The 288,358-nt window shown below is 41.5% G+C and overlaps 1 protein-coding gene across 2 annotated transcripts; it reads right to left on the bottom strand.

Moving 5' to 3' along the window:
* Positions 1–97,740: 97,740 nt before the first annotated feature.
* Positions 97,741–244,110, bottom strand: CDH11 (cadherin 11). Of its 2 annotated transcripts, none has more exons than XM_074314783.1 (13): positions 243,361–244,110; positions 186,217–186,341; positions 148,361–148,760; positions 143,772–144,066; positions 140,992–141,111; positions 139,213–139,380; positions 135,668–135,855; positions 123,760–124,013; positions 118,498–118,634; positions 117,509–117,642; positions 117,170–117,287; positions 101,388–101,639; positions 97,741–99,069 (listed from the first exon to the last, which is right to left on the bottom strand). In XM_074314783.1, the coding sequence occupies exons 3-13, from the start codon at positions 148,586–148,588 to the stop codon at positions 98,573–98,575; spliced, it is 2,391 nt and encodes a 796-aa protein (XP_074170884.1). In that variant the 5' UTR covers positions 148,589–148,760; positions 186,217–186,341; positions 243,361–244,110; the 3' UTR covers positions 97,741–98,572. The 2 variants fall into 2 exon arrangements, with proteins under 2 accessions (XP_074170884.1, XP_019610660.1); XM_019755101.2 differs by lacking the exon at positions 243,361–244,110 and adding an exon at positions 201,832–202,063.
* Between the last annotated feature and the right edge of the window lie 44,248 nt (positions 244,111–288,358).

Genomic DNA, 288,358 nt, shown 5'->3' with positions numbered 1-288,358 from the left:
AGAAAATAAGAGAGAATGAGACTTACTCAAATTCTTTGCAGCCCTCAAGTGGCAAAGCTAGGGTTTAAACCCATGTGGATCTGAGTGAAAGGTCTGAGCTCTTTCTGTTGCTCTAGGAGTATTGACTTCTTAAATTTTATAATCAAACATTTCACAAATGACTATAAATTGCCACTTAAAAAATTAACATATGATTTCAGTGTTGTGGTCAATGAATTAAGTATTCTACACATCGCTTAGGCCACTCGTGGGTTTTTAACATGCAAGAAGCACTGGCAATATTACTTGATTACCTTGATGGATGTATTTTTGGAATAACAGGTCTTCCTGTAGATGTCAGTTAACATCTTTGTTATACAGATGTTCCAGGATTGAAAAAGAAATATACTGACTATGCCTCCCTCAAATCCTGGGATAAAGATAAAACTACTATATTATCCACTTGCTGGCCAGTATAATAAACTAGATTAAAGAAGGAATGAGAAGCCATCCCTCCAGGCTTAATCAAATATGGGTTTTGCAGAGGAAGCTGGTTGGAGTGGAGCCTCCTCATGCAGACATCTGTTACCAAACAATGTTTTTGTTTTGTTCTATCTCCTATTATTATTAAGCATGATGGTGACACAGCATTCTCGCTGCTGCCTTTAGGTTCTAAAGATGTAAAACAACCGACATAAAATAGATGAAGTCCCAGTGGCTAAACTCTGAAAAGAGAGAGGAGAATAAGCTGGGCCAATTTTGGAGCAGAGTATAAAGAAGCTGCCAATCTCTTAGTGTCGTAGGGGAGGGTGAAGAAGACATCTATATAACCTGGGGGGTTCAGAGAACCATCACTCTCCTGTGAGATAAGGCTTTGGGGACTTCCTGCTTGTGTTGCTTATAAATGGCTGAAGTTTTTCTCTGCAAAGAGAGTTCACAACCAAGATTGTAGCTCTATTAGGGCTTGAAAGACACGCGTGGGCATTGGTGTTAAAAATGCCAGTAAAGCAAATATTTTATCTTGCTATAAATATGTATAATAAATTTAACTCAGAGTACCTCCTATGCATTCCCCCTAAAATCTTAACTTTCTTGTGTAAAGGGTTAATAATATACTTTGTTACTAGAAAATTGAATCAAAAACCTTCTTTAATGATCCATAAGTACCTGAGTACTCTGGCCTCAGCCCAGTGTTCCTACCCAGGGTTCCCCACTCTCCTGCTCATTTACACCGCTCAGCAATGCTCACCTCCTTTTACTTCCTCCCACTGCAGGCCCTTGGTCTGAATTTTCTTTTCCCCCATCGTTTGCCTGGCTTTCTCCTCATCCAGCTACTGACTCAAAGACATCTTTCTAACCAACTTCTCTAAATCACATTTCTCCCAATGCCACTTCATTGACAGTTATTCTCTATCACACAGCCCCGTGCACCTCCTCTGTATAATTATTACTAGGCATGCTTACCTAATCTGTGTGTTTATTTTGTAAACTAGCTAAAATGGATTGAACACATTATGTGTCAGCCAACGTCTGTGTACGTACAGTTATTAAAACCTTCGATCTTCATGACACCAGCATGAAGTAGGTGGCACAATTAACCCCCTTTATTGAGGCTGAGAAATGGAGATTTACTGCAGTTGGTTCACTTCCCCAATGCCTCATAACCAGTAAGTTGAGAGACCAGGATTTGAACTCAGGAAGTCTTGATCCAGAGTCCCAGCCCTATATATTATGTATCTCTCACAATTGAAAATAAAGATCTCAGGGATCAATGTCCTTTCATGTATTATTTCATTCCCTCCTTATTTAAAACATACACACATACATAACGATTGACATGCTTGGCTTTTCCCAATAGCTAACATATATCTACTAATATATATCTAAATATGAGTATATGTACTCGTATACACACCCACATATATATACACACACATATACACACATACAAAATGATTGACACGCTTGGCTTTTCCCAATAGCTAACATATATCTACTAATATATATCTAAATATGAGTATATGTACTCGTATACACACCCACATATATACACACACATAAATATATACACACATACAATTTGATTGACACGCTTGGCTTTTCCCAATAGCTAACATATATCTACTAATATATATCTAAATATGAGTATATGTACTCGTATACACACCCACATATATACACACACATAAATATATACACACATACGTATACACATACATATACACATATAACTAAATGTACATTTTTACATTAAATATGTAATTAACTACATATCAGGCACAGTTCTGCTCACATTAATATCCATAATCTAGAACCCAAAGTCACGTTAAAAAAAAGAATAGAATTCCCAGAGAAGCTACAAATGACTATAAATGTATAAGCAAATATTCAGCCTTACTATTCATTAATGAAATAAAATACCATTTCCTACCTCTCTAATTAGCAAGGGTTTAAAAATAAATAATACCCACTGTTGGCAGGAGTACAGGGAAAGGGCTTTGTCATATATTAGTGGTGGGAGGAAAAAAATGTTTACAGCCTCAGTGCAATGCTACATGTATCAAAGGATTCCAAGTTTACCTTGGCCTTTGATCAGAAAAGATCTCCTTTTAGTAAATTAACTTAGAAAAAGAGTGAAGAACCAGACTAAGATTTGGGCTGAGAAATTTTCATTGTAGCTAAGGCGGTGTGTGTGTGTGTGTTTGTAAGCAAAAATAAAATGATAATAATATAAATATGCAACTATAGTCAGTTAGTTGGCAAGTATTTCCTGAGTACCTACTATGTGCGAGACCCTGACTGAGGGGCTGGGAGTGTGCTTAGTGAATGTGTAGATGTGGGTGTGGTCCTTACCTTCTTGGAGTGCAGCCCCTCTTGGGATGGACTAAGTACAGGCCGTTAAATCCACAGTGCGGCATGTCAATTAACGAGGGCAATAACATTATAATGAGGACATACCAAACCATGATTTCAGAGAATATTTAAATAACGATAATGAAAGACCTATGGAAAAAGAATGGTGGTAAAGTTAGATACTAAATCAGTCTAATTTTGTAGAAAGTGGGTAATATATAGTACATAAAGAAGCATAAACAAACATATAGAAAGAAAACCACAGATAGAAAAGCACTAGAACATTAACAGTAACTTTACTAGGAAACGAAATTAAGGAATTTTGGATTCTAAAATTTCCATTAAAACATGCAAATGTTTTATTGAGGGAATAATGCTAATAGTAATACCAAAAAGTTCCCAGTGTAAAAAAGGTGATCAGTAACTTTCCACAGAACTTTCTTTTCCCAAGACTGTTACGTTTCTGGGTCTCCCTATGGGGAAACAAGAAGCCTACTTCTTCTGCTGCTCATTGGTTGGCATCTCATCCCCCTGAATATAGTAAAAGCATAACCTCTTCCTAAAGCCACCCCAGAGCCCCACCTCCCAGACACAGGGAGGTCCTCTCAACTCTCAGCATCCCCACCTCCAGCCCCTCGTCTTCCCTTAATCAGCATCTGGGCCCGATATTAGTCAATTTGTTCATACCACTGCCCTCTTCAGTTTGAGTTCCTAAGGGCATGAACGCATCCAACTTGTAACTGGGACTCACAGTTGATAGAATTAGTGGATTAATTATCTAATTAGTTAATAATTGAAGACATAAAAGACTCAAACCAAGGAAACTCTGGTGATTAATGCAAAATGGCACGTCATTAAAAAAAAGAGAGAGAAAGAGAGACAGGCAGCTCTGCACAATGCAAAAGTGTTGCTCCTTGAATCTGCCACACCTAAGTCACGCATGGACGGACCACTTTATCTGCGTGGACTTAGGCACGTTGCTTATGCCCTTGGAGTCTTCACTTCCTCCTCTGCAAACGAACGGTGCAAGGGTGGTAAGACTATTTTAAGATAACAGGGGTAAAGTATTTCTGTCAGGAAGGTATTTAAAGTATTCTGATTTAATGGATTCGTGTTATTTTCGAGTTTATATTCACTTTAGGATAGAGTGTACTGTCTTTTTTCACTGCCCTCTTTGATTCTTAACTTCTAAAGTGACCTGTTGGTACTCATTTGACAATTTTTTAAGTCTCTGTGAAGTTACTGTTCTAGACTGACTTTGAAATCATAAAATAGCAAACTTGCTTTCAGGAAAGAAGGTTAAGTGTGTGTGTGTGTGTGTGTGTGTGTGTGTGTGTGATTTCATTTGCTGGCACCACAAGTTTTATTGTCAAATAATATTCTGCTGGAACCAGGCTCCTTCACTCATAGAGAAGGAAATGGAGGAAAAGAAGAATAGAGAGAATTTTCTTTTAATTAAAACAGTGTTCCAGATACTAGGCACTTCACAGATGGTCTCTTAATCCTCATCGCGATCCCACATGGAATGCATTGTCTGTCCTTCCTCACTTTTTGTGTACGAGGAAACCCTGAAAGCTGGAAGAGGTTCCAAGGCAATCCCAAGGCTCCGACTAAGCCAATATGAGAAGGTGGATTCAAATTCAGGTCTGTCCAAGTCAAAAATCAATGCTGAGAGAGGTGAAGTGAGCTGCGATCTACATATTGTAACTTCCCCTCTTATGCTGGTCCTGAGCCTCCTGCCTACACATAACTTTGCCGCAGAGAAAAGAGTGGCCTGTGACCCATCTGCTAACAATCCTGTTTGCAGACATCACTTCCCTCTGTAACCCACTGTGAAGGCATGTCATTAATGAGACACTGGGAACAAATAGAAACTGTGCTGCTTCTCATGGCTCTGCTATAAGCTGCCTAATTGGGATTTATAGGTGGCTGTGATAAAAATTTCTGTGTAGTAAAATCCTGAGATTTCTCTTAAGCTCTTAAATAATGACCACGCAAAGCCTTAATGACTGAAGTGATAAGTCAAATACACCTCCACGTTGCAAGTGTGTGTGTAGGCATGCGTGTATGCGTTGGGGACAGGAGAGGCAGATTGTTTACACAAATTAAGCTCATATGTAAGTCCACAGCTTCAGGTAATGTCTGTTCTTTGTTAATTTAGACCTGAAGTGGATTAGGCTCAAGCCTTCTACCCACTATTATTGAAGAGCCATTCACAGGGTCTAGAGCTGAGTGGTTTGTTCCCCCAAGTATCTTTCTCACCTCTGATTGCTGGGCCAAATGCATTGCCTTTGGAACCCAGCGTAAGTGACACAATCCCAACTGAATGCCATCCCTCTCTCCTCTTTGGTGAGAACGTTAAACAATAGTGATAATAGCTACACGATGGTGATGGTGGGTGCATCATCTTTGACTTGTACTAAATAGGTATGAAATAGCCTCGATCTCATGTTATCCAATCAGCCGACTATGAAGCTAGAAATACCTCCTTTTGTAGTTTGAAAAAGAAATGCTCAGAGAGAGGGAGTAACTCGCCTAAGATCAGAGTTGAATGCATGGTGGAGCCAGGACGTGGACACAGTTGTTTTCTGTAATAAGACGTTCACCATTACTTAAGATTTTAACCACTTGCATTTATTAAGATTCTTTTTCAAATTAAGTATAGACAGAAACAGCATAAGCTATTAAAAAGGAGAATCGAGAAGGCCTCAAGGAGGAGAAAGGCTGTAAGCTTGGCCTAGATTGATTGCCAAGGAGAATTGAAGTGATGGTGTGGGAGACGGTAGAAGTGATGATGGAAGCTAAACCTGTACATGACACATGTAGAGAACCCTGTGTTGCTGGAGCTTATAATATTGTTGACATCTCCCCTCCCTGAACTGTGACCTCCAGGGCTGCACAGCCTCCTGACAGGTCTCCCTGCCTCCACCTTTGCCCCCTCACCTCACACTGCCCTCCCCAGGATTCCAAAATGAGGTTTCTAACATGTACACCAGACAGTTTTATTTGCCTGCTTCACACCCTCCAATACTGTTGATGCTATTATACAATTTCATGTTCATTTTAGGTTTTAATACCGACATGAATGGTATACCTGAAAAAGGAGATGTTGTATTTAGAATATTTAAAATAAGAGTATTTAGAGATGGCACTGTTATGTGCCTGGGGTTTGTTTCAGGGTACTCTGGTGTGAGGCCAGTGTATGAGGTTATGGCGAGACAAGACAAGCCTTGGGAACCTGGGCGACACATTACACTCACACGGGGTAACTTATTACACTATTTTACCAATTTACTTTGAAATTGTCCATGAAAACTGTTAAAGGAAAAACTCCTGATGAAAGCAGAATAAAATATGAATCCCCAGCCATAGCCTAGAATGGCACAAACTGTTTCTCATGCCTCTTTGTTCTCCTCTCGCCTGATTGTTCATTCTACTTCAGATCCCCTGACCTTCCTGGCCTTCGTAAATACCAAGCTCTCTCTATCTCACAGGGCTTTGAACTTGCTCATCCTTCACCTTGAGATTTCCTTTTTCTGAACCTTGAGGTGGCTGCTCCTTTCAACATTAGCTCTCAATGCAACCTCCATAATAAGCCTTTTCTGATCACTCTGGAAAAAGCATATGCTACACCCTTTCACTCTCCACTGTATGCTCCTGTTTCATCTCCTATAGTGTTTTAAACTCCCTAAATGTGTTCATCTCTTTGTCTACACAATTTGGGAAAAAAAAAAAAAAAAAAAAAAATCTATCACATTACAATGTAACTTGCCTCCAAGGCAGGAACTGTATTTTGTTGACTCAGACAATCCAGTATTACAAGACTTCCTGGTATTCAGAAGTCATTCAAGGCACACTGGCTGAATAATTACATGTTGCTTCAGGTGATGCTTGAATGTAACCCTCCCAGGAGACTTTATTTTTGTGGTCACAGTGACTGGGCAGCACCACTGCCATTCAGGACCCAAGGAGTTCAAAACGCCAAGTCTTGCAATGCATGGGACGATGTCCTGTCCAGTGAGGAATTACCTGTCCCAAATTCTAATAATGTCCCCACTGAAAAAGCCAAGGCTGGAGAATGGCAGCCAGAGGGGGTGATGCAAGGATGTTTGGCATCGCGAGGACGAGTAGGAATGGAGTGCTAGAGGAAAATCGGGACTAGACCAGGACATGCCTTAAAACCATCTTCAAGAATTGGCAATCTATTGTTACAAGTTGTATTCATGTAGTATTTGTGCCCTGGTAAATTAACACAAACTTAGTGGCTTCAAACGACCCAAACTGATTATCCCACAGTTCTGTAGGTCAGAAATTCATTGGGTCACCTGACTAAACCAAAACAAGGTGTCACCTGGCCTGGGTTCTTACCTGGAGGCTCTGGAGAATGACCCATTTCCAAGCTCATCCAGGCCGTTGGCTGCATCGAGTTCTTTGTGGTCGTAGAACTAAGGCCCCTGTTTCCTTGGTGCCATCGGCTGGGGACCGGTCTTTGCTCCTCAGACACGCCCACCCATTTCTCACACTTTTCAAGTGACCACCTGCAGACACAGAGGGTCAAATCCCTCTCAGGCTTCAGATCACTTTGACTTCTTCTTCTAGCATAACCCTCTATCTTTAGTTGGAGAAAGTTCTCTGCTTCTAAAGAATTATGTGATTAGATGGCGGCTACATGGATAATCCAGGTTACTTACCCTCATTGACTTAAAGTCCATAACTTTAATTACATCAGCCAAGTCCCGTGTGCTGTTTAATGTAACTTAGTCACAGGTTCCAGGGATCAGGGCACGGACACCTTTGGTATGCCATTCTGTCCATCATGGGAGTCATTGCATCTCCTTAAAATGGCACGTTAAATTACCCAAACCTGTTTAAATAAGCATTCCTTTCTCCGTGGCTATCTTTCAGCAGTGAGCTTTCTTCTCCTCTAGGAACCATGACAGTGAAACCCGCAGGTACTCTGCTGGGAACGTCGTTATAAGCCAGGCGTTGCATCTGAAGCCAAATGGTGCCGTGGCCCTAGCTCCAAACAGATAAAGCCGAGAGGAAGGGACTGTGCTTGCTTCCACAAATGCTGGGGCTCAGCTGTGTCCCCATTTCTGGGAGAATTTATGAGGAGAGCACATGCCAGGAAGCATGGAGAGCTTCTCTCCCAGAAGCAGATGCTGCTGAGCCCCACACGGAAGCAACCTCACCCTCCAGCACTCCCAGACACTGCCTGCCAGATGGCCACAGCTAAACCCACAGCTGAATGGGTATCTGCTGTTGGCACCACGCACACCTCTGTGGGACTGGTTAGGACCTGAGGCGATAGGGCAGGGCATCAAACACACATGGATAATAGAAATACTTAGGAGGAGAGCTCTTTGCAGGCATTAACTCAACCTGTACCATATTCTCAGGTGGACGGTGTGATACTTATGCCCATTTCATACAAGGAGAGATCAAGGCTTGGAGAGGTTGGGAAGCAGGCCAAAGATAACAGAACTAGTAACAAGCAGAGGTGACATTTGAATGGAAACAAATACCGTGTTTCCCCCAAAATAAGACCTAACCGGAAATAAGCCCTAGCATGATTTTTCAGGATGACATCCCCTGAACATAAACCCTAATGCGTCTTTTGGAGCAAAAATTAATATAAGACCTGGTCTTATTTTCAGGAAAACACAGTAGTATGTGTTCACAACCTCTAGAATCTCTAATCTTAGGCACTGCACCAGCTAGATCAGATATCAAGAGGCCTTTATCCCTCTTCCCCAGGCCCCATGGCATCCAACCTCACTTTGTGCCAGCTTAGATATGCCCAAATCTGAGCAGTTACCATCTGATGAACCTCCCTCATTTACAGGTCAGTGGACCAGAATATTTGCCTTCTGTGGAATGGCATGTAAAGCTGAGGATAGGAAAATGGAAGCTGATACACAAAAAGGAGGCCTGTGGCCAAGAAAAACTAGGGGAATTGAAGCCAAGTGTAGATATGACACCAGGAGAAGGTGCAAAAAGGGAGGAAGTGCTGCCTGACACATATCTCACCTTAGGGGTACTGAGTACCCAGTGTGAAGTTGCACCTAAAGGCCAGGCAACTACAATTAAGCATTGAGTGCTTAATATGCATCAGGAACTGAATTATACCCATTACACAGATGATCACATTAATTCTAAAATCATATTTATAAGAAAAGTTATTATCCCTAGTTAATAGATGGAGAACCTGATCCTGAATGACGTTAGGTAACCCCTTTCAGGTGATAAAACGCACTCCTGAGATTTGAACCCAGGCAGTCTGACACGAAACGTGATTTGTTAAATCCCATGTTTTCTACTCCTAAAGATCCCAGTTCTCAGCGGAGAAACCATCTGTCTTAGCGCCACACTGGAGCTGGCAAGAGTCAGGTGAATACGTGCTTCATGGAATAATGGCCCCAGATTAAGAGATGTTCCGCTTTCTAGTGACACACATAGCATAGGATGCATTTCATAAATGACTGTTGCATCAATGAATTGAATCAAACTGAAAGAGTAAAGGCAGTGAGGAGGTAAGGCCCATTGTTGGGTTACCAAATCAGACAGAGAGAAAGTCGTGGTAAACATACGGAACATAATCCAGAGGGAAAGGTGAGGTTCTATCAAGATTAAGTTGTTAAATCAGGTCCAAGGTACTATTAGGTAGAGCCAGGTAGGCATGAAATGAGGCTGTAGCTTGGGTCACTGCTTCCACTTTCTATCAGGTGTGCACTGCACATGCCATGTGGTGATACGGAAGTACCCACCCTGGCTGGACCCTGTGACCACCACCTGTCAGGCTGGGTCGGGGCATATTCAGGGAGATGAAAGGAACAGAGCACCGAAGCCTTCCCTGGAAACACAGTGACTAGAGTGGTGAACATATTACAGAGACACATCTGACCAGGGTGCATGACAATTGTTGCCAACAGAATGGGAATTTTTATGAAAGCCTCCACTTGTATAGATGGCCAAGGAACATGGGCTCCCTCCCTGTATGTAGACTGGGCACTGAATTTATACCAACACTAGCAAATGAAGCTCACATGTATAAAATCTCTTAGCTGAAAAATAGTAGTAATGTACTCTCTCCATAGAGTTATGATCATTAAATAAAATACACTTAGGAACATGCCTGACCAGAAGGAAGTAGGAGAGATTGTAGATATAGATAAAGATAAAGAGCTACAGAGATAATGTGACTGAGTTAATAAAGGATGCATGTCCCCAAAGGAACATAATAGGGATGCATTCAAGTTGGTTTTCTTTTCTCCCTTTTCCTTTTCAAATTATCTCTTGTTCCAGTTGCTATGGCCATTCTGTAAACCTTAGGGACATAAAACAACCATTTAGCATACTCACAGCAATGTGAGTCCCAGGCTATGACAAGTCACAGCTGGGATGGCTTGTTTCTGTTCAACAGGCTGGGATTGGCATCATCTAAAGACTTCGTCACTCCCATAACTAGCTGATAGATCTGTATCATATATTATATCCAGTACTGTATGATAGCTACGTCACATTTGATATCCAGTCACATATCAGCGCTGGCTGTGGGCTGAGACATTAGATGAGACCATCTAAACAGTCAGTCAGACATCTACACGTCGGCTCTTCCTGTGGCCGGGTCTTCCTTACAATATGGCGGTTGGGTTCCGTGGGCAGGCATCCTGAGAGGAGGACAGGCTGACGTTGTACTCTGTTGGTCACAGCAGTCCCTTCCCACTCAGGTGCAAGGGAAAGCGAAATGGTCTCGAACTCGATGGGGCTCTGGGAGAATATGCAGAACTGCACATGTTGCTGTGGCCATTTTGAAGAAATAGAATCTGTCACACCCTCTAACATCCAAACCATCTGATTTATTATAAAAAAAAAATGGTTATCATCCACCTGATTTATTATTTAAAAAAAAGCTATGAGAAAAACCTCTTTTTTTTTTTTTTTTTTTACACTAAACTTGTAGTATTCCAGCACATCTAAATCTTGGCAAAATTATATTCTAAAATTATAAAGAGAGTTTGGGTTAGGAGTATGGCTTTATTGTTTCCGATTTGTCTTATGCATGCCAGACAAAAATTAAAAACTAGGAGGACAGATTTTTATTAAGCAAGCATAGGAAGTCCTCAAAGAATCAGTCATGTTTTTGCATAATGTGCATTTTCTCATTCTCCCATATGTTTTGATATTTACAGCTACATATGTCTTCCTAGTTCAAACATAACAGGGGAAATATATAACTGGGCCTGTCTTTGGCCCAATTTCCTTACCTGTCAAATGCAAAAGAATGGGAGGCATAAGCAATTCACAAAGTATACTCTTTGGCATGCTAATTATGATAACATAGAACGGATACTGTAATCAAGTAATTGAAAGAGAGTATGACAGGATTTTTGCTGTAAAATTTCTCAGAGCCTTTAATATTTTCCTCAAACCTTTTTTGACCATGGACTTTCTTTTGCAAGATCACCTTAAAGGGTTCATGTTCTCTGGACTATTTATTGAGAAATGCTGAGATGGGTCAATCATTCTTAATTTGCTTTTCTGTAGAACAGTGTTATAAAGAATGGTAGCCTTTCCCCAAAGGATAGAGAGGGGGAAAAAACCAAGAGAATTTATTCAGTGTTACATGTCAGTCTCCTTATTTATTTCTAACCATTTTGACATCTAATACAGCTTCCTCTTCTAAAATATATCTTTAGATGGCATCTTCCCAACTGTGCTTTTTAGTAATAACAATTACCATTTATTGAGCCCATATCATGGACTTGTCCCATATCAAACACTTTGCATGAATGACTTCATTTAATTCCCTAAATGACTCTACACAGCCAGAAATGTTACTGTCCCATTTTCCAGATGATGAAACTGAGGTTCAGAACTGTTAGGAACTTGTCCAAGGTCACAGGTAAGGAGCAGAGGCAGGATTTAAAACATGGTCTCAAGAAGTCCAATGAACTATGTTAATACCTGGCAGTCTGGCATTTTTATCACACAGCTACCATTACAAAAAATAATGGGTAAGCCTCAGAGCCCACTTGTTTTTAGTAAATTACGTCCTGTTTCCTCTCATCCTGCACACCCATTCCTGACCATTTCCAAATTTCTTAGATTGTGGACCTTTAGCCTGGATGATGGTGAAACTGATTATTGTTTATGCTGCTGCTGCTATGATGATAATGGAGATCGTTTATTTATTATTTTATTGTTATTTATTATTTTATCATTGGCTATAGACCCTGACTTTTGACCTTGCTCTTCTAGCTTCAATCATGGCTTTCTTCCTCATCTGCAATTCAAACTCATTCTCCTGGTGTGTGACTTTTATCAACTCTGGGCTAATAGCTCATCTGACCCATGTCAGCCCCAGGACATTCTTTCTCAGTGCTGATTCTCTAGGGCAGTTCCCTTGTTGTTTGGGTCCAGTTACCATGCACTGTTTAGGTTCAAAGTCCCCAGGGGGCGACGGCAGGGTGTTTCCACAAAGAGTAGTATCCGGGTACATGCCCATGAAAACAAGGGGCAGAGTTGGTGCCAGGTGAATGTCTTGAGTATTTATTGGTCACCTGCGATGTGCTGACCACTGTGTTGGGGACACATTGATGAGCAAGAAGGAAGCCAGCCTCTGCCCTCATGAAACCGGCCATCTACTAGGGGAGACGAACACTAGTGCCATACTCACGCAAGTGGATTTATAATAACAAACTGAGATAAGTCGGCTGAAGGAGAGAAACAGGAGCTCATGCGCCTATAAACCAAACAAGCCTGATTTTCTTCATGGGGTCAGAGATATCTTATTCGAGAGAGGGATCCTGTCGTGCTCTGGAGGACAAGGAGGATAAATGACGGCGATATCCCAGAAAAGGGGAGGGGACAGCCCGTGCAAAGATCCACAGCCGCACTCCGCCTGGACCTGGGGGGGCAGAAACTGACCGCTGTGGCCGGAGCACGGGAAGCCTGGTCTCGCCCGTACTTCCCTTTGCATTTACAGCCTTGTAGGCTGAGAAGAGGAATTTATTGTAAGAGCAGCAAGTTTTCCTGAAGGTCCCAACCAGGGAAACGAAATGAACTTATTTGCAATTTTAAGAAAATCACTTTGGCTACAAGCATAAAAGAGAACTGGAGGGGCCGGTGCGGAGGTTATTATCAGAGCCCAACAGAAGGCTGCTAACCGCTGATCTCCGAGGGCCGGTTCTGCTCTTATATTACGTAATTTTATGTTTATCCAGCAGAAATTATAGACATTATTGGCGTGCGTTTATTTGAACCAAACACTACGTTTTATTGAATTTTTATACTATTCCTCAGGAGACGTATCTTATTTGAAATTGTGCTGCCTACGCTATCAAATTGTCTCTATAGGTGGGGACACTTCATTGATTATGATTGTTAAAGAAGCAGCCTGACCAATTAAATTTTTGAGAAGTCAAACCATCTGGGGTATGTGGTGTGTGTGTGTGTGTGTGTGTGTTAATGAAATAGAAATGTCCTTGAGGAAAGATGGAGTAGAGAGATGTACATTTTTGAAGGCAGTATCATCTACTTTATTCACTGAATAAATATTTATTGAGGACTCACTATGCACTCACCACTGTCCTAGCCTCTAGGGTAAAGTAGAATGAAAGAAACTGATCTTTCTCTTTTTTCCTCTCCTGCCCTCTCCACCCATCTCCTCCCCCTCCCCTGCCCCCCCCCCCTTTTCTCTCTCTCTAACTGAAAGAATGTAGGGTTTTGGATACACATAGATTTGACTTTTCATTACAGCCCAACAACTGTGTAAGGTTGAGTAAGTCATCTTTCTGAGATCATGTCAAGGAGAATAATATCTAAGGTTTTAAGAATAATATATAAGGATTGTGTAAGGGTTGAAATAACATATTTCAATCATTTAACATAGTATCTGATACACATTTTCAAGATTAAACTAGTGTTCCCAAATTGAGATCATACCATAATCGTTTTTGGCATTCATGTTTATGTTTGGCAATAATTTTAATGACATTAGCAAAACTCTCTTGACTGGGAAATACTTACCCGTTTTGGATACTTTAGTACTTTAAAAACTCCCAAAGCTGGGCAAACCAACTTTAACTTATGATTCCAAGTTATGAAGCAGAGCACCTTAAATTATACCAATATTGTGTTCTTTCCCTCTTTGTAATCTTGAAGACTATAGTCAAAAATATATGCATATGAATACACATACAAACACATATACAAATACACACACACCAGCAAGGTGGGGCTACCTTTGATATTTGCAGTTGTTTACGTGTTGGATGTGTTATCAAAGTCCTTTAGTAATTTCTGAAGCCTTGAAATAGTGGTGCTACTGGCAATTTAATCCTCACTTTATCCACTGCTTCTGCCCCAGGCTGTAAGAAAGCACATTGTTCATGGGTAATTTCCCACTACTTCCTGCTGCTAACAAAATGGATACTTTCTTTAAACGAGAAAACACCCTGTCTGGCATTGCTCACTTCAATTGGCAACGGGTTCCAAATGATCAAAGTCACAGTCTGCGTATGAGACAGCTCCTGTGTCTGTGAGAAGAGGCTCAGCGGGCGCTAATTCACAGGCTTGTACCTACTGAGGTTTTAATACATTTACTTCCACTAGAGTACGGTCAGTAAACACCTCATATGCCCAAATGTAAGTCGATCTTCTGTTTTCCTAATCCAGCAAGAGGTGAAGCATCCGCTTAAGTTACTGAACTCGTTCATGTAGTTACAGATTCTGCCATCATTCACACGAAATATCAACCTCTTCTCATCCTTCTTCAAGACCAGTGTCTTTAGAACACATCATTTCCACTTTCATCAAAGTGATCTAAATGACAGAGTTTGAGCCTCCGTGTGATGATGTCACTTGCTCCCAATAACCACTCCCATCAGATGCCCTTTTGCCATCTGTGCATTCCTCTTCTTAGCATGTATCTCTGACCTCTACAATGTAACTATTTACTCCATTTCTTTTATAAAGTTGTCTTCAAGAGGTTTGTTTACAACCGCATCTAAGCTTGCAGTTATGAAGTAAGAGCCCCAGGAATAATTGCTAAATTGTGTTAAATTCCCTTGCCTTTTTATTTTTGATTTTTAAGTGATTCTGCCAGTGACCTCTTTAAGCAATCCAATCTAGTATTGATTGAGGTCCTTTCAGGCTAATATGCTGTACTTTGTTCAAGCTACAGTAATTGAGAAAGTGCTCTGTAATGTGAGACATCTTATTAGGACTCAAATCTGAATCTTCCAGGAGAGTGGGGGTGATGTTTCTTGGGGAAAAGAAAACCTTATTTTCTATGTAAAGATTATGGTTCATTGCAGAGATTCTGCTGTGCCCCTCCCCCTTTGCCTTGGAAAAAGAGTGTTTGTTTGTTTGTTTGTTTGTTTTTAATACTTCATGGCATTCTTCTGTGTTGAGGCCAGCCTCCACCTTTCACAACACTGTCTATAAACAACCCATTTTGTAAGCCAGGCTGAGACTTACTGTGCTGTGGAAGTTTATCTGTTCAGCATTTACTCTATGTTACCCATTGGAATAAATGTTTTTCATTTATTTTTCAAGTTTCAGTGGGTACCCACAGACAAATGATGAGGCAGGTATTTCTGTTCTTTCCATTTTACAGATGAGAAAAACTGAGTCCTAGACAAATACCACACCTTACCAGTGGCAGAATTGAGCCTCAAACCCATGTTTTCCTGATTCTGAGATGTTTTTGTGCTTTTGTAATTTTTTTTAACGTAGTATATGTAGACAGTCCTATCATATGTCTATGGAAGAACTGGTTTTAGACATCTCTTGGAAAGAGAAAAAAGATTGTTTTGTAGTTAGGAAAGATATAATTTAAAGGCCCCTGTTCCTGTATTTCAAAATTCAAAGGATGACCCTGCAGTTTCACTCCTAGGTGTTCAAATAAGAGAAATGAAAACATATGTTCACACAAAAACTAGTACATAAATGCTCACAAAAGCTTTATTCATAATAGCCTCAAGCTGGAAACCACCCAAATATCTGCAAATAGCCACTAACAGGTGAATTATTTAACAAATTGCATTGCACAGTTCAATGGAATACTATTCAGAAATAAAAAGGAAAGAGCTATTGATACATGTAACAGCATAGGTGAATCTGAGAAACATTTTGAGCAAAACAAGCAAGCACAGCTGTATATAATGAGTGATTCCTTTCATAGGAAGGAAGAGAACAGGCAAAACTAACCTACAGAAACAGAAAGCAGATTCATCAGTCAGTCATTACCTCAGCTAGGGATTAGGGCTTTAGGGAAATTTTTGAGATGATGAGACTATTCTATATATGGATCGTGGTGGTGCTTACATGGGTGTGTATACTTGTCAAAACTCACTTGATGTACATTTAAGTGGGGACCTTTTAGGTAAGATGTATCTCAAAAGAAAGTTGATTAACAATTAAAGAAGGGGATTTATGATTCCAACTAGGACTATTGAGGCGTTAAGAAAAACAAAGACTGGCTAATTTGAGGACAAAGGTATTAAGAATCGGCAATCAATGAACAAAGGCCATAATAAAGAAATAGGGGATAGTTGACCTTGAAAGTAGATGACTCAAGGGAAGAGGTGGATTAACCTCAAACATCAGACACAAGGTTATATGTAAGAGGGAAGAAGTCTGAACATGCATTAAACAATGCAGGGGATGGAGATCCTGGTTCAACATCAGGAAACCTTTCCGACGACTATAGTTGTCCAGTGAAATAGGCTGCCTTCTGCCGTAGTGAATCCCAATAGAAGTGCTCAACAGAAGCTGGATAAGTAACTCTCAACAATGATATTCAAGACATCCTTAAAATGAACGAAAGGGCAAATTAGAGTCTTTAAATAAACATGATTTCATTCATGAGATCAAAAACGTTGTCTGTAAAGTCTAGTTCAATTCCGAAAGCACATATGAGCACATCTAATGGAGGGGCAACTGTCCATGTGCCAACATTTGGGATGGTTCATTAAATTAAAATGCACAGAAAATTGGCCTTAATTCTGCGGAGGCATTTGGCCTCCTTATAAATGAAATACATTTATTCCTCCCCTCCTCCAACAACAGCCCCCCCCCCCCCGATCTGCTTCATTTCTTCAAATTTTATGGAGCTCCTATTAAAGGCTGGGAGACGTGTTCCAAGTCCTGAGGAATACACATGTATACACAGAGAATCAATGTTTATCTAATTGTGAGGGTGGGGGTGGGGGGAGAGGACCACACATCGACAACAGGTAGCAAGGTCTGTATCCAAAGACTACCAAACACAAATTGCTCTGGAGGGCCAGGGGCCTTCAAGAACCCAGCTATTGATACACTCTGCCCGTCAGCCATCTTCCGCGAGATATAGCAGGGGTTTCTCACAATCGACACTGTGAATACCTACCTGAATATCTGCTCAGTCAGCCTTCTCTTCTTGTACACCCCAAACCTGAACCTGAGATGCACTCATTTCTCACTCCCACCCTGCTCACGCCCACCACATCCAATTGCTCGTGATTTTTTCTGATTTCCCTCTAGCATTTCTCATATACAACCCTTTGTCTTTATTCTCCCCACCACTCTCTAGCATCAGGCACCCATAGTTTATGACCTTGTTTCGTGGAATAGCTTTCTAAGTAGTCTCCCTGTGCTCTGTTTACCCCTTCTGGGTGGGGAGGCCATTTCAGCAAAGCATTTAAGACCCTCTGTGATCTAAACCTTTTCCCCTCGTTGTCTGACCCCATCTTGCAGCTTCTTCCCTTTATGTCCTCTGCTTTGATAACAGTCAGTTGTGTGAAATTTTTGCCACTGATTCTGGTGTGATTTCAGAGCTACTGTCTTGCTACCGTCTTTAATCTGGGGTGTCTTGCCATGGAAACCTTAAGCAAGAGAAGCCAAAAGAAAATAATGTACCCCTTTAATAACAGTTCAGCCAGTGCCTGATATCCCCCAGGGCAGAGCTCTGAAGAAGGCGAGTAGCATAATGTGGTGTGAGGTTCCATATACCCTCTCCTCTTGACTGTCCGGCATCAGCTCTGCAGAGTACGTCCATACCTAACTTATTCCACCAGTTACACATATTTAGAAGGTACAGCAGAGAGAGACCTGGCCTTACCTACTGTGGCAGGAAGCAGACATTGAGGCAAAGCTTGCAAAAGCTGTGTTGAGAAGCAGCACCTGCGATTGGAAAGAGGAGGAAGCAGACCTACCAGCCCAAAGAGAGGCTCTGGAAGATTGCCAGTTTGGGGCTTCCTGCACTGCATGGAAATGGCTAGGCCTTTTTTGCTCCTCACCCTCCTCGAAGGTGAAAGTCTTTCATTTTACCCAGGATACAGTCTATATCACTGCTCCTAGGTATGGGATTTATTCTCTATAATCAGAGCAGGACTATTCAGTATTAGGATTCCTTCTCTGTAACACAATATGTAAGATACAGCATCCCGTCCTTTATCCTGGAGGGGGTGTTTGGCACATCCATGGCTACTTGGTGATTAGAAACTTTACTGAAGTGGCAATAGCTTGTTCCTGAGTGTTGGTAGGGTTCATCTCCACCCTCCAGCCACGGCTTGCAAATCTTACCCAATTAGCATGATGTCATCAAAGGTAAATCAAGGTGATGTTTTCTGGCATATCCAGGTAATCAGATATCTTCAGATTACTGTACAATAGTAGATAGGACATGTGACTTCACCCTGGGGCAACATGATAAATGTGTACTGTTATCCATTCCGTTGGAATGGGAACTATTTTTCACTGTTTCCAATTGGGATAGGAAAGAATATATTCACCAAATCAATGGCCACACACACTGAAGCCTTTTGAGCTGCTCTAGAAGATGCCTCATCCAACATAACAACTACAACCAGAGCCTGTCTACAGTCCTTTTTCAGAATCCATACAGTTTTTGCAGGGGCCAGCCTGGCCCATTAAACGCAGATCTTTAAAAGTGGCACTAATCTCCATGATCCATCATATCTCCTCCTTGCCAAAAAACTGTTTTGATTTCATATCTTGGCTGGGTCAGGAGCCATTTGAGTCTTCCGCTTGACTTTCTCCACCATAATAACTCTTATCTCACATGCCAAAGTCATCATGTGTAGGTTGCTAATACTTTGCAAGAATGCTGTTCTCTTAGGGGACTGGATAAATGACCTCTGGGTGAGTCAAAAAATCAGTGGACCCACTGCCTCCTGTAAGGCAGATTTTGGACAAGACGATTTCTTACTTGATCCCCAAATGACTCACTCAAAAAGAGGAGCTCTGATGGTTCTTTGCTCGTAGGTTTCTTTGAAAAGTGTTGAGACCCAGAACCAGTTGAGTGAAGACATGGCCAGGTCTCCAGAGGGAAGGAGATTATGAGTAGCAAGTGATGAGTACTAGTACATGCTCTAAAAACTGCCTCCAAAGAGACTTAACGAGCATTTCCTGAAGTGACTATAGACTGGGGAAATAGGGCTGCCTGGACATCTCCAGGACAGATGTACAAACACTGTGAACTGATAGTGATGCACAGAGACTCAAAGAATCCCCGCCCCCATTGCATGGAAAGAGATTCCTGGCTCATCCTGGTCTTGAACACCCCCTTCTGGCGTGCTTCTTCTAAGATACAGGGCAAGCAAAAACGTTTCTTCCGCATCTGCGTTTTCAACTTCTCAGACCACAGTAGTAAAATGGCTTATGTCTGGCTTCTCAGCCTAAAGGGAGAGGTCTTCACCCAAGGAGATCAGCTTATTCTTTTCACATCCTGAGAAACCTTGAATGAACCCAGTTGTGGGAAACTTGAAAGTCTCCAGAGAATTCAGAACTGAAGAAGGATTTTTGAGGCAAAAGGCAAGCTAAAATGCCTTTAAGTTCAAAATAATGTATTTAAATCAACTTTCGCCCAAAATAGCAATGTAATACATGAGCTAAATACTTGGTTTTTGTTTTGTTGGGTGTTTTTGTTGTTGTTGTTGTTGTTTTAAGTGACGGTGCAGTGTCCTGCTACTCTTCATGTCAGACCATGGATAAGTCACTTTACTTCTTTGTGAAATTATTTCCTCATCTGTAAAAAGAGGTCCATAAACTCAGTTACATGGAAGTTTCCTCCCTTTTCCAAAACCCACAACTCAATTTCCCTAAAATATTAAAGAACTCCCTTGAGAAATTTTTGAACATCTGTGAAGTCTCCAAAACTGAGATTTTAATGAGTTTTCTTGCATATTGTGTACACCTATACCTTTTATTTCCTTATAGCTACATGTGACGTGGAATTTTGTATTACTTTTGAATCTCTTCACATTTGAAACAGCCTCTGTGTGAAATCTTAGCTTTTTCAAGACGTCCATTAGGACTCAAAGTAAAGTAATTTCCCTGCCAAGATTTCTCCCTTTGTTATCTTGTCTTTCCATCAGAGGCTCCATTCAGTCTGTTGCAGAACTCAGGCCGTGCTCAGGGATGCTCCTTGCATGGAGTATTAAATCACCGGGCCTCTTTTCCAGGGTATTTGCACACAAAGGCCTGGTATGAAGGTTAAAAATCTATCTTGATATTATCACTTGGGTAATCAAAGAAGTAATTATAAAATTGCTCTTGGAAGACAGGCAGCATGATTCAGCCTTGGAAAAGCAATTTATGTTCTTTTTTTTTTTCAAAAAGCATATCTGGCATCTGTCCATGATTAATGTAACGTTTACTCAACATAGCAATGAAGGGGGGCCTCTTATTATAGACAAGTTATTACAACCAAGTTGAGAAATGATTGCATATTTAAACATGTGATTATATCATAGTTTCTATGCTGAATATATGAATTACTAATTAAGACAACGCTAATGTTTAGGGCATAGCAAATATACCCCAGTAATATCTTTTTGTTTCAGATCTTTCTGATAAGTTGTTTCCCAGTGAAGTGTAAAGTCATAAAATCACTGGGCTGGTAGGAAGCAGTGAGAGCATCTAACTGTGCTCTGTGGAAACCCTAAGGATCCCCCAAAAATGACTCAAGGGAGCCCCAAGAAGGTAAAGAAAGGCCAAGTAAATGAAGTTCCAAGTCCTTTGACCTACTTCAACTTGAACAACCCTTTTTAAGAGTTAGAAAGTTAGTTTTTCTATTATAGAAGCTCATATTGTTGGTTTTGTGTTTTCGTTTTTTTTTGTTTTTTCTAATTTAGTTTTCTAAGTAGAAATCCCTGGTGTCACATTTCCTCCACACGGTTCTCCCACCTTGGTTGAATTGCTCAAGTGATAGGATTTTCTTTACTTTTGAGGCTGTCAATTCTACTTTCACAAAGGCCCTAGGAGGTCTTTTCTGATTTGGACAAAAATTGTGTGTCTCCATAGTGTACATTCTGTCCTTGAGTGAGTTGTTAGGAGTCACTTGCAAAGATTTCATTATGTGTGTAACAGGCTGTGCTCTCCATGGAAGTGACTCAGAGGTAGAGGTAATGTGCAGGCTGTTTATCGGGGAATGCCCTTGGAATCAAGGCCTGTGGGAAAGTGGGAAAGGAAAGGGAAAAGGGAAGAGTCAAGCTGTGACACACTTACCCCACAAGGAGCTCTGGGGCTCAAAGTGAGCAACCTCCTATATTTAGAAAACTCATAGTTTAATTCGACCCCATCTCTTGCTATTATCCCATGCTTGAAGTTCCTTTGGAAATGGTCTCTTGCTTCTCTTATCAGGTTAGCACATCTGAGCATCAAAGCTGTGCTGTGATGTACATCACCACACTCTCTACGTGAATATTGCACAGACACTTCAGGTTTAACTTGTTCAAATTGAAACCCTTCCCTTTCCTCATCCCAGTGGTGTTAATTCCACCTACCAATTGCTCAGAGCAAAATCTTTAAAATGACTCTTGACTTGCATCATTCTTGCATGCCCTACATCCATCCTTCATGAAATCACATGGGTTCTACCTTCAAAATCCAGCAGGAATCCAGCCACCACTCACCATATCCAATACTATCATCTTGGTCTGGGGCACTGTTTTCTCTCAACCTGATTATTACAAGTCTCCTTGATTCTGTCTTTGATTATCTGCAATCTACTCCCAGTATATCAACTACAGTGATGATTTTTTTTTTTTTTTCTCAAAATTCTTCTTGGCTCCCCTTTTAACTTAGAGCAAAAAAATAAAACCCTTCCCATGGCCTATAAGCCTCAAATGATCTACTTCCCTTTATCTGTGTGACCTCATTGTCTAGTACTCTCTGCCTGTTCACTCCACTTCTAGCACATGAGATAGTATATCACATGTATGGATCAATGGTGAGAAATGAAATCACTGCTGGGTGGAATAGCGCAGAAAGAACTTTGTATGAGATAGCAAGGTGACGGGACATTTTTCTCTTTAAAAATAGTGGAAAGACTTTGAAGCATTTCAAGCAAGAAAGTAAAATGATTAGAAATTTGTTTTAAAAAGATAAGTTGATAGCTCATATCAAAGAGGGACTAAGGGAGTAAAATACAGGGAAATGGTTAGAGATGTTGCAATAACACAGATAAGAGAAGGGAATAACCTGGAAAAAAGGGCACCAGCATCAGAAACAGAAGGAGACAATCAGAGTGTGGACTGGTCGTAGCCCAATTTTTGGTATATACGTAGTTTGTAGCCCTTTCGGTAGTTGAATGATTTGTATGGAAAATGAATAAGAGGGATTTCCAGAGCCCAGGATTGCATCCCTGGGAGCATGTGGGCACCATCCATTAAGACAAGCAATGAAGGAAGAGGAACAAGTTGGAGAACAACATGATTTCTATTGGGGATATGTTGAGTTGAATACAGTGTATCCTGCAAGGGAGCTATTAGAGAAAGAAATCAATCAAACAGTTGAAGTTATAGAATTGAAATTCAGGAAATAGATCAAAGGTATTGGAAGACAGCTTAAAATGGCAATTGAAATAATGAAGACAGCCTTGGAAATATCAGTGTATAGGTATCAGTAGAAGTAGAGGATAAGCTCACTCTAAGTTTACAGGACAAAGCTGCTTGAAGTACAAATTAGTCACCGTTTAACCTCTCCTGGTTAAAACCAGTAGAGAGACGAGACAAGGAGATATGTGCCAAGTAGTATATCACCATTATTTGGGTTTAATGACTCTTTAAACACAGTACTCCTCAGAAAAGTTGGGTTTACTTAAAATCCTATCCCTGAATGTCTCCTGCAAACTCTATGCCCCATGCCACCATGCCAGTGGGCTTCTGGGTGTACAGTCAGCCCTCCGGATCCATGGGTTCCGTATCTAAGGATTTAACCAACCATGGATCAAAAATACATATATGTTTTAAAAGTTACATTGTTCCTGTTGTGTACTACGTAGTGAGGCCTACAGTGGTTGTGGCTATACTGAACATGTATTGACCTTTTTATTTTCATCATTCCCTAAACGATATAACAGCTATTTACATGGCATTTACATTGTACTAGGAATTTTAAGTAACCTACAGATGATTTAAGATACATGGGAGGATGAACATAGGTTTTATGCAAAAACTATGCCATTTTATATAAGAAACTTGAGTATCCACAAATGTTGATATCTGTGAGGTGACCTGGAACCAATCCCCTGTACATGCTGAGGGCTGACTTCATTTGAACAATGGATAATATTGATGGAAGATTGAGATGATGGGGGGTGGGGGAGAGCAGAATTTTTTCTTTCTCCTTTTCAAGGTTTGGGGGCATTTTATGATAGTGACTGAGTACCCCCAATGGTTCTAGCTTCTAACATAGTTCCCCTTTTTCTGTGGAATGAGGCAGCCCTCGAACCGATTCTAGCTCCCACCAGATAGGCCCAGCCACGGGGTTCTGTTAACACCACCTCCTTCCTCTCTTTGTCCCTTCGTCCCTAGGGATGGTAGCAGATTCCCAGTATTGCTGAAATCTCTTCGTTTCTTGGACTTCTCCCATGCCCTCGTAGATTTTTTAAGTCATTCCATCGCTTGTGTAACCCACTAAATCTGCATACGTTAACCTATGTTAAATTTGAATTACCTACAGTGGACTCTGTTTCTTAAGTTGATGGGGTATTGAACATATATTTGAAAAACATATCTTCAAATTAAAGCCAAAAATGTACAGGCCTCCTACTGACTGTCTGTCTCAGACAGTAATCAAAATAACAAAGGGGGTCCGTTTTCACTATTTTTAACAGGCTTGATCTGTCATACCTATCTGGTGGGAAAGTGAGAAACTTGGAGAAGGGGGTGGAGAGAACAGGTCTATTTCCCACCTGGAGACTAGGAACACAGGTTGAGTCGAGCCTGTCTATGGGCAGAAAAGAAAAGAGCCATGAACGTCCTTTCTGGACTGAGGAATTAGCCTCTGGTAAACAGATCCAGGGTCTTAGCTATCTCATCCATCAGAATCGTCATCCCCCAGGTGAGGCAATTAGCCCTACATACCTTCCCTGTGAAGGATGACATCACAGGGAAGGGAGTACTTGCATGTTCATTCTCACCACAGCATCTTCGGAGGAATGGAGTGACTACCACCTTCCCTCCATGGAATGCTATGGTCTGGAAAATTAATTCCTTCCTGCAAGTAACTGGGAAGCCAGAAAGAACTGGTGGGGCTGAGTCCAAAGTGAAAGCGAGCTTCAATAAGAGGGAGAGATCAACATTAAATGTTCCAGAAACCTCAAGTTAAGATAGCAATTGAAAATTAGTTATTGGATTCAGAACTAGGAGGGCTTTGATGAGTTTTAATGAGCAGCTTCAGAGATATAATGGAGGAATTAACCAGACTCCATTGCCTCGGGAATTGAATAATAAGGAAGTGATTCCAATGTGACCGGACAGTTTTTTTCAAGTAGTTAGCAGGGAAGGATATACAAGGGTGAACAAAGGAACAAGGGTGAATAAAGGAATAGCGAGGACTTCTTTTTTTTTTTTTTTTTAATTAAAGATACTTGTATATGTGCTAATAGGAAAGAGCCCATAAAGAGAAAAAAAGTTTGAAGACAGAGGAAAAAGAGAACTTATTGATGAAGCAAGATCAGCCAAGGTCCAAAAGAAAACAGGGTGGAAATTATAGTGGACAGATGAATCATGGAAGAAACTTCAGTCTTGTCTTGAGACAAGACAGTGAGAGGTAGAGAGACATATAGACTCACATGAATGTGTTGAATGCATTTAAACATCCTTGATCATTTTCCTCTTAAAATTAATTCAAGACACATATCAGTGCTAGTCAAAGGTCTTGATTGGTATACAAAATCAAAATTTAAAACTCACATTAGTAATGGTATCTCACTGATCTGATATAAAACCAGCCAGAGGAGAAATATCCGCAATGTCATCCAGTGGAAGAAGTCACTTCCCCTTAGAGCTTTCCTCACCTTGCTTGCCTCCATCATTTCCGCCAATGATAGTAGTCCTGAACCAAAGTTGGATAGAGAAGGTTGTTTCATTGGCGTACATATTAAATCAACAGTTTCCATGATGTGCATATTTAGGGGTTACAGGGCAAAGTTGTTCCATGAGATAAACAATATTAAATGGTTTACTGCAAAATACACTGCATGTCTTATTATTGACTGTCTCGGGAGCATTACACAAAAGGCACTGCTCTCCACCATCCCTGGACTGTAGAAGATCCCTATTAGTGGAGATCACACAGGACAAGTGTTCTAGAAAGCACGCCACTGTAGTGGTGTTTTGGCTTTTCTATGTGAAAACAGCACCGGTGATGTATTCAACGGACCCCAAACTCATTTCTAGGGAGGCCATCAAAACGCGCATATTGTAATGGCTTTGGCATGCTCTTGTCAACACCAGGCTGGAAGCGATGACTTGAGCATGGGTGGTGTTCCACACCCATTGTCAGAACCCCTCCTCTCCCCTAATCTCTACTTCCAAGATCTCTATAAAGCTATTTATTAAGTGGAACACATCCCCCAAAATACGGCCCTCTTGAAAACAGCAAACCCTGCAGCTGGCATTATGTCATTGTACATTCCATCTTAGTAAAGTTACCCTCGTAACCTTATCATGAGCTTGATCTGCTCGTTGCTCACATTGCTTCAACATATCAAAGTTGAAAGACTCCTTATTACATTTCTCAAAATGAGGTCTAAGAACCCATTTGAGTTAGAATTACTTAGGTTGCTTACTTTGAAATTGGCCCATCTCTGACCTTAACAATAATGTTCTCTGGAGATAGAGCAAACCTTTTAGCAAACTTCCCAGGATTGTTGTTTGTAAACTAAAGCCCAATGAATACTGTGTCAGAAATTCTCTGCTCTCTGACTCCCCTCACTTTTTTCCCCCAAATTTTAATGAGAAATGACATACACAGAAAACACAAATGCATACGTTTTAACAAAGTGAATACGTCTGCGTAACAAGCACTTCTATTAGGAAACAACCAGACCAGGAGCCCAGAAGTCCCCATGTACCCCTTTCCAGACACCAACCCCATGGAAGAGAATTATTGTCCTGTCTTGGAACAATATCAGTTTGTTTTGCCTATTTTTGAACTTTCTATAAATGAAATCACATAATGTATACTGTTGGGGGACTGGCTTCTTTCACTCAACATTATTTGGTGAGATTCATTCATACTGTTGTGTTTTCCTGTGATTTTCTTCCCCCCGATCTTCGCTGGGCAGTATTCTATTGCATGGGTATACAATTGAATTATCCTTTCTATTATATGTAAACATCTGGACACTTTTGTACATGTCTTTTGGTCCACGTGTGTACACATTTCTATCTGCCTAGGGATAAATTGCTGGTTCATAAGGCATGTTATTTTTTGTTCAGCTTTAGTGTTTTGGGTTTTTTTGTTTTTGTTTTTTTAATTTCAAAATGATTGCGCCACGTTAAACTCCAACCAGCAGGGTACGAGTTTCCAGTTGCTCTACACCCTTTACCTCCTCACTTGGTACCATCTGTCCTTTGCATTTTACCTACCGTGGTTGGGACATACCCGTATCATTTTGTGATTTCAATTGTATTTCCCTAATGACGAGTTAAACACTGTTTCGTATAGTTATTGACTATTTTAATACCCTCTTTTAAACATCCTCTTCAAATGCTGTTCAAGTCTTTCAACCATTTTTAAAAATTGAGTCATCCGCCTTTTGCTCACTGGAGCAGTCCTTTCTACGTTTGGATTCAAGTCCATTGTTGGGTATACGTGGATGTATTATAAATATAGTCTCCAATTGTGTGGATGGCCTTTTCACTTTAACAGAAATTCTTAATTTTAATGTAGTCCAGTTTATCATTTATCTTTTTTTTTTGTCTTTCTTAAGAATTATTTACCTATTCATTAATTTATCCTCCCCCATTTTTTCCCCAAATGCTTCATTGATTTATCTTTTACATGGAGGTGGGCTGTCTGACTGGAATTTATTTTATTATATTTTGTATGGTATGCAATTTCTTTCTTTTTTTTCTCTCTCTCTCCCCATATACATATAAAATGAAGCCCAAAGATAGGGCCAAACTCGCCACCTAGTACAAAGGAGGCTAGTGTTAGAACCCACTTTGCTACCTCCTCTCTTTTATCTGTGTGATTATTTTAGTTCTCAGCATTGATTTCTCCAGGTGAAACGGGCCTCACTAGCTTATGGTTTCATTTAAGATCTTATTTCCTGACTGCCATTCTGAGGTAAACCACCTTGAACTCCCCTATTTTTTAAGCTTCTTATTGCATTCAGGTCAAAACAAAGATGTCAAAATAACCTCAGACCCCTAACCCATGGGTCACAAGACTGGGACATGTAGTGCCACTTTTGTTTTGTTTTGTTTATTGGGGTGACAATTGTTAGTAAAGTTACATAGGATTCAGGTGTATAATTCTGTAATACATCATCTATACATCACATTGTGTGTTTACCACCCAGAATCAGTTGTCTTTCCATCAAGCAAAATAAGTCAGACAGAAAAAGTCAAGAACCATATGATTTAACTGATATGTGGTATATAAAACTGAAAGCAACACAGGAACAAGACAAACAAATGAAGAAGCAAAAACTCATAGACACAGACAATAGTTTAGTGGTTACCAGAGGGTAAGGGGGCGGGGGGTGCCAGATGAGGGTAAAAGAGATCAAATATATGGTGATGGATACATAGGTTTCTAACATGACTTTAAGTCATGACCCCCAGGTATCCTGGTTCCATGCTAGTCTTTGTCGTTATTTAATTATCTAGAGAGAACAAGTAAATTTGCCTATATTTTCTCACTGTGAAATAAAGGAATAGAATAAAATTTGCCCCAAGTTCCTTTCAGATCTATTTTTTAAAAAGTAAAAAAACACCCTATAATCTCATTACTTCATTTTATTTTCAAAATAGCCACTTTCTCTATAATTGTGGCACTGTATGACACATTTCTCCTTATTCATTCACTGTAAAAGAAGAATGTCTAGATATTATTAAAACTTAAGGACATTCTGTGAAAGCAACTCAAAGTATTTAAATTCCTGCAATACATAAAAAAAAATATCTTATCTCCTTATTGCAGTTTGCCAAAGGATTTCCATTTTAAGACCCACCTCCCGTCTGACACCTTCATTAGCTACGCAGATGTGTTGTTTGATGTGTTATTCCCTTGTAAAAAATCCCAGTTTCCAACCAGGCGGGAAAGACAGATTGAGAATGAGGCCAAAGAATGAATTTTATTAATGATTGCTGCCTGGTTTTGTATACATATCTCAGCTCACATCCTGAGAAATTCTTTTTCACTCAATCCATTTCTATTACAGCCCTGTATTGTGTTACCACCTCATTATCTGTCTGAGAGACTGATTCAAAGTGAGGTTTAACATGCTGAGCATTTGGACAGCAAAGAGCAAGATATTTTGTTTTATTTTATTTTATTTTCTAACAGGAAATTCCTGGGAGGTCTCAGGCCACTTTCTTTTTATCACTGACAAGTTGGTTTTGATATTTGAGAATGTAGAGATCAATACCGACTTAGCCGTCAAAATGACTTGATAGAAGAAACTCTCTAATATTGTGCCAGGAATAATACCTCATCTCTTTGAGACCCATGCTATAAACTTTGCAACCATTTCCGAGTGCCCCCACAGGGGGGACCCCTGGAATAACTTCAAAGGATTTAAGGAAAGCATTTATACCCAGCTCTCCACCAGACCTACTCAGAGCCATTAGACCTGAGTTTAGGTTTCATTGAAGGTAATATTAGGAATCCATGACATGTTTCCACTATTTTAAATGGCCTAAAGAATATTTTATTGACAATCAGGCTGCCCAAGGCAATCAAAATTCCACATCCCTTTACTATTGGAAAATTTTACCAAATCAGTTTAATTCCTCTGGATCTCTCACCCAAATCAGAATCTGTGATTGGATGATAACTACTAGGATTAAAATAATAAGAATTAATTAAATATCACTGAACAAAGAATAGTTGTTTAAAAGTTAGTCCCAATGTGCTTTCCTGATTGCGGTGGTGGTTACATGCATCTGTGCATTTGTCAAAGCACATTGAGCTATACGCCAAAAGAAGTACATTTTATCCTACATAAATGTAAAAATATATTTTTAAGTTAATCCTTTCAAAACACCATAGGGGTGAAAATCATTCTCTTTTATGGAAGACAGAGTGCTTTGTCCTAAATCAACATGGTGGGGAGAGAAAGTGTCTTGATTGGGACTCAAGGAGCCAAAGGTCTTGATGAAGACAGCTGCACAGACATGTTAAGGTCACATCACCAGAGAGATAGCATCGCCCATTGTCAGTCCTGGGAGATGTCACGGGAGATGGACAAGAAGTCAGGAAGTAGAGATGGAAACTGGAAGTGTCACCAGTTGATCCTTCAAGTAAAGAGGCTGGGATAGAGGTGGCATAAGGCAACTGGGACACCAAGAAAGAGACTAGTCAGGTGTAAGCAGCAGACCTCAGAGGCAGAGCCTAGAGCTAAGCCCATGAAAGGACGCCATGGCAGGTTTGGTTTTGTTCTAATGACTTCATCATGTCAAGGAGTTTTAGCCCTGGTCTCTGCAGTAAGTGGCAGTGTGAACTTGCTTCTTCTCTCTGGGCTTCAGTGTCCTCATCACCAAATGGTAAGATTGGAAGGGTCATCTCCCTGCTCCCTTCCAGCAGAGAACAGGATGTGAGTTCAAAGTTTAAGTCAGGGTGTGTCTTTAGTAAACGTTGTTTCATATATACGTGACACACAAACATCAGTAATACAGGTGTATAAAAGCCTCATTCATGATAGAAATAATAGCTCGCACTTGGTTTTACCCTTCAGCTCCCTTAATTTCTCTCTGTGAAACAAGTACAGACGTAGAGAAAACAGGCAGGTTTAACATAGCTCCCGCTGTGATTTGTTCTCCCTCTTTCTCTCATGCCGCTTTACTTGCTTAATCTTGGAAATGGCAGATGAGGAGTATGGACTCAGATGCGCTTTAAATAGGTTGGACCAGTCTTGGGTTATGCATTGATTAGAATTAGGCAATGATGTGGTCATCTGTACAAGCAGTCGTATGTCGACACCAAGTAACTGGGAAGGCAGCAAGCAGTGGATGGAGCACCTTTGGTCTCTGTCCCGAGAGACTTCATACCAGCTATTCCACTCAGTCCTCCCAGGTGCTCTCTGAGATGGGCAGGAGTAGTGCTGTTGTACAGTGTCTTAAAGTAGTGCTTCAAAATATCTGTGTCTGGTGACACTGGCACTGGCTCCGAACACAGTGCTGAGGATGTGGGGCCTCTCCTGGGACACCCACAGGCAGGAGATGAGGCTAATGGGTCTGAAACAATCATCACAATGCTTATCCTCAACCTTTGGTGTTCTTAGGAATGAGGAGGGAGCCTATGAGCTATGCCGATTTGGGGTAGGAGGGATGAAGTAAAGCCCAGGGCTCTGCATAATTCTGATGTAAGATTTATTGTTTGGGATGAGGATAAAGAGGTTATTCAGCCAGGTCACAGGTAGTAACTGTGGCTCATTAAAGAAAATGATAAGGGGTCATTTGGAGTCCCAGGGGATAACACCAGAGATAACGATGAATAACAAGTCTGTACTGCTACATATCTATTCAAGGCAAGATCCAAACTACTGACAACATCAAATGCGGAAGAACAAGGAGCAAAAGGAACTCTTATTCATTGCTAGTGGGAATATAAAATGGCACAGCCACTTTGGAAGACATTTTGGCAGTTTCTTACAAAACAGAAATAGGCTTCTATTAGATGGTAACAGTCATGCTCCCAGGTATTTCCCCAAATGAGCTCAAGACTTATGTTATAAACATTCCTGCACAAAAACCTGTGCAGGCATGCTTATAGTAACTTTATTCATAATCACCAAAACATGGACGCAGGCAAGGTGTCCTTTAACAGGTAAATGTATAAACAAACTGTGGTACATCCAGACAGTGACATCTTACCAACGATAAGAAGAAATGAGTTATTAAGCCACAAAGACATATAAGAATCGTAAATGCTTATTACTAAGTGAAAGAAGCCAGTCTGAAAAGGCTATCTACTGCTTACCAACTATATGACATTTTGGAAAAGGCAAAACTAGGGAGACAATTAAAAAAAAAAAATCCGTGGTTGTCAGGGCATTTGGGGAAGGAAGAGAAAAAAGGGATGAATATTTGAAAAACACAGAGGATTTTTAGATCATAGAGATACTGTGAATGCAGGTACATGTCATACGTTTGTCAAAACCCATAGGATGCACAACAAAAAGAGCCAACTCTAATGCAAACTATGGACTTTACTTAATAATATTTTATAGCAAATAAACCACATGGATGGTATAAGGGAAGCTGGGTTTGAGTGGGAGGGCCTGAGGTGGTATATGGAAACTCTCTCCATTTTCTTCTGAATGTTTCTGTAAGAACTTAAAACTTTTCTTAAAAATAAACCCTATTAGTTTAAAAAATAAATAAATAAGCATATATTAAAATTATAAAAGAAAAAAAAAGGAGGGAGAAAAACCTCAGGCCTCCTCTGAGCACTGCTCCTGGGCTAACCGTGCCTTACCACGCTAACTATTGTCTAAGCCAGGCTGTCATTTCATAACATTGTTTTGTCTGAATTCTGCATTTTTACTTTATCACTGATTTATCACTAACTCCTTTTTTCTTAAGTTGTGACTCCCTATTTATTTTAATCTACTTTACTTATTGACAATATATGTTTTAACTGAATATTTCATAGATTGGTAGGTAAGGTAAATCATTTTTAGCAAGAAAATCACTTAGCAATGGAAACAACCTCAAAATGTTCTCTCCATAGCGTTCACTTCTTTCGAAAATGTTATTTCTATTTCTTCATGAATTAAAAATCATACATTTACAATGAGGTTTACCATGGATGAAGGGATGATGATTTGCCTTTAAAATAATTTTCTTAAAAACTGAATCTCAGAGACAGGATAGAAAAGTAGTTGCCAGAGGCAAGTCAGGGTATGGGGAACAGCGAGAAGTTGGTAAAAGGGGACAAACTTTCAGTTATAAGATGAATAAGGTCTGAGAATCTAATGTATAACATGGTGACTATAGTTTATAACACAATGTATATTTATGTCAAATCATTACATACATTTAAAATATCTTATAATGTTGTCAATTAAACCGTAATAGAACTGGGGAAAAATAAAAATAGATCTAAAATATTTTATCAAAGATCTAATATGAATATATAATTAAGATCTATAACAGAAGAAAAATAAAATTAGTACAAATATATAAACAAACAAAATCGGGGTTTTTTTGTTAGACTTTCAAATATTTTTATAGTTCATTGACATTTTTTCTCACTGCCAGGATGTTTTATGTATTTTATAACTAATCATCCTCAGTTCACGTCGAATTATTTTAATAAGGCTTCCATTTTGAAATGATTTTAAATTTACAGAAAAGTTGCAGAGATGATACAGACTGTTTCTGTTATATATACACACACTTCACCCAGTTTCTCTTAATGTTAACTGTGTATGCAACCATTTGTGAAAACTAAGAAATTAACATCGACACAACGCTATTAACTAAACTACATACTTTATTTGGATTTCACCAGTTTTTCCACTAATGTCTTTTTTCTGTTCTGGAACCCAGTTACTACAGAATCCAAATACTACATTTCATTTGATCTGTTTTTGGTTTATCTAATTCTTCATAGATCTGACTAGATTGTTATTATGCTAATTTGAAGTATGGCTGATGGAGGCTTATCCTGAGAGTAGCTCTTTCTTCTCTTGTCTCGTGGTCCACTTCTGCTTGCCTTATTAGTGTTATCTCCAGTCAATATTCTCTTTTCAGGAATTTTTAAAAATCCACTTCTTTTTAAATGGGTTAATTTAATCAACCCCCCATTAAATAATCCCTAAATCTGCTTAACTGAGCCACCCTAAACTGCAGGACTTCTTAACACCAATGGCAGCAGAATAATTGCCAACTTTGTCAAGTTATGAAACTCTCATCGTTTCACGGGATACAGCAAACACTGTTCAGGGTCTAGGACCCTTTGAAAAATGGAAAGACCAATGGCACTAGCTTCAACCAATGTATAAGTATCATAAAAAATATTTTCTTGTATTTTAGATAAATGGTTACACGTTCTATTTAGATATATGAATACAAAAATAGATTCCAGTATTTTCTTCCCATATCTGTGTAGATTTTCTTGACCCGCTGGAGGGATTCTGCCCCCGTAAGAGACTCCTCAGTTTCTGCAGGCTTTAATGATGTTGGAAGGAAGTAGCGGTGTCACGGGGGCTGGCCTGCAGGAGCCCCCACCCCACAGCCTCCCTTTCTGGTCTTCACCTCTTAGGAATGTATCCTTATTAAACCAGGCTCAGAAGCTCGATGCATCTGCTCTGAGTCACTGAAAATCTCCTGAAATATGACATCGGTCGTGTCAGGGAGAGCGGGACTTTGTTGTGTGGCATTTAAACTTTCAGCGGGATCACAGGACGTCTGTTATTTCAAGTTGGACTTGATTATTTTTTTTGTTGTTGAAACCGCCAGACTTTCTGACCATACAATACCAGCTTTCTTCAACTGTAACTCTTTAGTTCCTTTTATGGTAAAGTTTAATACTGTGAACATATGGAGCGTCTGAACGTCTGCCAAATGTTCTAAAAGACAAGGTTATAAATACCCCAGCAGTGAGCTTTGTTCCTTAATGTATGGCTCTGTTACTCGGAGTCAATATGGAAGATGAATCAGATCATAGAGTTGGCTTGGGCATCAGCTTGATATTTCTGGCAAGAACTCATAGCATCTCATTTGCCGGAGCGAGAGAGAAGTGGTTGCTCTGAGGTAACATTAAGGGAATGCAAAAAAAGAAATGAATTTTATAAAAAGCCAAGAGCAGAACGATAGCTTAACTGAAACATCCAAAATGTAAATACACAGTCCAATCTTCTCACCAGAAAATGGAAGCTGAGTGTCATCATAATACCCCTGGGACGGGAGATTACACTCACTGCCCCTTGACTCTACATTTGGAATAGGCACCTCTCTGTTTCCTTGGTGATGGGTCTCCCTATTGCACCCCAAGCCCAGTTCTTCACCAATTCCCAGGGCCCTATTCACAAGTGTCCCTCTGCCCAAATTTGGGCTCGTCCCACCGATTCAGTTCAGGACCCACCACTATCATTTCTCTGATGCTGCTCTTTCTCTAGAAAGGGATCTGTTCACCTGCCCTCACTGTCCCCAGCATCCAACACAGCCTATCTCATTTGTGGTGGGCTGACAACTGAAAGGAACCTCACCCACTTCTGCAGTATAAGATGCAATGTGTCAAGACTCGGCCTAACGGGCCTTTGAAAGAAGGCCTCTGGGTGAATAAACCTCAGTGTAGTTTAAGGAAAGCCCTTTGCGTGCACTTTCCAGGTCACTAGGATAATGTTTAATAATTTATGTCCTTCTCACAGTAAGTGCACTTAGTCTCCTGAAGGGCTTAATGTACCTTCCTAAGAGTCCTGGAACTGCCAGGACTGAGCTCATTTATGTGGCAGGATGTGATGATGGGCAGAGAGCTATAAAAGGAATCAGGAGAACTTCACTAAGACTGTTCTTTCCTGGATGACGATTTTGTTTTTCTTTTTGATGTGCCATCTAAGCCTGAGTTTCTCCATCTCTAAAATGGGAATAATAGCAAATCTGACGAGCTTAGAATATTGATATTAGACTCAAATGACATAAGGCATGGGAAAGCTCTTAAGAACCTGAAAAGGACTCTTGTTATTTGTATCAATGAGCTCAGTTTTGCTGGCATAACAAAGAACCTACAAATCTCAGTGGGTTATAAGCACAATTTAATCTCTCACACGGTGCCTATTATCTGTAGATTTCTTGCTACTCTGCGCCAAGTACCTGCTTCATTCCAAGATGCAGGATAACCTTTACCTGGGATCTTGTTTTCTGGTAGTGGAGGGGAAAAGCAATGGTAGAACCCCATGATGGTTCTTGGACCTTTTGCTCAAATGTGCCGTGTGTCACTCCTGCTTATAATTCATTCACCAAAGCAAGTCATGTTAACAAACCTGACTCAATTGGATGGAAAAGTGTACTCATCTCATTGGAGAGGGAACTAGGAAAGCATCTTACAGGGCCACTGTTGAGAGGACCAGTGTCTATTTTGAACAAATCATACAAATATAAAACTTGGGGTGGAATTAAGATCCAGTCAAGTCCCTTGGAGATATTCCTCGGTTACTATGTAGCTTACTGAACAAAACAAAACCTGTCAAACTTTTCTCAGCCTTATCTGTGTTCCTTAAACAGCTAGACTACAGTGAAGTAGTCTAGGACGAAGGTACTCTGATATTAAACAGACAGGGAGGAAATAAAACGACAGGGATTAAATAGACAGGGAAGATGAAAGACTTTTATAGAGAAAATTAAAGTAAAAAGGACAATAAGGAATAAAAAAGGAGAAAATAAAACACCATACACGACATTTCTGTCACCGGAATTCATAAAGGAGAGGTTATATTTCGTAGCACTTGATTAGAGGTACATTCTCAGTGAAAGCCAGGGTTCACACACCCGAGCTGTCAGTAGTTGGAACAAGTTATTAGACTCTGGGTCTCGCTGAGCCTCAGTTACTTGGCTATAAAATGAGAAGGACTCAGGCAAGTGCATCTCGTAAGTTTCAATGAGATAACAGATATGAAAGTGTAAATCAGACAGAAATAACTAGTAAAGCAAAATACTTTGGGGGTGGGGGGGTATTTGGTTTTGCTTATTTTAACAATAATCACCATAGGTGGACCCAGTAACAATCCTTCCATCTACTCAGCCATCAGCCACGAATCATGCATCCACTGATCCAACTTATAGTTCCCTATATCAATTAGTAAAAAAAAAGTGCGTGTTATGTGCCAACCCTATGAATGCTGGCAACCCTATGAATGAGTGACGCCCACCATGTCCTGTCCTCAGCAGCCCTGCTCAGCTCCTGTAGACTCAGGCATGGCTTCTTTTATGGAGTCAGTTCATCTCATAGTTGGTCTCCCTCTTTTCGTGCTGCCTCCTATTTTTTCCAGCATTATTGTCTTTTCCACAGAACCCTGCCTTCTCAGGAGGTGCCCGAAGTAGGACAGCTTCAGTTTTGTCATTTTTGCCTCCAGTGATGTTTCAGGTTTGATTTGCTCTAGAACCCACTTGGTGTTTCTAGTGATCTACAGTATCTGGAGAGTCTTCCTCCAACACCATATTTCAAATGAATCTGTTTTTTATTTTCCTCTCAGCCTTCTTCACTGTCCAACTTTCACATCTGTGCATAGTAATTGGGGATACGAGGGTGTGGATGATCTTAGGCTGGGTCTCTAATGACACATCTTGGCTCTTTGTGGTCTTTCCTAATTCTTCTATTGCTGAGACTAAGAACTGGTATTTTTTAAAAGCTTCCTGGTGATGCGAAGGTCAGCAAAGTAATGTAGGTAGAAGACCAGGCAATGTGGACACTGCGACAAGTGGGGTATGAGATTTATAAAAATTTGGAAATGGGCCAGGCTCTGCTAACCTCACACCATATAGTCTCTAGATGCAGAAGTAGGTCCACCTGTTAATCAAGTCAAGCTTCACATCGTCTTTTCCTGTTCTTTCCCTGTCTCCTTGTCTCTCTCCCATCCCAGCTCCCTTCCTCGATTACTTTACTCCCTGCCTCTCTACTTCTATTTATCTATGACCCTGACTCTCCTTGCTTCAGATATGGTTTCTTCCGAGAGCTGGAAAAGTGGTTGTAGCCAGCAAGAAACCCCTACCTCAAATGTATGATGCAGAAGGAAAAGAAACCCTTGCAATCCCACATAGATTCCTTGTTTCATGAAAGAATCTGCTTGAGTCAGTCATTTACCATTCGCACCCATCTCTGTGGACAAGCAAACGATGCAAGACAGTGAGCACGCAAGAAGGAGCGTGTAAGATAGTCCTTGCACAACCAGAGGCGGTGGTCAGGTGCAGCTCTTCCTAGAACAGGACAGTCACAACAGCTGTCCCCTGAAAGGGCCTACTGTATGAAGTGGTCACTACAGGCATGTGCCCCCTATGACCAATTGGAATTTCTACACCTGACCATCCTCAGTGACCTTGGGGCAGCAACGGTTCACCTCTCCTGCACTAAGCAATTAATAGGCACTCCCCACTCCAAATCCCCAGATATCTCAGGCTTAGAAGACCCCAGATTATATTCTGTCATCACCAAGTTAGAAGGAGCCTGGGGTACACTTTGCACTGCTGTCAGCATGACCCCTACAGAGTATTACTCCTGAAGACTAAGAGAATATCACATTGGTCTTCTTATTTCCCTCTGCCCTGGCCACCATGGGAATTGTAGAAACATAACTATTATAATTTCCTGTATCCATTAAAAAATTAAATGCAAAGTAAGTTAGCTTATAGTGCAAGTGTTATGGTGAGAATGTTATGTTGAAAATACATTAGTGGCTCCCACACAGTAGGACCTTAATAAATGTTTAATAATGGCTATAGGAATTTACATTTTATCATTAGTTCTTCCATTAAAATGCACTTCTACCTTCTGGGGGAAAATGGCAAGGAATACCTTGTTGTGAGCATGTGAGGAAGGTTAAGCTATTGCAACAGTATGCCGTTACGATGGTGCAAAGGACAGTTTTTCTAGCCCAAACAAAATAGGTCAGGAATTTGCAGTTCTGAATTCCTCACTTAATCACACAGATTCTGTATATTAGAGTCTGCAGGGTTCAACCAGAGCAATCCACCCCCACTTTATTCCCACTGTCCCTAGTGTCGGGACTTGGGAGTAAGCAGTGAACAAATCAGCTCCCCAAGCATTTTCAGAACGTCCCAGAGAACAAATAAAGGTGTCAGGTGATGTCAATGTAGAGATGAAATGGTGAAAGTTCCTGATTTGTTGGAAAGCAAAGACTTTTGTGAAGTTGAATATAAAGCAGATTATGAAATTTTCTGATTTTGATTGTGTGTGTGTGTGTGTGTGTGTGTGTGTGTGTGTGTTGGTTTTATAAAGGCTCACGTTCAGATAACACAGAGAAACTGTTTTTTTGAGATACACTCACAAACACCCTTTCAGATTCACTAATGCACCAGGCTAAACTTAATCCCTTGGGGAGAACAACAAGTTCTGAAGCAACGTATTAGCTAAACCATCACATTCCTCATCTGAAAATATCAAATGCCTCACTGCACTTTCGTGCCAACCTGCACAGACGAGTAGTCAGCTTCTCTTTTCCTTGTTCCTGTTTGTTTCCCAACAATGTAACTGGCATTCTGAAAAACAGCAAATTCTGTGGGTTATAAATGGTCAAAGAAACAAGAAAAACCGGAGAGAAGTTTCATACCTAATCAAGGATTATTTACTATGACCTATGTTTTTCCCAGTAAACATGGATATGTGATGTACTCTTATGTTTATATTATTGCAATCCCTCGTGTCACACATTTGTGGTGTATATTATTCCCCCCCACCTCCCCATTTTCCTGGTGATTAAGCTCTGAGATACTAGTATGGATGTGAACGATCTGAAACCAAACCTGTATCCTGTATGTCTGAAGTGTTCGAAGAATCCTAAATAGTTCTCTATATCTGGTCATAGAAATGTATATGGAGGTGTCTGAAGCAAGAGTGATGGGCAACAACCAGTGTGAGGCTTTCTACATCATTTCATGCTGCTCGCAATGGATACTTTCTACGCACTGATGGGATCCAATGTGTGTCTCAGAAATACCACTCTCGTGCTGTGCCCGTGGACATGCCAGATTAGACAAGACAACACAGAAGGCAGGAAGAATGCATGTAGGAAGATCAATAGGGAGATGTTTTACAAAATCCCAGACTAAAGTGTAGATGGAGAGACAGGGGATTTGAAATTTATCAGAGGCAAACACTAATGGCCTTATGGGACCAACTGAGTGTGAGGCTGGGGGATTCAAGGGTGCTGAAAAAATAATGGGGTAGACAGAACCTGGAATCTCTGCTGCATCATCTTGTTTTCCCATCTTCTGTCAGGAGTTCTTAAAGGTTCTGTGATCCCTGAGAAAACACATTCACCTGAAAGTAAAGAGAAGTCCATGGAAACCATAGTGTGCATGGAAGACCAGGCCACTTCATTCTTATTAGTGGCAAAAGATGAAACCTGACCACAGGTTTAAAAAAAAAGGAAAACGAAAAAGAAGGGAAGAGTCTGCCTTATTGTTTAAGAAATGCCAGATTATTGGCCAAACAGAACTAGCAGTTCAGATTTAGGGGTGTGGAAGTTAGCTCCATCTTACACTTGTAGTCAAAAAGCCAGGACATAATTTTAAGCAGTAGTAATAACATAGCCAACATTCTATGTGTAGAACTGCATTAGTACTTTACATGGGTTTACATATTAAATCCTTACAACAATTTTATGAAGTAGGCACGAGTATTAGCATCATGTTTATGGATAAAACCAACTACTTTTACACACAAAAAAATCTGACATCAAAAAATTGCTTGTCAAGCAATAATTTACCACTGTGAACTCAGACTTAGGGTGTGCCTGAAACTGAGATTGCTAACCTTAGGGGGACATGAGAGCATAGGGGACAGAATGTGAGGAAAGGTGGGTGTCAATTTTATTTCTACTTCAAACTTTCAGTTTGAAGATAGTGACTCAGGAAGTTGGGACCTTGGGTTTCTGATATGAGAAATTAAGAAATTGTACTAACTACTCTTTAAAACGTTGTTGTTTTTTTTTAAATCTAAGATTCTATGATTTAATGAAACTATATTTGGTAGCACTGGCTGGTCATTTGTGAAGCTCCCCATGTCGGCATTCTTTTCACCCCGCCCTGATCGTTGATTCTGCTGAACCAAAATTGAGCCTCAGGATCCTTCCCAACACAAGGTCAGAGTTGCTACATACGATGAAACTTCCTTTCCACCCAAAGGGTACAACATCTATCTGGTTGAAAATGAAACAAACACCTTTGAATAAATGGATCTCACTTATGTAAATCTGAAACTATAGACGTTTCTGCAAATTCTAAGAACAGCTGCACGGAGCCATGAAGAAGTGCTCAGAAACACTGAGTGTTTTGTACAGTTGTCTCTCTAGATGGAACCGCCACAATACCCTTTGTCTTGACAATGTTAAAAGATAAAGACCTGAGAAAACTGTCTGTTGAGAAAATCTCATTCAGAGGCTGAGGATCTGTTTATAGGATGGGGGGACTTAATGAGACTGTTCTCTCGGCAGTCGGTGTTAGATGAAAAAGGAAGCTGGTATTGGTGTGTGTTGATGGGTCAGCTGACAGACTTCAGGACCCACCAGCTGGTACCTCTGGGGCTGCTGCCTCTCACACAGGCAAGCCCCACAACACATGGGAACAACAGGGGCAAAAGCGTCACCCCTTCATGTGGCCTCTGAGCTCGGAAGAGATAGAATGGGGGCCTGAAGGGACCCTGGAAGTTCTAGCCAAATAACTAAGGATTCATAAATCGGTTATGCGATTTGTTATTTGTTCTTGAGGACAACAGAGAGGAGCTCTCCAAACCAGCAAATCCATTCAGTGAGCTGGCATTCTGAGAGGGCAGTGCCCCTGTGAAGGCTCATGGTGACGTAGACCTCCAGCGGCCTGCACACCTGGACTTGACGCTTAGGACTTGGTTGACAGGAGTAACTTCACCAAAGGTAGAATATGCCCACCTGATAAGGTGGGAGGAAGTGATCCGCCATGGAGACCCAGAAAAGGAGAGTCAGACCCATGCTGGCAGTGTCTGCGCAAAGATGTCTAGAAGAGAAGGAGCCTTGTTTGACCACTGCTCTTTTAAGACTTTCAGTGCCAGGGCAATAATTCTAGAACTCAGTGGGCTTCTTCAATTGCATTCCGATAACATCTTCCAACAAAATGGAAATGTCCCTAAACCGCTAAGTGATTTATTTTAATCTCCTAAGTCTGAACTGTACATTTCAAAGTAGGAACTTTGAAACCAAAATATCTCATCGCGAATAAAAGGCTACAGCTCACCTCTTGAAGAATTGCCCTGACTGGGTTGTTCTAGCAGTAAGAACAGATTCTTTTCATCAATACTCTTGTCTGAAAGCCAATATTTTTATGCTGAGGAGGGCAGGAGCACTTTGAATCCCAGGGGAAACTTTTCTGACTTTAATTTTTAATTAAATCGTTTCTTGCCAGCAATAAAATACTTTAGGGAAAGGTCATCCACAAAAAAAAGAAATCATGGTTTTAAGTGGAGCTAAGAAAATGAGGGTAGAAAATGTTTAAATTCTTCTCTAATTGCCTACAATACTTTTAGAGAGGGATGAGATATTCAGTTGAAAGAAATCAACATTTGTAGCGTGTGTACTGTGTCCCAAATACTGTGCCATGGATTTGATGTATTTAATCATTTGTTAGCTTCTCAATATCCCCATGAAGTTTGATCCTAATTTTATCCCAATTTTTCAGGCGAGGGAGCTAGATTTGGGTGGCGTTAAGTAATGTTTGTAACCTAGGAAGGGGAAGACCCAGGAGTTAAAGGATTAGGAATTGAATGCCCACTTTCTCAGGCATGAACCTTATCAGTGAAGGAACAAACAAAGGAACTTGGGAAAAACACAACACAGACACTTAGTAGCATGTACACCCAGAATCTGATAGAAATTCAATTCCCTAAACAATTTCCTGTGCAATATACATAACAATCAGCCCCGCCTCTCTTCTTACAATCACTGGATTAATATAATTCTTATTTTACCGGTAGTTAATGTATACCTTTTTAAATTCATTGTATTTGAGCTTGTATGCACATGTGAGTGTATAAGGTTTGCTTCTAAAACAAGAGGGCCTGATATTCTCTTTAAATGTTCATTCAAATTAGTCATGGGGAGAAAAATTATAAAGTAATGAATTCATGTCTTCAGGCCAATGTTCTTTTCATGTCAATAGTAGAGTTATCCGTTAACAAGGTACATTGGGAAATTCTTTGTTTTGAGTTGAACTAGAATTAAATCTCACTGTTCTATCAAAATGCAAAGACACTTCACATTACTATGGATGCCATTTTTAAGCTTCTAAGCCTGTGCCCACCAATCATCATCTATAAGAGAAATTATTTTATAAATAATGGGGCTGAACTCCGTAGCGCTCTACAAACATATCAATGAAATTACAAAAGAAATTAAAATGCTTGTGGAACTTAGGAGGAAGGACTACATAATTATGTGATTCTAGTGGTTTTAGAGCATTCTGTCACCTGGTAAACACCTACTATATTGCTAAGATCATCACTGACTCCACTTCAGCAGGGCACTCTGTGTGAGTTGCTCTTATAAGCCAGTCAGGATCACAGTTATCCTTAGGAAACACAAAAAGGAAAAAAAAAAAAGGTAGAAACTTCTATAATGCTTTCATATTTTTAAGAGTCTACTATATCATTAGTCTTCACAAAATCCCTATGGGTAATTGTGAAGGGGTAATAATTGCCCCTCTTCTGAGAGCAAAACAGAGGAACAGAGACTTACATCGAGTGTCTACTTGGACTCTTAGAGTCAGTGGAAGAGCTTTGACGTACAACACGCTCACCTTCTGACACCAAGCCTAGTGCCACAATTTCATACCACAGCTGACCACAAAGAGCCCCAACAGTGTGACCTAATGCTGGACCATAGTGCTGTGTGTTGCTTATCCATTTACTAAGCAAACGCGTAGGTGCCTACTCTGTGCCCAGGACATTCTGGGCCCTGGGAATGCTCGATTGAGCAAACACTGTCACAGTCTAAGGAGCAGATGATGACTAAGGAACACAACTCCAAAAATACAGGTATAAAAACAGCCTGCATATGCAAAGAAGCTGTATGTGTCAGGTGAGAAGCTGACCAAAGGTACAGAGAAGCCATGCCTAAGGCACAAATAAGAACAATTAGGAATAAAGACGAACGACTTAGTGGCGCTCTGAAGAATGACTAGGCATTAACCAGGCAGTGCATATACAGTGTGTATGGAAGAACATGTTCTAAGCCAGAGGTAGAAGATGCAAAGGCTCTGTGACATGAGCTGAGGATGAAGAAGTAGGTGGGGTCAGACCAGAATCGGTTTTTTACGCCATGAGGATTTATCATGTGGGAGGCGACTAACGGGCTATGGCAGCTTGAGCAGAGAAAGAGGTGATGTCACTGCGTGGTAGACTGACAGTCTCAGGAAGACTCTACTGAGTGGGGATCCTCTAAGGTAGCTACTCGTATTTCGACCACGTTCACAACTAAAATTTGCACTGTAAAATTAAGCGATTCCAGGTCAAAAATCAAATCTTTTTTTTTCTTTTTTTTTTTTTTTTTTTACAAGGACCTACTTTCTTGGTACAAAAAAGCTGGGGTAAGACCACAATACATATCATCAGTCCCTAAATATTAGGGATGGAAAAGAGTGCATGTGACTTCAGGAGTGGAGATAATCTGAGAAAAGCTTGAGCCCTAGCCCTTCACCTCACAGGCAGGGAACCCAAGGGTCAGGACATGAGTTATCAGCATTCACAGAGCACCGGAGAATCAGGAGGGGTGGTTGCTCTGGCGGCCTTAGCATTTTCCACTTCTAGGGAGATGTGAGCAAATTTCCAGGGGGATTAATCTCTCCATTCTGCACTGTTTGCAACCAAGATGATATGGAACCTTCAGATAACAAAGAGAAACAGCTCTCAGTCGACTGGCGACTATCCATTTCAGAAGCAGTGGGGAAATTAAATGCATGAGGCACATACACATTTATGTATTTTCCATATCAGAAAATGACCTTGTTAACTGTCATCTTCCCATTGAGGCATCTCCCTCAGCACAACATATATTAAATTTATGGATACAAGGTATAAATATAGTCACTAACCATTCATTCAGCCAGCAGGCATTAATCACCTGTGTGCACAGCGCCATAATTCAGTTAAACGCAATTCACTTTTACAATTATTTGGCAGCAAGAGAAAAGAACACCAGATGCAATTTCTAATCATGGTTTCGATACTTATTGACTATAATGCTAGGTGAAACATACAACCTCCATAAGTCTCAGTTTCCTCATCAGTAGAAGAAGGACAATAAATAACAATGACCTCACTGTGTATGGGAAAGAATAAATGACCCCATGCTGCACACAAGTGTTCAATAAGTGTTTCCTAAATGCATGAATGATGTCAAAAATACTCTGGGATTTTTTTTTTCTTTCGGTGATTCTGTTTCTACACAGATACTTGGAGTATTTCTCTACTTGGGGACCTGCATAAACAGAACCCATCTATCTATTCTTGGATGTAGCAAAATGAACCCATTACTGTAAAATCCTTAGGGATTCTGAAGTGGAATTGAAAGAGTCGGCTCTCAGGTGTTCGGACACCATCCCCAACAGGGAGGACACAAGATTCCTCTTTCAGAAACTGGGATATTCTGCTAGACTGATTATATTTCCACCATTAAATGAAATGGCACTTTTTAATTTGTTCCTGCCACACTGTGGTTTGGCCCAGGGGTGAACTGCCAACTGGCTGTGCAGTGGCCCAGACTGTTCCACGAACCCAGAACTCCGTTGAGCTGGGGAAGATGCAGTATCTATTTGCATTAGTCTTGAGTGCCGATGACAGAACGTCAGAATCCATGAACTGCTGGGAGAACCATTTGTGTATCATATTTCTTTGACCAGGTGGCTGCTTTCCACATGGGTCAATTTCTGGTTAGACCCTAGAATATGCCTGACAGTGCCCACCTTCAAACTGGGGGAGATGGCTCATATTTGATCACAGTGCTTGCTGTTTGATCAAATATATGATCTCTTTATGCATTTATTCTTTTTCTTTATGCTTTTAAGTATGATGCATTCTGCATCATGGTGTATATGTGTTCTATGTACTTATATTGAGCTTTTTAAAATCTGCAGATTGATGTAATGGAAAAGACATGACTCAGTTGAATTTGGAATGAATGCAAAACAACTTCTCACCAGCTCCGTGACTTTGAGCAAGGCATGTCACCTCTCTGAGTAGGGCCAGGACTCAGATGGTGTAAAGGGTGGCACTGCAGACGTAAATTTACAGAAGTAAGCACGACCCCTAGAGTCTCCTGAAATTTTGCATTCTAGGCGTCTTGCTTGCCTTACCTTCACGTTGATCCCATCTCTGAACCTCAGAATCTTATGAATCGAGACATTTATAGCACCGACTGCACTACATAGCAGACAACTAGTAAAGATGACCTGTACTAGAGACTTTGACGTATATGCATTCAAGCGTGCCTGGTACAGCCAGAACCACATCCAGATGGTACAGCTGGCTCCCTTTCATGGTGGGGTGGGTGTCCGTGACCACCCAGGGGTCCATCAGAAAACAGCCACTGATGACAGTGCAGGGATGCTGAAAGCCACATTACACAGCAGTGTGTTACCCAGCCACCCACACTTCACAGGGAGCCACTGAATTAAAGCAAAGGAATTCCAAAATAATGTTTGGAATTCTTTTTCCTGCTCATTTGAGTTAATTTTAGGAAACAGATTAAATAGAAAACAAAACCAAAAGTAACATACCACAATAGAGTCACTGTTAATTTCTGATATAGTTTGTTCCTCTATTATACACACTCTCACATAATTTGGATTGCAGTCCTCATAAAGTTTTGTTTGTGTGTTTGTTTCTTACGTAAGATTGCATCATGACTATTACCCCATGTCTTTAAATGCTTCTTATACTGTAATTTTTTATGGCGAAAAAGTAGGCCATTTTATAGATGTAACATAGCTACTTAATTTTATATTGTTGCAGTTTTCATTTGGGTCTGTAACGTAATATTTTGATCATTATCTTGTCCTCATTTATTAATCCATGTGTTTGTTTATGTATTAATAGTTATAAGTGGAATTATGCATCAAATGTCATGAGCATGATTTAGGTTTCCGATGCATATTGTCAATGTCTTTCCAGGGAATTTGTACCCATTGACGTGACCCACATGCTGCGACACTGTGTGTCACAAGAGGACATGTGTGCTGTACAGTCACTGGCAGTTGGGGGAACAGACTGGGCCTTAGGCTGTTTAGCCACAGACAAACCTTCTCATTTCTGTGATGGGGCTTCTCCTCCCAGCTACCAGCCTGCTCTGCTGGGCATGCTACCTGTGTTCTATCCTCAGGGCTATCATCCCCCTGGATCTGACCAGAAAGCAGGGCATTCTTCATAGAGTTACTTCTCCATTCTTCTCTCAAAAGTGAACTACAGTGTTGAAGTGTGAGTGGGCTGTGCTGGGCACAGAGCAAGGGGAAAGGCCTTTCAGAAAGTGACCTTATGTGTAAAGGTACAGCTGGATACAAGGACGAAAACCTCCTGGGAATTAGTTGAACTGGGAGAAACACAGACTCTCTCTCTCAGGGAGTGGTGAAAAAAGTGGTGGAAAAGGTCATTGTGAGTCCTTTATTTAAATTACTATGTATTGAACACACGTATTTTACTTCGTTAATTCTTACTGAAATCGTATATCCTGAGCAAGTGTTGTTATTCTCATAATAGATGAGCAAATGGGTTGAGAGAAGTTCAGAAAGGTCTTCCAAAAACAATCAGCTAGTAAACGGACAGGCGTGGAGTCAAACCCAGCCTGACCTTACCATCATCCTCTTTGTCTCAAAATGTACCTTGGCACCAAACAAACAAATTTGGATGGTTGGACTTAGCAAGCAAATATTTCTAATTCTTCTGATCTTGACATTGTTTTGAGATCATTTTTTTATCCTTAATGTTCACTCGGAAGTGGTTTCACTGGCCCAATTCCCTGTGAAAACGATAACTGGGGACTCAGCGTTTATGCTGTTCCAGGCCCTTTTCTAAGAACTTTACTTCTAGGAGGTCATATAAACATGAAAACATCCTCGTCTTACAAATGAGGAAGTGGCGGCCCAGAGAGGTTAGGAAATTGGTCTATGGCTCAACAGTGACTGCCTAGGATAGCTGAGTTTCTCAGCCAGCTCTTCATAACTATACCTGTGCCAGTGGCGTTCCGCCACACATCCCCTTGTGGATGCGATCATGGAGCTCATGAGAGCCACCTGGGCTGCACAGGGAACACAGGGCAATAGGAGAAGCCCAACAGGCCAGCGGTTGTTAGACCTGGGACTTAAAGTGTATTAAATAAGAATGGAAAAATCGGCTGCTTCTGTGTCACGTTGCACCTAAAGTATTTTCAAAATTATTGATCTGGGTGGTGCTTTAGCATCTTTCCTGGATTTCACACATCTGACCTTGAGATCCATACACAGCCACATGGCTGTGACCTCCATCTGGCCCCTATTTGAGTGGGCACAAGCTCACCATTAATTGCCTGAATGACTCCAGGCGAAGAATGGCAGATGAATTTAAGCAGCCAACCATCCAACAAAGAAATTTCCATTAATATTCACAGAACTTAGAGTGCAGCCGAGCAAAGATTCAAATTGATACGGGTTTTAATCTGGTGGTGAATACATTCCTCCACTATTGTGGAGGAGGGGTTGCAGACCATTTCTTTGAGCAACCAAAATGCAGTGAATCCCCATGCTCTGGGAGGGACATAGCCAAGCTCCATCTGCAACATGACCTTCAGATTAAGGTAAAGACTTTAACTTCTTTAAAGACCTGAATCTATCTCCATGCTGCTGCAGCTTCTGACAAGAGTTTAAAAAGGAGGGGGGATGGGCTTTTCCCAGATATTTTTTCCATGTGGAGCATGTAGATGTTTCAGTATCTTCAAGCATTTGGCACCAAATAGTAAAAGAAAAATTTAGGTGATAGATTACATTTTTCCTTTTATAGCTACCCATTTTTGTGGGGCGTATCAAATGGTATGCTGTGGGAATCTATTTCTGGTTTGAATGAATAAACCAACCCACGAGGGTTTTGCTATTTTCTCCAGCAAAATAGAAAATAGCCATTCAGCACATAATCTCAGGGCTTGATATTATAACCCACCTTGCCATGAAAAAGATAGGTATATTATTTGACAGAAAGAACAGAGCTTGTTTGTAGGGTAGGGAAGTGACTGTGTAATTTCTTTTTAATATGTAGAAGAACTTGGGAAATATTTGAGAAAAGCAATAGAGTATTTGGGAAGAACAAAGCCTAGGAATCACACAGATCTTCCATTTACTAGCTGTTTGATCTTGAGAAAATACAAAACCTCCCTGGGCTTTGGTTGAGTGTCAGAGGGGCTAAAATGCTCTTGATTACTATAAGGACTAATGAGATGGCATTTGTAAAGCTCCTGCGAACACTAGGTAACTCATACTGACCACTGATTTTGTAACACTGTTCTAAATTCTTTATGTGAATTAACTCTCTTTAGCTACCACATAATCCTATGAGACAGGAACCGTCACTTTACAGATGAGGAAACCGAGTCTCGGGGAGGTTAAGATTCTTGGCTTGTAAGTGACAGAGCTGGGATTCGATCACAGGCAATCTGATTCTGAAATTAATGTTCTTAACCACTATAAATACTACCTCTAACATATAAAGGTTTTACAAATGCCCGCCATCTCTGGATTATCTGTTGCAGAGTTGGTCAAGGTCTCTTAACAAGTTCCCCACAATCAGAATACACGTAGCTGCAATCCCTCACAGTGGCCCAGGAGGCTCCAGAATTCTGATCCAAACATTTTATGCACCTCAAACATGATTCACCTGAAAAAGAGGGAAAATACAGTGTGGAAGTAGAGAACATGGGCTTTGGAGTCAGCCTGTATATGGGTCTGAAGCCCATTTTGCCACCGAGCGGCTGAATGGCCCATGCAGAGGCTGAGCTTGCTTATCTGCTTGTCCTAGAGAGTAACTTGCACCATGAAAATAACACAGTTAAAGTTTGGTAAATGTTACTAATTGTGGTCGGGGAGTCATGGTAATGGTTGCACGGTAATGGTAGCAGTAATAGTAAGTATAGTTGCAATATTAATCCCAGTAGTAGTAGTAGAAAAGTAGATATATTAGTTTGCTAGAGCTGTAATAACCAAGTGCCATAGATGCATGACTTTAATAGCAGAAACTCATTTTATCCAAGTTCTGGAGACTACAGATGTCTGAGCTAAAGGTGCTGGTAGGGTTGGTTTCTTCTGAGATCTCTCTCTTTGTCGTGTAGATGGTGGTCTTCTCCCTGTGTCTTCACATGGTCTTCCCTGGATGTGTGTCTGTGTCCTAATCTCCTCTTCTTATGAAGACACTAGTTATATTGGATTAGGGCCCATCCTAATGACCTCATTAAACCTAATTACCTCTCTAAAGTCTGTCTCTAAATAGTCACATTCTGAGGTATTGGAGTTTGGAACCGCAATATATAAATTCTGGGGGACACAATTCAGCCTCAAATAGGAAGCATTACCCATACCAATTTTCTGTGGGTCAGGAATCCTTCAGAAAGCTTAAGATTATGGAATTTAGGACACTCAATCTAAGAAGTAATGAACTAAGTAAGGATTCAAGCAAGACATTGGAACTGTAGTACTCAGAGAGAGTTGTGTGCTCACCACCCAAAAGTCTAGTCTCCTTCTGTCACCATATATTTGACCCCTTTTACCTTCTTCATCCTCCCCCTACCTCCCTTCCCCTCTGGTGACCACCATTCTATTGTCTGTGTCTGTGAGTTTGTTTGTTTGGTTGGTTGGTTTGGTTCATTTTTGCTTTCTGTTTTATATCCCATACATAGAAGTGAAATCATATGGTTCATGTTCTTTTCCATCTGACTTATTTCACTTGACAACTCATAAGTTTTAAATTGAGTGCCTTTCCAAGTAGGGTGATGAAATCTTTTGCTGTCCCACTCCTTCCGGCACAGGACGTGAATCAAAATCCCTTTGTCCAGCGTCTCCACACTGTATATGCTCCCTGCCCATTAGTCACTAAAGAGGCATCTCGGTTATCAGATCAACTGTCGTGGTATCACAGAGCTTGTGTTGAAGTCACCCTTATTTTACTTAATAATGGCCCCAAAGTGCAAGAGTAGTAATGCTGGCACTTTGGATATGCCAAAGTGCTTCCTTGAAGTGATATGGTGAGTGCAGTACCATAAGATATTTTGAAAAAGAGACCACATTCACATAACTTTTAGTACAATATATTGTTATAATTGTTTTTATTTTATTATTAATTATTGTTGTTAATCTCTTACTGTGCATAATTTATAAATTAAACTTTGTTATAGGTGTGAATGTATAGGGAAAAACAGCGTATATAGGGTTTGGTACTATCTGTGGTTCCAGGCATCTATTGGGGGCCTTGGAATGTATCCCCCATGGATAAAGGGGAACTACAGGACCACAGAGAGTGTGTTTTAATAATGACGGGGATGACAGATACTGGTATTTTAATGGGTGGAGGTCAGGGATGCTATGCAAGAACAGTCTGGGACAATGAAAAAAGTATCTTGCGTTCTACATGATTTTTGAAAGCCCATTAAGTATTTAGGTATATTAAAAACTCTTAATAATTATATGTAGCTGGATTCAAGTCCATTTTACATATAAATATGGAATTTATCTTACTGCACTGAATTTTTCAGTAATACAACTTCTGTGTAAATTAGGGAAGATAGATTTTTAGAACTCTTACCAGAGTTGTTTACCTTTTGGAAAATTATATCACTTACAGAAAAACTCCTATTGGTATTTATGCTGCCTACACAACACATCTATTTTAGTATGTATTTTTAGCCATCCCATTCATGGTGATTTTGTGTGTAGATGTAGGGATCTTATGACTTCATTATATCTTCTTATAATGTCATGTCAGACATTATTACTTAACTTATGGAAGTAGTTACTTTATTATAATCTACTTTCTTTAATTTCTCTTCTGTATTACAATTAGGGCATTGCAGTGATTCTTTTAAATTATGTATATAGATAGTTTATATTATCTATGGATTTTATTTCATAGATATAGAGGATAATAAAGAGAATGTTATAAAATATTTGTTGTAAAAAGCATTGGATCAATCGGATTCCAAATAACTGCACTCATTAATGTCCCCAGGAGTAGAAAGGCTGCAAGTGGCTAATGGCCGAATATTGGACCCTAGAATTGAACTGAATCCAATCCATGAAGGCCAAAGGGGGAAACTGAGTCTAAAAGAGGCCAAGTGACTTGCCTAGATCACAGAGTCAGAATTAGAACTTTTGCTTTGTAGAAGTGGACACTGCATTTGAACTCTGACTCTAAATAGGGTTTCTCTACACTGGCTTCCACAGTATTCCAAGCACACCTGCGCACAAATAAAGGACTTCGGGTTTGGAGAAAGGCAAGCAGCATTGAACATGTAGAGTTTGAGGACCCTAATATGTCTCATTTATAAGTTTCCTTCTGGGGATTGATGGTTTTGTTTGTTCATGGCCCTAAATTAATTTTTCAAATTTACTCATTCAGTTTGGAGTTCTATGAAGGCAGGAGATAAAACACAGTACTTAGCTTCTTGCCCTGCAGTTATTAAGAGCCTCGGGTGGCTGTCCCCATGGGACTCTCCCCTTTGTGTAACACCCTTGGAAAGAAATGTTACCTATAAGTAGCTTTGCTTTCACTTATTTTATAGTCACATGATTCTCCCACCAAACAGTGTGTTAGAGCCGGCAGCAGAACCCCTCCCCTTAATTTTAGATGAATGAGCTGAGTCTCTTAGCTTCACCATACTCACCATGGCTCAGAGAAATATCTGGGTAAATATAACCATTGATTGACAAAACACATTCCATCAAAGTCTGCAACAATCCTCCAATATATAGATAATAGAATTCAAATTTTTAGACTGGGATTTGAGCCCTGTGATATGATCTCTCCATTTTGTTCAGCTGCATCTCCCATCCCATCTCCATCTCCCATCCCATCTCCTCCAAATCACATCCAATCCAGCCACACAAACTATAGAAAATCCATTCCCCATAATAGCCTGTCATCCAAACTGTTTCCAATGCTGGGTTTCCTAGTCTCCTTGGTGATTTTACACTCAATAGTAAAGACCCAGCTCAAGTGAGAAGCATTCCTATTTCATCACCTTTCATTCTTCTCCCTTTCATATTCCATTGCCTTCCCCTCATATCTCTTGTCATCTTAGAGTGTCATCACTGGTGAGCCCATTTCTTTGGATCCCCATCCAATCGCATAGCGGGTTTTTCAAAGGAACAGTATGTGTAGTATTAATCTTGTATTCCCGGAGAGTAGACTCATGCTCAGGACACTGCATTTTAGTGATGTTCAGTGAATAGAATAACTGATGAGTACACAGTATAACACCTTTGACCTCCTTATATTTCCAACAATGGTTGAAGTGTTTTCCTGTTTGGGTTGCCTTCTTTCATGTGGAGTCTCCTCATCTTTCCAGGACAAAGCTCAGGTCTTCTTAAATACAGCACAAATGAATTGAAATTTTTCTATTCATTGGCACATAATGCCAGGCATGGTTTTACACGAATGAGTATCATTTTTCTGGACTCAGCACTTAGAGTAAGGAGAGAGAAGTGACACTGAAGAACTGAAAGCAGTTTATCAGAGTTGTAAAAAAGTAGAGCTTTCGCAAAACACATAGGCTGGTAAGTCAGCCGTGGTTGGAGTAAAATTTTTGACTCTTGGACAGAAGGCTTGAGTGGAAGACTTCTGGTGAGGCCATTGGTGCTTTACTAATGGATGTGGAGCTAGAGTCGTCCTCTCAGCACCAAGGCTAAGAGGAAGCTAAGCTTCATACACAGCTGGCCAGAAGAGAAAGTGGTACACACTTTCTAGGGAGTCACTTGTACATCTGTGAACATTATTAATATTAATAAAGATATGAAGATATTCATTCTAGAATCATTGATATTGGGAAAGTAACAAAGCAATTAAATACTTAACAATAGGGATTAATTTAAGTAAATTATGGAGTATCTACATGCTGATGAAATATTGTGAACTATTGCACCCTGTATTTATTCTATTTTTGTATTAGCGCCTTTCTTTTTATTTATAATTTTTAATGAGGTATAATGATATGCAACATTATATTAGTTTGAGGTGTACAACATAGTGATTCAATGTTTGTGCGTATTGTGAAATGATCACCACAATAAGGCTAGTTGACACCTGTCACTACACAGTTACAGATTTTTTTTCTTGTGCAGAGAACTTTTAAGATTTACTTTCTTAGAAATTTTTAAATATGCAATACAGTATTATTAACTATAGTCTCCATGCTGTACATTACATCCCACAACTTATTTATTTAATAACTGGACATGTATACCTTTGGATTCCCTTCACCCATTTAGCCAATCCCCCACCCTCCACCTTTGGCAACCAACAGTCTGCTGTCTGTATCTATGAGCTTGTTATTTTAGTTTTTGGTTTCCGTTTTTTTTTTGTTTGTTTGTTTGTTTTTAAAGATTCCACATATAAGTGATATCATAAGGTGTTTGTCTTCTTTCTCTGTCTGACTTATTTTATTTAGCATAAGGCCCTCAAGGTCCACCCATGTTGTCACAAATGGCAGGATTTTGTTTGTTTTTATGGCTGAGTAATATTCCATTATGTGTGTGTGTATACAGAGGGTGTCGAAAAGTGTATACACATTGTAAGAAAGGAAAGGTGTCTTTTGCTGAGCAGAAAATCACAGTTAGATGAGTCCCACTTGTTGATTTTTGCTGTTGTTCCTTTTTCTTTTGGTGTCAAATCCAAAAAAATCATTGCTAAGACCTATGTCAAGAAGACCACAGCCTATGTTTTCTTCTAGGAGTTTTAAGTTTTCAGGTCTTACATTCAATCATATCTTTATTGTATTTTGAGTTAATTTTTGTGCATGGTGATTACACACTGTGTTTATTCAACATAATATGCCAACAACAAAAACAGCAGCTAAACAAGTTGTAAAACATTAGTCAGTTTCACCTTATTATCAAGTTTATGATATTGTGATTTTGATCCTTATTTTATAGACAAGGAACCTAGCCAAAAAAACAAAACAAAAACAAAAACAAAAAAAAAGAGTAAGGTCTTGCTTAACATTACATAGTTAGGTAAAACCGGGACTTAAAACCAGATGTGCCAAATTAAGAAGTTCATGTTCTTCCCACTTTATTGAACTGCTTATGATAATACTATTAGTGACGTGGGAAAAGTGCTCAGGCTGGAGTATTACATGACAAAAATGATCATAGGTACATGTATTACGTTCAGACTATGAAGGCAACATTGGACAAAGAGAAAGAGGAAGAAGAGGAGGAGATAATGAAGTTGTTGTTTGATTAAATGCATCTTCTATTTTCCTTTTATTTTTCGGTTCTTCCTAAAAGTTCTACTGCATGCATTACTTACATAATGCAAATATTAAAACAATACAGATCAAGGAAACATTCCAGTTACGAGTATAGATACCTAAATATGATGACACTCACCTGTCATTTTCAGGCAGCATCCTGGGGTACCTACTGCATAAAACTAGGCAAGAAGCGACCTTCTCACAAGAGGATTTACTATTGCTAGTGGCCAGCAGGTCCTGCTGCATTTATAACAGCATCGCAGAACTATATAAAACAGTGTGTCAGGAGGGATGGGCTGGTCAACGTGACAAATGATCCAATCTGGTTGAAGGCAGCAGCAGCAAAGGAAAGCCATTAGATTTGGTGATTAGAAGGGTACTGGCAACACGTGCCAAAGTCGGTGGGATATCAGGTCTAGAGCCAGAACCTAGCGTGTGAAATGAGACAGAGAAATGAGGAAAATGTCAGCAGGTAGCTGCCACTTTCAATCCATGAGTAATCGCATGTCAATTGAAGTGTGCCCAAGTTTATATGAAGGTTGCCCATTGTGATTCAACAATCATTTCAAATTTCTCAACTGCAAATATTCATGCACTTTTGACAGGAGGTAGAAAGTGTTGTCAGTGGCTTTTAAAGAAAGGCTAAGAATGAGCCACTTTGGACTGCCATATTAATACTCGGCTAATTTCAAGAACAGAGTGAATTTTTTAGCCTTTTAATGGCGTCATCTTAAAAAATGGCCTGTGATGGCCCTAGAAGACTGGGTGTGGATTAACGACTGATTTGAATCCTTGTGAACTAAAGATCCTTTCTCCATGTAGCTGTCCAAGAACAGAATACTACAGCAAAAGCAATTGCCATTAGCTCAGCTGCCCCGGGAGAATTTAATGAAGAGAGGGAACCTGGGGAGAAAATAGCACTTTTCAGATAAAACCCGGATAGCTCATTTTCACCGGCTTCCCCATCCTAACTTGTCTAAACTGGATCCATTTGTCTCCTGAGCCCAGCAAGTTTTACCAATCTGCTTTTCTTTCTTTTAAGTGGCTGCCTCCAATTTAACACACTTATTGGCGTTCTCAAGTGAGCCTTCCCAGAACTGAGCCGTTTAAGGGTTTGCCCGCATCTCGTTATAAATTAGTTTTGAATATCTCTCAGTATGCACAACATTCCTCAGCTACCCAAGTTAGAGCTCCTTATTAGACTAGGAAGAATTTGCGTTTTAATTAGTTTTACCTCTGCTGTACGTAGCCCACTGAGATTACTACACTTAGTAAAATTTAATTAACTTGACAAAAGATCCTAATTGTTTTCATGCCACTGGTCCTTTGCAAGGCTAAAAATAATGCCCTCCAAATTAAGCAGCCACCACAAAGCTTCATTCTGACTGCTCTATATAAAAAAAAAAATCCAAATTATAATTCATAGGAAGTTTTTCTTTGTCAGACACCAAGATTTTAGTACATAGGCAGAGACTTACAAACCCCTTAGGAAGAGCTATCTAGGGATAGGGATGAGTGGGAAGAGGGCAGGGAAACCCCCTCCTGCTGCCTACTCCCCCTCAACTTCATTCTTGCGGAAAGCTTTGTGGAAATGAGACAAGGAACATATTGATTTTTTTAACTCCTCAGAGACTCAAGCAGACATACTAGATCATGTGAATTAATAATGAAGGTTTACAAGTAAAAAAAAAAGCTGAATGAATAAACATTCATTCATTCATTCCTTTATCATTCACTTATTCCTTCAATGTGCATTTCTCAAGCACCTTTGGGGTCAGATGCTCACAATGGAAATATCTGCTCTTTTAGAACCCAATGTCTTTGCAGTGTCATTCCCAGGGTGCTGCTTTGCCTTGTCTTCTGCCCATGCGCGCTGACGTTCAATAGCCTCCATCACCAGCAGCATATTTTGTTCACTCCTTTGCGTCCCTAGTGGTGTCATAAGATTATAATGCAGTTGGGAAATTCCCATTGCCCAGTGGCATCGTGGCTGTTGTGACGTATTAGTGCCATGTATTACTCACACGTTTCTGGGGATGTTGGTGTAAACAAACCTACTGACTTGCCAGTAGTATGAAACTACTGTATGCCGTATTTATACATCATCTTTTCTATGTTTAGATATAGTAACATACACAAACACTTCCATGTCTTATAATTGCCTGCAGTATTCAGTACAGTGACATGTTGTACAGGCTTATAGCCTGGGAGCAATAGGTTACACTGTGCAGCCTAGGTGTGTAGTGGCCTCGACTGTCTAGGTTGGTGTGAGCAGACTATGGTGTTTGCACAACAAAATTGCATAAGGATGCATTTCTTAGTGTATCCCCATCATTAAGCGACACATGACTATATGCCTGTACCACTCTTTACCAGCGAAATGGAGGACTCCTGACTATGGGTGGAAAGACCAAGGGCAACCAGCTGAGAGAATGAAAGCTAAGACATGATGAAAGGGAGAGAGAAGGAGAAGATACATGGAGGGAACGAGAGGCAGATGACAATATGCTTGAAGTCACTGGAGGCATTTGGCTCCAACCTTGGACTTTCTCATTATAGGGGAAAGGAAAGACTTTCTACCTCCCCCCGACTAGGTTAGTTTGCATCAGTCTGAGTCAGATTTCTTCTACTTGCTACTGAAAGACTTTTTCTCCATTCTTTTGTGCGTTCAACCCCCTTTATCATGCCTTCTGTCCTCAACAGTGACATAACCCGCTCCAAAGATCAGGCTGCCACCTGTGCCCAGTTTTAGGAGAACAAGGTCAAGTGCTGAGTGCCCATGAGTGGTGTCACCCTTCACCCCTGCCTCCAGGCCAGGGACATCCTGAGTACCCCAGATGGGATATTGTTTCAGGAGGTTGCTGAGCTCCCTGATGAGCTCCGATGGGGTCAGCCTTAGAGAATCTTAGCATCTTTCAGCCCCAAAGCCTTTACAAATCCCAAGGACAGCCAGAAATAAATGTAGCTTCTTCTAAACCTTGGGCTCCACAAGTCCTAGCTCAGAAACAGGCTTCTTCCTCCAGAAGCAGGTAGACCTTCTTGGCAATTTCGCCTCTCTAATATAAAAAATGAATTTGGGACCGTATTTTCAATGGAATGAAGTAGTCCTTGTTATTCCAATACCATATATTTCTTAGATCAGCCATTAGCCCAATATTTATATGCACCTATTAGCACAGGGCAGACATGTATGTGATTGATATCCATATCCATATTCATATCCACGTCTATGTCTGTATCTCCCCTTCTTGTTCTAAACTTTCCAGGTATCAGATCTGTAACTCTTATGCTATTATAAAAAAAAAAAAAAGTAATCATCCCCAGACCTCATTTGTTCTAGCCACAGCTACTCTCATTCAACAAGCCTTTAATGATCACCTACTATGTGCTGACACAAGGGGCCAGGAAAACAAAGATAAGTGAGACAAGCCCTTGCTCTTAATTTATACTGTACACAGACTGCCCGCTATTTCACAGTCACATTTTGTGCTTCTACTTTTTCTTCTCTCTTTGATACCCTTTGATTCCTCATGTGCATTTATCTCAATCCTTCCCAAATTCTACAAAGTTATATTTGATATATCCAACGTGGAAATCATGTTTTCTCTTCTCTTCTAAATTCTCTTAGCATATTCGCGATATGTCTCTTTTGACCTGTATTTGATCATTTAGTAGTTTTTTAGTTTTATCAGCAAATCGGTGGTTCTATCTTATGCATATATACACGCATATATATGCATAAAATATCCATAATGTGTTTATGTAAATAGGTGTGTATGCCTAAGTAGTACAGACTATAAGCACTGTGCTTAGTACCAAGTCGGATTCATTATAAGATGTTTAAAAAAATAAAAGAATATTTAATGACTATGCAGATGACTGACTCAAATTCCCCTTGAGCAATCCTTCCCACTAGCAATTATTCATTAGAGAAAGTGATTCTCTGAGATGGTTGTATTTTCCAACAAAAATACTCTGGTCCGTTTGCATTGGACAGAACAAATTGCTTCCCTCTGACTCAAGCATCTATTTGAGGGGTAACATTTACAAGTTCCTCTAATGACCACCGAAAAGGATGATATTGATCTCTGAAATTGGCGGCTACTTGTCCTATAGATGGAATATTCATTTAAGAAAATTACAAGGATGGATAACTCAAAGGTCATCAAGAGAGATGACAAGTTGTAATTTCAATATATGGCCTGCCACCAGCTAATGAAAAGGGAAAGGGCCCATTTGTCACATCTGGGTGATAAATCTTCCATGTGCCTCTTTATTGAACATAAAGCCATGCAAGCTGTCAGCAGCTGTGGCCTGGGCATGCTAATCTGAGAAATGGGGTAAGGATTACTTTATTTGTCAAAAGGACTGTCCAAAGGGAAAGAAGTGAAAACAGCATTTGTTAAAAGCATGAAGCGTGTGCCAAACTTGGCAAAATGCACTTTCACAAACGCTATCAAATCTCATAGTCACAAAAGCCTCATGAGGCAAATAATGTCATTTCTGCTTGCCAGATGGAAAACCTGAAGTTTCAGAGGGGAGTTGGGGGGTGGGGTGGACAGGGCTTAGCGAGGTCCATCTAATTTGTTCTGGGGCCCATAATGTTAACACTAGGCTGTCTGGAGTGAAGACACCTTAGCAGACAATCATTGCACAGACTGAGCCCCAGAAAGATCATCTTGACCCCCAAGTGGATCTCCCACTCTCCTTCTGGCTGACATTTCTTCTCTCAGCCTCAGTTCCTTCATCTATGAAGTGGGAATAAGATGTGTTAGAAAGGTGTTTAAACACTGGAGGGTTGTTGAAACTCCCACACATCACGCTTTCAAATGTCAGAGCATTTTACTTACACTTTCAGACGGGGGAAGGTATTTTACTGTAAAAATGAAGATAATGCCACATGTTGGAGAGAAGTCTCTTTTTTAATTTTTTTTTTTTATTCATCTATCTAATTCCTTTATAATTCAGTCCATTAACTTCAACACTAGCACTGGGAAAACAACTTCCTCATAGGCAAGCATTGGAGGATTTTCATCAGATGCCACATCCCTGTTTGCAGAAAGGTATTCTGTGTCCTCGGGGGCGGGGAGCATCTGTCTTGCAATAACTGGTCTGTGTCAGGGTCAGCAGCACCATAAAACATGTTGCACAGAAAAGAGAAGTTGCAAGTGTCCTAAGTCTAGGAGAGAAGGAAATTGCAAGAGTTAAAAAGAATATGGGGAAATGGGAGAAAATTTTCCATCCATCTGGGAGGGGACTGGCTAGGTCCATGTTAATAGGAGAGCAGGAGATCTCCAAGGAAGTTTTTAGTCAGTACTTGTTAAAGTAATTGAAAATGAAATCAATACATGGGTAAACAAGTGATTGCAGTCAAGAGACAGTTCTTGGGATGTCACAGTGCCATTCCAGGTGTTCCACTGTAGGTGTCTTCAGGGGACAAAACAAGGATCGCCCTTGCAAGGGGAGGCCAATGGGAACCTGGCTGCATCAGATACTGAATCCGAAACCAAGACCAGAGCTGCATGCCTTGTACATCAGGACCCTTAAGATTTAAGCAAAAGAAACCTCTCTAAGGGTGTTTTGATGGCACTACCGATGGGAGGCTGTAGAGCAATAAAAAGGTAGAAATGAAGGGAGCGCCTGGGAGATGCACTGGAGGAAAAGAAGGAGATGCTTACACACCGAGTCCTTGCTCTGTGGCAGGCCTGTGCCAAGCAAACTGCACCCATTGCATCATTGATTTGTCCAGTCGTCATGAGCAGGAGCTGTGTTTTTGCAAATGAGCCCCTTGAAGCACCGAAAGTCGGGTTACCCCTGCGTGCATGGCTGGGCAGATGGGAACCCAGGCTGTCATATCACTGCTCTGCTCCTTAGAGCTGCATATGTCTTCTCAAGGAAAGTGCCCTTGCATTCCAGGCCTTGGAGCAAACAGACTACACACATTTTTAATTCCTTGGGGATTTGGGAACTGCCCGGAGACAATAACCAGCCACACTCTGCTAGGCTGATAAGATGGGAGGTGTGTGTGAAAGATCGCCTGGGGCCCGTGGGTGGGTGTGCGCTTCTGGGCAGAGAGCCTGGAAGGAAGTGGTGCAGTTAGAGGCTGTGGCTGCCACTGCTGGCAATCTAAGAGGAGAAATGGTCTCTGGATCCGGCCTTGTACTGCAGCTCCTGCCTCCTGGAGCCTTTGCTGCAGACCTTGCCTGGGAGCAGGGCAATGCAGAGAAAAAGGCCTTCTGCTCTAGTCTACTCTGTTATTTCTGGATCCTCCACCACGTTTGATCTCTCTGGCCATGCTGGGAAGTCCAGCTCCAATAACAACTGATAAAGGTTATTGCTCATCTCCCTTTCCTGTCTTTGCCCTCCGTGTTAGCCCTCCTGCATTTTTAAGATACTAAAATATTGTATGTCACAGCATTTTCTTTAAATAATAAATTTACGGCAGCAAAATTGGAACAGCCTTCGAAGCACATTTTTTTAGATGAACCTTGGCTTGATGTATTACAACATTTAAAGCAGGAATTTCTCACACAAAGGACTCATCGGGACCTGAAATGATGAGATACATATGAAAAAGAGCAGTAATGGGAAACGCAGGCCCCTCTCTACTATTGCTTATCACTGTCAATACTAATCTTGTTCTTTTTTAATGACACCAAGCAGCTCTTGCTTAATGAAAATTTTCCCTCTATGAGCTTCTGTCGGGAGAAGAATGCACCAGAATAATGCATGTGTCCACATCTGGGTATATACAGAGGTGTATTTGCAAATCTGAAAGAAGAACAAGCCTTTATAATGACACATGCTGCTTTTCCAAAAACTGATATTAGCTAGTTCCAATTTGTGTTTATGTCAAGCACACTATGGCAAGTTGGCATAAAAAATATAGTTCTTTGTCCCTGAATTAATAATGTGGGGGCATCGTCTATTGCCCTTTCAATTTACTTTAATACAGAATCAGACATGGGAAGGGAGTGGACATAATTACCTCACCTTTCGGAGGTCATACACAGCTCATTGGTTGAAACTTCAAAATCAAGGTGGTCCTTTTGAGGAAATTATGGTTTCTTAATTTTGTGCTACTGCATTTCAAGTTACCTTTGAAATTTTATAATAACTTATAGCTGATTGGTTTTGTGAATTGCATCTTAATTGAAAACATGCAATGTCTTAAGAGCTGTTTTAATTCGCCCTTGTACAGGCATCTAGCAGCCAAGCTGCCGCAGACACAATACAAATAAACGAATGAATGAATGAATAAGTACCTAAGTGACTTGTCAGCTCTGTCTGATGACAATGTTCTAGTTGAGAACACAGGGCTGTGAACTGGGCCTCGAGGAGTAGTTATAGAAAGATTAAAAATGGTGCCTCTTCTGCAACTTAAATTTCAGTCCAAGAAAAAGTGATTGTTCACCCTGGTCATCATACCCTATTGAACGTGCTTTGTTCATTTACCCAGACGCTGTTTCAAAACTAAGGTCTTCTAGACAAGGCTTATTTTCTATTTAGAATTGTGAGTTCTTTAGAAAAGAATTAAAGGAGCACGCTTCACAAAGGGTTTTTCTACATCATCTGGGTGGGAGAGGGGTGCGTGTGAAAAACCAATGAAAATAATGCTTCAAAGTCTACTTTTTAAAATTCAGATTTCTTTGTACTTGTGTCAGAAGTCACTCAACTCTACCTTAAAATGTGGGTATATACTGTATGTAAATTCTACCTCAATTAAAAATAAACAAGTATTAGAAAAAAGTTTCAGTTTACCTAGACTCCTGCCCTGCTTGGCTATTTTAATGTGGTACCTACTAATTAACAGAACCACTAATTGCTGGTGAGGACACAGAAAGCTAAAGGTTTCTTTCCACTTTATGCTTTAAAAGATCATTATCATATAGTACCTTCTATATTCATGGCATTCGTTTTAAAATGAACCAGAAGAAAGGTGTGAAATTTTTTGGGGGAAAAAAAAAAAGGAAAACCCTTGCCAAACAAAATGACATGAAGTTGTACAGCTCTAATTCTTGGGGGACACAAAACAGAAAGGAACAAAAAAGAAAGAGGGCGGGGGTCTAAAGCTGAACCTGTTTATAATATATTTAACCAGCCAATTACACTGTTAGCCCACAATGACAAATTTCTCTCTGAATACCACTTAGCTATTCCTTGTCTGTGGCACTAATTCTCTTCTCAATTTGCCACTGTTTCATAAAGTTTTGTCATTCATAAGCATTTTTTAGAAGATGGAAATGGCAAGTTAACGCTTTACTCTAAAAGAGACAAACTCAGGGGAAAAACAGCTGCAGCATTTAAACAGTAATAGAGAACGTCAGTGTAATGAAGGAGCAGGCGGGCAATTAAAGAGAAGGAAATGCTCACGAGATGAAATCCTAATGTGGGGAGTTCTTTAATTTGTAAATCTATTGAGGGTTGTCTGCACACGTTCCTTTTTGATCCGTAAAAATCCTGGTGGCCATTTGCATTTCCTCTGAATGTCCCCAAACTGGTATCAGCAAGATTAGCAAACCCAGGATACCGGTGAATGTGCGGGTCCTAGAAAGCTGAGCTCAAGAGCAAAAACGATGTGGGTCTTAAAGATGGTGAATTGAAAAGATCAAAGAAAGTAAGAAAGAGCTTAGAAGAATTCTAGCCCAGAATGTCCCTGCCCCAGAAGGTCTTTTATTTTTCCCCCTTTTGAAATCTGGAGAAGGACAAAGTGGGATGTGAAAACTGAACACCAATCCAAAATAGATTTGGGGAGAAGGGTGTGTGTAACAAAGCATTTGCCAAAAAAGCCTTTGCCTGCTCTTGACTCTTTTAGTTTATTTTGAATTCCTTAAGTTATCAAGTCTGTTCCTGACAGCATCACATAAAATACCCTCTGAACATGGCCCCTGTTGCCCCAGAGGACTGGGACAGTGAGCTCTGTCACCTACTTCGGCCTAGTAACAGTAAGGTTTATTCTCTGTGGTGGGGGGTCGATGGCAACTCAGGACTGTGCATAATATCTGTTGTTTATTCAATTTAAGGAAAAACTTCAAAGGTTTAAAATTACACAGGCTGCACATTTTTATAGGAAATGGCTTCTCTTGGTTTAACCCCGTACAATAAGTAGTTCCAAGCCTTTCTCGTTCTTCCCATCATTTGATGGTGTGTGTGTGAGTGTGTGTGTGTGTGTGTGTGTGTGTGTGTGTGTGTGTGAGATCTTACTAACAGTTTTCTTGTTAATTTTGCTGTATTCTGCGACAATCTCTTATAGCATTCCTGGACTAAAATTCAAATTCCACTGCCTTTAGCTGCCTCTGTTAAAAAGCCCTGCCGTTGTTTTACTCTTATCTTGCATATCTCTTTGAAGGGACTTTCCCTGGTTTGTTCATCAGAGAATAAAATTGCACAAGGGCTATTTAAATAAAGCCTGTCACATCCTCTTTGGGAGTGAAAGGGAGACAGGTCAAAATGAGTGAGTAAGGATGATAGGCTTAGCAGGCAGCCAGGAAAAGGTTCCGTTGGGCAAGACAGTTACAGGCATTGAAAGCTGATGACTGAGAGCCTCTAGGGACCCTGTCATCACAAGTGGGAAGCAAAGGAGAACATGGCCTCCATTGCCCCATAGGGCTGGGCCATTCAGCTCTGTCTTCCACGTTGGCATAGTAACAGCAAGGTTTATTCTCTGTGATTAAGGGACAGATAGGAGCTCAGGACTGTGGGTAATTTCTGTTCTGTATTCATTTTAAGGAGAAACTTTAAGTAAAAAAAATGATCAGGTGAGCAAAAGTTTCCCACGGGCTACAGACTTGTGAATAAAAATGTGTATCTGGCACTTGGCAGCCAGGAAAACTGGAGGACGGATGAGTCTAAATGAGGCTTCGATTACACATTACATTATAGATTCCCACACCCATTATTAACACAAACAAACAAAAACGTTTCCTTTTAAAAAATTCACTCTATGCCAGTGCATGTGGTAGGTGCTGGGATAAAGAGATAGAAAGATGGCCTTATGGAGCCTACAGGCTAGTAGGGGACATAGTCATTAGATAACTATGCAATGGGGGGTGTGGCTTTGTATGGCCAATGTGGAGAAAGGAGTTTAATTCTATTTTCAAAATTTAAATAGCATGATTGCCTTTTCTGATTGTGGAAGCAGGGCACACGCTTGAAACTCTCCTATCACTCAACAACGCGTGGAGCTCGCTTTTCAACATCAAAATAGCTTTGGCCATATTTTTTAAATGGTTGCACTTCATTGCGTGAATGAACCATTTCCCCTGGTTTCCACTTCTTTATCTATTTAACCCATAATATCCCTATTTATATCAGACTTTAAATATGGTTCTTTGTGATTTGACTGTATGATTGGGAAGCACAATGGACAAAATGTTTGAGAGCATTTTGTAAACTACGAACACTATTCAAGCTGTTGTTTTTCTGTTTCTTTTCTATTTCAAAAATAGACTGGTACTTTTGCTTCGCAGAAACTGTGATCAAATCCTGGCTTTACCAATCAAAAGGGATTTTTTTGTTTTATCTCGATGAAACATAGTCTCCTCATTTTCAAAATAATGATACTTACATCTCGGGGTTCTCCCAAGGACTGAGGGTGTCATTTGAGGTAAAAAATTCAAATGTACTTGACAGATAAACTGCCAAGACACATTAGGTGTGTTCATTGTTGCAGTGTTCCAGTCGGGCTCTCATTATCTCTATTGTAATTTACTCCTACCTGGGCTCCCCTCTTTGTCCAGTCAGCCTCTTCTTGCTCTCGATATGCTTGAAAAGCTCATAAGCACTTCACATGCATGAATTCAACTAGTCTTCCCACCATCCTCAGGAGGTGCCATGATCATTGCCATCTCACAGGATAGGAGGCTCCGAGACGTTAGGTAAATGGTCTGAGATCACTCCACTGATGGGGCATTCTCTATGGTGGTCAATAAACTAGCAGACGAGAAAAGTCATAGTTGAGACTTTAGAGATAGAAAAGCGCCATATAACATACAACACCCTGTGCATCGCGATACGAAACATGACTTCAGAGAACAAAGCCCCAGTACAACAGCAGATGATGGGATCCAAGTAGAGGAAATCATCTCGTATGTAAGTCAGGTAGAGTATAGAATGGCTGAGACTCATGGCTGTGTTACCAAGCCTTGAACTGGCCTGACAACAGTGATGACGTCACTTATTTATTGAACATGTTATCTACCCATCACTGTTAGAGTTAGAGATAGAGGCAAGACTGAATATCGAGGTTGATCAGGATTGCAAAGCTCACCACCTTTCTGAATTATCTCTACATGAATGGGACCACATTTGTGATTCTGAAATGGAAATGTCCAATGCAGTCTGTTTGATTAGAAATTACAGCAAGAGAAGAAAAGAAACAAAGCTCCTGGTCATTCCCTTTATCCACATTTGATTTCGTAAACTTTTTTTAAAAAGAAAAAAAGTTATCTTCCAAATGTATTATCTGTTTCCGAACTCTTCAAGAAAGACAAAGGCTAAAATAATGTAGTTATATGTATGTGGGTAGCTGGATATATAGTAAGGAAAAAACTATATATTATGACAGACAGCAGCATGCCGAGGAAAATTCCTTTGCCACGTGATATCTTCTGCTTTGATAATACATTAAAACCCATTGAGAAATCCCTAAGGAGTGTGGTTTGATGGGTCGGGGTAGAGGAAAGCCCAACACAAGTAGCCATTTATACATGAGGTCACACACCAGAGTTGTTTTCACTAAGACTGAAATGGCTAACCATGAACCCATCTGACAGCAGGATGGACTAGACCCTACATAATGCGTGTGTGTAAGTAGCGGTAAATGTCTCAAGGGGACCCCTACGATAACAATGTTGATGTAGTTTCCGAGAAGGGTAAGACTCCCTTATCCTAGAGAGAGACTGAGTTACAGAAACCTGGTTTTCCCACGTCACCCACACTCGTTATCATCAAGAAATGCCTTCATGTTTGATTGTGTTGAAAGTGATTGGTTAGAGCTGGGATAAAAATTTTATAAATTATTGTGATTTCTCTTATGATGTACACAGCTGGCAGAAAAGCATTCCATTAATCTGAAATTGCTTTCTTGAAAGAAAATTCTAAAAAAAAAATCGAAAGGATCATTTTGCTCTGGTGTGAAATGGTGCGCCTTGTAATCCTGTTATTTCTTACCCAATATCATCTATGCCTGACACTAAAGATTATCATTGCCAAGAACCAAAGAGAGAAGTTAAAATTCATTTATAAACTCATTCATTTGGCAATTTGAATACAACCTCATATAATAACTATGCTAAAAGCTCGGAATACAAAGATGATTGAGACCTTGTTCATGCTCTCAAGAAAGGGAAAGACCCATAAACCGACAGTTACAATGCAATGTGATTACTTCTAGTGTGTGTGTGTGTGTGTGTGTGTGTGTACGCACATATCTGATAAGAATGATAAAGTTTACTTAAAATGCAAAGGATAAAAGAAGATGAGATCACAGACGGTGGAGTCACTGAGGTCTTGGCTGGAATGAACCAAACTTCAGCACATCAATACAGGGATGCTCAATGGGAAGATTTTAGGACAGATAAAAGGAAGGCACATGTCTCAAAACAGCAACGTTGGGAATATTTTGTGCTCTAAAATAGAATGCTTCCTGAAAATAGAAAAAGTTTCACAGAAACAGCACCTACTTGAGTTGTAAAGGTGCAAGGAAGCATGTACAAGACCCAAGCAGAGTACCTAATGTACGCATATAGTGTACGACCAACAAGGTTTTCTTCCCTTTTTTGCCCAGGATCCCTTAGCCATTTGACCCAACATGGTGAAACTAAGCCAAAGAAACCTAGTCAAAGAAAGCTAGGCTCTTTAGTGTCTTCCAACCCTTCTGACATTCTAAATAAGTAAAAATCAAATTCTATCAATGAGAAATCCTTTTCAACCTTGTAGTCCATGCCTAAGTATGTCACCAGTCCCCATGTCCATCACTGAGAACTACTGAGCTCCAAAAACAGTTCTTCCTGAAAATAGGAGCCTTTTCTGCTTCTTCTCTATACATCAGCTCTGTAAGTGCAGTTCCTGTGAAATGGCTTACTTCTCTATCCAATTTATAAAGCTATGGACAAATTTATGAAACTGATATTCTTAGTTGAAAAATATCATCGGTGGTTTCCTTTGTATGATAGTTATGACCTAAATAATTAATAGTGAATCAATACTTACTGTGGCTCACGGACCTATTGGAATTATTGTGGGATCTAGTGGTTCCTATCAGTATTGATCTGTTGGAAGCGATAGGTAGTATTACTTCCATCTTATTAATAAGGTACCAAATTCAGAGATATAGAGGTCAAACCAGAATTAAAACTTATTTTCAACAGACTCTAAAGCCTGTGCTCAAGCATTGTGTTCCTTCTTGTGGCTCTGAGTCCTAAACGCTCCCCCATAACTTGCCTATTCTCAGGTCGGTTCCTCCCATAGCATCCTGTGTTATGTAAGATACTCATGACATCTGCAGTTGTGCCACATATTTAGGGGGGAATGATCAATTTAACAGAGATTGAGAAAAAAAGAGAGATAGAAACAGAGACAGTGAGATAGAGAGGTGGGAGGGGTAGGAACACCAAGGGATCTCAAGCGACCCTCACTCTCTACCTGTGTACTGAGGGTGCTGTCATTTCATTAGAAAAGTTCTTTTTGCCCTTAAGAAGGATCCAGTCATTATAAAAAGTGGGCAATTTACCTCTCTACTGAGAACAATGCAGCTACTTAAGTTTGCAAGTAACTTTTCTAAACCAGTTTCTAAACCTGAGGAATTAGGCATCTGCACTCGTTGACCCTACTTTTGGACTTCATTTGAGGGAAAGAAGCAAAAAAGTGTTCTACGTTATAGAAGGTTTTTGTCCCTTAGTGGGGCCCTTGATCAAGATTCCAAGTACCATCATGGGAAGAGATTCAAACCTAAAATATACAGGATTGATGTTAAAATAATATGGAGAGTGTCAAAAGGGCAGAAGAAACTCCTAGAATCTTAGGTTTTGAAAGATCCTCAAAAATCACATGGCTCCATACCAAAAACATGAATCCCTCATTGTTACTAAAACAGTTATCTAACATTTTTCTTAAAAACCTTCCAGATATAGGGGATCTCGTTACCCACCAAGACAATTTATTTGATTTGTTTGAGAATAGCATGGTCAGAAAGTTCTTACTTCTATTGAGATGAATTTTACCTCTTCCAGTTTCAACCTCACCTAGAATAAGTGTGATCCCTTTAGATCACGACACACATTTAGTTAAAAAACGTGGGTGTCACCCTCTCTCCCCCGACCCCAGAATATTCTCTGAAGTGTGGTGGCTGGTTCACAATTATTTCTGGGAAACATGACAGTTTGCAGAGTTAGGGTGGGTGGAAGAAGGGGTCAGGGAACCAAGTGGAAAGGATAGTACTTCAACAAAACTTAGACGAGTGTAAGAGATTACAGGTCATTTGCAATTATCTGGACTACCTAATATGATTTGTCAACCCGGGACAGATATTACATGGAGGTGATTTTCCTTGGAGGTGAATAGCAATGAAAGAAATGGGCTTTGATCAGAGGAAGCACAGTGCTGATATGGGTAATGTCCTCCAGGAAACGCATGCACCTCAACTCCTTTCTTTCTGTGCCTTTATGGTCTTCCACACATAAATGTTTAATTCTTCACTTTGCCGTCAATCATCTTGTTGCTCTGGGAAGTGTCTATGGATAAAAGCCTCCCAGTGCCGTCTGCCTAGACCTCCAGATTCACTCAGGGCACCCGGAGAGATTCTAAAGAGCTCGTGTCAGGATGAGACCCTTGATGAATGATTCCCTGGGACATTCTGACACCCCTGCATGGATGTGAGAGATAAGAGCCTGGCCAAGGCTGCCAGAAAGCCCTGCTTCAGAGGGGCGAGGCCAAGGTCAAAAACATCCAGAAGTCCACCGCAAAACACAAGGCTCAGAGTGTGTTCTAGGGAAGTGGGTTGGGCTGCAAAGGCCAGGGAGAGAGCAAAAGATCATTCTCCAGCACTCAAGGGCAAGCAAGAGACAAGACAGATGGCGTCAGAAGGGAGACCAGAGACAAGAGGAAGAACGCACAGATAACTGAGGCAGAAGGCGCCCGGGGATTTGGTCTGGAACGCATGACTGCACTTATCAGGGGAAGGACTGTTTTGTGTCACCAGCCTTTGGATCTGCTCACTTGGGAGGGGGGTAAGCTGTTCAATGCAGGAACACCTTAAATTACAGGCCGTTTTGATAAACTGCAGCCCTGAGTTTTCAAGAGTTGGAAACAATACTCTCCATGGTATGTGTCCTCAGCCAGGAAGGCCCCTCTCGTCTCTCACATAAAGAGTACGTCACTAGCCAGGAGCAGTGCAGTCGCTGACAGACAGACTCAAAGCTCCATCAGCTCCCGGAAGAGGAGGAACAAGAATGTTTTCTCTTTGATTTCACCTCCTGAATACCACCCCCCACCCCATCAGAGCTCTTCTCTCTATGCCCCCTTCGCCCAGGCCCTTGTCACTGGCAGCATAGACAACCACAGGGGGCCTCTGGTTGCCCTCCCTGCCATCTGCCCTAGTAGCCTCATAGCTAGTGTCTAAAATCTGTGGTCCTTGGAGGGCAGCAGAGTGTGTGTGTGTGGATGGGGGTGGGGACTCAGTATTCAGTGAGCATTCTTTAAATGTGAACCAGTATGTATTTATATATATACACACACATGCACACACACACACACACACACACACACACACACACAGCACATACATACCTGTAGGCGCATAAAACACATGTGCATTTTTCAATTTATAGACGTATGTGTGTGTTGATATCCGTATATAGGGACAGAAGCTGGCTATCCAGCTATCGCTTTTGTGTACTCTCTGACTTTAGGTGCCCCTCACCATTATTCTTGGATATTTATAAAAAGAAAGGTCCTGATCGCAGGAGTTCTTAAAGGTCCCTCTTACTTATAAACTTCTCAGACCTTTTGTCTGTTTGAGATTTCTTATTTGTCACAGGGAGAAAATGTTGACTTTTAACTTTATTGTCAGAAGACTGGAACTATAAGCAAGGTCTCATTCATTCACTCATTCATTCATTCATCATTCAGTAAATACTTATTTACAGATTAGGTACTTTGTGAGATGCTAGAGTTACAATGATCAAGATAATTTCGTGTCTGCCCAAGAGGCTTACAGTTTATTGGAAGAGACAGGCAAGTAGTTGGGCAACTTTCAATACCGTAGGGCAATTTTGTAAGCAGGAGATTACTTAGGATATCTATTACCACCACCACCCCAAAAACAAAAACAAAAAACAGAACATACTCTCGTATATGCCAAGTGGGACATGGGAAAGAATAGACTGATTTTAGGAAGTGGTTTGGTTCAAAGAAAACAGACACTAAACAACATAATAAATTGTAGCAGCAGGTAGTTTAAACCAAACAACTAAATGTCTCTTGATCTTGCTTTTGGATAATTCATTTATTTTGACTGAGTGGTCACTGTCCCAGCTGGGCCCCCTTCAGTTCTAGACAAAGTTGTGAATGTGGCAAAGCTAGCTGCACTGTGAGTGTCTTGACCTCCCTGTTAAGAGTCCCAGTCCCAGAGATGGTAAGAAAACTTCTAAAGACCACCCAACAGGTAGTATGAAAGCCCAAGGGAACAAGTGTATGATTTTTTACTGCACCATCGTGCCCTGCTGCATGGGGCCATTGTACCACTGAGCCCTGATGCATCCTAGAGAAGAAGCAGCATAGACCACAGTGCCTAAGCCAGCCTGCTGCTTCTGGCTGGAAAAGAACGCCTGGTTCCTGCCCGCATGGGGTAGAAAGTGTGTGTGGGGAGGCAGGTGCTGGCTCACACAGAGCATGCATGTTGTTGTAAATGGCAGGGTTTCCTTCTTGCTCATGGCTGAATACTATCCCACAGTGTATATATACCACATCTTTTTTATCCATCCCTCCATTGGCAAACACTTAGGTTGTTTCTGTATCTTGGCTAGTTTGAATAATGCTGTAATAAACATGGGAGTGCAGATATCTTTTTGAGATAACAGTTTTTATTTCCTTTGGATACATACCCAGAAGTGGGATCCCTGGATCATATAGCCATTCTGTTACTTTTTGGGGGAACCACCATCCTGCTTTCGTAGTATCTTAATCAATTTATACCCCCACCAACAGTGCACAAGGGTTCGCTTTTCTCCGCATCCTCGCCAGCATTTTTCTCGTCTTCCTGATGAAAGCCCCCCTGACGGGTGTGAGGTGCTCGCTCATCATGGCTTTGATTTGCATGTTCCCGGTGATCAGTGAGGTTGAGCATCTTTCCATGTACCTGTTGGCCGTCTGCATGTCTTCTTTGGAGAATTGTCTATTCAGGTCCTCTGCCCATTTTTTAAATTGAGTTGTTTTGTTGTTGTTGTTATTGTTGTTATAGAGTTGTGTGAGCTCGTATATATTTTGGACATTAACTCTTTATTGGATATATGGTTTGCCATCAAGTACCTTCTTTAATATTAATTATTTGGTTAGTGCTTCAAAAGACTTGAATATTTTTTATGAGTCATGATGGTTTGTATATTAATTTCCAAAAGTGATTAATTTCCAAGAGAACAATGTCTATCAATGTTCATTGTCATCCACAGCATAACAATTTATTGGTTCACCACAAATTTAAAATGCCAAATTACTCCATTTTCCTGTATTTGGTTATATAGCACATAAAAATGTTCTGTTTCCTCATTTCTGATTACAATTTATTCTTTTTTTTTTGAGAATTTTTCTTTATTAAAATATCTATTATAATCTGGGATAGTCTTTTTATAGTAAGTGTGTAAAAATCCTACAGGTATTTTAGATATCACCTTCACTGATGGTTTTAAGAATTTTTTTTTTTTCTGAACCTGACTTTTTAATGTTTTTTTTTATTTTTTTTATTTTACTGTGGAGAAAGTTTTCATTTTGTGGGATATAAAACTGTTGGATTTTTCCCTTAAGACGTTTTACCACTTCAAACTTTGCAAGTATTTTCTCCTTGAAAGATCCCATAGAATGTTGATTTTATCCTCATTTTCTGTGCTTAGATTATTTTGTACATAGGCTCTTTACCCATCAGGAATTTATATTAGTATGTAGATGCAAAGTGTTTGTTGAACTTTATTCCTTCAAAAATTAGCTAATTTTACAAATGTCATTCATAAAACGGTCCTTTCCCTTCAATTACACAATATGTTGAAGTCATATGGGTCACATACAGGTTTTCCCACCTGTCTCATTGATCCATTTGTTAGATTTTGTACAAGTACCTTGATGTGTCAGTTTTTGCTGCTGTGGAATAGTCTTATATCCAAAAGAACTGCCATCTCCTAATTCTTGAAATCATTACTTGACGTGTATATGTCCAAATACATTTTATAATTATTCTACTTTGTTGCAGGGCATTTTCTTTTTGATATTTCATTTAGGATTACATGAAATATATGAATTAACTTGTAGACCAGAGCTATACATGTTAAGCAAAGGACTTGTTTGGACACTTAGTGGAATTTCATAATACAGCTGCCGCTTAGGGATGGAAGGAGACATTGATTACCTTATGTCTCTACGCAGGACTTTAGTATTGATATTGCTCACTTAGGATGGAGTTTTTTGCCAACCAGAGGTCTGGGTCTGAGTATTATAAAGAAAACTCATGAGATTTTTTTATTTCCCCATTAAACCCACAGAGCAATAACAAACCAATGACTGGCATTGGATTTCGATTTCACCTGCAAACCAAGCAAGCAGTGCCATGCTGAGCTTGGGTGCACAGTCTTGCCTGTTGAACAAGAAAAGGGCCAAGGTGATTATGCAGGGCAGTCACGTCGGGATGCCAGCCTTTTCCCTGGCTCAGTGCAAATATTATTGCTTTTAAATGTCAGCATATCACCATTGTAGGCATGTGCACTTATTAAAACTTCTCTTCCCTGAGACATTTCAGGTGGACACCTTGGAGCACAATATATATTTAAATTTTAATCACAACTCCCAGAACAGTGAAGCTTTGGTTCGAGCTCAATCATCAATAAGGAAAGAACTAATTTTAATCAAGGTCCTGCCATAGGTGTGGCCCTGTGTCGGGCACTGCACATAAGGTACCACATTCACTTCTCTTGAGCTCTCTGTGAGGGAGGGATGTTTCTAAATTCCCATGTGTTAGGTGATGAGATTATGTTTCCTGCTCAGGGGGTGGAAGTGAGCCTAAAGGACACTGAGGCCACCGCCACACCCATTCATTCCTCCCTCACTGGTGTCTTTCACAGCTTTATAGCATCGCAGACAAGTCTTTCTGAACACACACCTCTCAGTACCTCTGGGGAGAAAGAACTCATGCATCTTGTCTAAAAGGGGCTCAGTCCCTTCTGGGATGCCTCTGGTCTGACCACTGAAAAACAAAAAAATGAAAACAACACTCTTTATATCAGAAGAGATCCAGTTTCCTTACCAGTTCTGACCTGAGGCTCTGTTTAAGTCTTCTGAAGTCAGGGAGACAAAAATTCTTCTTTCTTTGCTCAGATACAACTCAATGGGATCAAAGGAACCGATCATTGCCACTGAGTGACAATCTCAGCATTTCCTGAGACAGAGAAACTCTCACCTGTGCTGGTATCCTCATGGTTAGGAACTCAAAGTACCATGTCTCTGTTTCAAAGGGCCATTAATCTGGGAGTTATCAAGGAAATCTGGTTTTTTCCTAACTGTGAGACTTTCCCCGAAAAAATCCCTGGACCTCACCCTGAACCTCGGGGAAGCTGTGTCCTCAACATCCAGTTCTAAGATCTGTGTGTTCTGTGAACATGTCATCTTTCCTTTTCCTAGAAAGTGGAGGAAAGCCAGAATTTAAAATTACCATTCTTTCATTTCCTCTGCAACCTCTCAGATGACAGCATTTCAGTGTCTTGTTCGATCCACCTTTGAGTCCCTTGGAGAATGGATGGGTGACTTGTCTCTTAGCTGGTCTTCCCGAAATCTCATTTCTTTTGGCTCTGCTTCAGAGACAAGTTAGAGATCAGGCCATGCAAGGTCATGGTCTCTAATGAGGGTCTGCAGTGACAGGATCTGGGGGAGGGGGATTGGTATCAGAAAGGAGCAACTTCTAATCAGTATGAAATTGTTTTCTGACTCCAGCTGATCATGCTCTTTTCTTTGCAGCTGTAACTTCATTAAACGGGGGAGTGAGTTTCCAACAAGAAAAGGTCAACATTTCCATTCGGGCATTCAAACATCTCTAAGATGGGTTTGAGGCTTTAGTGTTCTATTGATTCAGCCATCCCCATGCTGAGCGCAGAACTTTGCCCAGAATAGATGGGCTGTGTCAATCAAAGCTCACCAGTGGGGCTATTTATTTTCTGTTTGATTCACAGGGCTATCAAATATTGAAGTTGAAAGGCACCGAGGTAATTCTACTTTCATATAAATTTGCAAATGAGACTTTACTTTCACAGCTGACACATGACTGAAAGTAAAATTCATGAAGAACTTTGAAATGACAAAGTTTTCCCCTGCGTGCGTTTGGACCATGTTTACTAAACACGAAAACACTTAAGTAGGGATCTCCAGAAGAGACACTGACTCTGTCTAAAAGAAACTATTGTGATTAAGTGACATAGAAAGAGAAAGCACAGTTGCTGGGGAAGAGGGTCTTTGATTTGGAACTTAACAGAGATGGGAGGCGTTTGCACATGTAGAAATGAGTGATATGCTCAAGACAGAAGGGATAGTGCATCTAGTACCAGTTTACCTAAATTATATTAATAATGATAGCAACTTCTCAAATTAATTTTACACTTTCTGTGAACTTTTATGGCATGTCATTGCATCCTGATAATGTTTTCACTTTAAAAGGCTATTTTTACATTACTTAGGTAAGCTGCTTCTCTCAACAGTGTAAGCTCTACGATAGATGTTGTTTAATTAATTTTTTGATGATTCCTTTATTTTTGGAGCTTTGTTTTTCCTTTGGGTTTTCTCCTTACTGTCTCCATAGGGTGTGTTTTGCCCTCTGCGTGGATCACATCCACTCCTCCAGGCCACACACAGACACACTTAGAAGACGTCAGCTTTTCAGATATCTTGAAAACTCTTTGTTGTCCCAGTTTGCCTTTGTCTTTCTACTCTAAGATGACTTGCTTTGATTTTAAACATATTTAATTAGTGGTGAATGTAGCAAATCAACATTAAATAAAATTATTCGGTCACCAATAGTTCTATCACTAATTCAAAGGCTGTTTATGAAACGTTTAATAAAATGCCTTCCCTTTACTTTGTAAATGTGTTCAGATCTCTAGCACCTCTGCATCTCCAGCATCTTGGTTAATTGATTTCACAGGTTTTAAGATTTACTTTTTTTCTTCTTTTTGGTAAAGACAGAAGGATCATCTTCCTCCACCTCTTTAAATCTTCTTACTCTTCTTCTTCTTCTTTTTTTTTTTTTTTGAACTTTTCTTTATAGATGGCCAGATTTTGACTTTCCAGATTCAGAATTTAATACCTGTGTTTCACATAAATTGTATGTCATCTCTTTACATGAAAACTATCCAGTGACTATTAAGGTAAATGTGAGAAATTACTAAGTCTACGTATGTGAAAGTCATGTAACAGGAAGAGGAGAAACACCCGAGTAGAGTAACTCATCTTGTCCCTCTTGTGCTGCTGTGAGTTTCCGTGGCAACAGCTCCTTCTACCCTTTCTTTATGTCTGGAACCTGGCCACACCTCATGCAATCACGACTGCCCAGGTGATGCTTCAGGTGTGCTCAGGAGCTGGTTTGCCCCTTTCTGCACCTCCTCATTTAGCTGCCTTCGGCTCACTCTCTGGCAGTGACTCTGAGGAAGTCATCCTTTGCTTGGGCAAAGCTGTCCTCATGGTGACCCTGTGCACGGCCCCTCCCCAACCCCGTGCTCCTCAGCTTCCTGCCCTCCAGTCCCGGGACCAGTCCCTTTCCTAAGACCCACACAGGGCTGCACAGATGTGGCTAGCAAGATTCAGGAAGGTCATGCTGAAGATTTTATTATAGTGAAAGGAAGTACAGCCTACTTTCCTCCTCCTTGGGACAGAGGCCACACTGTCTTTAAAGAAATCAGCTACTCTCACCCTGGTTCTTTCCTACTTAAGATGACTTCTTCCCAGGGTGATTCATAGCTGGAGTACCCACTGCCTTTAAGAAACACCCTTCCCACCCCCACCCCCAGCACCACCTACGGGAATGTGACCTGGAAATAACTCCTTTGAGACCTTATCACAGTATGCAAACATCAGCACATTTCTCAACATATGAATATCATTCTCATATCCCCACACAGAGTTGACCTCAGCTTGCACCAGTTCTCTAGTCTCTCCTCCCCAATGATTTCAGAAAATCTTGATGCCAATAATTTCTTCATCACGAGCAAAGAGAAAGCCAACTTTGCATAGTAAACTGATTTACTAACTTCATCCTCTCTCCCCATAATTAGTCACAGCTCATCTTTCTTCTTGCTTCCCTTCTTTCCGTATCCCCCTGGACCTTGGACATACAAACTAAGTTGCATGAATATCTGGGATGAACCTCCACTTGAGTAGGTACTGTGGGTAGAACTAACTTTAATAAGAGGGGTCAGGGGAAAGTTCTTAAGGAATATCCATGAAGAAAAGAAAAAATAACCTATTTGACTAGAGTATTGTGGGGAGGTGTCATGGAAGTGGTGTCAAAAAAGTAGGCTCTCGAATAAAAGTGATTATTTGAGAAGAAGTACCCACTTATTACTCAGGTATATGCCAGGAGTATTCTCTCTATGTACATCGTTCATATGATTGTATTTCCTTTCATCTCTTGGGTGATACCCTGCAGCTAATTCCATGAATTCTTACTTGGAGACTCTGGCATACTCTGTGTCTTAATATTTATTTTTCTAAGATCTCTCCTAAACTGTATGGAAATGGAAACGGATGCGGAAATCTTGCAAAGTAAGTTGGCATTAATAGATCAAGGGTCTTAAAAATGTTCATACAGGGTCATTGTTAGCCAACAATTCCACTTCCAGAAACCCAACCAAATGAAATAACCTAAGACATAAGGGGACGTAAATGTACATAAATATATTTGCAGAAATATATTTATCATAATATAGTTTCCCATTCTGTTGATATAATTAAAAAAAACCTAAATAGATACTGAAAGAAATTGTTAAATGATAATACATTCACATGATGGACTGTTATGCAGTCATTAAAATGGTGTTTACGGAAAGCTGGTAGCGTAAAAGGTGCATATGATATGTGGTTAGGAGAAAGATGCAAGGAGCAGAAAAATGCATAGAATATGGTCATGATCATGTCAAACTTGCTTATGACGTAGACTAGAAGCAAAAGGAAGCAGAGTGGGGGAAAAAAGAGGCCAACATTTTGGCGGCCGGATTCAGTGTGAATTGTTTTCAGTCTTTGTTTCTACTTTGCTGAATAGTCTAGGTACTCCATTTCTTTTTTAATTTTTGTGTATAATATTTGCAGTAAATTTTTAAAGGCACCTTTTGATCAAAAAGTTTCTCTTCCGCCTCTCCAGGGTGATGTTTTGTGCATAGACAGACAGCCAGATGTCTCCCCTTGCCTTCCTTCATTATCAGACTGGGTTCTCATAAATTTCCCATATGTTTGAGGCTTCTCAGCCCACACATGCAACATTCGATACAGAGGCAGACTCGCTCCCTCCCTGATCAGGAGCATTTCCACCGAGCCCACCCACAGAGCACAAAGAGTCTGCCTGCTTTAGTATATGATAAACACACGTATTTCTGTAACTTGTCTGGTACTCCTGACCCCTGCCTTGTGCTGAAGAGAAAATTCTCATTTGTTCCACACAAGCTTTGTTCTACTCCAGCTATTACTCCTATCTGTCCCTCTCCTTCTGCATTCCCCATGGGTTGTTTTCCCGCAAGTGTCAATACCAGCTCTTTGGGGAAGGTTTGTGCACCTTGCACTTCAAGCCTTCTGCTATCCCAACAAAGCTTTGCTGCAAGATTTCTATAAGTTCCCGCAATGCGTTTAGCAATGCCAGTGCATTCTTCCTACACTGGTGGCCTCTTCCTTGCCTTTTGTGATGACTATTGTTGCCCCAGGTCTGTCACTGTCTACAGCGCTCATGGACCCCTGATCAACCAGCTTGAGACTTACTTCAGCTAATTAAATGAGGAGCCTCTTCCACAGTTCAGTCTGCCACCAAAACATACATATTCTGATGCTGGTCTCTTTTTCTCTACCTTTCCTTCCTCTGGAAGAACTCCAGCATAGGCAGTTTTGCTGAGCATAATTAATCAATAAACAGACATGTATTGAGTGCCTGCCATTGGAAAAGTATAGTGTCAGCTCCATGGGAAATTTAAGGAAAGAGAAATGGATATCTTTATCTTCAGAGATTGAGTCATCTAGCAAGGGAGATAAGATAATTTTGGTTAGCACCTAAACCTAAGGTGTAACAGGTAAGTGATACAGAGGAAGGGAACAAACCTAAGACGTATCAAACCCCTTTCATATGCTAAGCACATAGAAATCTGCTACAGAGAAATAAAGCCAAGGATTTGAAAGAACTCAGTAAACACTCTCTACCGTATTTATTTTCATAGGAAGAGCAGAAAGATAAATGAAAACTAAGTCTGTGAGGGGAGGGGTGAATTTGGAGCAGAGTTTCAATAATCCAAACTTAAGAGATAGAATAAAATCAAAGTGATAAGGTAAGCAAACGGAGATCATGTATGGACAAAAGCATCACGATTCCCCGATTTGATGTATTATGCACTTGTTGTGGGAAGAAAAGAATTCCAGGACTTCTAAAAGGATGGAGTTAGGACCTTGGTAGAAACTTTCTCCAGCAAAAGAATAATTTCACTGGTGAAATAGTGAAACAAAACAAAAACCAATTTAAAGTGTCCCAAGGACATATTCAAATGAAGAAATATGTATTCCCGAAAATTTATTAAATTTCAATATGAAAAACAAGAATTTGTGGCTTTTGAGCCAGGACCTGCTCCCTTTTCCCCCAGCCCCATGTTATAGAAACTCTACCTGGGCATTCTACTCTGGACAGGTGCACCCGAGAAGATGGAGGCACCCCCCCTTCCTCAGCTCACAGTGTGGGGTTACCGGTCTTCTGGGGAGGAGCAGGCTGCTTTGGGTTTTTATCCCCCTGTCCCACGTCACAGAGGCCCTGTGCACTATTCCAGTCAGTAGTGGCTGAGAGGTGTGAGGTTCTCTCCCTCCACGCATCCCTCACTCCTAGCTCTAATTCAGGGGGGCAGGTCAAGAAAGCTTCCTGCATTGCCCCCACACCCCCCATTAACTCCTCCTTGTTACCTCTGCCCCAGTCCACTCACTGGGAGTAGGTTCCATGTTGAAAGGCAAGTTGAGAAGACCCTTGGCATCCGCTTCCCACAGTGCCCTCTAGTGGAGCACTGGGGCCACTCCAGGAAAAGTGGGCCCCATTCCCAGTTTCTGTGCAGCGTCCAGGGGAAGGCAGACCATAAGGACAACAGCTCCACACTCTGTTTCCTTGTCTCTGGGTGCTATGGTCTGAATTCTCATGTCCCCCACAAATGCATATGTTGAAATCCTGACCTGCAAAGGTGATGGTTTTAGAAACTGGGTCTTTGGGAGGTGCTTAAGTTAGGAGAGTGGAACCCTCATGAAAATGAATAGTGGCTTAAAGAAGAGGCTTCAGAGATATGCCTAGCCCCTTCCACCACAGGGGGACACTGTGAGAAGGGCCATTTATGAACTGGGAACAGGGTCCTTGCCAAACCATATTGACACCCTGATCCAGACTTTCAGCTCCCACAACTGTGAGAAATAAATGTGTGCACGTGATAAGCTACCCAGTCTGTGGCATTTTGTTATAATGGCCAGAAAAGACTGAGACAATGGATAGTGTGAAAACAGAGATCTTGGTGGAGAGCAATTTGAGGAGGTTGGTAGCGCCATGATAGAAGCAAAATGGCAGAGCTGACACGTTGACTAGAGAGAACCTCGGGTACAGACAGATGAGAAGATCATACTCAGTTTAGGAAGACAGGAAGCCTGCACAGGTGCCAGGCTGAACCCACTCAGGAGCAAGCAGGAAGTGGGATAAACTGGAACACATTGTCCAAACCACACACAGAACCATCAACACAAAGCAGAAACCTCTCTGGCCCACGAAGCTTTAACATAGCCTCTGACCTAACACTGATACAGGGGCAACCCCTAGAAAGCCAGGCTTACAAATGAAATCACACTCGTCCCCGTCAGTCTGGAACTGCACCCCCACGGCTATGCCCTCTCAGGAGAGGTCAGAGAGGGAACCTACTCGTCCCTGGCTAAGTGTGGGACAAACCGTGAACTCCTTAAATCATGAGAGCAGCCTCCAAGCCACACACAGCCAGTGGTCAAAGGTGAAAATATAAGTGGCCCAGGGGGCTTAAGCACAACCTTTGACCGCTAAGTGGCTCATGCTGACCCAGGGGCAAGCTCTAGCAGCCAGGCTAAAGATTAAGGACCAGGCAGAAAGTCTGAGCAGGACATTGGAGGTTGTACACAACTCTGTTGCTGTATTAAAGTATCGAGTTGTACACTTTAAATGAACAAATTGTAAGATATGTAAATTACATGTTAATACAGGTGTTTTTAGAAAGCAGGCTATAATTTGTGCAGGTTGCATTATAAGGTGTCCACCTGATACATTGGACTAGGGGTGGGGACTGATTGTTTTGGGGGAGAGATGATAAGGAAAAATAAAATCAGGCACAACCGTTTAATGACTTTTTAGTAACCCTAAGGTCTTATTTGTGAATCAGGGTGGACACAAAGAGGTACTAATGTATTCCACATAATAAATAATGTTCATCGTAGAAGAAATATGTTTTCTAATATTAATTTAGCTGAGTGTCCTCTTGAATTTATGTGGCAGGAGAGAGGGTTATCAGGAACTTAGGATGCCAAGGACTACAGAGGACATTCCAGAAAAGAGATGCTACCAATGGAGTAAGAAGGAGCAGAAATATGAGGATCAGGTAGACACTTAGGGAGAACCTCCCAAGCAAAGGGCCCTGTATGTCCAAAGATAACTGAGATGCAGTAAATGCAGCCTGGACTGATCTGAGCGTCCTAATAGATCAGTGTTGCTTGGTGTCCGGTGGGAGATGAGGATGGAAGAGGCAGGATCAAAATCGTGGAAGGTCTCGAATACCTTGTTAGAGATTGGGTTGTATCTCTTCCCGCAATCAGTGCGGAATTATTGAGTTTTAAGCAAGCGGTAACCATAATCAGATTTGCCTTCTGGAAAGATTTTTCTTGCAATATTGTGGGGAAAGGATGAACGAGGATAGACTAGAGGTAGAGAGATAGTTGAGGAGGCTGTTTCAGCAGTTTCTTCACGTAAGAAAATGATTGGCAGTTGTATGGAAAAGAAGCAAGAGACATTTTTAAGGTAAAACCAACATATTGGTGACTAATTATATACAGAATGGAGAAACAGGAGAAGGGCAAGGCATCCACCAAGTCTAAGGCAAGAAAGTTCATCATAGTTGTCACCCAAGCTCAGAAAAGGCTAGTAAAATTTAGAGCAGAACAAGAAAATCAATTAAAAGTAACAAAAGCTGAGTAACCCAAATTGATTGCAAACTAATTCATGTTTTCTTTTCCTGACATATCTTGAATGTAGATCACAGCAGTAACGCTGAAATTACTTTCCCTTCCATCCATTTTCTTTATATAGTGTAACTACTCCATCACCTCTCTCTTCAACACTCACTGGATTTTTTTCTCCCTCGTCCTATCCGAAAAGCCCCACTTCTTTTTACTCTCTCACTCTTCTCCTACTTTTGTGCCTCAAAAGCACCCAAAGACCCAGCTTGGCCATGCAGGCTCTGCCTTGGAGGGTGGCCGAGGTAAAGAAACTGACCAAACAAAGACAGCAGCTATTTAGCGGAGATAATCACTTTAGCAATTTGTTTCATCACCCAGGTCCCATCACACAGCTGGACCCGCTTCCCTGGAACTGTACAGTACTCCTAAGGCTGTAAAAGTCCTGTTCTGGTCACAAAGCAAAGTCCCAAGCAGTACCAGAATAACAAATTTTCTTAAATTTAAGAAAAGTAGCAACTAAGAGGTGACAGCGTCGGCACCAGTTGGAAAACATTCTTTTCTGCCCACGTCAGGAACAAGCAGGACTGCCAGGGGCAAGCCTGTGAGCCTGGAGTGACAGTGCACAAACAGATGATGAAAATACACTTTCATCAGCTTAATGGACAGGCAGTAACCTTTCTGCACCCCCACAAATGCCAGATGGGCCTAAGAGTAATGAATGGACATATCAAGACAATATCCTTTCTCAACTCAGACTATGGGAGACCTCGGTAATCACCATAGGTTTGGCACCATCTTCAACTCTCCATTTTCCCAGTTCGAGTATTTAAGTTCATTTCTCTCTGGGAAGTGTTGGCCTAGCTGTTGCTTAGACTACGAAGCAGATGGAGAGCAGTTTATAGTTCAATCAGGAATCCAAATTAAAGTCACTGGCTTATTCTTAATGGGATTAATGGGAGTTAAGGACTATATCCTGGCAGCTTGAGAAGCTGCCTTGGCAGGAGGCCCACCCCGTGTTAAGTACACATAGATATCAAGAGGCTGAATCCCCACCTTGTGGGATATGGGATCTGGACCAGGAAGCTTGCTGGGAGGATGGCACAGGAGGGAGATGCTCTTGTTTACTAAGGCCAGATTTGGGGTAACCTAATACTTTTCCCCCACTTTCTTTTATTGAGGTGTAATTATGTACAGTAAAATTCACACTTTCAAGTGCTAGTCTTTTTTTTTTTTTTTTTTTTTTTTTTAATTATTTTTAGCATCTCCTTTCGCTCTTTAAAGTGATCTCAGTTTGGACCACAACTTATTATAAATTACTATTTTAAGGTCATTGGTTTTCACTTTGAATGATATTGGAAGCCATGGGAGGTTTGAAGCAGAGGGGTGATATATCAATTTATTTTTATTTATTTTTAAAATTTTATTCAATTTATTTAAAGCAAAAAAAAAACAGAACAAAAAAAAACAAGCAGTTCACCTACTTATCTCCCTCCTCTAACCCCTGCCTCTAGCACCCACCTATCTGTGATCTGTATCTATGAGCTTTTTATTTTTTTTAAAGATTCCACATATAGAGAGATCATATAGTATTTGTCTTTCTCTGACTTATGTACCTTAGTATAATGCCCTTGAGGTACATCCACGTTGTCACAAATGGCAAGATTTCTTTTTTTATGGCTGAATAATATATCATATTTTTTAATCCTTTCATCTATCAGTGGACACTTAGGTTGTTTTTATATCGTGGCTATTGTAAATCATGCTGCAATGAACAAGGTGGGGTATATCTGTTTTCAAGTTAGTGTTTTCATTTTCTTCAGATAAATATCTAGAAGTGAATTGCTGGATCATATGTTAGTTCTATTTTTAATTTTTTGAGGAATGTCCATACTGTTTTCCATAGGGACTGTACCAATTTACAATTGCATCAACAGTGCATAAGGGTTCTCTTTTCTCTGCATCTTAACAAACACTTGTTATTGCTTGTCTTTTTTATAACAGCCATTCTAAAGGTATGAGGTGATATCTTATTGTTTTGATTTGCATTTCCCTGATAATTAGTGATGTTGAGCATCTTTCCATGTACCTGTTGGCCATCTGTATGTCGTCTTTGGAAAAATGTCTGTTAAGATCTTCTGCCCATTTTTAAATCAGATTTTATTTTTTATTTTTTGCTCTTGTGTTGTATGAGTTCTTTGTGTATTTTGGATATGAACTCCTTACCAGATTGGTGATTTGTATTATTTTCTTCCATTCAGTAGATGGTTTCCTTTGCTATGCAGAAGCTTTTTAGTTTGATATAGTCCCACTTGTTTATTTTTGCTTTTGATGCTTTTTCTTTTGGTGTCATTTAGTGCTGCTAGTCTTGAAAAATATAGACAGTCATGCTACCACCACCATAATTGAGATATAAAAGAAAATTCCCCCATGCCCCTGTGTAGTCAACTGCTCACCCTTACTCCCAACCCTTAGCAAACATTGGTCTGGTCACTGCCCCTATAGTTTTGTATATGCGAGAAGGTCATATAAGCAGAAGCAAATGTATGTAGTCTTTTGAGCCAGGCTTCTTTCACTAAGCATAAATGCATTTGAAACTCACTCACCTTGTTAAGTATCAATAGTTCATTCTTTTTCTTGGATGTACCACAGTCTAGCCACGTTTTTTGTTTTGTTTTTTTGTTTTTATATCTAGAAACAATTCTACAGTTATGGTGTGACCAGGGCAGACAGAAATCTATCCTCTCCCCTTTATTCTTTGAACAAATAAAGAATAGTACTTGAAAAATTAAAAGATTGCAATGAGAAGATATTAATGCCAGACTGAAAGCTCTGTGTCGGTTGACTAGGATATAGTCTGCGGGAAACTCTAGTCAGAACTTCTAACCTCTCAAGATGCCTACCTTGTCCTTCTTCTTGTATCTCTTTTCTCTGAGAAATCCATTCCTTATGGTACAATTGGGGCTGTTCCTTTCCTGCCCACTGTGTAACCTAGATGTTTCCAGCCATAATACCCTGACCCCTGCCCACTAGGATTGGTTTAGGGATTGCTGTGTACTGCAAGGCAGCATAGTCTTCTCTTGGATTTTTCTGGAACCATCAAGGAAAATTTGTTCTTTTTTGTTCTCTAGCATTATAGATGACACATCATGTAAACCTGGAGCGGTTGCAAGCTGTGATGGCTAATTTTATGTCAACTGGGCGAGACTACAGTACCCAGATATTACAGCAAGCATTATCCTAGAAGTTTCTGTCAAGATATATTTTAAATGAGTCCCACATTTAAATTAGTAGACTGTGAGTAAAGTTGGTCACCCTCCATACTGTGGGTGGGCCTCATCCAATCAGTTGAAGGCTTTAATAGAAAAAAGACTGATGTCCCTGGAAGAAGAGGGAATTTTGCCAGCAGGCAGCCTTTGGACTCAAACTAAAGGAATTATACCCCGGCCATTTGCCCCAGAATTTCCTATTCAGGGCTGCATTGGAGTCCAGGAACCTTCTGGAATATGGGGAAACAGTCTCTAATATCTATCTCAGTGTAGACTCAGTAGACATTTTGCTCATGCATGTCACAGCATTCTGAGGAATTTCTGAGTCTGGACTCCCTAGAGTATGGAAAATATGTAATGTCTAGGGTCTCACTTCCTTAATCACCCTGTAACCCATCTCCTCTGACAGATGCCCAGTTCCTTGGGGTCAAGCCAAAGGGTCACCTGTGGGTCAGCTCAGTCAGATGGACATCACATATTTTTGTCTTAGTTGAGAGTAGAGGTAGAGCATTAAATATCTCCCCTCACTGTTATTATTTCTTCATTGAGTTTACTCTCTTATAAAACAGTTTGGAAAGCTATTTGACTTCAGACTAGGCCTGCTTTCTCCAGGGCAAACATCCTTGAGGCTAGAAGTACAAACACTCTGGCAGCCTTTTTAAAATAGAGTGGAACAGAAAATAAAAGGAGAATCAGGTGGGATTAGTGTTTACCACAAGTATTTTACTAGATCATTCTGTGCGTGGGAGGGCGCAGACAATAAACACGAGAAATCATTGTGTGTGTGTGTGTGTGTGTGTGTGTGTGTGTGCGCGCGTGCGCATGTGTGTGTATGTCTATGTATATATACATATGTATAGACATTTACTTATAATTAAAGTTATATTTAGTTGTATATTGGTAAGTGGTAAGGACAAAGGAAAAAATATAGGTATATAGATATATATATATGTCAGGTAGAGGAGAGGTGCTCAAATTTTACATGGTCTGGCCAGGGAAGACCTCGCTGAGAAGGTGATATTGCAGCAAAGCCCTGAAGGGAACGAGCAGCTAATCACACAGACATCTGGTGTGAGAGTATTTCAAGGAGTGGGAAAGGCATGAGCAAAGGCAAAAGAGAGAGAAGGGAAAATATTTAATTTAAAGTAAATGTGGCAGGTAAAGGGATCATATGTTTAACATCCAAATGGCTCGTAGAAATCAATAAGGTACTAAGAGATAAATTAGTAAAGATTATGAACAAACAACAAAAAGAGTAAATGCATCGGACCAGCCCCAACCCAGAAAAATCATGTATCTCCTGTCACCAACAAGTAATCAAATAGACACGAAACTGAGGTAGCATTTAAACTGCTATATTTCGATGAAACCAAAACAAAAACAGCTACAATTATAATACTCGCACTGGCAAGCATTCAGACAAACAAACACTTTACTGTTTTGATGGCAGACGTGTAAATCGGTATACTTCTCTGGAAAATTAATTTGGCAATGTGTATCGGGAGCCACACTGTCACAAGTACAGTCATCCCACCTCCGAGAATCTACCCAGGGATGGCATCCAAGTATGGGAAAACATGTCCATGTGTATATTCACAAGAATGGTCAGTGGTATCAGAAGCAAACTAAGTGTCCGGCAACATGACACGAGTTAAGTCATTGTGGCAATTTCTCTCGATGGACTAGCATGCTGTTTTTAAAGAGCTGATTCAAAACTGATTTAGTAACATGGTGACATGGTAAATGCTATGACATGTTAACTGGAAGTGGGTGGAGTCAATGTAGAGCATTATATGTGTATGCTGATTGTAGTTTAAAGTTACAAATTATTTTCACATGTATATAGGTGCATGTTTCTGTATTTGTATGTATCTTATTCTTCCTCCATGTGGAGGAAGTGATGGCTTCTGTTTCAGTCAGAGTTGTCCAGAAAAACAGAACCAATAGGGTGTCTGTGTGTCTGTGTGTGTATGTGCGCGTGCACACATATACAAGTATGCATATGGAGTCTTGGCAAGTCCAAAATCTGCAGGGTAAGCCAGTAAGCTGGAGACCAGAGAAGAGCTGTGCTTTTTACTCTAGAACTATGGACAAAAAGCTGGCAGTATCGAGGGGAGAACTAGGACATGTGGTCACCATGGTTATTGATGAGCACATAGGAAGTGCCCCGCCCCCATTCATTTTTAATAAACAAACAAGTAAACAAATAGTATGGCTATGGGTTATTTGGATCTTCAGGACTTCAGTCATCTTGCCAAAAAAAAAAGAAAAAAAGAAAAAAAGAAAAAAAAATGCCCACATAGGGAATGATATTTAAAAGATACTCTTTATTTGGAATTTTATCCATGAGGCTGAAAAATTGAAAGAGAATGACTATGAATATTAAATGGCCCAATTTCTAGAAAAAAGTCAGCTACCAACAAATTGTCCTTTTGATTTTTGAAGGTGGGAATCACGTGCATGGTGAACACCACTATAGCTAGAAACAAGTGTTTAATATTCAGCCGAATGACTAGCAACTATTTCAGTGCCCTTTTTATCAACCAGTCTGGGTATAATAATCCATCATCGTTTAAATAAAAACTTTTTGCATTAACTAGGAACTCACTTCATGGCAGAGCTCTTCACATCTTTTTGGGTCATTAGAATGGGATTTTGAAGCTTTCTGTTATTTAAACCTGAGCAAATATGGCCAGAACAGCAGTGCTCTATTCCCTTCATCTGGAGTCTCTTCTTCAGCACTGAGATGCCTAGCTTTTTGGTGCTCTAGCTTTTTGGATGCTGGAAAAGCTGGAGCGAAAACCCCAATCAGGGGTTAACAATTGGTGATGAATCACTACCCTTGAGTATCTGAAATACCTATATTCGAGGAGTGAACACAGTTACACTGGATATTCTCTGATCTACCCCCCACCATCATTGCTATGAAAAAATAGGATTGAAAGAGGTTGAATGAAAAGTTTCACCCAATTAAAACTATAAATGAAAAGCCTAGTGTTGATAACTGTTATTGTTATTCACTCATTCATTCCACAGTTATTTATTGAGCTCTGTATACCATGCACTGTTCAAGATTCTGGGTGTACAGAAGTGAGCAATGCGAAGCCACTGTCCTCACGGAATTTTAATTAACATGGGGTGGGGGACACAAATGATAATTAAATACATAGTATCAATTATAATGTCAGTATTAAGTGCAGTAAAAGGAAAAAAAAATGAGATAAGGGACAAGAAAGGGACTTGTTGAGAGTGTTATTTTATACAATGTGGTTGACAGAGGCCTTTCTGAGGAGGTGACATTTGAGTAGAGCAATGGTAGATATGAGGGGACAGTAATTCCTGTATCTGGGCAAAGAGAACGCCTGTCAAAGTAGAACTGACTCAATGACTGGTAACTCTCTGGAATTCGGTTTTCCTAGAACTGTGAGTTAGGTCACAAGCAGGAGATCTGTATTTTCTTTCTAGAGCCTCTTCGTGGTCCCTTAGTTCTTGAAGCAAGTTAACTTATCTTCTAGAACCTCAGTTCTCTCATCCATAAATGGGCTGGTTGGACACCATCAATGTTGCCAAACTGCCAGGGTACCACTGAATTCAACATCACCTTTCTTGCCCCTCCCCTCTGCCCAATCAACATATTTGAGTAACAGATGTACCATTTATATAATACATGTTTATGTTTAAAGAGATATTTAAAAATCTAAACAGATTATTTTTAAAGGTTTCTACACCCAATTCTAATGTGGGGAATGGGGAGATTTCCCCACCAACAAACAATTTTGAGACATCAGCTGGCTATCCTACTCAATTCTGACACTATTCTGACCTGGAGATAGCAGGAGACTCCACAGGTTAAAGGCTCAGTCTTGCAAAACTGTGCTCCTGCCACCTTGCTTTAGATGCCTGTCGCATCTGACTGGCATCTAACCTGTGCTTCTGACTGAATGTAGTAAATCAGAGGTTTCAATGACCCCCTCGTTGGGTTCCATTACTGTTCTAGAGTGGCTCATAGAACTCAGAGAAACATTTTACTTACTAGATGACTGGTTTATTATAAAAGGATATATTAATAACTCAAGAACAGGCAGATGGAAGAAATGCATGGGGCAAGGTGTGGGGAAGGGGCACAGAGCTTCCATGCTCTCACTGAGCACCACGCTCCCCAAATCTGTATGTGTTCACCATCCCAGAAGCTCGCCCAACCCTGTCCTGTCGGGTTTTTATGGAGACTTCATTAGATAGGCATGATTGATTAAATCACTGGCTTCTAGTGATTGATTCAACCTCCAGCCCCTTTCCCCTTCCTGGAGATCACAACCAGCCCCCATCCTTAGATGCAGCCCAAAAGTCATCCTATTAACATAACAAAAGACACCTTTATCCTTGTCATCACCTAGGAAATTCCAAGCATTTTAGGAGCTCTGCCATGAAGGGGAAGAAGACCAAATATATATTTCTTATTGTAAATCACAGTATCGTAATTTTAAAAGGAAACATTATAGTACTGCTGTGAGTGGAAAACTCTCCATGGTATTGAAGGTAACTGCACAAATAAATACAGAGAGAGAAAACCACTTTATTAAATTCTAGCTAGATATGTGTTGCTGAAGACTTTACTCTTGAGGCCTTTATCCCCCTTCCAAAGGGGAGTTTACTATAGTTAGACATACTATCCCAATCTAGGCCTGACTCCATCAGAATAAGCAATAAAAATTTTACCCACTCCCCTAGTAGGTTAAAATTTATTTATGAAACATCTACCACATACCAGGCTCTGTTCTAGGCTCTGGAACACATAGTGAAAAAGAGGAAGTCTTTGCTCCCCAGGGGGCTTACATTCTAGAGAATGAACAGATATACTGAAAATAAGCAAAGCAAGCATTGAGGGGAGAAAACAAAGCGGAAAGTGATATGTAGTCTTGCTGAAGAAAATACTATGCAAGACGCCTTGTAAAGAAGCGAAGGCCGCGCTTTGTTGAAGTGTAACCATGGGGTTTTCCAGCAGGGAAGGGAGATTGGACTCAACTCCAACTTCAACGAGGACGAGTGGGGATTTATAGCTAAGGAGCAAGTGGGGGTCAGTGGATGGAAAATTACTAAGAGGACACATCAGCGGGAAGGGGATTCTTGCTAGACTAACTCAACAGAATTCTTGCTGAAGGCAGGCTGGAGTGACTAAGATATGAGCATAGTCAGATCTTGCTCAAACTGGATCCTACAAAGGCAGGCAGTGCCTTCTGGAGCAAAGACCTCAGAGGAGCCTGATTCAAGTTTGGTCAACGGAGACAGTCTTTGTCACTCTGCAAATAATGAAAGAAGGGCAATAGGGCAGACAGGGACTAGGAAGTGAGGGAATAGGGGACTTTAGGGGAAAGTGGCTTCCAGACAGAGGGAGAGTTGTGTGCAGATAATCTCATTAGTAATGGAAAAGAGAATCCCTGTCATCCTGTAAAATGCATTGTTATTCAATGTCACTTAAAATCATTTCTTCCAACCAGCAGAGGTGCAGACATGCACTTTCCACACTTGGAAAACAGTGGACGACTGGATCAAGAGTCCTCCCCACCTAAACCTAGGAGTTGCTCATTCCATGCAGGTGAAAAGACTGCAGTGAAGTTGAAAGGCTAGGCTGGGAGGACCCCTGGGGCTTCAGTCCTTACACAACAAGCTGCAGTATCTGTCTCTTAGAGGCAGTTTACTGGAGCAAAGTCTTCAAAAGAGAAACCAAGGAGTTTCTTAAATTCACTTTCGGATCTGAGGTTATCATTCGAAGTAACTGCAGACGCCAGAAAAGTCCAGTTTGCAATAGGAAAAAGCCCAAAGTATAGCAAGCAAAAACAACAATAAAACCATTCATTGGTATAGCAAGTTATGTATTTAGTTATTTTCCCATTCTAGGTAAAGATTTTCCAGAATTCTTAGAGGTGTGCCAGACAAAGATTACACATCCCCACTGTGTAGATAAAGTAAAGAGACCCACAGAAATTAAGCAAATGTATCAGGGCTAGCAAATCAGGGAGGTCATCTGAGGGCGCTTCAGTCTGCTTAGTGCGTTGGGGCCCAATTTAATCTGAGTGAGTGTTAGGAGAACATCCAGCGAGGAAGAGCCAGCCCTGTCAAATCTAAATCCAAAACATTATAAAGGTCCTATCACACTCTGGGAGTGGGAGTGAGGGAGGACAGCCAGATAAATTCTCACATCATTTCTACCAGTTTGGAGTGCTATACGACCTGGAACAGGAAATGAAGACTTTATTGTCCTTTATCCAACCCTCCTTCTATTCCTGCCCCTGACATGTAATCAGCACGTATTCTGTACTGGGAATCCATAGTGAGAATGACAAGGTGGGTGCCCCACTGGAGGGATGATCTAATTTGCTAGGTCAGCACCATCACACTGACCACCTCTTCGCTAACTCATGCGAGACAGGAATTTGAAAATTACACGTAATGTCCAAGCGTTCGTTCTTTCACATCCCAGTTAGTGTTTGGGAAAACAACAACAAAAAAAGGAAGTAAATTATCATAGCATAAAATAATTTCCAATTTCCTGAGTGCTAAATGAAGTAAAAATTGTGGTTAAACTAAACTCATCAGAGATGTTATAAAAAAAAAGTATTCTAATGAAATTATGTCTTCAAATCTAAATATTTTAAAAGAATTATGTCTGTAAACGGAGCACCATTGTTTAAACAAATGAGCAAAAACATATCCAATATGAAATTCCTTATATTAGAAATGTCAAAGTTTGTGCAATTCTTAAGCCTGTAAACCAAAATTAATTTTTGACTGTACTAAAGAATAAAAAGCATTTATTTGAGCAAAGGGAGCTGAGCTGCAGCCTGGGAGACACAGATTAGGGAAGCCACCTAAATTGTGTTCCACTGAGACAAAGGGGAGAACAACTTTTATAGTGTTCTTGTCCAGGTTCCCAATTAGGTCCGTTCTATGTAAATGAGGTATCCATATTGTGCAGTTCTGATTGGTCAGTATAGATGCAAATGAGGATGCAATTTGTGTAGTTCTGACTGCATGGGGCAGGTCTCATTCTGTTGGTAGGAAAATGAAAGGAGGGTTTCCTTGCAGTGGTTGACTCAGAAGGTGTAAATGATGGGACATAATGCGGGAAGTCCAGAGTTCAGTTCCTCCCAGTATACAAAGCACGTGAGGAGCCACAGTCAGCAAATGGCCATTAAGCTCTTATTAGTCATAGAATCTGGGCCCTTGATTCACCATGTGGAGTCTGTCTCAGCACATACATGCCTTCTCGGGGTTCACATCATATGAATCTTTCTTCTTGAGATCCACAAAGCTGGTCCAAATTTCAAATACCATTTGATACATATTATCTAATTAAATATAATTCATAATCTTGTGAACTTATTGTCTTCAGTAAGACATTTTAAAGTGATGTTACCTATTGCTTTGCCAATATTATGCTACATACTGTAGTCCAACATACACGTGAAATCATTGCTCAGATAATTAGTGTTATTTTTAAAAAATTGTTTTTTTTGGTGGCAGGAAACTGTTGATCAGTGTTAAGCTAAATTCTGTTGTTGACCCAGGAGAGAGAGATGAGAAAGCGGATTGATTTTCCAGAGAAAAAGGGAGTCATGAGGTCATAAATGCTTCCCTTACATTTGATTTGCAACCTGGGATTGGGAAAAGAATGTCGACACTAACAATATAATTTCTACCTTATATGAAGTGTTTGCCTTGTCTTAGGAACTGTTAGAGGCCCTAGAAACATGAGCTCATCTATTCTTCACCACTGCTGGAAACACAGGAACTGTATTTGCATTGAACGCTTGTGAAAAAGGAAGTTCAGAGAGGTCAAGATACATGTCCAAAATCACACAGCTAGTAAGTGTAGCCAGGCTTTATACACAGAGGTATATTGAATGCCACAGCCCACAGGGATATGTGTAGTGCTTTCACTCTTGAGCTGAAGATTTGAGCTCTGTGCAGTATGTAGCTTAGGGTCTCTGTGAGCCTGGGAGAAATAACCAAGTAATGGCAATCATTTCACTTATGTGTTGAAGGACTATACAATCATGTTTAAAATGTATGAACACCTGGGATGAAGAAGGCCATTTTAAGAAGACGCTAACCTCTGATCACAAAAAAAAAAAAAAAAAAGATTAGGTGAGTTAGTTAGGCTGCAAGATGAAAATTCAATCCTTAGTCCCAGGCCATTAAAACCCGACAGAGGCTCCAGTCATCGACCATGTTTCTCCACACAAACCCCGCAACCCCTGATTTTAAAAATTTAAATCCCGTGAAGAGGATGAAATATCAAACTTCTCCATGAAACATAATACAAACAGCTATAAAATGCCTACTCAGTTTCTTTTATATTTGATTTCCCACATCCATATTGTGGAAAGATACAAACCCCACCAGCAACAATTCCTAATCCTTTGCCCACGTATCGCTGTGGAAGGCAGGCTGGACATTCAGAGGCGTGACTAGTCCTGTTGTCCAGCTCTGTGGTGAATGGCTGCTCAAAGTAATCAAATGCACCCGTGAAGGGCGGGGAGTGTCCATCCCAAGTTCTTACCGCCAATGCCTCAGCTAAGTCACTGACTATGAACAATATTTATTGCCATTGGCTCTTTAAGGATAAAAGCCTTGACCAAGGTGGGAGGAATGGGATCCATTTCCATCCAGCTTTAACAGTTATTTCCTGTAGGTGCTTTGGAGAGATGCTTAGCCTCTCTGGTACACAGTTGCCTTCAGCGTAATGTGGGGATTGTAGCTCATAGTTTGTCTTCTCAAAGGAATGAGATCAGTGTTTCATAGTATCTAGTACATTCTCTCCCATGCAGTTTGAGCTCACAGAAGCCTCACTAATTAAAGAAAAGTATTAGTGAGTTAATTAATATTCCCCTCTTATTTTTCAGTGCATTTGACATACAAGGATAAGGTTTAGGCTTACTAATTATCCTTATTAATAAAATTAAAGTCAGCATTACTCTTCAACATCAGAGGGACTTACTTCACCACTGAAACACTCCTTTAAAGTGGAAGAGAGCAGCAAAATCCAGTCACTAGAAACAGTCACTCCTGAGAATTCAACTACCATCCGATGACTCCTACTCTACACGCCCAGTCCTACTTCTGTAGTGAGCTAGGAGCAAATCCATATTTCTGATTATCAACTTGACAATTCCATCTAGCTGTCACGTAGGCACCCCCAATTTACACGTCCAACCTAAACTTAATTTAACTTCTTTCCCCCAAACTCACTTCTCCTTTTAAATCACAATCCTAGGTACCAAGATCACAACCCACTCAATTTTTCAGGAAAGGAAGCTTGAAATCACACTGGCATTCTCGGATCAGTCATCAGATCCTGATAAATTTGCCTCAGGGAGGCCATCATTCATTCAGGAAGTATTGGTTGTGTACGTGTTATATTTCAGGCACCATTTAGAGAACTGGGCATACAACAAGAAAACAAGATCACTGACTCCTGCAGCTTACATTCTATTCTGGTGGGGCTGGGAGACCCACAGACACAGGAAAAGCTAATAAGCAAAGTAAGTTTAAAGCGTTGTAACTGATACAAAGGAAATCAACAAAGGGTAACCTACTTTAGATGGAAAAGGGGGAATGTGTCGTCTGCATGAGGACCTGATGGAGGGCCAGTGTGGTTGGAGCACCGGGCACTGAAAGGAGAAAGGAGTAAGATGAACTTGGAGAGGTTTGCTGGGCCCTCCCTGGTCATGTACAGCGATAAAATAAGACTTTGGGAAGGGGCCTCGGTTACGGAGTCATGTGATCTGAGTTGTGTGTTTCTATTCCTCTGGCTTCTTTGTGGAGAAGAGGTTGGGAGGTGGAAAGCAGCTAAGAGGCTGCTTTGGTCTTACGGGTCAGAGATGATAAAGGTCTAACCAGGCTGATGGCACTGCAGAAGTAGAAAAGCCTTGTTTCCATCCTCAGCTTACTCCATTATTTTAAGCCTTCCTTATATTGCATTGTGACTTTCATTAAAACCCTCCCAGCCTGCCTCTAAATTGATATGCTCCTAATCTGTCCTCACACTGCCGGCCAGATACACTTGGCCACTCGTCAGCTCAGAGATTGCAACTCATTCCTCAGTGTCCTACAAGGGCTCTCAAAGAGGTGAAGAATGTCACACAACTACCCAGGAGAAATTTCAAATACTCTTGACCACGTGCCACCTGACATAAAGAGTGACGCTCTCTGGGCACCATGAATGTGTATTTTTAATAAGTTTCTCCACGTAATACAAATAAGCTGTTCTCATATCTTCGCACCCTCCCCAAGAACAATGGCCTATAAGGTATAGTTTCGCTAAAGACAAAACTGTCCAGAACTGCTGCAATTGGCCTACCCTCCATTCATGGTCAACATCTCACCATGTCCTGTTATATCTTTTAGTTATCTGTTCCCTCAACGCTGAAGGCGAGGAAATATCCTATTGCATTGTCTGGGGAGGTGGGTAAGCAGGTATATAGATGATTATAAGAGAACAGGATGGATATTTTGGAACAGGGTTGGGAAGGCTGACAGATGTCAATGAAGGTAGCAAGGTTCATTCTGCCTCTTTGTAACTAGGACAGCACCTACCAAATAAGAGTTTGATAAATGAGTGAATGAATGATGAATGTAACCAATACCCACCACTCAAGGGCAGGAAAAACAGAGCAGCATTCTTTGTTTAAGCTGAACTGATGTCATAAAGCCGTGATTACTTTATATCGAAATAAGGAAGGATCACTTAAACTAAGATTGCTTTTAAGGCAGTATGTTCCAAAGGAAAAAAGACTCCACTAGTCAGAAAAGACATTTTATTTCCAAGCTTCTAAGAGGGTTCTACAAACAATAGAGGCTTAAAGTTAAAAAAAAAAAAAAAGAGAGAGAGAGAGAGAAGATTAAAAGAAAAACGAGTATTTTTAACTAACTATTGAAAAATAGACAGCCTTTTTTTTTAAACTTAAACATAAAAATGTAAAAACATACTTGTCAAATCTAATCCAAATACATTTATAGAAAAAAAAAGATCATCGATGGTGATGGGGTTTTGTAGCGGTATACTTGTTTAAGTGCTGTTCATATTCCTTTTCAGTTATTTCTTCACTTCAAATTCAATTGGAGAACTGTGCAAATCTAGCAAAATATTCTTTGGATTACAAAAACTATATAAAAAAATGAACAAAACCTGCAATTATGGAAGTACTGCAAATGTGTAAATCCTTCACTGAAATGAAAGATTCTGAAGTGACATTGTCCACAGAATTTATTCCATTGAAGTGTTCAGACAATTTGATTTAAATGCAAAGTAAAATGGAAGTGAGCACTTTCACAAAAACATTTTTCTTTGTATGCATTTTGACTCAGGCATAAAAATAGTATGTAGCAAGATACAAGAAACACTTGAAAAAAACATTCACAATAAAGTAAAAAAAAAAATTAAAAAATTTAAAGATAATCTAAAAATTGCCTGCAATCCAAGAGAAAACATGTGCCCTGTGTCCAAGGGGAAAGAGGGAAAGCACTTGCAGCATGACTTTGTGTGGTCTTTCCCCGGAGTATTGCTACGTTTTGACCTTTGGCCCAACTGAGCAGGCGAAATGTCCTTCACAGAAGTCCCAGTCCCCAGGAAGGGAGTGCAGGAGACTGTAGGCATATCATGGATCAAATGGCATTGACCCTCACAATCCACCATGCTCCCTGCCCTCATTCTGAGCTTATGGCCCAAAGCATATTTTCAAACAAAGGTTTGGAAATGAATTGCTCTCTCTTTTATCAGAATTTACCACGCCGCATAATATTTTAAGAGAAGTTAAAAGACAGGAGGAAAAGTAAGCAGTTTTAACTGTCAGAGTCATTATGGATTAGCCTGGCAAGATCAAAGGAAGGAAAAATAGAGTGACATTGGAGGTCTGGTAACTACATGTGGCAAATTTATATTTTTGACTTTTCACTCCCCTAGTTCTGACAATTCCAGTCCCTCATGGATTCATCTCTCTTAGTCATTGAAGTACTGATATACAAGACAAATGCATATTATATAGTAAGTATTGCAAAATCCTAGACTGACCTAGATCTTTAGCTTCCTACTTTTTCAGAAGTGTGTGAAGAGGAACCAGGAAGCTAACGCTGAGAACGTACCAAAAAAAAGCTTTACATGATATTACAGAATTTTGTCTGAAAAAACATTTCAAAACGTATTTGACTTTAAATAAACAATAAAAGCAGCAGGCTCTAACAGATCATAAATAGGGTTATTAAAAGATCATAATGTCTTGAATTAGAAATATAAATCGGTCATTAGAAATACTTAATAGTTTTCAATGTTAAGAATCAAACCCAGAATTAAAAAAGAATCTTTTATTTCAAAGGTTGCTTCTTATATTGAAGCTCATATTAAAGCAACAGTACAATGTTCATAAAATATAAGTGTGATGCCGTAACATTTCTTACATGTCAGAATACTGATATTTGTATGTATACTAAAATAAGAACTTTAAAATTGTACAAATAGATACATTAAAAATGACATAGAAATAGGGCGCCTCTCACTGAAACAAGACAGTTATATCTGGCACGTATTAGTTTAAGATGAAAGTAGAAGCAAAAAGATTTACAAGAATCAGCAGTAACAAGATTGATGCTCAAGAGACATAATTGTACATTGTATTGTACATACATTGTATGGGTTTAAGCTGGCTGAATATTATATATTTCAAGTTTAAAAATGCACTACATATAGAGTGTCCGTAGTTTAAGGCGAAATTACAGCTCAGAACTGTTGTCCTTTCTAATTTTGTGGAAGCTTCATTGACAAATTAAAAAAAAAAGAAAAAAAAAGAAGAAAGAAGGACTTGTATGTCCGTAACACATAAACGATTTCCCTTCATTGTAAGTTCACCATTACACTTCTCCTTCACTTAAATATTTTGTATGCCAAGTGGTTTTTCTCTAAGTTGATAAACAACTTCAATATTTGCCTTTTTGTGAGAAAAGGTGCTTCACAGTATTTACCACTCTGATGTCCTTGAAGGTTTATTAAATGTGTCCTCTCTGTAAAACTTTTGCTTGTCCCAAATGAGCCTTTCCTTGATTTAAAAAAATACCTGTTTACATATCTTCTAGATTCTTCAGAACGCCAGACACAGTTCTTAAGGCCAAATTTGTATCGTTATTGTTAAGAGTCGTCATCAAAAGTGTCTTTGGAACCGTACAAGTCTGCTAGTTTCTTAAAACGAGGTCCCCAGTTCTGTAGGTAGTCGTAGTCCACGTCTGAATCTGTGGTGGCAGACTCTAAGCTGCTCAGGGACCCAGCCACCGAGCCCCTGCCCTCGTAACCATAGATCTGGATGGAGTCATACGGCGGGGCGGTGGGGTCGTTGTCTGCCTCTTGGATTCTCGTGCTGATGAACTCGTCAACGTCCACACTGTTCGGTGCTGGCCGCAGCCCAGGTCTCGGCATGTACTGATACTCGGGCTTTATGTCTTTGCGAGGGATAAATCCATTGATGCCGTCAGGATTCTGGAGGGTGGCGATGTCAAATGCCTCTGTGTCTTCTTCCCCTCCCCCTTCATCGTCATAGGTAATGATGTTCTCACGGACATCTTCTTCTTCAAAGACAATCAGTGGTTCTTTCTTTTGCCTCCTCAGGGTCACAAACAACACGACGATGACTACAGGGAAAGAAAAGGAAAGTGAGCATAGGGTAAGCCCCACCTTCCTGGATTCTCTTCCCAGGGGAACTCGGCTTACTGGTAAAGCATAGCGTGGTACAGGCTTCAGAACAGCCAGCCTAGGAAATGAGAGCTTTACCTAGAATCCCTCGAGATGTGTAAAACGGCCCTTCACCTGGCCCTTCCTCCGCAAAATGCTGCCAGGAAAATATTATATCCAAACAAACTGGCAAGTTGGAGCTATGTGGAGCTTTTTACAAATGAATCTGACACCATTATTTGGAAGTCCTCTTCCTAAGAATTAGGAAGATTCTAAATATGTGGTCTGCAGCCTCTTAAAAATGGCAGATGCAGGTCCTTTTTGCAAAGGGTGATAGCTGCCTCTCCAAGTTTACAAATGAGTATGTTCAGAGACTTCAGTTCCTACCTTTCTGTAGGAGGTGATGCCCAGCTCCTGCCTAGAGGTCTGAGGGTGGGGTCAGCATTGACCCCACTCTATCTTAATAGGAAATCTCATCATAAACATGGCTGCATTCTCCTCAAAGCACCGTATTGAAGAGGGGATGTCTATGGAGACCCCAAGTGACGAGTCTTCTCCTATTTATTTGAATATAGGACAATAGCATCAGCTAGAACTCCAGATGAAGCAATTCTGTGTTTTCCACTAAGCTCCAGCAATCTAAATGAGTGAGCAGAGCTGTTTATAAGGGAAGTTCTGACAAGGCTTTCTTCTTTATCTGTTGCCTCCCCACAAGGGGCTCCTACTATGTTCCATTAGAACAACCTCCCACACACTCAGCAAGACTGAAGAAAATGTTTGTGGCTGAATTTAGCAAGTGGTCTGAGAGCCCCTCTGCATCCACCATCACTATGGGATGCCAGGGTCAGTGCTTGCACCTGCGTGGACTGTACCTGGCTCCCAGTGCTCACCAAGCTGTCATTCCTGAGCCCTGTCCTTGATGACACCTTTGCCCAGCCCACTCCCTTTCACTTTCTTTGCTTGTCTTAGATCTTGTATCAAAAAAACCTTGCCTGGCATCCTATCTGGACACCAGACAGGGTGATTGGCACCTGCTTTGTGCACCAACCTGCCCCTTTTCTTACCATCATCATAATGCTTATCACATGGCTTACACCTCTGGCTCCCCAGCTAGACTATGAATTTCTCAGAACCCTTTTCATATTCTGTTCCCTCTGCTTGGAATGGCCATCCATTCCAGCCTCTTTCAGCAGCTGGAAAACTCTTTCAGCATCTGACAAGTTATGTCACATCTTCCAGGAAGATGTCTCTGACTTTTGCAGTCAATGTCAGGCATGTTGTACTCTTCTGCCCCTGGAACCTTTGTTTCATGTCCCTGTCATGGCCCTCACCACGTACCTCTGTCATTTATCTGTTCTGGCATATTTTCCTTGATAGGCTGCGAACTTCTTGAGCACCGAGATCTTGTGTGTTTCTTCTCTTCATCTCACAGGGCCAAACATGGGGCCTGGCACCCAGATAATACTCAGGAACTATCTGTTGAACTGAACTCACTGACTCCTCCCTGTGCAACCGAGCCCCATGAATTCATTCAGTGGAGAACTAAAACATCGTGGAAACCACATAAATTTGGTGTCAGACATATTTGGATGTGACTCCTGATTTTTGTTATTCACAAGTTCTGAGACATTGAGAGAACTGATCGAATCTTCCTGAGGCCCAGCAACGGTACATGTTATTAGCATCAGTGCATTGTTGTTATTACAGAGTAAACCACAGGTGGGAGGAAGGTGCGGAAGAGGGGCACCTACCTCATCTGGTAGCTCCCCAGGTGCAAGGAAAGCTCCCCGGGAGTCCCCACAAGCTGAGGCGTGCACCCACATATATAATTCGAGGAGGAGCCAAGATCCAGGCACCTTTGTCCAGCTCCTGAGTCCTTCAAACACTACCTTTTGCCTCGTGATTATTCTTTCTGCCTCCAATGCATCTCCTTCCTCTTGTAAGGCAAACTGTCACGAATATCCTAGGCCTCTGCCTAAAACCCTCTTCTGCAAAACCTTCTCTGATGTCCCCACGGGGGCTCCCCCAGGTGGCTTCTGCTCTGCTCTCCTGGGATGCCTGGCAAATTTGCTCATCATAACCTACCCCCAGCTTGCTCTAAGGGCACGTGAAGTTACCTGCTGCCATTCCATGAAATGCATGGGGGGCAGGCACCGCCTCTTTGTCTCGGATTGTAGCCACAGTACATAGCATCGTTCTGGTAACCAGCCTGACCTTGAGACACAGCGGTGTTCCCGGCACGCACACCTTCGTGCCGGTGGCCGCGGGGGAAGCTTACCCAGGAGAATGACGATGCAGGCCAGGATGGCGATGAGCGCCCCGGTGCTCAGGCCGGCGTTCAGGATGTAGGCCTCGGCGTTGCAGGAGAGCAGCGCCCCGTTCACGTCGCACCCACAGACCTTGATGCTGAGTGTGTTGGTGCTGCTCATGGGCGGGATTCCACCATCGCTGATCACGATGGGCAGGAGGTAGAGATCCTGCTTCTGCCGACTGAACCCCCCGCGCCGGGCGTACACCCCCGCGGTGTTATCTGGGGAAGAGGGGAGATAAGACATGTGCTCAGAATGGAACCCAGCGCATTGCCTTCTTCACATTCTGGGCTTGCGCCGCGCGGGGCTGGGTGCTCGTCTCAGCACCAAGGTTAATGACCAGCATCTCCCCACTTGTTCCTTCCTCTAGGTGCCTCTCGAAGCTGCAGTCATTTGGTGTGACAGGCCCACAGAATAACCTCTCCGCGTTTGGGAACACAACTCGGAAACTGGCTCTTTTTTTTTTATTTGGTGGACACAGAGCGCCTTCCTTGGCAAGGTAACCACACTGTTTTCTGTTTGGGTGTCGTCCTTGTGGTCAAACACAGGAAAGTGTGGGCTTCAACCACATATGCTGTATTAGTACAGCATATAAACACATACGTTAAGTGTGAGAGAAAGGACAACAAAAAGCCATTCTTTTCCTTGTTCACACTTTCCCTACTTCATGGCAAGCCTTTGGCCAGTTTTGTTTTTTGTTGTTGTTTTTTTTCCCCCAGAGATTTCCTGTCTACCCTCCAACCTTGCCCAAACGATGAACCCAATCATGAGTCCTAAAGGAAAATTTCTTCTTTAAAGAGGAAATATTTTATAAGACCCAGCAGCAGGTCTTTGAAATGCAAGCACCATGAGCCACCCAGTTAAACACGTCACCCCCTCCTGCCTAAAATGAGTCCAGGTTTTCTTTGTTGCCCACACAGCACAGCACAGCTCTACACGGTGAAGCACCAGATCATTCTCAAATCTAGACTTGACCTCACCTTCCAGGTTCACCTCCCTTCCCAGGTCAGCCTGACATGCAGAACTCATGTCTACTCATACCACCCTTTTATATGCCTAGTATTTTTACCTGAAAACGGTTCTAATGCCCCAAAGCCATTCCTTGCATCATGCTGTGTGAACTCCTCAAGCCTCAAAATTGAATCCAACACTCATCTCTTCAGTAAGCCTTTTCTGGACCTCTCCCCTCACCTCCTCTGTGACCCATAACCCTGTATATTCCTATAGAAACTGGTATCCCGCTATCGTGTTATTATTTGTTGGCATAACCACTTTGACGTCTCCTAGACTGTGAACTTCTGGAGAATAGAGGGTTTTATCTGATTCATCCCAGTCTGGACACATAACAGACATTCGATAAATATTTGTTGAACAAATGGCGTAACTGTGTTTTGGGAAAGGTTGAACCAAAAGTCCAGATGTTGGCTTTCATGTATTTCTCAACATTTTATAACCTGTGGCCCCAAATGCTTCCTCATCATGTTTCCTGCATATCTGTGCCAGCCTAAAATATTTTGTTTCCGGGCTGTATGATTGGGGAGCCACACAGGTATTCTAAAACACTAGAAGTTTTGAAGATGTTCCATCAAATTACACACACACACACACACACACACACACACACACACACACACCCTTGGTGTGGCCTGCCTCCATTTGAGAGTGAAGAATCAGTAATTCATAGCAATATGAATGTTATCACCAACATGATGGCCCCAGTAGCTAGCAGCTTTACATGGACTCACAGTACCATGAATTAGCTCTTGTAGGAAAAAAAATCTTAGAATTTCAAAATTAAATTGACATATTTTCGGTTAAAGGAAACGCAATATATTGTCTGTGAGAGTAAATATATAAAAGGTAGGTGCAGTCTCATTTAGGGATGAGCAAATATTCTGGGTATTACGGAAGGTAAAGTGTGTGTACTGGCTTTTGGCAAGCCTTATGATGACAGATTCTCTGCCCTTGGCTGCCAACATCTCAATCAAAACAAAGCAGAAGAGCTAGCCCTCATTTCTGCATTTTCTGAATTTTGTGTGATTGGCATACATTGCTCATCACTGGAGAAAAATTACATATACTCTAAAAAATCATGAAAACATAAACTGGTCAAATAAAATGTTAACTGTTTTTTCCTGTTCTAGGCTACCCCACAGTTCTATGCTTGACAATTAGAAGATAATTTACGTGTCTATAATAAATTATTTCAAAAGGTGCTTTTTCCTTCTCATAAATTTTTTTGAGTTCAATAAGACTTTCACAAATTAAAAATTACAATATCTGTCCCCTTTTAATGATCTGACATGTCACTAACAATAGCAGGAATACAAATGAAAATCACAAATTTAAGAAAGAAAGCAAATAAATTGTGTGGACAAGTCTACCTCTCCGCTATGGACGGCACGCCCAGTTTACTTAATTTACTATTGGGTCCCACCCTGTTGCCCGGGGTGTTGGTCTGGAGGAAATGTGAAATGAGTGTTTTTGTGGTTTTTAAACCCGTAGAAGCCATAATTTAAAACCTATTCTTCAGAGTGCCATCCATGCAAGACTATGCCTCCAGATCACAGCAGGCTGGCTTATACATGAAAGTAAATGAAAATCAAACACTAATGGAAAACATGGATCTGAACGGGACACCAGCCTGTGAATTCAAGACGTTTCATATTCTGAACAGCTGTGTCCTCTCAGACATACTGAAAGTATTATATGAAAGCTCATCAAAGTCCCCAGCTGACTAGACCATTTGTAATCTCTGAGTGATAGATCAGTAGAATGTCGAGAACTTTTTTTTTATAATCTCTTCTAGTCAAACATAGTTTGCTTATGGATTTTAAGAGCAGCTCATGAGGTGGGAAATAAATAGACCGAAGGTCTCTTCTTGGGCATACACTAATTATGTGCTTTAAAATGAATTATTTGTCCCACGTAGAGCCTCACTTGTTCATCCATCTTTAAAATGAGGACACTGGTTAATATCAAGCATGCCTCATGGGATTGTCACTGGAACCAAATAACATAATAAAAGCCAGTGGTTGTCCTGTGTGCTGTGCTTCTGGAGGACTCAGAAATCCTTCTACCAGAAAACTTAGCATCCATTATTGAGATCCTGCAGGGCTGGTGAATTGCCGAAGGGTGCAGTTGGGATGAGAACTATGTTTAACCAGCCTGGCTTGGCACCTCGGTGGTCCATTTTGCCTGAGTGGTTAAACATTTCCCCTCTAGATCCAAGTGGCCCCAGCACCAGTGGGAAGATGAGCTTTCTTTCGGGAGAGGCATTTCCGAGGCTTCAGTGCTGTGGCTTGGGATAGCCTTTCTGGTGGTCCACTCTGACCACTGATCTTTCACTAACAAAAAGAGGCACTTTGGGCAGGAACTTCATAAAAAACGAATCTAGAAAAACAAATGGAAAAACAAACAAACTAACAATAAAGAAACCCCTATCCTGGAAATCAATTTTGGATTTTAAGTTTGACTACAGATTCCCTTTCATCTACATTATTTTAATTAGCCAGCCACTCCCCATCTGTCTTTAAGAGGGTCCCCCACTTGGGGCATACACATTCCTAAGGTTTATGGGTGACCCAAGGGGAAAAAAGAGGTTCGATGAGGACACATTTTCAGAGAATAACCAAATTGGCTTCATGGTTAATAAGATGAGGCAGAAAAAGACAAATGTCGCATCAATTTTTAAATTTTCATCAAGAGATTTCTTAGAGCCTTCTCCTTTATAAAGCTTCCAAAGAGCAAATCACTTAGCGTTTGGGTCAAACAGACCTGCGTCTGAATATTGAATCACCTATGTACATATTAAAAGCCTAGAGTTTATAGTCTCATCTAAGAAAGTCATAATTTTTAGGTTTAAATTTGATTCCATTCATAAAGGTACTTAGCACAGTGCCAGAGATGCAGTAAATATTAATTCTTTTCTGGAATCTCTCCTCTTTGAGCAGGAGACTAATGACGAAGAAAAGCTTATTGGCAAAGAGAGAAAAGTGAATTCCTGGAAATGTCATCGCAGCTTGGAATGCAACTGCCTACACAGAAGGGCTTATCATCCAGAGGTAAGAAAACAGCGCGCGCTCTTCAGTCCTGGGCAACATATTTCCCAAGGTAAGAAAATGTTTCGCAAACACCTCGGTTTTTCATCCTGACACCCAATGTTCTCATCCCTGGCCACAGACACATAACCGGCTCCATTTTTTTCCTCCACTTAGGCAAAAACTTGTCAATGGGGCCATTGATTACTAGTCTATGTCCACAAATCATAGTGTTTCTATTAATAGAAAGTAAATTCAAGATTCAAATTTTTATGTCTACGATCTAGACGCCTCATCATATGCTGTCTTCACCTGTGCACTTTGTCATTACACTAACAAAATGTAAAGGTGCCTGATAAGCATGGTCTCCATCGTACCAGTTTGGGGATGCAAATATAAGGGTAGTGATGGTTTTGTGGCCCAATGAAGGGATACACACAATGGACATTAAAAAGGAAAATTATGTTTGAATAACCTGGGACTTTGTGTGATGCAATGCTAAGTTAAAAAAAAAAAGAAAAAGAAAGAAAGAAAAGCAGGACATTTAGTGTCATGGTTTTTCTCCTCTACCTTTCTTGAGCATTTCCCAATGTTATTAAATATTCCCCCAAATAGCATTCCTTTCTGTATAATATAAGATCCTACTCCTGGGTTCCTAGGTTGCTTGCAATGTTTTCAACTTATATACAATGTTGACATAAACATCTTTTTACCTAATGTCTTCAAATTTCAAACTCTTTTCTAAGATAGATGTCTTATAATTACTGGTTCATTGGGTGTGACCTTTTATTATAATTACTGGTTCATAGGATGTGACCCTTGATATTTATTGGTAAGTTGCTTTCCATAATCCACAAAGATTTTTAAGGTAATATCTTCCATGTGATTGATTGTTAAAAGCCATCATTCATTCCACAAGTTAAAATAAATAAATAAGAAAATTATAGTGGGTATAGTCCCACTTGTATTAGCCTCAACAAGGTTGTAATAGTCCTCAACCTTGTATTAGCAAAAAACAAACAAACAAAAAAAACCAAGCAAAGCAAAATGGGTGGTATATGGGCATGGACCCTGCATGTTAACAACTTGAAAAGAGGAAGCAGTGCTACAAAGAATTAGGCCATCCTGCTGCTCTCACTGTGATGTCAGAAGAGAGGCTTGATGCAGGATGACGGAAGCTTCCCTAAAACTCTTAAAATGTTCTTCCTCACCACGCCTCCTCTGTCCTTCTCTGCTAAAGATTCCACATTGCTTGACCTGATCAGAGACACGTTAGCCTGTAAAGAAAGGCCCTGGGTGCATCAGTCGGGGGCCCTTCTTCCAAGATTGTTAAAGATCTGGAGAATCCAGGCCAAGCCTGCTCTTACCTCATTCACTTCCAACCCAAATCTACCTCCTCTACCTTTTCTGCTCAAACCTCAGAGACAAAGTTGATCTATCGACTGTATGAAAAGCCACTAAATACTTGAAGACAGTGAATTATGCAGTCATAGCAGAATAGTCATTGTTTGATTACTTTCCTCTTGGCCCTCTCTACTTCCCCTAGAAATATGGCAATGACACCATCAGGATAATGAAAAAAATATGTAACCACATGTGTGAAAAATACACACACACACACACACACACACAGTGCCAAAAAATGTATACACATTTTAAGAAAGGAAAACTGTATTAAAATTGTAATAATCAATATATACTGATAACAAAATACGAATACAAGTCACGTTTGACTTCTGCAATTACGAGAGGTGCTCAAAGTGGTTTCCATCAGTGTCCAGACACTTCTGATTATGGCGAACTACTGCTTGAGCAACATTGACCAAAGTGTCCACTTGTATACATTTTTTGGCACCCCCAGTGTGTGTGTGTGTGTGTGTGTGTCCCAAAAGTCTTAATGAACATTTAACCTTAAATAATTTCAAAATTATATGCTACACACTGACACAAGACATTGTTGGAAAGTTTAATTAGATATTTTAAACTCAGATTTGTACATTTTGAAAAATCAATTTTAATTATTTTTTTTTTTAAGGAGAGCGTAACTTATAGTGGCCCATGCGGGGATCGAACCGGCAACCTTGGTGTTATCAGCACCACCCTCTAACCACCTGAGCTAACCCGTCACCCCCCTATAATTTTAATTTTTGATGTCAGTATTTGCCATCTTCAGTCCAAGGGACTGAAATAATAGAAGTTTCAAATAATACTTTTAAAGCTTGTATCATTTATATCTCGGATCCTAGTAGTGTTTGAAGATGAACATAAAATCTTTATTTTCTTGCCTTTCTGAACCGCCTGTATGAACTGTCTAGTTACCTGTATGCAGTCATTGCACACATTGCAGTCTATGGAGATTGTTTGAATGTGTATCCTCTTCACCAGACAGTAATCTCCTCGAGGGCAGGGACTTTATCTCGCTCCTCTTGGTGTGTGTAGTAGTGTTTTGTGTGTTAACAGAATGAAGAGCTGAATGGTATTCCTTTGACTGCATGCCAGCATCAAGCTGGCTTTTCCACAGTCAGATTTTACTGATGCATTAGCTTGCAGTCACTCTCCAGTCTCCATCTTCTCCCACTCCTCATTTCTGAACCCAGTCTGATCGATACTGCCTGTATCTGCGTTGTGGATTGTGTTCCTGCTAAATATCTTCAACTTTTTATCTCATTATTCTTTCCTGTTATTTGGGTTGAGTCAGATTCACCTAAGCAACATTTATTAAGCTGCTAATACGTGCGAACCTTATTCCTTGTTACTTCTGCATACCTTATCCCAAAGAATTTTTGAAATGATGTGCAAAATATATAATTACCCTTATTTTCTAGAATAGGACATTGAGAAACAAAGAGGGAAGCAATTACCCACAATAACATGGAAAATACAAACAAAACAAGGTTTCAAACTCCTCTAGGTTTCACTATATTTTTATTAGCACGTAGCTGACTCTAGAATCCTGAGACTATTGCATGCGAATTACATTTTTTGTTTTTTACCAAATTTTCCCTATAGGGTTATATAACTAGATGGACCCCCCACCCCCCATCATAGACTACAGGAGGATCCTGGTAGATTCAGCTCCCACATAAAGAGCTGTTCTTAAAAACCTAAGAATTTTATGGCAGAAACACACACATTTGACACCTCCCTTCCCAGCATTTCCAGAAACACACTTTCAAAAACAAACCAACATGCAAAAGGCAAAAAGAAATCTACCATTTTCCCAATATTTTAGAATGAAGGCAATGCTACAATGAGGTAAATTCTAGAAGAGGCTAGTCTTAAAGTACTAAGGAAGAAAATCGTTTGGCCCAAGACTGATGGCTGTCATGTCTCCCCGCAGAATCAAGAAGCTGCACACAACCAGGCAGGGGGTGATTATGATCTCTTAATTAATACCTTTGATACTGAGGGGCCAGCAAGACGTGAAATACAAAAAGTAGCATCATAGGAATCATTGCTTATGTGCATGTGTGTATGAGAAAGCTAAATGTTGTACACACTTTGTTGGTATGAACAGATTTTTTTCGTTGTTATAATTTATTACATCCCTCAGAATCAACTCTCCTACTTGTTTGGGATAATTTTCTCCTTGGTGACAGGGAAAGAGAAAGGAACATACTGCCTGAGTATGTCTTGGTTTATGACCAGGAAAACTACCAAGAAATTCAGTGGGATATAAACATTTAAGGTCTTTTAGTGAGTTGAGAAATCCCAGGAGTTAGTTAACTCAGTGACCACAGGAAACCTTGGACAAATACGGCTCTGATCCACCAAGAACTATTTCTCTTTTTGTTTGGTTGGGGAGGATGTGAGTTCCCAGATAAACTGCATTCTGTGTTGGACAAACTACAGCAATGAATTTTCAGGCAGAAAAGGAACATAATTATTTACACAGAGAAAATGGCAGGGTATTAAAAGACATCTGCCATTTTGATCCGCCAAAAGCAATTAAAGGGGGGAAAAAATTCCACAGAAATCTGTTTGGGTATCTTTAAATTATAAAAGTAAAAAAAAAAAAAAACAAGTATATTTAAATGTTATTTGGTGCTGCTCATAAAAAAAGAAATGTACTTAGTTTAGACAAAAAAAGATTAAAAGGAAAAGAAAAAAAGATGTTTGCCACTTGGTACAATCAGGGTGAATTTGCCTTGGCTCTCCTTCCTTACTCAGCCAAATCTGCTTTTCCTGCAAACTTTAATTTTTTTTTTTCTGTTTTATTTTGTTTTGCTTCTTTTTAGCAGTTCAAACTAAACTCTGAGTGTATCAGAGCTCATTTAATCTGCAACTGGCCCACCTTAGATAATATTATACTTGCAAAATAAATACATTTGAAGGTCATCTCTTCCTTGCTCCAAACCCTAGAGGTCCAATATAACTTGGTGGAATAATAAATAACCAATGTATGGAAGGGGTGGGTGATGTGGCACTGACTCCTTTAGAACATGCCAAGATCAAAAGCTGGCTTGTCTTTTTCAGCCTGAGGTTTATATCATAACACAATCTTTTTTTTTTTTTTTTTTCCATAATAATAATGAATCCCTGAAATTTCTGAAGCATAGTGTATGGTTTTCCATCCATTCTTTCATTTTAATGCATTTGGTCATCCTGCTTTTCTTAATGTTGGGATAATACCCCCATGAGCTCATATTCTAGTGGGAGACAGACAGGGACATGATTGCGTAGAAGGCAGAGTGATAAGAGAAGTACAAAAGGTTAGTGCAGTGTTTCTGGAGAACGAAGGAGGAAACATCCAAGATGGGCTGGGGATACCTGGCAAAGCTTCGCCTACGAGACTCCATTTATGGTGAGACTTGAAACAGGAGGTATAGGCAGAAGAACACATTCCCGGCAGAGCAAAAACACATGCACAAGTGAGAGCAAGGCATATTTGGGAAAGTAGAGGTGGTCTGAAGTTTCGGGAGTTTAACCTTTAAGGTAACAGAGAAAGGAGGTGATAACGCAAATTTTACAGGGGGCCAAGTAGGGGGAAAATCATATAACGTATTGCTCATAAAACTATGAAGTGTCAGTTAAATCCATAGGAGATGGAAAGCCAGAGAAGAATTTTAAGAGAGCGAGACATCATCTGGTATTTTATTAGTAAGGACTGATGTAAGTGGGCACGAAACTGGTGTCAGGCCTGTTTGGGGACCACGGTAGTCACAGGTCTTGTGTGGGTAGATCATTAATAGTCATTATCAAAATTAGCTGTGCTTTCACGATATAATTAACTTTGCTCCGTGTACTTTTGGGAACTCTCTGACATCAGGGACTCATGCTAAAGCCCCGCTGCTAGGACCCTTCCTGGCACGCAGTACATAAGAACAGCTCATTTTTCTATGATTATGGATGGGTGGAAAGAAGAGACTGTGATAAAGGAACTAGGAAATACTTCGCTTTTGATGAAAGTCACACTGGCACTAAATATGAAACACCAAAGGCAGAGAAGGTCAAATGAAATAGAGATGGTGTTTCATGATGTCTCAAGGGTTGCATGTTCATTTTGTTATCTTGAAAATCCAAAAACTATTTTTGTTGTTGTTATAATAGGAACCAACTGCAAGCTCCTAAAACTGCCCTGTGCTGATCAAATGACTAAACAATGTTTTCATAGTCAAGTAATTCCATGATCTGATAGGCCTTCAACTTTAGTTGAAACATATTTATTTTGCACTGGACAGGATGCAGCCCTGGGGTTCTGGAAACCTGGAATGTGTTCTAATTGTGCCCAGCTTTTGGTAAAAAATCTTAAAATAGCAGCTCAGTCCATGAATTAGAAGTGATGTAAAATTGACAGTTTTTGAAAAATAATACAGTAGTAGAATTAATCATGTGTCAAACATTCATGTGTTACTATTAAGATTGATCCCCTTCAAGAGATAAAGAGTAAAGCCAAGCATTAAACCTCTAACCCTTGCTCTCTCCTCTCCATTTTATCAAATGCTCCTTGTTTGGAACAAAAGTTTTGGAAATTAAAGTTATTAGTTTCAGTATTAGGATGTTTCAATTTAATTACTTTATCAAATCATTAGATCAAAGGACAAAATCATACTGTCTTCCTGTTAGAATCCAAAAATAGTGATAAAAATTGAACATACATTTTTAAATAAAATAATGGAAAATATATTCCCCAACAGACACACACACACACACACACACACACACACACACACACAAACAAAAAACCCACAAATCTTAATTTTACTCTAACAACCAATTTTATGCTTGCTTAATGGTGAAACTCTAGAACTAATTGTCCTATTAAAGTAACAAGTAAAGTAAGAACATACATTATTGTTATTATTTAAAACATATTCTAAAAATGTAAACCTATGCAACTGGACAAAAAAATAACTAAATATTTTAAAAACATGAAGCAAATTGTCATTTAATTTTAATATAGTCGTTGCCCTAGAAAACTCAGGAAAATAGGCTGAGAAGTTATATCACTTTAGAACAATGTCTAATAATAAGTGAACTAATTAAAATAGCTGTAGTTTATACTAAAAACACTTTGAAAATATAAGTTAAAAATGTACTTCACATCACCATCCAAAATATAAACAGCTAGCCGTAAACTTAATAAAAATACATAGAACAAACATGAAGAAAACTACAAAACATCCCTGATGGTAATAAAAAAAAGAACTGATTCAATGGAAAATCAGACATTACTTCTGGATGGCAAGAATATTTTTAAAATATTAGTTCTTAAATTAATCCTTAAATTTGAGGTAAACTCAATAAAACTCACAAAGGTACTTATCAATCACTTTAAAAAGTAATTCTAAATATGTCTAGAGGTAATAGAATAAAATAATGTGGAGAAAGCATCTGTGAGATTTTAACACATATATGTATGCAACCATTAAAGAAGAGTATGATACGAAGTAGTAGAGTAAATAGACAGAATGTGAAGAACTGAAACTCCAATAAAAGAATCGTAGAGTAGGTAACGTAGATCATAATAAAGATGGTATTACAAAGCAGTTGGAAATGACCAATTATTTCTTAAGTTTTATTTAGGAAATGGCCAATTGTTGGGGGTTGTACTTTTATTTCACCTGGATAAACGGTGGACATGGAAAGCATGATATTTAAGAAAGAAAAAGAGATAGGTGAAAGTTGATATAAATTTTGGATGCCGAAAGCCTTGCCAAAGGATAATATTAAACAGAGAAAAACTGATACAAATAGTGCAACATTTATACTTAAGAACACATCACATTCAGAATTGAAAGGACATTGAAACATTAAAGAAACATATAAAATAGTCACGGACAGGTCAGAAGTTAATAGCATTAAAAGAGGAAGAAACTTTATAAATCATTGCAAACTGATGGATATGTATACAATTCAAAAAATAGGGAAAGGACATGAGTAGCAGATATACAAAGCAAAAAAAAAAATCAATATTTATTTAAAACTTCTAGCTTTACTAGTAATGAAAGAACATTTCATATTTTTAATGTGATTGTATTTCACCTATTAATTTGTCAATGTTTTTTAAAAATAATATCTATAGTTGTCTTGAATATGAAGAAATGGGACCACATCTGTTTTACTAGCAGTATTATAAATATTTCTGGTTGTATAAATATTTCTGATGGGCAGTTTGTCAAGTAAGTAACAAAAGCTTTTGATCCAGTAATTCCACTCTAGGAATTTATTCTAAATAATAATGAAATATTTGCAAAGGTATGTGAAAACAATGTGCTTACACAACAGGAGTCAACTGATATCAGACATTCTTAAGGTAGAAGTTAGGAAGATATTTAGAAGAAAATGTTCACATAATTATATTGATGCTGATAAACGTATATCACATGTTAGTAAGTGGGGAAAAATGGACATGTATTTTATGATTGCCTTTTTTAAAGATCAAAATATATGCCAAGAAAAAGTCTAGAAGGGTACACAAAATAGCAGTGATTATTTCTGGATGCTGTATTACCATCAAGTTATTTTATTATTTTTAAACTTATTTCTACTTATTTGTATTTTCTTCTTTTCCTTCAAGGAATATGTATTAATTATGCAGTAGAAGAAAATTATAAAATTCTTTGCAAATATATTTTGCCACAATTATGATGGCTATGATGAAAACTGAAGTACAGTTTATCCTTCTCTCTTCACACTTTCCCCGGAAACCTAGATTGATGCATTGAATTTCATATTTTTCCTCTTCTGGTGATTATTATTATTTGACTACAGGGCAAACAGAGCTTTTGTAAGAAGAATTAACGAGAAAAGACATAAGCTTTACGTTCATAATATACTGTGTTAGGTACACCAGAGAGAACTCTCCAAATACTCAAAGTTTTCAGTTATTTCACTTATTGGCAGCATGACCTTGAGCAAGTCTCTGAAGCTTCTGATGTCTCATGTTCCTTCCTTCTCTAGAAAATGAGGATAAAAATATTCAACCTGTCTACCTCATGGGGCTGTTTGAGGAATTAGTGAAACAATGACCGTGAGAAGCTTTTATTAATTGATGAAGAGCTAGATAAATGAGACGGGCTACAAGTATTCTCAGCACTTCTTTTTTTTTTTTTAGCTCTTTTCCTATCCAGTACAGGTTTCTTGTGTTTTGAGAGATGCCTTCCATAAGTCTGATATTTTCAAAGTGAATGCATCTCAAAACCTGGGCAGATCAGCTCTTCATCTGCCCAAACAGCACTCTTCTCGATATTAATAGCCCAAGATGGACTGAAATGTTGAAGAGTCATTCAGTGTCCTGCTTTCCTGCTGCCTGCAGAGTCGTCTTTGAAGCTCGGGTTGTAGAATGGAGTGAGATAAGATAAGCTGAAAGGCTTGTGTGTATTAAGATGGCTTCCTCTCTTATATTTCTAAAGATGCCGAGTGCTTATGCCAAGTTTAGGCAAATGCAATCCTGATTATTTACATGGCATAATGGAAGTAAACACTCAAGGAGAAAGAAACCTGATGCTTTTACTCAGCATGCTATAAACCATTATCTCATGTTTTCTATGGAAAACAGTCTCAGCCGAGAAATTTGGTAACTCAGTAGGCTATTAATAGGATGTGGAATGTGATTACTCCTTTTGCATTACTTCAATATGTAATTACTTTTAGGAGCTAGTAGAAAGAAACTCTATTAAATGATAATTATAGGACTGTATTTGCTCTAAGGTTTTGTAATAGCTCTAAACATGGGAGTTTTCATTAACTGTTTGCCATAGTTAATAAAGTCATTTTTCTTTAAAAGTAGCAATTTCCTGCAAAAGTGGTAGCTCCAATATAGTCTCTTATAGGAAAAGGCAGGGGACACAGATTGTGTAGTAGGTCGGCTCGTCTACAGTAATAGAATCTCCTTGAAAATATAGATGGCATCCTCGAAGTACTGTGACAATGTGACATACTTACAACTCCCTAGAGAACAATATGTCTTGGTATAATGTTTTCAGAGGGTTAACAGCAACTAAATACTATTGCACACGTAAAAAGAAAGATGACAAGGCAAGTGAGGGAGGTGAAGTTGGCACGGTGAGGAAAGCCTGGAAATGCCTGCTTTTTCAGGAAGTGTCTAGCGATAAATTGGGGATGCTGGGGATACATCCATCCAGCAGTTAGGTCTCATATGTAAATGGGGGATTCGATGAACACCCAAGATAAAAGGTTGACCACAAATATATGAGAAAACAGATAATAAAAGAGGTGGTAAGAGGCATATGAGAACACCAGGGTTTCCTGGACAACCCAGTAGGTCATCTCACTATGGGTAAAATGAAATGCATGCTGAAATTTTTTTGTTACAAGTGTTTTCTTCATCACAAAACTGACATACGCCTAGGCTGACACAATGTAACAATCTGTCAACCCAAGGTGCGATTGGAAAATAATTTGGGAATTAAGAAAATTCCAAGAGGGAGACAGGGATTCTCGTGAACTCAAATAAAGATGCACACATAATACAAAGCATTTGGAAAACATTGCTTATGTCACTTCATTCAATTCAGCTTGGTAATCATTAACTATTGACCACTACATGCCAGTATCTCCCTGCTTTGGAGAAATCTACCTTTACGAAAGGGAATTCCTCCCTTATGTATGCGTATCCCTGAGGTACACATGCTGCTGGCTGAGAAGTACTCATCTAGCACCATGCTTTTATCTCTTCAAGGGGCATGAGGTGCTCTCACGTGCACGTGAACCACAGCCAACAACTACAAGAAAAGCCCTAGATTAAATGTGAAATGCAAGAGCTCTAAGTAATGTTGCTATTTCAAAGTGACGGAATCATCTACAAAGCGAATCAAAGGCACTTTTGTAGGATTCCTTTAAAACACGTGTGTCTCCCTATAATTTCCTTCACACCCCAGGCTTTCAAGAGCCTGTGCACTGCAGAATATTTTACCCCAGAGTCTCATGTGATATATGTGTGATTTGTAAGGGCCATAATTAAATGCTCAAATCAGTGCAAGAAATAACAGTAAAGTAGGTCAGGTGGCATCCCTCCAAATCCAAGTGGCATGGGGAACACCCCTCTGCTTTAATAGTCAACCCAGTAGGGTACAGGGGCTAAGGCTGTGACCTCTAGTCTCTGAGTCCCTGGGTTTAAAATCTAGATCTAACTACTATGTGGGTGATTGACTTTGAACAAGTTGCTTGAAAGGTTCTGTGCCTCATTTTCCTCATCTTCAAAATAAGAGTGATAATACTAACCCTTACCTCTGGTATGCCGTGAGAATTAAATGGCGAGAGTATGGGAAGGATGTTGGCGTGGTGTTTGGGACACAGTACTGGCATTCATGATATTGACAGTGATGATAAAGACAGGGAAAGTAATACTACTTATTAGGTTAACTTAAGATCCTATCAGCCCGATCTCAGTCACTGAGAAAGACATTAACCTGTAGCATATGACTAATGAAAACATAGGTACTTAGGAGAACCACCTTTTATTCCTATGTCACCTGATGGCATTAGTCATCATTTTGTGCAGACCTACATTGTCACAGGTTTATAGGAACAGGTGCAGACTAAAACAGTCTGGTCAAGAGTCAAGAAACTTATGTTTTGATCCTGGCTCTGCAACCCACTTTGTCAACGGACGGCATCAGTTTGGGTCTATACAACAGAAACAATTACTTTGAAAAATTTGCAAGTCTAAAGCCTCCTTGAGTGACAAAATGGGAAGCAAAAAGCATTGTCCTCTGCCATGTCTATAGGGGCCCGACTATGCTTTGTCCATGCCTCTCAAGCAGTCATTCCGCAAGCACCTTCAGGTATCCAGCTCTGCACCAAACCACATTGCATTAAAACTGTGCTTGGAAGAGAAGGCCAGCTGAAAGATTCCATTGCCTCATAAAGTTGAACTAATCTCTTAATGCTTTACTTGAAATCAATATTCATAAAGCCACGCTTCCCCCCAAGGGTTCACCCACCTCTTTAAAAAAAGATAAATGAAGCCGTTTGCATACTGACCCTGTAAGCTTCCCCACTTAGTTTCCCCACTGCTTCATGAATATCAAAGACAACAACAGAAAAAGTAAAATAAAATTAGACTCACTTATTCATATGCGACAAATGAGCCCATGTCTCAAACTAAAGATGGCATTATTATTTCTTATTTGCTCTTCAACAGAAAGGCATTACTGAGATTAGGGAAAATACTCGTGCTCTGTAATATAAACGCCATTTATTTTCCATTTCTACTTCTCTGAATGCATAGGAACCTTGGTACGAACCTCTGTTGTCTCTGACTGTGAAATTTGGATTGTGAATGATTTCAGGGGGTAGACTGAAGATAAATCTTGGTCCATTGGCTGTGTCATCCTTGTCATCTGCACTAATTGTAACAATTGGCTGAAAGAGAAAGGTGGCCCATAAATAAATCAAGCTGACATTGGCACATCATTTATTTTAAAATTCCTGGCTGGCCAAGAAGCCTGGTTTTAATTAGAGAACATAGTTCCAGAGCTAAACGGGGGCTCTGAAGCTTTCTTGGGCAGTGGCAGGGATGTCCAGGTGGTGCTCTCCAAACCAAACATCTTGCTCGAAGCCAGGGGAGGGGACAGCATCATTACCTGATTCGAGAGTGGCTTGGTCTGATCGCTCTCGCAGATGAAGCCTTCATAGGGGGCGGCAAACCTGGGGGCATTGTCATTGACATCAAGGACCCTAATGGCCACGGGTACTTTGGCTTCCTGATGCCGATTGTCTGGAAGGAGAGAATTCAGACAGTCAGTGCCAAGGAGGAATCCACATTGGTCCAAGGTTACTCCTGGGAAACAGTAAGCTCCTGTCACTCATTTGGGTAGTGGAGGGAAAGGCATTGTTGGCATAAAAGCCATCTGAAACCTGAAGTATGCTAGGTCCAGTGTGAGAGGCATGCTCTGGAATGAATGTCAGTGTTAGACCAGTAAGAACTATACCACTTTTCCCTTTCTGCTGACTCTGATGCTGAGGTTATAGTCTAAATTCTTATAATGGAGCCTGCCACCCCCACCGCCCACCCCCAACAGTGTAGTCCATAGTAGTGGTTCTCAAATTAGGGTCCCCATAGTAGCAGCAGACGGTTTTCATCTGGGACCTTGTTGGCGGTGAAAATGCTCAGGCCAACCCCAGACCTACTGAATCAGAGGCTCTGAGGTGGGATCCAGAAATCTTTGTTATAACAAGCCTCCCAGGGCATTCCAAAGCATGATCAAGTTTGAGAACCACTGGTCCACAGGTAAACAAGAACCTACAAATCTCGGTTGTATGGATTCTACTGCTCTGGGTTTAAACAAAACTGAGTGATAGAATAAAGTGGGGAATCCTCCAGTGATAGATATGAGTTTCAAGCTTGCCAAGTCTGTACCCAGTTCTGCCAGAGACAATAAAAATATCTCCATGCATTTACTTATATGTCTTCCTAGATAAGGTGACCAAAAATAAATTTTAAAGATTGAAAAATACATTTAACACTGAAAAATTTATTCTAGCTCAGCTGTCTGTCACTTTCTAGAATATATAGAGTCTGAAGGAATAATACTTGGTAAAGTAGAATCAAAGCCCTTAGGAGAATACTTACGGATTTCTGCTGCAAAAACGGATATGTTGAGCCATGTGGTTTCCTCTCTATCCAAAGGTTTTGTAGTTTTAATAAAACCATCCTCTGGATTAATAGTGAAAAACCTGTCGAGGTCAGTATGACGATCAATTGAATACCTAAGCAGAATGCAAATGAGGCAATTAGAGGAGATATTCCAAGAGGCTTAATATTTGAGTATTTTCTCCATGCTATATGTAAAGCAACTTTCTCAGTGAGCTGCTTGAGCTAGGTATTCCTTTTCATCAAATTTACTTTTCAAACTTTGTACATGAATCTTTCATAGAAATCCTTTTGCCACATTGAAATTCTTTATTCAGTACAATGAATGAAAGAGTTGGTTAGCATATTTGATTGGGAAGCATAATAATGTGTTACCTCTTTCTCCATACTTACTACCATCACCCATCATCTGAATACTTGTGAAACTGCATTTGGGAAGTAGGTTTGCCTCGCCCCCAAACTACTCAGAAAGACATAAATGCACCAACCCTTTGCATATGAAATATTAGTTTCAAGTTTTTCTAAATTTATCATTGAGGATCACTTATGGTTCTAACAAATCAGTTTTTTTTCCTTATTTAAAGACAAATGCTAACTATATTTTGAGTGAATTTATTTAATGCATTTATTTAGTTGTAGTGGTTCCCAGGTAGGTTGGTTCAGAATTCCAGGGTGAAATATGCAAGCAGGCTTGGCCATTCACTTGTAGAGGATTCTTCCCCCATTTTAATGACCCCAGGCTGTGCCTAAAAGTGTAGCTAAAAGGTTGCAGCTACTTATGTCCACTAGAAAATTTGCTTTTTCAAACAAAAGGCAAAATAATTTTCAAAATAGTACAGGAGGGTATTTATGGCAAGGTGACGTGGAAGATGGGGCCTTTATTCAAGTGAGGTAACTTGCCCAGGTGTGCAGGCAGAGTTGTAAGTATTGGACTCCGCAGCTCCTTTCCTTTCCACGGCACTATACTGACTCCAGAATAGAGAATAGCAAACGTGGTTATGTTAACTTGGGAAGCATGCTGGGCTTCATAATTGGGTGGTTTCCTGCTCTGAGAGGGCTTAGCTGTGTTTTCCTAAAGTTTACAGAACACATATGCCTGAAGGCATTCATTGAGGGTCATAAAACCGAAGAACATTTGCGGTAGCAAAGACCATGGATGTTGCAGGGTTTAATATCTTCAATTTACCAAGGATGGTGTTTGCAAATGGTCTATTAAATAGTTTCTGGGGGAGCCACTATTAGAACCTGGATCTCCCAATTCCGGATCCAGTTCTTTCTGGGAAAGCAGAACCAGGTACATCAAACAGCACTTCACAGAATGCAGAATAAGAGCTCCTCTGTGATATCATCTGATCTCATACCTCCCTCTCCCAGTCAGGACACTGAGCATAAACCATCACACCCGTCATAAATGTCAGTAGAGGCTCAGTCACTGAACCCTCCGCATAGAGTCCCATATGAAAAGCAGGCAAAAATCTGGAAGTCGTTTTGCTCTGCCACCAGGAAGTTCACTACCTAGTTGACGTGACAAGACACACTCCTAGGAAGAAAGGCAATTAATACTTCAAAGCATCAGTTTGTAGACGTGAACGGCATGGATTTCAGTTTTGTAAAGTCCGAGGTGTAAGTGCGTGCTCCACTACATGTAAGCTGAGTGATACTGAAAAAGCCACTTAAGTTCTATGAATCTCAGCTTATTTCTCTTTTAAACTGCATTATTAATAGTACCTAACTTTCAGGTTGTTTGTGAGAATTACATGCCATATGGATGTTTAAGATACATAACCTAGTGCCTCACACAGATTCAGTAGTACAGCAAATAATAGCTGTTCTTGTTTTTGTTGTCACTGCTGCTGATACACATGGCGGACAGACCACGGGAACTCTCAAATGTCAATCTACAGAGTGTCGCCTTTGTCCTATAGCCAGTGAAAAGTCATGGAAGTATTTTGATTAGAGAAACAAATGAATAGGTTATCAGAGACAGGAATAAGCCTGGATGGGCAAGATAGTCTCAGCAAGGAAGAGTAGAAGAAGGGGCAGAGGAAATATAAGGATTTGATGTATAGTGTTTCTCTGAAAATAAAACCTAGCCGGACAATCAGCTCTAATGCGTCTTTTGGAGCAAATATTAACATAAGACCCGGTCTTATTTTACTATAATATAAGACTGGGTATAATATAATATAATATAATATAATATAATATAATATAATATAATATAATATAATATAATATAATACCGGGTCTTGTATTAATTTTTGCTCCAAAAGACACATTAGAGCTGATTGTCTGGCTATGTCTTATTGTAAAGGAAACACGGTAGTATTGAATGAATGAGGTGATAAGGGAGTTAAATGTAGGCATGACAGAGGGAATAGAAGCTGATTTGGTGAAGAGAGAACCGAGAGGACTCATTTGATATTTGGACACCTGTGGGAGGCTGGGAGAGTCCTCAAGTTTCTAGCCTAAGTGTCAGAGAGAGAGACAGAGAGACAATAAGAGACACAAAACCAAGTCAACTTGGCAGAAAGAAGAGGTTGAAATTCAGCTGGGGGTTTGCTGCCATGCTAAGAGTGCAAAGGTTCAACTCCACCATAGGTTTCAGACTCACAGGCAGAGTCTGTCTTCAGGTATGCCACAGTCTGAAAATATGTTTTGAATGAAAGAGTGAGCCGGTGAAGGAAAAAGCAAGTGAGTGAACGTGCATGGCACGCAGAACAAGTACAGAATTAGAATCAGGGAGAAGATCAGTCTAAGAATCTGGAAGACAGACTCATTCAGTCATGGCAAGGGGGGAGAACTCCATAGGTGAGAGGACAGAGAGTGAGAAAGGCCAGAGTCAAAAGGCCGAGTCTCAGGAGCCCCCAGTGCCTAGACCGGGACCAGTAACTAGTGAAGACACCAGGAGCGGTGCTGTCTGAGACATGAAGAGATTACTGCCAAGGAAGCTAAGAGGAGAGTGGATTTCAGGAAGGCAACAGTGAACACAAATGTGTTCCTTCTTCTCTGTCACCATTTTCTTTAGTGTAAATGGAAAAATTCCATCGTCCATGGCAATTTATTTTCATACTCAGGTCTGCTTACATTTTTTCTCCAGCCTTACTGAAGTATGATTGACAAATAAATAATTGTATATATTTAATGTGTAAAGCACAGTGTTTTGATATAAGTATACCTTCTGTAATGATTATCATGATCAAGATAATTAATGCATCTATCACATAGTTATCGTGTGTGTGTGTGTGTGTGTGTGTGTGTGTGGCAAGAATGCTTAAGATCTACTCTTTTTGCAAATTCCAAGTACAAAATACATTATTATTTATTATAATTACCATGCTGTACGTTAGATCTCTAGAACTTATCTTACAACTGAAAGTTATACCCTATGACCAGTATCTCCCCATTTTCCTTATCCTCTGGCCACCACTGTTCTATTCCATTTCAATATTTAATTTTTTTTAGATTCTACATATAAGTGATATCATACTATATTTGTCTTTCTGTGTCTGGCTTATTTCACTGAGCATAATTCTCTCTAGACTCATCCACATTATCAGAAATGGCAAGATTTCCTTTTTGAAGACTTAATAATATCCCATTGTGTGTGCATATTTACCACATTTTGCTTATCCATTCATCCATTGATAAACACTTGGGTTTTGATTTCCATGTCTTGGCTATTGTGAATAATGCTGCTATGAACATGGGGGTACAGCTGTCTCTTCATGATATACTCATTATAGAAAACAGTACAGAGCTTCCTCAAAATGCAGATGGTAGCGGAAATTGTGCTGAGGGTTGTGCCTTACCCACCCCTGAACTAGACAGACACATCCTGGCCCTTTTTAAGTGTGATGAGGACAACACACAACCGAAGGGGTCACTGATCTGCCGTGGTGAATGCTGTGAGGTGGCAGGCACACCTGATTCATCAGCAGGGAATCCTGGGAGAATGCCTAGAGGAGATGACATCTAAAGGGAGGTGGAGAAATGAGTGCCGTGTAAGCAAGCTGGGAAGGAAGGGGGAGCGCTCCAATGAGGAGGAAGAACGTGGAAAGGTCCAGACGTAGGAGACAGCCAGCTCTGCTTCAGAGAACAGGAAGTGGCCCAGTCTCACTGCAGCTGAAAGTCTGTCCCGAAGGGAGAGTAAGACGGGAAGCTGGGAGATCAGCAGGACACAGGAGGAGCTGGGGTGGAAGGGCTTGAAGAAAAGCCTCAGGCCACATAAGAGCTGAGATGATTTGGAGGGGAGGGCCGTGGGGAACAATGTGATCATTGTTTGTTGTTTGTTGTTTAACTGAGTGTGATGTGATGTTTACATGTGTGTTTTAAAGCAATCACTCTGGTGACAGAACTGAGGATGGAGACATAGGGGAGAGACTGGTGGCCCGGGAACCATGAGGAGGCAAGGGAAGGGACCCTGGCAGAAGGAGTTGGGGAATGGCCACGGAAAGGGCCACATCTGCTAGAATCCAGTCCAGGGCAGGTTTCAGGCACCTATGAGTGTCTGTCCTATAAATGTCTTGAATCTGTGATGCAAGCCTCTTTTTCATCACCCTCTCACGTTCATCATCAGCTTCGTCGCTCATTAACTCAGGTCGTGGAGGTGGGAAGCAGGGTCTGGAGTCCCTTTTCTAGCTTGCTTTTCTAAGTCACAAAAAATACATTCACAATAACAAAAGCATTTGCTTGGCACCTTGTTACCTCTCAGAGTTCTCAGACCAGTCAGATGACAGATGCCAGAGCTTGCTTTCCTAGCCTCTTGCTCACTGGCTGTGACATGCTACGTCAAGTCACTTTGCCCTGCAGAGCCCCAATTTCCTCTCCACTTAAAGATAATAATTCCTATAAAATACAGCCGGGGGGATAAATTAGATCATGTGTCTAACACACCCGATAAAGTAACTGGAGCATAGGAAGGTGTTCAATAAGTTACCATTACTGTAATTATTTCACAATTACTTTTCATACTTCACTACTGTTTCCTGAGGCAGACAGGCCCAGCCAAGGGTTGCATCTGCTCCAGAGAGAAATGATGTGGCTTAAGCGAGCCTATCCAAAAAGGTAGTAGCAGAGGTGAAGGAGAAACATGTCTTCTAAATCTTAATCTGGTTTGCATTCCATCGAACCCAATTATCTGGGACCCTTTCGAAACAGAAGGATGTGGTTCCTGCAGGGTTTTCATAAACCCTCTCGCCTCTAAAATTCCCCATCCAGGCTTGGGAAATGAATCTGTACCTTATTGGGCTGTTGGCAGCATCCGGGTCTTTGGCATGTACTCGCCCAACCACAGTGCCAGCAGCTGCATTTTCTTGGACTTCGTGAATGTAACTTGGGGCCAAAAACATGGGGGGCTCATCAGCATCTTCTACGGCGATCTTGATCGTCACCGTGTCCTTGAAAGGCCCATTGCTGATGAACTTCGGGTCTATGTGTACGTTGGCTGCCTCCACCTTCAAGCTATATGCTCTTTTGGTTTCAAAATCTACGGGCTGACAAGAAAGGAGAGAAGATTGACAACCAGTTCCTTGAAAGAATAATGAAAGAGAAAGACCTGACTGTTTTACAGGGCAGAGTTTATGGTGACTCAAAGAGAGAAAATCAGTGTTTATTCAATATCCAATTACCTGAGCCATTTGGTTAGAAAATCAGACAAATCAATTGCTGAAACCTGGAATTACAGGGTAATTCTAGGAGCAAAGACACAGATGGATCACATGACCTAGAATGAACCTCGTTCTATATAACAACACTAAGGCTGCCCAAATCAGTCCCTAAAAATCATCCAAGGATGAGAAGGAATTAAAGCACTACAAAAATAAATGTTATAGACTATTCTGTAAAGGACTAAGAATCTTGGCAATAAAAATACCCACTGAATTTCAGCCAGAGAGCAAGATAGTTGACTGCTCTCCTCTACACGTATACACATCTGGCTTAATCATAGTGACAGCCATTTTTTTTTTATGGTTAGTTTTTTTCAGGTGAACAAAACAACATAGTGATTAGACATTTACACCTCTCACAAAGTGATAACCCCAACAAGTCTACTACCCCATGTGACATTGTACATAGCTATTACAGGACCATTGACTATATTCCCTATGCTGTACTTTATATCCTGTGACTCTGTTTTTGAAATTATAATTGACATTCAGTATTATTTTATATTAGTTTCAGATATACCGCACAGTCGTTATGCGTTTCTATAATTTATGAAGTGATGCCCCTGATAAGTCTAATACCCATCTGACACTATACCTAGTTTTTACATTATTGACTGTATTCCCCATACCGTTTCATATCCCCGTGACTATTTTGTAACTACCAATTTGTACTTCCTAATCCCTTCACCTTTCTCACTTATCCCCCCACCCTCCCTCCCATCTGACAACCATCAGTTTGTTCTCTGTATCTACAAGTCCGTTTCTGTGTTGTTTGTTCATTTATTCTGTTCTTTAGATTCCATGTATAAGTGAGATCATATGGTATTTGTCTTTCTCTGTATGACTTATTTCACTTAGTATAATACCCTCTAGGTCTATCCATGTTGTCACAGATGCTAAGATTTCGTTCTTATGGCTGAGTAATATTCCATTGTATAAATGTACCACCTCTTTATCCACTTGTCAATCGATGGGCATTTTGGTTGCTTCTATATCTTGGCTACTGTGAATAGCGCTGCAATAAACATAGGGGTGCATAGATTTTTTTTTCAACTTAGTGTTTTTGATTTCTTTGGATAAATACCCAGGAGTGGAATTTCTGGGTAATAAGGTAGTTCTATTTTCAATTTTTTGAGGAACCTCCATACTGTTTTCCATAGTGGCTGCACCAATTTGCAATCCCACCAACAGTGCATGAGGGTTCCCTTTTCTCCACAACCTCACCAGCACTTGTTGTTTGTTGATTTATTGATGATGGCCATTCTGACAGGTGTGGGGTGATATCTCATTGTGGTTTTTATATGCATTTCTCTGATGATTAATGATATTGAGCATCTTTTCATATGTTTATTGGTCATCTGTACGTGCTCTTTGGAGAAATGTCTATTCAAGTTCTCTGTTCATTTTTTAATTGGAATGTTTGTTTTTTTTGGTGTTGAGTTGTATGAGATTTTTTTTGTTTTTAATTTTGGATATTAATCCCTTATCAGATCTATCATTGGCAAATACCTTTTCATTTTGTTGATGGTTTTGCTGTGCAAAAACGTTTTAGTTTGATGTAGTCCCATTAGTTTTCTTTTTCTTTTGTTTCCCTTGCCCATGGAGATATATCAGTAAAAATATTACTAAAGGTAATGTCTGAGAGTTTATTTCCTATATCTTCTTCTGGGAGTTTTATGGTTTTGAGTCTCACATTTAAGTTGTTAATCCATTTTGAGTTTGTTCTTGTGTATTGTGTAAGAAGGTGGTCTATCCAGTTTCATTTTGTTTGTTTTTTTGCATGTATCTGTCCAGTTTTCCCAGAGCCATTTATGGAATAGACTGTCTTTATCCTGATGTGTATTCTTGCTTCCTTTGTCATACATTAAATGACCACATAGGCATGGGTTTATTTCTGGGCTCTCTGTTCTGTTACATTGATCTATGTGTCTGTTTTTATACCAATACCATGCTGTTTTGATTACTATGGCCTTGTAGTATAATTTGATCTCAGGTAGCTTGATACCTCCAGTGTTGTTCTTCTTTCTCAGGATTGCCACGGTTATTTGGGGTCTCTTATGGTTCCATATAAATTCTAGGATTATTTGTTCTAGTTATGTGAAAAATGCCATTGGCATTTTAATAGGGATTGTATTAAATCTATGTATTGCTTTGGGGAGTATGGACATTTTAACAGTATTAATTCTTCCTATCTATGAGCATAGTATATGTTTCCATTAAAATATATCTTCTTTAATTTCTTTCTTCAATGCCTTGTAATTTTCTAAGTGCAGGTCTTTTAGTTCCTTGGTTAAATTTATTTCTAAGTATTTTATTCTGATGCAATGGCAAACGGGATTTTTTCTTTATTTCTCTTTCTGATAGTTCACTTTAGGTGTGTAAAAATGCAGCCAATTTCTGAATATTAATTTTGTATCCTGCTACTTTACTGAATTCATTTATCAGTTATAGCATTTTTGGTGGAATCTTTGGGGTTCTCTATATATAGTATCATGTCATCTGCAAATGACAGTTTTACTTCTTCCTTTCCAATTTGGATGCCCTTTATGTCTTTTCCTTGTCTGATTGCTCTGGCTGGGACTTCCAGTACTATGTTGCATAAAAGCGGTAAAAGTAAAAATCCTTGGCTTATTCCCAAACTTACAAATGCTTTTAGCTTTTCCCCATTGAGTATGATATTAGCTGTGAGATTGTCATAGATGCCTTTATTATGTTGACATATGTTCCCTCTATTCCCACTTTGCTAAGAGTTTTTATCATAAATGGATGCTGAATTTTGTCAAATGCTTTTTCTGCAAATGTTAATATGACCATATGATTTTTATTTTTCATTTTGTTTATATGGTCTATCACGTTAATTGATTTTCAGATATCGAACCAACCTTGCATACCAGGAATGAATGCCACTGATCATGGAGTATGATCTTTTTCATGTATTGCTGAATTTGGTTTGCTAATAGTTTCTTAAGGGTTTTTGCATCTATGTTAATTAGGGGTATTGGTCTATAGTTTTCTTTTTTTGTAATGTCTTTATTCTCTTGAATTTTTTGGAATAGTTTGAGAAGAATAGATGTTAATTCTTTTTTGAGTATTTGGTAAAATTCACCTGTGAAGTCATCTGGCCCAGGACTTTTGTTTGTTGGGAGTTTTTTGATTACTGATTTGATTTTGTTAGTATTAAGTTGCCTGTTCAGATTTTTCTGTTTCTTCTTGATTCAGCCTTGGAAGATTATATGCTTCCAGGAATTTATCCATTTCTTCCAAATTGTTCAATTTGTTGGCATATAGATGCTCATATTTTCTTAATTTTTTTTTTGGTGTGTGTGTGTGTGTATTTCTGTGCTGCCTGTTGTTGCCGCTCCTCTTTCATTTCTGATTTTATTTATTTGGGTCTGGCTTTTTTGGATGAGTCTGGTTAAAGGTTTGTCAATTTTGTTTATCTTTTAAAAAAAACAGCTCTTGGTTTCATTGACCTTTTGTATTGTTTTTTAGCCTCCATTTTGTTTATTTTCACCTGATCTTTATTATTTCCTTCCTTTTACTCACTTTGGGCTTTGCTTGCTGTTCTTTTCCCAGTTCCCTTAGGTGTAAAGTTAGATTGTTTGATATTTTTCTTGGATCCTCAGGTAGGCCTACATTGCTACGAATTTCCCTTTTAGGACTGTTTTCGCTGTATTCCACAGATTTTGGGTCATTATGTTTTTATTTTTGTTTGTCTCACGGTATCTTTTAATTTCTTCCTTGATCTCATCGTTGACCCATTCATTATTTAGTAGCATGTTATTTCACTTCCAGGTGTTTGTGTTTTTCAGGGTTTTTTTTCTTTCTTATAATTGATTTCTAGTTTCATACCATTTCGATCAGAGAAGACACTTGATATAATTTCTGTCTTCTTAAACTTACTGAGACTCGTTTTCTGGTCTAACTTGGAAAATGGTCCATGTGCAATTGAAAAGAATACATATTCTGCTGCTTTGGGGTGAAATGTTCTAAAAATATCAATTAAATCCATCTGGTCTAGTGTATCATTTAAGCCTGCTGTTTCCTTGTTGATTTTCTGTCTGGAAGATCTGTCCATTGGTGTCAGTACAGTATTAAACTCCCCTACTGTGACTGTGTTACTGTTGATCTCTGCTTTTATGTCATTCAATATTTGTTTTATATATTTAGGTGCTCCTATGTTGGGTGCACAGATGTTTATTAGGGTTATGTCCTCTTGTCGGATCAATCCCTTTATCGTTAAGTAATGTCCTTCATTTTCTCTTACTATAGTCCTCATTTTAGCGTCTATTTTATCCAGTATAAGTATCACCACCCCAGCTTTTTTGCTTTGTTTTGTTTCCATTTGCACGAAATATCTTTTTCCATCCCTTTAGTTTCAATCTATGTGTGTCTTTCAATCTGAGGTGGGTCTCTTGTAGATAGCATATGCATGGGTCTTGTTTTGTTATGCATTCAGCAACCCTGTCTTTTGATTAGAGCATTTAATTCATTTACATTTAAAATGATTATTGATAAGTACATAATTATTGACATTTATTATGTTTTTGATCCTCTTTTGTTTGTCCCCCCCCCTCCCTTCTTCTTAAAGAAGTCCTTTTTTATAATACTGGCTTGGTGGTAATGAATTCTTTTAGTTTTGCCTTGTCTGGGAAGCTCTTTATCTCTCCTCCAATTTTAAATGACAGCCTTGCTGAATAGAGTAGTTTGGGTTGTAGGCCCTTGTTTTTCATCATATTAAATATTTCCTTCCACCCCCTTCTGACCTGCAAAGTTCCTGTTGAGAAATCGGCTGGTCGTGTTATGGGGGCTTTTTTGTAAGTAATAGTTGTCTTTCTCTTGTTGCTTTTAGGGTTCTCTCTTTGTCTTTCACTTTTGCCATTTTAATTATAATGTGTTTTGGTGTGGGCCTGTTTGAGTTCATCTTGTTTGGGACCCTCTGTACGTCCTGGGCTTGTATATCTATTTCCTTCACCAGGTTAGGGAAGTCTTCAGTCATTATTTCTTCAAATAGGTTCTTGATCCCTTGCTCTTTCTCGTCTCCATCTGGTACTCCTATGATGTGAATATTATTATGCTTGATGTTGTCCCAAAGGTCCCTGAAACGATCTTCTTTTTTTTGTTGTTGTTCTTTTTGTTCCAATTGGGTGTTTTCTGCTATCTTGTCTTCTAAATTGCTGATTCAGTCCTCTGCTGCATCAAATCTGCCGTTGATTCCTTCTAGTGTATTCTTCATTTCAGTTATTGTATTCTTTATTTCTGATTGGTTCTTTTTTATGGTTTTTATGTCCTTCTTTATGCTTAGTACCTCTTTGTTGAAGTCCTCACTAATTTCCTTAAGCATCCTTATAATCAGTGTTTTAAACTCTGCCTCTGGTAGGTTGCTTGCCTCCATTTCATCTAGTCTCCCCTACCTCCACCCTCCGGAGGTTTCTCTTCTTGTATTTGAGACATGTTTCTTTGTTTCCCCATTCTAGCTGCCTCTCTGTGTTTGTTTCTATGCATTAGGTAGATCTCCTATGTCTCTCAGTCTTTGCCAGGTGGCCTTATGTAGTATGTGTCCTATGTGGTCCAGTGGTGCAGTCTCCTTGATCACCTGTGCATGTGTTCCAGGAGTGTCCCCTCTGTGTGTTGGTGTATTCTGTTGTAGTTGAGCCTTGATCGCTTTTGGCGTGTCAGTAGGTGGGACTGACTCCCAAGCTGAGTGGCTGTGAGGATTGGTTATGTCCAATGTATGAGCTGCTGTGTGGTAGCTGACCCCTTAGTGAGAGATTTATCCCCATGGGCTCTTCTGCGTGTTGAGACCCCTCTTTGGGTGTGCCACTTGTGGGGCTATCGAGTAGTGCTCTGGTGTGTTCTGAAGCCAGCCTCTGGGTGTATTGTTTCTGGTGTCTCTTGGGAGAGGCTCCCATGCAGGCCTATTTCAGCCTTATCTGTGACCAGCGGGGGCTACCCCATAGGAGCTATGCAGATATATGTCATCAGTTGCTGCCTGCGCAGGACTTGGAGGCATGGCCTGCTGGGGGTGGTCTCGCTGTGATCTGAGGCTACCTGCCACAGTATTGGGCTTGGGGCAGCTTAGCAAAAGGCCCACAGTCCCCCTAGGCATTTTGCCACCTGCCGGCTGCCTTTAAAGCTCAGCCATTGACAGAGCTTCCTTAGGTGCACAGGCCGGGCTGGTTGACCCAGTGTTGAGAGTGTCCCTAGCAATGCAGCACTAGCAGTGCAAGGTGGGTTGGGCAGGATCCCAGGGAGTCACAAGGTTCATGTCTGGTGGTTTTTGCAAAGTTAATGCAGATTCATTTCTTGCGCCAGTGCCTGGCCTATAACCACTTCACAGAACGCCTTTCAAGTCCAGCCACCACTTGCATTCAGCCTGCAGATCCCAGACTGCCACTCAAAAGAGTGGCTGACTGTCCACCACCAAAAGTTACCCAAACCACTGCGGGCCTTCTGCTGCTGCAAAAGGCTTCGGTAGCTTGTGGGGCAGGACCAGCTGCCTAGGAGCTGAGAGTGCCCTGAGCAATGCACTGGTTGGGGCAAAGTTCCAGGGAGTAACAGCCTAATTTTTTAAGTTTCTGACCATGTAGCATTCCCCAGCGTCTAGAACCCTTACTAGCAGTGGCCCATAAGATGACTTAAGGTGGTTTATGGGTAATTTTGGTGGGTAGGTTTGTTGAATTACATTAACTTACTTATTGACAGTTATTGCTTTTCCAATTCTTCCATTTCTGAACACATGAAGGCCATCTCAGTCTAGTGCTGATTTTTGACATATGTTATTCTTCATAACCTTACTCTTGAGAGACTATGATATAACTCTCTAGATAGACCATAGTGATGTTATCTTGTTTTGATTGTGTTCATTTCTAGGATACCTTCTATTTGTGGCACGTGATAGGACAATGACAATAATGCTTCCTGGACATAAGAATTTAAAGAAAAACAATTATAAACAATATAGATTTTATGCAGATATGAAAAAAATTGGGAAGTCGCACTTGAATGGCTGCAGTTACTGGGAAATTGATAGCAAACACCCCCTTATTCTGGATAACATAGTGAATATACATGCAAAGGGTAAAAAGTAAAATTATGGAAGAGAAACATGTCCTCACACCTAGGAAACAGAACTTCACAATTCGTTCTGTTTGGAAAGACTTGGGTCTTTTGAGGCGGACATCCACGTGCCACCTGCCATGCTGTTGCCATCTGCCTGGCAAACACTGATTTCAAATGGGCATACCATCCTCGCATTTAGTCCTGACCTAGTGCTTCAAAACTCCAAATGAAGGATGAGTCCAGTTTCTGGAAGGTTAAACACATTCAACATCCTTGACACTTTCTCCATCATCTTCCCACCTCTCTATCCCCCAGAGTCAGGGAACACTCCCCGTCCCTGAAGCAAAATGGGCCCCCAGCTGCTCCACCAGTATGGAACTCAGCATCTCCTTTATCTTTCCCTGGGTTACTGCACAGCAAAAAAGAATGACATTTATAAGTGAAACTTATGAGAATGTTGAAGATTCTCTAAAATCTCTACAATTACTAGACAAAATTAGAATAAAAACACTGGAATATGGTAGTTCTGAGACCTGATAAGAATAAATTTTCTGGTTTCAGGTAGTCGGGCTATTCCTAGGGTAAAACCTTTGGCACTTGGTTTAGGCATATGCCCAGACAGCCATGCTGCCAATGGATGGTCCTGTTGATGTTCAGGCCAGTACAGTCACGCTCAAGTCTGGCCAATACTTTTTTAGATCCCAAGCAAAACTTGCCACATCTTTGTAAACACTTGTCTGGAATGCCCTTTCCTAGTTTGGTGAGATTGTACAAAGTTTCCTTTTTCTGGTGGTCAGCCCTAGCCTCACTACCTTGTATTGTCTTCTTCAAACGCCCCCGGATAGATGAGTGTGGTCCAGTAGCGGCCCATCTGCAGCCCCTCCTCTCCCACCCCGGTAAGGTGGGGAGCATCCCAAAGGACTCTCCTGAGTTTTCCTGATTTCTGCTGACCTCTGCCTCCCTCGTGCACAGATGATCGTACACCCAACTGTTCTGACTAATGAGGCACAGGGCTGATGGATGAATAGCGTTTAAGCACTTACCTACGACCTATTTCCTGCCTCCTTCTGAAAAAGATTTAAGGTAGCTTCTCATGTGAACATTTATATCCATGTTATGAGTAGTTGAAATAAAGCTAAAGGAGACAACACACTACATAAGCCATAAAAACCTTAATACCCCCAAGTTTACTAATCCCACCTCTGCACATTCTCCCTGAGGGATGAATTCAAGAGAATACTGAAACAAACAACATTCAAAAATGCATGATATCTGTTAGATATTGTAGAGGGCTATATCTAATTGGGGGAAATGTACACACAAAACCCCAGCTCCAACTGTGAGATTTTATTAAGGAAATAATGATCCATCAATAGGGTGGGATGTTATGTAGTCATTAAAAATGATTATGTATATTATAGAACAGCATGTAAAATGTTTATGATATGACATTAAGTTAACAAATCAGATCACCCTATGATTGCAACCGTTTAAGATGTTATATATCCACATCGGTACACACGTGGGCAAAGAACTGAAGAAATAATTAGACATAAAAATGGCTTTATAAAAATTGGGAATATTTAAAATGTTTTCTAATGCTGCCCTCACACTGTTTTACAAGAAGTTTATTTGGTTGAAAGTAAATAAGTCAGAAATGTACCAGGATATCTTTGTAATAAAGGGAAGTCCCACGTGGTAATGGGGGTTGCAGTGAACAAATTGAATTTTCCTCCCCAAATCGACCAAGGCACGGATAAGTTTCATTTTTATTTGGTACTGGTTCTTCTTTCAGCTCACCACACAGACAGAATATCCTGAGGGCAGCTCTCTCTCTCTTTTGCACCACTATATCCCTGACACTTACTGGGTCTGACACAGAGTCGGTACTCAAGAAATATTTATTGCTTCCTAAGCTCTTCAATAAATGAATGCCTCTACCTCCTAAATATCTCTTGAATTCTTCACCTTCACCATTTCTGCCTTCTTCAGTTCTTTTGTAATGTCTCCCTGGAATTCCAGCAATAGTTTTTCCACTGGCCCTGCAGTATCCATCTCAAAACCCTCAAGACTGAACTTATTCAAGTTTCTTAAATGTGTCCTTTCCATCAATGCATGAGCTCTTTTTTCTGCCCTTCCTCTCCTTGTCTATCTGGTAAAGTCCTACTCGTCTATCGAGACTCAGCTCAAGAACAGCCCTGTAAGAAGTCATTGCTGACCCATATTCATAGACCTTATCACACTTTATTACCCTTGGTTCTCAACTGCGGAATGATTTTGCTCTAACTCACCTCAGGGTTATTAGACAACGTCTAGAGTTTTCTATTATCATGATTGGTAGGGTGGCGTAGGGTGTGTGCTTACTGACATCTAGTGAGGAGAAGCCAGGGATACGGCTAAACATCCTACAACGCACAGAAGAACCTCCTACAAAAAAGAATTATTTGTCCTGAAATGTCCTTAGTGCCCAGGCTGAGAAAAGCAGCCCATTTTAACTGTCTTTTAATTTCACTATCTCGTTAAATTGCAATCTCCCTGTGTCCACAACTCTGTGTCTTCAACATTAGATGGCCAGCCTCTCATTGAAGGGCTGCCTGACAAATAACAACAGCTCAGTAACTCTTAGAAAAAAAATGGGTTAACGGATTAAGAAAGGAGTGAAAAAATGATACTACAGAATATTTTTAAAAGACAAAAATATTTCCATTATCTCTCCACATCCTTTTATATCATTAAATCATACATAATGACTTCCAGAGGGATCCATCATTTTACTCTATTAAATTCACCTCTCCCTCCTCCCCTTCTCCCTCTCCCTCTCCACCCCCCCCCCCCATTAGACATTTGGAACTTTGTGCTAGAAGTTTAAGCAAATGAAATAACCTCTTACTCTGCTTTAAACCTAAACATCAGTGCTTTATAGACGATTATCCTCTTGCTTGGAATAAACATACTGAATTGGGGGGAAATGTGCAAATTAATCATCGGCACAGAGCTCATTTGCGATGTGTGAGTTCCATGGGGTGATTTAAATGTTTCGGGACTTTAGAGACACAGTGTGTGTTTATGCCCTGAATACATGGAAAACAGGTGACAACCGTAGCATAACCAACTACCCAATTACTTGAACAGCGAAGGATGGGAGGCAGAAATCGCTGGTGTCAATGCTCGTACGTCAGTGTCAAGCAAGAGGCATAGTAATATTAATTAACGAGCCACACGGGCAGCTCTGTGCTCCAGGTAATTCACACAGCTATTTCTCCAGAGGAGAAACCAGAGGGGGTGGTTACCCAGCCCCTGGCTGATGATAAGGCTTCTGCGGTCACACCATTCATTGCCACTAATGTTGACTTTCCCCATATCCAAAGTTCACCTCAACTTCCATATTCTTTTATGACAGTCACCCTTATCGTCTCTCCGTTCTGTGTCCCATCCTATTTCTCCCAAACCCAACAATGCTTTCAAATGTTGTGAAAAATCAGCTTCCTAGAAAAATCACCTCTCCTTCCTCCCCGTACTGAAAGATTCCCTCCATGTTACCCTTGCCTTCTGTTCAGCTACTGGCCTTTTCATTGATTCTTTATTTTTTTTTTTAGCAGTGTTACAGTCCAATCTTTTCCATCACACCAAAGAGCTTAATATTCATGCTATAAAACCAACTTGAAAATGAATGCTTGATTAAAACCAAGGTAATCCCATCATCCAATTCACATTTAATTCTTCATACACTTTGATGATGGAGAGGTGTTGATTTCTCAAGTGGTAAATCCGAGGGGAAAACCACTTTAGGATACACTGTAACTGTTTCTTCACTTACGTAAGTGAGTCTTACCTAGCTCTCCTTTATGAACCCTTTCTGGCCCAGCTGTTTCCAAAATGTCTTGAGAGGAAAGTTGTTCCAGAATACTCTAGGTATGAATTCTGTGTCTGCGAATTGCCAGTTGTGTGACTATGATAGGGTCAAATTGTTTAATCTGTCTGAGCCCCCATCTCCTCATAATTAAATCAAGGTCTCATGGCCACTGGTATAATACTGTCTACTTTGTATGAGTGTTGTAAAAAGGAAATGAGAGAATGTTTGGAGGAGGCTCCAGCTTTGTCTGGCCAATATTTAGTATTGAGAAAATGTTAGACGTTAAAAACAAAGCAAGAAAAGGATAATCATCCCCTCTGTGTAATGAATTAATCCCAAGGACACGTTGTTTGGTGACAATTTAACTGACTATGGAGCAAAGCCCATTATTGTTGTTTCTCAGGTTTGATTTTGAGAGAAAACCAAGCAGAGGATCGGTTCCAGTTTCACAGGGGGTCCCGCAATTTAGTGGAATTTGGATATTTGAGACAGAATATGTTCTGAGCTGCTTATATTCACAGACTCAGCTTGGCAGAGGTCAAGGGGGAGCTGCATGCGTGCTTACCTTTTTCAGCTTCACCACGCCCTCCTGTGTTTCATAATCCGTTGTGATTTCAAACAATTCCATGCCGTCTCCATCAACAATATTGTATGTGACTAAGCCATTTTCTCCAATATCTGGGTCTTTAGCTTTCACTCTTCCCACTTCCTCCCCGGGGACAGCTGCTTCTGACACAGACATCTGGTAGACGCCTAGAAGAAGAAGACATCTATTTTTATTTTCCCTTTTATTTGTCAGCTGTAAGACTTTAGATTTCATTGAGTCCCAATAAATTTCTCAAAGGGCTTGAAATTGAACTTTCTATTGATTGAAAACATGAAAGACGTGAATGGACGGGAGGAAGATCCCACGTGGCCTGCTCTGTCAAAGGAATGTGTTCTACAAAGAAAGATGAAACAATATCTGGGTCCAAGGTGACACGGTGGGGTCACCTGCCCCATGTAAGGAAGGCAAACAAAGCTCAGTTACATCTCCCATTAGGAAACGATGGAGGGCCGTGTAGTCTTCATACATTCAAATAGTCAAGCCACATCTTCAGCCTGGTCCATAAGGTAATTCTAAGGCTCACATATGGCCCGGCCAGAGTCCCAGAAAAACACCCTTTTCTGTTTGAAAGCCTTCCACCGCTCCATATAAATTTTTAAAAACAAGTGCAGATTTTATCTTTCAAGGTCACGATACTTCCAACTCTCTATTTGACTCTTACTTTACCTCTTTCACCATTCTATCAAATACTACCTTATCTGGGAACGTTTCCCATAATGCAACCATTCCCTACGTATTTCCCTCATATTTATCAGGAACCTAATATGTGCGGGGCACTGTCCCAGCCCCTGGAGATTCAGGAGTAAAAGAAACTGTCAAGATTCCTCCCTTATTGAGGCACACTAAAGAGAAAAACCAAATGTATGCACACTCTGATGTCCTGGCTAGGGAGACAGAAAAGGAAATAGGGTGAGGGACAGCGGGTAATGAGACAGTGAGTGTTTAGTATATGATTGTGTGCGAGTGTGATGGTGTATGTGTGAGTGTGTGTCTATGTGTGTTGTATGGTATGAGTATGTACCTCAGTGTGAATGTGTAAGACGTATGTCAGCGTGTGTGTATACGTGTGAGTGTGTATGACGGTGGAAGTTTATGTTAAGTATGTGTGGGTGAGAAGGGGAAAGTGGCAGAGAGAGAGTGATGGTGAATAGGGTAAGCAGAGAAGACATCCATCAGAAGAAGGCATCTGAACTCCCTTGCAGGGACTGAGAAAGATAAATCATGTGACTATCTGGGGATAAAAAAACAGCAAATGACAAAGACCTTGAGGTGGGAACATGCTGAATACATACAGAATAGCAAGAAGACAAGTGACTGCAGCCTTCTGTTAAGAAATAAGGGCACATAGATAGGTGGGGGCCCCACTGTGTAAGAAAGGGCATGTATGAGACGTCCTGCAAGTTTTGTTTACACCTGATGGGAAGCCACTGCAAGGTGTTCAGTAGGGAAATAAGACATGAGGTCATCTTACTGGCATTTCCACATTTTAAAAATATTCTATATGAAACAATGTAAAACAGCGAGGGTTAGAAAGCTTGCCTCTACCACTCCCAAGCTGAGGGGTCTTGGTCAAGTCACTTAACCTCTGTAAGATTTAGTTTCCCCTGACATAGGTTTTATCAGTTCCAGCTCTATATTTATGCATATTACTTGGCTTTGAATACTTGTGATGTGGGCCCGTATGCCACGGAATCACACCATGCCCTCCATATGTGGGCATGTCTCTGTAGATAATTACCACTTTGCAGGAAGGTCTGGAAAAGCCTGCTGTGAGTTGATTTTCTCCAAATTTCACTTGAGCTCATGGCTATAAACTGGTATCTGCAGAGTAGAGATGTAACTTTACTATATGATTGTATGAGGGCAACGGCATTGATGGCGACCTGCTCGTAAGCCGGCTCAGCCTTCTCCTTGTTGCACTCCAGACAATTTTATAGTGTGGATAATGGAGCGTGCAGCTTTTAGAGCTCTGTGAGCCTTAAGCTTACTGGGGATGCTGAACCCTGTGCCTGAGCAGGCAAAGCAGACTTTCTTCATGTCTTCTGTGACCCCAGGAGAAATGGTCGTCACCTTGTCATCCCGTCTCAGTGTCTCCCTCCGTAGATCGCTGTCTTTGGAGTCCTTTGGGTGGCCATGGTACCTTCCTGGACACATACTTGGGTGCCTTCCTTGTCCCTTTATTTGCACAAAATGCCATTTCTCTGGCAATAAACTCACAAGCTCTACCAGCTACTCTCCTCATGTGATGAAAAAGACACTTCCACCATGAGCTCCCCGGGTACAAGGGGCCACAGCATCGTGATCATGCTGTACCTTTGTCTGTACTTATACATATAGAAACGCATTCGGGTCCAAATTCTGGCTTTGCCACATTCTTCGGGTAACTTACTGCACCTTTTGTGGCCTGTATCTGTGAAACGTAGGCTCTTGCAGAGACGTGCAATAGTAGCGACTATTCATTAAACAACAGTAGTTACTGTCGTCATGATTATTAATAGCAACCTTTCAAAATAATTTTCTCTTATTTTGCTCAGCAATTTTATAGATTTTATAAATGGACCATAACACCCCCCCCCCCCAGATAATAATAATGGCTAACATTTGTTGACAACGTGTGCCAGGTATCACTGTGGGATTTTAGACTAGCTCATTTAGTTCTAACATCCTATGAATCAAGTCCTGTGGAAGATAGTACTTTCCCTAAAAGGCCAAAACAATATCTCTCATCCCACTGGCTGGTGCTTTAACAGGACTTTGCCAGTCCTTCCATTGAAAGGTGGGGTCTACAAGAACTCCACTTATAGTTGGGCAGTCTTAAGACAACAGTGGAAATGATGCTACGGGATTTCCAAAGCTAGATCACAATAGGCAATAGAGTTTCTACTTGGTGTCCTTGGAGGTCTTGCTTTCAGAACCTGTCCAAGGCACTCTACTATGGAGAGGAACCAACAGCCAATACCAGCTCACGAGCCATGTGAACCATAGTGCAAGTGCATCCTCCAGCCCCAGCCAAACGGTCCCTAGTTGATGCTATGGGATCAACGACAAGCTGTCTCTTCCAAGTTTGGCCCAAATTGCAGACTCATGACAAAAATAAACTATTAGTATTGTTTTAAACCACAAAGGTGTTGCTAGTCTATTACATAGCAATAGATAACGTATGGTTGTATTCAGGTTAGAAATGAAAACACTAAGCCAGAGAAAGGTTCACTACTAAATCACATCACTAGCATCTAATAAAATACCTAACTAGCAAAATAGATTTTTTTGTTGTTTCTCAGATCATGGAACTTTTTACGTCTCCTGTTTCTCCCACTACCTCTACTGTATTTCAGTGTTCTAGTTGTGGTTGTGGTTGTCTTGTTTTTGCCTTTTGCAAGAATGACATGAAGAACCTCCATTTTTCTAGACGATTCCTTCCAAGTTGAGTAAGCAGGAATGGGTCAGAGAAGACAGTTGGCTGTGGCATCATTGAAAAGTGACCGCGAAGCCCCCCTACTTACTCTGCGGAAACTTTGGTGGGTTGTCGTTGACATCGGTCAGTGTGATCGTCACTTTGGTTGTCCCTGAGAGTCCCCCCATGTGGCCACCCATGTCCTTGGCTTGGATCACCACGTGGTACTCCTCCTTGGCCTCCCGGTCCATGTTGGGAAGGGCTGTCCTGATGATCCCTGGGCAAGGGAGCAGAAACACCCCAGATATTCATTTGTCACAATGTCACAACAGAAAGAGTGCCAGGCACGGGGGATGCAAAGATGGATAAACCAGCACCAGCCCTCACAGGAAAGTCACTTCAACAGGGTGGTTAGAACCCAAGGCGGCCATACCTGGAGCATCGTATAGATGTATGTTCCAGCAAATGGGCGTAATGGTTAAGGTAGCGTTAAAATTGGATGTGTTGTACGTATTGCATTGTAAATGCTAGTAATAACCTCATTATTCTCCAGTAAAACACTTAAATATCTTAAAGAATGAAATATTTGAGGGCCCACAGCACGGGTATCCATGATTAAACCCATGCTTTTGGATGGCTGGCAGAATCTTTTGAAAGTCTCTCCCTGAATGCAAGTCTTAGAAACATTTCTTGGTTCATATTGGGTTAAAAGAAGGAGGCATATAGTTCATGCAATACATTACAATGCTAATATTACTTTTTAAAAGAATGTACCAAATGGGTTAAAAGTATGCATGATGCTTATACAAACATTTACTGTCTACCATCAATCATGGATAACAATGATACATTAATGATTGAATTCTACATGATCCCTGCTTATTAGCACATGATTTATATGAAAACCATGCTCCCTTAAATCTCTTGGGCACATATGCAAGTTTTTTCTTTTGTGGATATGGTAATATTTATACTGGAACTAGAAAGACCAGTATAGAAGCCTTAAGCACTTACCCCTCTTTTACCCCGTAATGTTAGCATGTTTCTCAGAAACACCCTTGAATACACTGGGGCTCATTTTCCTTATCTGTTAAATGATTTGGTAGGTTTAGATTCGTGGCTCCTAACCATGAGCCTCTGAGACAAAGAAAGTTAGAAGTAGAGTTCCTCTACCAGTTTTTATCATCTCAAATGTTGAAATGAAGCCCCACATTCATCCTTGATTAATCTGGAAAGGCTAAATGCAAATGCTTTTTATGTAATCAAAGCAAATAGCTGCATAAATTGTGATCTGAAGCAAAGTGGCTACAAATAAATGATTATATAGGTAAGTGGAAATAATACTAAGAGATTGGTAGACTACGTATATACATATAAACAGATATATTTGATACATTTTAACTACAATAGTAAAGACGAATTACTTGGAGGAGATAAGAAAGTGCTGCCTCCCAGACGTACTTGAATATCAACACCTGCTCCCATCACTCTGCCCCGTGACCTTCAAAGCAAGCTTTTGGGAGCTGCCAGTTTTACGTCAGCCCTCAAATTCTATGGTCTCCTTGTGTGGATCCATGGTTGAATTTGAAGATCAAATTTAAATATTTTAAGATAAATCTTTACATGTAAGTTGACTTATAGGATACAATTTTAAGATACAAGTTGTATTTTCAGATGACATCGCGACATGATGAAATACAGACAGAAATACTAATAAATATGGTTCATCGGATGCCAGGTATGTGCCTAGTGTCTAATCCTCGTAATACCCTGGTTAGGTGGCCCTTTCCATATTTGAGAAAATGGAGAATCAAGTAAGTTTCGTGCGCAGGCTTGGGCTCCTTATGCACAGGGTGTCATCACAAGTCACAGTGACAGTCTGCTGTACCTGTCTGTGCTTCCACCGAAAAGTAGGGTTGTCCTTCTAGGATGCTGTACACCAGCTTGGCACTGTTTCCGTAGGTGGGGTCATCTGCATCTGAAGCTGTCACCTGGATCACTGACGTTCCTTAAAAGTCAAATACAGTCATTCGTGACAGGCCCTCCCTTAGCTTGTCAAACTATATTTCTAGTTTACAAAGTTTCACCTTCAAATTAAAAATCGAGGACAGCGCCACAATTATTCAGCATGCTTTAATTTTCCTAGGGTCGCAATGCAAAATCATCTTCCTTCCTTCCTAGTTTATTATTTTTTTTAATTCCCATAGCTTAAAAATGAACTTTCTGTATGTATAGTACATCCTGCTATGCTTAGGAGTTAAAATAATACTATGAACATTATTACAAAAACATTCTAAAAACCAGGCAATTGAAATGTTCAGTATATCAAATAATTAAATGAAAATCTTCCCAAAGAGTATAGTAATGGATAACTAATGATGAATTGCTTTTCACGAAAGGACACAGTGCAGTCTTCCTTCTGTAGCAGAGCAACAAACACATCATTTTATTGTTGCTTTGCATGTAATAAAATGGCTGCTAATACGTTTTAATTTATGGCTATAAATATTGTACAGGATATTGTTTCCTCGTGGCATGACAATTGCATCTTCCCCCGCCTCTAACAGGTCTGGTATGTGCAAAAAAACCAGTGGACATTGGTGAGATATAAGGCGAGCATTTGTGGGTCAGGATGAAAGGGAACTAGGGAATTGAGGGAAGATGAGATTGTTTTTCCTAGAAAAACTTCTGTTCCATGATGGTCATACGTGTCTCAGGGCATGAAGTGTTGGGCTTCAGAGTGAAGGTGGAGATGCTGGAAGGAGAGAACTAGCAGTGATCTAATTCCTCAGTGCCAAGCACTGTGTGGGGCACATTTCATGTATTCTGCCACTGTCCCTCAACTCAGTACTTTTCACATCCATTGCACTTGTGAGATATTGGGTATGAGTGACATGAAGTTTTGCAATGCTTTCTGGAAAGTGGGTTATTGCCAGAGTTCTTTTCTGTAATTCGTTATTTCTTGCAAACAACCTTTTTTGAGCTGTTCCCACATAACCAGGCACTATTCTAGGTATGGATATTTATAAAGGAAAATAAGCTCTATTTTCTCCCATCTTGGCACAACTAGGAAAATTATTAATTTTTTATGCTTAATTTGTGCCTACAACTCCACTGAGTCCATTACAACTCTTTGTATTTTACACCTATGTTATTTGTCCCTCACCATCGTTTACATGATGCTTATTTTATTGATGACAAAATGGAAACTGAGACAGAGTGGAGAAATCGAGTTCACCTGTCTGGTCAGGGGCATGGCCATGATACGACCCCAGTACTGTCTGACAACAGTCTCTGCTCTCATAGGCCATGACACAAAGTCCGGGGGTCATCCCTAAGACTTGAGGAGCCTCCAAAGGTGGAAACAATGAAAATTCCCCTGGAGTATCCTTTTGGTGACTAGCCTCCCACCCACCCCAGCTTACTTGCTGACACTATTGTCCCCTGTTTAATAATTTATTTGATGACTGCTATTTCTCATTAAAATCCCCAGGTGACTCCTGAGAGACTAAGGGGCTGGGCAGGGCAATGGGAAGAGAAGGCAAGAAATGGCTCAGCCTGGCTTTCATAAAGTGTGAGAAGGGTTTGACTTAACCTGGATAAGGAGGAGACTATTTTTGTTATCACAAGCTCCATACGCAAAGTGGAAGGAGCTTAGGGTCCTAGGGTCACTTCTGCATCTCACTGTCTTGAGCAGGTTGGTTCACATTCTGGGCACTGGGTTTCTCTCATCTGTTAACAGGGTGGCTCGGCCCTGATGTTCCTTAAATGCGTCTGAACTCTATCTATATCTCTGACTCCTATACCCAGACCCACTCCCTGATCAGAGCAGCCCTGCTCACTGTCAGCAAGACAAACCTTTCTTTACATGAGACTTGTTTGTCAAAAGACCACAACCACATGCATTCTATAAAGCCAACCGAAAGTTCTTGCCAGGAGAAGGTGGCTAGCTGAAGAAACCCTTCAGGGAATTATTATCCTTTTCCAATGCAATTTGTCTTGGTGCACGATGAAAAGACCTACCTACTTCTGAGTTATTCTAATAGAAGGGACATAGTGTGGTGGTTAAGGGTGTATTCTGGATCCACTTAATAGCTCAGATGACCTCGGATAAATTAACCTATTTCTAGCTTGGGTTTCTCATCTGCAAAATTGTCAAATAGGACCTACCTCACTGGAAAGATGAGTCATGGCACAAATTAAATGCAAGAGTGCATGTAAATTCATTAGCACGAGGCCTGCATGCAATAAATATTGTCACTGCTATTACTTACTGAACATCAACTTGCTCTAGTGACTGCATGCATGTTATCTCTAATTCTGCAAGACTAGAAACTGTTATCCCCATTTTACAGAGGTGGAAACTAAGGCTAAGAGCACAAATGTAGCTAGTGCCAGGTCACACAGCTAATAAGTGCCAGAGCCAGGATGACCTGGATGCATTCATGTTCTTCCCTTTCCATACTTCCTCATATTTTCTAAGTTTAGATTTTAAAACCTCGGGTCCATTTTGCATATTTGAGACTAGGCAAATAAAACGGTTCTTTGTTATTATGGCACAGAATATGCAGCACAAGTTCTACTTCCTGATTTGGGAGAACGGGCACCAGCCCCCCCATCCTGGGAGACACCAGGAAAGAATGGGCCCCCTGCCCCCGCCGTACGCACCCACGTTAGACCTCTCGGGCACGTTGGCGTGATAGGTCTCATGCAGGAACTCAGGGGGGTTGTCATTAATGTCCTGGACCTTGACAATGAACTCTGAGGGCGGCTCCAGAGGCCGGTTGGTATCCCTGTCCACCGCCTGAGCCATCAGGGTGTACTGGGCTCGCTCCTCTCGGTCCAGTGTCTTGGTGGCATGAATGTTCCCTGATTTGTCATCAATCACAAAAATGGTTCCGGCTCCTTCACCTGAGAGAATGTATTTAATGTTCCCATCACCAGAGTCAATATCGGAATGAAGCTAGAAAAAGAGAAATTGAGACTTGTAATTCCATGAAGGACACCTGGGGAGAGAGACACTCACTTACATGCTGTTTGCTACAACACGCTGCGCGCACACACACACACACACACGCACCACGAGAGGGAGACATTCCTACCCCATTTTACAAAGGAAGAAATGGAACATTAGAGAAGATAATGGCCAAGGTCACACAGCTGGGAGCAGTAAAGCCAGGGCTCAAACCTGAACTCTGACTTTTTTTTAAATTCTAAGATTCATGCTCTCCCGCCCTCCTCCCCACATACATGTACACGTACAAAATATACATACACATATACATAAACATTAAGTCATTTTGAAAGAAACATATGCATGTTACAAATAATAAAACAACAGACACTGATGCAATGACTAAGCTTTCTCAGTTCTGATTCCCATTCCTTCATTTTCCCTACTCAGACACGATGTGGTTACTAGTTTCCTGTGGATCCTCTAAGAGGATTCTATGCATAAGCCAGAATATCTACACGGATACATAAATGCCCTGTTTATTTATATGCAATAAAGTGCTACAGTGCATGCATCTCTCTTTACCTGTTTTCTTCTGAGAATAAATTTGGGTGACAGTTCCACATTGGTACATGTAGCTCTACCTCATCTACTGCAAGGATGTTATTATCAGTTCTTTTAGCCGTTCTCTTCTAAAAGACACTAACATTTCCAGGATTTTGTTACGACAAACGAGTCACTGATCAGACCTTTCCAGAAGCCCTGCTGGTGACACATGGGGAATGAGGACCTGGGGAGGTGCCCGGAAAGGACTCCCAGTCTAGTCATAAAACATGGGGAGGAGGGATGGCCCGATCCATACGCAGCTTCTCGGACCCTAGGAAGCATTTTAAATATCCTTAGCTTTTCCCCTCCTGTGACCACGCCCAGAGAAATGACGGTGCTTGCTACATCCACACTTAGCAGGGCTGGGAAATGATCCAGGTCTAACTACCCACCCTGTGCCTTTCTGCCCAGGTGCTACTCTTTCATGAGACTGTGTAGCAATAAACTCACCCCCCCTTTTTGTCCAACCTCAATTTCTTCAGCTTTCATCTTAACCTGAATTCCTCTACTCTCATTATGTCTTTTGTGGGAAAAGATAAGCTTTACTTTCACTATTCTCATAGGTTTCAAGAGCAGCAGAGAGGATAAAAAGCCCTTGATTCTACTTACTACATGAGAAAATCCAGTACTAACTAAAAAGCTTTAGCTTATTATTTTATAGTAATATGAGGTGTGATCAAAAAATATGGTGACTGCCACTGCTGAGTGTCATCCAATGGAAAGGCAGGGATCTTCAATATGGGAAATGGCACACTGATCCTTAGTAACAGGGTGTGACAAGTTTCAACTTCTTTGGTGCAGTCGGGTGTGAGCTACGGTTGAGAGAAAGTATGTTTTAAAGCCTGCCATAAATCGTCCTGCATCGTGATAACACTCCATGTCACACATCACTTCTGGCACGGCAACTTCTGTCAAATAAGAACATTACGGGGTGTCCTCATCCACCTTATTCACTGGATCTGGCACCGTGCAACTTCTGGCTCTTCCCCAAAGTCAAAATGATCATGAAAAGTAAACATTTTGAATCAATTCAGGACAGCGAGGCAGCCACAACAGCACAACTAAAGACACTCACGAAAGAGGACTTCCAGAACTGCTTCAGAAAGTGGCAAAAATGATGAGATAAGTGTGTTCGAAGCAAGGAAGAGTATTTTGAGGGGGATTAATGGCAATGTGTCTTTTACTGTAATAATTTTTTAATTTAAACATTCACTGTATTTTTTATCACACCTCATATTATATTATTTTACACTTACTATTATCAATGCCGTTTTAATTATTATTATTATTATGAAACCAAGGCCTCGAGAGCTTGTCCAGAGTCACAAATCAAGATTGAACATAATTGCTTTTTGAAATTTTTTGTATTGTTTGAATTTCCTAAAAAATATCTAATTGATCTACAGCTCCTTAGTGAAACATCAAATAGCTACAGGGGGGTACCTGTAGGTACATATGAATTTGGCAAGAATCTTGGGAATTAAATAAACATTATTTCACAATCAAATAACTAAAAAAAAATTTAGATACACTGCTCATAATTTTGTCTTGTTTTCAGATTTCAAAGTTGAAAATAAATTCCTTTCTTTCCCCTCTCCAACAAAGATGATATACACAATTACAACAGTATTTATTAGATTTGACACAAAAAGTTTGGAAGACCATTCAATGCTCTCAAGGGATCCAGCTGCTGAGGCATACACAGCCAATTCCTAACTCCGAAGACTGATGGGTTCCCGTCTGCACAGCACAGCATGACACAGACTGTGCTTCCTGCAAGAAATCTGAAAGTCCATAGTCTGCCAAATTCCACTTTTTCAGAGCATCTTAAATCACTCAGCCTTGAAAGTCATCAAATCAAAGGTGATTAGGGAACCAGTCATCTAAGTCATCTAGCCTATCCCCCCTTTTTGTGGGGAACTATAGATCAGCAATATCTCAAAAGAAAGATCCATAGGATCCAAGCACTTTCTTTTTTTCCCCCCCATCCAACCTGACATCACACTCATTCTCATAGGCCTAGATTTTAAACATCACTCACTACTGCCCTTCCCCACCCCCCGCCCTTTCCCCGTGCTCCCTTTTAGTAGGCATGGCAACTGCTTGTTCCACAGAGATGCAGACATGGCTCTCCAGGACCCGTCTCTTCGGCAACCCCCTCACCATAACACACCCATTGCTTCCCGCTGAGAAAGTCCCCAAGGCAGAGGTTCGATTTTCTAAGAACAACTCATGCACAGCTCCCCACATTGTTCAAGCTACACAGCCCCTGCCAAGGCTGAAGTCTCTTCTTCCTCTCTGGGCACACAGCCCATCTCTTCGATGCACGACTAGGGATTCCTACAAGCCAATGATTTCCCTGTGCTCCCATTTCCCAAATCGACTTCTATTTTGGGTATAAGCTTTCCATTTTGGGTATAAATGAATAAAATTCCTTTGGTACAGCTCTTTAAACAAAACAAAACAACAACCACAACAAAACACTTTCCCAAACTTGAACATTACTAGTGACACACAAATATGCACCTCCTCCAACTATGTCAATTTCATAAATTAGGGAATTTCTCGTGTTAAGGACCAACTAAGGTAACTTCATTAGAATTTATGAGGCTCAGAAATTAGCACCCCTGAAATCTACTCTTGTCCTGTTCACCCTTTACTGAATAATTCCTGCTTATCTTTCGGGTCACAAGTTACCATGTTCTCCATGAAGCCTTCCTTCATCTCTCCCAATGTTACCCTGTAAATTCAAAATCACGTGTATTAAATTTTGTCATTCCTCTACTCCGTTTAGTTTTTCTTTTTTTTTTTTTTAATTGCTTAGCTAAGACTCTTGAGCTCAGAGACTCGTCTGGCCTAGTTTCCCATTTTCCTGGCTCTGCACCACCTACCTGCACATGGTCGGCTTTCTGTTCTGACGTATATGACCACCTATCTCCTCATAGTTAGTGCCTCTCTTCTCTGAAAGACGGCTGCATGTTTTACCGTAACTGGTAGTGAGCAGCCATTTTTTCCATCATATTTTGGGCTCTTTCTCTCCTTGCACTTTTTTTGGAGGGGGTACACAGAGAACGCCGAATCTGAGTGGTGCTAGGACTCTCAAGCCACCCCTACCGGGTTTTGCCATCCCTAAGCCAACATGGATAAAATGCCACCCATTCTGATGATACATCCATTCATCTCGTCACGTCTTTACAGAGGCTTCCCCAAAGCTGGACTTTACTACCAGGACCTGGGGGCACAAGATGCCACTTTTCTTGATGGCAAGCAGCTTAGGGTCCGGTGAGGAAGACAGACAAATAGACATGTGTAATACAGAAAGGAAGGCTATGACACAAGGAGTACAGAGGGTTATGAGTACACGAAGGGGTATCCAAGTTGGGGTTGAAGGGTGGTCAGGAAAATGCCCCCAATTGGAGAATGATTAAATAATCACCATTCCCATTCAGTAGACTATTGTACAGCTGTTAAAACACAGAGTTCTTATGGTAGAACATTAAGTGGAAAACAGAAATGTTCTTAACATGGATAAGTCAAAGAGAAAAGGATGGAAGGATATATGAACAGTGGTTTTATGGTTCTCTGGATGGCCAGACCATTAGTGTTTTCCAGTCTAGACTTTTGGTTTGTTTTGGCCATACTCTACTATTGGAATGGCGGAGGGAGAAAAATAAATACTGAAGAACAGCAGCCTTACCCTGCCCACGAGCACGGGGTCAGGCCCGGTGTACTCCTCGATGACAAAGAACTGGTTCCAGACCCAGCCTCTCTTGGAGCGCTGCAGCACTTGCCCCTCCTTCCCCTTCTCGTGGTGCCCGTGGAACGAGGGTCGCAGGTGGCCCCTCCGCTCCGCGGTGAAGGCCTGGCTGTGGCACAGCACACCCAGGCACACCAGGGCAGCTTGTAAACAGTAGTTCTCCTTCATTTTTGGTTACGTGGTAGGCACAGGAGAATGCAGCTGTCACCCCTTCCACCAACCGTGCAGCAGCCTGGCCGATGGTGGCCTCCCTGACGTGTCACGCAGACCTCTGTGGGAATGGAATGTCTCTGCTCGCTGAGCACATCACGTCAGGGCTGCCCACTTCCCCCGTCGGCTTCTGCAGGCAGAGAGAAAGGTGCGATTAGCTGCAGGGTCTATCCTGACTTCATCTCAAGTCCATTCTGTATTTTTGTTTTGTTTTGTTTTTGTTACCCGCATTGGACCATGTGAGCACTTGGCTCTGGGTACTAAGGAAGCAGATGAGAGTAAGAAATAGTCCCTACTCTCTTGCAGTTTACCACGCAGTGAGTGAGAGAAACACATACAATACAAAGAAATCCCTCAGGTCTATATGAGGATAAAATGTGCTGTGGAATCCAGCTGCTCAGGAATGTGTTTTTACCACTTACTGGATATGGGTTTGCAGGAAGCCAACGACCGTCTATGGGCTCAGCTTGCTCATTTATGAAATGGGGATGACACCTGTACTCATTGCAAGGTGGGCAAGGGGATTGCATCAGTGCTGCCCCTAAGTCTCAGCACAACGGCTGGTACACACTCCATATTGATGTTATTGATCATAATTGTGCTTGGGTATGTTTTTGTAATAGGGGAACTTAGGGCATTATGGGAGTCATTGATGGGGACGGAGGATGGAGATGGCAGGGAGTGGGGACAGTTAAGGGCGACTTCCTTAGAGGAGATGGCTGGGCTCAACACTGATGTGAGAGTTACTGTGATAAGAAGAACGTAGATGGGAAGTGCATACAGGAGAACTAACAAGCCCCGAAGCCCAGAGCTGGTCACAAGCACAGAATGTCCCAAGATATCCAGCATCACTGAAGGAAATAAGGAAGAAGGAAGGCAATGATGGTCTCTGCTAGATAAAGGGAGGTGGGGCGCAGGTCCTGAAAAATCACTGATGGTCACTAAAACAGTTGTGAGTGAAATAATGGGCCAGGTTCCCACTGGTGGCTCAATGGAGGCTATAGTGTCAATACAATGAGCAAGATTTGTTCTTGTCTGATAAGGGTCCACTCAAGAAGCTAATGATCATACCTTAACCTAGCAGTGTTTCCAAGGATACTTTATAAGTTCTCTCCAATGAGGAGAAGCAAAATTAAATAGCACATCCTACCAACTGGGCCAAAGGGCTTGTTCCTGACCCCCAGCCATGACTCAACAACAATCAGTAGGAAGGATGAGCTGCTCACACCTTTCCATAATCCTTGTAGGTTTCTGATCTATATACCATGTTTCCCTGAAAATAAGACCTAACCAGAAAATAAGCCCTAGCATGATTTTTCAGGATGACATCCCCTGAACATAAGCCCTAATGCGTCTTTTGGAGCAAAAATTAATATAAGACCTGGTCTTATGTTCGAGGAAACCTGGTATAGTCACTCGAGTTCCTCTCTCCAGCACTCTGGTTCTTCTCTCTCATCCTTCCCTTCTGCTCAGGGTCCTGGGCTTCCTCATAGGACTTCGCCTTTCGAATGCTGGAAACTTAGTTTCCCCCTAAGGAATTTCCGTTGCCTGTTCCCCTCTCTTAGGACCTCACACTTTCTTCTGAATGGACCATCATCCTCTCCCACTGGAGTGCCACCCACACTCCAGTTAGAGTTCTAGTTCCCAGAACCAGACAATCCCCACTACCCACCCTCCACCAACGTGAAGGATTCTCAGAAAATTGTTGGGAATGTAGGATGACACATTAATATTGAGGATGACACTTCAGTTCAGTGCCGATGGGTTTAAATGAAGTTGGTGAGATTCCTGAGCATTGTAAGAATAAAAACCATCATCTAATTCTTTGCTACCTAGTTTAGATGAAGTGGTGGCGGGGCGGGAGAGGGGAACAGGAAGGAGGACGGATCTTGGCATAGTGGAATATACCTAGATTTGGAGATCAGATAGACCTGGATTGGAAAACCACTTCTATATCTTACAATCGGGGAGACCTTGGGCACTCTGAGTCTGCGTGCACGCATCTGAAAACAGGCATTACAAGAATTTCTGTGCACATATAGAGCTGGATACAGAGTGGGAACTGGGCGCACTCTCCCTAGAGTGCCACAAGCCAAGCCTGCAGGTCTCACTCAGCAGAAAGAAGTGCTCTTGCCTTGCAGATCAAGATGTCCAAAAGAGGGTGGTGAGGTGCTTTCTCTAAGCGAAGAATCGAGGAATAAGAGTTACATGGGATGGCACAGCCATCTAGCCTTAGTAGTCTAGAAAATAACGGAATTGGTGGAATTCTAATTTGTTGGTGCAGAATCCCTTTCCTTCTGATGGCCTTTGACTTCACCAACCCAAGCCTGTTTCCTTTGTAATATGGCAACATGGTATCTGGGGAGGTATATGTGCAGTTATTTTCAGGTGACCAGTACCACTCTATGATGTATTGTGTGAGTCTCCTTTCAAGGTATAGTGAGTTTACTATTTATTGTAGACAGATACTTTGGTATGTGTAAGGGACTATATGGAAGAGAGAGAACTATTAAAAAGGCAGAGCCGTCATTTAACAGCTTCACCCTCAGACTCGGGCAGTTATAATACATCAAATGCTATTTCTTGCAAATCAAACTGACTGTGGGAAAGCACAGAGAGGGACCCTGGAGAGCTTAGATCCTAAAATGAGGAAATGTCAAGCGATAGGAAGATCCCGAGGGTTCGGACAGGAAGCTGGCGATATGGTTGAGAACCTGCCACTAGCTTGTCACTGGACCTCATCAGTTCCCTGCTTGGTGGCTCCGCCTCTTCTCTATGAAATGGAGCCATTGGGCGCCATTTTCTACAAGTGGCTTCCAACTTCACAGTCATGGTTAGAGCTCAGTGAGAGATTGTGCGGTATTTCTTCTGCATCATACACTGTCCCCTTACCAGACTGAATGCATTTTAGTGACTGAGATTATATTTTATTCATAATTATATGTCCAGTGACTGAGCTCTTCAAAGCAGGCCATCAGTAAAAGCTGAATATATGATGTGAACCACGTACTTGAAGTTCAAACTTGGCATTTCCATCATTGAATCTCAAGAACAAGAAATAGAAAGGAACGAGCATATGGTGCAACAAGATTCCTGCCCATTTTACACCATGCCAAGTATTAAGTGTTCATTCACACGGTGATAAATTATTCTTGCATATAAACTGTGAAGTGTATTTGAAAGAAAGGGTTTAATTAAAGTTGATATTTCTGCACCTCTTTCTTCTGGCTGCCATTTTTCTGTAAAGCACAATTATTTCTGACACTAAAAGTGTTGAAACTAGATGACAACTTTTTTTTTTTCCCTTTGTTAAAAAAAAATTCAAGTTTGATACTAATGAACTTGGGTTTCCACATGACCAATAAACAATAAACCCTTTGTTGAAAAGATGAAATTATCTTTTTTCTTCTGTTGGAAATAACAGCAAAACAGCTTGTTCCTAAAAGTAATCCATTGGACCCATTATTTGTAAGTGCTTATGTGGCTATGTGATATATAAAGTTATTTTAATTGATCAAGCTCAGGAATGGGTAAGGTGAATTTTAAGACATGATTTTTTTAAATTTATTCAATTTCAGACTGAAAACATACTTAGCAAGAGCTTTTTCTAGCCACTGTTCTAAAAACTAGAAATAATAACTCATTTAATAATTTCTATAACAAACTTATCAATAGGTACTATGGATATTCTTATTTTAAAGGATGAGGAAACTGAGGCCCAGACAAATTAAGCAACTTGTGCAAGGTTATGCTTGTGACAAATAGCAGAGCTGGACTGTGAACCCAAACACCTGGCTCTCGAGTCTTTGTTCTTATAACAAGTGAACAATACCAACCCTTACCATTTGTTTGTATCTGAAGTTCACAAGGAAATGATATGGACACGGATAAAAACAGTGACCTAGAGGCTACCTAAAGTAAACCAACATTAGGACTTGATGTACATTAATAATATGACTATGATGAAAATAATAATAATAATTAACCTTTGTCCATTGTTAGTATCTGCCTAACACTCTTCTAAGTGCTTTCAATGAGTTGAGTCATTAATTACAATTTCACAATAACCACACAAAGTAGTAGCATCATTATCCCCATTTGACAGATAAGTAGTCTGAGGCATAGTCAGATTAAATAACTTGCCCATGGCTACAGAGCCAGAAGGACCTGGCATATGGTTCCAGGACCTGCTTTCTCATAATGCTAGACGATGCTGCCTGTCTCAGAGAATGCTGCAGATCAAATATAGACACACATCCCAATACACACACAATAGTCTTATGATGAAAATAATTTACATTTTGGTGGCACTGGTGGGGGGAGGGGAGGCAACAGGAGTAATACCTGACTAACTTATTAAAACCAAACCAGAAAGAGGAAGATGAAGCATTTTATAGCAATGACCAAAGTGAGGACGCATAGGAGAGCCTGACATCAGTCCACCAACCACACTGTACAACCTGTCCTTAAACAGCACTATGAAAACAAACGTTAATCTTCACCTTCTATTTTTAAACCCATTTCAGACTTTTTAAAGAGACAGGTTAAAAAAGATGTGTTCAGGGAGAATTATTTATTTTTTTTAGAAATGCTTCTAAAATCGAGAGATCCGACTTGTATATTCAGTGATAGAGAGTTTGCAGGAATCCCTCATGAAAATTAATAGGAAACGGACCTCCTAAGAAGACCTTGACATTGGTAATAATTAGGGGATTATATAAATGTTCCAATGGGTTTTAATAAAGACCCCCAATGCAATTCTTGAACAATCTTTCCTTTAAAGCACTTTCTAACAGGATGCCAGGACGCCTGAGCATTGAGGCTCCGCTAAAACATATAGGAGGGACTTCATTCTATGATGGGAGCTTATTGCTTGGAAGGAAAAATAAGCATTGTTGAAAGTCACAGGAGTAATAACATGACAGGAAAATGGATTTGCAAAACCACCAGCTCTAAGTGGAGGCTCGCCCTTCTATCTTGAGAGCAGATAGCCCGTCATAAGCTACTGCGCCTTGAGCATAAAACTCTCTTGCTGTGTCTGCTTTTGTCTCCGTAAAACAAAATGACATATACGGGTGTTTAAGTATATTTGGACTCCTGCTAGAAATTGTTATCGGGTAAAGAAAGAAAGACGAAGGCGCTTAGCAGAAAGCAAGTGGCTTTGGTTTTTCAGCTTCCTCCTCCCCACAGAGCTGGAAGGATCAGACAGGCTGACCTGTTCTTTTCATTTCCAGGAAGCTAATTTACAGTTAAAGACACGTTATCATTACATTAAGAATATTACCGAGGCCCACACCAGAACTCAAAACTCCATTCTGCATGTGCAGTGTCCCTTTGTCAGGGGAGCTCAGGGGCTCTGGTCTCCACTTCAACAAACACAGCTTTGTAACCAATTGGATTCTATTATGCAAATTAATTCAAGCATATTTTATTCCCCGTTCAGATCTCATCACTCAGCTCTGAGCTGGTCTCTAGTTTCAAATCAAATCACAGGAATTATGCCATGTCTGTGGAAATCACAGAGAATGGGAGAGGAAGTATTAAAAGACCTACTGAATCACATTTCCCATTCCCTGATTTCTACACTTGGAACAAAGCATAAGCTTGGGGTAATAATCATTTCTGCTCAGGTGCGAAATACACAGCAAAGACTGCAAAAGGGCCTCTGTATATGTTGCTTCACTCTCTAATACCAAATTCAAATGTTAAAGTATGCAGCAAATGCTCTCTAAGGGCGGGTGGAAATTTTAAAACTGCTGCCCTGTAAATGTGATTCTCTGCTTCTAGTGAAATAGAGAATCACGGGGCATTGGCAGGTGAAGTGAAAAGTTCACTCACTGCCTGGTGTTCGGCAGACCTGATCCAAATCCTTGTTTCAATCACTTACAGGCTACATAAAATAAGGTACTAATAGTAAGGATTATCCATGCTCAACTGCTTGATTTTTCTAGGGCTGGCCAGTCTACTCAGGGCTTGGTACATACCATGTTAATGTATTTTCACTACAATTTCATGTAAATAGCACCCAGATTTTATCTACGAGGAAACTGAGGCTCAGAATGGTTAAGTAAATCATCCAAGAGTACACGCTGAATCACTGTAGAGGATGCAATTCAAATTCAAGTTTATGTGACTGTAAAACCCATGCTTTGGCTTTACTTGGCTCCCAAACTCTGGGAGTCCATGATACTCATTTTTAATACAAAGAGACTGCATGATCCATCTCCAAGGATCATCTCAGCTCCAAATTGTATTTGATATTGAGTATCATCTTCGTTAAGGGGTGAATACCATTCATTTTTAAGTATGTATAATCACCCTTTATGTTCTCAGGCTCTCATGGCCACAACGTTATCATAAAAGTCCAACTTAAGTCTGCGGACCCCAGACATACAGAATCATTCAGTGATTATGTATCTCTTACAAAGTAATGAAATCATCTTCAAATGATAAGATGGTTAGATACAATGTGTGCAATGAAGAACTTATGAGTTGTGCTTTACTCCTTACGATAGTATTTTTCTCACTGTAATATTTTTAAATGTTAATCATTAAGATGCATAAAATATATCAACACATACAGGAAATCACATTGTTAGCAGTGTCATCTCAGACTACGCATACACACTGTATATGACTGTGTGGAAAGAGAGAGATTTTATTTGCAATTTTTCTTTCGCATGAGCTAAAATACCTGAGGGAAGATTAGGGCAAAATTGGCAATGATAATATGCTAAACATAATATATCATCATTCATGGTATCAGAGGGCTCTATGTAAATTTCTCTTTGTCTCCGAGCAGTAAATATTTATAAAGCCTTCTTTATTTGCTGGGTTCTTCATTCAGCAATAACGTTTTGCAGGGCCAGGCCTGGGTTGGACCTTAGGGGGACACCGGCCGCCATGAATCTCTGATCTGTAGACTCAAACAACAGTGAGACAGTTGTCTAAGCAGATGAATGACAATATGACACAATCGATGCAAGCAGGACCATGTACAAAAGCACAGGATATGTGACCACATCTCTGCAGGTGAACGTGAACCATCTCACTGTAGTCTTCCGGGACTTGCCTGCTCTAGCCTTGGCCATGTAAACACCTCTCTCCATACTCGCCAGCATCTGGCGCTTCCACTTTCACCCTGAGCGATGGCCGACTGAATCACGTGTAGTCTGAGGACAAACAAACCCTCAACCGACCACTGGTTGATTCGACCTGTGTAACCTGGCTCAGAATGATAAGCAAGTTGACATCAGATTCACTCAGGAACTTGAATGAAAGGAAACAGGAAGCATTTGCTAGTGAAGGAACTGAAACAGAAAGGTTATGAGGCCCCTGGGGGATGGAGTAGCCAAAAAGTGACATCCTACAGCCAATGTTCCAGTGAAATCAAGGTGATGAGCAAGCCAGTTTTAAACTAAACAGAAACAAGCATGGCCCCTGTCCCTGAGCCATGCAAATGGCAGAATGCACCGCCCTGTTCTCTGAAGATCTTGGCAGTCAAGGACCACCCTCTAGCTGCTGTCTCCACAGGGCCCAGCACTCATCTGTCCCTGAAATTCTGTCATTTGCAACAACCTATGCATCCAGGGACAATAAGCCTCCTGTACATGAGCTAACTTTAGTGCTTCCTTTTATCACCAAACAGCAAAACTAGTAAACTACAATAACCAAGAAGAAAAAGTTAGGTGGTTCTTCTTCCGCTCAAGAGTGAAGCACTGCAGCTGCAGAGCTCATCTGTTCAGATGTAGAAAATGCCTCTTCTTTGATTTTCCAGGGACTACTGGGACAATAGGGAGATTGCTACACTGGAAGTCAGGACACTTGTGTTCTAGCAGAGGTTCTACCACTGAGCACCTGTGTAACCTCAGAAAAACGACTTCTTCCTCTGGTGCTAAGTTTCTCCTTCCATAAAAGAAGAGGTTGGCCATAGCCTACTAAGGGTCTCTCATGTCTGTGGGATCCTGTGATTCTGCTGTGTGGAGACAGCAACCTTCCCTGGATGGAGGTTTTCATCTCATTTAGAAGGTCTAGATCCCAGCTGGCAGGACCGCTCTATGTACAACTCCAGGAGACCCCACTTACAACACATATAATAGGAATGGTGTTCCCTGGGACTAGGCAATGCAGAGCCCTGCTAATGGAACAGGTCTCGAATCCCAGCATTAGGAATCAGCACTTCCCCTGATTGACAATGGGAAGCCAGTCAGGACTCTGGTCAGGAGATTGATGGAGCTGTTGGAGGTATACAGGAGAAACTGACATGAAAAACGGCAGTTCTGACAAAATGATTGAGAGCACAAGGTCCGGAGTCAGATGGGCTTAGAGGGTTAGAGCTCATTAGGTGTTTGACTCAACCTCCGTGTGTATCCACACGCCATGTTAAAAATGTGAAAAACACTAGGACTGGTCTTAAAGAGGGAGTGCTAAGATGAAAGGCGAGGATGCCTAGAGAGAACTTTGTAGTCCTTGACGTGGCCTGGCACATAGTAGGTGATCAAGAGTACACATTAGGAGTTTTGATCCATCAACAAGAACACATAAATATATACTACTATAAGCCCCGGATACACTGATATAACATACAATATACATACAATATGCAACACAACATACAACACACAATAAGGTGCAAGCCTTCTCAAAGGCTCCAGGATGCTGTTCATTAAGAGGAGATAAAGAAAATAATGCTGGGCCGGCCCGGTGGCTCAGGCGGTTAGAGCTCCATGCTTCTAACTCCAAAGGCTGCTGGTTCGATTCCCACATGGGCCAGTGGGTTCTCAACCACAAGGTTGCCAGTTTGATTCCTCAAGACCCGCAAGGGATGGTGGGCTGCGCCCCCTGCAACTAGCAACGGCAACTGGACCTGGAGCTAAGCTGCGCCCTCCACAACTAAGATTGAAAGGACAACAACTTGACTTGGAAAAAAAAAAGTCCTGGAAGTACACACTGTTCCCCAATAAAGTCCTGTTCCCCTTCCCCAATAAAATCTTAAAAAAAAAAAAAAAAGAAAAGAATGCTGTAACAGGGATTGCTAAATACCATGATATACATATTCAAGGGAGATGAGATAAAGACTAATGTTGTCCAATAGAAGCTACAATGTGAGTCACATGTATACTTTTACATTTTCTAGATGGTACATTAAAAAAAAAGTTTGTAAATATATATTTATGTTTAACCCGGGATGCCCTAAATTGTATCATTTCAATATGTCATCAATATAGGAATGATTGCGATGCTTTGTCTTAAGTCTTCAACACCCTGTATATATTTTAAGCTGATGGCACATCGCGGTTTGGACCAGCCACATTCCAAGAACTCAGTAGCCATATGGCTAGTGGCGACTGTACTGGGCAGCACAGAAGTCGAGGATTCTGGAGTCTCCCAGAGAGGAGGTTATATAACCAAGGGAGACTTGCTGAGGTCACTGCAATAGTTCAGGTAAGAGGTAATACAGTTCTGAACTAGAAAAATAAGGGTTATTCTAGGAACCATGCAGATGTGCAGGGCCTTGGGAACTGGACAGACTGAGAAGGATAGAGGATAAGGCTGCAGTCCCAGGAGACTGAGGAAATAGTGGTGCTGCTCCTGGCCTCAAAAGGAGAAGGGCCTGTTTTGGGGATAAAGAGCATGAGTTTGGTTTCAAGCATGAAACTTGGGAAGACAGTGGACTGATGCCCAAGTGGAAAGCTCAGAGCGGAGGAGTTAGGATCCCACATTCTGCCAAGAGTAGGTGGCATCACTGTTACCATGTGTGTTTCAAGTGTGGGCATTGTGTTGCATCATTCGATGTGAGAATCTCAGGATTGGATAAAATCCTAGAGACCCGCCACTATCAGGCCCTCTTCAGTAGACAAATGGGAAAACCGAGATAGAGCGATGATAACTTGTACAAAATAAAAGACAAAGTGAACAAAACCTAAACTCATTTTGCAGAGGAAAAAAAGAGGGGGAGGGAAAAGCATAAACAGTGAAAGATAATTTTTATAGCATCGACTCCTACCCACCCCCCCACCAGCTTAAACGCAGTCCTGCCTTTCAAAGTATTTCTATGGAAACACCAGTCCAGGTCCTACAAGGGAAAAGACATTCATAAACAAGGACCTGGCAGCTCTCTTTAAAGACTGTCAGTGGAGAACAAACAGGAAGAGGGAAAACAATCTGCATAGTCTCGCTGGAATCTGACATCCGGCAGAGAACCACTTTCCACAAAGTCTGTTTTAAAAAATATAAACACTAAGAGGAGGAATTATCCCAAGGTGGCCTTAATAACTGACAAAGGCTTGATGTGAATTTTTGAAATAATTACTCAGGCGAGGACAGAGTGTGCCTCAAAATCACCACTGCTGAGAGCCATTAGAATTCTGAGAAGTCCAGCCTGTGACCCCAATCCACTGCGGTCCACGTGTATCCATCTGGTTTAATCAGCCACCAAACAGGAGTGAGGAATGCAGAAAGTCAAGCTGCTTTCAATTATCAGAAGCTTGATTTCTACCAGAGGGTGGGTGGGCTGTTCTGGAGCTCTCTTTCTAACGTATCTTCCTAAACCACGTTATCATGCTAAGAGTAAACTAAATTCTGCCACACTCTTAAGTAACCTTTTCTTTCTTCTTTTCTTTTTTTTTTTTTGTGTCTCTACATATACCATGGCGCCCCCCCTCCTTATTTTAGAAAGCAGACACGAACAATAGCCTCATAATGATCTCATTGTGGTTTCAAATAATCCAATCTTTGAAGCCCAATTCTTTCTTTTCAAAGGCATTAACGTCATTTATCAAAAGTAATGGGATTAAAAAAAAAAAACAACTTAAGCATAAAAGAAAAGTAATGGGATACAGCAGACTAGTCAAGTGCCTTGTACATGTGCAGGGCGATTTTCTGAAGCACATGCAGAACACTCCCAGGCAGGCAGGACTTTCAAAGGCAGCGTTAAGTGTGCTTTGTGGGTCTCAGATAATATGGCTCCCTTTTAATTAGATTTTCCATAATCCCAGGTTAATCCTATTGTGAGTTACAGACGTGAGTTTTGACTTGCCTGGCAGAAACATCTATTGTAACAATGGAAATTTTTTCTGGAAAAAAAATGTGCCTTATTTACGATTCATGGCCATGTCCTTCTTCTTCCCCCAGGTAGAAGTGACCATTTCCACTCCTTTGGGTCACATTGTCCTTTTAAATAATTTAATAAGGGCCCCACCTTTTCCCCAGGATATATGAAGTTCCCTGTGATTTGGTAACATAGCTAATTCTTCACTGAATTCTTGGCTACTGAATCCAGTGGTGTATACAGCTGGCATGGCCTCTGTCTCTCCCACAGCTTAAAACTTAGACCAGTGTCTCTAGAATTTGACTGTACATTAGAATTAACCAGGGAGTCTTAAAAAACCCATTGCCCGAGCTTTCCTCTAAACCAATTAAAATCAATGAAAACCAGGAATCAGTATTTTTGAAGTTCCCTGCGTGGTTCTCTATTCGAGGATGAGAACCACTGTTCTAGAGCCACACTGTCCAATATGGTACCAACTGAGACACAAGTGGCTTTGTACATTTAAATTCATTAAAATTAAATAAAACGGAAACATTTACGTCCTCAGTGCGCTAGTCCCATTTCAAGTGCTCAGGGGTCATTTCAATCATCCAAAAAAGTTCTATTAGTCAGTGTTGGTCTTAGACAGTAAACATCCTCATGCAAAGCATGAAACGGCTATTTAATGAAAGAAGGTGTACAAAGAACACTGTGCTAATCAAAGACGTGCCACACACTCGCTGTACAACATCCAGCAATCGAGACCTCAGTCTTGCTGTGCATGGAACCAAGGGCTGGATGAGGGTGGCCTCCAAATCCGAGCAGCAGAACACCCTAAAAGAAAAACCAAGGGATAAGGGGCTACCATGGGTGGGGGCGGCTGAACCAATGGGCCCCACACTCGACAGCAAAGAGCAAAATGTTTCTTTGAAAAGCAGGTTGGCTGGATTAAATAAGTCAATCAAGGAAAGGGAAACCACTTCTGAGATCCTGATACCTGGCAGACTTGCTGTCTCAGTCCAGCGGTGGGTTAGTAAATTCCTGCTTCAGTGCCCACCATCGCCGGGTTTCGGGGGAGGCCCCAGCACAGGAGGCGGTGGGAGCATTGACAACTGACAACTCACTTCATGTCTCTGAATCTGGTTTTTTCTTATGAAAAAAAGGATGAATGCTGCCTGACCTCCCTGGCTCCCAAGTTAATTTGAGGGTTGGCTGAGATAATGGATTGGGAAGCTGTTTGTAAAAGTATAATGTGGGCTGCCCAGGTGAGGGGAAGGATGATGAAATGCTGACAGCAGTGGCAACTTCCATGTCTTTGGATAATTTAAAAAGTGTTGGCTTTTGACTTTTAGTAGTGTGGGTTGTAATGTAAAAAAAAAAAAAAAAAAAAGTACAGATAAATGTAAATGACCTGTTATTATTACAGAAAGGAGATGTGATTTCGCTCCTTTTCTCTGATAGGGATAGAAAATCCACCAGGCGCTGCAAATGGGTTTCATTCATGTACGTGGGCATTCTTCTGTTTGCCCCCAGACCCAAAGGGATTCTGCAGTGTTGACTTGTGAAGACAATGACCTCAGGGGTAGCTCCTAGGCTGGGGGACGGTGTGTGTTGTGGAGAGAGGGGGTATGGCTGATTCCAACAAGGAAAGCTGTGAAAATACACATATACTAGGGCCCCAGACTCAATAGGGATACAGGCCAGAAGTCCCTCAGCAGACATCATGGAGCTTTCAATTATCGCTGGTATGGGACAGGAATGGAGCAATCATGGAAAGTGTGGACAAAGCTGCCAGGTACTTGTCACAGGAGATGACATGGGCTTTCCTGACTAAGTTTCAGGAGGCCATCTTGGCAAAGCACTCGTGCTCCATTCAGCCTCTGCTTGAGACAGCCCAGTCAGTCCCTGGTGGGGTGGGGTGGGGGGGTATCTGAGTACCTACTGTAGGGCAGACACTCTGCTAGGTGGTTTACATATAATCTTCATAACCTCTTTCCCTCCAGCATCTTCAGGAGTTTTATCATTGCCTCCATCGTCCAGAAAAAGGAAACAAGGGCACTTCCCTTCCAGAGCATTCAGTTCAGTTCCTATGGTTAGTTAGTGCTGGAAATGGGATTAGGAGCCCGATATGGCCCATTAGAAAGCTCTTGCCTTTTCACCTCTCATGCTGAACTTCTCTGAATTTCTCCTGTGAAGGTCTTTTTTTTTATTTCTTTCTGGGGATGCTCAGAACTCAGCTAGCTTTTATTTCACAGAACAACCATTTAAGGAATATTTGTGGAGACTAGGATTTCTGCAATAGTTAAATGCTATGAATTTAGTGAAACATGTTTTTTTGCCCTCCAGGAACTCAGGTTCCTGGAGATTTTAGAAAGTGGGTATTTCACCCAAGGGTTTTGCATTATGCACTTCAAACACTACCAGTTCCTTTACTGTTTCCTTAGAGGAATTGCCCCGACTCTTCCCCAGGTGTTCTCTAGTCTGCCCAAGTTTTTCAAATAGTCCTTGAATGAATGAATCATGATTTTCCAGCCTCTCCCTCAGAACATTTTCCACATTAGAACAACATTTTGCTGTACACCCTTCACCGCCTCAGCCTCCAAAGGTGCTAATGAGTAATAAAATGCAAGTGGTGCAGGGAATGGAGGAAGGCAGCCAGACAATAAATATGCCCTAACAAAAGGAACCAGCCCAACAGGAGATAGTGCTGTGAGATCTCATGAGCTACTCATTGTCGAAAACATTAGGTATGTCACTCACGGAAGGAGGAGTGACGTGGTGCTGGTAGAGGCAGGTCTCACAAATCAATATTTCCTCCAACAGCACAAAGGTGAGGCCCAGAATTATTCTCTGACTGGAAGAGCAGCTGTTACCCACCACTCCTCACACCACTGGTCACTTCAATACCCACACTGCAAAGGAGACTCAATCCTGTTTTCAAATGGAAAGGACATGCAATTAGCTTTGTTTTTGTTTGTTTGTTTCTTACAAAATTACATAGATAAACAAAATAATAAAACTTCACTCCACATATAGAGCACCCGTGTGACAAAGTCCGACCGGATGCTTTGCCAGGCAAACACAGTATCTCTCTAGGAGAAGTGTGTGCCGCTGGGGATGGTTTTGCCCTTGCTCTCAGGGACCTTCCATCCATTGACCAAGTGCCTTTGGAAAGGCAAACTTGCACTCCATGGTACCACTAGTAGAAAGTACTCGCCGGCAGCACTCAGTAAGGAAAGCCCCTTTGGATCACAGCTGCCCTAACCACACCAAGGAGCAGATGAAGAAGGAACAGCAAAGCAGTTACTGTAAATCATGAACTTTGCCATCATGGACTTCCTGTTTCCTGGCAAGGTGTCCATGACAGAAATGTCCACTCTTGCATCTCAAGGATGGCTGCCCACGAGACCATAGAAACATGGCTTGGTCTCCTGGTTCAGAGTCTGTTCCGGCTTCTGAATCCAGCCATGACACTGAGTACCCCAGGCTTGAGTCCCCTGCATCCCCAAGGTCTAAGTCTCAACTCTCCAGCTCTTCCAGGCCTGCGCATTTTAAGATTTAAACTCCAGCAACCTGATCGCGCTCACCAAGAACTCAACCAGTGAAAGTGGGGTGGAGGAGATTCAGAATTTGAAAGCTAGCTGATTTGACTGATGTACACACTCAAAAAATAACTAGTAGGTCCAGATCAAGTCAGCTTCTTAAAATCAATGATAACTATAAACATTAAAGGAGGTCAAGATACACTCCAGATGGCACGGCCACTTCACGAAGAAAAGAGATAGGATCTAGATCCAGAAGAAGATTGGCACAATGGTGACAGGCAGAAATGGGGGGACAGCACTGTAGCCTCCTCCTCAGCCCTCCTCTGAAGCCATGCTCTCCACATCCCAAGTTTATGCCTTGTTTCCCAGGAACCCACCCACCCTCTGGTCCTTGCCACAACTGCTGCTCTACTGGGAAGCCCAGACGGACTGCCGAGGGCTTTGAGGTTCCACCTAGGCCATGTCCGGTGTTTCTTGCTGGGGTCTGCGCCAGCCTCTGGCATTTTTATCTGTTGCTTGAGGTCCCACTTCTATCTGAACAGAGGAGACAGAAAATGATGCTGCCCTCTTCCTGTATCAATGGATCTCTGGTGGGGACTGTGCTTTTCTCCCAGATGGACACTCTTTGTTCCAACCTGGACTCTGGGATCGTAATCGTTTCTACTGCCTTAGAGTTATTCTAGCTGTCCCTCCACCCTACACACATAGACAAACATGCCTGTGCCTCACCTCCCTTCCCCACCCCATTCTGCAGCTCAGACATCCCAGTGGACCCCATGGCTGAGTCTTTGCAAGGTGCTGCTGACCCCACTTTGCCCTTTGCTTGCTCAGACTGAACTGAGACCTCAACTGCGACATAATTTTGATCCTTTCCTTAGATCAGTTATTTCACCAGCTTGCACATCCTCTTCAACAGATGTCCAGGCCTCGGTGCTCAGGTAACCATTACAATCTGCCTGCTGAGTAGTAGTGGTTTAAGTGTCACACAGGAGGTGTCCTGGTAACACAAACGAGGGGATCCCTTTTCAGACTGGATGCTGATTGGAAAGTGACGTGACCATAAAATGAGCAGAGTGTATGTTTCTTGACATGAGGAAGAGGGAACGATGGTTTCACTTTGAGAAAACTCAGACTGAAACACCAATGGCAACCATATTAAAAGCCAGAGAAAATGTTCTTGGGGACATAAGAAAAAAACAAGCAGGTGTTTTGTTGAACATATTTAAAAGAAGGAACATCTCGTTCAAATAATTATAAGTCACAAACTTGGCACTTTAATCTCTTGGTTGAGACTGGACTTTTAGCAGGTAAATGAGGAAAGATACTTTTTATTACGCAAAGAGTAGTAAAGATCTCAATATAAAGATGTGAATTTTCTTTTTTTTCCCCTAGTGAAGCCATCTTGAAACAAGAAAGCATGATAAGGAGGAGTTATTGTGATTATAGCAGAATAATGATCATTCTTTTATTATAACTGGCTGAAGAATTTAAAATCAGGTCCTTAGGGAGCATAGAGAAGAGAACGTTTATATGGGAGACCAGTAGACATCATGTACACTGTCTAAATGGATAACTTCAGAGTAAATCATTTACCTTTATTCTTTGGTGTGGCTTTGGTTATCCTCAAAATAGTTACTGGTGCAACTTTCTCAATGTCCTGCACAACAAAAACTACAGTATTTTTTTAGAGGGGACCTGGCCTCCAGGGAAACTCACTTGATATTTGCAGTCAGGCTTGTGGAATGCAGAACTGACAAAACTATGCTGCAATTACCTTTGATAAAACTGTCTTAACATGGCTCAGTTCTCTTGAGTTCTGTGCCATGTTAAATCCACTTTTGTTTTGCTAAGATGGGGCAGATGTCTAGGAAGAATCATCACACATGCAAAAAGCACTTTGTGTGAGAGTAGAAAAATTTCCACTCCTAATTATACGATTTAGAAATGAATACTGGTTTGGGCCTCAGAAACAATGCATAATATCTCAAACGCTGTCACACCTATGATATCAAGTCATTAACTTTTGTGGGAAGCAGGGATACTAGATTTAACAAATAAAATTACAGGAAACTCAAATAAATTTGAATTTCAGATAAACAATTATTTTTAGTGTAAGTATGTCCCATACAATTTTGGAGGTGGGGGGATACTTACACTAAAACATTTATTGTTTATCTAAAATTCAAATTTAACTAGAAGTCCTGTATTTTGTCTGAGAAAGTACAAAGTCACCTGGAAAAGTAAAGAACTAGACAAGCTATATAGGTAGGCCAATCTTCAAGCTTCTAGTGATGTTTGTCCTAAATCCCAGAATCATTTTGTCTCTACATATCTTCTCTGTGAACTCAGAATGCTTTGCCTAGTCCCCACAGAAGTAATATCTGGGCAGGAAAGATCACATTTGGAGAAACGTTGACAGTTTGGGAACTTTTAACATCAATACAACTAAGTTCAGAGAAAAACCAAGGAAGGATCTTTGATTTCCCTGGAGAAGGTAGAATAATAGGCCTTAGGATATTGACAGGTGACCGACAAGGTAAAAGGTCTAAGGATGAAAGAATTATCTACAGCGCTAACAGACTGAGGAGTTAGGAATAAGGTTCTCTTTCATCCTCTGAGTTGACACCAGTTCTCGGAAAACATCCAGACCCAAGTCTTGGAGTCGGGACCATTTCTATCAGAAGCATGCACCGCCATGTCAGATTAGTAGGCAACCGTTAAGGTCTTTTCAGAATGCAGCATTCATGGATGTTTGCACGTGCGTGCATGTGTGCGCGCACACACACACACACACACACACACACACACACACACACAAAACATTAATACAAATGCATTCACCAAACATGCCCTGGGCATGAGCTGAAGACCTGGTACTGAGCTAACACAGGACCTAACGAGAATATACTGTCATGGTCCTCTAGTCCCTGAGAGTCTAACGGTGTTGGTGGCAGACTGGGAGGCAGCCCAGAAAATGGTAACTATAATGTGCTGGCAGCATCAGAGAGCTGAGAGAGCTCAGAGGAGACTCACATAAACCAGGGTGTGAGGATGTGGTTGGTCGGGGAAGACGGCCTTGATCAACCTGAATGAAATCTTGAAGTCATGGATGAACCACATATTCAAGGGTAGGAACAGTAATCCAGACAGAGGCAACAGTAGGAGCAAACACCTAAGACTTGAAGTCAGATCCTGTGTTCAGGTAACCATAGGAATTTGAGAGGTGAAAGCTCAGGACCGCTTAAGAATGAGGAAATGGGTGTGGCAGGAAACGTCGGCAGATGGTAGCTCCCACACAGAAATAATAAACAGTAGTTTTGAGAATATTAACTTTTACTCTTTGGGCCAATGCAGGTGAAGAAAACGCATGTATTCACACCTATATGCACCTATATGCATGCAAAGGTGGAAAGTCAGTCGACCATGCAGAAATAGCCAAGCATCCATAATTTGGGTGTCCCTCAGTCAAAACAAATGGAGTCTGCCTCAGTTATTCATTTTCCATCTGGATGTGGTAAGCGCTTAGAACTTACTAGAAGCAGCAGAGTGCCTAAGACTGAGATTTAGGGTGGGTGTGTGACTCCTGTGGGTTAAAAACAAAATGAAAACAACCTCTTCTGTCCCACCTTCAAGGATTGGTGGATTGGAGGAGGGTCAGGGAATACAGGGAAAGAATCTCGTATTGCACGCCTACCGTGTTAGACCTTTCTCTTGAAGCATGAATAATAAATACCTGCTCCTCAATCTTGTGAGGCAGACAAATGAAACCCGAATCAGAGAACTTCAGTTCCCGAAGTCCTGATGTTAGATAAACTGGCATAACCTAAATTTGACCCCAGCCACAGGAAATAAGCCCCAATACAGGTGCCAAGCGTTCTTTAAACCCTCAGCAAAAACAGCTAAAGAAAAGTTGCTCACAGAGGTGGTGTCTATGCAAAGAAGGAAATTAATTTCCTCTGATTTCCCCTGATCTGTACTGTATATACCAAATCACAGCCCTCTTTGCAAAATTAAGGGCATTAGTTATCTTCCCATTCAGACAGAGTGGCATTATACTTGCATGCAGACATCCCTAGCTGAACTGAGGAATATCAAGTTTTTACAAAATCTTTCATCAAGAGGTGAGACCTAACTGTGATTAGCGTTTCAATAAGACGCCTGAAACTAAATGGAGAATAAGCACAGGATCACAGCAGCAATTAGGCACCTTCTAGACAGCCACACTTTTTCTCAAACCAATCGAGTTTGAGCAAAATGAGAAATTTTTTTTTCCTTTCTCTTTTTCTCCCCTGATGTGCAATGAACTGCCTTAAATAACTGATGAAGTGTCAGTAAGCCTGGTTTTTTAAAAAGTAAAGTTTGCCCATTAAGTGAAGCTTAATTAAACAGAGCACAGGCTAATAGTTCTTCCATCTAATAAGTGACACACCCTGGTATAATCACTCTACTTTCAGGGTTTGGTCTAGGAGATCGGTGGTGATACACAACCAGTAAACAAGGAAAACAAACAACGAACAAACAAAAAACCACATAGACTTTAAGAAATCACAGTCCCCTTTGCAAAGCAATGGATGAATTGGAGATACGCACAAGCAAATAGTTCAACTATTAATAGTTGTTTCCAGTTATTCTCTCTTTAGATTTACCCAGAATGATGAAGCTACATTCACTGATCCCCTTAGATGAGCCTTTGGAATTACTGATAAAAGGTTTAGCTGCAGTTCTGTGAGGTCTAGTGGCTGAAATTCTCCAAGAGTGCATCGTCAATGCTCCATGACGGTGGGGGTCATCACGTGTGTTTTGTTCATCATCTTATCTCTAGCAGGGAGCATGTGGGAAGCATTCAATGAATACTTGTTGAAAGACTATGTGAGAAAAAGAGTCATACTGGATCCATCCATGTCTAAAGTGGTAACAGAGAAATGAGCTTGGATGGTGCTATGGGGTGAATTGAGTCTCCCTCCAAAATGCTGAAGTCTTAACCTTCACTCAGTACCTAGGAAGGAGACCTTATTTGGTAATAGTCTCCTCGCAGATGATCAAATTAAGGTGAAGTCATTGGGCTCTACTCCAATATGACTATTGTCATAAAAAGGGGAAATTAGGACACAGGAGAAACACCATCTATAAGCCAGAGAACGCCAAGGAAGCCAGGAGGAAGGCAGGGCACAGATTCTCCCTTGCAGCCCTCAGAAAAAAACCAACTCTAATAACATTGATTTCAGACTAATGGCTTCCAGATTGTGAGACAACCCATTTCTGTTGTTGAAGCCACCCAGTTTGTGGCACTTTTTTACTATGGCAGCGCCAAGACGCTACACATGGGGAAGGTCAGTGTGCCGCTGAGCTAGACTGGAGAGCAGCCCACTGTGACATGTGAGTCACCCTCCCCCAGACCATTTGTGCCCTGCGAGCTGGTAGGTTCTGGTCTGGCCACAGCACTGGGTTCAAAGCTGACCTCCGCTCTTCCTTATCATGTGGACTTATCTGAAAAATGGGGGTAATGGTAGAACCTTTCTCCTTGGGTGGTTGTGGAGATTAAATGAGATAACTCTTTTGAAGTGCCAGACACTGTGTGTGGCGTAATAGTAAGTGCTTGATAAACACTACCTGTTACCCGTATCGGCATTAAAGCTCTGACCCCTAGAGCTTATTAGTGTTGATGTCAATTTTACACTTCTCTGGTTTCTTATCGAAGTAGTATGGACGTGGCGGATGGCTGTGTCTGGACTGTCCAAAGGGATTGGCTGGTAACGTAGGGTCTTAGGAGCGTAGGCAGGCTCCTCACCATTGGAGGGACATGGCCAGGAATTCAGCCCGTTCACACCGGCTTTAGTAGGTTGCCTTTCATTCAGTCCATTCCACATTCTACCCAACCTCCCCCCCGACACACACAGATTTACCAAGAGGAGGCATGGGAGTCTGCAAAGACCTTGCCATGCTGGAACTAAGCTTGGAGGCCCGGAGGTCAGCAGGGTGAGCAATGCGCTGGGAGGTGGGCTGCAGAGCTGGGGGAGGCAGTGCCCTTGGTGAGGCTGCTGGGAGCCCAGCTCATGGCTACAGTTCTAACCCTGATTAAGGTTTCAAGGAGGGGGCCTAAGGCGAAAGAGAACACCTGTTAGTCAGGGGGCTGCGTTAAGAGGTTTCCAGGTCCCCTGCACTAGGTAATATGCCTGGGTCTTTATATCATTATCTGATTTCCTCTTCACAATAACTCAGGGAGGATGATATTACTATCTGTGTTTTACAATGAGAAAAGTAAGGTTCAGAAGACCTTTGCTAATTCAGGGCAAAGTCACAAAGCACATCAGTAGGCAGCCTTCAAACCCCAAGGAAGCACAGAGCTTGCGCAGCTAACTGTTATGCCCCATTGCCTGCTGGCATCTCCTGCACTGTCCCTGCTGTCCCTATGAGAAAGTCGCTCTCTGTCGGGGGTTACTGATATTTAAATCAGATTGAAGACAGTGTTATCAAACCCATCTGCGGATGGTTAGTAGCTATATATTTAAAAAGGCATAAATACTTTCTGAATACCGGTAGTATGCGTCCTTAATTTTCAACATTGTTCATGAAATGCCCTACGGGAATAGCCATCATAGTAATTCATACTTTACAGCACTCTGTAATTTACAAAGAGCTTTCACAAATATCAGCTCGTTGGACACACCAGCCAACAAGGGTAAGGTAGACTTCGTTGTAGGGAAGGAGAACGAAGGAATAAATCGTTCTCTTCAATGTTCAGAGAGACCTGTGAATATGAAGGCTGCTGAGAATAGGGCTTAGGCTGAGAATCATGCCTGAGAATCCAAGAAAGGACAAAGCTTCCTCGAAGGGGAACACAGTTTCCATTTCTGAGTGGACAGCTCCCAAATCAGCCCCAAATCCGCCTCCTGTCAGCTGGGCTTGGCGTTGTGTGTCCAGGACACAGCCGACAACGAGGTGCCTCAGTTACTGGGTGCTTATTCCATGCGCAGTGCTGTGCTGAGCACGCTCTATGACTTATTTCATTCATCTGCACACAGCCCTATGGGTTTCTCTTATGCTATCCCCACTTTATAGATGAAGAAACTGAAACTTTGAGGGGCTAAGTAACTCACTCAACATCACACAGCCAGTGAGTGGGCCCCCGGCCATGTGATCTTAGAGACTTCACTTTCAGCATTTGACGTTCAGGGGGCCTGCCCAATTAGTACAGCCTTTCTCATAGAGAAAAAGATTCTCTGGTGCTTATGTATTTGTTTTTTTCCACCCCGAGGGCCTTTGGACTTCCCTGTGGCTTGTACCAGGTCAGAACTGCAAGGGGTGCTTGGTTCAAGGCTCGGCTTCATTCTGCTCGGGACTCAGAGGCGCTGCATCTGTCTGCAAGGCGCCTGCTGTGTTCCTCCTCCGTAGGGACCATCGTTTTCAATTAAAGGGATTGATTTTGTGTAAACACCTGAACCCAGGCATCTAATGTCCTGATGGGGAAGCTTCCCAGTCACAAAAGAAACGCAGACCCACCTCCTCAGAGCCTCAAGTCTCTGCTCACCAAGACCCAGGTGAAGGGGCATCATGTCCTCACGTTCTGCTCTCATCTGGTCTCCGGATACCTTTGTTGGGCTTCCAATATTCTCCCAACAGCGCTCTTGCCATTTCTAAAATGGTTTAAATACAGACGCCCAAAATAGTTCCAGAGAGATCATCCTGGGAGAAGGTGTCACAGGTAGTGTCCTGCTCCCAGCGGGAGGTGAATTCTGAAGGGAAGACGGCGCCCTGGGATGCTGCAGTCTCAGTCTGTTTGGGAACATCTGTCACTCATCTCTCTCTCCAAAGTAATGGGGAATTTGCGATGAGAAAACAGAAGGCTGAAAGGAAGGTGGCAGGGGAGACGGGGATGATTTTTGGAAGAGAAAATGCTGGAACAAAATATACGCTGGCCTTTGGTTCTGTCTATTAGGGAGAGAGAGTGGAGACATTCAAGGGGGCTGACAGAGGGGCTTGCACTGTGTACTGTCACCCAGAGACAAAACCGGATGGCTCAGGCTCAGGCAGGGCCTGCTGTGAGAGCTAAGAAGCTCTGTTTGGGATTTGAAGTATTAATTCAATTTCCCTCTTCTCGTGCCACTTACCAGCTGTGAGGCACCAGGCAAATTATTCAATTTTTCGTAGGCTCTGTTTTCTCATTTGAAAAATGAGGATAAAATGCTCCCCTGCACAGGGCAAAGCGGTGGGAGTTAAAAGATATGAAGACAGCAGCCAGCGTGTGTCTGATGCGTAGTAGGTTTCTTCCCCTTCCCACTTTTTTCCTCTTCGATCCTGGATCCACCAACGACCTTGGCTTCAATAGAACAATCAGCCCCCACCTTAAGCTTGGATGCCTGAACTCAAAATCCTCACTTGTCTGCGGATCCACTCGTTATAGAAAGCAGCCAGTGCCTCCCCCATCTGTCATTAGCCTGCTCGGAGCCAGAAGCACCCAGTTAGGAACCCTTGTGTGGGCTTCTGGGTGGCTGGGGAGGGTGCCCCTTGTTTCCATGACTGCTGTTATTTTGCAACAGGCCATTTTCCCTGAGAAGTCGCTAAACATACCTTCCCACCAACGTGTACTTTTTTTTTATTCCCCTGTGATCAATTATTGTAGTTCCTAGATTTTCAACAGAAGTGAGAACCCCGGAGTTAAGGCTCTCTCCTCCCCCCCCCCCCACCTCCCCAGTTTACAAATAAGAAAGCTGAGGCTTAGAAAAGAGGCAAAGCTTGGCCAACCTAACACTGCTGGAGGGAGCATTATTCAGACCAAACTATCTCTGCAGACTGGCTTCCCTCCAGGGCTAAGATGAGTGGAATCCTCCAGCCACTGCCAAACAGGGAAACTGGTCCTGCCTGAGGACAGAGCTGTGAGAATTACAAGCAGGGTACTCCGCAGCTATCTCCTGGCGGTATGCATGCAAATGTGATTATCAGCAATTCTAAGGAAGAGAATAACATTTATTGAGTTATTACTATATGCTGGGAACTGTGCTAGGTGCTTCATTTGCATTATCTCATTTGATCCTTGCAACAGTCCTCTGAGGAAGAACGCCCCCTCCCTAGAGATGTACAGACACATACTACTTTCCAGAACCTGTGAATGTATTACCTTGTATGGGAAAAAGGACTTTGCAGATGTGGATAAATTAAAACAACAAGAAGAAGTCCAACAACAAAACATAAGCACGAGAAAGGAACAGTGAGACAGAAGCAGAACCGAAATGACAACCCAAGTCGGCTGGCCCTTCGGGTGACACCACCCCTGCCTCACACACTGTTCTTCTCCTGTATTCCAAGGGCATTGTCACAGGCTCCCTTCTGCACAGAGGAGCACCCCACCCAGGGTAACCAGCCTGTGGGCCAGCAGAGCCCTGGTGGGAATCGGGGGAGGCCGTGCCTGTTGCCACCTCCATAGGCAGACACTCAGACCAGCTCCAGAGGAAGCTGGCCGTCCAGTGTAAGACTCACGCACAAGTGGTATAAACCTGGCTGTGACCTGGATTCCGTCCATCACTGGGAACGTCTGTCTACACAGCTCCACATTTGGAAACACCTGAATATTTGAAACTGTGTAGACTCGTGCATGCCCATCACCACCACCCTTGAGTCCTGTTTACAAAGCCTCCTCTATGTGACAGGTGTGGGTCTAAGCGCATTAGAGGTAATACCTCCTTCAGTTGTCACAAAATCTCTGGAGAGTAGACACTGATTATTGGGTGATTGTTGTCATCTTTAAGCGTTAATCTTGGGTTTTCTTTTTAATTGTCCTCTTAACTCCTTTAAAGCTAACAAAACTGTCATGAAATGGGGAAAGAGGAAGTCTGCTGCTTGAAAACGATTTCCATTTCACGAATCCCAGTTCCTTTTTACTCCTTGGAGATCTAATTTTATGTACGCTTCCTGAATGCAGCCAAACAGGGGGATGGCCTGGATTGGGGCTCTGGCAGGAGATCGCAAGCAGAGCTTTTGTTTTGATCTCACCGCTGAGGTTAATACCTGGTGATTCCTCCACAGGCTGTTTCCCAGGATGCTGTTATTCCACTGTCGGCTGGGGAAGAAAACGTCCCCGTGAAAATAAATTAAATGCAGCCTTATTTACAAATCCTTAGTTAGATTTCCATCCTGTCCAACAGGATGAGACTGTGACCCATTATTTACACTAGTAAGCTGAGAATGACATCAAAAAGCTCTCTTATGAACCACAGGGGTGATAATGATTTAATCTAGACATGTGCTTTACAATAGAAATGCATATCTGCTTCTACAGAGCTGAAAGGAAGCAGCACTGCCTTCTATATTTAAGGGACAAGACATCTAATCCCAAGCCTTGTTTCGAAATATCCGTGGACCCCACGTGTCTATGGTTTCACGTAGAAATCCGGCACACACTGGGGAAACCGGGCGCAAAGAAAAGTCCAGGGAGACACCAGAGCCCTAAATGGAGGTGGAAACACCTGAATACCTGGAGAAGAGGATGCAACGTTCTTTATGCAGCCAGCAAAAACAGACTTGGAATCTTTTCTCTCGGTCCCCGTTTTCTCCTATGACACACTCCACCTCTGCAGCTGTGCACACACACATACTGATCGCGCCTCACAGGGAGGCTTCAGAACAGATGGGAGAAAGGGCGAGGGCATTCTGCAGAGGCAAATCCTTGTTACTATCTGTTACCATCCTTGTCATTTGCGTCTTTACTGCATTCATGGATCTGTTTTTTTCCGGGCACCGGCAGGGTGATGTGGAAGCATGTGAGCACTGAAACCAGAAGGGTTAGAGGTAAAGGCCCTGCTCTATTATTACCAGCTCTGTGGCTTCTGGGGCGAGGCATGGACATCTGACTCTGCATTTCCTCATCTGTGAAATGGGTATATATTTCCTTTCTATCGATGTTAGTCTGCCCACCCCTCTTCTCTCTTCCAACTAAGCCCGATTGTCTGAACATACAAAACAATTTACTATAATTCAGCTGTGCAGAGTTTGTAGAGTACTTAAAAATATAACAGCTTAGAGATATAATTTGCATATCATAAACGCCACCCTTTGAAAGTGTACAATTCAGTGTTTTGTTTTTTGTTTTGTATACCTGCAGTTATACATCAACTGCCCACTATCTAATTCCAGAACATTTTCCTTACCCCCAAAAGCAAACTCACAGCCATTAGCAGCTACTATATTTAGAACACAGTTTACTAATCAACGTCCTGCTACTCTTCAAGGTCTAAGAAATCTCTCAAGTGCACACTGAATTACTCCTGACCTAAAAGCAGTACCAAAGAGTCAAGTACTTGATGTGTTCCCCTCTGCGGCCCCCCGACTGACAGCTGAAATCTCCCAGGCCTTCCCAAATAGACGGTATGTTTTTGGAGGGCAAATTCCATGTTTCCTGTGTTTTCCTTCCCCCAGCACCTCTGCTCAGGGCTGAACTTGTAAGTAGGTGCTTGGTAAATGCATGGCTTCTGACTGACTGGCTAGTTGCCCCACTTCTTCCGAAGACCAGTGTGTTTGTCATCTGTCTGCTTCTTAGAATGCCAGTGCCTCTGCAAGCTGTCATGTTCCATGATTATTCTCTCCAAAGCACGTGCTGTTAATTTTTTTATCTTAATGAACTGTCCAGTCGAGTTTAGTCATGGGAATAGCAATAGAAGCACAATAAAAATGGCTTATGCCTTGCGATTGTCAGAAACTCTTCTCCCTACAACACTGGCACATAATTGAAATAAAATATCTCAATGGTTACAAACACCATTTGTAGAGGATAAAGTGGGGTAAAGTACTACTCTAAAAATCCATGCCAACGGGCTTTATAAACATGGATTATTGGAACGTTCCTCCAATTGCTACCTGCTCAAGCATTTAAGGGCATGGCTGTTATTCTCTGTGTTTGCCTGAGTGAAACCACTCTGGGTACCAAGCAACATGTCAGCCCCAATTTTCCAGGGTGTTACAGATGCACATTCTTTCCTGGTGGGAGATAGGTCAGGCAAGCTAGAGCAGGCCGAAAGGCTCGTGTTAACAGATGCACACGCAGGGGGGCCCATTATGCAGCTGTTAGCATCCCACGAGTGGAAACTGATGCCACTCAGATCTAAATGATGGCCCAGGAGGAGCTGAGAGAGAGAGAGAATGAGGAATAGAAGAGATTCTGCTCAACATAGTAGCACAGACGAGACCACGCTCCAGGCCTCTGCCCCACATAATTTTCTAAGGCAGGCCCTGTATTCCTGTCAAACCATAAGAGGAACATGGGAATTAGGTATTGACTACTATAGTCATTCATTCCAGAGGTACTTTCTGAGCGACTAGTAGTGTGCACAGCACTGCTCTTGATGCTGAGGACGTGAGGGGGATGGCGAAACAGACCACGTCTCTGAACCTTGTGAGGCTTAGAATCTCACGGGGAAAGCATGATAAAAAGTAAGCCATGAGAGGAAATAGATGTGATATTCACAAATTGTGTTGACTGCTGGGACCCCTGAGGCAGAATGATTAAATGCCAGGTAACACAGGGGTAGGGGATGGGGGTGGCTCTACAGGTTGTGATGTTAGGAAAGGCCTTTTGGGGGCAGTGTTTAAGCTGAGCCCTAAATGATGAGAAAGAGCCAGGAATGTGAGGAGACTGAGACTGAGGGAACAGAAAGAGCCACGCCCCTAAAGCTAGAAGGGGCTGGGCCCACTCAAGGGACAGAAATAGCCAAACTAAGCAAGGGCGGAGAGGCAGGAAGTGACAGGAAGTGGAGGGAGGGCAACTGGCAGCCTAGTTAGGGTCTGGATTTTACTCTGATGAAGATGGATGTCATCAGACAGTTTTAAGTGAGGACTATGGGCAATTGCAAGGAAACCTCCAACCCCTTCTTCCCCCCTGCTCCAGATTAAATCCAGACCTGTTTCTGCTCCATTTTATCTTTTCAAGTCAACTTCCGGTCCGGAGTCTGATTCCCATTTGCCCTCTCATGTGCACCTCAGTCCCCCCCTCAATCCTCACTCGGGGCAGCCATTACAGCCCTGTTCTCCTGTTCCGGCCCATGGCCCTCCTAACCTAGACTTCACCCCGTGCCCTCTGAGAGGGCCAAGCAAAGATAACAGAGAAGCCCCAGGACGGATGAAGAGAAGGCCATTCAGACCCTGGCTCTGATCCCTGGGATGCAGCATTTATTCTGCAGAGCCATCAGTGAGAGATTTCTCTTGTCCTCCACCAAAGTGCAGGGGCAGCCAGAATGTTCTGGGAGGTGCACAATCGGAATGCAGACACAGGATTAAAATCTGCCTTCCAAGGAGGAGAGGCTGCAGTTCTGTGTGTACAGCGGTCCTTTCCTGTCTCGTTCCCCACAGTATCTTGGTACCTAGCACAGCACTAAGTGTCCAGTGAATACGCATTCAGTGAAAACAACGAAGGAACAAATGACTCTGGTGTATTCATGCACAGACACAAGGCTTGTTGCAAAATATTCAGTAGAGTCTGTGGCAGGTTGGGTTCGCTAGGAAGCCAACTCTGAGATGGTTTCACATGGGGATGTTCATTAGGGGGTGCCCTTCAGAACATGGCCTCCTACATGTGGGAGGGAAAGGAAGAGAAGCAGGAATGGACGTAGAGAGAAGGTAAGATGGGATCAGACCCAACCCCAGGCTCAGGCCACCCTGCATGGCGCTCTGGGTGAAGGATGGCCCTTCCAAATGATCTCAAGTAAAGCTGAGATGGCGAAACCTGTACTGATCATTCATCAGCTGTAGGAGGCCCCAGGAAGGGACATGACCTTGGCTGAGGTTAATATCTGCAACTGAGGAAAACCCTAAAGGGTCTGAGAGCTGAAGGTTCTCTGCTGAGAGCACTCCTAGTAGCGAAGACCACCAGTCCTCCAGTGAGGTGGGAACTGGGTACTGCTTAGCAGTGTTCACTTTAGAAGCACGTCTACCTACACTGGGATCTCCTGTTTCTAACAGCTCCTGGTACGTCCAGAAAAGTTAAAGGAAATTGAGGCAATCCTGCCTTCATATGGGTGGGTAGCTCCGTGGTCTGATAGAAAGAACACTGGCATTGTTCTTGAGGAGGGAAGAAAAAGGAATAGACTCGTGCTTCTGCAATGTAATATGTGTGACCTTGGGCAAGAGACAACTCTGTTTTCTAGACTATGTGTAACCTTTCTGAGCTTCAGTTTGTTCTTCCATAGAAAGAGATGGAGAATGACCACCTGAACGGGTCAAAGTGGACAGTGCACAAGAAAGCTCTGTGAGAAATGTAAAGGGCTGTGCAGGTAGTGGAAAGGGAGGATGTTGTCCCTTTTGGAAATGGACTTGGAACAGTAAGCACTGGCTTATCAGAGAGTGCTTGCCAAAGCTCTGGGCAGCAGAAGGCTCAGGTGGATGGAGACCAGGCCTCCTTCCTGTGAAGGCCTGTTTACCCAGGCGCATGCACCCCACACACTGATGGAAGACGTGGCATTAAACTTCCACATCCCATCCTCAAGAATCTTGCACACTTCTACACAAACAAATAGCAATGAGGTCACGAAGGGATATCAACACCAACTTCTCCATCAGGCACCGTATATTTAGGGTCTCTTTTTTTATTTTTTATTTTTTATTGAGACATAAGTAACGCATGACATTGTGTTAGTTCCAGGTATATGATGTAACGATTCAGGCTTCGTATATATTGTGAAACGATCTCCACAATAAGTCTATGTTAGTACTGGTCACCATGCATAGCTATCATTTTTTTCCTTCTGGTAAGAACGTTTAAGATCTACTCCCTTAGTAAGTTTCAAATGCATAGTACAGTATTATTAACCATCGTCACCATGCTGTAAATTACATACCTAGAACTCAATTATTTTCTAACTGTAAGTTTGTACCTTTTGACCACCTTCACTCATCGTGTCCACCCCTGTCGCTTCTGGCAACTACCAATCTGTTCTCTGTGTAGGATTTTTTACATTGTTTTTGTTTTTTCCTTTTCAAGATTCCACATATAAGTGCTGTCATGTGGTATTTGTCTTTCTCTGCCTTATTCTGACTTATTTCACTTGGCATAATGCTGTCGAGGTCCATCTATGTTGTTACAAATGACAAGATTTCCTTCTTTTCGATGGTTGAGTGATAATCCATTATGTGTACATCACATTATCTTTAGCCATTTATCCATCCGTGGACACTTAGGTTGTTTCCATGACTTAGGTATTATAAATAACGCTGCAATGAATATGCGGGTGTTTTCTTTGGATCCATATCCAGAAGTGGGATTGCTGGGTCATAAGGTAGTTCTATTTTTAATTTTCTGAGGAAACTTCATACTGTTTTCCATCGTGGCTGCACCGATTTACATTCCCACCGACAGTGCACAAGGGTTCCCTTTTCCCCACATCCTCACACAGGAATGTTTTCATTTCTTTTAAAGTCAGAAGGAAAACTGACCTTTTAGGGTAGAAGATTATATTCATTTTTAGTCCAAGGCAATCATAAAATACAATATTTAATACTCTTATGGAAAAAGAAGCTTCTGAAGGCCAAGTTGCCCAGGACTCATGAAGGGAGACTGAGACCCCGAAGGATCCAGGGGACTGAGGATGAAGACGTGATCAGCTCTATCTTATGGGGTCAGGGAACCCCACCTGTAGGAGAGGCTCCTTCTTCACATACCCAGATAAACGGGGACAGAAAAGGAAGATTTGTGCAAGAGAATCGAGAGTGAAGCCTTGCAGTGCGTGGGGACTACCAGCAATACAGCATGGCCGGAGAGTAAACGGCAGGATGGGGGAGCATCAGGAGATGAGAGGGAGTGGGGGCTGGATATGTCAGTCTTATTAGAAGCCATGCAGAGGGCCCTGCGGTCTATCGTGTGAGGGAACACACGTTTCTAAAGCTTGGGGTTTTGAACGGAAGCAACTTGATGCAACTTGGATTTTGGAGAAACCATGCTGCAGCTGGTGAAGGACTGGGGAAGAGGGCCGGCCGCCGGCCGTACGCCCAGGGCCCTGAGCAGCAGCCACCTCGGCGGTTCCTGCAGGAGCACAGGCTGCTCCCTGCCATCATGGGGTCCCATTCCAACCCTCTTCAAGAGTGGAACTCAACAAGCGACAAAGCCTTTTTCTTTCTTTGCCCAAAGCATGATGTAAAAGATTTAGGGGCAAATGAATAACAATCCTCCTGGGTCCATTTTTCAAGTGGAAATTCTGAAGAGAAATGGGGAGTATCCGTTACGGACAGGAAGGCGGAGGTGCAGGAAACTTGCCAGACATTCATTTAGAGAGGTACCTTCTCACTAGCTCTTCTAAGTGTGCAGCCGACTTTTAAAGATTTGTTTCCTTAGGAAAAAAAGTATAAGAACTGTTGCTATGACAACCTAAGGGCATTTAGAATGGCGCTTAGATTCTAAAATTCAAAGCCTCTTAAAAAGATGATCTTACTGGCCCCTCCACAATTTTTCTAAAGCTTCCAAGGGGAGGCTTCTGCCAGGTATTTGGCTACAGCCCGTCTAGATCCTCAGCAGACACAATTAATTGGTGGCAGATTTTAGTATGGCTTGTTACCTTTCCTTCCCTGCTCTCTCAAACTGCCTTGAGCTCTGAGTCCCCACAGGGCACAGGGTAATTTGGGTTCGTTGCCTCCAGAGGAAAAAGGTGATTCTGTGGCTTAGGAATCACATGGAGCCAGGGCTGATGGGCAGTGGCCTGATTTTGTCCTGAAACACTCTGGGAGCAACTGAGCTTTCCTGATGGAACCAACTTAAGGAAATGGACTTAGCCGGGGGCCAGGTGATACCCCCCCACTGAGACATGAGTTCCATGAAAACGGGAACTCCAGTGCTCTTCGTCACAGGTGCAAATGTGGATTTCACACAAAGCAAGCAGACAGTAAATGTGTTTAATGTATGAATACATGAGTTAATGAATGGTCAGGAAGTCATTCCGTGCAGATTTCACCCCACCCCTCTCAGGTTCAGCTGCTTTATGCGGCTGAGATATGTCTATATGCTTGTTATCCCACAGATCTTATCACCCAGACTACAAAGAGCATGCACATGTCTTGGGACAAAGCATGAAAGAGTGCCACCCAAGGCTTTCAGGAATTACTTGATGAGTGAGTGAGTGAATGAATGAATGAATGAATGAATACGTGAAAACAATCCTCTTTGGCCCAGAGCCCTTGGCTGCAACGCTGTCTTCCTGGGTTCCTTCCTGCCTGTCATAGTATTCAAAGTGCCTCTCACACTGAGTGCAAACATTCCACGCCGTGTAATGCACAGAGGAAGCACGCCGATAACCTGAGCAGTGCTCAGATACTTTCATCTTTCAAAGGAGGGAATCCTACACCAGCTTTTGTTGCCTCTGCCATGTGGGCTCTGACACACAGAACAGAAGGGTCACACTATCTAAATGTCCAGTTGTCGGAAATGAAGTGATTGGATTTCACCTGGACTGTCTGTTCCCACCTCAGACCCTGGGGCCATGCTCCCCTGCCCAGGACACTGGCTTCTTGTCAGCCCTTCAGGTGAGCCCTTGAAGACCCAGGAAAAGACCCTTTCCCAAAGATGAGCACACGGTGGGCAGGTGTCCAGTTGCCCCCTGCTGCCATCTCCATGCTGGGGTTGGAGCTGCTGCATATGGCATCTTGGGGAAATGGACACAGAGAACATATTCTCGGTGTCAAGTCCACCTGGTCTCGCTACAGAAGCGCTGGGGAGAGGATGCTCGCCCAGGTCTCTGGGTAACTGACAGCCAAGCTGGACCTTGATGAGGGATTAAATTCAAACACATCGTCGCATGGGATACGGCAAAATGATAAAAAGAACCAGTGACTCTAGATCAGGGGTGTCCAAACTTTTTTCAACGTTTTTCACCAAGGGCCATATGCGGTAAAATATACACAGCCGGGCCACTCACTCAAGGTGAAGTACGTATTGCCTCACCTGGTTTATTTAAGTAAACTAAATATATTTTTGTAATTTGCTGCGGGCCAGTTAACAATGGATTGCGGGCCGCAGTTTGGACACCCCTGCTCTAGATGAAAGGTTTAAATGCATTGTATTACTTTTGCAACTTTTCTGTCAGTTTGAAATGTTTTTGAAAATTTAAAGTCAGAAGAAAGGAAGCAAAACAAACAAGGCGTAGAACAGTGTGCATAACCGTGTTTACGGCTGGTTACCTTTTACACACACAAATGCATGGGAAGACACTACCTTGATGTGTGTGGCTGTAACTCTCAGAAAATCTCTAGAGGGTCACGTAGAAAACCAAAAATAGTAGTTGCCTCAGAGAAGGAAACGCATGGACTAGATTAGATGAGAGGCACTGAAGGAGACTTAATGCTCTGCTGACTTTTTTTTTTGCCTTTTGAATTTCACACCATCTTCATCTATTTAACCGTCTTATCTATTTAAAGATAATAAAAATGAAAACAAACCAACAAACCACCTAGTCAGGGCAAACACTGACTCCAAAACTTCTAGACTGTTCTTTTTGCCTGAAACATCCTTGATCTTCTCCTGGTAAATGCCTACTCCTGCTTCATGTCTAAACCCAAAGGCCACCTCCTCCTTGAAGTGGGCCCTGATTTCCTCTGTCAGAGTTGTCTCCTTTGTGTTCCTATGGACCCCAAAGCTGTCTAGAAGAAACTCTTTGCCTGTGCTATGGTTATTTGCCTGTCGGCCTGACTCCATCAAAGAAAGGGGGCTCTGTGAAGGCAGGACTTTACTTTCCCTGTTGTGTTCCCAGAGGCATGTGCATTTGGTTCATTGCTGTAGCTCCAGTACCTAGTCCAAGGGTGAGAACAGGAGGAATGGTCCTAAAGAGATGGCTGAGGAGGGAACACATCCAGGGTTCTGTTTTCTTCTGCCCGAGTGTTACCGCTCACTCAGTGAGTACGTTCAGCTGTATACTGCTGAAGCAGCCAGGTCCCCTGAAAACCCCAGTGGAGAGTCAAGACGTGGCCATACCAAAAGAACTGTAATATACCTGCCCTTCTACGTGGTTGACACTGGAAGGCAAGATTGAAAAAAAAAAAAAGAACTGGAAGAGAAGTTCTCAGGCAAGGAGCTCTCCCCACTGCGAATCAGTAAGTTTATTAACCTCTCTGAACTTCAGCGTCCTCACCTATAAAAGAACCAGGATGACCTCACATACCCATCAACGTTCTGGTGACCTCAAAGTCGTGAGTGTAAAGCATGGAGCACAGTGCTTGGCACATGGTCACGCTCGATAAATACCAGCTGTCAGTGGTGCTCTCAGGACTGATCTCTGCATTCTGTTCATCACCAGTTAAATAAAGCAGGACCGAAGGACCACCCCTGTGGTGGAGGGTTTTCCCCGGGTATCGATCTGGGCAAAGGGAGAAACTTCACATCGCCTGGCGCGGCGAGCTTCCTGTAATCCTGAGTTGATTGCAGGAGTGCCAGTTGCGTTGTACACACTGAAGATTGCAAAGTAGTCAGCAAGTGAACTGAGTGTCTGTTTATAATTCTAGTGACACCAGCTACAGACAGATACTTGGCCTCTTTCTCCACAGTGGCCTACATCCCCAAATAGGAAATGTGCATGCACAGACAGACCCAGCAGGCACAGGGGGTGAGGAGGCAGGCTGCCAGCGTTCCCAACTGTCAGGGCCAATGCAGAGCCAGGTGAGCTGCCCGCCTAGTGGCTTTTTGGGATTGACTTGTATGCAATTGCAAGATAATTGGGTAACCTGTGACCAGCAGACCCTGCTGGTGATCACTCAGCAGAGTCTCAATGCGTGCACGCTTTTCATGAGCATAAGGACGAATGCCTGTCACTTCAGCTCACTCATGGATGTGCCCCAGTGCCCTACTGAAAGCCCAATGGGATAGCAGGTGCAGAAGTCCTGTCCTGTAGCTGCTCAGGTAATTCCTCCCCTGCTCTGAGGCGGTACCTAAGTAAGAAAAGTGTGCCAGGAATGGAAGCTCCAGTGTGTCTCTCTGGAAGTCAGCCAGAAAGAGCTGGTGCCTAAGCCCAAACCACTTACTTCATCACCATTTGTTACAAGTCTTGCTCTTTCTCTCCCCAGCCCCCAGCCCTCTCTTTCCCTTCCTACTTGGATTCTGAGCGCTTTATACAAACTGACTTAACTGTAAGTTCCTTCAGGAAGGGAATAGTACTCTTTCATTGCTGCCTGTGTGTGTAACATGTCATAGGTACGTGTTCAAGAAATGCTAGCATTGTGAAATGAGTGGGGATCAAGAAGCTGAGTCTTGAGCCAAAGCTGTTTTTGTAAAACCTTACAGTACGATCATTAACACGTCCTTTCCACCTTCTAGGCAAAAGAAAAAAAAAAAATCCTCTCCTTAAAACGAGAATCTCAGTCTGAAAGATCAAAGGGCCATTCCATCTGTACCATGCTGTGGTGTTTTTTAAAGGGTGTTACAAGCATTAGGATAGTTTACCTTCCTCTTCTTGGAATGAAAGCTAGCCAAAACTCTTCAAAATAGGCTGTCCTAAATTTCTAAGTGGAAAACAAATCTAGCAGATTTCCTAGAAGAGAAATTAAATTCAAATATTTTCTACTTAACTTCTGACTCTGTTTCATTGATACTTTGTTCTAATTGCCCCTATTATCTAGAAAAATAGGAAACGTCAGTCACATGTCCTTGGTGAAGAATTGAAAGGGCCGATGAAATGAAGAGCCCCACTGGGCTTGGCAGAAATGAGCTGATCGCCAGTCACAGGCGTTTCCACAGAAGGGGTGCATTTCATCTGCTGAGCCGGGCTTCCGAGCAAGTGAGCGCAAAACATGCTAATGCAGGAGGAGTCAGTCACACAATTTCCACATCAAATCAGAGCATTTACAGGGACAGTGCAACTCTGCCTCCACAAAGAGCATTTTCATTCATCGGTTTAATCCTGTCATCCACACAGACCAGAGTAGGGGAGAAAGAGTTGGGGTCCGGGTCTCCAAATTGAAATTTTGTCCCCAAACAGACCCATGTTAAAACATGAGTGCAAAACACCTGGAAAAAATCACCAAAGATTTACAGGTCCCAGTCACAGGGGGTGACCATTGGGGAAGGCAAAAGGGACTTCCTAAGAATAAAAATTTCCAAGGATAGAAATTGTGGCAATGTGGCTATAGGCAAGTTATTGTCTCTAAAACTCACTTTTCTCATTTATAAAACCTCGGAAATTACTAGTACCTATCACGGTTGGCTTTTGCAAGGATTAAGGGAGGCAAATCCTTTAAATACCTGATGTGTCTGACACATAGTAAGTGCTTAACACTGTTAGCTGCTGTGATTGCGACTTTTCCCCTGTGGTAATATTAGTCCCACTGCCTCAGTTTCTGTCCAAAATACACTTAACGTCTCTTCATACGTTTAATAAAGGTTCATTGAGAGCTTACTTTAGGTCACATATAGTGCTTGCAACTGGGAGTGTGGTGGCCGCCGATAAATTCTGCCCTCAACAACTTCCAGGTCTAGCTGGGAATGCAGACAACTAAACCGATAATCACAGCCCACTGTGGAAATCACAGCACGCAGCACCTCTGACTACTCCAGTGTTGTTTAGCAGCCACCCATGGCTCAGTCTTAGGAGATCAGAAAGAACTACTTGGAGAGAGTGAGGTCCAAGCTAAGACACAAAATGAGTTAAGAGTTTGCTTGTGAGAAGAGAGAGATTATGGAGCTTTGGTGGAGTGATGGTTGTGCCATATGGTAGATCCTGGTGGATGTGTAGAGTGATGGCTGGGTGTACAGAGAGAGTGGCCAAGAGAAGGGTCTGGATGACAAAACAGTGGCCCCATCATTGGAGGGTCCTGGAGGCTTGGGAGGAGTTCAGATCTCTAGCACTGAAAGGGATTGAGTGGGCAAGTCACATCACAGCTGGACTTCGGGACACCATTCAGGATATATGCAGATGTGGAAGACAGATCACACTGAGCTGACCAGGGAGTAATGACCCTGGAGGTGAAAAGGCCTGTTAGGCGGCAATTATAGTAATCTGGGAGAAAGAGGATTCCAGTTGCATTTGAATGGTGGCAGTGGGGATAGAGAAAAATAAAAAAAATATTTCCGAGATCATCAGAGAGTAGAATCAAAAGGAATCAACATGAATGCATTGCTCTTGGAGGTAAGGGATTGAGAGGCGTCTGGGATTCCTTCCGTGTTTCTGACCTGGGTGAATTCTGATGTTACACTGACATGTGGCACACAGGACAAAGCGAAGGTTTACAGGAGATAACCATAACTTACATTTTGAATCTGCAGGTCAGGTACCTGCGAGACATCCATGTGGAAATGATTTCTAGACATTGGGATACATAGGTCTAGGACCCGAACGTGTGGAAAGTCATGCTGGTATAATTCATTCTTAACTTCCTATCCGGATATTTGGACATCCTATAGAAATAGTTCCAGCCGATGGAGGAGATAAACGGCTTCATAGGATCTTAAAACGTTAAGAACGGTTAGAGAGCCTAGTCCAACCACCCTTGTGGTCCAGAAAAGAACTTATTACCCTACAGGCAGACAGCAGTGAAGGGCAGAGCGGGCTGGACCTGGGAGTTGAAATTAAGACTCAGGGCTTCTAGTCTAGCTCTGTCTTTTGAAGTCTCATAGGTTCAGCCTCCAAGCAACCTTTTCCTTATGGGGCGTAAGCCACCTTGTTTTAACATATTGAAAGAATTATTTTCAAAAGAATAAATGGAGAAAACAGCAACATGGCAGTTGTCTTAGTTTGTCAAGCTGAGTCCTTGCTAAAGAATGATAATCTCCTTTAGTTTCTTCTTTCTCCTCTGAATCTACCATAGTAAAAAACAAAACAAAAAAAAACTACCATCCTTGTACTGGCGCATAATAGGTGTTCAACAACGAGAACCCAATCACAACAGTGAATCATCACATTCCTCAAAGCCCAGGAAAGCAGGCCTGCTTCCCTCTCAGATACTAGTTCGGATCTGGTGAAGGTTCAAACCAAGGCAAGTTCAAGGGGTGGACCTGTTGGCATCGTCTCCACTTCCACTTATCTTGTAACATGTCAATCACCAGTAACGTCGGTCTAGCTTACCTTCTTCACCCATTGGATACTTGCTGCCAATTTCTGTAACACACTCCACCCATCTGATTGGTCTCTCAACAAATGGCAACAGGAATGATCTTCAGGGGGCCACTGAGCCGAAAATGCAGTGATTTCTGCGAAAAAGGGAAAGGGTCATCAGTAATCTAGAGGTGACACCAACGAATAGAGCGATACCCTCTGAGACATAAGGTGCCTAAGACAGACTTTTCTCTTAGAAGATAACAGTCTGGGTGTGGAGAGTGAGATGTAAGCAAACTATCACAATTGTGTGCCCTGTGGGGAAAACCGGTCATGGATCTCGAGATACCACAGGATACTGTGAATCGCCAAATGTGCATTTGGTACTTTAATTACAAAGGTAAAAAGCAGTCATACATCCAGCTTCTTACGATATGCCCACATGCATTTGCTACGTACCCCACACGCATTTGCTAGAGCACTAACAACAGACCTGGAGGGAAGATATAAAGTCAGTTCCTGAGAGAACCCACGTGTTACTGGAATCCAAAGAAAGTACCTTCCCTCCCAAAGTGAGAAATGCTGTCCTGGTGCTGCCAGTTCCTTGTGGAATGATAGGCTCGGTGGCAAAGAGGGACAGTGGTGGCAATGGTGACAGGAGATGTCACGCACATGCCAGCAGACCAGAGCACTGGGCTGACACAGCCTCAATTCTTTATGAAGACGGCATCCCCACCCCCTCCTCACACTACCCCACACTCTGGAGTCTCTTTGTGGGGGCTGTGTTTTGCCTGGGTTCTGGTCTCATTCATCTTCATATCTCCCTAAGTGTCTAACACATTTCCTAGCCCAGAGCAGCTGTTCAATGTATATTTGTTGAATGAATGAAGAGAAGAATATGGAGAGTCTGAACAGCTGTTATCTTTAAAAACTGAGACACTGAACCAAAGAAGGTGGTGGCTGGCATTGCTTCCCAAGCACAGCAGCATAAAGATTTCTTGGATGTCCTTCATCTCTAGAGCTTTTACCTTCTAGGATCAACTCAGCATGCATGAAGGGCTTAAACAGCATCTTACGTTGACTTTCTTTATTATACTTCTTTTTTTTCCCCAGATCCACTTTTCCTTGCCTCATCTTAGTTCCATCTAACAGCTCCTTACACACAATGCCTTCTCTAAAACAATAACAGCAGCAACAAGCGAAAACCCTTTTTGGTGGAGGGCTGAAAATGAATTGTAAATCTAAAATTTGTCCATAACACCTTGATGCCGTGACTGAAGCAAGAACAATGAAACTGTCCTGTTGTGTGCTATGTGTGCTATCCCCAAGACGTCAGGAACAGAGTAGCACGGAGATCATTTCCAGATGCATAAAGCACCATGGAGAAAAAGCTACACGGGGCAGTTCATACAGCATGTACCTAATGAGGAAGGACCCTCCTTTGCAATCATGCTACATGTTGTAGGCAGTCCCCCAAAATGCCTCCCTCCCCAATAAACCACACCCCCAGATATCCATGCCCTTGTGTAGTGCCCTTCCATGTGAACCTGAGCTGTCCTTGGGTAACCAGTGAAATGTGGCAACAGGGACACAATATGATTTCAGAATCTGAGTCATAAGAAATCATGTAGGCCGTCTGGCGCTCTTAGAAAACTTGCTCTGGGAGAAGTGAGCTGCCATCAGAAGTCTGAATACTCTAGACCTCCATGCTGTGAGGAAGCTCCAGCTAGCCATGTGGAGAAGCCACACAAACAGAGAGATGCCCAGCCATCACTAGCTGTTCCGGGCGCCCAAGCCGAGGTGCCAGATGGTGAGTGAAGATGCCATCTTGGACATCCAACCCAGTCAGACCTTCAAGTGACTCCAGCCATCTGACTGCACAGCATGAGAGACCCGAACTAAGAACCATCCAGACGAGTTCACTCAACTCAACTATAAGAGATCATAAACTGTTTTTATAAGCCATTAAATTTTCAGGTGGAATGTTACTCAGAAGTCGATAACTAAAACACTATAAGCAGAAAGAGAACAGACATTTGCCCACAGCCTCACCAATATATTATCTTGAAATACACATAACCACTCTGAGTATCATGAAACCCAGCTCACCGCACCACTTAAAGGCATACGACTCTCGTTCCAGGTGTACAACCAGTAACACCTAAGGTGGATTGGAATCCAGCAGTGCAGACTTCAAAGCCTGTGTTTCTTCTGTTTTCCTTCTCCAGTCAGTTAATAATACAGCGGTATCTGTAGCCAGTGTGTTTTAAAAAAATGCACTTCTCAAATCTATAAAACCTAATTGAACTCCTACTTCCCCTTGCATTCTTTACCCCCCCTGCAAAATGTTTCCTATAACACTCCAAGGCCTGCAAAGACAATTAAGAGCTTTGGAAGGAAAGCAAAAATAGATGGGTGGGTTGTCTATGAGCTCTGATCCCTGCAAACATTTGAGAAAGAGGAGCTGTGGATTCGTGGAATGCTGGTATACAACCACACCACGTTTCTTAGAAAAGAAAAAAGAAAAAAGAGCATAAGAAATCTAAGCTGTGTTTGTGCTTTTAGCAGACTTGATGGGGGCGGGAAAGAGCTCATTGGGTGTCAGAGGGCAGGGTGGGGATACTGCAGACATTCTCTTTCTGTGCAGGTACTCTGGGTTGGGATGTTCATTTTCCCTCCTCTCCCCACATCTCGTGACTCCTCAAGACCTGGAACCAGAGCCAGAAAAACACACCCCAGCATTACTGCATCCACCCCAACCTATGCTGAGGACTCCCTTCGTGCACAAGGCCATCACAGGTCTCTTAAGAGCAGGCCACTGCCTCTCTCAGCCCCTCCCATCATTGCATGTGGCCGCCCACAGTACTGAACTTCTTAGAGGCACAGACCCTGCATGCCATGTATTATTTCAGAGAGATTGAGAAATCAGGAAAAAGAACACCATGAAGCCAAGTGGGATGGAGAAAGTAAAGTGGAAGAAAACCAAGGAGAAAACTCAGGGAAGGATGGGGGTGTGACTGTGGTGGATTTCTTTGGCTGAGTGAGCTCTGACTATATAGAAGGCTTGCTACACACAGAGCCACATTCTGCCCTCTGACCCACGAGTCATGCTGCCATTCCTCTCTTAGGATCTCTGCTCTCAGGTACATACCTTGGCTTATCAATCTCCATGAAGGGGCCTTAGTCTAAAATGTGGACTCAGCCAGGTCAGGTATGTTCCAGGATGATTGTCAGCATCACAACGACAACAAAAACAGTGCTAGGGAGGGTAAGGGCTGAAAGCATATGTGAATTCGATTAAAATCGTCCCTACCCCACTACTCCATCAACACGTTTCAGGATCCCCAGGCCCCTTAGTGTTTGTACAATGCTAGTTTAGGTTACGGCACAGGGTGACAAGTTAAAAAGGAAAGAAAAGGGATCTGGGTAGCGCAAGGAGACAGTGACAGCTCCCTTTTACAGATGAAAAAACTGAGGCTAAGTGATAAATGCCCAAATGCTAGAGTAAGGAAGCAGCGTAGCTGGATTAAATCACTGACAAGTCTACTCCTTTCCCTCCAGCTTTAAGAACCCACAACGAGATCACTTCCCAGGGTAAATCATGCCTATTTCTCTGGTATGTGTCCACAGATAATTTCTGTTTCTTGGTATAACAAACAACAGGGAATTTCAGGTATTTTGGTCTGCATAAACAAATGAAATGTCAGGTTTCGAAACTTTAACGGGCAAAGAAGTTAAGCAATGGCCAGATACTTCTCTGTCAGTCTAGTTGTTTGGCTGATGTTGCTGTGTGTTTCTTGCTCTGCAAGCAGGAGAAGGGGTAGCTCGTAGGTAGCAGAACCTAAGTGTCCTGGAGACAGGGCTTTTTCCTTCTGTGGGTGTCACATGTTTCTGACATTGTTGAAGGGATGAATAAACCCAATTAATAATCACCACTGCATGTTTTTCTTTCCTGTTATCACCAAATATCACAACCATATGGTGAAGCATATTTTGTAAGATGGTTTATACGATAGTTTATATTTTTTATATATTTATAAGATAGTGTGTGTATATATATAATATATATATATAATATATATATATATATATATATATATATATATATATATATTTTTTTTTTTTTTTTTTTTTTTTTTTTTCCATGAGGTAAGCAGTAAGCTACTGAATGTGAGAAAACAGGACTTAAACTCCATGCTTTGCCTCTTCCAAGCTACTTTCACTCTGGGTGAGCAAGAACTCTGTGAGCCTCAGTTTCCTCACTACAAAATGGGGATAATAATAACTGTTTTGTAGGATTATTGTGAAGAGCAGTGATAATAAATGCAATACCTCACCCAGGCTAGGTAGGCACCCAATAATTAGTAGCTGTGATTATGAGAAGATTGTAGATTGTGCTTTTCAATTGTGCATGCTTAAAACTTTAGTTTTACCTTTTAGTATATATTTGATATTCACCAAGCCCTATGGGAGATGGATAACCATTTATATAGAACAAATATTCATCTATTTACATATATGAATGTGCAATCATATAATATAAAATTAATGTTAATCTATAAGTAATTTCCAGAGCATTCTTTTTGCAGATGAGGAAACTGAGTCTCAGAGTTCACTGGCTAAACTTAGATCTCTGCTCCCGCTAGGATGTTAAGGGCTGCCAGCTGCCCCTAGCTCCTGCCTGACTGCAAAAATCTCCAAGGCCAGCTCCTCACTGCCTGTGCTGGGTGACACCCACTGTCTGACTGTAATTACAAGAAAACATCCATAAAGAGTTCCTGGGCTCCAAATGGATTTGACACAGTGGCCCTTTAAATCAAACTCTTAACACGATTATCTTTATTTCTCTTTAGTAGCTTTTTTTCTAAGTAAGCCATGCCTTTTAGAGGCACCTAATACAAAGTGACAACCTTCGCCGTTTTCCAAAGCGCCGATGGACTGGCGTAGAGAGAGCCCATTGTCACCATGGTAATTACCGCACAATACCTGAGGGCCAATGGACAGTCAGGAGACTCAGGCAGGAGCTGAATCCCACATTGTCCGGGCCGATAAAAAGATTAGAAGCCCTGAAAAGCCGGAGAGCGGGATCTCACAGCTCTTTCGCGGGGCTCTGAAAGGCCCATTGTGCCGCCACCATAAATTCTGGGTTCCCCGGGCACTTGACAACTGAAGCCAGGGACAATAGAATTCTTGTGTCCAACAAAACATTCCTTGTCCAGTGCCAGTCTCATCAGCCACATTTACAAATGTCTTTCGTTGTACCCAAATAATTCCCTATTAGAAGGGCTATTGGGAGCAGAACTAAATAAATATTCACAGCCTTTGTAATATCTTTGGGAAATGAATAAACAAACAGTCATCTAGCATATGAGCGAACCTCCTGCCTCTCTACATTTTATCCCTATTTCTCACCCAAATGACGTAGTTTTGCTTTCTCCCCTTTAACATATTAACAACTGCGATACTGGGAGCCCCAGTTTTATTTGCCACCTACTACATACCCCCCCATATGTATTGCATTGGTGCTTCTACGTGCATGTTTTTTTTTTTTTTTAATTAATCTTCCCAACAGCACTGGAAGGGGCTTGTTATATTCCATTCCTACCTCCTACAGGAGGAGGGAATTAAACTTCAGGGAAGTTAAACAACTTGCCCAAGATAACAAACCTAATTGGCAGCAGAATGGGAATTCAAACCTGGATTTCCCTTGCTCCAAAGGCTCTGCCTTCCCATTTTGCCATGATGATTTCTCTACTGAATAAAAAAGGAAAAAAAAAAATGTCAGACTAAGGGGAAAAATCTAAGCATATCCACTATACAACCCCCAAATATACACTGAGTCTATTTATATTGTTATGAAACCTGAGGACTCTTACAAGGAAAATAAAAAGCCTTTCTCCAAGAGAGCATATTTTATTTTTGCCCTAAAATGCCAGAAATTTTATTTTTACTTTTGTGTGTGTGTGTGTGTGTGTGTGTGTGTGTGTGTGGAGGGGGTGGTTAGGTGTCAAGCAAACACAAATAAATATAAACCAAGCTTCAGGAAAGTTCCAGGAACGTCCATACGGTCAATTGGTAAAATTTTAGAAAGAATCACTGGGGTAAACAAAGCAAGCAGGGCACACACAATCACACATGCCCCAGAACTCTTCCCTCCTCTTCCATAGTTTATTTTCTTTTACTTATCTGTCTCCTCCCTGTGAATGAACAAATAATCCCAATATCTGACAGCAATGCACATGGAAAAACCAAGTCCCTTCTTAATGGAAGCCACCTACTAGAAGGATGGCCATGTTTACATAAAAAAATGTTCCCTATCAGGTCAGGAGGTGTGCACACACATTAACACAGCACAGGTGTCTCTCTCCTGGGTCTATCCTCAGCCTCACCACCTGCCTAGGAAAGGTCTGCTGAGCCCTGAGCCCTGCCGGCTCCGTGCCTCTGAGCTTCTCTGCACACACTGTCCCCTCATCTGAACTCTGCTCCCATTCACTATTAGTATAACTGTGGGGGACCTGCCCCTCACTCCCAGGCGTGGACTCAGAGGGGTCTGGACTCCCACCGTACACTCTATCACTTCTGGATTTCTCCCACAGGTAGAGCGCTTTGTTCTTATGGCTGTCGGCCCCTTCCGGCGCTGCATCCAAGGAAGCTTTGAGTTCCTTGAAAACAGAAATCACATCTTATACTCACTGTTGTCTGGCCTGGGTCAGTGCACTGCTAACCCTTTCTGGAGCTTGGCTTATTGGAGAAATAGATGAATGGGTAGTAGTTAAAAAGAGAATAAGCACAAAACTATGTTTTTATTTTAATTTTAAAACATTGAAAATCTATTGCGTTTTTATCTACTTGATGTCAAATGAGAAGTATAAAATTTGTAATTTTATCACTGTATAATTTGTATTTTTTTTTTTTAAAGGACTGTAATGATGTACTTACTTGGTCCAAATTATTCCGCCTTGATGAAAGCAACAGCAAGCTGTTTGGCTTGTTTTCTAAAATAGTTAAAATCAGTAACACAGGCTATCATTTTGCAAACAATTGGTTATTAACAAGGCTGCGTAGCTAATAGGTCCTTCTCGATTGACATGTGTTTGTGTAAGCACTGAGTTTGAAAAAGTATAATTGATATTTCCCAAATACTTCAAATGCCAAGTGAAACATTGAATCATCTTTGAGGATTGATGGGCATGCTATCAGTCATGTACACACGATGCTAACTCTTTCTGCTCTGCTGTACCTCCAGAAACGGGATGTTAAGTAGACACCACTTAATCCAAACAGGAAAAATGATTGTTAACATGACCGAGAGTTTTCTATGTGCCAGGTCCCAGGCTAAGCACTTTCCTACAATATATAATGTAATTTTACACCAATCCTATACGTCAGGTAGTATGATTTTCTTTGTCCCATAACTAGGAAATTGAGGCACAGAAAGGCTGAGTAAAGTTGCTCTCCTTTACAGAGCCACCAAGCAGTGAAGCCGGGATTTGGACACAGGCAGCTTGAATCTATAGCAATTCATGCAATAGCAATTCTCCACAGCTTTCTCCAGTCATAAATTAGGGCACGGATTTAGGGAACTAGTCCAATGAGTTTTACAAAAATGACTAAGGACTACGTCACTTTACCAGGCTACTGAACTATCCAGAGGGAGAGCAGCACCAGTGAAACACCCCCAAATGGAATGAAGAAGAGCAGAGGCCTCATGCAGTCAGGGGCTCTTAACATTTTATCAAATCTGGGCAACTTCCATACAACTAAGAAACCAACTTATCTGCCAATCTCCATATTCACATAGTCAGAGAAGTATTTACACACACACACTACTCACACGTTGATCACTCATCTCCGGAACTATTTAAACCACTTTTCTTATCCAGCAACTTACAAAAGGTACTGGGGTGGATTTGATGGTCAATAAGGCTCTTTCCTGTTCTAGTCTACAGAATTGTGTAATTGAAATAATCAGTTCTCCAGCTAAAAGCAACCCACCTCCCTTCAGCAGAGCTCTGAGCATATTTGAGGGAATACTGAGCTAGCGGATCTCTAGAAGCCTTTCCCTCTCCAGTATTCAACAGGAGCCTGTGATTGCACGGGCTAAAGCTGGTACTACGACGAAGACCCCCTTTAAGAGGACAGCACATGTGCACAAGACCCTGAGGGCAAGAGCGTTCTCTCTTTAGCTCTAGGGTGAAGTGTGGACACAGACAGGTTTCAGTCCCTGACAAGATGGTCTGGTGGCCTCAGGGAAAGCCAGAGGACCCTGTCCAGGAGCCAAACCGAGCAGGCATGTCATGGCGCAAGCAGGGAGAGAGAGAGCAGGCAGCCAAGCTGTGGAATTAGACAGACCTTGGCAGGAAGCGCTGCCCCTGCTGGGGGTGGACTTCGGAGTCCAGAGGGCTGTTCCCACGTGGGGCACTGCTCTCACCAGCTCTGTGACTTAGGATTCTTTCCTTATCAATAAAACAGACACTGTAACGCCTCCCAGAGCTGTGAGGGGGTGAGGACAAATGAGACAGTGCATGCAAATTACATACGTCGTTGTTTCTGGCACAAATTTACTGTTCACCAAATTAATCGACATCATCATCATCAAAATTGTATCTGTTTTCTGTTATAAGAAAGTAATATAAAGAAATATAAAGACATGCACACAATGCCTGACACAATAGGACCCCAACTAATTATTATTATTATTATTATTATTATTGGCATTAATTGACAATGAATCAGGAAGGACCTTTTCAAATCTCTTTCAATCCCAATCTCAGCAAAGAGTAAGTCTCTACTTGTAGTGATTCCTGAACGAATCTAACAGAGAAAGCAATCTCAGGCTCAGAGTAGATTCAATTATATTGTTTCCTTTTAATTTGACCTATTTGGGGGCTATCTTTGATTTATGACAAGAGGTACTGGAATGCCATCAATGACAATGATACCATTTTCTTCCAAAATATTCAATGATTGATTCCAAAATGATTCAAAAGAATATATTAACTAAATAACATTGTGGTTGGTGCCCAGATATTGTGAAGACAAACATGAGTGACAGCAGGGTGAGGAACACCGACCCATTGCACTGTAATTATTTTGGGGATGGGGAGACGGAGGCTCCAAGTTGAAGTGGGTGAGGGGCAGAGCCCACAGACCCCCGCCTCACTCTGCTATCCCCTGGCCTTTTCTGCAGTACCCGCATTCATACCACATGGTGTGAAGATGGCAGTGGTTCTCTTCCAAGGGCAGAGACAGACTTACAGGGAAAGACACATGTCAGTCCTGGCCTAGGGCCAGAGTGCGAGCAGAGTCTAATAACTCCAGAAATGTAGGTCTCCGTGGAGAAGAAACTAGGTTGAAAACTCACTGGGCACAGACTCCGTCTTGTACCTCTCCCTATAATTCATGGCGTGCATTTTGCATATGCATTATACACACACTCTGTTTTATTCCAAAGGAGATTTAAGGCTGCCTACGTAGAGTAGTCCTGCTTTACACAATAAAAATGAGAAAAGGAGAAATGATGATCCCGCCTTAGGCAACGAGCAACATCCTTAGAGTAAACAGAATGGAAGGAGAATGACTGGGCAGGTTAGAGCATCACTGGCATGTGGAGGACTCAGTGTCTAGCAGGTGAGGGAAGGGTGTGAGGCCGGCTGCAGGAGGACATGGGAACCAGCCCGTCCTCCAAACGCTGCCACAGGCTCACCCTGAACCGTGGCCTGCTCATGCCTCTCTCGGTTCCAAAGCACCGGAGGTCTCCTTGGGTTGACCTCTTCTGTTTCTAACAATAACCAAGCCCCCGTTGACCCAAGTCCTGTGCTGAAATGGACCATCACACTGACCTGAGACTGGAGAAATCTCAGACAGAGAGGATGAGTCACGTACCCTAGTCACCCAGCTTAGAGGCGACTGGAGTCCAGGGCTCCCCTTCCCGGCCACCACCGCTCTTCCCCAGGGCAGGCCCGTCATGTCATTAGGGGGCTCCGCCGGCTTCCAGCTTCAGCTGGGCAGCTCCTTTGCTCAGCTTAGCTACCTTCGCTCCTACTTTTGTGCATGTTCCTCGTCTCTTCTTTACAAGCGTGTCCTTGTCCTTTAAGGCCTCGGCCAAATGGTTACCTCCTGGTAACCCACCTTCCTTTCCCAACTTTGCACGTGCGTGCACACACACTCACCATGCCATCATCTGTCAACCATATGTCCTGTCCCCCAATGTTTCTTGAGCATCTACTATGTGCCAGGTCCTGGTCAAGACCCTAGAGAATCCACCAGACAGGGCTGCTATCCTTGCTGAGTTTCCATCCAGTGGTAGAGTGAGAACGTGAGCAGAGAAGTGAACAGCAAACCCTTTGTGTCGTTTTTCTTGGGGCCCCTTTGAATCAGCACAGCACGCTCACACAGCAGCTGAGGGAAAGAGAGGCAACCCCTGCTGCTCGCAATCTCTTATCCGTCATTTGGGCCTGAAGTCCCAGGGCACTTTGTGGTTGTAGGGAATCATTCCCCGGCCATTTGCCTGCCACCCCCGGTCCCTGGGAGCTTATGAAGAGCAGCAGCTCTGCCGTCTGCGTCATTCTTAGCTCCTGCAGCACCTACTGCGTTGTAGCTGCATGTGCTACAGACCATAAACGCAGACGCCCAGACCTGAAGTTTGAGGGACATCACAAGTCACAGCATGGAAGAGCCAAATGGAAACTCAGCGGTGACTTATCCAGTGATTTCACTAACTGTGCTTGTCGGACTGGGTATTTTGGGGTCTCCCAAAGGCTGCTACGGGGGTGATAATGGGTGAAGGTAGTGTGGGGAGTTGGTTGTGGGATCCCCTCCTCTTCCTACTTTCTTGTACTTAATTCATAGGAGCTTGGCTTTATTTGTTTTATACATGTTAGGGTTTCGCGTAAGATTTTGTTTATAAAAATCTACATGAAATTCATGGACTCGAGAGGAAAGAAATAATGAATCCAGGAGTTAATTTTTACAGCACCTCATTATGAATAACTGTACATGTTTAGATATGGACAGATGTCTGCGACAACAGACAGATGACTAGACAGTGATAGAACACACACAGGAAATGAACACATTCTGTATTAGGACGGAGACGTATAAAGGTGTGGAGAGAAGGGGTATTGAAACAGTAATAGGACATGCCTTCCCGGGAGGCAGAGGTCTTCTCAGCCCCACTAATCTAAAACTTTGCCTTCAGCTCTGACCATTCACTCATTTATACTTCCTCTCACTTATTCAATAATTATGTATTGAGCATTTCTCTTTTTTTTAATTTATTGTTAGTAAAATTACATAGGTTTCAGGTGTATAATTCTGTAATACATCATCTATAAATCCCATTGTGTGTTCACCACCCAGAGTCAGTTCTCCTTCCATCACCATATATTTGATCCCCCTTACCCTCATCTCCCACCCCCCACCCCCCTTACCCTCTGGTAACCACTAAACTATTGTCTGTGTCTATGAGCTTTTGTTTCTCATTTGTTTGTCTTGTTCTTTTGTGAGCATTTCTATATGCCAGTCTCTTTGCAGATATAAAACACATAGAATTGGGGGGGGCATGTGAAGGTAAGACAGGAAGAAAGGGAGGGAGGGAGAAGGAAGAGAAGGAGGAAGGAGGGAAGAAGAAGGGAAGGAAAGAAGGTAAGAAAGAAGGAAGCAAGGGAGGAAGAAAGGGTACGGTAACTGCAAGTAAAGCAGCAATTGAGTGGAGGTCCTGAAATTCCCTTCCTTCCCTCTCTTCCCCAACACTCGGTGGGGGTGGGGGTGGGGGTGGGGCACTAGTTTACCCAAAGCAAATGCAGCTACAGAGGAAGCAAGTGGGTGAGAAGAAAGAAGAGCGCTCCCAAAATAAGACATGACTAAAGAAAAAGAAAGGAGAGATGATGGCATGATTGGATCCATGAGACTGTTTATTTTTAGTGTCCTAAATAAAATTCTCGCCAATGACCTTGCCAAATTATGATGCAAACAGAGTTAATGAAAGCTCTCTCAACTTTCTCTTTCAAGTCAGCTCCTCACCAGATTGTTTCTGCAGACACAGCCCCTAAAACCCTGGAACCTCCTTAAAGGACTAAGCCTAAGAGGTTTGACCTGAAATTGAGCAGATGGATTTACTTCCATAGTTTTCTGCTTTTCTAGTTGTTTTTTTTCCCTGAAGACGTTGACGGACGTTAGCTTTCCTAAGCAGTTAGTTTTACACTTTTATTGCTATTGCTTTGTCTTCCAGTTAAATGTCACTCATCTTCAGAAATGAGGAAAATGCTCCTCGCAATTAGGAAAGGTGCCTGCTTTTAATGACATCTAAATGGTTTAAATTTTAAAAAATACAAAAAGAACCCCCCCAATATTCTGATGTTAACTTAACTCATTCTAGGTTTCTTTATGCATGTTTCAAATACTCTTTTTTCATTAGAGAAATAAGGCATTCAAGCTTTAATGAGTTGACTCAAGTGGAAAAACCGACTTGAAGTACACAACATGCTAGGTATTGCAAATCTTTTCTAATCCCATTCGGCTTCATTCAGATCCCGAATAAGAATTATATCCTTTTATTCAAATAAAGTCAAAATGACCTTATTGTAATAGGAGAACATTTAAGTAAGACACAATACACACCCTGGCTGGAACAGCACGCCTTTCCCAAAGTTGTAATTATGTGAATTGTAAAGCAATGTGGACAAATATGTTGGAATGTTTCAACATGGTTCATGATGAAATAAAATCATTACTCTGATTACGATAATGTAAAAATATTTCTCAGTTGAGCACTGAAAAGGAGGAGAAAAACAAGGGCAACTTATGAGTCAGAGTGAATGAACTGCAGGGTTTTTTCCCTCTCTCTGCCTCGTCCATTCTTACATGATTTAAAAAGTATTATCTGTCTTAAACACAAATCTGTACTTTTACAGAGTCTCATCACGCCACCAGAAGTGTCTCTTTGGCAGGGTCGATAGGTGAGCCGGCCACACTCAAAGGGAACCAGTGGTCTAATAACTGAGCACCTTCCATCACTTTTCCTGTAGGACCATAAAAAAACCTACTCTGTCTGGAGATGCCAAAAGAACCAACCAATTTATTCCAAAATAGAAACAAGAAAATGGTGTATGATACTAAATGACTGAATCATTGAAGTGTCAAATTAAATATTGATACCACCAATTTGATTCTAAAATACTCCCTGGCGTGGAAGAATCCAAAAAGGGAGGTCAGCAATTACCAGACAGATGGCACGAGAAGATTGTCCCTGGAGGCCCCCTTCATTTCACCTGGTTCCGTCTTCCAACACACACCTGCTGACCACCTATGGTGAACCTGGACCGTGCTGGAGACTAGGGACAGTGATGTGCAGAATTACACCCCTACCCTTAATGAACTTGCATCACAATTTAACTCTGGCTGCCCTACACTCAAGCATGGATAGAATTACCCTGAAGATCTCTTGAGATTTGCTACCTAGATCAGAATACATCAGCCAGCAACACGTGCTATGATCAACACGGCTGGTCTGCACTTCAGGGGTGCTGAGTTCAAGCCCAGACTCTGACACTTGTGACCACAGGCAAATCCCTTTGCCGCTCACAGCATCGGTTTCCCCATCTAAACAATCAGGAGGTGAGTGAGCTGAATCTTAGAAAGCCCAAAGCTCCACTGTTCTATGAGGCAATACACTCATTTGTATCCAGATACCACACACTCACTTATGAACAGAGACTTCAAACAATAATGTATTACATATTTTAAAGTTGCTCAGAGAATCAATCTAAAAAGTTCTCATCATAAGAAATAAAGTGTGTAACTATGTGAGGTGATGGATGTTAACTAAAATAACTGTGGTGATGATTTTGCAATAGATCCATGTATCAAGTCATTATGTTGTACACCTCGAACTAATACAATGTTGTATTTCAGTAAAATTGGGGGGATTGGAAGCCACAGAATATGGCGAGAACACAGGGCACCTTCCTGCCCCCCCAGAGCAAACACCTATTCAGCAGGAAAGAGGGCAGGGATGCAGGGAGTTGGCGACAGAGATCTTCATGGGGAGTTTTAGAGTCGAACCATCCTGAGTTCAGATTTTGCCTCTGCTTTGTAATAAAACATGAGACTTAGAGCAAGGGACTCAGCTCTGAAAGTGTCAGTTTCCTCATGTCAAAAGCGGCATCGCCACTGCTTCACTCGGAAGTGAAAGGAGGTGATACGTGCAAGGCACTCGGTACCACTTCCCACACTCAGGGGGTGCTCAATAAATGTTCCTAAGTTAAAATGGTGAGATGACACGAATATTATATGCTGGAAACTCCCGCTAAGACTTTACCTTGTTCACTTTTCTCTTCCCATCACCTGGCATAGGTCAGTCACATACGAGATGCTCAGTAAACAAATAAATGTTAACGGTGATGAACTGCTCCTGGTTAAAAGCTCTGATTGGCAATTATGTACATATAATTAATTAAACATGAGAACACAGATCGGTTACTACTTTATACAGTTTGGTTGGGGGGGGAGTATCTTTCAAAATGCAAGGTAAAGTGGTGCTGAAAAGGTCACAGACGCTGGGACACGCCAACCTCCCACATGGCTTCTGAGATCAGCAGAGGCAAAGCCAAGTGCATGAGTCATGGCCCAGAAATGCTGCAGCAGGGACCAGTTGGAAACATGTCTATCCCGGCAACTATCCGGACTGAGCTCTTCATTGATTAAACAAACAGTTCAAAAGTCCTTTGAGTAACTCCACAGTGGCCTTGGGTAGAAGAGAGGCAAACAGAGCTAACACCAAGAGCAGAAAATGTGAGAACCCGTGCTCCAGAGAAAGTGCTCCGAGTAGAAAATGAAAGGAGCTACTGCAGGGAACTCAGCAAGCCCATCAACGCATGTCCAGGAGCAAAGTTCCAACATAGCAACAGAAAATGTCAGCCTTCAATTAGGCAGCTGCACCAAACATGTGCACGCATGCATGCACACGCACAGACTCAGAGATTTACATGCATGCACATACATATGCATCCACACACATACATGCATTCCAAGGACATAGAAATGACTCTAAAATAACAGAGTCCACTTAGAATCACAGTGAACAAGCCGTTATGATCACTGATGATGATGAACAAGGGGTAACGTAGTGGCTCTCTGTAACTAGGTCAGGCACCAATTGGTAGTCAACTCCACAGACCCAGGAAGATTTAATGAGGAGACAACGGACAAAGACAGAGAGGATGGAAATAGTGCCCCAAGAGTGTGTCCCCAGGCACCACAATCTGGCACTGGGGCCGAGCCCATGCCATTTCTCTCATATACACTTTTGGGAACTCTTAACATAGGATCAACAGTCCAGGCCAGCAGCCACCGAGCCAGAATTAAAAACAAACCCAGAATCAGATAGAGATCACGGCCTGAGTAGAAAGTACAGAAATAGCAAACGCATACAGAAGTACGGAGTAGACGGCTGCTACAGTGCAGGCAGGACACAAATGACGTGGCACTGCCGACCTAAAGCCATGTCCACAAAAGCCAGTCCCCTTTGCCAGGATCTCTGCAGCACCATTCCCATCCCTCATCTGGGCTGGGCAGTGTCTCTGGCACCTGCACTCAGACTGACAGATGGAGAGGCCAGGCTGGTTAAATCCGGTGCTTACTCACTCCACCATCACGAAGGTCACCGAACAGCCGTGGGCCGCCTAGTGTCTTCCTTGAGAGGCAGGATCCAGCCTTGATAATGCCATCTCCAAGAGGCACCGGCCCCCTTCGATCTTAGAGCATCTTCTGCGGGGACAATAAAGGCTACAGGGCCACGAGAGGGTGCGGCTCGGCTTTGTTCTGGGCAGCTCGGAGTGGTGGCCTCGCAGGGAGGCCAGCGAGGCGGCCCCCGCTCCCTGGCACTGCTGGCAGCCCCGTGAATGAGCCACTGTGATGACACACACACACACTGCTAATGAGTCCCACACAAACACAAGTCACAGAAACAAGTGTGAGGGCTGCTGAAAAACAGAGGCAGAAGAGGCAAAGCCAGGGGCAGGGCCATGGCAGCCCACCTGGGCTCACAGATGCTCACAGCACTGCAGGGAGGACATATTTGTCTTCCCTAGAACTATGTACAAGCACCCTGTCCCCTCCCTTCCTGGCCTAATTAAAAAGAAAATGCAGCCAAAATTTGATGTACCTTTCTAAAAGGCAACTACCATCATCTATTACTCTCATTTCATTGTTTTCAAGAGCATTTTAACATAAAAAACATGTAAAAAGGGACAGACTTTCAGAATAAAAAAAACCCACAAAAGTTGGCAACCTAATGCTTACACATTGTAGGAAAAGAAAAGCATGCATACATTTGCTTTAAAACTTTGGATGCCGTGTAAATTCGTTTTATACAATTTTATTCTAGATTTATGAAGTAGTAAAGAGAGTAGACTTGGGGGCAAGTTGCCCGAATCTGAAGTCTACCTCCTCTCGGTACCAGCTGGATACCCTTAGACAATTACCTCACTGACAGGGCTCTTGTAAAAATTAAATCAGTTACTTCACGTAATGCACTCAGCACATAGCAAACCCCCCATAAAGGTTAGGTTCCATGATCATTAGTATGAGCTGAGTTCAGCAGTCGAACTGAACTGGGGCTTAAACGTTCGGGTTCTAAGGCTAGATTCTTTGGGTATAATCACAGTGTTTGAAAATCTAATAATACAGGGAGGTATGAAGACCAACATGGAAAGGACTCAATGCAATGTCACTTGCTGAAAATTCAGAATATTTAGAGAAAACAAGAAACCAAATTTTCCAGATCCCCTCCAGCCGGTATATATATATATATATATACATATATACACACACACACATATGAATAAAATAAAAATATTGCATTAAATATTGCTTGTGTTGATCACTGCATTTTGGGGCACTCTTAAATTTTAAACATGGAGTGAGGGACTCACTCACCTCCTCCTAGCGCAGGCCTTGGCTGGGAGGGAAGGCCTCCTGTTTCCCAGCATTCCTTGGAGCAGGGCTTCTCCCACTGCAGCTGGGCATGTCACCTGGGGACCTTATTGAAATGCAGATTCTGCTCCAGCAGGTCTGGGGAAGGGAGCTGAGGCCCTGTATAATATCTAGGAAGTGCCCAGGTGATGGCCATTAAGCTGCTAAGGCTTGGGACCGTGGGGAGAGGAGGCAAACCCCTAACTTTCATTTTGGTGCGTCTCTTTGATGTCCTGGTTGTCATCAGACAAGGTGGAAACTCTTTGATTGTTCATAGGAACCACTGTTGTTAAACCTATGGCTGAGTCCTTGGACCCAGAGGCAGGGAACGTTTGTTGTTCTGTTCTAAATCAAACGAATAGAAAAAAAGTAAATTGGCTCCTGGTGACTGCCCTTGGGGGTGTTCATTCAACTTTCCATTTCCCTTGTTCATTTGCCTGGCAGTGGAAGCAGGGGCAAGAATGTCCCAGAAGACAGGGCTGTGCATTGGTTAGCACTGCAAAAACACCCACACCGCAGAGAAACAAGTTCTTGATGGGGGTAATTAAACAGGGCCAGTGCAATATGCTTGAATTAACTCTTTCATGACACTTCAATGAAAATCCGGGGAGGACTAAGAGTGCAGAGCTTTGGACATTGAAACCTGGGGTTCAGGTAAAGGTTCCATCACTTACTGGCTGTGTGACCTCAGGCCAGTGACTTAACTTCTCTGAACCTTAGCTTCTCCATCTGGAACGTGATCCTGCTGGCGTCTACCTTATAGGACTGTTGCTGTGGCATAATTCATTTATGCCTATGATACGTGAAAAATTACATGACTCTCCCAAAGTCCACAAAAAGCACCCAAGACATTGAACGTTAGTAAGAAGCTCCCATCGATGTACCCTTGTTTGTCATTTCCCCTTCAATTTCCAAGTCCAAGCCTTTCTCAGAGAGTGTGTTTGTATTCAAAACAGCATTTTTCTTTATAAACCTTTTCTAATTATTGTACAGAACGGTGCAAAAATAATTAGGGAAATACTAACTCATCTTCCATCCTTGAGTGGGAGAAATGGTGAATATTGTTTAAGACACACGTACTTGGGGATATCCTTGTGAAAGGAAGAAAGCATCCCTACACACACACACACACACACACACACACACACACTCACTCACACACACACACTCACACACACACACACTCACACACACTCACACACACACCTTCCCATTCTCCTCCCTCAAATCCCACGCCCTCTGGCTCAGACCCTGTCCTATACAGGATGGGTGTTGGCAAACCAGAGCAGGCTTATTGCACAGAAGGAAAAGCTTCTGTGGCTGGTAGTCTGCTTATCTCTCCACCATCGGGGGTGTGCATTGCCGGACTAGTTTGCCAGCCTGACTAGACTAAAGGGACAGGGGCAAGAGGGCCTTTAAATCTTGCCGTGTTATGGGGCAGATTATCAGACAAGTTTGCTTGTCTCGGAAAGAGACACAGCAACTCAGGCAGAGGACTATAGCAATCCACAAGTGACAGGGGCCTCTCAGACAACACTGGCCAAAAGCCCTTCTTTCCTCACTCACTGTGTGGGGTGAAGGGGACGGTCCATCAAACCCTACCATCTGTGTTTCTGCCATGTAAACAAGCCCCTTGGGTCTCATTCAAACATTGTTGCAAATTTTCCTCTTTGGGACACTTGCTCCAGGCTGTGGGCCGCCACAAAGAACCCTTCTTCCTTCAGGGATTTCTCTGTCTAAACAGGATTTATGATCGCCCCTTGGCAAGGATCTTTGAATCACTGGCTTTCATAGTACAGAAAAAGAGTATTTCAGGAGAATCTACCTCTAACAAGCAATACAGCCCTGAAGATTTATCTGTTTTGACGAAATGGGCAGAGCCTGATGCTCCCAGGACACTGTTGATGGACAATGTACTGCTGAAAAGCCAGTGTAGATGTGGCATCAAATGGACCAGCTCTGTCCCAAAAAGCTGTGTGAGCTTGGAGTAGTTGCTTAACGTCTCTGAACAAGCTGTCTCATCTATAAAATGGAAATAATGAGGTCTTCTTCTTGGAGTGGTCATGCTGTGCGATAACACACACACACACACACACACACATATATATATATATATATATATATATATATATATATATATGATGCATGACCAATAACATTACTTTTCCAAAGTCCGAAAAAAAAGGCTCTCAAGAAGTTGAACATTCATAAGAAGTTCTATGAACGTATCTGTGTTTGTAATCTTCCCCTGGTGTTATCAAGTACCTGGGTACCCCACACCTGGTTTATGGGTGGGGCTTCACACATAGTACCTATTATTTTTGGTAAAGGAGTTGCAATGAGGAAGAAGGCGCCCTGACTGCCTGCCTAGTGCTCTGCCTTTGGGAAGGCCTGCGAGTGGCTGGTCCCCGGCCAGACGAGATTACCCGCCCTGTGCCTCTGAAGAGTTGCTAAGAGTTTGGCAATGAGTTGCCTTCCCCCTGGAGGTGCAGTAATTGTGTCTCAGCTAGAAAAGCACAAATCCTGCCTCAACACTCCAGCAGTTGTTAAGCTCAAGTTTTGTTTGTACCAATTCTAGACAATTTTCTTTGATTTAGCTCATACAAACCCCTCTGGCAATCCCTGCATCCCTGCTTGAAAGGCAGGGCTGCTTGCTTGTTCTTTTCTGCTTCACAAGGTGATACTGACAGACCAAAAAGAAAACCCTCCCTATCTGAGGCTCACTGAGTGGCTTCTCCACCCAGAGAAGCCATCAATAACCTCCATCAATGGCTCACAGCCGGAACAAAGGGAGGATGGTGGAGCACAAGATGGAGACAAGAATAGCTCCTGCTGATCCAGCCTGTGGTATTTCTAATGCTACAGACACACTCGAAAAGAGCTCTGGTCAACCCCACTTTTTTGAGGGGCAACTAAGACTCAAGAGAATCTAAAAAACTCCCCAACAGCCATCTCGGGAGTGTCAGGGGCATACATGGACCCCAGAGCTGCCTGACTGTCCATTCTGTAAACTTACTATTGCACCGTGTTATTTCTAAGTGGAAAAAAAAATCCCGTGGGCTCTCATGCCTTAGCAAACACTCCATGCAAAGTTCACAAAGAAGTAAAGACACCGGCAGATGTAACTTCTGACTCTATCATTCCAACAGGGGAACACCTGAATATCACTTAATCTCTCTAAATGTCAGTTTCCTTATCCAAGAGAAAATGGGTATATGCATCTTTACTGAAGATTACACATGGATAAAATGAGATGGTACAGCAAAGAGCCTGGCACTTTACATGTGTGTATCTTCCTTGCTTGACTCCAGAAAAAAAAAAAGAAAAGAAAAAAAAAAAACTATTACAAGGTACATGTGGCAGAAAAGTATAAATTTAATATAAAGATAATAATAGCAATAGAAAGGAGTATATAGTCTAATCATACAAGTGGCACTGTAATGTAAAAACACAATGGCAACTGGGAAAAGAAGGAAAAATAAAATTAGCAAATGCAACCTCTCACCCACACAGTATCCTAACATGTTCCTTGTAGTCCAGACCACGAAAAAATGAATTATGAGGTACCTTCAAAGAAACTGTACAGGTTTTACAATGAACACAATATGCTTAAAGGAGGAAATCCTTTCAAATTAAATATTAAGTCGTTACACAGCTACGGAACTCAGAAATATCACGTTTCACAAATATTTGATGGGATATATAACACAGCTTTAACATCATATAGATCGCTATTCTTCTCATCTTCAAGATTTCGCAGCATCTTACCTCTGTCTCCCTGTCAAGGATAAAGCTGACTCTTCTCAAATATTTTCGCTTCAATTTACGTTAGCCAGAAATGCATTTGTATGTTCTCCGTGTGCTTACGCCCCCAATGACTTCATTCACAGATTTGGAAACACGGAGACATTTAGTGTGTTTCTGAAGCAGAAGGTGGCAATTATGTTGCTCCTCTGCTTCTCGGACTATAATCACTTGCTCTCTGCAATCCCCACCCCTCCCCAAGGAGATGTAGTATCAATGAAAGCAAGTTACGGTGGTGTCTGTTCATTCTTATTGTGACAATATATGAAAGTCAAAGAAATCTCCTTGACGCTGATAGTGAAATCCAGAGAACTAAATCTGCGATGGTGTTTGTCTACATGACTTTACAGTTTCTTGCCCTCACTCTGCTGTTTCCATGTGTAGAAAAACAACTCACAGATCCCTACTTGTGAGTAAACAGGCATGTATTCTTTGAGCTCAAAACCTTCTGCCTTCTACTTGAGACATGTGACACATTAGGGTTCCTGGTGGCAGCAGGCACGTTTAATATATCAGTAGTGACAGAGTATCTCCAGCACCACCCGCAGGGAGAATATGCCTTTGTATTACACAATGACCCTCAGGGATGCATACAGAGTCCTCAGAGCAAACCATGGACTCCCCCTTTGAAATACAGTTGAAAAACATTTCCCCATCACACTAAAGAGAAACTGATATATATTTTTTTCCCAGAACTTTTCAGGAACTTTTCGAATGTTGTTATCAATCTCCCAATATAAAGAATCCTAATTAATAGATAGTTTGATCAATAAGTCATGAAGCATTTATCAGGCACCTCTTCCTGTTGAACTTTGCATTAGAAATTCTGAGGCAGGTAAGAAATAATGGATTGGATCTTGGAATCAGCAACTCAGTCAGACCGATTTCAGATCCCGGAAGCATAAGAGAAAAAAAAACACAAAAAACCGAACAGGAACAAAGCAGAACTTAATAACATTTGGGGAATTTACGGCAGAGGCTAAACTGAAACTCAGGGCCGCTGACTGCCTGATCTTAAGCAAGGGACCCTCCAGCCGTTCTTTGCCTCTGAGATTAACAACTATTTCAAAATGAACGCCAACGCATACGTGACATCACCCCGACCTGAAATGTCTGCACGTCTTCCTAGACTAGGAGTAGGCTGAGTCACGAGACGAGACGTTACAGCAGTCAACTTGATGAATTTTCACACAGCCTTTCATGTGCAGGGGCTGAATTGTGAAATTCATCCCAGGTAGCAACTATTAATAAGCACGTACTATGTCCCACATGCTGGGAATACAATGCCATCTACAATAGATCTCCCTGTCTGCACGAAGTTTACAAACCTAATTGGTGATTACTAATAAATAGAAGGTAAGAAGGAATGCCTGTTATGCGATAGTTGGTCATGAAAAGCCTCTTCAATACATCTATGATAAGGGGGGGGAAGGCTTGAGGGACAGGAAAGAGTTAGCCATGGGAAAAGAAATAGTATGTCAAAGTATGTCTATTTTTTTTCCTACCATGCTTTGCTTTGAATTTTATCATGGAAGAAACATTGATCCTCCCCAAAGAAATGTTTCCTGAAAAGTATTTGCATATATATTTACATGCGTGCTTTTACTTTGATTCTTGTAATGAAATTGATCTTACCTTGTTCGTGTGTGTGTGTGTGTGTGTGTGTGTGTGTGTGTGTGTGTTTTCCAATCATTCAGCTGTCAGTCTCCCAGATTCTGTGATTGGGTTTTCAGGCTTAAACTCTTTAGCATGGCTTCAAAATGAAAAGCCTTTCACAGCCTGGCATCTCTCACCTTTTGTGATTCAACTGAGCCCTCTGCCCTGCAGAGGGCGTGGTGTGGTCACACCAGATCAATTTCATTCCTGCAGCATGCCAGGTATGTTTATGCTTCTGTCATTTACACAATGCATGCTCCTACAGGTCCCAAAAGGACTTTCTCTCCTTTATCCACTGGGCAAATTATATCTCCGTCCTTGAAATCCATCTTTCTGCTCCAGCCTTTTCTGCCTGACTCATCGAGTGAAATTAAATTAATTGATGTATCTCCTGGAAACCTCTCTTTCCTTTGTCTAATGTTCACTTCACATTAAAATTATGATTATTAATACAATCCTTAGGTTTTATTTCGTGGTATTTTTCTAATTACCAGCTAATGCATACTCAATGTCAAAATTTTGGAAAATAAAATGCATAAATGAAAAAATAAATATTTCCTGCCATTCTTTTCTCCTCTATTTTTAAACACAATAGAGATCTTTCTTCTATTGCAACTGACAATATACACCCTGAGCATTTTCATGCAGCACTACTAAATATTCTTTGGGAATCCTACTTCTAATAGTAATGTAATTACCTGTCAGAATGTACAACAAACTAACCGTTCGACCCACTACTATTGAGCTACTCGATAGTTGAAATTTTTTCCTATTATAAGTAACAATGCAACAAACTTAATTGTGCATTAATCTCTTTCCACATACCTGTTTATTCTCTGAATGGATACTTAGAAGTGAAATTGTTGGGTCCAAGAGGTGAGATTTTAAACCTCTGTGTACATAGTGCAGATTATTTTCCAGAAAAGATGTTTTAATTAGCTACCCACCAGCATTATAATGGAAGGCCCATTATACTCCCCCATCCCATCACCACCATCCCTCCACCTGTGGACTTTTCTTAAAAGGGATCAATGCATTTTACTTGAACTTCCCTTTCTTTGAATAGTAACACGGTTTGATTTCCTGATGTGAGTGTGTGTATGCACGTGTGTGTGTGTGTGTGTGTGTGTGTGTGTGTACAGTCAGACATATAGTTCTGGGAAGTGTATGATTAGGTCCCTTCCCTCTTTTCCATTGGGATGGTGATATTTCTCTTATCCATTTGTATGAGCTCTTTATTCAAATACTACAATACTTCTTTGGGTCGTATTTGTTTTGAATATTTCTCAGATTTGCTCTTTTGTCATCATTTTGCTTGTGATATTTCTGATGTACAAAAGCTGCCAGTTTAATTTGTCCATTCCCTCCTCTGTGTTTTTGTTTCTTTATAGTTGTTTCTTCACATGCCTGGCTCCCTGATGTACCATGACCTTCTTGAGGACAGGTGTCCCACTTTATTCATCTTTGTGTCTCCATCATTTCATAGAATGGCAGTGCCCGGAATACCATCACCACTCAGTAAATCCTTGCCAGGTTGTATTGTATTGTATTTTCTTACTAAAAGTCATGTCTTAAATGATTTGCTTTCATATATTTAAAAAGGACATATTTATAATTTATATATGTGTATATATATATATATATATATATATATATATAATATGCTTAATATTGGGTAATACTGCAAATATATCCAATGTTTTACTATTTTTCTTAAATATTTAAATTGATCCATCAAACCACATATTCTGAAGATTGGCATGAAAATGTCATGGTATTCCAAGAATGAGCCATTCAGTGTACTGGTGATGACAGAAGAGCTCACACAAGATAGACGGGGAGTGTTTGCTTTTGACTGCAGTGCGATACAGCCTATCAAAATGGTGGATCACTTTGGTTGTCTATCAGAGTAGGTTGTTATTTTTCAGTAACAAAACCCAGAACAGACCAAACAGAGCCTGAGTATTTGGTGTATTCTCCAAACCAAAAAGACATCATATCACTCAAAAATCTTCACTGAATATATTCTGAAATAAGTCTTATCCATCTCAAAGAGCTACATAGCTTATCGATGCGTTCCGAAATCAATTTGTGGGAGCAAAGGAGAGATAAGGTACTGACGTCCCACTCCAGTCCCCGCCTGTGCCACGTCTTCTCCAGTGTGGCTGCTCCCCATTTCAGAGTTTGCCTAGCAGTCTTTCCCCTTCCCACCCGGATGAGTTCCCACCCAGAGACTTGGACAGGAGATTCTCTACCCCCTGGAGTAAATCACAGAGCTGCTTGCCCACCCACATCCTTTTCAAGAGAGTCCAGCTCCCTGAGCTTTGCCAGGTTAAATTCCTCCCAGTGGCACCCTGACATCTGGCCCAGTGCAGGGCTCAGCTGAGCTCTGTCTGCCTGGGTGCCAACTAGGAAGCTCGGGCTTTCACCAATAATAGTTGTGTAGGGAGAAAGGAGCAACGGCCCAGGCCTCCCCCAGGGCACTGAGCTGCCCATAGACCTGGGTAGACTAACAAGCCCCTCGTTACAAGAGGGGGAGCAGCTGGTTAGAAACAAGTACCAAGTGGTGTCTGGACACAGGTAGGTGAGGAGCATGCAGACCACAGCACTGGGCAGTCACAGACACCAGACTGGATGCCTGACATTCCATTTTCTCCTGAAGTCCACACCAAAGTCATGGCTCCGTTCGCTCCTGCCTCAACAAAAACAGGGAATGCAAAAAGTCCAGATTCAACTAACTTCCAGAAAAAAAGAGGTCCTCTGGTGGAGGGGGCGGGGGGGTGGGAGAATTTTTAATAAACTTCAGGCATCATTTTCTTATACGCACTCATTTAGTCATTTATGCATTCATTCTTTCATTTCTCCATTCATGCAAACATGCAAAGCTTAACACCCAATTAAAGGCAGAAGGCACAGTGGATGATGTAATGGATTTTGGCGTCACAAAGTTCTGAGTTTAAGTCCCGAGTTAATCCACATCAGCTTGGAAATGTTGGACAGGCCAATTGACCTCTGTAAGCCTCATTTTCTGTACCTGTGACAAGCTATGGGCACGTCAGGGGGCTCAAACGAGAAAGCACACAAGGGTCGCTATGGAGCAGAACATGGCACAGAGTAGGCATTCCTTAAAGAGAAGCCCTTTTATCCTAGGAAAGAATCCCGTAAGTGTGTCCCAAACATGTGTCTCTCGCGAGCACTGTTTCCAAATGACTTGCTCTTTCACGACAGCTCTGTGAGATCTTACTTTTTCTATGTGGACCCTGAAGACACTAAGCACAAAAACTTTGAGTGTCTTCCTTGAATTACCTGGCAGCTACTTTTCGGATTTGGAGTTTGGGTCCAGGTTTTGTCTCACTGCAAAGCCTTCCTAAGGTACCAGGCTGCCTGGTTCACATCTGGGCAGTGAGATGAAGGAAGGGGGAGAGACAGTCCTGCGTTCCTCACTCACTGACGAGTAGGGGAGCAGGACATGGGAACTAATTACAATCAGTTATTCTGCCCAACATGCTAAGTTCCATACTGAGCCTTGACAGCGTGGGAGGAGTGGCTGACTCTGGGAAACGGGCCCAGGGGGCCACACTGGTGCGGACTCATTTGACAAATTGGCTCTTATAAGCGGAGAAGAGTGTGTTTAAATGGCAAGAATGGAAAAGGCTGGCTGTTAGGTGAAAGACATCCCAGGGAAACAGGAACCTTGTATCATATCTTTCCCATTCAAACTGTACTGTCAACCAAATCATAGCTGAGGCAGGCTTCTCTTTATACAAAGATTCTGACAAATCAGTGACAAAGGGAAGACGGAAATGACATATGCACATTCTGCATCCCTTATAAAGGCTCTAGGCATCAGGCATCAAGGGTGGCTGACATCACAAAAGGAGAAATCACCAACGTTATGTGTCTCCAGAGGGAAGTATGTACCACCACCTAGGAAGTCGCCTAACAGTGAATAAAATAAATAAATACAAAAATTGAATCTGAATCTGATTAAGGCCCTCATTCAAGATCCAATTTCAGGAAATTAAGAGGACAGAGAGAACCTGTATAGCAATGATTCTCAATTAGAGGTTATGTTAGCCCTTTTGTCAGTGTCTGGAGACATTTTTGGTTGTCACAACTGGGGAAGGGATGCTCCTGGCATCCAGATGATAGAGACCAGGGATGTTGCTAAACATATGATGCATAGACAACCTCCACGACAAAAAGTTATCCTGCTCAAAACATCAGTAGTGCTGAGGTCGAGAAACCCTGTATTAAAATAAATGATTCCATTTTTCAATGACAGGATGATGGGGAGAACTTATAGATTAAAATAAATGAATGGGACTGTGTTAAACTAAAAGGCTTCTGCACAGCAAAAGAAACCATCGACAAAATCAAGAGGCAACCAACTGAATGGGAGAAAGATTTTTGCAAAAACGCCTCCGATAAGGGGCTAATATCCAAAATATATAAGGAACTCATACAACTCAACAACAGAAAAACAAACAATCCAATTTAAAAATGGGCAGAGGACCTGAAGAGACATTTCTCCAAAGAGGACATACAAATGGCAATAGACATATGAAAAAGTGCTCAACATCACTAATCATCAGAGAAATGCAAATCAAAACCACAATGAGATATCACCTCACCCCAGTCAGAATGGCTATCATCAACAAGACAAATAGTAACAAGTGTTGGAGAGGCTGTGGAGAAAAATGAACCCTCAGACACTGTTTGTGGGAATGCAGACTGGTGCAGCCATTATGGAAGGCGGTGTGGAGGTTCCTCAAAAAATTACAAAGAGAATTACCATATGACCCAGCGATCCCACTCCTGGGTATCTACCCAAATAATCTGAAAACATTTATCCATAAAGATATATGTGCTCCGATGTTCTTTGCAGCTTTATTTACAGTGGCCAAGACATGGAAACAACCAAGGTGTCCTTTGATAGATGAATGGATAAAGAAGATGTGGTATATATACACAATGGAATACTACTCTGCCATAAGAAAAGATGAAATAGTGCCATTTGCAACAACATGGATGGATCTTGAGATTGTAATGCTAAGTGAAATAAGTCCAGAAGAAGTCCAGAACCATATGAGTTCACTGATATGTGATATATAAAACTGAAAACAACACAGGAACAAGACAAACAAATGAAGACACAAAAACTCATAGACACAGACAATAGTTTAGTGGTTACCATAGGGTGGGGGAAGGAGGGGGTGGTAGATGAGGGTAAAAGGGATCAAATATATGGTGATGGAAGGAGAACTGACTCTGGGTGGTGAACACACAAGATGATATATAGATGATGTAATACAGAATTGTACACCTGTACAATGTATTACAGAAAGCAATGTAACTTTACTAACAATTGTCACCCCAATAAACTTTAATGTAAATAAATAAATAAATAAATAAATAAATAAACTTTAAAGGTTTACCTAAAGATGAAAAAAAAGAAAGAAAAGAAAAGAAAAAAACAGGCTGTCTGATAAGGTTCTACCTCCTCACAGGGGTTGTGGTTTAAAGGTGTTCGTTCACCTTATAATAATGCATTCAGCTGCATAATTGCTTTCATGTATTTTCTGTGTTATACTAACAAGAATATGGTTTAAAATAATATTAACAACAAAATAAAAGGCTTCTTTTTCTTCACTTTGGCTAGGAGTTAATTAGCATATAGCTACTAAATTAAAATTTTTTAAAAAGTATCGCTGATTTATCCAAGTGCATAATTTCTTTCTGTGTTTTCCACAGATGCTTAATACATCTTTTCTAACCTTGCCCATCCCTGCTGCTTACTGCTGGAGATGACCAGCCAAAGTTGCGTAGCGGAATAATTCAGCACCAGAGCCCTGAAGGCAGATAATGTGAGTTATCACCCCATTCCATCTTACTCAGTTCACTCCTGCTCTCTGAGTTTGAGGTTCCTTCTCTGTAAAATGAGATCAGTTACCACACTTTCCCTGTGGAGGTTGTTGGAATATTAGCCAAAGAACGTATATAACTTGTGCTGAAACCAGTCCTTGGAGGCTGGGATACAGACTTCCAGTCTTCAGCCTTTCATCTTCCATAGGAAGACCTTGGCTTCTACAGCTGCTGAGGGTCACGCGGTTCTGTTTCATCACCGAAACGGACTGACCAGGTTTAGGCACAACCCTTACTCCCAATTTAAAAGGAGGGAACTGAAGGTCAGAAAACTGGAATGCATATCTATGGTCACATGCCTTATAATATTCATGGGGCATTTACTGATTACCAGGCCCTCAGCAGAAAACGTTCCGTTCACTGCCTCATTTAATGCTCAAAATTGCCATGTGAAAGGAAGGTACTATCATTATACCCTTTTTCAGATATGAAAAGTAAGGCTCCCAGATAATCTTTAGCTTTCTCAAAAGCTACACAGCTGATAAATGTCAAAACTAAGATTCGACTGAACTAGTTTTAACTTAGGACCGTGTCATCGAATTTAAAACCCAGTGGGACTTGTCACGCTATTTTGATGCTGCTGTTCAGACCATTACCTTCTTGGTTAGGACCATTGCCTGTTTTAAAGGCATGATTTGCCTGTGACATTATGATTCTAAAAGCTCTTCTGGATTCTTAAGTCCATGAGAGTCTCTGAAAAGACCTGGAGTCTGAAGGGAAACGAACAACAACTGTCTTACCCTTTACAGAAATTGGTAAGGTAAACTGGAATAAATGGAGGCATACAGCGAGCATTGGGAGACTAAAAAGCTATACATTAGACCAGTGAATCTCAAATTTTATAAATCATCAGAATCCCCTGGATGGCTTCTTAAAATCTTCCCCCATGTTTCAGATGCAGAAAGTCGCATTTCTAACACAGCCCTAGGAAATAGCAATGCTGTTGGTCCAAGGGAACACATTTTGAAAGTCAAGTCCAGATGCATCTCTAGTGGTTCTGAGATATTAGAATGTGTATTCACCCTTTCTGAGTATTCATGTGTCTCTGTAAAGAAAGCGGTTATGAAGTAACGAATGGGATAGTGGGGGGGTGGGTAGAAGCTTTCTGACAATGGCAAAGAGCTAATGCACCCCTTCTCAAACTTTAGAGAGCCTCAAATGACCCGGAGGCTTGCTATAAATGTAGCTTCTCAGAGCCCAGCCATCCATCCTCCACCCTCCTCCCTCCACCCCCGCTGCACAAGGCCTGGGGTAGGGCCTTGAAAACTTGTTTTGAAACAATGTCCCCAGGTAATGAGGAAACAGAGAATGTGCAGACTATCTCTTATAAGGCCCTTGTAAAACAAACACCAGTCCCAGAGCATGGAAATAAATAATTCTTGTGACCCCTGACTCCCAAGGCCAGGGTTTGGTCTAGAGATGGGGCACCCACAAAACTGTATGCTCTTAGATATTCCACAACAGAGAGTAAGGGAGAGGACATGCCTTTTTTTTTTTTTTTCGTTTTTCTTTTTTCATGGAAACATCTAAGTCAACTATTTGACTTTAGGACCTTCACAGTGAATTTTAAATGAGAGAAAAAAATGTATCATTTGAGATGAAAGGAAACGCTAGACAAGTACACTCTGGAATCTTTTGATTTAGAGCAGGAATCACACACAGTTAGGTGTGAACTGGAAATGTCCCCGAAGATAGGTACCCGGTAATCAGAGCTATTACATTTGTACCTGACACTGTATCACTTCCTCCAACAATGACAGCAGCACAGCCCGAGCAATTTCAATGTCTTCATCACTCTCCCTTTCAGAATCCAGGGAATTTAGCCTAATGCTTCATGCCTTCCCTTGGGAATTATAAAGTCTCAGCAACCACAGAGATTGTGCATTGTTTGCGGCAATTCAGAAGACTATGTAACTGAGTTAACAAGTTGCAGGCGGCATATTTACATCCGGGCCGGAAACCCAGGGCCTGGTCATGAGAAGGTATCAGCGCAAGGACTGGCTTATTAATGCCAGTCCCTCACACATGCTGCCATAGTGAGCAAATTCTGAATTCCGTGTCTTAACACACTGATCACCACTGATGCAAATGAGGGACGTTAAAACCCCACTGTAGGCTGAATGCAAAGAGGGGGATTTATGTAAATTGATTGCATTAGGTGGACTGCTTGTGACACAACATGTGCCACATGACATGCTCAGGGCTGCTCCACAATTACTGGTTGAGAAAATGAAATGTGAATGACTTTTGTCAATCCTATTTAATTGGGTCTCCCTCCCAGAAAAGGACTGTCCTTAGAGTACGGTCTAAGAATTTACTGAAAAGTGTGCCACAGCTGGTTACCCTTGGTATAGCCAAGATACCTGTGCATGAGGACTCTCTCTTTGACCTTTATTCATGCCTTTTCCTGATTTTAAATAGTAATTAATGTTCATGGAAGAACATTTTGAAAAGTCAGGGGTTTAAAGTAACTTAAATGAAGGTGACTGAATAAACAAGCAAATGACTGGATAATGAATGGACAATCTTATCACCCTATGATAGCTATCATTAATACGACGTTGATTTATTACCTCCTAATTATTTCAATCTTTTTTCGAAGTAGAGATTGTGGTATAGACAATTTTTATCATGCATCTACTAATAAATACTATATCACAAGTATTTTGCCATATTATTAAAAATATCTTCATAAATCTAAAAGATGACTTCTCAAATTTAAGTAGTACGAACGAACTGTTACTATTTAAAGATTTCCTCTCAGGGGTAGTCATGTACCATGTTTTCGCTTTTGACTCCAATAAGTTGAAATGTGATGGGCGATTTGTAACAGCATCACTGAGCTACAATCTACATATCATAAGAAATCACCGGAAGAACATTTTGTTATAATTCGGTCTCTGTGTTTCAGAGAGTTTCCTAAGACTAGATATCCAGAAGTAAAGTAAGTAAGACAAAGGGTCCATATATGTTTAGGTTCAAGAAAAGCTTGGCCAGATGCCCTCCAATATTGACTTATACTCCCATCAGTAAAGTATTAGCGTACTCATCTCATTCCACCCTGGTCAACGTGAGTATTATTTAAGGCTCTGTCACTATTAATGAAAAATTCAAGATGTCATTATGTAGTTCCAAAGTGGAAACTGCATTTTGGAATTTTCGTTTGCACTTTGGATGCACTTCGACTGCTTTTGTCCTTTCATCCTTAGTTAAGAGAACATATGATTTATATGGACCTCCCTTATAGGACTTCTTGGTAATAATTAAGGCTGAAAGTAACAATATGAACAAGTTGCATGCAGCCCAAATAATAGCCTTACCTACTCTGGGTTCCCAATCACAAGCTATATTATTCTAGATAAGGATTTAACCTCTCTTGGTATCATTTTCCTCATTGCTAAAAAAAAAAAAAGTTGAAATAGAAGATGATCAAATGAAGGATGCAGACTTAATCAGATAACTAATGTATCTCCAGGTCATTGTTTGAGACTGGAGGTTTTATTTTTAAGAAGGTATGTGACATTTATTTAATAGACACCTAGAATCAAATTCTTTACACAAGTAGAGTTTGCTTTCAAAGCAGTATCTGTCTGGGCATACCAAACAATTTAATAACACTCTGTGTTTGAATAATACGCAAAGATGTCTAAATGCTCTTCTACCCTCTAGTTTCTACAGTCCTCCCAAAAAACTTTTTCTTAAAACTATCAAAGAATGGTAAAGTATGAATCATTACTCTCAGGACTTATTCCGTTCTCCGGAGGCATACTTTGATAAAAAACAGAAAAAAGAAAAAGGAAAAAAGAAAAAGAAAAAAGATTTGTAACTGTTAATTATCAGCACTTCATGTAACTTTTGATTCAAGTAACAAATAGCATTTCGGGTCTATGTATTCATTATGCCACTAAATTGCAAAGGAAAGGAGCCAATTCTAATAACTTGTAACCATAGTTTCTTCTGCTTATTGCATATTAGAAGTGGGTAGCACTTTAAATTATGGTACACAAAACAGCATATAATTAATTCTGAATAAAAGATAATGTATTCTTGCTAAATACGAGTTATTTTAAAATCTCTTAATGAAGAACTAAGCATATGCTGTACTGCACTGTGGAAATGTTTAGCATATGCTCCTAGAGCCAACATTTTGCATTTATTATTATATTTATTTTCAACAATAATATATTATTTTAAGTGAACACACAAAAAAACTTAATCACTAACATTCCACATATAGAAAATATATGCAAATTACAGGAGACTTTTTGGCTCCCCGTAAGTCGTCACTAAATAACTTTTTGATGACATGGTGCCATTGCAATTTGCAATAGAATGAGAAAAATGGAAGAGACTCTTACTTTTAAATCGCAGAACATATGCACAATGAATTTTAAAATTCAGATATGGAGATAAACATTACTATTCTGAAAACTGACATGTTCTATGTGTTCATGGAATAGCAAAGCTTAACTGTAGACCTTAAATCCACCTAATTTAGTATTGGGTTTACAACTCCCTTTCTGACATTCTGCTTCTGCTTTTAAAGGAATGCATCCTGAAGGTTCTACGCTCTTACAATGACCACATTGCAGCATCTAATTCTTCAGTCTAGGTCTAAGTAATCACCATTATCACCAATACCACCACCACCACCAACAACAACAACAACAACAACAATAACAAAAACACAACAGTGGATCTTGTACCAAACCCTCTTTAGCCTTCTTCTTCCCAAATGTACCATGATGAGGCCTAATGTCCCTATAAACCAGTCATATGACCAGGACTAACCACCCCTCATCTTTCACCCTTAGAGCTCTCAGCTGTGCTAAATAGCTATGCTAAGGTCCTTTTTATTTCCAATAGACCTGCCACCCTTTACCCCCAGCTCTTCCTGAGTGCCAACGGAAAGACAATATAACCAGGTTTTCTAAACTCACACATGCTTTCTATTCTTGCTTCATTTAAATTCAGAGAGAAAAAAATGTGGACAGTAAAAACGAATTGCAACATAGCAAAATCTTAGAATTAAAAACAAAATGTAAAGTTTATCTTTACATTCAACGTTCAGCTTCTGTTCCAGAGGACGAATGACTGATTCATCAGGAACAGACCAAACTAGAAGGAAGCACTCTTCCATTCTTCTCCACACACCACAGGCTTGAAGTTATTTTCCATGTGTTTCTTTCTCAGGTGTTAGTGTGCAACAAAAAATTGAAAATGAATAAAATTTAAAAATAAAATAATCACATCATCCCTTCATAATTGCTGATGGTGTTTCAGAATGATTCCTTTCCATCCTCCAGTGTGTCTGTAGAAAGTTGAAATCACACTGAATAGCTAATTCAATGGCCTACTTTGCACCTCTGAACATTCTACTGTAAGCGTATGTCCATGTAGCTTCTTTGTTGATGCTTCCAAGGACAGAGTCCATCATAAAAATACGCCATAATTTATTTCATTGATCTCCTCCTCCTGTTAGATATCTAAGTATTCTTTTTTCTGTTCCCCCAGCCATGGTGGATATTTTGTGCATGTAAATTTTTAACATTTCAAGTTATTTCTTTAGTATTAATTCCATAAAATGTGAGATGAATATTATAAAATTTCAGCAGAAATAATTTGAGTGCTTCAAAATTTTGGTGGTTTATTTTTCACCTAAACACTTCTCCTGTGTGTTTTCTATAAACTGTTTTGATCATATCTCAGCAAGCCAGCACCATCACCAACTGTCCCTGTGCCTCCCATATCCCTTTCCATCACCATTGTTATAATACAATGAAAGAGAGAGATTTATTTCTGTATACTTCTTCTCCCTCTGGACTAGGCTTTTCTTTGGGAAGATTCTAGATGATTGAACACCCTAGCCTCAGTTCCCTGCTTAAGGTCAGGCACATAGTAGGCGCTCAATAAGCATCCACTGACTTGACAAATGCATCTTGAAAATTCTCTGTCAAGCCCCATCCCTGCCCCAGAGCTATAAGCTGCAAAGATCTTTCTCCATTTATTTTCCTTTCTTTATACCCTGACACATTTCACAAAGAATTTAGGGGAGGAGACGTCTCCTAAATCAATTCTGTCTTCTACTACTACTGCTGAGATGGATTTGCAAAGGACAAAGCTAGTCTTTCAGAGGTCATTTTAACTGTTTGGTTTGCAAGGATGAAGAGAAAGGATCAAATAACATCACCTCCTCAGAGAAGTCTACCTTAGCTATAATGATCCATTTCACCTCCCTTTTTAGTATATGACTTTTGTTTATTTCCTTTATAACAACTACCCCAACCTGAGACTGTCCTATCGTGGATGCTTTATCTCTTTCAACAGAACTCTCAATGGACGGCAGGGTCTGTCCAGTTCACTCACATATCTGTTTTCTAATGTTGTGATTGGTATATTGTAGCCCCTCAGAATTGGAAAGGTTCTTAGAAGTCATCAAGTTTAGTGCCATTTCTTTAAACATGTGTAAACAGATGCCCCAAGGATTTGCCCAAGGTTCAACTAACAACGACAGAATCTCGATGAGAATTCAGAACTCCTGACTCCCAGGCCAGTGTGCCTCCCTCAGTTTCCCCATTATAGCCACCTCTGAGCCTTGAGCAGAGAGACAAGGAGCCCAAGGCGATAAAGTATGTTGGGCAAAAATGATAGGAACCTATCTTTTCTTGTGTGCTTTTGGCACTATGCAACCCCTATCTAAGTATATCATCTTTATACAGCCATTTGCGTATCAACCTTAATTAACAGTGGGCAGCTATTACTATTTTCTGATAACTAGTAGGGACACAGCTATGTGACCAAGCCCAGACCAAGTGCCAGGTAGCCATTCACGTTGTCCACAGGTGTGTCTCCTAAGTGGCCTTACGTAGCAGGTGCCCTATGGGGCCCTCTCGCACAGTCTCCCTGGTCACCTCTTCCCGGTACTCCAAGAGTTTCCCTTGTGCATGTTGCGTTGCCCTCCTGTCATAGTTGAGCCTTGATTGCTGTTGGCAGGACAGTGGGTGGGAGTGACCATCAGCCTGATTGGCTGTTGGGTTTGGCCACATCCACAGCTTATAGGCTGCTATGTGGGGGACTTATCCCACTATGTGGGATTTGCCCCAGTGGGCTCTAGTGCCTGTTGGGACCACCCTTTGTGTGTGCCACTTGTGGGGCTAATTGGGCAGTGCTCTGCTGTGGTCTGAAGCCAAACTCCAGGTATGGGGCCTCTTGGAAGGGGCTCTGGAGCAGGCCCAGTTTATCATTGCCTGTGACCTGCCTGGGACTACCTGATAGGAGCTACAAAGCAAGCCACAGTTTTTTGCTGCCTGTGCTAAACCTGGAGAGGCCATGCTGTGAACCGAGGATGGCTGCCACCAGTACCAGGCCTGGGGTAGTTCTGCAAAAAAAAAATTCAGGATACTCCGAGGTCTACTGCCACCTGCTTGCTCTCTTAAGTATCAGCTACTGATAAAGCCTTGTGTGATACGCAGTTGGGTGAGGTCGGGTCTCCAGGAGTCACTAGATTGGGAAGAGTTGTGGGCACCAGGCTAATGTAGATTCCGGTTTGGTGTCAGTTCTGAGCCTGGAGTGACTCAGCAAAAGTCTCAGAGCACACCAAGGCCAGTTGCCACCTGCCTGGGGCCCAAGGACTCTGTTTTCCAAGAAAGAGTACAATGGGGCAGGGCTGCCTGCTCCAGTGTTGGGAGAGTTGGGCGGGGCGGGGTCCCAGTGAGTCAGCAGGGTGAAGCAGTGAAGCTCACCAGACCAATCAGATTCAGATTTGGCTGTAAGCGTAGGGGGCGGGCTCAACACTGGAAAGATGGAGGTCACCTGCGGCTGCACAGGAGGAGGCCCCCTCGCAGGAAGAATGGTGACTGTCCTCCAGTCCTTGCATGGAGCCACATACCTGTCTGCTCCCCAAGTGCCTCCTACGACCCGAGTCACCATCCCTCCGCTGGAGCCCAAGTTGAGTGCCTGTGAGCAAGTGAGTTTGTGCGTGGGTTCTTTAAGAGGACGTCTGTGTTTCTTGCAGCTAGCTGGTGGGAATGGCCACTGTTTTTCACAGCTACGTGTTGTGGGGGCTCCTCTTCCCGGCACTATCACTCTGGGCTGGGGAGCCTGGAGTAGGGCTGGGGTCCTCTGCTCCTGGGGGTGGTGGGAACCTCCATGGCTGAGATAACCCTCCTGATTCTCATCCACCACATGGAGCTTTCGGGCCTGTTTCGCGTCTCCACCTCTCCTACTAGCCTTGACATGGCTTCTTTCTATCTTTAGTTTTGGACTTATGTTTGGCTAGACTTCAGGTGGTTCTCCAGGTTGATTGTTCTATAATTTAGTTGTGATTTTAAAGAGCTCATGGAAGGACGCAGGCACAGGGTTTATCTACTCTGCCATCTTGGATCTCCTCATGATACTTTTTGATAACCGTACTATACCACCTAAAATACCTTCTGGCTTAGATTAAACAAAAGAAAGGGTTACTACGTGTGATAGTCAGTTTTGCATGTCAACGTGGCTAGGTTTCAGTCTCCAAGTATACAGCCGAACACTAATCGGGGTGTTGCTGTGAAGGTATTTTGTAGACGTAATTAAAAATCTATGATCAGTTTGCTGTAAGTAAGCAAGATTATCCTAGATAAGCTGGATGGGCCTTATTCAACCAGCTGAAAGCCACTAAGGGCAGAACTGAAGCTTCTCTAATGAAGAGGAAGTCGCACCTGTCACTGCAGCTTCAGGTCTCACCCGAGAGAGACCCTGTCCTGCCCACCTGCCCTATGGATTTCACCTGGCTAACTTTCAAAATTGTTTAAGCCAATTCCTTTCACTACATCTCTTAATATATGCACATCCTTCTAGCTCTGTTTCCCAGGTAGAATCCTGTCTGATACACAATGTATACATCAATATTTACAAATGGGAAACTTCAGAAAATTTCAGACTCAAGGAAATGGAAGAGACTATGCAATCTCTTGACAGCAGCCAGGAACACATTTTAACTTCCCTGAATGACAGCTGTCTTCTTACCTATATCCAAAGGTCAAATTTCATCTGGTTCAATAAGGAAAATGCTGTGCTTCTAGTTTGCATTTTTTTTTTTTTTTGACAAGTTCTTGGAAAAAGTAATTCATAGTAGTTTATTATGTTTTAATGAAAGCATTGCTGAAGAAGACCACATGGATATTTTTGTAAAGTCTCTTCTCGTTAATACCTTTATCTGGTTGTTTTCCAAAAAAAGCATTTCAGTTTCTGAGAAAAATATGTGTTAAGTTTTCAAATTACGATTTTGTTCTAGAGAAGTGATAATAAGCAAGATAATACATTGGTGTAAAGAATAAGGGTTTGAGTTTCATGGGAACCTGGGAACAAATTAGCTTGTATTAGCCTCAGTTTTCTCATCTGTGAAATGAAGATATGATCTGCCTTATAAACCCCTATGAACTATTGTTGTTATGGCCCTTCAACAATGAATCAGATTGACCTTCATTCACTAGGGTAGAGCTGCTTAATGTAGCATTATTGTGCCAGATAATTATTCATTGTTGGTGGTGGGGGTTGTCTTGTGTATTAAAAGTTGTTCAGCAACATCCCTGGCCTGTACCCACTAGGTGCTGGTAGTTAACCCTTACCCAGTTGTGACAACCAAAAATGTCTCCAGACCTTGCCAACTGTCCCCTGGTGGAAAAATCATCCCAGATTGAAAACCACTGCTCTAGGAGTAGAATTATTATTATTATTTTTGCTCTTAATTTATTTCCTAAGGATTTTAAGTATAAGATACATTTTAAGTATAAGCATCACTCTCTGCATTACTACTAAGGGAAGACACCCACATAATCAGCCCTATGACGAAGAACAGGACACTACCAGGGCCCACTCCCTCCACAGGACGCCTCTGACATCCCTTCCTTCTGGTCAGTACTGGGGACTTTTGGTTAGTGAAATGAAGGCATGCACTTTAAAACAGAAGAGGAAATTCAGAATGAGTCAGTAAACTGGTTTCTGATGTGATTTCACCCACATAACAAAGCTCGGCTAAAGAGATAATCTAATTAGAAACCACTAGGAGAGAGCAAGTGAGCCCCCCAAACTTATAAAGAGACTGCCTGGATTATTAGGGGCGCACAAGAATGGAAACATCTACTGGTTTTTCTTTACTTTTCTTTTTTTTTTTTCCTTTTCTACCTGAAGATTCAGTTTAACTCAATGGAGAAAAGACACTGTCCATAGAGATCAAAGGTAGCAGGAAGGGCCATGAGACTGGATAAAACAACAGCTGGAAGAACCAACCTGGCCAATGTGGTATTTTCAGCGAAGCTAAGAAATGCGCTGTTTCATAATAAATAAACTGTCCCAGGTGTTATCACATCCTTCTATTATCCCTCAGTTCCCTGGATACTAGGGCATCATAGACCAGCATGCTAGAGTTGACATGTCTTGAGATGCTTCTATAAAATAACCCTAGTAGTCCAGTTACGTGATGTTTAAATACTACTGAGACAGTGGGAAAATATCGAGGCAGCTGGCCAGAATGACACTCCTTCTCTGGACATGTAATATTTGTGTCATTGGGCACTTATCAAATTGCCTCATTTGTCTGTGAGCTGCTGGAGCTGTCTTTTCATTTTCAGTATTCCCTATAGCATCTCCTAATGGGCTTGGGGTATAGTAGGTGCTTATCTCATGCATATTGGTTGAGAAAAGAAATTATGTAATGGAAAGTGCACCTCATTAGGAGTTAAAACAGTTCAAATCCTGTTCTGGTCTCTGCTACCATTCTGCCATATGTCTTTGGGGGTACTCATTTAAATTTCTCTAAATATCATCACCTAAATCTGTAAAAAAAAAAAAGTAAATGAATAAAATGGCCTTCACAGTCACTTTCAGAGCTTTGATTCTAAAGGATATGTTGAGCAGAAACCTGAAATTACTGAAATGCCTCATAATCATCTATTTTCTCATTCATTCATTTGTACTTTCAATAATTTCCTCTTTCATTCATCCACCCAGTATAACTGGGCACCAGAAGTTATGCGACGTTATAATTTCTATAAGGTCTAGGCCTCTTGGAATCAATAGCTACTGAGAAACAGCCCACAGACCGCTGTGCCATAATACACTACATGGGAGGTGGCCATGAATCCCTCCTCTCAGATAGCAAACGGCACAAGTGAAGGCACAGACTGATTAAAAGAGGAAAGGTTTAGGGAAGCCAAATATAAATTCATCCATCCATTAATCTATCCATCCATCCATCCATGCAATAACAGTTCTGAACATCTATGTGATAAATGTTTTTTTTTCCTTTTCTGTCACAACCCCACTGTTAACCACAAGGATACACCCATGACCCAAGTTGGATCCTTAAGAGTATTTTCACAGAATGTAGCAAATAGCCTTAGAGATGGATTTGTGGCTCATGCAAGGCAATCTCACTTCTTTGGACTTTTCTGATACAGAGGCAGATAGTTCTTTCTTGCGTTTGCAATCGTTAAGTATAAATGATCCATTCCAAGACTGCAGTGGTCATTGCGTCATTGTTTTTGCCACATAGACAAAACCTCTCATAGAGTATGAGACCAACACTCGGAGAGAACAGGACTTGATCTTGTGAACTCTTTCTACATCCCCATCACGTGTGGATATCTCCATCTATATCAGTAGATGGAGATATCTATAAGTAGATGGAGATATCTACACATGATGGAGATGTAGACAGACAAGAGTTCACAAGATCAAGACCTGTATCCTGTCTGTATTGAGTTCTGTGTGCCAGAAGTGAGACCAGTCAAGAACTTCCCAATTATAAGCCCAACAACTTCTCTTTTAAACTTGTTTGAGCTAGATTTCTGTCACCTGTAACGACCACAACTTGCATTGTGCTAAATACTGAAGAAGCAGTGTCAGAGCTAACGATGGTCAGAGGGTTTTATTCAAGGAAAGAAGCTAGGAGAGAAGTCAGAGGACCAGGATGAATCTTAAATCCCAAAGGAGAAATGACAAGGGACAAAAAAACTGAGACAACAGCAAAATTAGAAAATCGGACATGCTGTGAGAGAAAAGCGAGAAATAAAACCAACATTAACTGATAAAGAACTAGATGCGAGCTCTCAAAGATGGGGCCCCTAAGGTTTATGTTTGTTCATCTGCCTGTGCTTGGATAACTTTGGCGGACAGTGTAGATATGTTGAAACATAGAATATAGGAAAATGACCAGATTTAAAGGTTTGCTAAGTTTGGAACCCAGTCTGAGAATTAGCCCATGTTAAGATGGTGGACAATGGTATGAAGTCTCTGAATCATCCCAAGGAACAAGTGTAATAGACGTGATGCCTGGAAGAAAATACTGAAGAATAAGGCACTAAGACACTCCAATATTTAGGAGAAAAAGCTGAGATGAGTGGCCAACCAAGGAAACTGAGAAAAAATTTCTCTTTTCTGAGAAAAAAGAGTATCTTAAGAAAAAATAAGAGGCAGTGACTTTAAGGAAGGTGGAATGAGAGGGCAATCCTGGGTATATCCTGCCCGAGTGGCATTTATTGGTGATATTCAAGGTGGATAGCCAATTGCTATATTTAATATATAGCAATTTATTATTCTCTGAGATAATTTCATGTTCTTCCACTTATAGCTAACACCTCTTATCAAGGGAGAAGATTCCGTTTTCATGTAAAATGCCTTATTAAAATTAAGTATTTCCTTTTTTAAAATTGGAGTACTAGGGAACTTACAGATGTGGCTCAATATGTGGCTTATGTATTGGACAGCACTGACTTCAAGAACTATTGTGCTGAAATTTCAATTAAAGCATATAAAAGCTCAAGAAAAAACAAAGGATTTGGTGGAGAAAATTGAGTTTTTAACATCCTCAGAGCTATGCAAATATAATTCATGCTGAGAAAGAGAGCATTATTTATGTCAATTTCTTTAAAAGTAAAGCATGAAAATTTCATAAGCAATGGAAAGCTGGTCCCTGCCAAATCCAGGTGAGGGTTTGCTGTGAAAGAGAGAAACAGTAGCTGAGTAAACTTTAGTGGAGGGAACAGAAAACAAATGGGTCTGGAGTCATTGCACTTGGATACAAATTCCATATTGTCACTCACTAGCCACAGAGCCCAGAGTAAGATGTACGAGCTCACTGGAACTCCACTTCTTCTCTGCAGAGCAGAAATAATAATATACTTCTAACTCACAGGGTTATAGCTGGCATTTACTAAGTACTCGCTTGGATCTTAGTAGGTGCCATTATCCTCCCAGTGGTACAATAAAGGAAACTGAAGCCAAAAAAAAGATAAGTCAGATTGCATGGCCACATAGTTAAATACTGCCATAGAAATTGAACTATACATAATGGTTGTTTTTATTTGGTTTTGTTTTTGTAAGGAGACCAGAAGGGCACTGGGAATGAGGCAGAGGCTGAGCCAAATATAGCAGGAGACTAGGGAGTATTCCCAGCCATGGTGAGCGGCGTCCCAGGAATGGCCCTAGGAGTTTCCAAGGGGGTGAAACTGGGCCCAGTACTCTGAATGACCTCTAGCTACACATCCCCACAACACAAGGTCACCTCACGGAGGAACAGTCACAGCTCAGTAACTATCCAACCTGGCACCTCTGCAGTAGACATGATTATTTCCGACAAACTAATTTCTTGTTCAATTTGATATGAAAATTAAAGTTGTATTAGCACAATTTCTCACATTTGAGAGCATGTGATCAGTACCCTCCATGTTCCCCTACAGCAAACTGAGGCTTAAAAGAAGGTGCAACAAAGCAGGAAAAGTTACCGTTTCCAAAAGAGCTCCGTTTTGCATCCAAATCAGCCCTGAGTGGGAAGACAAGCTCAGTGGGGCCAAGCAGATACAATCAACATAACTTTCTCAGAAGAAAACCATCTTCAGAAAAAAAAAAAAAATGCTAATCGAAACATTTCCCATGCAAATGTAAAAATAAGGGAAACAATACTAGAGATGGTATCAATATTTTCAACATTAAGCAAAGACAGGCAATCCTTGAAGGGTGATGTTATTTCCATGAATTTAAATCAATTCACATTCTTACCCACAAAGCTTTTCTTACTTGCTTTGTTTTTACAACCATTCATTTAAATGATTCCGGAGACAGGTTATGGAGGCTCTTTGCTAGAACTGAGAACTAAGTTCTGAATTCCCAAGAGCCTACCATGAATTTTGCTTTCATTGTCCAAATAAAAATGTGACCCCCAAGAGCTGGGTTAAGAGGAGACCAATGCGTGCGTCCTCTGGATCAAGCAGGGACATCAGAACTTCATTTTGGACTCTAACCAGAGCTCAGCATCCCTCCTGTGGGGGAGGCAATTTTCCATTCCAACCCTCTTCTTACAAAGGAGGAAACTGGAATCCAGAGCAGGGAAGTGAGTTCCCTCTTGTCCTACAGTGACATGGTTAACAAAAAAGGGATGGGCGAAAGGATGGGTCAAGTGGTGTACAGATGAAAATGCTCCAGGTACAGTAGAGCAAACAAATACAAAGCGCAGAGGCCTTGTGCCTTTGTCTCTCTGACCAAGACTTTGCCAACTTGAGGTGTGTAACTACATTTGTTTGGAAGTCCTAGCTTTGAGTGACGAGTTTAATGTCTCTTAATGTCCTCTTAAAATCCAGTATATATAAGCTTTTTTTATTTCTCAAAGACTTGGGTCGTTATTAATATGCATCAGAGCACCTGCGATGGGACTGTCTTCTCCCACCTTTTACATACATTGTACAAGATTAAGGTGCTGCACAATACAATGTGGAGAGTGCCCAGTGATGGACAGACACTGGGTTTGTATGTCTTCTCTCAACACCCCCTAGAAATACATGATAAACCCTGGGTGCAAAATGAATGTTCTGATGTGACCCTCTTGGTGGCATCTTCCCTTCATCTATGCCAGGGCTGGACAAGAACCAAAATTTCAAGAGAGAACATGGATCTTGGAAACACAACTGCTCTTTTGCCTCACAGATCTTTTTAAATATTTAAGTCATATGAGCACATTAGAGAGAACATATTACTCGATGTCATCTTTACATTATCCTGGGTGGGGAGAAAGCCAAGAATCCATTAATCCTGGATGCATTAGAAGAGTCACAGGAAAAGCTTTCTGGATCTTTCACATCCTTTGCAACTCTCTGTCCTCGTGATTTGGGCCTATTTATGGGATTGGGAAGATGCAACTAGATTATCTCTGACAAGTCCGGTCCTGGGCACTCAGTAAACACTTCCCATGCCTCTTCAACAGTTAGTAGTAAGTCTCATGAACCTACCCGGTCGAAGCCTCATAAATCTGCCTCCCCAAAACGGAACAGCCAAGAACATGGAACCTCTCTATTTAAATCCCCATTTTCCCACTTATTAAATGCATAACACTGGGGAAAGTTGTTTAACCACCCTGAATCTTGGTTTCCTAATTTCATAAACGGGGATAATTATACCGCTTCTACCTCATTGAGGTTGTAGTGAGGATGGATTGAGATAATTTGTGGAAAGCGCTGAGCTCAGTGTGTGTAAATGCTCAGTCCACATAAGCTATTATAACAACGCCACCACCCTCATCCTGGCTGCATCATCTCTGCCATAATACCACCCTTCCCTGCTGGTTTCCCTGTTTATAATCTCTGCACCTTTCCATCAGTTCTTCTCAAGGCTGGTCCAGAAATTATTTAAGAAAGCACTGAACGCATCAAGCCCCTGCTCCAAACTCTGCAAAGGCTGCCTAGTGACTAGGGAATGACATTCAAAGCCCTGAATTTGGCATTCAGTGCACTCTACAGAGTCCCAGACTTATCATCCCGCAGGCACCGCACACAGCACACTCTGCTTGGGCAAACCAAATCTGAGCATTCACCCCCCAGTGTTTTGGTCTGCATGGCTCCTTCTCTAGAACGCTGAGATGGGGTGGTCAGAAAGCACCAAGCCAAGTGATTTGTGGAAGCAGACTTGAGAGCCAGACCATTTTAGAGCTGGAAAGGACCCAAAAGGCCACTTTACAGATGAGGAAACTGAGGTTAATTTATTTGCCCAAGGCCATACAGCTACTTATCAGCCACATCAGGGCTGCACTGGGCTGATCTGCCTACAGTGGGGGGAAACCACAGGGCAGCCTATTAAGGAAGATTTGTCAGCATCTGGCCACAAACTTGCTGACACGTGATCTTTCTCCATTCGTGAGAAATGAGACAGAAGTTATGCACCTACTAAGAAAAGAACACAAGACACGCATCTCTGTAAATGAAAACCGGAGCCTCTCTGGCTTGCAGTGCAGGGCACAGCAGGAGTGGGGTTGATGGGGAGAGGGCAGCTGAAATGATTCCGCGGGATGCATCCCTCGCTTCAAAGACGTGTTCTCTCAGGCTGCATTAGTCTCCTGACTAACGCCCCCAAATGCACTGCCGAGATCTGCTGAAGGTAAAGATCCTCTGTGATGTTTGCAGCAGGAATGGTGATGAATAAAACACAAGCATCACCAATGCATTAATTTGAAGGCGAGGGTGCCCAGCTCTAACTGCTAAGTTGCATTTTTTTTACTCTATGATAATAATACTAATAGTGACAGTTCATTTATGTAGAGCTTCTGAGGTTCCCACAATAATAATAAAAATGAAAACTATATTCGACTACAGCTGTGTCTATGCATAAAGCATACAGTGGCAGTTTCAGAGTCAGCTCCCCGATTATTCAGAAATTTGAGGGCAAAGTGCTGTGAACCGGAATTGTCTACAGAAATGAACACTGATTTTCAATTTGAGTTTGGAATTTAAATACAGTTTTGATGCTAGTGTTGATGAAATATTTTATAAAACCTTTAAATAGGGTGTTAAATATTTAAAACCTTTTAATATGCACGCTTTAATAAGTAGACAATGGAAAGTAGGTAACTACTAATACCACTGCTCAGCCCGCCTCATCTATGTTTGGTTAGTCACTCTTGGTGTGTGGTCTGGATTTGTGTCCATGGTGACCAGTCAGAGAGCATCACACAGAAGTTAAAACACATGGCTCCCAGAGTTCTGTGCGGCTGGGTGATGACTGGGTCAGGTCTGGGCAAGAGGCTCCATCAGCCACAAAATCAAAGCCACCGTATCGTTCAACCACTTGGCCCATTGGACAGACCAGAGTCTCAGAAGTTCTGAAGCACTGAGCTTCCCCTGAAGGCTTCACCCTCTGGAAGGGTGATGCTGATTCCTTTCAAAGGCGGTCAATAAAGTTGTACTGGATGGTATGGGACCAACTGCAGAGGAATCTTGCCCCTCTCTGTCCTTGCTGTCCCAACTCGCCCAGCAATAAGCACTGCCAGCTTTCCCCTGGTCATCCATCCCTGGGCCAACACAGAGGCCACGCTGCCAGGAGCGTATGGGAGCTGTCCCCTCCAGCAGCTGGGAAGTCACTGGGGCCACTTGCCCATTCTTATGGGGGCCTCTTCATGCTGTTATCAATGCCTGAGAGTTTCCATGTATTCCAACCTGGCTTCTCCAAGATGCTTGGCGTGGACTACTTCTATCTAGCTACCCTGGGGTTAGGATCCAATTTGGACTCTTGTCCCTGAAGCTGGCCTTAGCTTTTTCTGGATAATATGTTTGGGAATTTTGCATTGTCTCCACAGCCAGCATCCATGGACCACTTTCCCACACAACCTGCCCTGTCCCTTCCGAGAAACCGTTTGCCATCCACATGCCCAGCTGCTATGCCATCTACCATAGCTGCCCACGGAACTCCCACCTCATCTACTGAGCTGTGTCACTAGGCTTTGGCCTAGGTCCTACATCCTAGCAAATTCTTGCTCAACCCAAATTAGACTGTTCAATGTTTGACAACGGCTCCCCTCTGCTCCACGTCATACCCCAACATCTAACTGTCTGTCATCATTCTAGTCAACATTTGAGAGTAACTCAAAAGCCAGATACCCCACTCAGTATCACAGTGGGTAAGGTTTCTCCCAACAGTCTTGCAAGGATATGCAGGGAATTGAAGCCTTTTCGGTTTCTTAGTTCAAAGCAAAAGAAACAGACTTTGGGTAGCATAGTTCTTGCAGAAAGACTAGAGAGGTCGGCTCAGAAAATGGCCAGAAGGTCAGGAAGGTCAGATGCCTGGGCAGTCAGAACCGCAGACCAGATCCTGCCACAGAAGCAGGTCTAAGTTCTTCATGGCCAGTGATACTGTGTGTGTGTGTAAGTGTAAGATACCGAAACCGAATGTAAAACACACTAGAAAGCTGGTGCTGAGTCAGTGTTCCAGCTTCCAGGAGAGCAAAGATAGCAACTCTCTGGCCCCCCAGGCCACTGGAGTAGAAGGAGGGCTCTCCTTTCTTAGAGAATCCTATTGTGTTTATTCTCCAGACACAGGAAGGGGATTCAAAAGCGATGCAGCCCATGAAACACACAAGCAGACTAAATGACCACTATGCACTACAAGGAATGAGTGACATGGAGAACGTGGTATCCCAGGGTGTGGAATCCCTCACAAGGAAGTGGCGTGTGTGGTTTACCCAGATCCTGTCCCCGAGTATATTCTGGCATTCTTATTCCTGCTGTTGTTTTGTGTTGCTTTGATCACACAAGGCTGGTGACTGAGTAAAGCAACCCAGAGCACGAGGCTAGGAGGAAAAACAGATATTCTGGATAACAGACTAAAGGTTTAAAAATGTTTTGGAAGACTGGATCAGTGGACTGAACCTAACAACATGAAATATAACAGAGATAATAACAATACAATCAGTATTGTTATATGCACTGTTACATATACTGTTATATATAATAATAATACTATCAGAGCTACCTTATAAGGTAGATATTACTGTGTTTCCCCCAGAATAAGACCTACCGGACAATCAGCTCTAAAGTGTCTTTTGGAGCAAAAATTAATATAAGACATGGTCTTATTTTACTATAAGACCAGGTATGGTATGATATGATATGATATGATATGATATGATATGATATGATATGATATGATATGATATGATATGATACGATACGATACTGGGTCTTATATAATATAACACAAGACAAGGTCTTATATTAATTATTGCTCCAAAAGACACATTAGAGCTGATTGTCTGGCTGGGTCTTATTTTCAGAAACATGGTATTAACACAGTGTTATAGATGGGGAAACTGAGGAACAGATGAAGTGACTTGCGCGGCTGGGAAGTGGCAGGGCTGAGCTTTGAAGCAGGGCAGCCTGACCACAGAGCCTGTACTCGTACGTCTGAAGGTGCCTCGTCATGTCTTGCGTGCACAGGGACAGGTGGGCAAATGCGACTTAACAGCAGCACAGAAGGAAAAACAAATAAACAAATAAACTGTGCAGCCCGAGTCCTCTGGGTGATGGGGCTGGCAATAAAAGCTAATGTAATGTAGCCTCGGGCTGCAATAAAAGAAGTGTATAGAAGGGAGTTGATAGTCTAGCGTCTAGCTGACTAGATTTCTGTCTTCAGTCCTTCCGAGGAGGGATGAAGCAAAAATAAATGGGGTGTTCATTCTGGAGGTGTTAACACTGGGGAGACGGCATCCTAGAAAACAGCTTCAATACTGAATAACGGCAGTGTGGAGGAAGAATTACGCTGTTCTGCATGACATTAAAGAATACGACCTCTGGGGAGACAGTTTAGCTCCATCTAAGGATGGTATTTCTAACAGTGGAAGTCCCCGATGCCTTGATGGTCTGTATCCTGGGGTAAGGAGCACCGTGTCACTAGTGATGCTGCAGCCGTCACCAGCACTCGGTAACCATGGCTGGAGCACTGGTGGCATAAAGCATTGGTCTGGGTGGCCTCGAGGGTGTCTACTTACCATGCAGGGGTGCGATTCTGTTATTCCTTCCCCAAAGCATCTTTGATCTCTGAACTTGTGCTGTGACTTGTTCTTCCTGGGGCCTGGCTTGTGGATACCTCCTTTGCAGCACTTCCTGAGCGCAGCCTTGAATTGTCACAGACTTAGTATGTTCTGCACCATTAATAGTGTCAGCTTTCTGAAGGCCCTGTGATTTGACCGCTCTGTGTGACCAACCCAGGACCTTTCATTAAAGAAGGTGACAAAGGAAGGGCTTTTGAAATGGAGTTCAAACCAAACCCTGCTAGAGGGCCAGTGAAGGCTTAGGGGTGGCAAGGCAAGGACACCATTCTTACTCTATTATCTATGGACACTTGGGATGGAGACAGTGACAGTAGATGACTGTAAGGGAGGACCGAGCTGAAGACCAGGGTCAAATGATACGTTTTGCCAAATATTATCAAATGACACTGGATTTGCTGACTATGATTTGCAAATAATAGAGATTCGTGCAAAACCCCCAATTTAGGACTCACAATTTAACTACCCAGTGACATAATAGGGTACATCTTTACACACACACACACACACACACACACACTTGAACTAATGATATGTTTAAATAAGAATCAGTCCACAGGTATAGCCACTCTAAAAAAAAAAAACACCTTTGCTTGGAGATAGTAGTAAGAGATTGAGTTAAGAGCCAAGATTACCCAGTTCTTACTCTGTTGGCCCCTAAACTGCTGTGTGATTTCAGGCAAGTCATGGTTCCTCTGGGTCCTTGGACCCTCATCTCTAAATGAAGGTTGACTGAAATAGCTGAAATTAACTGACATCAGTTAATGACTTCAAACCTCTGATTCCTGAGAATTCTACTTGGTAAAGTGGACTGTCCGGCCCTCATTACAGAAAGTAGTACATTCAATTGCTGCGCAGTGGTTAATTGTCTGCAATAAGGGATCTGATTTAAGAAGCTACCTATTAAAGGGGACAGTGACAAAATGGAATGGAAGCAGATGCAGGTGATAAGGATGATGAGAGGTCTGGAAACTGTTATCAGAGGGTCTGAAGCTCTGCATGGCAGAGCATCTTGACATAGTGGTTAAGTTTGGCGTCAGATGCCTGGCTTTGAATCCCAGTTTTGCTGTGGAACACTGGAAATGCCTGGGTTTTCTTGTTTGTTTTTCCCTCTGCAAGATGCTAGCAATAATCCTACCTGCTCATAGGGTCGCTGTGGATAAATCTCATACTATATGGAGCGTCCTTAGCACACTGCCTGCAACTAGTTAAGCGCTCCATAAATGCTGGATTTTAACTGTTATCTGATACCCATTTTCAAATATTCACAGGTCTGAAAAGAACAAAGTGATGGGGGGCAGGGACAAGGTGCAACTCTTGGCAGAAAGTTACAAAACAGGGGTATTTTAGCTCCTCCTCCAATAGGGATTTTTAATGAATAGAGTTCATGTATCACCTCTAGTGTCATGGGTTCCCTGAGAGGTAGTTAGCAGGCTGTCATCAGGACATTTAAGAAGCTGTAGGATTAATGGCAAACAGAAAACCTGCTGGGAAGAGTTAGACCAGAAGATCGCAGAAGCTCCTTTTATGGATAAGACTTGGGATCTCGGAGGGGCACAGAGCAGCCGTCAGCTCAGCGCTCTGTGCTCTGTCCCGCGGCTCCTCTCCAGAAAGCTAGGGAGGCCTGGGCTTGTGAAATGCATCACCCTTAGTGGGAAAGTGGAGTCACAGGCATGGAAACCCTGCTTTCCCTCCTCCCGCCTCATGAACTTAGACAAGTGTCTGTTGGACAAATGGAGATGGCAGCACCCCCGCACAGGGTGACTGCACAGCATAAGTGAGGCACCAGGTACAGCACCCAACACAGTACCAGCTCAAACAGTTGCCTTGCTCCCCTTCCCTTTTCCAGGCAAACACTGACTAGTATTTCCTGTCATCTCAAGGCCCACTCAGGAGGGGATGCGGGCCTGGGGCAGGAACAGATGACACAAGTAGGCCACAGATGGGACACAACAGGACAAGCTGGAAGGCCCAGGAGCCTTAGAAGGCCCAGCCTGACTGTGATATTGGGTGTAAAAACAGTTGGAACACCATTAAGGGCTGGGGGGGGGGGGGGGGAAGCTTCCTGGTATTTTTAACAGGATGCCGAATCCCTGTGCTTTTGCCCCAGCCTGAGGAAGACCACAGACAAGAGCTTCTTCAGCTGAAGTCTCTGCATGTGTCAAAACTGTCACTGCTCAACCCCCTCAAGTCCCAAACTACGTTTACCTGAAAAACAAACAGGATTGGTTTTGAAATAACGATGATTTATGGAGAGACTAATTATCATTTTAGTGAGGCTGGAATAGCAAGGTGTCCCTTTTAAACAAAAGCGAACCTTGCAATGAAAATATCAACATCACTTACTTAGCAAACTTTCCCAGTAAGATATTACTTCAGGGCAATGTACCACAGAAACCCATATGTAAAACTGAACAGAGAGAAAATGCAAAGGTAGAAAAGAGTCAGGCGCTTTTCAAAAGCCATAATTATCTCTGAAATCTCGACTGCCTCTTGAATATTTTAAATGGAAGAGGGACGGATCACTTAAACTTATGAAATAATTTTTTAACAAGGCAGGCACTAATAAACAATTCATCGCTAATTGGAGGAGGCCTCCATCTAAAGCGAATGTTCAGTGCAGGATTTCGGCCTACTGATGATAAGGAGGAACTGCCACCTGCCACCGTTAGTCTATAAAACTGAATCCCAGGTCTATTTCTGAGAGGACAAAAGGCCTGAGCTTATCAAGAAGCAAGCACTGCACTCGCTTCTCATTTAATCTTTACAACAGTCCTAGGCCATAGAGATCATTAGCTCCATTTTTTACAGATGAGGTGCTGAGTCTTAGAGAAGTTAGATCACTCATATTTGGTCACACACTTTGTGAGCAGTAGAGCTGGAGTTGAGAAGAATCAAACTGTGGGGCAGGGCTGGAACTAGAGTGAATCAGGTGAGGTCCCTCAGTGGAGCACAAAATGTATGGAGATGCCACAAAACTCAGTCATCAAGATAAATTTATATTTTAATGCCCTACTTTAAAAAAATCAAGATGAATGGGGAAACATTCATGATGAGTAAAATATCAACATTTTAAATAAAGACAGGATCTGACTGCACGCGTACATCCTGGCCTCCCTGGCCTCGCCCCAATCCTGGCTCTGCCGTTGGGCAGTACTGCCTCCCAGGCTGAATATCTGGTCCAAGGCTGGGGGGTGATGGAAAGGGGCCTGAGCACTCAGGATGTGACCACAGAAACACATTCCCGGAGCGCTTTGGAGGAGGTGGGTGCACAGTACTTAGAGATGATAGGTCCATGCCTGCCTTCGTCCATGCTCGTGCTTCATTGATGGCAGAGACTCTGCTCTGAACTCTCATTCTTTGCTCTCACCAATGGGGCCTAACATAGGCCGTAAAGAGAGCTCCGTGGGGCTTAAACTAAAATCAGGAAGGAGCTTACATGGTCTCTGCTGCTACATTAGGTGAGCATCATATTGGGGAAGAAGCCGAGCCAGAAGCCATGCTCTTCAAGGAAAATGGAAACGTAACTTTAATCTGTGAAATCCTGCCAGTGCAAAGACCACATCAGGAGGATTTCTGACAAATAAGGGAGTTCGTGGAGGAAGTGAATGAACGCTTTTCTTCACCTGCAGCAACCAGGAAAATCTGGGAAAGAGGCAGTGCTTATTCACAATACCCTTTGAGGAGTAATCAGTGCCAGAAGGCAACAGAACAAGATCCTGTGCTATGACTATGGCCAGTAAAGATGTTTATGCCAACATTCTGGATTCAGCACCTTACATGGCCTAAGTGAGTGGGAGACGGGGATGAGGGAGACGGGGGAGAGAGAGACACCAGTATTTGACCTGCCATAGGAAATAGCATCATTCGTTTCTCTCACTCGTTTCTTCTCTGCCTTTCCTCCTTCCCTCTCCTACTCCTATCTCACTTAAATCCTGGTGTACCAGACGTGCAGTCTGAACAGAAACCGTGACCATACAGACTGTAAGAACAATGCTTTATCTCAGTAAGAATCCCAAACTCGGCAACAGTCTGACTACTAATTAAACCAAATAACAATGAAAGTTTTGCCTCCAGTTGTAACGGGCATGATTCACAAGCACTTCAAATTTAAAAGTGCCTTCTTTTTTTTTTTTTTTTAAAGTTAAATAAACGGTCTGGTGGTAAGTGAGCATTGGTTTACAAAACACTCCGTCTTACTTTCCACTGAGTTACTTAATACTCCCTCCCATCATCCATTCACATTGATTCCTTCTTTATCAGCTGCCTAGGCATCCCAGCACACTCAGCACTGCAGAGAAGGAACGCTGTTCTGATTCACCGAGGAGGCAACTGCATTCAGTTTAAAAATTAAAAAAATAAATAAATAAAGATCAAAGAAGAATCCACTTATGACAGTATTTATTTTTTAAATAGAGCTTTCCTCTTAATTATAATATAGCATTTTTTCCATGCTCCTTGTGAAATTTCATAATGACACTATCAAACAGTAACAAATATAAATTTGTGCAGCCTGAACTATGCAATTTAATCATAAGCAGCAATTTCCGTATCACTGAGGAGGGGGGAAAAAGTCAAACGATTAAACTCTAGTGCATGAGGACCAATCTTGAACTAAATTTTACTCTCTGTTCAAGTTAGGTTTTGTATGCCAACGTCAAGAATGATTTAAAGGTAACAGGAAAACATCTCCTGTTATATTAAAACTCCATGCCCCAAAGTGTTTACCAAAGATCAAACTGTTACTCTTTTTTGCAAATTAGAAATGTCTTGCAGACGTCTTTAAAACCCCTTGAAAGCATAGGCAATGATATCACAGCAATCTCACTAATATTTCTCTTCTCTATTCATTACTTTCCCCTTGGAGTCTGAAATGATGGCCATTCTAGCAGAATTAAAAAAAAAAAAAAAAAAAAAAAAAGTCCGAAAATCCTCCCAGATCACTGCCTCAGTGAGAGCTGACCTTGTTTATCATATCGCCCAGCACCCACCCATCTCCTGCTCAGTCTCCCGTTATAAGATTTTCCAACTTTCTAGTAAACTCCAAGGTAGGAAGAAGAGGCTGAAGGTAACGGGATCCACTGACTAGAAAGATGTTAATCCTGACAAACTGCTCGAGCAGTAGCCTGAACCACAGCTGAGATTGAATTCCGTCCCTCCTGAGAGGGCCAGACAAGGCTGGTGGTAACAAAACCGCTTTTCATGGTGCCCTCAAAAGCAGATGGGCCCCATGCAGAAAGCTGGAGAAGGGCGCCATTGCCCTCTAGTGGCCAGAAGTGCAATCTTCCGCGAAGGAGCCTGTTTCCAGAGATGCACAAGGCTCTCAATGTCAGGGTAAAATTATAGCAGAAAGATGTCTAATTATCCTCCTCGAGTGTTTTCTTTAGTCCTTCCTACCCATTAAGGAGGCTGTGGATGGCTATCACAGTAATCCTAGTGGAAAAGCTGATTCTTACTCCTGGTACACCAGAATTTGTACAACTTTCTCCAGCTTTTCTTTCTTTCTTTTTCTTTTCTTTCTTTTTTTTTTTTTGTCAACAGACCTGTTGATGTTCTTCCTTCAGTCAATTAAACCACACATTTATAGAGACCAAAGATCTCTATGTTTTTCAGGGGGCAATAACTTTGGATTGTAAAGGTTGACAATTCACAATGCTTGGTAAATCTAAAATGAGGGTTCTTGACAAATTAAAAAAGGTAACTTTTTATGAACCAGTGACCAAAATCATCCTAAATACATTTCATTGGCTGGTGAATGTACACACTGTTCAGATTTTCCAGGAAAAAAACCTAGGAGTTCATAGTCATTCTAAAAACTTAAAAAAACAGAAAAACAACAAAAACAAAAAAACAAAAAAAAGGTTGCCACCTACTTTCAAACTCTACAGTCCACTGTTTTATTATTAGTTATTTATTACGTATGCTTATGATCAAAGTAAAAAAGTCAATATTGAAAATAAACGTAAATCCAATGATTATGCTTCTTGAACATTTGCCTACATACTCTTATATGTATTGAAAATGAAAGAAGACTGAAGTCAGATTTGCAGATCTCACTTACATGGTTCTGAAAATAGATTTGAATATCACAGATCAAAGTTTACGTGAACTGTCAAATTCATTAAGTCACAGACATTCACAAGCAAGGTTCTGAGACACACTATGCTCATGGGAGTGCAGCGTTGACATTGTAAATCAAGTCTTGAGGTCAAAGTCATGGCGTTTCCCATATGAGGGTCCCCAAACCAGAATCTTTACAAAGCAGCCATGTAATTCTATTCAGAGTGGAAGAAAAACCATGAATTATGAAGACAAGTGCATTAAAGGAGCATGAAATTGATCTGTATTCCCCCAAATCATGGCATGGCTCTCCAACCCTGTCCCTCCTCCTCACACGAATAAACAAACATACACATTCACAGCCAATCCTACAAAGAGAAAACATGAGTTTTGGGTAATTAAAAAAAAAAAAAAAGAGACCCATAACTTTTTTTTTTTTTTTTTTAAGTCTCAACACAAGATTGCATCTTAATTGAAAATAGATTTTAGGTTTCTAGTAATTTTACTGTCTGGTGTTCGGATAAGAATGCTGAACATAATGGAAGTTCTGAAGTGCTATCAAGATGGTCCACTGCTTCAATTTTAAAAGCCTATTTTTCTAGTAAGCAGTAAGTCCGGTTTGAGTAAATCTACGCGTCTGTACTTCAACAGATTATTCTATCTCCTCATTTCCCTTCCCCCAGGGCTAGTGTGGCGTGATTTTTTTTTATACAATGTAATAAAATTGTAAGCTTATGCAGACTCCAAACTAAGGTACATGATGATAGTAACAATTATTAATAATAAAGTGTGGCGGCAAGACATGTTGATGCATTAATTTGCAATGTTTCCAAAGCAAGATGTAAAGATACTTTTCATTCAAGCACAGTTCAAGAGCCTCTCAGATGCCTTCCCCTGGTCTATCCTTGAAAACTCCTCACATTCCTTTGTACTAGGCAGGATTTCAGTGTTGCACAGAGGTTCAACACTGGCCAACTCGAAAACTTCGAATCAGCTTTTATGATTAAGGAACTTTAGTGACCAGGAGCTTCAGGCTTCCTCTGGCATTGGCCACAACTCTGTCCCTTTGTTTTGCAACTTTTATTCCTTTGTTCTACGGGAGGAAGACCAGGCTCCCAGCAACTGGGGTTGGGTGGGCAGTGACTACTTCTGTGTTCTGGTGACTGCGTCTCCGTATTTGTAGAAAAAATAATTTCAAGACTAGTGAAATGAAGGTCAGTGCTTTCTCTTCTCCTCTCCCATCGTCTTAGGCTCTAGCGCTCAAAACCCAGCTTGGCCTACATGCTGCTGCGATGCTGGTGGGTCCTCGCTCCTGAGAACATGTCTCGATCCCCATACCCGGGAAATGCAGACACCCCCGCAAAACCATTGATATCTGCTGCAAGCCCCGGTGATAAAGAAATTGATCCATCCTCTTGCCAGATTAATTATCGTGGTTTCCCTGTGATTTAACTGAAAACTTACTCCCTGCCTCATCTGAACGGACAGGAATGATAGGAAAAGGAAAACAAAAAAAAAAAGATTTAAGAGCCACCGAACAAGATTTCTTTAGGGGGAAACGGGAGGGCAGACTTTAGGCAGGTCTGACCCTCCTGCAGCAGGGTTTCAGGAGCAACCCTCCACCCCTGATCCCTTAGGGACGACCCGTGGTCAAGCAGGGATGACATTATTACGTAATTAAAAGATGCAATTTCTTAATAGCAGTGCGATGGCCCGCGAAATTCCTGCTGCATTATCAGCAAAAGCAACAGGGCTTTTTCTAGCAAATCTTTTGCGCCCGGGAGAGGGAGGCGCCCCCAACCCCAGCGAGAACAGGGCCTCGGAGAGAAAGGGATAAGGAAGCATGACCCAGGGGCCTCCTTGACCCCACTTTCTCCGGGGACTCTTTTCTTCACAGCGCAAGGCTGGCCCTCCTCCAGCCCCACCCGTGTGGAGGGGGCAAGGGGTGCTCTCCTCGCCTCCCTCCCCATCCAGCCAGCTTCTCCACGCTTCCCACCCGTGGCTTGCGTTCCCAGGCAAAGCTGCGGGAGGGAGGCCGAACGTGTCGGGAACTGGAGAGGCTTGGCGCGCTCCGGGAGGAGGCGCAGGCTTTGGGGAAGGCTTGGTTCGCAAAGTTAACGTAGATGCTGGTAGGCTTCTCTAACCCCAAGCCAGAGCGGAGCCCGAGTCTGAGCGGCTCGCGGATCTCCCCTTGGGCCAGCCGGAGCTACGTGGACGCCCCCGGAGCTCCCTAAGAGACTCCGGCTGGAGGGCTGGAGCGCGCGCCGCAGTCGGCAGCCCAGGAGCCGCCGTCAGCGGACCCAAACCCACGCTATTAAAGTGCGGGGGAATCGCCGGTGCGAGCTGGGTTTCTTCGGGTTTTCGGGGTTCCCCAGTCGTCTCTAATGGAGGACGGAGCCTCTAGGAGTGTTCCGGCGGGATCAGGGAAAGGGGTAGGACGCAGCAGAGCGCGGTCATGTCGCCGCTTTGGGAAAGAGGCGCAGCGCTGGCGGGCGGGCGGGCACCGCGCCGGGGGCGACTTTCCCCAGAGACCTGACCGCAGGCAGTCGGCGTGTCCGGGGCGCAGCTCTGCAGCCTCTTGCCCCAGCGGGGTCCAAACCCCCTCTCCCCGCGGCCTCCTCGCAGACCCCAGAGGAGGCCGGAGAGGGCGAGAAAGGTTGGAGGGCACATCTGGCGCCTCTGCCCCCAGCGCTGCCCGCGTCCACAGCTGGCTCCCTTCTTCCTCTTTGATTTTTAAATAAATCTCTTATCTCCGCCCACCCCCATTTCCTTTGCATTAGTGAAACCTTCTCTAGTCAGACCTCCTCTCCCCACCCAGACATTCACATCCAGAGACCCCGGCCCCCCCACCCCCCCACCCCCGCCAAGAAGCCCAATTCAGGCGAGAGGAAGGCACAGGCAGGGATGCTCACCTGGGGCCCTGGAGGGTGGGCACGAGCTCCGGCCGTCGGTCCCTGGCGCAGGGAGAGAGCAGCGGTGTTAGCCCCGGCCCCAGTCCGGGTCCCATTCACAAGTCGGCGGTGGCTGCCAGCGGCCCCCGCGGCATCTGCGAGCGACTCTCCCCTCGGCTGGCGGCCACAGAATGAGCCGCCGAGCGCGCTAGTGGCAGGAATGAGAAACGGGGGGGAGGTGGCAGGCGGGTGGGGGGGGGCGGAGGAGGAGGGAGGCCGCCGCTGGGAGGGATGGAAAGGGCGGGGGGCGGAGAGGAACTGAGGCCGCGAGAAGCAGGGAGCTGGGCCTCGTGGAGGCTGCGGGGGCTGACCCGGTCCGCGCCCCTCCCCGCAGAGACCCTAGAGATGCCTACCCCTGGATTCGTGGCCTCCCCTCCCTCCCTGGGTCGCTGCGCTCCAGTTCCCTTGAGGCTCAGACAGAGTCTGGAGCAACTGAAGTTGGGCTCCAGGGATGCACAGCCAATCAGGGAGGGCAGCGGAGGGAAGCTGGGGAGGGGGCGGGAGCCCCTTTTCCCTCCTTCGCCCAAATCCGCTCCAGCTGGTCAGGCTGGGCCCTTGCCCGGGAGGGCCGGATCGTGGGTTGGGGGAAAGCATCGCCCAAGTAGGGTAGGCAGTTGGGAATTGCGCTTCCTCACTCTATTACCCCACCTTCAGGAAACCCCTCCACGTTGGTGGCTTCTGCCCTGCCTCCGCCCCCCATCCCTTGCAAACTCTGCTTGGGGCGCGGGCGGTTAAACCTGGGAAGGAAGACTTTGGACTTGGAAGAGCCACGTCTCTGTTCTCTTCCAGCCCTCGCCCCGCCCCCAATGTCTCGTGTGCAGAGCGGGGTGCGGGGAATGCTTTGCCAGGGTCGGCCTTGGGCCCGCCACCACTGAGCCCTACGAGGGTGCCTCGGCCCCTGCCTGCAGCGTCACTTGTTGCCTCGGGCCCCCTCGGCTGCACAAGCGCCAGGGCTCGGTGGAGAGTGCGGTTCTGCAGGAGAGAGGGCCTGAGGGCGCTGTGCCTGCATCCTCCCTCCGTCTTCCCCTTTCACCCCTCAAGGAGGACCTGCTAGAGGGAGGGGGCCCTGGGCCCGCTTCCCGCCCTGGTGGAGTCCCGTGGAGAAAAGGCTGGCGGGGCTGGGGTTCGGAATCCCGCGGGGCACTGGGCTGGGCGCTCACAGTTCAAGAAGCAGAGTTGGGACCGCACACTCTGGGGTCCTGGGGGTGGAGGGGAACAACGTGACCTGGAGGGTAACCCGGGCTAGAACATATTTCCAGGGTGGGGGTGGCAGAAGAAGAAGGGGGGAGAGGTGAAAAGCAAATGTGTAAAAGGGGAAATGGAATCTCCAGAAGGGGCGGGGATGAGGAGGGGAAGGAGTTGCGGACCCGCAAAGAAAGGTTAGGAGAACGCGGAGGGAAAGCAGGGGCGAGAGGGGCCAAGGAGTTAACGGAACAAGAGGCCGAAAAAGAACAGAGAAAGGGACCGCAGCGCCGGGAGAAGAGGAGGATGGCCGAGCACGGCCCTTGGGCTCGGAGCCGCCAGCCTTGGGTCTGCGAGTGTGCAGGGTTTCCCGGGTGTCCTCACCGCGCAGCAGCCGTGCACTGGGCGGGGGCTGGGCGAGGCTCTCCGGGTACCACCCCCCACCCCCACCCCGCCACGCCCCCGCGTGCCTCCCGACTACGCGGGAATCCCTGAGGCACCGAGTGCCACCAGCCGCCTGCGTTCCGTGCGGAGCGGAGGAGTCCTGAGTCCTTCGCCCTCTGTGTGGCCGTGGCGTTTAAACTGCCCGGTACCCGCCTGGGGAGGGGGCGCTAAGTTTACAGCTGACCAATTCCTTGCTCCTATGCTGCCCTCCCCGCAAGGAAAGGCTTCCAAGGTGACGCGCCTCTAGGCACCAGAGACTTCATACCCTCACTGCACACATGCCCGGGGCGAGGGACTCGCGAGGGCAGCGAGGCCGACCGCTTTTCCCGAGAGTGCTTATCCCCGAGGGCGCAGTGAGCCTCGCGTGGTACCTACCTTTTCTACCTCGGCAGGTTGGGCCCTGACTTGACCCCCTTCCTCGTTCTGATGTGCTGCCTCTCTCAACCGCTTAGTCCTTATCTTTTCGTCTTCCACGTCCGTCTCCTTGAAGCCCTAAAACTTTGAATTGTCCTAGACCACCGCCAAAAGTCTCCACACTCACACTGACAGGGCCCAGCGATGGTACCTGGGTGCTCTGACCGCCATTTCCGCTTGGGAATGAAGTTACACATCAGAGAAGGCGAGGAGGTCCTGCTCTCTCTCAGAGGTACTTGGATTTTGCTACTAATTATTCTCTGAAATTTCTCATCCTTTCCATGTGGGCATGAAGAAAATGGGAAGCTGCTGTCAATTTATGACACATGCACAAAAAGGTACAGGATTTTTGATGGACAGGATTCTAGAGGCAGGTCCAAGGATGAGCCTGGACACATGTGATCTGACATTAGCTGCAGGAATTTGTCCTCTGCCTCTTTCTTTTCTGGATTAATCCAATAACAGCAGTTGTTTCCGATTTGCTTGTTTTGGGGTTTTTTGGTTTGTTTGGGTTTTTTTGTTTTGTTTTTTTACCTTTCATGAATGATATCGCCTCATTGGATTATAAAAAGTAAGTTAAAAATTGTTTGGTAGATTTCCACTGACATTGCCCACCTGAATCAGATGGAACACAGTGTATAACTGCATTCATCATTCCTTTGCACAAACCAGCAATTCTATGCCTAGGATTCTACTCAACAGAATTGAAAACATATCCACACAGACATGTCCTTGAATGTTCTTAACATTTGTTATTTATAATAGGCAAAATCTGGGGAAAATCCCATGTCCATCAACTGGTGAATGAATAAACAGAGTATGGTATATCCATACAATGGAATAGTACTCAGCATTAAAAAGAAAAATACTGATGCATGTTACATCATGAATGAACCTTAAAAGCATATGCTAAAAGCCAGAAACCACATATTGTGTGATTCTGTTTATTGAAAATGTCCAGAAAAGTCAAATTTAGAGACAGAAAGCAGATCAATGACTGTCATGGCTAAAGGAATGAACAGGAATTGATTACAAATGGGCATTAAAGGATTTTGTTGGGTGATGAAAATATTCTAAAATGGTGACAGTTGCACAAATCTATACGTGTACTAAAAATTATTGAATAGTAACCTAAAAAAGGCAAAAAGAATTTCCTTTCACACCTTTATTCCTGGAGTATCTGTGACCTGCAGCTGAGCCCCAAAGGGAAAAGTTTTTGCAATGTGGTTTTAGAAAGAGGACAATGTAAAAAAAAAAAGAAAAAGAAGAAAAAGAGGCCTAGTTCTTTGGAAAGATAATCATACTTGTATTCTGCAAGTTCTACTTTGGCAACTGGTTTGGAGAGTCTTCTAAGTGTTAAAGCAAGTTAATTCCCCCCTTTCACTCTTTTAAGTGATTAATTCCTGGGAACTAGAGTTAGGCTTTCCAGTTCGTGACATTTTAAACACACCTACACAGAGACAGTACAAAGTGCACATTTCAGAGGGGATTTTTTTTTTTATGACTATGTTAGGATCTGTCTTAGAAATCCGTATCAAGCACTTGGGTGGAGTACTGTATGATTATAGTTTAGATTAAAAAAGGAAAAGAACAAGAACCCACTGACAGCTTAAATTAAAAGATTCAGTTCATCTAGGCAGCCAAAAGTTTGGGTGTTTATCTTAACTTGCCTCACCTTTCTTTCACCTTGTTCTTCTTCAAGGGAGGAGGCCAGGGCTTATGGTTGCTCTGGATTAAACAGTCCCTTCTGCTTCCTGCCGGTTCCAATCCAGACAGAGATGAGGCCCAAATGGGCTTTTTCTTGTCTTTGTCCTCGTCTGCAAGAGGCCGATAGTTTCCTGTTGGTTCCTCCATCAAAGGTACCAGGCTCTCCGCCCTTTGAAGTGCCTGTCCTCAGACTCTGAGGATAGCCAGACCCTGCTGAGTCACTTCCTTGTTTTCACTTAGAAGCTCCAGGCTCCCCCAGGCCTTCTCCAAGCTTCTGGCCCTAGGGGCAACCTTTGCTAAATGGTGTAAAAGGGGAGGCAGGATCCAAGCTGGGAAATAGTTTTATCACATTGAAGTGGGCTCCCATCATGCCTTCCCTAGGCAGAGGGAGAACTTTGAGAATGATGGACAGTGATGCTATTTCTGTACCAAGTATTTCTCATGGAGATTCTCACAGCTGGGCCCATAGAGAAGAGTGGGAAGATGACGGGCCTTTGATCTTGGTCCCATTCCTGGTTCTGCCACTTACTACCTGTATGACTTTGGGCAAAGACTTTATCTCCATCAGATTCAGTTTCCACTTCTGTACAATAGGTCTTATTACCTGTGCCTAGATTGTTGCAGGGATTAAATGTGTCCATGTGCCTAAAGCAATAAGCACTGTGCATAGAGCAGAGACTCAATAAATGAAAGTTATTAAGTACTATTATTAATTATGAAGTCTGATTATTATCACACCTGAAATGATTTGAGCAAGAAAGGAGTCATGTTACAGTTATGAATTATAAGAATGATGGAGATTAATCTTAAATGGCATTAATAATACAACTTCTGGTCAAGAGTATTATAGCAATTCAAAATGTACTGATACCCTAAGGCCTGTTTGGAGTCATGTGACGTTAGATGTACCAACTTTGAGGTAAGTGCTCTGGGTTCCTGTCCTAGATCTGCCACAAATTCATTGAGTCACCTTGCATAACTCATCCCCGTTCTCTGAGCCTCAGTTCCCCTAGCTCCCCTTGGGTGAGGGCTTAACCAAGATAAGTTCTGGGGAGGATCCTTCTAGAGCTGAAATTATCTAGTTCTTTAGTCCCACTCTTTGTTATATAAAATAAAAGCATCGCATAGGTGCAATTCTCCTTTCTGCCACAAGGGGCAGTCAACCAATCATCTCAAGGTCAGCCCAGACTCCAGGCATGCCCAGTCTGTGAAACACACCCTCTTCAACTCTGTAGTATTTCATTGTCTTTTTCCCCTCACCTAGACTATAAGTTCCCCAAGGGCAGTGATGATACCCTTCTGGTTTTATGTCTGTATCCCCAGCACCTGCTGTGTTAAATATAGAAGTCCGAAAGATACATTTCATTAACTGATAATGTTAATACATATTTTGATTAAATTAAGGCCAGTATGTCAGTGAAATATCACCGCAATAACATTAGGTTATGAATGACCCCAGTATTAAGGGGCTTAAAAGAGTTATTTACTCTCATATATCTGTGGGTTGGCTGAGGTTGCCTGGTCTAGCCTGGGCTGGGCTGGGGCAACTCAGTGCGGCTTCCTGTATTTTCTCCTCTTCCTGGGACTAGCTTGGGCATATTCTCATGACAATATTAACTGTACAGGATGTTAAACAGTAATAGGCACGGCCTCTTGAGGTGTAGGCTTAGAACTGGAAACTGTCTCTTCTATCTCATTTTGTCAGCAAAAGCGCACCCATTAGTCAGATCAAAAGTTAAGAGATGGAGAAATATAATCTCCTTTTTTTTGTGGAAACAACTTTAGAGTTGCATGGCAAAGGGTGTGAATAAAGGCAAGGGTAAAAAGTTGGGGCCATTAATGCCATCTCCTAAGATAGGAACAGGTTTCCATCATGCCACCATTCTGGGTCATCTTGGGTATCAGGTCACATGAGTTATATCCTGTCATCATGAATAGAATATTCTGCAGCATCTAATACATTGCCAGATCATTAGAGGAGACAGAATCAGAAGGCATTTCAGTCTCATGACAGATTGTTGTAACTATGCCCTTCCTTTACTTTGAGGTTCAAGTTGGAAAGGAAGAAAGCAGGCAGAAATAATAATATATTCATCACCAGCTTATATATATAACTAGGGATTCTCACAACATTCCTTCAAAGCGTATATTATTATTATTCTTCCTATTTTACAGATGAGAGAACTGAGACAACAAGGAAATTGCATGAACTACCCAATATAATACAGCTGGTAAGTATTAGAGTTGAGATTCCAACCTATTTCACAAGTTGTCCCACTAGCCTGCCTTTCAGTGGAGAAGCTCATACAACACATTCTAGTCTTGATATGATTGAAGGGTGGGGCATGGGAAAGGGAGAAGGGCTTTTCTTCTCCCTTTGGGAGATGCACCCAAGGCAGAGTGCATCCATGAGATCCCTAGGCACAGTGCCTGGAACACAATAGATGCACAATAAATATTCATGGAAGGGTAAACGATGAAAAGGTGAAAGGAAGTAAGAGAGAGAGGGCAGGAAGGTCAACAGAAGCAGAGAAAGCAAAGGAGGAAGCAGCACGATTTAGAGAAAAGACGTAGCATGTCGGTCTATTTGGATAAACCAGGAGTCTGGATTCTGAGGGTGGCCACTCATTCCCTGGCCCTAGAAGTGACGAGGACGCGGCCTCATACATACCTCCCTCCATTCTACAGCCTGGAAGGTACAACAGGAGCCAGCCCCTGATTGTCCTGCTGACCTTCTCATCTCCCTTGTTCGTTCAAGCTACACTTCCCGTCTTGCTATTGTTCAAACACAAGTGTCCTTCAGGTTCAAGACCTTTGCATTTATTTTTCCCTTTGCAGCACCCCAGCCTAGTCATTCCCATGGCTGGCTCCCTCATTTTGCATATTTAACCAGGACTTTTCTGGCTCTCTCATCAGCAGAAGTAGCCAGTCAACACCCCAACCCCTTTACACTTCTTTATTCTTGTTCATAACTCATATATCTCCTTGAAATTGTACTGCATGTTTTTATTTACCCATTTTTATTGGTCATCTCACTCTACTAGGGTACAAGCTTCAGGAGGGCAAAGTACCTCATCTCTCTTCTTCACTCCTATATCTTCAGCATCTAATACAGTGCCAGGCATATGGTAAGTACGCAGTAAATATTTGTACAGTGAATACATGAATAGTAAATGCACAGAAAATGCTAACTGAATGAATGAATCCTAAAACCAAAAGCGGATGGATCGTGTGCTTGGAGGTAAGCATGGTACAGTGTCCCTTGTTTACGAAGTGAATTTAATGATGCCGATTGTTCACATTACAAAAATGATTCCTCACTTTACCAAAGGTTTCATTCAAAAGTGAGTAAAAATAGTTGCCTCCTGTAGTGCTTTTAAAAATATAATCCAATTTACAAAATGGTGGTATGCAGATAACGTCTCTAGAATATATGAATTTCCTAAAATGAATTACAGGTATGCATAATGACAGTTCTGCTTCTGATTCATAATTCCAGTTTGCTTGTTGTGTGGACGGAGAGATGAGTTTATTAAAATGCTTCACAGAAGGCTATTTCAATGTTCATATGTGCATACATTTACATTCTTTTTAAAACTTGTGAATAGGCATTTAAATGCGTTTGTGCTCCAGGAGAACCATTGGAAATATTATTTAAGATTGGTACTGGCTTGCTTTGCAAATAGTCTACGATTTGGACAGCAGGATTTAGAAGAGCTCTGCGTTCCAGTTTTCATGAACTTTGAAATGTTGACTATCGGTGCTGAGAAGGGGGAAGGCAGAAAATCTCCCTTCCCCAATGGAGAAACCTCTTTAAAAAAAATGTTTCTTTGGCGTCCTCAGCTTACGATAGATGAACTTACCCAGCACAGGCTGTAAGTTCAGTGTTTTCTCTCGTTGTTGTATGCGTTTCCCTCTTCAGTTGCCTTTTTGGTGGCTAAGAGCTAACTGCAGTTTTGTTTGCATAGAGCACAGGTAGCTCAAGAGTTTTGGTGTTGGAAATAACATTCCAGAAAAGTCTCTCCATTCTGATTGAAAATCACTTTAGTTTCGGGTCTTAAACCATGATTGATTCCCTGTTATACAGAGTATTGTTCTGCGCATGGGTAGAATTAAAGAATAACACTTTTAATAGCTATTCATTGAATGTCTATTAAGTGTTTTAATTCCAATCCTTATCACTATCCTACAGAGTTAGTGTTCTTATGCCCATTTTATAGGTAAGGACGGGAAAGCTCAGAGAATTGAACAGCTACTCAGTTTGCTACTAAATGAATTATTAAATGTGATTTAATTGCTCAGCATCTACAAGGTAATATAACTGGGGAATTAATTCATATGGGAGAAGTGGTAAAAGAGGTGAAAGAAAGCCTCCTTAAAGGTATGCTTTTTAAGCTTAGCATTAAAATATGTAGAGGACTTAGGATCATTGTAGGGAAAGAACATTCCATAGAAGGAATAGACTGTGTAAGGGCATTGAGACCAGATGGGATTTGCAGTGTTTGAGGACCTGAAAAAGATCCATAAGGCTTATGCTTAATGAGTTTTAAGGAAGGTCACAGAGACAAATAACCTAGGCCTTTGTATCATAGGACAAGGAAAGAATCTTCACTTGTACCTCAAACGCAATGGGCAGTTGTAATTTTTCCTTTTTTTTTTTTTTTTTTTTTAAGAGAGATCTGATTGCATTTGTTGACAAAGAGCATTACGGTTGTGAGCCGACAGGAGCAAGAATAGATGTGTGGAGACTTGCAGTTTACCAGGAGACAGGGGCTGCTGGCTTGGAATAAGCCAGAGGCAAGCAAAGAAGGGGCACATTGTAGGAGTGTTTTATTAAAATTAGAAATCACTTTGCGCAGGAGACCTGAATTCTGGACTCTGATTTTGAACAAACACTTGCCTTTCTCTGAGCCGTTTCTTCTTGTCTAACATGAGGAGGAGTTCTGGGTTCCCATTTCCCTCTAAAAGCTCATGATTAGTGATTATAGTTTTCCAAAACTGTGACCAAAGGCTACATTTATACTGACCCTGTGTCAGTAGGAGCCCTGTCCAGAAACACAGGCGAACTAGGTCACGGGGCAGTGGTGAAGGCCACAGGTTACACAGAGGTCATCCCAGAGCTCAGTTCCAAGGTCAGCCAGGTTCCCTAGGATTGCCACTCAGGGACATTTTTCCACGATTTGTTGCTCTTCATGGCGTTCAAGGAATTTCACCTGCTGTCTTTCCTGCTTGAAACGTCCATACCATTGCTCGTGCCATTTTCTCCTCTGCTTCTGTCAGAGGAGGGAGCGGAATCCCACGGCACTATGAGCTGCCCAGGTTTGAATTCTGATTATGGACTTCACTTGCTGTAGGCAAATCCTTTACCTCCGTGAACCTGTTTCCACATCTGTAAACCGGTGATAACATCTGTGCCTACTTCAGCAAATTATTGTAAGTTAGAAAGGTGGCAACTCACAGTGCCCAGCATATAGTAAACACTTAATGAATGTTTTGCTCCCTCTACCCTGCTCCCCACCCCCTCCCTGCTACTCTTCGTTATCTTTCATTTTTCGGAAATGAGCTAAGGGATCAAACATTTCAGAAAAATATCCCCTGACCGTTCCCTTCCCATAGAGAGACTTCTCCATTATTTGATCCTGCCACAGTGTATTACACTCTATGCTTGTCTCACCCCTGTGTCTCTGCAAGAGATGTCTAGAGACCAATAATTACTGATGTTTCATCACTGTATCTCAAGCATGCAGGCATATGGTAGGTGTTCAATAAACGTGTGCTAACCTTTACTGCCAAAGAGGACGGTTGCAGAAGGAATCCTGGAAGAGGAGTGAAGGCAGGAGAGGAGGGAAAGAAGTCCCCTATGGCATATCAGGTCCTCAAAAGGGATTTTGGTATAGAACATGAGGGAACAGTAGAGTAAACTCAGAATCCGTTAGCTGGCCCAAAAGGCATCAACAGTTCTCTGCCATGTGACATGCAGTCATCATTTAGTCGTTGGTACAAGTAATTCATGATTGACTAGGACATGTTTATCAAAAGAAGCAAAATTTACCACGTATTTACAGTCTGAAGACTTCTCCATCGCTTTGCTTACATCAACGGAAGGGGGAAAATGCAGCCAGACAGTCTAATTTCTTTAAATCAGATGAGTCACAGAAGCAAACATTGGAAGATGTTCTACCCAATATTCAATCATCACATAAAACTGTTTGGGATATGGCATGTGTGTAAAATGAAGTAAGACTGGTTTGTTTTTTTCCAGCTAAAACGTTGTGCATTTACAAAAGATTCTGGTAGAAGAAATAGATTTCGCTAGACCAGCACTTAGAAGGAGGTAGGATTTCAAAGCAGAAAGGCAGCTAAAAATAGGAGTAGTCCGCTCCATCCATCCCCTTCCTTCTAACCCTATTTCTCACCCTCAAGCCTAACAGCCAGTAATTGCTTTCCCGTGATAAACATCTTTTACTTTCCTTTGGTTAACAGTGTGGCTTCTAGAATACTCATGTGTTTTATGTGGCCAATGTCTATCTTAAAAATCGTGTCATAAATTGAAAACACCAGCAGCAGTCATGGCAGAAGCGTCCTAATCAGTTACTAGAAGGACAAGTGCCTTCTCTGCATTATTACTAAGTATCATTAGTCCAATTTTGCTGATGAAGAGACTCCAGTGCCAGGTGATCGGCTGTATGTCCAAGTTCATTCAGCTTTGACCTTGTGGAGGTTGGGTCTTTCCTGGCGTTTGTCAGATGTAAACTGATAAGCATTCACTGTGATGGGATGAGAACTTCCAGTAAACTGGACCTGTAACATCTTAGAATGTATCTATATCCTGAAGCCAAATGCATAGAAACCTCTCGTCCTCTGCCCCTCTCCAAATGCCCACAGCATCGTGTTCCCCCTGCTAAGAACAAGCTTCTCCCTTCCTGTTCTGGCTGATTCCAATTTACTCTTCGAAAATTCCATGTTCACATGTTCTGTCCTCCAGAAATATTTTCCCGATACTCCTTGCCCTTCTCTGTCCCCCGCTACCAGTATGAACTTAATATCCGCCCTTTGTGTTCTGAGCACCGTACCACGTGTCCCATTCCAATAGAGTTATCTGACCTGTCATTAAAAATTGTTGTTCTTCTAAGCCTCTGATTGCTTTAAGGGTAAGGCCCTTATCTTATACATCATGTGTGTCCCCAGAACCTGTTAGAGTCCTTAGCAAATGGACTGTACCAATGCACATGAGGATAAAGCATGAATAATAGCTCACATTCATTTAACGCTAAATGGGTCAAACACCATTCTAAGCACTTTATGTATAGACTCATTTCATTCTTGTAATATACAGTGAGATTGAGGCCTTTGACAAGGATCTTTTTTGACAGGAGAGAGAGAGAGAAAAAGAAAGAGAGAGAATATACAAATACATATATGGCTTACTTGTGTAAACACACACATCACAGATTGGGATATTTTACTTATTCATACACGTGTTAAGTTTCAACACAAATAGACTGGCAACTTACTTGGCTGCATTGACAGACACACAGTACAGATCATAGCTGGTTCTCTGCCCTCTGTGTTCTGCCATAGACTGTGCTAGAGTTTTCAGTCCTGCGTGTCACAGTGACACTCAGGACCTTGAGGGGCTTGGAATGAGAGCCACGTGGAGAAATGATGTGAGGATGTATAGTTTGGAGAAGAGGATGCTCTGGAGGGACGTAATAACTTTGTTCAAATATCGAAAGGGTTGTCAGGAAGAAGAGTGATCAGATTGATTTTGCTTGGCCCCAGAGGGTACAAAGCTGGGACTAATGGACGGAAACTTCAGGGAGGGACAGAGCATGCTGTTAGGTCTGAAGGGTATTTAGCCACAAAGGTCTCCACTGCTAGATTTTGTGTCCTCTCGATAGAGAGCTTTGGGTCACTTCAGCCATAGGAATTCAGACTATGTCCATATGACAGGTATTGTCCTGTTTCACAGGAGGTTTCTGCAGTGGGTAGCAGAGCACATTCCAGAACCATCATGGTCTTGTCTACGTGTAAATTGTAATAGAAATGGTAACAAATCTAGTTGGAGTACCATATGCCTTGGACACCACCACAGCTACAGTTACTATTAATAACCACATAATAGATATTATTTGCAAGGTAGCTACTATCTGAAAGGTTCATATTCCCTCTGCTAGACATTTTGCATTTTGCATACTTTATGTCATTTAACCTGCGCAGCAATCCAGAATGGTTGATGTTGTCCACCCCATTTCACCATTTTAGAGAACTGAGACTCTGGGAGGTGAAGCAATCTGCTCGTTGCTACCCAGATAGTAACACTGAAGCCCATGTGTGTCTAAACACAAAATCAGTTATCTCTGTTTTAAAGAGAGAGTGGAGGAGAAAGGAGAGGAGAGGAGAGGAGAAGAGAGGAAATCGAAAGCGAAGAATAACATCAGATAATCCTAGGCTTAAACCAGATTTATTTAGGGAAAAGATGAAACTCTGTTTCTGAAGTGTTCTAATTTCTTGTGCATCTATCTATATACATTGCTCGTTGTACAGATTGTAATTATCAATGACAGATTCATTTGTTTGATTCTTTCTCTGACAAATCCATTTAATTCTTTGGCCACTGCCCCCTTCACAGGAAGAGCTGCCTCACAACTGCATGAGAATAGATCAGTTTATGTATATGGCTCATATACATCTTCTCAAAAAAAAAAAAAAAAAAAGAAATCAAGAGGGACTTAGGTACAGTAAGTAAAATAACTTGAATAGGAGTTGGAAGATAAAGATGACAAGAAGATTTTGGAATCTCATCATCACATCAAGAATAATCAAATTAAACATGTGTCTGAAAGCAAATGATTCTAAGCAATTTTGATAGAGATCCTCACTTCCCCTAAGGGCACTTAAAAACCCAAGTTGGACGAGCTGATTCAGACAAATGTGTCAGCCTCAGTGGACTAAGTATATGAAAAGCATATAAAAAGCGCTTGTTCCTGTTTTTTCACATTGATGTTCTTTTTAATGTCATACGTTATCCAGCCATTTTTCAAGACCCTCCACCACTATGAAGGCTTTATTCACTTCTCTCATTCCTGGCTTCTCTCTCAAGCTCCTACGGAAGTTACCCTCTGCATCACAAAATTAGATTCAGAGTCACGTGTTGTACTACTGGATTTTTTTTCTTTTGAGTGTACCTTCTTTTCCCATCCAAGTGGAAAGTAATGTACCTGGCAGGTTGCAGTGTCACCAGGGAAATGTCACCTGGAGGTCTTCAGGTAACTTTACAGGGTAATCTAACTTTGAAGAATACACTGAATCTGAAGAATTCAGTGTATTCCAACCTTCAGCTTTGCAAGTCCAAGATTTCAGTCTTGTTTGAGCCCCAGAAATGATGACTGATTAGAGCGTTTATTGTATTTCCCTAATACTTGTGTTATGTTAAGTGGAAGCAATCTGGCCAAAACAGAGCTCACAATCCCAACTACTTATAAGGCAATGAAGACAACTTTATTCACCAGAATTTCTCCTAAGAGGAGTCCTTTATGTGTTTTGAAGAAATTAATAATATGTAGAATGAATGGTGAGCAGCAAGAAAGCACTCAAGTGGAGAAAAATGGCTCCCAGATTGCCTTTTCAAGGACACCCTAGCTCCAGGAGAATTTTTTTTTTTGCTGTGACTGAGCACTTTGATTGGTTGAGGGATGAAAAATCGGGAGTCAGAGTCAAGGTGGATGTTTTTTCCCCTTCCCTTTTTTATTTTTTTAAAATAATAGTTGACATACAATATTATATTAGTTTTAGGTATACAACATAGTGATTCTACATTTCTATACCTTATGATGTGATCTCCACTACATGACTAGTAACCACGTGTCACCATACAAGGTTATTATATTATTGACTACATTCTCTGTGCTGTACATTACATCCCTGATACTTATTTATTTTATAACTCTTAATTGAACCAGGTTGCCACACCACACAACTTCAGGTGGTACCACGGGCATCAAAGCTAGGGTGTGACTATAGAGAAGAGCGATGTGTAATGGGGAATATTTTCATATACATGCAGTATAGGTCCTCTATTTTACTGTCAAGCACCTTCAGTAAATTTTATCCTGTTTGATAATGCTTCTATGACACTGGATTGTTTTGGGGGTGGGATATTAGAAAGGGGCTGAGTTAAGAATCTGAGTTGCCATGGGTGAAACAGAGTGCTTTCCCTTTAGCTTATAAACTCAAGGAAAGGACATTTGGGTTACACATAGTTATGGGGTATTAATATCTAGCTTTGGGGGGATGTTAGGAGGATTAAACAAAAAGAAAATATAAACTACATGTATATAGGAGATACTTGACATGCACTTAACTGTCTTCTTATGGGAAAGCGAACGTGTATCAGCTACTCAAGAAACTAAACGTCAGTGAAGTTGGTAACAATGTTGATAGCCATGCTTTTGTTCAAATATGTTACTATAAGCCATTTTGTGACAACCAAAACTTTCCGTTGCCCAGGAGTCGTTTCTCTCCTTGTGGTCATCATATTTATCATTTGTTTTATTTTAGGGCTTATTGTTTTTGTTGTTGCTATTGAACTGAGTTCCAGAGGCAGGAACTTATCAAAGCCCCAACTATAGGCAACATTCCCAACACTTAATGTAAATTTCTTAGGACAGGACTCTTGCTTTTCTCGTTGTCTGCATCCCCAGAATTTCTAGCACTGAACAAGGCACAAAATAGAAACTCAATAAATATGTCCTGGGGTCCTCTTGATGGAAGAGTCTATATTACATTTCACACATTTCTTATAACAAAAACTTTTGCTTTATTCTTAAAGTTTACTATTGTTAGGTGCATTTTCTTGGGTTCCAGTAAATTAAAATTTGTAGCAACTTAACCTGTCTCTTTCAAAACATATTTGTAATGCTTGGTATTCTTTATCCTGTTTTTCTTTGTGTGTCATGTATCGTTATACTGTGTTGTATTTCTTAAAGAAAAAACCCACAGAAAGTGTACGTATTTCTTAAAAACAAAACAAAACAAAACACTGTTATTATGGCCTATAGCAATTAAAGCTTGAAATTAGAATTAAGGATTGTGCATTTTTATGCAGGTGGCCATAGATATATTAACATTGTGGCAAGGTTTTTCTTTGCAGGCACACAATTGTCATTAGGAAACATAATACCCATTTTTTGCTTGATTAATTGTAACAAAGGCATAACAAAATATATATTGTGTGTTGGAGCATGAACCATTTGCAAAATTATAAGTCATGGATAAGCTGAGGTATGAATCCAAAACATTCTGTAAGAAACTTGCACAGTAAGTAAGAAATTTGCTTTTTGAAGTACTTTTGGTAAAGAGAATTTATACACTTAAAACATGAAGAAATACACTTTGAGAACACAATTCACAATCTGAAATAGTCTGAGTTCTCCTCCCAGCTTTCCAAATCTACCATGGCTTTAGGTATGTTTAACTTTGGAAGATATTCTAATAATGATACATAATAAATAATATATAACATGTAACATAAGCATAATCATAGCTACTGTTTTCTAATAATAGCCAGACATCCAAAAGATGTGGGACACCAGTGTTTGTGGTCAGGGCTCCCTATGGTTATCTGATTCAGTGCTCACAACTCCTCTGCCAAGTAGGTACTGTTATTATTACTATTGTACAATTTATATTCAATGAGATGCACATAGCTGCCTAATTTCATGTTTTGGCAAATGTATTCATTTGTGTACTTGATACTCTAATCAAGAAGGGAACATTTCCGTCACCCCAGAAGTAGATGCTATTTTTAGCTCTAATTTCCAGATGAGAAAATGTAGGTTCAGCAGAGCTTCAACATTTGTGGATTTTTTTTCAATTCTTTTTTTTTTTTTTAATGTCTGTAAGGGTAGAGTTTGGAGAGGAAACAGATTGCAAGGCTGAAGACTAGCCTGTTTTTCAAAACTGCTAATTATTAGAACATCCTAGCTTTGTAAGGGCAGAGATCCATGCTCCGCCGTGGGAAGTTTGATTTAGCAGACTGGAGTGTGGGCCTATACTCTCTAGTTTTTGTATGCTTCCTAGGTGACCCTGGTACCCTGTATTTCTCTGAATAGGCCATGTAATGCTGTGGTAACAAATTAGCCATGAAGTATCAGAAGCACCATATTCAAGTTTAGTCTTACTCACAAATGCACTGCTTGGATGACTCTCTAGAGAAGATGTCCTCTTTTTTATTTTTTACTTTTATTTTTTCCAGTTTTCTGAGATGTAATTGATGTATAACATTGTATATTTAAGGAGTATATGTTGTTTGATACACTTATATATTGTGACATGATCACCACCATAGGTTAGCTAGCACCTCCATCACTTCACATAACTGTTTCTTTTTCTTGTGGTGAGAACATTTAAGATCTACTCTCTTAGCAGCTTTCAAGTATATAACACATGATTAGGTATAGTCACCGTGCTGTACATTAGATCCCCAGAATTATTCATCTTCTAACTGGAAGTGAATATGCCTTGACGAACAGCTCCCCGTTTCCCCACCCCAACCTCTGGTAACCACCATTCTACTCTTTGTTTCTATAAGTTTGGCTTTTTTTAGATTCCACAAAGAGGTGGAGAAAAGGTAACCCTTTTGCACTGTTGGTAAGAATGTAAATTGGTGTAGTAGCCACTATGGAAAACAGTATGGAGTTTCCTCAAAAAATTAAATATAGAACTAACATATGATGCAGGAATTCCACTCCTGGGTATTTCTCCAAAAAAAATGAAAACAGGATCTTGAAGAGATCTCTCATGTTTATTGTAGCATTATTTACAATAACCCCGATATGGAAACAACCTAAGTGTCCGTCAGTAGATGACTGGATAAAGAAGAGGTGGTACAGACATGTAATAGGCTATTATCCAGAAGATGTCCTCTCTGCAGTAACAATCCAAGATACTCTGGCTTTGACTCCACCTTTGAAATGTTTGTGTCCTTGCAGGAGGCGAAGAGGAGAGCTGATGGGTTGCACACTAGCTCTTAAATCTTTGCCACACCCATTGGTCAGAACTCATCATACGGCCGGCTCTCATGGAAAGGGCTGAGATGTGGAGGGGGATGTGGATTTGGGGAGTAGAGTGAATGTCTTTGCCACAATCAGGTTTTGAGAATCATTTACCTCTAAGTGTCTTTCTTCCTCTGGGAGTTTGTGGTAGAGATAGATTTAATCTTCTGTTTTCCTAGGGAGCAATACCCTCACTGTGATGACTCCACTGCATCATGGAGTGAGTGCTTGTCTTCTCTTTGACTATCATGCACACGAGAAGTGTGAAGCTGTTATTATTGACGCTGTCAGTTGTGCTTTCATTCCTTCGGAGACCGCATTATTTAACTTGGCCCTAGCCTGAGCAGTTGGCATTCCCACCTGAACTTGCTGCCGGCTGGATGCCAACATAATGCCTGCTGACATGTAGAAGGCAAAGGTTTTAAGGTTTAGCCTCTAGTTTTTTTGTGAGCCCACTTGAGTCAGACTGCCTGCTTTCTGATCCCAGCTCCATTATTTACTAGGTATGTGAGTTTGGTAAGTGACTTAACCTCTCTGAACCTAATTTCCTCTTGAGCAAAATGGGGGTAATTATAGTTTCTACCTCATGGGACTGTCATATATATTCAAAATGATAATCCACGTAAGTGCTCAGCGCAGGGTCTGGCGTATAGAGAGCAACCAATAAACTTTGTCTGCTCCTTATAATAGGATGTCTTTACGACTGCTGATCTGCCAATATCTAATACAGAGCGACTCCTGTTCACTGCCTCACCCAGAGAAATGGATTTCACAGTTGTAGTGCTGAGAGAGGGGACTTTTTTCTATGCCTTCAAATTGATCAATTTCAGTTTATTTCCCTACCTTCTTATAAGCCAGCTCCGACTCCATCTTTTAACTCTAAATGATGATTTTATGACGGTTAAAATGAAATTAGCAAAATGGTACTTTTCTGTCAATGAAAGTCTATCAGCTCTAAAAGGGTTGTGAACAATAACTTACATTTCTCCTACTCTATCTTACCTGAAACGCTGTTCTCTATCAACAGGCGCATGTTAAATCATGCAACATAAACTTTCTTCCCCAGAGTGGCAAGTGAGCTATTTTCAACTTCCTGTTGTGACACCATTTTCAAGGTTGTGTCAGCATGCCTTTTCACAAGCTATATGCATCTTCTTCGAGACACTTTATTGAGATCTCTTTCCTAGGATTGTCTAGGCATTTCCTTGGATGTCTGAGTTGAATTGTCCTTGAAAAGGTGCTTTCCTGCTTAAATATAAAAATACTGCAGGCTACACCTGCCTCAGAGATTCGTAATATATATTGGCCATCAGTGTACATTCGCATGCCCAGCATGTATATTTGTAGGCATTCTCAGATAATATCTGTTTAACTCTGTTCAACTGCTCACTTACAAAACTAATTTGTCTGTGAAAAATTTATTTTCACAAAAAGGGGTGCTTCAAAGAATGATAGATTTGGCATGATTATGGGCAGGATTGATTATAACTTAAGCTATGGGACTTGGCCTGCTTCTCAGGTTTAGAAAGACAATAACAAAGGAGCTATTGCTTGGCTTGACCCATAGCTTCCATTATCACCAAGAGTTGTCAAACTCCGAAACAGAAAGCAGGAATGCTGATGGCAAGGACAGGGGAGTTGTTATTTAATGGGCTCAGAGTTTCCTTTTGACAAGGTACACACATTCTGGAGATTGGTTGTGCAACAAGATGAACACACGATAGTACTTAAAACGCTGCTGAACTGTACACGTAAAAATGGTTATGATGGTAAATTTTAATTACGTGTAGCTTATCACAATTAAACATGTAAACAAAAGAAAAAGTAGAAATGGCAAGGATCAGAGAAGCACATCACCAAAAGCAGAACTTGAGAGTGCAGACAAGGAATGCCAGGAAAGGGAGGAAGAGGAAACAGAGGTTGGTGTGTGGTGTGGGTGAATACCAGAGCTTCTGTCTGTCATTAAAAACTGGGTACATCAAACATGGGCTGAATCACGTTTATTCAACGGCAGGCGTCTTTTCTGGCTCTTCTTCTTTGGCTGCTTCCTAGGGAAAAAACGTCTCTATATAAGATACATATTTTCTGAGTGATTTTGTCTGTTAATGTACATCTTCACGGTGCTGATGGACGAAGCAAGATGGATGCTTGTTTGGATGCTTTTATAGAAAAGCTAAGACTTATTTTTCTAATAACTCTTTCATCTGCAGCATCTAGTTTTTCCATTAGGAAAACTAAAAGAGCTTGTGGAATTGTTTTTTGTCCTTCTACAATAACAGACACTGCAGTGAGCTAGTCACTGTGGGATGGATATATGCAGAATGTGATGTGGGGACGAGGAGAAAAACCTCGCTTCACGCCATACCCTTGTGGCAGAAGGACATTTTTTGACGTCTCCTTATGTTTCCAGGTCAGAGAACGTCTTCTTTTGTGTGAGAATTTCTAACAACATAAGCTAAATAATGGACTGTTGTCTCTTTGAGGGCAAATAGCATCTATAAATAATTTTAATAACTCACAAGGAGGCTTGGCCATACTTAGGTTCTAATGAAGCCTGGCTTTTGTTTGTTTGTATGTATTTCCTTTTCTTTCACCGGGACATACTAGATGGTTTTTGTTTTTGTTTTTTTGGTGTTTTTTTTTGGTTGGGGCAGGTAGTCAGGGTAGGCTAGGCTAGGTTAAACTGATAATAAATGTCCCCCAATTCCAATGGCTCAAAAAATGGAGGTTCATTGCTTTCTTCTATGCTACATGTCCTCTGAAGGTCAGCTATAGATCTGTCCTCTGTCATCTTCACTCTGGGACCCCTGCTAATAGAGCGGTCTTCCTTTGGTTGTCCCAAGCTAGAATAAGTACAACAAGGTGTGACTGACCAAGCTTCTTCTGCCTAGAAGTGAAGCATCATTTTGTCCACATTTCAGTGGCAAAAGCAATTCCCATGGCCCTTAGAGTTTGACAGGGCAGGCTTGTGCAATCTTCTCTTGAGGATGGTTCTTGCAACAACCACCGCTAGCAGGGATAGGCGGTAAAGAAGAGTAATCTACAGGGGGTTGGACAAAGAGAAAGAGAGCAAATATCTCTACAGTTTTCCAAGAACTTTGTATACTGTTCTCATTCAGTTGTCACTCAGTCTTGACCCCACCCCTATGAGATACTGTTCCTTCTACATCCCTTATAGATGAAAGAGCTGAGTTCAGGCTGACTCAATAACTCGCCTGAGGCCGCCGAGTTAGTATGTGTTAAAGCTGATGTTGGAATCGATGCCCAAAGAGCTCGAAGTCCGTGCTCTTCCCAAGACGACATAGCGATTCCCACACTCTGCATGGGCAAAGTGAAGCCTAAAACCCTATTGCGAAAACCATTATTCAGTAAAGCGACCCTCTATGAATTGATGAGCAGATGGAAGGCACAGCATGTAAAGATGGAAGGAAACGGTTAAGTTCTAGAGGCAGAAAGTACTGAAAATAGCAAGGTTACTCCACATCGTGCATTTTCCGTATAAAAAGCACATGCGCCTCACCAACCATCAAAATAAGGGTGATCAAGCTCCTTCAAGAAAATATATTTTTTAAATTACCGTATTTCTGGAGCATCTGAAAAGGACTAAAGCATTCACTTCTAGAAATGGCCAGGAGTGGAGAATTAAAGAATTAAAGAATCAATTCATTAACCATACAAGAAAAGAGTTTACCAAAGCAATGCATTCAATATAGAGTCAAAGACTGGCCAACGAAACCCAATGTTGGAGTACAAGTTGGTTTAACCCTTCTGGAAGGCTATATAAACCGTCTTTAAAATCTCACTCAGAGAATTCAGCTCCCATTCTGTTTTTACCCAGTTATAATGGCATTATTTCAGTTGTTTGGTACAAATGCTTATCAAACTGTTGAGAAGAAATAAATGGAAGTAGCCTAAATGTCCGCTAATGGACAATTGGATAAGTAAAATGTGACATCTATTTGAAGAAAGGTTACCCCCACTCTTAAAAGACTCATTTTTCACAAGTTCAGAATAACGCGTGAAGATAGTTGAGCTTTCATTTTAAGTGAAACAATTAGAATATAAAAAGGAATGTATGATAAAATTTCCACTCTGTAAAATAAATGAATAGAAAAAGGTATATGTATGTGGAGGAAAGCATAAGAAGGAAATGTATACAAATGCTAAATCTGCTTTTAGATGGTGTTAGTATTTGTGGATATAGTCAGTATAACCCTAGATGATTATTACATTCACTCCTTTAGTCTTCCAGTAGGCGTTTATGGAGAGGTGATGACATTGTAGGCACAGTTTTCGGCACAGCAGTGAATAAAATCAGCCAAAATGCTATCTCATGCTGCTTACATTATAATGGGGGAAGGGCCCGTGAGAAACACATAAACATGTAAGAGAAACAAACGAGCATATAGTATGTTTGTTGAGGAAACATACTTTTTCTCCTTTGGAGAAAATTCAGTAGGATAAGAGGATAGAGTACTATTGATGAGGGATTATTTTATATATGTTGGAAAAAATGATATTTAGGTGGAGGCCTGAACAAAGTGGGGCAGCATCCACTAGCATTCAGGCAGAGAGGACAACAGATGCAAAGGCCCTGGAGGTACTTGGAGTCTTCTAGGAAAAAAGGAAGCAAATGTGAGGTAAGTGAAGTAGGGAAAGTAATAGGAAAGGAAATCGGGGTGGTGATTGGTGACAGGGCGTATCATGTGAGCCTTGTACACAAGTTTCAGGACTCTGGCTTTTTTTATTGAAAAAGATAAAAAGTTATTGGAGGACTCTGTGCTCAGTTGTGGCATGATCTGTCTTAAAAAAGGTCATTCTAACTGCTTGAAGGGAATAGATTTAGAGCAGGGCAGGCAAAACAGAATCAGGTAGGAAATCAGTAGCTTGGACTCAGAGACAGCATCAGGGAACGTGAAGAATGTTTGGATTTAAAATACTTCAGAGATGAATCTGACAGGGTTTGCTTGTGAATTGGAAATCAGATGTGAGGAGAGAAGACGCAATCATGACACCTGTGTTTGTGCACTGAGAAACTGTTAAAGTTGCCATTTACTGAGAGAAGACTGTAGAAGGGCCAATTTGGGGATGGGATAGGAGGAAACCATGAGTTTGGTTTGGGAATGGATTAATTTAGAGACGTTTAGTCAAATATGCCGATAAATATGTGAGTTCAACATTCAAAGGGCTGACTGAGATAACATAGGGATTAAATATAGTGAGATAAGTGTTCCAAGAATCAGTCTCAGGGCACGTCACTATTTAGAGCTGGGAAAGATGAAGGAAAATTAAAAAAGAAAAAGAAAAGAAACTCACAAGCGATGACCAGTGCCATAGGAAGGGAACTGAATGAGTATTGTACCAGAAGCCAAGTTAAATATATAAAGATGAAGGGAGTTTATATCCTTTGCTGCTGATATGATATGTTTGAAGAGGAAGAGTAAATGACCATGGTATTTGGTGACAGACATAATTGACAGGACTGGTTCCAGTGGAGAGGTCAGATTGAAAGCCTAGTTGGCATTGGTACAGGGGACATGGGAAGAAGAAAAGTCGAGACACTGAATGTATATCTCGTTTTAGGAGTTCTGCTGTAAAAGGAAACCGAGATATTGGACAGTAATTTAAGAAGGTTGTGGGATAAAGGGAGCTTTTGGTGAGATGGGGAATATTACAACAGTGCTTTTGTGTCATGACAGTAGTGATGGAGTAAATAGGGAAAACTTGATAATATAAGAAAGAAGATAACAGTAAAAGAGATGTACTTGGCCAGGTGAGAAAGGACCCAGGGCACACTGGAGAAGTCAACTTGGGAAGGAAGGTGAGTTACACATCATGACAAGAGCAAAGACACACCCTTGTGGATAGATACAGAGATTTTGGTATATTTGGTAACGGATGCAGGAATTTCTCTTCTGATACAGCTTCTGTTTTCTCAGTGAATCATGAGAAGTGACATTCTTTCCCCTACTCACATAGCAATAAATCTGTCTGGATTCCAGATTCCAGACTAGTCTTTTTCATGACACCGCAATGGTAGCCTAACCTTCTTCAGGGTAAAAATTAAAAACTTTTCCGTATTTTAGACATCCTCCCTTAGTGTTAATATTCTGAAGAGAGGTAGGTCAACATTCAATTACCAAAGCTTGAATTGGAACCATTTTTCCTGGCCAGAGGCATCCATTGAACTTTCCCACTTGTAAAACAGTAATCCCTTAGCTGATTTCCTAAAGTTTCCGAAGCTCAAGATTAATAATAATAACCTAATTTCCATAGAAGATAATGAGGTCAGAGGTAGCACCACTTTGCAAATTCGTAAGCTAAGGCTCCGCAGGATTGAGAAACTTTATCACCAATGCACCCCGCATTCCTAGCGTGGCTTGTGGGTCTAAGTATTTGGTGGATGAAAGGAGATCACCTGTCTTGTGAATTTTATTACTTAGTTGGCTTTCAGTTGCAACAAATAGAAAACCCCTCCAAAAGTGGCTTAAATGATCCTACGTCCATTTCAAGCCCCAGACAGTTAAATTCAATGATTCAATATCTTCCCAGTGGGCCAGGTTTCCACCAGCCTCACATTTTGCCACCGTTAACTTGTAGCTTGTCCAAATAAGGAGCCTGGCACATGCAGCTTACAGTCTATCTAGAGGGTGGTCTGAGGGAACATTCCCATCTGTGTTTCTTTAAGATCAAGGAGAACTTTCCTAGTAGCTCTCCCAGACACTGACTATAGATGCATCTAGATTTTGTACCTACACACTCCTAAACCATGCAATTGGCAGGATACATGAGATCATCATGATATGACCTTAGAGCAAGAAACATTTCGGTCGTGAAGTGGAGGGGGCTCGATCTCTCTGGGGATGTGGCCATTTAGAGGATAATACAGATGAGATCCAGATCAGTGAGGAAGAAGGGAAATGGGAGTATGTGGGAATAGGCAGCCAGTCATCGCATATCCAAGTGGAAGGGCTGGGGTTTGAACCCAGATATTTAACTAATTCCAAAGGTTCCATTCTTGAGAAAATTATCATTTTTCCTTCTTCTCCTGCTTCTCTTCCTCCTCCTCCACCTCCTCCTCCTCATTAATTCTTTCCTGTAGCCCCCATACATTTTTGCTCTGAGGTTCTGGCAGCCAGTGCCAATTAGTTAAGCTTAATTCCTCATATAGCACCTGAAATGGCCAGATATTAAAAAACTATAGTTCTGAGCACAGTATAGTTCATCTAGGACTAGTCTGCGGTCCCCACCCACTCTCAGGACTTTATTGGCCTTGGTTGAAAATTATTTTATTGTCATTAAAGAATAGATTTTATACTAATACGAATCTACATATGAAACTTAAAATCAGATTTCCATAGGTCAAGGAAGCCATTACCAGCCCTATTGTTTATCTGATGGTGATGATTCTACATCAATAAGAGAAGGAGCCACCTGTTCAAGATCAAGGTCAAGTCTTAAAAACAAACTATTGAATGGGAACCATATCAGGTGCTATATACGTAAGCCAGAGGTGTTAATATGGCCTCCAAAGTTTATCTGATGGTCACTCCCTCACCTTGCTACTTCTCTGACCTCACCTGCTGCCACCTGCTCTTGTTGGTGTTTCTCTTACGTCGTTCCCATCGGCGTGCTTCCTGGCCTCGGCAGTAATTGATCCTTTGCCTGAAATTAGTATCACCTTGTGATGGAGCTTTTCTTTACCACCACTTATAAAATAGTTCCCCTACCTTCTAGCTACTAGCACTCTGTATTCTATTTCTTGGATTATTATTCTTCCTAGCACTTTACAGCCCCAGATACACTATCTATTTGAAAAGTTGTATTTGTCTCTTTTTCCCCCGCAAGAAAGTAAGTTCTGATAGGCAGTGGTGTTTTTTCCATTTTTATTCCTTGTTATACCCTGATTACCCCAAACTGTGCTTGATATTTAGTCCACAATCATTGTTTTCAGAATAAATTAATAAGTTGCAATCCTTGCTTTCAAGAAGCTCCCAGTGTGTTGGTAAAGGCACGCAAGCCAGCCAATCAACCAACCAAACGACTGACCAACTGAGCAACCCAGCTGTAATCCAACCACCCATCAGCTGGGTCCCACTGCACTAATAGCATTAGACTTAAGTGCGGAGTTAGGCTGCCTGAGATCCATCCCCAGCTCTGCCAGTTCAGCCTGACATGTTTAGGGAAGTTTCCTAAACTCTGGAACCCTCAGTTCCTCCATCAGTGAATGTTTTTTTGTTTTGTTTTGTTTTTTTGAAGAATTAGATAATCTCTGTAAAATGCTTTACACAATGCCTGAGACAGTATATGTGTTCAACACATATACAATTTTGTTGTATATAAAAAAGTGCTAGATTCAATGGTGCATATGAACTCTGCGTGAGGAGTTCCAGAAAAACAACAAGGAAATGAGCCTGGAACCCCAGTGCTTCATAGAAATGTATTCATTATTTTTAAAAGGGTGAGGGTATGTTAAGTTTTTAGTCCCTTAAAACTTTTCAGTTTCGGGAGACACACCATTATTCCTTTTCATCTCTTTAATATGGATCATCAATCCATATTAAAATTGGAGTGATTATTGTAGGAATAGAATCACTTCTTAGGTGCGAAAACACTAGCAAATGGGGTGTACCTAAACAAGTACTTTTTAATTTTTTTTCACTACAATTTTCCTCTTGTTTCACATGCAAGTGGGCAAAAACAGGAAAGCTCGCAAGTTATAATTCAACTAAAGTATAATATTACGTAATCAAATATAATGAAGTTACCTATGTCATCACACATCATGTAAGTGATTTCTACAATAGCAACATTTCTATATCATTTTAATGTTTCTCTTGCTTTCAAAGTAGAGAATACAATGATTTCTTCTGCTTAATTGTACATGCATAATATATAGACCATTAAACCTTGCTTTGTACAGAGTAGGTGTACAAAGAACATCAGAGTTCAAAAATATAAACTGCCATGGTAATTTGTTTTTGCAAATAATATGCAACTTGTGTCAAAGGAAGAAAAATACACACGTTATTTCACTTAATAACAATTATCTAAGAAATGTTGCATCATTATTATTTTGTATTAGTTCTACTTGCATTCATGTTAAATGGATGAAAGCTGAATTAAAAGGTGACATTTGGGCGATTTCCCAAAAAAAAAAAAATAATGTGATTTCTCAGTCTTTAAATACATTTCCTTGGCTCCTGTTTTCATCTAGGCAACTTTGCTACTTTAATGTTATTTAAAATTAAATTTGTTCTTTGGTTCATTACAACGGTTAGCAAGTTAATAAGTTTATAAATCATAATTAACTACTACTTTCTGTTCTATTGCCCTTCCGAATTGCCTTCTTTTTGACTTTTTTGTTTTGTTTTGTTTTTCTATCTCCCTAGATAATTGGCCACATGCATACTTTATTTTGAAGATGGGTAGACCTCATTTTCAAGGTGTGGTGGGTTGGCTTCACTGGAAATGCGTACCCATGTCATGAGTGATCCACACGTGAGTGTGTGGATGCATATGTTTGCGCGTGTGTGTGAACACACACGTGTACACAAATGCTGAACTAGCTCCAGGGAGCATCATTGTTTTCAAAGATCTCAGGCACTTTATACAGTTCTCTACTTTGCTGGGTGCAGTTCCTGAACCGTGTCGATTCCAGAATTCCATTAGGGACTCCATATTTCTGTACAATAAAAGGAAGTCAAATAAAGCATAACGAATTTTCAAACACTTCAGCACAGCTTTAGAATGTCCAAAGAGAGTCAGAAGGCCTCAGTCATTAAGACTCCACTTAGGGAATGTGTGTGTGAGCTTCATTAAAATGTGAAACCACAGGGGGCAGAAAGGATTCCTGTAAGTGCCTCTTTCCTCATTGCATCACATCACACAGATCTTCCCTACTGGATTATCTAGAAAGAACTGTGAGTTTAGCAAGGAGGGTTGCAGAGGCAAGTGGCCATAATGAACAGATCCTAAGCCTGATTGTACCAACATGTTTGCAAGTCCTTCCTCACCCCCTGGTAAACCCACCCTTGCAAACATTCTTGTTCACTTGTACGCTGTGTACGTGCACGCTTGTTCGTGTCGTTCTTCAACCCAAAACACGTTCCTGTTTCTTTCCTAAACCTCTGCCTTTCTCCCTTCTGGTCATTACTAGCTTTTTTTATGGTGTTCTTTTCATTTTTATTGAAATAGTTTAAGTTTTATACTGAGGCCAAAAAGAAATTTAATAGTGATTTGTGCCATTTATGTAATCGATCTCAGGCACTTTCTGCAGTCCTCTCCTGCATGATTTTTCCCTCTGTGAGACCGGAGGACAGGTGCCCCTCATTTCTTCCAGTCGGTTCTCCACTCTCAAATCCACCGTGATGACAGTTGATACATCTTACACTTACTTCTTGGTTTATGTTGCAGCTTTCTAACAAGATATGTCCATTGCATGAGGCCGTCTTCTATAATGACCATGTAATTAATGCCAATATAAATCCACAGCCTCTGGTACTTTTCTCACCTCTGAGTGGAGGACTGGCACATCTCCCACCTCTCCATGGCTAGGCCAGGTCAGCACCTGGAACAGCTCCATTGTTGCCAGACTCATAGATAAGCACCTTTAAAAAAAAAAAAAATTAACGTGATGACCCATTTGACCCTCAGGGAATGCTCCAGATTTTACCTTCCATCGCTGGGCTTTGATCTGGTCTGCTCAGTTTCCATCCCAGTAGTTCCACGTGTAGCTACTTATCTTCATAGATACCCTTCCAACTGAGAATTCGCGTGAATTGCTGTCCCCAACGTTTCTACTCCACATTTGCTTTAAGATGGAGAGCCCTTTCTTGTCTGCAGATCATAAAATGGGTCTGTAATTTAAGGCCTGAGGATACCAATCATGAAAATGGGTCAAAATTAAATTTTTGTGAAATGTGTGTGCAGTGTGGGAGCAATTCAGCCTGCTGGACCTGAAGAAAGTCCAGATGAATGCTGTTACAGATGAGAGGAACTAGCAAGAACCTAACACTTTCCTAGAAAATCCTTTCTTCTGCGATTGTTATTATGCCAACACTGATGTAGTGAGTCCAGGGTTCTAGTTTTGCCTCTCTCACAAACCTAAAATAAATAAGAAATAAATGCACCTCTTGCTTTCTTTGAGATTTAACTTTCATTTAATTAATTAATTTATTTATTTGAGAATTTTTTACAATAGTTTATTTGAGCCAAACTGATGACATATACCAGGGAGCAAGATCTCAAATGCTCCCGAGATTTAACTTTCATTTTAAAAAGAAGGAAGCATGTTTTAAAGAAAATATTTACTAGCTTTTACATTACAAGGAGGACCTGCTATATTACAATGCAAAGGTGTGGTGCAGTAAAGGGAAGAATTTGTCAACATTTCTAGAATCCACCACACCACATCTCAGAATTGATGTGAGAGAGTTAGAAAAAAATGTGTAACTTGAGTAACACTTGTCACCCCAATAAACTTTAATTTTAAAAAATGAGATATAAAGTGCCCAAAACAAACAAAAAAACATTGTAGATATTCAATAAGTTTTAAGTCTTAACACACAGAGGTATCACACATAGGTATTTAATCTCCATATTAATGTAATAGAGCACCTTATAAATGAAAAGTCTGCATAATACAGTCAATATCTCTTTTTACTATGTTGATTTTTGAATAACATTAAAGACCTTTCTTCCTTCCAGAAGTAGGATAGAGAAGGTAAAGGCAGCTTACATTCTGTTCTGCTGAGGAAGTGCCCTCAAATCTCAATAGTTTACAACCAGGGATTATTCTCATCCACTCTACATGAACATCGTGAATTGGATGTGGCCTGCACCATGCCACTTTTATGTCAGAACTCAAGCTGAGAGAGAATTTTCTGTTGGGAATATTGCCAGTCTTATACCAGAGGAACTATATATGTTGGGACCACACCTTGACTTAAACATAAACATGTCACTTCCACTCACATTTCATGCACCATGCAAGTCACATACCCAAACCAAAAGACAATGAAGCCAAAATATGTACCTCTTGTCAAGGTAGTCACAATAGATATTTAAGAGTTCCACACCAACGGAAACATCAGCAGTATTACAGAAGAGAATGAAAATACATTCAAACACCTACTACATGAAATCATTTGGCACCAAATACCAGTGCACGGTCCCCTACTCTGTCATTAATTTTCTGTGGGACCTTAAGCAGTCCACTGAATCGTTCTACAAATGAGGCCATTTTTTAAATTTATGATAAAAATCCTAGACTCTTTGCCTACTTTCTGGAATTGAAAATAGGAAGGGATTAGGTATGTAAGTGTCAAAGTGTTTTGCAAATCAAGCAAACCCCAAATAAACAAAAGCCAGAGGGACACAGGTATCAGGTATCATTGTGTTTACTCACCTCACAGGTCAGGGATTGTTTGAGGTAGGAAGACCACTATGCCTTACCTAACCTGGAATGTTTGCAAGACACAACAAGGAAATAAGTAAAGGTTTGCTGCATCCTTGGTATCTTGGAAGCGTTTTAACATAGAGTATTGCTTTCAAAGAGATGTCCAAATGTTTTTAAAAGGGTATCATTTTAGATGTAAAGGAAATCTGACTTTCCTTGACCGGCCTTCAGTCTTCGATGTGAATTGGATGTATTCTAAAAGAGAGGTCTGACCACCAGGTCTGAAATCAAGGCCACGAGGTGTTGGCAAGGCCATGTTCCCTCTGAAGAACCTGCTCCAGGTCTTTCTCCTACCTTCTGGTGGTTCCCTGGCTGGTGGTAACCTAATTCTAGTTGTCACATGGAATTCTGCCTGTGAGCATCTCTACCTCTATGTCCAAAGTCCACCCCTCCTTTTATATATATAAGCACACCAATCATTTTGGATTAGGGACCACCCTGATGACCTCGTCTTAACTAATTAATCTATAAGGACCCTATTTCCCAATGAGGTCTCACTGAGGTACTGAGGGTTAGGACTTCCACATATAAATTTCTGGGGACATAGTTCAACCCATAACAAGACCTAACTTAATTTACTGTGTAATTTTAAATAAGTATTTTTTACTGTCTTACAACACCCATTTGGTTAACTTTCCATCTCTTTGCCAGAAAATGTCTAGAAGCATCCACAGCTTCAAGATTCTAAAGTCTTGAGCTAGCAGACTCTAAATTAATTCCACAGAGAATTAAACCAATCTACTCAACCACAGAATATTTGACCTGCTGATGTAAGAATCTAAGAGTCATCATTCTCTGTCAGAAGACTTTAGCCGAGGGAGAGAAGGAAAACACGGCCAAGTAGAAAGAACCTTCCGTGGTCATCGAGGGGAAACTGCCTTTCCTATGAGGTGGTTTTCTGGCCTTTGCATGAATAAAGTAGCAGGAAACTAGTTATCTCTAAGGCAGTCTCCTTCATGTTAGGACGCTTTGGGTTGGTCAGACATTCTTTCTAAAGTTGGGCCCATTGCTCTCACTCATAGGTTTACATTTAATCCTCTTATAATAATACTCCAAGTTAATATCATCGACTTAGAGCTCATGTCAGCCCCATTCCCTGCAAATGATCCTTATTTTTGACATCTTGAGGATAAATGTTTGACATTACAGCATCCCGGGGGAGACGGCAGCTTGGATGTTCCTGGTTCTTTTATTCTTTAGTCTAAATTCCAAATTCTTCAGCTTTCAGTCTACATCACACAAAAGCAAAAATTATGACCCAACCTATCAAGTATTTGAACTGCTCATTGAACCAAGAGGAAAACCAGATGTAGAATTAGGGTATTCTATCAGGAACACACAAGCTATGGCACTTTTACTGTAGCAGTTCAAATAATTTAAAGAAAAAAAAGTACCTTTGCATTACGTTTGGGAGGACTGATTAAGTCTGACGTGCTTAGAAACCATTAATATGTGTGGGTGCCGATCAGGTAATTACTCAAACCCACACATTCACTAGCAAAGCAAGACTCTTGCTAGAAATTTACATACACAAATTTGAAAAGTTCATTTCTAAACTCTGCTATGATTTATACACCCACATTTTGATAATTTGAATTATGTATTAAACACATACTTTAAAAATACTTGTCATTATAATATGCTTTATACAACAATGTGTTATATTTCTTGCTGGGAATTCATTATTAATATATATTTATAGGACACATTCAAATGTATCAAGAAATGTAGATGCAGTTTTTTTTTTTGGTAACAAATGAAATTAATGAAGCATCTGTGAATGAGATTTTAATTTACTGGTACCTGAAATGTAATAAAACATTAAAGCTTGATTTATAAATTCATCGAGATGCTAAAATGAGATTTTTTTTTTTTAAGGATAGGAGAGAAGAAAAATTAATGTGTTTCTACTTTTTTCTCTTAGCACAAAGCACAGTTTACTAAAGACTTCAATATGAATATGACATTGCAGTGACCTACAAAATAAAAGCACTCAGAATCTAGCCTAGACAACATACCAGCAAAATTATATATAATACATGTCATATATATGTATATGTATATATACACATATATGTGCATATACACATATATGTGTATATACATATACATACACATATACATATACATATACATATGTATATATATAAAATATTGACTATGATAACTTTAAGGCAGCACATGGAGTGGAGACAAAAGAGAGATTACCAGAGAATAAAAACACAGCATAAAGAATGTTAATTGTGGTATCGTTTGAAATACCCTATTAGAAAATCTCATTGAATCCTAATGAATCAGAGGATTTGTTTGAGCCTAATAATGGCTAAGTACTTCTTAAAGTGTAATGGGGAGATAAGACAAAAGAGAACAAAACAAAACAAAATTGATAGGGTCCATCTTGAGCTTAAAATTCAGGCAATAAAGCATTACATGCAAGGTCAGTGGGGAACTTGAGAATTCATTCTGATTTCACCAATGTATTTAACTCTCTCCAAAGCTGGGTCTTTGTTTCAAAGTCAAGTCATTAGACCCACCCTTAGCAATATTTTCATAGCCCCTAACTTTGCATTTGGTTATTTATTTCCCTCTCTTTGCCTCATAGAAATGGAGACTTAATAAAAGCATATTTTATTTCCATTCTGCTACTTCATGGGTTTTGCCCTGATAATCATTACTTCTCTTTATTGGAAAACAATTTCTTTTTTAAAAAGTATGCTTCCTAAATGACCGTATTTATGTGCTGGCTGTTCCCTAAATAATAGCAAACTTCCTTTAGCTACTCCAGCTCTTCTCTGTGGGCTGGGGACAAGGATGGATTGAATGATTGATGGGCTTCACTGGTTAGCAAGGCTTCTGGTTTGATTCCCTGAGGCCAGAGCTGAACAGCCTAAGCAAAGTAGAGGGTTGATAAATTACTCAAATATTTTTGCCCAAGTTACCCTTGAAGCCCCACAACCCTAAATAGATCTGAGAACTGAGGAAGAATGCTGATATGATTCCGGAGAACCCAAATCAAGTTGACGGTCCCATTCCCCTCTGATGCAGAAAAATGTCCTCCTCTGCCACCTCCGCTAGAAAATACTTGTGGTCATTGTCAGGAAACTTGGGATCAAGTCTAATCTCCATTCTGTACCCCCTTTCACTTCGCTTCCCCCCTTAGTTGCCTCATCTATAAACCATGAATACACTCTTTCAGACACTGCTGAATATATGACAATTGTGTCACCCTGCCTCTCTGAACAAATGAGTGTATAAGGGAATAAACATCAGAGAGAGATGGAGCGATTTGCCCCCAGGTCATATAGGTAGCAAGTGGGTGAGCCAGAGTTTCAACCCCTCTGGTATGTGTGTGGGGAGGGGTGGGGGGGGTGAGATGAGGCTAATACACCAGGCTGCCTCACTGGGAATTTGGTCTAAGGGATGTTGTGTGTGCCAAACGGCTGGAAGTAAAAGACCTCCTGTCCAGGACATTACATGCCTGTCTCTGAAAACTTGCTTTTCCTACAGTTCCTGGAAAAAGCCCATTTCACACTGTCTAGACACGTAGAAGTGACGCTTGCTTTCGGTTTGTGCTGATATACCCTTCGTTGGCTCTCCAGTGACATCTTGGTTATCACTGCTGCTTCCTTGAACTCTTCTGCCAAGGGATTTGATGCACATGGAAGAAAGTGGGGACAGAAAAAATATGCTCAGAACCACATCTCAAGGATTATCCACGGGAACCAGAGGGAAGTCACCCTGAAGTTAGGCTTTTCTCTCCTATAACTTTGATTCCTGTGTAATTAAACACACAAACATGATCTTGGAACCCGGCTTACAAGAAGCCATGAGTCTCTGTATTTTTCCTAACCTTGGGCCCCCCTTCTCCCAACATCCTTAACTTGTACATCAAGTAGGAGTCGCTCTCCCTTTTTACAAGAGGCGATGAATCCCAAACCAAGAACAACCACCAGAAAAATTACCGTGAATCGATTTCCCCTTATACTCCATTGGCAAGGCGGAAGTGTAAAGCAAGAGTGTGGAAAGTGCCTGGATCTCTACTTTGAAAACCAAGGCTTATCTCTGTCAAATACTTTATCATATCTAGTAAAACTGTATCTCTAGTGAACAAAAGTTTATTAGTTTTGATCGCTGATCTTTTTTTGTTTGTTCCTTTGAAATCTGTCCAAGCCATCAAACTTATTTCTTCCTCTGAGTTTCATACCTCCATAAGTGATCTCACTCCTTTCTCCACGTGCAGTCCCTTATTCAGAAACCTGTGGGTCACCTTCCCTTTATTGCATCCCACTGCCATTTTGGAGTCCAGCACTGACCTTCCCCTCTTTATCCACCTAGTTTCTCAAAGAGCCTCATGGAGCCGTTTTCGCTCTCTTCAGGCCTCCACGTTGACACTGTAATGGTCTCTTCAAAATGTGGCTGCGATTACTTCCCTTGCTTGTTTGCAAACCTCCAGTGGACAGATCCCCTTTCTAGTATCATCCTTGCCCTGCAGCTGTCGGTACCCTCCACTCTACAATCAGAGCCTGGAAGGAGCCTCCAAGCAGCACAGCGCTGCCTGTGTTTCAGCTCACTCAACAGTCTGGCATGCCTTTCCTGTCCTCGTCCACCCAGGAAGCCACGCCTTATCTCTCTGACTTCAGCTCATGTCATTTCATCTGTGGGGTGGTGTTTGTTTGTTTAGCACCTCAGATAGAATTGCACGTTTGAGACCCCTCTCTGAACTCTATCCTGGCACCTCTATCACCACATTGCATTTATTTGTGTAAGATGTCTCATCTAACTTTATATCCCTAATGTTCCAAACAGGGTTTGGTATTTAGAAAGCATCAAATAAATATTTGTAGAATAAATAAACGGAAGCACAATTTATTTTCCCAATTTCCTGTCATCCACCTCAGAGCAACCTTTTCAGATACTCCTGAAAATTATTTTCATTGTCTCAGATTTTGCAGTAACTCAGACATCCTGTCTGTAACACTTATTAATCATAATAACTTTGAAATAATTTCTCTGTGCAAATATTCAGGGTCTCATCCATAACTAAGTGAAACACAGTCTAAAATAATCAATCATTATTTTCTAAACCAAAGACCCTGTAATTAAGGAGTCTATCAATGTGCCAACAACTTGTGGGGCTAGAAATTAATTTTTGTTTGTTAAAGGACCTTAAAGATAATATAATATAGGCCCATTGTGAAATGGATTAATAAATTGCCTGTCTCGTTTCACTTGTTCTTTTCTACTTAAATTCTGTGGGAAAGTAGAAAAGTCATGCAGTTTTATTCCTTTAAAAATTTGACATAATGCCCATCATTTTTTTCAGTCAGAGGACTCATCATTCTGGCTATGATTCTATTTACTTGTGCTTTCCTGTAACATGCATGGAAGGAGGAAGTGAACACCTGAACACTTCTGTCAGGCAATGTAGATAGGTTATTTCATTTGGTTTTCTGTCGAGTTCCTTCATTCAACAAGTACGTATTGAATGCCGCCGTTGTGTCATACGCACGTTGCTGTTTCTCTTTTGAGGATGCTGGACGCCGAGGCCCAGAGGATGAGTCTGCATTGCCCGTGTGCTGGACAATTAGTACCTGGCAGCACCGGATCAGAGCCCAGGTCTGTCTGACTCTAGGACCTCAGTCCATTATGTCACACCTTTACTCCATAAATATTTGATTCTAAGGCCCTTGATGTATTGTTTGACACCTTTTCTTTGAAGCGGTTGAGGGCAAATCGAAGGAAAGCCCAGAGAGGCCAAGATTCTTATGAAAAGATCCATTTGACATGTAACTAAAGCATTTCTGAGCCAAAAGAGGACTTGGTGACCATCTCATCTGCCCTTTTATTTGAAAGATGAAGGAACATTGGCTATCTTCTAAGTGCTCATTCATTCATTCATTCATTCATTCAACTGATATTCATGGAACACCGACTATGTGAGAAACAGTATCAGAACATTAAACAAGACAGAGTACAAGTTACAGATTACACGTGACCTAAAGTGAACGTTAATGAGAACATCAGCAAAAGCCAGGGATTTTATGCATAGCCTAACAAGGACTCTGATAAAAGAGAGTGATCAATGTTCAACGTGAAAATGCAGACCAAGGTAAGAAGGAACAGAGAGGAGAAAATAGAAGCAAATCAGCAGAACTTGGGCAGCATAAGAAAAAAAAGTCCAGAAGAAAGTTCAATACAGGTACAATTGCCTGGTGACAGTGGTTGTTGATGGGGATAAATAGTTCCCTAAAGAATAAGGAATTGAAAGTTTATATGTGTTACAAATACAATCGACACCGTGTATGGGTTGTTTTACATAATTGCCTTAAGATAATGACAGTAAATTGTATGTAGTTCTTCTCCCAATTTTCTTTATCTGTTCAATCAATAAACATTTTTCAATTGTTTACTACCTGTCAAACACTGGTACATGGCAGTGCTTATGACTAATGGTTTAAATCATTTTTGACTAAACACGTTATCATTGTTGCACATGCGTGTGAGTAAAGGAATTTCTTCTGATACTGATGGAGATGGGTACCTGTGTTGCCAGGACCCCAGGTCACAACCGGAGCCCAGATTGGACAAAACTAGTTAAATCACTTTGCTTTCAGAACATTACCTTTGGACAAAGCCAGTATCGTGTCTGGATGTGCCAGATGTTACCATTTCTCATTTAATCTTCATATAATTTCTCCTTATGACAGCCAGATTTATCTTCCAAAGCTCATTTGCATTTTTAAATCCAGGTTTTATTTCTGATTTTAAAAGTGAGCGCTGTTTACTATAGAAAAAAATTAAAGTACGGAAAACTTCACAACCAAGAGAAAAATCCCTCTTTATATGTTGTTGTATTTCCCGGATTTTCCTATTTAAAAAAATATATATGTAACAGACTTCTCATTGTAGACCTTAGTATCCTTTTATTGTTTACTATGTATGTTTACATATAAACATCATTCTTAAATTGCTCTGTGTAATAATGATGCTATAGTTATTGAGCACTCACTTGGAAACTACCCTAATCCACTGAATTTTACTAATTCTTTAATCCCCACCAAAGCTGTGAAATAGGTTCTTCATTTTATTATGAAATTGTCGTCATTTCACAGATGGAAGAATTAAGTGGATGAGCGGAAATAAGTTGCCTAAGGCAACACGGCTTGTAAGAGACGGAGCCAGACTAAGTGTCTAGACAACCTAGCTCACAGCTTACACCTTAACCGCAAGGACCCACTGCCCCCTGTGGGCAGTAGCCTGTGTGATTGGTAACCCTAATGATTACGTAAAACTAAAATATATACATAGTTTTTGAAAATCACATAATTCTGTAACACAGGTAACAAAATCAGCAGTTCCAAGCTCAAACCCTCCCCAACCTTACATTTCTAACAACTGCTCTCAAATCCCTTGGCTGTTTTCACCAAGCGTTTACCTTCATGTTTCTAAATAATATGCTCATACTTATATTGTATTTTTTTTATTTTCAGATACCATCTATTGACTTCCTAGTATGAATAAGAGAGTCAGTTCTTTTATAGCCACTTTCCCTTGTCCAACTTTCCATCTCCCTCTCTCTCTCTCCACATTCTTAAAAAGCTTTTATATCATCCCTCTCTCCTTCTTTTACCCTCCCTTCCCCCATCCAGGCATCCATTCACTCATTAATCTATTTTGTTCCCCTTTCTATTGAGCTGTCAGTTTCCTTAGCAAAGAACCATTACATTTCCTACAATTCTAGGACGGCTCCCCAGAATTACAGGAGCCAAGGAAGGAGAGGTGATTTGAGGTGGAGTGTTACCTCTGTCCTTAGACATTCACTTAATGTCTTACTTTGTAATACGTTGTCTTAGTTAAACCCTCATCTCTGCCTCAGGGCCTGAAGTTGGAGTTTCTGGTTCCCTTTCTCCAAGTATTCATTTCACAGGCTTCCACTGATGTTGGGAAATGGTGGTACCTTGTTCCACAGAGTCGAAGAGGTGACTGGAGTCTCTGAGAAACATATAAGAAACTCTCTTTGGTTCGTTTTTGCAACTTATTCTGCCTTCTGAGACAACTGGAGCGTTCCATTTCAGAGACTTCCTCAGACACCAAACGGCTTGCTTTTGTTGGTTCCCCAAGAATCTCCATTCCTCCAAGTCAGCTTTCACCCTTCCATCTGCTTTCTGTCTCCCAAACTGTGTTTCCGTGTCTCTTTTCTTTGATTTCCTCCTTTGTTCCCCTGGCCTTTTTAGATGTGTGCCTCTTTTAGTCTTTTACTGTCATTTTAGTGAATTATTGGGAAGGATCAGAGACAAACCAGTGCGTTCAACCTGCCATGTTTCCATATGCTCAGCAGGGAGTCCATAACAGTTCCGGGTATAGCCTATTGCTCCATTTTACAGATGAAGCAATTAAGGTATGGAGACTTTATAATATACTTAAGTGGTCAGGTTAGTGAATAATTAGCTTGTGAATTAAGCACTCTTCCCTAGGGACTAGCCGATTCTGACCTGAAACCTGGGTCCTTGTTACTGCAGTGTTTTCTCTACCTCGCTTAGATCTAACCAAATCAGCTCTCTATTTATTAGTCTGCTCTAAACTCTAAAGTCTGAAGAAGGATATATATGTAATTTCCAAAGCTTCATTCTCACCCCTCAAATCTGTCCTTAATTTATTTCCTCAAAATCCAAATAAATACAATATTGTACTTGAGTGATGTAATGGCTTTAAGCCAGACCTCCCTGTGATACTGCTACAAATCTTGGGTTGGTTGTTTCCGTAAAACGTCCCTGCCCCTACCTCAAAAACACACATATACCGTCATTAATCTCTCAGTTGGTGAGTTGTGGTATCATGTCAGATTGATGCATACATGTTTGGGTGAGTGTGCATAAAGAGAGAGGTCACCTGGGGGCCCTTAGCTGGTTTCTGTCTCCCATGGAAATATTTTACGAAGGTTCTTTTCTATCTCTCTGTGGCAAAACATTGTTATGTGAACCATAGCGGATGCTTAAAAATACGTTAATGAAAAAAATTGAGTGAATGCTGATTATCAGAGTCAGGAGGGATTATACTGATTACTTTGTTAGCATTTATATATTCTTTGGTTAATCTTTCCTTTGCAACTTGATTTCTTCTCCCCAACATTTTATTATAAAAATTTTTCAAACGTACAGCAAAGTTGAAAGACTTTACTGTCAGCACCACATACCTACCACCCAGTTTGTACCATGAGCATTTTATTTGTTTTGTGCATCACACATCTATCCATTTATCCATCCCTCTATCCACCGTGTTGCCTCGAAAATAAGACCCCGCTGGACCATCAGCTCTAATGCATTTTTTGGAGCAAAAATTAATGTAAGACCGGTATTATATTGTATTATATTATATCATAGATCCAGTCCTTTATTGTATTGTATTGCATTGCATTGCATTGTATTATGTAAGACCCGGTCTTAGATTAAAATCAGACTAGGTCTTATATTAATTTTTGCTCCAAAGACGCATTAAAGCTGATGGTCTGCCTAGGTCTTATCTTCAGGGAAACACGGCATTATCAATCCATCTATATTTTATACATTTCCAAGTATGGTAGATACCTGTATACTTCCCCTAACTACTTCAATAGGCATTATTACTAACTACAGTTTAATACTCATTTACCATATTTTCTTTCATCCAAAAAATTATATTCAATGAAATGCAAAAATATGAAGTATACATTTATTGAGACTTTATAACATTTACTGAGATTTTACATATGCATTTCTCTCCTACTCTTTTATTTTCTCTCGTGGCCTCTGTATTTACTTAATCCCGTAGATGTTTATGAAACACGTCCTTTGTGCCAAACGTTAATAAGGACACAGTAATGTGATGTATGCTAGACAGAGGAAACAGTGGCTAATCCTCACAGTGGATAGCTGGAAGTTAAGTAACAGGAAGAGAAGTGCTACAGAAAATATCTATTGCTGAGGAAACCCATGAATAAAAGCACAAAGGAAAACAGTGTTTTGGGAACAAAATGTGTTGTCTTTTATAGCTTGAGTCTAGTGAGAGTATGCATGTGTGGCAGGGGATGGGTAAGAGACATAAATTTTCTAAATCCAAAACGCAAAACTACATGTACTAAACAAGTTGGCAATAAATGAGATGCCTGATGCCACAGCACTGAGTTTGACAGAAAGCCTGTATTTCCTCAATTGGGCATTCCCTAACTAAAGATGGTAATTTGACAACTTAGATCTCAATCTCTTTTATTTTATTGGTAAATTGCTGAAATTCAGCTTTAATATATGTTGATATCTCGAAGGCTACAAATTTGTTCCCCAAATGTCTTAATATAAATATGTTTGGGGAAAACACTGAGTGATTATTCTAAATGTAAAAAGATCACTATGTAAAATGCTTCATTGCATAGATAGAACTATAAATGCATTTGCTACAAATTGGAGGAAAAAGAGAAATGTGAAGATTCAAGAAAAAGACTTAAAATAGTAAGAAAAAGAAAATAAACTCTTTAAATATGTGAATTTATTACTTTGGACGTGACAGGGTGCAGACCTGTCATCATTCATTCATTGACCCTACATGCCATAGTGACAGATCCCTGAGAGGGGCTGTGTGTGTTTCTGTATGTTTCCCTAAATAGGACACTGTTTTCTTGACTATCTAGGCAACTCTATGACTTCTCTGCCAGTATCCTAGTTCAGGCTCTCATTCCAGGCACCACCCTCTATCTGGTCTTCCTGTATGACAACTTTATTCATCCATCCTGAACAATTTGCTAAAATGTAAAGCTGTTTATTCATTTACTTAAAAAAAATTAGTGAGATTTTACTATACACTTTCTGCTCTCAACACATCTTGCATCTTCTGTGATAGTCACTGCCATCTTGTACTGCTGTGAAATATCTAAAATAGTAAAACAAACTTCATTTATTTACTTAAGATTTTTATTAAAATGTAGCTAACGTATATTTGTTTCAGGTATACACCATAGTTATTATGGCACTATACATAGTTGTCACCATATTATTGATTATATTCCCTGTGCTAAAGAAGTGATCACCATGATAATTTCAGCAACCGACTGACACCATACCACGCTGTCGCAATGTTATTGACTATATTTCCTATGCCGTACATTGCATCCCCATGACTTGTTTTATACCTGGAACTTTGAACTTCTTAATCTTCTTTAGCTTTTCCCCCATTTTTAGTTTTTCAATTAGAATTGACATTCACTATTATTTTCTATTCGTTTCAGGTGAATAGTATAGTGGTTAGACATTCATATAATTTATGAAGTGATCCCCTGACCAGTACCCACCTGGCACTATACGTAGCTATTACCATATTATTGATTATATTCCCTATACTTATTTTGCATTGCCATGACTATTTTGTTAACTACCAGTTTGTATTTCTTAATCCCTTCACCTCTTTTCACCCTGCCCCCACCCTGATAGATCTAGTACCCATCTGGCACTATACATAGTTATTACAATATTATTGATTATATTCCTTATGTTATATCCTGCAACCCATGACTACTGTGTAACAACCAATGTGTACTTCTTAGTCCCTTCCCCTTTTCAACTATCCTCAACCACCCTCCTATCTGGCAACCATCAAAATGTTCTCTATACCTATGAATTTGTTTCTGATTTGTTTGTTTATTTTGTTCTTTAGATTCCAGTTATAAGTGAAATCATATATTTCTCTTTCATTGTCTGAGTTACTACACTCAGTACAATACCCTCTAGGTTCATCCATGTTGTTGCAGATGGCAAGATTTCGTTCTTTTTTAATGGCTGAGTCATATTGCATTGTATGTACCACCTCTTTATCCATTCATCCATTCAGGGACACCAAGGTTGCCTTCATATCTTGGCTTATGTAAATAATGCTGCAGTGAACATATGGGTGATCACATCCCCTCGAAGTAGCATTTTGGGTTTGTTCAGATAAATACCCAGAAGTGGGATTACTACCATGTTTCCTCAAAAATAAGACTGGGTCTTATATTAATTTTTGCTCCATTAGGGTTAATTTCAGGGGATGCCTTATTTTTTCATGTACAACAATCTACATTTATTCAAATACAGTCATGTCATCTTCTTCTTGAACATCATCATAACATACTAAATGCATCTGTCTGGCTGAGATCTTAACTGGGGCTTATTTTCAGGGTAGATCTTATTTTCAGGGAAACATGGTAGGTCCTTCTTTGTCTCTTGTTATAGTCTTTGCTCTAAAGTCTATTTTGTCTGGTACGAGTATGGCTACCGCAGCTTTTGTTGTTGTTTGTTTGTTTCCATTTCATAAAATATCTTTTTCCATCCTTTACTTTCAGTCTGTGTGTGTCTTTCGATCTGAAATGAGTCTCTTGCAAGCAGCATATGCTCTGGTCTTGTTTTCTTATCCATTCTGCTCCCCTATCTTTTTGATTGGAGCATTTAATCCATTTACGTTTAAAGTAATTGATGATAGGTATGTACATATTGCCATTTTATTATTCATATTTTTTATTTTATTTTTTCGTCTTAAGGAACTCTCTCTAAGATTCCTTGTAATACTGGTTTGGTGGTGATGAATTTCTTTAGCTCTTTCTTGTCTAAGCAGCTCTTTATCTGTCTTTCGATTCTAAATGATAGCTTTGCTGGGTAAAGTAATCTTTGTTGTAGGTCCTTGCTTTTCATCACTTTGGGTATTTCCTGTCAATCCCTCTGGCCTGCAACGTTTCTGTTGAGAAATCAGCTGATAGTCTTATGGGCACTCCCTTGTAGGTAACTAACTGCTTTTCTCTTGCTGCTTTTAAGATTCTCTCCTTAGCATTTTAATTATGATGTGTCTTGGTGTGGGCCTCTTTGGGTTCATCTTGTTTGGGACTCTCTGCACTTCCTGGGCTTGTATGTCTATTTCCTTTGCCAGGTTAGGGAAGTTTCTGTCATTATTTATTCAAATAGATTTTTCAATTTCTTGCTCTCGTTCTTCTCCTTCTAGTACCCCTATGATGTGAATGTTAGTATGCAGAGGCCCCTTAAACTATCCTCAATTTTTTGGATTCTGTCTTTTTTTTTTTTTTTTTTTCTGTTCTGATTGGGTGTCTTCTGCTATCTTCTAAATCACTGATTTGATCCTCTCCTGCATCTAATCTATTGATTCCCTGTAATGTATTCATCATTTCTGTTAATGTATTCTTTATTTCTGACTGGTTCATTTTTATGTTTTCTATCTCCATTTTTATGTTTCCTATCTCTTTGCTGACGTTCTCCCTGAGATCATTGAGTATCCTTATAATCAGTGTTAGGAACTTTGCATCTGGTAGATTACTTGTCTCCATCGTGTTTAGTTCTTTTTCTGGAGTTTTGTTCTGTTCTTTCATTTGTGACATGTTTCTTTGTCTCCCCATTTTGGCTGCCTCCCTGTATTTGTTTCTATGTATTAGGCCTGCTATGTCTTCCGGTCTTAGACTGGCCTCATGTAATAGGTGTCCTGTGGGGCTCAGTGTCACAGTCTTCCTGGTCACCTGAGCTGTGCACTCCAGGTGTGTCCTCGGGTTGTGTGTGCCCTCCTCTTGTAGTTGAGCCTTGGTTGCTATTTGCACATCAGTGAGGGAGGATTGATCCTTGGGCTCATTGATTGTGAGGACTACCCTTAACTACAGTGGAGGAGCTGTGGTGCAGGGGGTCACCCTACAGAGCTGGATCTGCCTCAGCAGGGCTCTGGTGCCTGCCCAATCTACCTCTTGGGTGTGTCATCCTTGGAGGTGCTGGATGATGCTCCAGCTCAGAAAACAAACTTCTTGAGAGAACAACTGAGTTTTGGCCATTTTTCTATACATTTGAGATCATACCACACTCCCCACACAGATTATGTGATCAATGAATTTTTCTTGAGTTTCATTAATCAGGCAGCAAATATTAAATTGGTTCAGAGAACAATGTAGATTGTTGAAGACACAGTAGTCTAGAGAAATTCAATGGATGGATGGGATTTGGGTGAAATCAGATTAGAGGCTTAGAAATCACAAATGATGAGAAGTACATATGGAAAGACTTGCAAATGTTTAAGATAGAAGCCATGGGGAATTGCAGAGAAAATGGAAAGGGGGAAATGAATATTATAGCTTGTTGAAACATTGACTATTACAGGTATGTTGTAACATTGAATTTAACGCAGAATGGATTTAAAGATTCTGGATTTTGATGCCTGGTAGATTAATTTATAACATGGATCCATTACTTTTACTTTTTCTTTATTTTTTTGTTTTTTGTATGAACATCTGAATCATATTTTCCTTAAGGGAATGGTATGTATGACCTATTCATGGGGAAGGTACTGGTATTCTGTAAACATTAATTCTAATACTATGATTTGCGAAGGGTGGCTGGTAGAGGCCTAGAACCACCTTTAGGTATCTCACTTAGATTAATGACATGAGTTGGTAGAGGTAGCTTTTTCTGAAATGAGGAAATTGAGAAGATCTATATCTTAGTCAGCTCAGGCTGCTGTAACAAGATGCCATCGCAGTCTTATACAACAGACATTTATTTCTCATTATTCTGGAGGTTGGGAAGTCTAAGAACAAGGTGCTAGAAGATTCATTTCTTGGTAGGGTCCCTTTTCCTCTTCAAACATAGCTGTTTTTTTGCTGTATCCTCATATGGCATAGAAAGTGACAGCTCTGGTTCCTCTTCCTCTTCTTATAAGGACACTGGTCTCATAATGAGGGTTCCACCCTCATGACCTCATCTAAATCTAGTTACACCCCAAAGGCCCCACCTCTAATTACCATCACATTGAGGGTTAGGGCTTTAATGTATGAATTTTGGAGGGAAGCAAACATTCAGTCTATAACAATTAGAATTTGGAAATTTCATTTCATCTTTGGACAAATTGGCTTGAAGTTGCTTTCACAATACTGAATGGAAATGCCCAGTTGTTGATTGGATACGTGTCAATTAGAGAGGTAACATCTGACTAATGAAACAAATTTAGAAGATGCTCCATAGAGATAAATAAAACATGAAAATTGACATCAAGAGGGGGCAGAGAGGATAAAAAAAAAAAAAAAGTGCATCCTGAATACCGAATCTCATCAAACAGGATTATAGTTTGGGAAGCAGGATGAGAGGTTGCAAGGAAGAAATATAATGAGCCTTTAGGGAGATATTAATAGAACAAATAACATGAATCATGAAGAGGTCAGAGAAAGAATGCATAAAACGAATGATATAGAAGTGTCTGTGGGTGTATAAGGGTGTGGTGGCTATATATTGCATAGCAAGATTTCCAAAAGTGGTCTCATATGGAACAACAGTCCCATGAATTAGCTCCCTGAAAGACAGCTTATGTGGAAAAATACTTAGGAGATTTCTTCAAGTTCTGGCAGATTCTTAGAGACTTAGAGTAAATCACCTTATTTAGGGTTCTCAGAAACTTAGCAGCAAAGCAAGTTGTTTGACTCAACATTTTAGAGATGTATTTGAATAACAGACTCAGCTATCCATTTCCCTACTCAAATATCTTTAATTAGTATTCTTCAGGACAGAATTTGGTGAATATTCACCACATGATCAAATCCCTCTAGAAGACTGAGAAGAAACCAAAGCATTGCCAGAGACCTCAAGGAAAATAATGAGAATGAATTGGTAAGAGGGAAGGGAGATTGTAAGTGATAGAATTACTGAGAGACAGAAGCATG

Source organism: Rhinolophus sinicus, linkage group LG11 (assembly GCF_036562045.2).
Source record: "Rhinolophus sinicus isolate RSC01 linkage group LG11, ASM3656204v1, whole genome shotgun sequence".
Classification (NCBI taxonomy): Eukaryota; Metazoa; Chordata; class Mammalia; order Chiroptera; family Rhinolophidae; genus Rhinolophus; species Rhinolophus sinicus.
This window is presented reverse-complemented; position numbering and strand designations above follow the sequence as displayed.

Coding starts and splice junctions, on each gene's coding strand:
- CDH11 (XM_074314783.1), bottom strand. CDS start 148,588: ATGAAGGAGAACTACTGTTTACAAGCTGCCCTGGTGTGCCTGGGTGTG. Junction 135,856..139,212: donor CCCACCAAAGTTTCCGCAGA/GTAAGTAGGGGG, acceptor TTCTTCTTCTAG/GCGTCTACCAGATGTCTGTG. Junction 117,288..117,508: donor CCAAGCCACTCTCGAATCAG/GTAATGATGCTG, acceptor TTTCTCTTTCAG/CCAATTGTTACAATTAGTGC.